This window comes from Vipera ursinii (assembly GCF_947247035.1).
Source record: "Vipera ursinii genome assembly, chromosome: 5".
Lineage (NCBI taxonomy): Eukaryota > Metazoa > Chordata > Lepidosauria > Squamata > Viperidae > Vipera > Vipera ursinii.
The window spans coordinates 12,239,579-12,526,208 of record NC_139518.1 but is presented as its reverse complement, the minus strand read 5'-3'; the positions used below and the strand labels follow the sequence as shown (position 1 = coordinate 12,526,208).

The 286,630-nt window shown below is 40.4% G+C and overlaps 1 protein-coding gene and 1 long non-coding RNA gene across 4 annotated transcripts; both read right to left on the bottom strand.

The window, feature by feature from the left end:
* Nucleotides 1–22,521: 22,521 nt before the first annotated feature.
* Nucleotides 22,522–29,112, bottom strand: LOC310640910. Its single transcript, XR_014492619.1, has 3 exons — nt 29,007–29,112; nt 22,783–22,940; nt 22,522–22,562 (listed from the first exon to the last, which is right to left on the bottom strand). It is a non-coding gene; the product is annotated as an uncharacterized lncRNA (long non-coding RNA).
* Nucleotides 29,113–43,106: 13,994 nt separating this feature from the next.
* Nucleotides 43,107–280,482, bottom strand: TBL1XR1 (TBL1X/Y related 1). 3 transcript variants are annotated; one of them, XM_083363593.1, is made up of 17 exons: nt 280,254–280,482; nt 171,889–171,953; nt 97,614–97,896; nt 97,289–97,391; nt 79,054–79,199; nt 71,938–72,160; nt 69,143–69,275; nt 68,147–68,288; nt 66,121–66,184; nt 65,904–66,001; nt 64,285–64,345; nt 62,514–62,635; nt 61,010–61,084; nt 59,530–59,657; nt 57,772–57,937; nt 52,816–52,917; nt 43,107–50,727 (listed from the first exon to the last, which is right to left on the bottom strand). In XM_083363593.1, exons 4-17 carry the CDS (start codon nt 97,344–97,346, stop codon nt 50,701–50,703), a joined length of 1,545 nt encoding a protein of 514 aa, XP_083219719.1. In that variant the 5' UTR covers nt 97,347–97,391; nt 97,614–97,896; nt 171,889–171,953; nt 280,254–280,482; the 3' UTR covers nt 43,107–50,700. The 3 variants fall into 3 exon arrangements, with proteins under 3 accessions (XP_083219719.1, XP_083219718.1, XP_083219720.1); XM_083363592.1 differs by lacking the exon at nt 280,254–280,482 and adding an exon at nt 194,598–195,324; XM_083363594.1 differs by lacking the exon at nt 97,614–97,896.
* Nucleotides 280,483–286,630: the final 6,148 nt, after the last annotated feature.

Genomic DNA, 286,630 nt, shown 5'->3' with positions numbered 1-286,630 from the left:
CCACTACGGTGGGAAGGTAGCAGCGTTCCGTGTGCCTTTGGCGTCAAGTCATGCCGTCCACATGACCACGGAGACGTCCTCGGACGAGCGCTGGCTCTTTGGCTTTGAAACGGAGATGAGCACGGGCCCCTAGAGTCAGAAACGACTAGCACGCATGTGCGGGGGAACCTTTACCTTTACTTTACTGCATTCTAACCACTGCACCACTACAGAGCCGATTAATTCTAAGGCTGTCAATTTAAGGTATCTAGTCCCATTATCATTTCCATCCAGGCTTACTTCTCATCATGCAATAAATATATCAACAAAGATTTACATTTTCAGTTCAGAATCTAGATGTCAAGTTTCGATGTCAAGTTTTTTTTTCTTGCTGCAATAGTTATTGCTTCTCAGCAATAACCAATGAGCACAGGGGAGAGGGAATCAGATTGGAATGCAGACTTCAAAGATTAAGGAAGCAAACCATGGGAACCAAGGACATTTACCAGGTGTCTGGCCAGACCCTGCGATACTTGCTCATAACAATATTGCTGCATTTAATGGGGCATCGTCACCTGATCCAGAGGGAGGGGAGAGAATTCTATGCTTTCACTATGTAGGGCTTGGTAGAGGTTTTACCAGAGCTGGTTTTGCTTTCATTTGTACCAAAGTGATGTACTCAATAAAGTTTTACATTAAGAGATCAGAATGTCTCAAAGGTGTTTGCTTGCTTGAGTTCATCAGTCAGAACCTTGATACTAGATCGCTATAGAAATATCTGGTGTCTGTTCAAATACTAAAGTAAGATGCAGTCTAAAGGGTAGAAATCTGGGCCTTTTCTAATGTCATGTTTAGTTGATGAAAGGGAAGGTTATCACAATTGGTCTGAAAAAATTCTAAACACTACTGGACAGCAGCAAAGATACAGAAAATCCCAAGCTTTTTTTCCTTTTTAACCTTATTGAAAAGTTACTTGAAGGAAGAAGGAGAAAAAGACCACAGCCAAGCGTAAAGATCACGCAAAGACCCCAACAAAAGTTGTACTAGCAGAGAATGTCCAATAGTATCAACGATATAAATAATATATTACCTAAATGCTACTGGGAAACCTTGGATTTTGGAACAGGACTTTTCCTACTCTACTAGGATGATCCTCAATGGGAAAGATGCTTTTAATTCAAAATTCAAGCATATGTTGTTTTTCAACAGCAGCATTTCCCATGATTCCAGGGATAATGGTATCACTGACATTTCAAAAGCAATTGTTAGCTCATTTCAGATTTCACATTAGAGCTTGAAAAAGTATACATGGGAATAGTAGTGAGTTTGAAACTAAAATGTGTTGTACAGCAGATAAAATAAATTCTGCTCAACCCCTTAACTCTGAGAAGGAAAAAACATTCATAACTCTTACTCTGTTAACAGATTGTAAATGATGTACTGTTGACTGTTCAATAAATGTTCTGGAATATCTGGATGGTATCCTGCATAAGGGGTGTCTCTGGTCTAATATCTGGGCCTAGATTTTAATTGATACTTTGCAAGAAGCAAATTCCAGCATGGGTCACGCCAAGTGAATTCATTTCCTGCAGAGTAGCAAAACAACCATCTGAAACAGCATGAGACATTTTCAGGAAGGCACTGGCATTTGACAACATCATATCATCTGACAGTAGCAATGCCAGTTTTTTTAGAGCAAAGCCAAGAGACACACTGGTGATGAGCGCAAATAGGGTGAAATGTCAGCGAGGGTCCAGTGATGCAGATGACAGCACAGAAGGCCAAAATTTCCATTTCAAGCCCAGGTGAAACGAAGCCACTCAGAGATGCTGAGAGCTTATTATTTAGAATCCTGTGTAAATCACTCAAGCATTTCACCAAGGTACTAATCTTCGCTTCCCATGGGCAACTGAACTGGGTAAAAGAAAAATCAGTGAAGTAGATTGATCATGGGGATAGCTGCTAATCTGCAGTGTGGACTCAAGATAAGGGGACTTGGCTACGTGTAAGTTACTGTCCTCTGCAGCAACAATAATTTCTGCTTTCTTGCCATTGAGACAGTCTTTGATGCTGCTCAGGCAGATATATTAGCTCCTCTCTTTTGCAATCCATTCTTCAGTTGCCGTTGATCACAGGAGCACTGAACATGTCCTGTACAGACCTGTGTTGCAGAAAAGAGGGAGGCAGTACAGCAAAGAATATTAACACCTATCCATCCACATTCACATGGCTTAAAGGAGACCTGTAATAAACCTCCATTTTCCAGGTCCACCATGACAGCCAAGAGGGTTACTCATCTCCATCATTCTGGCTTCTGCAAACTGGTTTATTCCAGTTTTTCTGTTCTTCCTGGGCTTCTTCCTGCACACTAGGTTCTGTCACTCAGCCTGAGGATCTGCTTCAGACAGCCTGAGCACTGGGACTCCTAAACCTTTGTGGCTTTTTGCAGGAAAAATGACCGTTTGCTACAGGAGGTCAGTGTTTTGTGCACTTGGCAAAATTGATAGGTTGCAAAAAAAGGAGGAAAAAAAAGCTTTCAGTTCCCTTATGGTTAAGGATGATGAGAGGGTGGGGGAGAGAAAAAATTCTGTAGCTGGATTTTGTGGCAGAGTGTAATCCAGATTTCCAAGATGAAGGGGCTACATTCCAGAGTCAGCACAGTTGGTTTGTATGGGAGATGGTTTGTATGGGAGATACAGGGTGAAGACAACTCCTCCCTAATAGTTCCCAGACAACAGTGGTGCCATGATACTCATCATTTGACAGCTGCAACTGCTTTGAAACTCAGCACATTTTTGATGTGAAAATTTTGTCCCAATACTCATCATTTGTTTGGGACTCAAAACACAAGATAGAAAATTGAAGAGCCCTCTCTCAATAGAGGGGGAAGGACACGGCATCATCTATCTCCAGTCTACAACAAAGTCCTTTCAGCAGCTCCAAGAAGGCTCCACACCTATTTGCACCACTCAGGAGACCCTGAGGACACAGAGAAATCTCCAAATGGCCTCAACAACTCTCTAAAAGAATGCAAATGATTATCTGTCTGCAAGGAATATAAATCCTTCCATTCCCCGCCATCCAGTCAGAGTTGAAAAAACTTCTTGGATGAGAAGCGAAACATCTTCAAAGAAGAAACGGAAAACAAGGAAGTCCAGTTGCCTTGTGAAAAAGCACCTTTGGGACACACAAGATAGAACTTGTTGGTGTTGGCTGCCTTGTGATTCACTGCATTATTCCTTATGGGAAAAATTTGTTTGGTACTCATCATTTGCACCTCATTGCACCTCCCAGAACCAATTAACAATGAGGATATGTTTTATGCTACAAGTAGTTTGCGTTACTTCAGTAAGATTTCTGTCCTTTGGTGAGGAACAATAAATAACTCTGCATGTCATTCTTGGTTCTTGGAGTCTGACAGCCTCTGTATTTAGGAATAGAATGGGACTCAATTAATTGTGCTAAGTGTGGCATGTGTCTGTGCATGCTTTAGGCATAGTATTTAATTCCAGAGCCAAGGAGACGGGAGAGTTTTAGCGAAAACAAAGTTTTCTGGTGATTCAGATCAGATTAAATAACACTTCTGCAAACATGGGCATTGCAACATTATATGAAAGCATGTAAGGGGGCAGATTTTCAATGTCATCATGGCATATATCCTATAATTTGTTTGTACACCTCGCTCACAGATCTTCATAACCAAATATCTGGTCCAGGAAAAAATCAGATGTTTTCTTCTTTTATAGAAGAAGAAAGCCAGAAGAGCCGAATGGACTGATTTTAGGCCATAAATTCATCAAGGAAACAAAAATGTCAATCAAAACCCCAGGCCACTCAGTCTGACCTCTGGTCCTGTGAACACCACCACCTCAAAATAAATCCTCTGGTGTTTGGAATCCCTGTACATGCTGTTAAGAATAACCACTATGTCCTTGATCTAGCTGGTTCTCAATCCATAGGAGAAGTTAATCAATACAATAGGTCTGTAACCCCTTCAGGACCTGCTGTGTTGCCTCACTGTGGGTCAGGGGAAGAGGTGGAAGAGCTCAATTACAACAACAAAGACCTGAGTATGGAACACATCAGGAAATGCTCATGTTTAAGATATGAGTCAAACTCAAGTGGAAGGTCAACCAGTTTTCATGATAAGATCATAAGCATATATCTATCACAGATGATACCACTCTAATGGCAGAAAGTGAAGAAGAGCTAAAAAGCCTCGTTGCAGGTGAAGAAGGAGAGTGCAAAACTTGGGTTGAAACTTAACATTAAGAAAACCAAGATCATGGCATCCAGCCCTCTCAATTCCTGGCAAATAGATGGGGAAGAAATGGAGTTAGTGACAGATTTTATTTTCTTGGGCTCCAAGATCACTGCAGATGGGGACTGTAGCCAAAAAATTAAAAGACGCTTGCTCCTCGGGAGGAAAGCCGTGGCAAATCTAGACAGCACACTAAAAAGCAGAGACATCACCTGTCAACAAAAGTGCGTATAGTCAAGGCTATGGTCTTCCCAGTTGCGATGTATGGCAGTGAAAGCTGCACCATAAGAAAGGCTGAGCGCCAAAGAATTGAGGCCTTTGAACTATGGTGTTGGAGAAGACTCCTGCGAGTTCCTTGGACTACAAGGCGATCAAACCGGTCAGTCCTAGAGGAGATCAACCCTGACTGCTCTTTAGAAGGCCAGATCCTGAAGCTGAAACACAAATACTTTGGCCACCTAATGAGAAGGAAGGACTCACTGGAGAAGAGCCTAATGCTGGGAAAGGTTGAGGGCAAGAGACGAAGGGGACGACAGAGAATGAGGTGGCTGGATGGAGTCACTGAAGCAGTAGGCGTAAGCTTAAATGGACTCCAGAAGATGGTAGAGGACAGGAAGGCCTGGAGGAACGTTGTCCATAGGGTCGCAATGGGTCGGACACGACTTCGCAGCTAACAACAACAACAACAACAATATATCTATCATTTTCAAGAAGAATATCAGGATTCACTTTGAAGACTGAAAGCTCATTGAGTGGAAATCAAAAGAAGTGCAGAATGAAATCAAAGAAGTATAAAATGTGGGTGCGAAAAGACCCAGAAACAGAAGAAAGCAAGTTGGATGTCAGAAAAAGAACAGACGACAAATCATGGCCAAAAAAGACAAAAGTTTCAAGAAAGAACTTACCAAAGAATTTCAGAGAGCTGTTAGGAAAAAAAACAAGAAACAATATTATAGTGGCCTCTGCAAAGGCACTAAAGGTGGAAACAGACATTTGAGAAACAACAAAAGTCTTCCAAAGATTTCAGAACTCAGGAAGATGTTCCAAGCTCCAATTGCATTTATTTAATTTATTTATTTAAAAGATTTATATGGTTGCTCATGCTAAGCAGTTCTGGGCAACTCATAACAGCAAATTGAAATGCTAAAACATGCCAATGTACAGATAGGAACTGATTCTATGAGTATCAAACAAACGTGGAAGGATTGTAGTGAAATGCTGTAGAGCAAAAGTATCAACACTGGCAGTATCTTAGAAAATATTCCCTACTTCAATGACCTTCTCACACTAAAAGATGAAAATACATTCAGTACCTTGGTCATTACCCCAAAAAAAATATTTAAAAATTGTATTGCCGCCTACTCACACATGGTGACTCAAGGTGGCTTACATAAATAGAAAAACACCTTATAAAAATTTAAAAAAATAACAAGAGGAAAAATAATAAAATAACAACCCAGCAGCCCAACGACAACACACATTAAACTAGCCATTGTGGCTCAGTGGGTTAGGACACTGAGCTTGTCGATCAGAAGGTCGGCAGTTTGGTGGATCAAATCCCGAGTGCCGCGTAACAGAGTGAGCGCCTGTTACTCATCCCAGCTTCTGCCCACCTAGCAGTTCGAAAGCGCGTAAAAATGCAAGTAGAAAAATAGGGACCACAACGGTGGGAAGGTAACAGCGTTCCATGCTAGTCATGCCGGCCACATGACCACGGAGACGTCCTTGGACAAGCGCTGGCTCTTCGGCTTTGAAATGGAGATGAGCACCACCCCCTAGAGTCGGAAACGACTAGCACGCATGTGCAGGGGAACCTTTACCTTTTACTTTTTATGCTGCTCTGAGTTCCCCAGGCCCATTGGCAGAACCAGGTCTTTAGCGCCTTCCAAAAGAGTGTTAGAGTGGGGGACAGTCTAACATTTAATAATGTTCCAGAGAGAGGGAGCAAGCTTGGAGGAGGCCCTTCTGCTGGGTCCAGCCAGATCCAGCTCCTTAGGGGATGGGACGCGCAACGTTCCTTGCCTTCCCGCTCTAATGGGTCAGGTTGATGTGACTGGCAACAGACGGTCCCTCAGAAGGGTTTTAAAGGTGACAATCAGCACCTTGAATTCCACCCTGAAGCAAATCGGCAACCAATGCAGCTCCCACAGGAGAGGTGTCACATGTGCACACCAAAGTCTGCACAAAACCATGCGGGTTGCTGCATTTTGTATCAACTGGAGCTTCCGGATACTTTTCAGGGGAAGCCCCATGTAGAGTGTGTTGCAGTAGTCAAGACAGGAGGTGACTAAGGCATGAGTGACCATGAGTAGGGATAAGGAGGCTACAGGAATTGGTAGAGTATCTATGGGAATATCAACAGAATAGGAATCTTATACCCTCCCTTATTCATGTAACTTACATGCTGAATGTACTGTATATAGAGGGAAGCTCCATTGAAAGATGATGAACTTGATCTTATAATGGGAGGAAGGAACATTGATAATCTGTACTAAGCTGGTGACACTATTCTGATAGTTGAAAATGCAAACGATCTGCAGGGTCTAGTAATGAAAGTCAAGGAGACAACAAAGCTAAGCTATAACGAAGACCAAACCCATGATGCCAGACATAGCAACAAGCCTTAGAATTCACAGTGGAAAAATTGAAGTTGTGGATAGCTTCTGTCTTTTAGGATTAACTATTAATGGTAAAGGTGCCAACAATCAATAACTACTGTATACTATAGACCAGGGGTAGCCAACTTTGGCTCTTTTATGACTTGTGGACTTCAACTCCTAGAATTCCTAAGTCAGCATGGCTGGTTCAGGAATTCTGGGTACTGAAGTCCACAAGTCATAAAAGAGCCAAGGTTGCCTACCCCTCCTATAGACTATCACTCGGTAAAATAGCAATGAAAGCATCGGTAAAGATTTTCAATTGCTGTGATATATACCTACAGAGATCAGATTGTGCAAGCCATGGTTTTGCCTGTAATGCTGCATCGAAGGGAAGGTGCTTTGAAGAAGCAGGATTAAAAAAAAGAATTAACACTTTTGAATTTTAGTGTTGGTATTAAAAGATGTGGACAATCAAGAAAGGAAACAAATGTTTTTAATTCAAAATTCAAGCATATGTTGTTTTTCGACAGTAGCATTTCCCATGATTCCAGGGATAATGATATCACTGAGATTTTAACAGCAATTGTAAGCTCATTTCAGATTTCACATTAGAGCTTGAAAAAGTATACATGGGAATAGTAGTGAGTTTGAAACTAAAATGTGTTGTACAGCAGATAAAATACATTCTGCTCAACCCCTTAACTCTGAGAAGGAAAAAAAATCATAACTCTTACTCTGTTAACAGATTGTAAATGATGCACTGTTGACTGTTCAATAAATGTTCTGGAATATCTGGATGGTATCCTGCATAAGGGGTGTCTCTGGTCTAATATCTGGGCCTAGATTTTAATTGATTCTTTGCAAGAAGCAATTTTTTCCCCATTCTATTTATATCCCACCCTTCTCCGAAGACTCAGGGCGGCTTACAAACTTAGCAGTAGCCTTCATTCTATGTATATGCCTGCTTATTAGGGCTTTCACACACACACACCTCAAGCAGCATTATTACAAAGTCAGCTTAATTGCCCCCAACAATCTGGGTCCTCATTTTACCTACCTCGGAAGGATGGAAGGCTGAGTCAACCTTGAGCCTGGTGGGATGCGAACCTGCACTAATTGCAGGCAGCTGGTGTTACTTAAGGAGGCATTAGCCCACTGCTCCACCAAGGCTCTGGGCATGGGTCACTGCTCCACCAAGGCTTCCAGCATGGGTCACGCCACATGAATTCATTTCCTGCAGAGTAGCAAAGCAACCATTTGAAACAACGTGAGAGATTTTCAGGAATATTCAAGTATTAATACGTTTTTTTTTTATTGAAAAGTTTTAAAATACAGTTTTCCTTTAAAAAACCCCCCTTCCCCCTCCCTGCTCCCCCCTACCTCCCCCCAACCTCCCTCCCTCCCCCCCTCCCTCCACCCCCCCTCCCCCCCGACTTCCCAGAGCTAAATACAAGGTATATATATATATAAAAAGGCAATCATAAACAACCATATACTAACAACTATAACTTCTAAAATCCATCACTCTCTAGCTTATAAAGGATAAGAGAAAAAAAACAACGAAAGAAGACTTATTCGAATGCTACATAAAACTTCTTAACCCTATACTTGTTCTGGATAAACTCAATCCATTTTCTCCATTCCATAATATAACGTTCTTGCGAATGATCTTTCAAATAGGCCGAAATCTTCGCCATCTCTGCCAGGTCGGAAACCTTTAAAGTCCACTCTTCTATGGTCGGCAGTTCCTCTTTCTTCCAATATTGGCCTATCAAAAGTCTTGCCGCCGTAATTAAGTTCAACATCAGCTTGGTGTCCACAACTGTAGCATCTGCAATTATTCCCAACAAAAAAAGTATTAACACTTTTTAATTTTGGTACTGAAAACTGTGGACAAACAAGAAAGCAAGCAAATGGATCATATAATAAATCATTCCAGAGTTATCCTTCAAGACACAAATTATCATAGTTTGGATATATTATAGGAAGAACCAGTTCTCTTGAGAAGTCCATAATTCTGAGAAGATGAATATATGTATATAAAAGATGGAGGGAAATAAATCCTTTGCTATAATACTTTTCTGAAGGTAGAATGAAAAACAGAACAATATCTGAACACTGGGCCGCTGAATTGAAACCACATAATTTTCAACTTTAGCTTACTCAGAAGCCATCTTTAACTCTCTATGCAATGTGGATCTCCACCCCTCTTCTAAAATCCAAATTTCCGTTTGTTTCTATGTTCTCTTTTCTCCTAAACTCTGTTTTGTTAACTTTGTTTCTCTTTCTTTTCATTTTCTTTTCATTTTTTTCTCCTTTTAAAATTGTGTTTGCTGATGGGATGATAAGGGGAAATTAAAATGCATTAGCATCCCTGATCCACTCTACCTTTTGTCTCATTTCTACATTATTCCCTTTTCTTGGTAAATTCAATGTACATAATCAAAAAAATTATATACATGCTGAGCCATAGAGACTAACCAGGTTAATACTAAGTGAACTTATCATGTGCCATGAATGCTTATCGTCCATTAAATAAGTGTGGGACCATAGCCTTCATTACTTCTTTCCTATTCACAGTAAAGTATAGTTACATTAAAATCAACCAAAGCATTTTTATTGTACTTCATGTTTCAACTAAAAGAGAGGATGTATACCCAAATATTTAATTCCAGTTTGATCTAAGAAATCAGAGGATATTCCCCCAAGCCAGGAATCATACAGTCTAAAAGAGAGTTCACCCACTTCAAATCAGCCTGGAAATAAGGAGAAATTTCCTGACAGTAAGAACAATCAGCCAATGGAACAGGCTGTCTTTACATGTTGTTGGTGCTTCATCACTGGAGGCTTTCAAAAAGAGACTGGACTGCCATCTGTCAGAAATGCTGTAGGGACTCCTGCTTGGGCAGGGGTTCAGACTAGATGACCTTACAACATCTCTTCCAACTCTGTTATTCTACTCCAGCTCACAGTTCAACCCTGAACTGTCAAAATTCTCTTCTATTAATGGAGAAAGTATTTAATTGTCCCTGGCTGATAAGTGTTCATCCTGGTTAGCACTTGAAAAGAATATCAAAAATTCCACACCTGTAGAGTTTATTATTTATTTATTTATTTATTTATTTATTTATTCAATTTATATACCGCCCTTCTCCTGTAAGACTCAGGGTGGTTCACAAGGTTTTTTTTTAAAACAATACAACAATTAAAAAACTTAAAATCAATTAAAAAGATTATATAGACCTTGCAATAAAACCCCAGTTAAAAAACAGTTAAAATCCCAATTAATATGCTCAGACCAGGCCAGAGAGCTCAAAGAACCAGGTCTTCAGGTCCCGGCAGAATGAGCGAAGGTCAGGGGTAGTCCTAAGCTCTACAGGCAGCTGATTCCAAAGGGCAGGTGCACCCACAGAGAAGGCCCTCCCCCTGGGTATTGTCCGCTGGCAATTTTTACCGGCGGTACCCTGAGAAGACCCTCCCTGTGGGAGTGCACAGGACGAAGGGAGCTTGATGCCAGCAGCAGGTGTTCCCTTGATGGCAAGTCAACCAAACATCTCAGAAGAAAATAACTATTTAAATACTGTTGCTAAGAAAACTACATGGAGTCATAGCTAAAGTAACTAGGAGTCAAACTTGAATCAACAGACATATGTTAGAGAAGGTGGAGATGTTTTTTTAGGCCTACACTCCCAGAGTACCTTGTGAAATGGAAGGAGTAGGTCTTTGGAAGTAGAGACGGGATACTGAGAACATGAGCAGATGGTGTTTTTTTCTCACTGCTAAACATTCAACATGCATTGCGTAGGTTTATAATATCATCTCTGATCTGAGACTTGGCTCGAAAAACATCTCTGAAAATAAGCATGAATGGCACATGGTGCAGCAAAAAAAGAAAAAGGAAAGAGAGAGAAGGAATAAAAACAAATATTCATGCCACTAGGTTCACACTTTTAGGCTGATTTTCACATGCAATTATGTATCACTTAAATTATTTGGCAAATCACAGCTGAATATGTAAAATTGACTTCACTGCAAAGTGTTGTGTAGGTAGTGATGGGAAACCACAAGAAGGTCACTTTGAAATGTTAGGACTCTTTCTTTCAATAAAGTTACCATGACAGCAAAGTTTAGGGATCTTACAGTAATTCTGTCAGCCTCACAGTAATTTTATTTATTTATCTTACAGGCCTTAAGATGTCTTTAACCTAAAACACAGGACATAGAAGATAGAATGATAGAGTTGGAAGGGAACTTGGAGGTCTTCTTGCTCAAGCAGAAGACCCCATATCGTTTCAGACAAATGGTTGTCCAGTCTCTTTTTGAAAGCCTTCAGTGATGGAGCATCCACAACTTCTGAAGACAAGCTGTTCAATTGGTTAATTGCTCTCACCATTAGGAATTTTTTTTCTTTAGTTCTAGGTTGCTTCTCTCCTTGGTTAGTTTCCATCCATTATTTTTTTGGCTTGCCTTTTGGTGCTTTGGAAAATAGTTTGAGCCCCTCGTCTTTGTAGGAGCCCCTCAGATACTGGAACAGTGCTATCATGTCTCCCCTAATTCTTCTCTTTCATTAGACTAGACATACCCAATTCCTGTAAACATTCTCCATGCATTTTAGCCTCCAATCCCATAATCCTCTAAGTTTTAATAGTTTATAAGTATTATAATCCCCCTAACTTAAAGTTTTAGGTCAAAGAAACAAGAAACATGTTTGATTGGTTAAGTCCACCCAAGTATAGTGTTTAGATTTGGGTATCATATATTAAAAAGGATCCAGAAAACTCAGAAAAGGTCCAATGAAGGTTCAAGGTATCAGAAACTCTTCTATGGAGGAGACTGAAGGATCAAAGCAGGGAAAGGATAACAGTAGTTGAAAGGAAGTGGCACAATAGAAATTTAAGATCAGTTCCTTATCATTCCAGAATGCAGGACCTGAAATGATGGATGTAAGATACAGGAAGGCAGATTCAAACTGAATATTATTTCTGTTGTGTAGCCGGTTCTTTAGAGGCAAAAAGCGAGACGAGAAGTTGCAAACAGGAACATTGCTTTATTGAGGCAAACAGGAACAGAACTGAAACAGAGGCTTCTGTGCAGCTACTTATATGGTTGGCCACTAGGTGGTGGCCAATAGGTTTAAAGGAACCCATTCCCTCCGCAAATCATCCAATGATCTTCTTGGAAACAGCAAGTCTGGCTAGTCAGTGACCGTTACACAGACACGCCAATTGAGCAATCTTAAGCAGCATTCAAACAGACATGTGAAACAGTTCAAATAAAATCCCAATACATTACAATTTCCCTCTTCAGATCACCTTCCAAAATCCTAAAAGTGAAATTGTTTCAACAGTAGAATTAGTCAAGAGGTGATGGGTTCAAATGGATAATAACCAGCCATCTGTTAGCAATGCTTTAATTTAGATATTTTAAACCTAGCAGCCACTTCTGGACAAACTGATAAGCTTTCTAAATTTAAAGTTGGATAAATTTTATGTGTGTAAATAAATGTGGTTTAATAGGTTGTGCAAATCCATCCCATTACATTTAGGGTTCAATGTTTTGTTTTGACCCCATCAGTGGGTGGAATTCGTAACCAAATGAAATGTAGTGCAGGCACACAGATCCTATAAGGGCAAACAGCACCATATGTCTTGACGGTGAGAAGACCTTTTCTCACTGAAATTGGTAATGACAGGGAATAAAGCACAACTGCACAATCTATAAAGGTTTCACTTTATAAATAGTTAAAAATAAATGTGATAAATGAAGAAACATTAGTCTTGGCATGTATGATATATAAGATGGCTTTAGATTTTTTTTTCTAAAGAAAAAACATGATTCCCGTAGTCCTAAGCCACTGTTTGTACCATTGCTTTAACAATGTACACTTGTGCTAAAGGCAAAAGACAAACGAGGAACAAATACCTTTTCACTCCTAACAATTCATAGCCAGAGGTTAAACCCTCCATCAGCCTCTTTGGATTTTCCCACAGGAATTGAACAATGCTCCTCAAAGTAATGAAGAACTAATGAAAAGTCCACTCATAATAGAGTAAACTAGCAAAGCCTTCTGCGGACTAAACCTCTTAACAAAAGCAAAGTTAAATAAAGCATATGTGTGGTTGTGAGAACTTGCTTCACAGCCTGTGAGAGTCAGAACCACCAAGGAATTAATTAAGCCCATGGAAAGCAGAATCCTGGAGTAAATGGCTTCTGTTAGCCATTTGTCAATGTGATGCTAATAGATGGATGGACAAATAAATAGATAATCTTACTTGCTCTTTTTGAAAAGAAATGGGCAGGCAATTTTTACCCACAGATGGAATCTTGAGAGCAACTTAATGCTAATTAAAATGTGGAGTGGGAAATGCATAATTGTATTATATACCACCCAGAGTCACTCTTTGAGAGAGATGGGTGATTTAGAAATGTGAAATATAAATAATTAAATAAAATAGTCCTAGTGGTGCAGTGATTAGAATGCAATACTGCAGGCTGACTCTGACCACTTCCAAGAGTTTGATCCTCAGCAGCTCAAGGTTGACTCAGCCTTCCATCCTTCTAAGGTCGGTGAAATGAGGACCCAGATTGTTGGGGGCAATATGCTGACTCTGTAAACCGCTTAGAAAGGGCCAGTGGTTGGATTCAGCCAGTTCGCACCACTTCAGCAGAACCAGTAGCTAATTTTTTGTTGCCCAGGCCCAGAATGGACTTCTAAAAGCGGCATCCACACAGAGAACCGGTTGTTCACATATTTGAATCCCACCACTGGAAAGGGCTGTAAAGCACTGTGAAGTGGTATATATGTCTAGGTGCTATTGCTATAGCCAAATAATACCAATATACAGGTAGTCCTCAACATATAACAGTTTGTTTAGGGACTGTTCAAAGTTACGCACAACAGCACTGGAAAAGGTGACTAATAACCTTTTTCATACTTATGACCGTTTTGATCATCACATGATCAAAATGTGGATGCTTGGCAAAATGGCTCGTATTTATGACAGCTGCAGTGTCCTGGGGGTGTGTGTGACATGTGATTCCCCTTTTGTGACCTTCTGACAAGCAAAGTCAATAGAGAAGTCAGACTAACTTAACAACTGTGTAACTAACTTAACAACTGCAGGGATTCACTTAACAACTGTGACAAAGAAGGTTGTAAAATGGGACAAAACTCACTTAACAACAGTCTCATCTAACAACATAAATTTTAGGGTCAGTTGTGCTTGTAAGTTGAGGGCTATCTGTAATATAAATGAGATTGAAAAGAGCACTGTGTAAAGTGGTGTTTCTAATCACAGTAATTAGAAGACCTATAGACTTCAACTCCCAGAATTCCTGCAGGCTAGGGAATTCTGGGAGTTGAAGTCCACAAAGCTTAAAGTTGCCAAAATCGAGAAATACTGTCCTAAAGCAACAAAGCCCAACAAAAGGGACAAGCAGGATCATCTGGCTAAAGCTAATGCCTAAGTAACTTGTTATGACTTCACAGATGATGAAACCCGGTCGCCCTCCTGGGACAAACATCAAAACTTGAGTGCCACCTTTGAGAAGATTTTTATGCTGCAGATTGCTCAGTGACAAAGCAAAAGAATTCATGTGGTCAAGTCATCTGAAGGGAGAAGACCCTGAACTAATGAAGTGGAAAAGGAATATTGTCATCTCAAGGAGGGGCAAGATGGTAGAGTTGTCAGAAAGGCTGTGTTGTTGTTGTTAGTTGTGAAGTCATGTCCGACCCATCGCGACCCTATGGACAACGTTCCTCCAGGCTTTCCTGTCCTCTACCATCTTCTGGAGTCCATTTAAGCTCACGCCTACTGCTTCAGTGACTTCATCCAGCCACCTCATTCTCTGTCGTCCCCTTCTTCTCTTGCCCTCAATCTTTCCCAGCATTAGGCTCTTCTCCAGTGAGTCCTTCCTTCTCATTAGGTGGCCAAAGTATTTGAGTTTTAGCTTCAGGATCTGGCCTTCTAAAGAGCAGGAGTTTCCTTTCACCACCAGACATATCCACAGCTGAGCGTCCTTTCGGCTTTGGCCCAGTCGCTTCATTCTTTCTGGCGCTACTAGTACTAGCCTTCTGCTCTTCCTCAGTAGCATATTGGACGCCTTCTGACCTGAGGGGCTCATCTTCCAGCGTCATATCGTTTTGCCTTTTGGTACTGTCCATAGGGTTTTCATGGCAAAGATACTGGAGTGGGTTGCCATTTCCTTCTCCAGTGGATCACGTTTTGTCAGAACTCTCTGCTATGACCTGTCTGTCTTGGGTGGCCCTGCACGGCATAGCTCATAGCTTCATTGAATTACGCAAGCCCCTTCGCCACGACAAGGCAGTAATCCATGAAGGGGCAGAAAGGCTGTATGGCCAAATAATTTTGCTTGCTTGGCTTGCTTGCTTATATGCATTGGAAACATCTCTCTCCCCCCCCAAAAAAAAACCAGTTGCAACCTGTCTCTGTTCTTACTTGCCTTGATACAAAAAAAATATTCCTAAGGTTCAGATATAGGTTAGTAGTGGAACTTTCCCAAAGATGCCATTTGCTGACTATCGGGATTGAAAAAGGTCTGAGTGGATCAAAAGAGGAAACATCTGGATTTTTCTTTGAACTTCATTGTTCACCTTGCTTTGGGGTTATCTCATATCATTTGGGATCCCCAGCAGTGGTAGGACCATGAAGTTACCTATTTGCTTCTTCCTGTCTCTGTGTAGTCAACTTTTCATGACAGCTCACCTGCTGGCTTTTTAGCAGGGGGCTTCAACCTTGGCAACTGTAAGACTTGTAGACATCAACTCCCAGAATTCCCTAGCCAGCTATGCTTAAACATAGCTATGCTATGCTTCTACACTTAACCAAGAAAAACCAACTGTATACCTATATACAGGCTAGGTGAAACGTGGCTTAATGCCAGTAATTGTGAAAGGGATGTTGGAATCCTGGTGTACAATCACTTAAATATGACCCAACAGCGTGCAGGAGCAGCCAAAACAGCCAATGCAATTCTAGGCTGCATTAACAGAGGAATAGAATCAAGATGGTGTAAAGTTCAAAGCCTTAGTAAGACCACACTTGGAATACTGGTCCTGGTCACCACAATATAAAAAAAGATGTTGAGACTCTGGAAAGAGTGTAGAGAAGAGCAACAAAATTGATTAGGGAGCTGGAGGCTGAAACATATAAAGAATGGTTACAGGAATTGGGTATGTCTAGTCTAATGAAAAGAAGGACTAGGGGAGACATGGTAGCAGAGTTCCAATATTTGAGGGGCTCCTACAAAGATGAGGAGATCAAATTGTTTTCCAAAGGACCAAAAGGCAAGACAGGAAACAATCGATAGAAACTGACCAAGGAGAGAAACAACCTAGAAGTAAGGAGAAATTTCCTAACTGAGAGCAATCAACCAATGGAACAACTTTCCTTCAGAAGTTGTGGGTGCTCCATCACTGGAGGCTTTCAAAAAGAGACTGGGCAATCATTTATCTGAAATGACATAGGGACTCCTGTTCAAGCAGAGAGTTGGACTAAAACATCTCCAAGGTCCCTTCCAATTCTATTATTCTATGCTCTATGTTCTATGACCCCTGCATTACAAGCCAGCACTGTTGGCAAGAATCCATATCAACTGCACCATATTTTCTGCATGTTCAATGTCTGATTGAATCCTGGAATCTGTCTCATTACAGTTGTCAGTATAAATAGCCAATGTCAATAGTGTCAAATAGAGAACTGAGATGAGTAGGTCCATGTCTTAACAGAATAATAGAATAACAGAGTTGGAAGGGACCTTGGAGGTTTTCTATACCATTTCAGAAAAACGGTTGTCCAATCTCTTCTTAAGAGCTTCCAGTGTTGGAACATTCACAGCTTCTGGAGGCAGGTTGTTCCGCTGGTTAATTATTCTCACTGTCAGGAAATTTCTCCTTAGTTCTAGGTTGCTTCTCTCCTTGATTAGTATCCATCCTTTATTTCTAGCCCTGCCTTCAGTTGCTTTGGAAAAGGAACCAACTCATAATCTATGGATGATTTATTTTAACTACGGGGTTGCAGATAGACTATGGTAGTAGCTTAAATCTGAATCTTATACAGTATGTGAGCTGGACCACTTTTCTTCTGCCACTCTTTCCTGTTCAGGATTTCCAGGATTTACAAACCCAATCTGACCAATGTTGGTAATCTCCTAGAGGTTAAGTAAAAAGAAATCGCAACTCTATTCAACAGTTGATTTCAAGAATTCCATTGGTTTTAATCTCATTTTAAATATGAAATGTTGCAATGAAGTGGGACATCACCCAATAACACGTGGGTCTATATATGGCTGGATGTCTCTCTTGGCACTGATTTGCCATAACTGAAGTCTAGTAGAAAAACATGTCTGAACATACATTGTTATACATGTTATACATTGTTATACAGTTGTTTTTTAGACTGCTGCTCCCTACCGTTCCCACCAACATAACTAAGACATACAACAAACAATTGATTAACACAAGTATAGAAAAATAGGATCATATTCCAAGCCCTTTAGAAGAAAAATCTCATCTTGATCCTGGTAAACCATTTCTGCTTTTGGGAAATTTACTTCTTGAAAAATTACTGAATCCCCCTGGATTGGCCAGATTGACATAATATGAAAGGGGGGGGGAGAATATTTCAGTATTCCTGAAAAGTTTTGTACTTACAACAGTACCACGTATGCATCTTTAATGCATCCTTTTTGCAACTTTTGCTAATTAGTAAACATGGGAATAAAATTAATGGATACACACACATTGGGGTGGAGGGGGGGGGAGAGAGAGACTGCAGTATATCAGTTCTCAACACGTATCATTGTAATTAAAAAAAATACCTGAACCTTTCACTTTTCACCAACTCCTCAAAGCTACTAATTACAATAAAATGTCACCATTAAACTGCCTTTTACTGAGAATATTTTTTATACTTCCCTTGCAAATCCATAAATATCTTCACTTCAAAGTATATTTCATGTGAATGTAGAGTAAAAGTAGAAGAGGAGAAAAAAAATCATGATAAATATACATTTTTTATTCTCTTTGTATTGGGTGCTGCCATTAGCTGGTCAGCCATTAGAATACTACTCCCACCATTTGTAACAGCAAACTCACTAAAGTGAAAACAGAGTGTACCCTCCCAAAGAGAGTTTTTCTTCTGAATAATTTTAATTACCCCAAACTATTTTACTGTAGACCTAATCAATCTGGCATGCAAAAATCTCAAAGATTCAGAACAGTCTAACGTGTTCCTGCCACGTCACAATCAGGACTTTTTTTGTCATAGAACGCTCAGAACGGAGTTCCAGCACCTTTTTTGGATGGAACCTTGTAGGATAGGCAAGGCGGGTTGTATGACATGGGTGAGTTCCGGCACCTTTTTCTTTTACAAAAAAAGCACTGGTCACAATAATCCAAATTTTTGCAAACCCAGTCTGGTAGGGTTCACCCATTCAAGTTCACACCATCCCTAATCTAGCTTGGACAAGCAAGGATAGCCAGATCTTTGGAAACTGAAAATAGCCAGGCAACAGATAAAGGGTGTGAACCACGTCCATTACATATCAAGACTTCTGCTTAAATAAATGGACCTAAATCACAAGGAGTCATGCTTAAACAGAAGGACACTTCAGCATTCAAACTTTATCTATTTTCAAGTTTTAACTGCCTGAATCTCCACTTTTATCCTACTACCCTATTCTCTACTCTTTATTCTAGGTCTACCCACCTCTCCCTTTGAAGAAAAAAATAATAATCAAAGTTCTTGGGAATTAGGTAAGGCTTTTCTTTCAATTAAATCATAACAACCTGCCCATAATGGCAATATATTAAATAAAAGAAGGAAAGGTGTGATTTAGGAACGGTCTCTCATCTGCACCATCTGTGATATCTATCTCTGTCTTTTGATCAAAAAACAAGGACAAGGATTTTGGACTGACCCCAAGTATAGAATTAAAGTCCTTGGGCTGTTACAGAATCAGACACCATCACTTTCTCATTTATCTGAACTGCCGGCAATCGTGTTGACAAGACAGAAGAAGCCGGAGAAATATCTAGTGACATGGCAGGCAATATATGACAAGATGTGTTGTTTTCTTTTAGGCTTCTGAAACACTTGATTGACTCAAAAACTATCCAGAACTTTTAAAATGCTTTATGCCTAATGAATTTTAAACTGAACCTTTACAGCAGGTCATTACTTTGAATATTAACCTTATTAATATTAACACTCCAAAAACAGCTTCCATTTAGAGCCTTATAAGTTAAAAGAGAAACGTGTTTGGCTTGCTGAATTAAACTCCGTATATCCAGAGAACATTTTGATCTGTGAAAGCATCTTTTCCCTCCCCTATATGTAGTGATCACCTGCCTGAAAAATGAACTGGTAAAATGCACAGTCCTACCTTCTCAGGGTAAAGATTAACCCTCAAGTAAGCTACAGAAGGATGTCTAGATCACTGCTGTTGCTCCCGATGATTTGTGTTAATAAATATAGTGGAACTATTTCTCTGTAGAGACCTAAAGGATTGCGGTTTTAATCTTGACTGTCAGTCAATCTGTCTCACTTTTATTATCTGAGATAAGAACCTGTCACTCAAGGAAAAGGTATATGTGGCTTTCTTCATGCTTCTGGAGACTGCAGTTCAGCAGCATATGTGAAAATTCCCCAGTCATGCTTAGCTGGAAACTAGAATCAGAAATTCCCATGACCTTCCATTCTTTTTTTAAAAATGGAAAAGTTTTACAGTACATTTTAAGTATACTCCATCCCTCCCCCTCCCCCCCACTTTCCCCCCTCCCCCTCTCCCCCCCCAACTTCCTAGAGCTGAAAGCAGGGTATTGCCTCCAACAAGCTTAAACTAAAATATGCTAACCAACTGTGAATACACATTAAATCCTATTGCACTTTAACTCCCCTTATACATCGGTAAATAATAATAATACATCTTATAATTCTAATATTCATTCGTATGCTAAATGAAATTTTTTAGTCCCATATTTATTCTGAATATATTCAATCCATCTTCTCCATTCTGAAATAAATCTCTGTTGCGATTGTTCTTTCAGGTATGCTGAAATTTTTGCCATTTCTGCCAAGTGTGAAACTTTTAAAGTCCACTCTTCTATAGTAGGCAGTTCCTCCTTCTTCCAATATTGCGAAACCAAAAGTCTTGCTGCCGTTATTAAATTCAACATCAACTTAATTTCTATAACAGTACAATCAATAATAATACCCAATAAGAATAACTGTGGAGTAAACCTTATCTTTTTATTAAATATCTTCTGCATGTTCCACCAAATTTTAATCCAAAAAACTTTAACTTTTTTACAAGTCCACCACATATGATAATAGGTTGCATCCTCACAACCACACCTCCAGCATTTAGGCTGATAATTTGGATACATACATGCTAATTTTTTAGGACCTAAATGGATCTCTTAAATTTTGAGCCTAAATAAATTTTACATTTCTAACCCAATTTTTTCCCCCAAACATCCATCGTTATTGGCTCTTGAATATTCTGGGCCCATTTTATCATACAATCTTTGACAAGTTCCGTTTCTGAATCTATTTCTATCAATGCGTTATATATCCTTCTTACGTGTATGACCTTCCATTCTTAACCCACCTCACCCTCACGGTTTCTTCTGATCTCCCCCCATTACCCTCTGGTTCTTTGATTTCAAAGAGCTGCCTTGACACATGGCTGGCTACCTAATTAGATGGATCAAAGACCATGATTAGATCACAGATCTATCTGAACAATTGCAAAGATAAATCAGGATAATGCCCTCCTGCAGCATGCCTAGAGGGGAAGGTCATCACACATGACATAGAACATAGAATAACAGAGTTGCGAGGAACCTTGGAGGTCTTCTAGTCAAACCCCCCTGCTCAAGCAGGAGACCCTATACCATTTTAAACAAGTGGCTGTCCAGTCTTGTCTTAAAAGCCTCCAATGATGGGACTCCCACAACTTCTGAAGGCAAGCCATTCCATTGGTTAATTGTTCTCACTGTTAGGAAATTTCTTCTTAGTTCTAGGTTGTTTCTCTCCTTGATTAGTTTACAGCCTTGATTAGTTTAGAGCCTTGGTGGAGCAGTGGGCTAATGCCTCCTTAAGTAACACCAGCTGCCTGCAATTTGTGCAGGTTCAAGTCCCACCAGGCTCAAGGTTGACTCAGCCTTCCATCCTTCCGAGGTAGGTAAAATGAGGACCCAGATTGTTGGGGGCAATAAGCTGACTTTGCCGCCCTGAGTCTTCAGAGAACGGTGGGATATAAATGGGATTTAAAAAAAAACATCCACTGTTTCTTATCTTGCCTTCTGGTGCTTTGAAAAATAGGTTGACCCTCTCATCTTTATAGTAGCCCCTTAAATATTGAAATACTGCTATCATGTCAACCCTAGTCCTAGCATGATATGATATGACATGAGATCATCATGCTAATTACACAAATATTATGCTGGATGCTCTTTGCACCATGTCACCAGAACACTACTGATGTGAAATTACTAAGTCATTTCATTTGTACACATGTCCAACTTCATGGAGGCTTCTCACAGATCCCTATTTGCCTGTCCCCCTTTTGCTCAGGCTTATGAAGAACATCCAAACCAGGACTTCTGAAGAAGAATTGCCATTCCTGAGCTAGATCTTAAGAGTAATTCTGTCATACATGAATACAAGATAGAAACAAACAAAAATAACCATACCAACGTGGGTCAGTGTAAAGCCCCTTGTAGTAGCTCATAATCCAGAAGACAAGTTTCTCAAAGTAGGAAATGTATTACAACAAGTAGGAGGCTAAGTTGTAAGAGCCCAAAATAAGAGCCACCCAGAAAATAAGCCCTAGCCTGTTTTTTTAGGGTGCACCTAATATAAGCCCTGCCCCAAAAATAAGCCCGGGGTGGGCGTGGCCAACAGAGGAGGCAGTGAGTGTGTGGGGGTAGGGGGATGCCCATGCAGTGCAGGTAAGTCTGAGCACAAAGGCAGAGGTGGGGGGGAGACAGGTGATTGGATGCGCTGTACAGCCGCCTGGCTCACGAGAGAGACTTACAGGAGGCTCATGCAGTGGCACCAGTAGCAGGCGGAAGCAGAGGCATGGGGGGAGGCAGGTGATCCCGACGCACTGCTCACTCTGCTGGACACCATCAGCCCCCTCACGCTCACTGCCTCTTGTGAGCTTGCCGGGAGCTGGGTCACCTGGCCGGGCTGATTTACCCTGATATATGTTTCCCTGAAAATAAGCCCAGATGCACCTTTTGGTGCCAAAAAAGATATAACACTGGGTCTTATTTTGGGGGAAACACAGTACTCTTTTGACTCTTATTTACCAGTAAGCATGTATAGGCAAGGCCTCCTTAGTGCCTTTGATTTTCTTTCTAACTGATTAATGAGGAGTATGAGATTGTTTATTCGATGTCACAAAAATACAGAGGTCAAAATGCAGATCTGTTTTCGATCTATAATATTTTGAAAAGATCCTTCTTTAGTCCCTGGGGTCAGAGAAATGCATCACAATGAGCCTGCTGCAAAGGGAAGAGATTGCGGCAGGGAAACAGCTGAAACTAAATTTATTAGGGGTGTGCCATGTATTTGTTTCTTTTGCGAAAAAAAGCCATTCAAGACCAGCAGATACACAACAAGTCCCTGACTGCCACTCTTTAAAATGGCTGCATCGTTTCCCATAATGAACTGAGAGGGCGACTGCATTATCTAAAAAATAAATAAATAAATAAAATAAAAAACACCCCATGTTGCTTCAAGTAGTTGCATTCAGGTGCCAGTTTCCTGTATCCTGAGCCCCCTTTTTCAAACAATATCCAACCCAGCCCTAATATTTACAATTTTTTGAGACATTCCCTCCCAATGTTTGGACACTTAGCTGCGAGTAATGATACTACTGTGCTTTCCCATGGAATTGAACAATACACACCAGAGTTTTAGTCTCAGTGCAGTTCTGATCTTTCCTGGATAGACGGAGCAAGACGCCACTTGCATCTTATTAACATGCCTCATCGGATTGTTTTCAAGCTAAAATGAGAAAAGGCATCAAGCGGTGCCCTTTGTCTGCAGCTCCTTGAAACCGGGGCACTAAAATTGATAACATAAAACTGTGTCAAGGATTAACTCAGCATTGGATCTGAATCCCCAGTAAACCACCAGTCCCTGCCACGTCCTTGAATACATATTTCGCTCCCACTTCCCTGCTGTGAAATTTCAGCAGGGGCAAATGAACCTGAAATATTAAAACATAATTTGCTCAGATCTTTGACTTCAGGGTGAATGCTAAGTTGCTTCCATCAGCCAGAAAATTTGTGGTCTAATTTAGAAGCAGTGAGGCATGTTACCTATTCTTTTTTCATGGCCTCTCTAGGTTGCTGTGGAAAACAGCTTATATACAGTATGTATCTCTTGTAAAAAGATTTTTTTCCCCTTTAACACAAGCTAGATTACATGAAGTGTTAATACCACTTTATAATGCTTTGGTAAAACCACACTTGGACTACTGCATCTAGTTTTGGTCACCACGATGTAAAAAAGATGTCGAGGCTCTAGAAAGAGTGCAGAGAAGAGCAACAAAGATGATTAGGGGACTGGAGACTAAGACATATAAGGAACGGTTGACGGTTGGACGAGCGCTGGCTCTTCGGCTTTGAAACGGAGATGAGCACCGGCCCCTAGAGTCAGAAACGACTAGCACGCATGTGCGGGGGAACCTTTACCTTTTTTTTTCTAGTTTAATGAAGAGAAGGACGAGGGGTGCCATGATAGCATTGTTCCAATATCTCAGGGGTTGCCCCAAAGAAGAGGGAGTCAAATGTGGTGTAGCCCAGTCTCTCTGGAAAGTTTTTCATGGCTGTCATCAAGTCCAAGTCTGCTCTTCTGCTATGAGGGAAGGTCTAGGAGTGCATTGTGTGCATTGTGTGCACTTTCCCAGAGACAACTTATTACTATTCAAAGGCTCTGTTCACACAACATGCTCACCATAGTTACTGGATTCATCCATTTCCTGTGGGAATATGATGAAATTGAGGACTTGGCCCCCAAATGATCAGAAGCCATGAAGCACCTTCTATTAATAAGGGCATCTACAGCAAGAGGAACCAGCTGGTGTCATATGCATTGGGATAGCGTCATGTAAACAACATAAATTACTCAATTCACATCTTTTGAGAAAATAGCATAATACTGGTGACATCACCATAGCTTGTAGCATGTGCCTACCGTTTGCCTAATAGTTGTGTCTGATACATCGTCTGTGAACCTTCCTGGACCGAATTTGACTCTGTCTAATTATATGTAAATTACAACCTAGGAACTTCTAATTTGCATTACAAAGTTTCACTCTTTGTGAAGTTGCTTTTATCAGCACTCCAAAATTCAGAGGTTATATTGCTAAGGAGGAGGAGGTGAAAAAAAGAAGTACACTTGCTTGCAACTTCAAGCAGTGCTAGTAAATTTGAGAGCTAAATCCAAATAGCGCATTTTAACCTTAAGACTTTACACCATGAATTCTTAAACTGTGCAACATTGCAACGCCCCTAACATGATAAATGAATCTTTGCAATGCCTTCCCAATGAATAAAACTAATGAATAAAACTATCTGACCAATTGCAAAGATAAATCAGGATAATGCCCTCCCACAGCATGCCTAGAGGGGAAGGTCATCACATATGACATAAAACATAGAATAACAGAGGTGCAAGGAACCTTGGAGGTCTTCTAGTCCAAGGATTTTCAACCTTTTCACCCATTGTACCACTTTTAGGATAAGGCAATGTCCGAGTACCACCAGTCGCCCAGCAAGGTGTCAAAAACGTGACCGAAAAAAAGGAAAAAATGATAAAATACAGGTAGTCCTCGATTTACAACAATTCGCTTAGTGACTGTTTGAAGTTATGACGGCACTGAAAAAGTGACTTATGACCATTTTTCACACTTGTGACTGTTGCAGCATCCCCAGGGTCATGTGATTTACATTCGGATGCTTGGCAACTGATTCATGCTTATTTTTATTTATTTTATTTATTTTAATCCCATTTATATCCCGCCCTTCTCCGAAGACTCAGGGCGGCTTACAATTTAAGCACAAACCAATGTGCTTAGCAGTAGCCTTCATTCTATGTATATGCCTGCTTATTAGGGCTTTCACACACACCCCAAGCGGCATTATTACAAAGTCAGCTTAATTGCCCCCAACAATCTGGGTCCTCATTTTACCTACCCCTGAAGGATGGAAGGCTGAGTCAACCTTGAGCCTGGTGGGATGCGAACCTGCACTAATTGCAGGCAGCTGGTGTTACTTAAGGAGGCATTAGCCCACTGCTCCACCAAGGCTTATGATGGTCACAGTGTCCCAGGGTCGTGTGATCACCTTTTGCAACTTTTTGACAAGCAAAAAGGGGCAGCTCATCACTCAGGTTGCTGGGTGCCTGTGTGGGGGGAATCCATGGGTCTCTGGTAGAGGGGGGTGGCACTGGGGTGGGTGCCCTCCTTCCTCCCTCTCTCCCATTGTCCTTTTTCTTCCTTTCTTTCTTCCTTCTTTGTCCCTTCCTCCTTCCGTCCAAGCCTCCTCACTGGCCAGGGCTGCCGCCGGGAAGCCATCGACCCGCCGGGAGCTCTCTGTGGACTGGAGACCATCGGCGGAGGTCGGGGCCAGCCATATGGAGTTGCCAGCTGATCGGTGCGTATGGCCAGCCCTGACCTCCACCGACAGGCTCCAGTCCACAGAGAGCTCCCAGCGGGTCGACACAGCAAGGCTGGTGCACGGGCACGATGGGGGGGAGGAAGGCAATGCCACATACCACCAGCCCAGTGCTCGTGTACCACCAGTGGTATGCGTACCACCAGTTGAAAAGCCCTGTTCTAGTCTAACCAGCTGTTCAATTTGGAGACCCTATACCAGTGATAGTGAACCTTTTAGAGACCGAGTGCCCAAATTGCAACTCAAAACCCACTTATGTATCATCGGGTGCTAGGTGGGCGTGGCCCATTGGGTGGGTGTAGCCTATTAGGTGGTCATGGCTACGGTAGTAATGGAAGACTGGGTGGGACTAAAAAGTTCAATCAATTCCAACTTTGTGAGATTTTTTTTTTCCTGCGAGAAGTTGAAATTGATTGATTAACTTTTTTGCCCAAAGCGGCAGAGGCCTAAAGCAAAAAGGTTTTATAAAACCCAGCTGAAGGGCTAGGACTGGGGCAATGGTGTGTGTGCCCACAGAGAGGGCTCTGCATGCCACTTGTAGCACACGTGCCATAGGTTCACCACCACAGCCCTATACTATTTGAGACAAATGGTTGTCCACTCTCTTCTTAAAAACCTCCAGTGTTGGAGCATTCACAACTTCTGGAGACAAGTCATTTCACTGATTAATTGTTCTGTCAGGAAATTTCTCCTTCATTCTAGAAATGAATAAACCACTTACCTTTAAGACTTAGAATCTTTATATCGTAAAACAATGGAAGAACCTTACAACTTATTTATATCTGTAGTTTTAATTTGCTTGCCTTTATATTCTCAGAGGGCAGAATTTCAAAGCACATAACCATGTGTGTGAGACAGCCATTCTTCTCCATTAAAAATTGTTTTTGAAACGTACATGTTTAATAGATGCTTAATTTTATCAGCACTATCATTAGCTTTTCTCTTACTATCCAACATTTTTTTTATTTTGAAAGAGTAGAAATTTAAAAAAATAGAAAGGCAGTAGTTTTACTGATGTGAACACTTCTATAGACAGTCCAAAATATGTGGTTATACAATTACCTGTTTCACTGACAGAGATGCCAGAAATACACAAATGTTTCTGAGAAAACAAAAAGGCTGAACTCGATCCTTTGTATTCGATTTTAGGGCATCTTCAATTATGTAAGAAGCAAAATAGTCTAGTGGTTAAGGAATTTGGACAGGCTCTAGAAACACACTGACTTAGGCACAAAAGCCTATCAGGTCATTTGGTCCTATCCCCTGCTCTCTCAGCCACCTTAGCCTAACCTCACAGGCTTGTTGTTGTGGAAACAAAGAAAGAAGTAAGGCTATGTATGCCACCTTGAGGCCCAGTACTAAAGGTGCAGTATAAATCCACAGCAATTGTGCTGTTGTTCAGTCACTAAGTCATGTCTGACTTTTCCTGACTAAACGCATTTATGTATTTGGACAAGTAGCCAGTAAACCTTTCAATAACTGTTAAATATGCAGTGTGAATATAGCCAATGAGTCACAATTACATTCACTTCTTACCTGGACCAGGAATATGATAGATAGGTGGTTCTCTTGTGTAGGAATTAGCAAACTCTTTGGTTTTGGGTTCCTTCAGCACAAGCAACTGTATTCTAGAAAGCTCCTAACTCTCTTCCGTTCTATCAGTGAAACACACGTGGCTTCCAGAAGAAAGAATTTAGTCCAGCTTCAGATGGTTCACCAACCTGAACAGCAGTAACTTGATGATAGTGATTCATGGGCTGGTAACCTCAAGATTGGGCTTGTTGCTCAATTGCTAAGTCATGTTTGATTCTTCGCGATCCTGTGTTCCACTGTCTCCCGGAGTTTGCCCAAATCCATGTTCATTGCATCAATGACACTATCTAATCATCTCATCCTTTGCTGTCCCCTCTCTCCTTTTGCCTTCCATCTTTCCCTACAACAGGCCTTTTTCCAGTGAGTCCTCTCTTCTCATTTGGTGTCCAAAGTATTTGAGCATCAGCTTCAATATCTGTCTTTCCAAAGGACAGCCAGGGCTGACTACAAAATTGTAGATGTTTTCCAAATGTGGCAACTTTTATATGTGTGAACTTCAGTGCCCAGAATTCCCTCACCTGATGGGGCTGACATTAACAAATGGATAAATAATGGTAATTATTATCCATTGACACATGATTGTTATCCATGGATAAATGAATAAATAATGGATTTTTGTTTTACGATGGTCAGAAGTCCATTGTTTGAGTTGGGTGAACTGGGAGAAAGGGGTCAAAGACTATGGTTACATAAAAAGAAGCATGTGCTAGGTCCAGGAAAAGTTAAAATATCAGGAAGAAGCCAAGATTCTCTTCATCCTACCTCACAAGCATATCGGAGATCAAGAAGAAAAAATTCAGATAGGCCTACAAGAATCAACTACATCAATAAAGTCAAACATGTGAAATCATTACTGACCGCCTACTTCATAGAATATATAATCATAGGATTCGAAGGGACCTTGGAGATTTTCTAGTCCAACCTCCTGCTTGAGTAGGAGACCCTACAGCACTCCGAGGGAGATGGGTGGTTTAGAAATAGGAAATATAAAAAGATAAAATAATTCCAGACAAATGGTTATCCCATCTCTTCTTGAAAACCACCAGTGATGGAGCATCCACAACTTCTGAAGGCAAGCCATTCCAGTGATGAATTGTCCTCATTGCCAGGAACTTCTGCTTCGTTCTAAGATGGATCTCTGTTTAATGATCTTCCATCCCTTGCTTCTTGTCTTGCCCTCAGGTACTTTGCAGAATAGATTGACCCCTTCTTCCCAATGATGATCCTCAAGTACTGGAAGACTGTTATCATGTCACCTCTAGTCTGCCTCTTCCCACATCCATTCATTCTATGGTTTAACTTTCAGACCCATTATCATCTTTGTTGGTCTTCTCTTCACACTTTCTAGGGTCTCAGCATCTTTGTGTGTGTGTGTGTGTGTGTGTGTGTGTGTGACCCGAAATGGATTCAGTATTCCAAGTGTGGTCTTACCAATGCAGTATAAAGCACTACTGTCACTTAACATAATCTTGATACTATCCCTCTGTTGATGTAGCCAAGGACTGCATTGATTTTTTTAGCAGCTGCAGCACACTGCTGGCTCATACTTAAGTAGATTGCTCTCACAGTCACTACTGTTGTGCCAAGTCTCAAGGATTGTCTTTTAATGTGCCTGGCTACTTGATTATCTTTGGAAGGGAGGGTGGGTTGGCATAACAGGAGAACAAGGCTCTTAAATTTTAATTGTATTTGTGATCGATGAACACAATAGAAGTCACTGGAAATAACGCAGGTAAACATCCTACTTCCTTTCCCCAGATGTAGTTCCTACTCTATGAGTATTATTGCTCAATAGCACAAGATGAATGAAAGGAATTACTTTGATTCAGGAGAATTAGAGCAGGGGCGTCAAACTCACCATGTCACGTGACAGGTCGCGACATATCACGACTTTCCCCCCCATTGCCGGAGCTGGGGTGAACGCAGTTTCGGCACGACGCCTCCGGCCCGTGGGCCGGGAGTTTGATACCCCTGGACCGTTAGAGAATCCCAGTTAGCAGGCAGAACTGGAGAGCTTAAAACTGGTGGGGAAAGTTACATGAAACCTGGAGGTGATGTGACATGAAAGTCAGAAAGGAGATTTGAGGAGATAAGCCATTTTCTGCCCCTATAATTTAGTGACTGTGGTGTTCTCCAAACCATTTTCTGCAGTTGTTGATTGTTCAAAAGGCATGTATATACAAAGCTATAACGCTCTTTTCAAAACAGTACGTTCAGAGCTGTGTGCTAAAAGAAAACAGTGCCAGTTGTGATGGTGCGTGCATATGTCATATTATACTTTTTTTTACTTCAAATTGTACTGATTAAAGTCTTTCAGAGATGCCTGCCCATTTAGAAGAGATAATTAGGTATAATAAAAGCTGTGATATTATAAAATAAATGCAACATTTAAAAATAGAATGAAATAGCAGTCAGCAGGATATGCCCCTTCAAACGGTACTTTTCAGGACAGGCTTATTACAGAACACCAGTGCCATCTAGCGGCAGAAAGGATAATGTGCAGTTAGCTGCAAGGAAAAATTCATCCAAATAGAGAACTGTAAAACTTCTAGCAATTGCCGACACTTCAGTTGAATAACCGTTGAACAAAAGAGTGAATTCATATGCAGTCTTGTATTTCAGAGGTATTATTGTTTTTTCAGGTAAACAAAATACTTCAGGAGTGGAAATCCTGTGATTTCACATTTATCAACATGCTAGAAATGAGCTTAGGAACAATTCTGATCAAGCCTTTAAAAAAATGGACTTTATGGTTATTCTTTCATTAATGCTCAATGAAATACTACAATGTTCTTTTTTTAAAGATGCTTATTGAATTAGTTAGTTTTAGAGTTTTACCGTCATTGTTCAAGGTAGTTTTGTTTGATCAGGATCTGTCTTTTTAGAGTTTGAATCCATTACAGGCAGTCCTCAACTTATGATGACTCTTCCTATGACCACACCCAGACACAAACTGAGCAACATGGTATATGCAGTAAAATGCAGTGAGCCTTGTGCAGATCTGTACATTGGGGAAACAAAGCAACCACTTCATAAACGCATGGCACATCATAGGAGTACAAACCCATCAGGACAAGATTCAGCACTCCATCTACATTTCAAAGACAAAGTCCACTCAGTCTGGCTTTTTGTAGGCAAAGACGATGGGAAAAGCCAGATTTGCTTACAGACCTCATGATTCACTTAATAACTACAGTGATTTTCTTAACAACAGTGGCAATAAACATTGTAAAACAGGACACAACTCACTTAAAAACTTAGCAATGGAAATTTTGGACTCAATTGTGGTCGTAAGTTAGCTTTTTTTTTGAAGGCACATTGCATTGTTTTGATAACTGTATAGACACTGTCTTAGAGCTTCATTGGTAATGAAGGAGAAATATTGAATTGTTAAGCAATTGATTGATTAAAGTCACTCTCCTGAATCAACCAAGCCACTGAGATTTTAATTTACCAAATTAAAGTGTTACCTTTTAACAGGTAGGCAGAAACAACTTAGTTGATGGCATTCTTGAAAGTATTCCAGCCCCAGCCTGCATGTAAGATTTTTTTATAGGTTTTATTATTTTTTAAACAACAACAACGATGATGATGATGATGATGATGGAAGGGACCTTGGAGGTCATCTAGTCCAACCCCTGCTCAGGCAGGAAAACCTATACCATTTGAGACAAATGGCTGTTCAATCTCTTCTTAAAAACTTCCAGTGTTGGAGCATTCACAGCTTCTGAAGGCAGGTTGTTCCACTGATTAATTGTTCTAACTGTCAGGAAGTTGCTCCTTAGTTCTAGATTGCTTCTCTCTTTGGTCAGTTTCCATCTATTGCTTCTTGTCTTTCCTTCAGGTGCTTTGGAAAATAGCTCTTCTTTGTGGCAACCCCTGAGATACGGCTGTCATGTCACCCTTCGTCCTTCTCTTCGTTAAACTAGACATACCCAATTTCAGCAACCATTCCTTATATGTTTTAGCCTCCAGCCCCCTAATCATCTTTGTTGCTCTTCTCTGTACTCTTTCTAGAACAGGGGTGTCAAACTGCCGGCCCGTGGGCCGGACACATCATATGGAAGCCACGCCCACCCCATTACTGGCATTGGCAAAACAGTCCCAATATGTTGCATGACAACACGTGACGCCGTGAGTTTGACATGTCTGTTCTAGAGTCTCAACATCTTTTTTACATCATGGTGACCAAAACTGGATGCAGTATTCCAAGTGTACTCTTACCAAGGCATTGTACAGTGGTATTAACACTTCACGTGATCTTGATTCTATCCCTCTCTTAATGCAGCCTAGCACTGTGTTGGCTTTTTTGGCAGCTACAGCATACTGCTATCTCATATTTAAGTGATTGTCCACTAGGACACCGTGATCCCTTTCACAGTTACTACTATTGAGCAAGGAACCACCTATACTATACCTGTGCATTTGGTTTTTCTTGCCTAAATGTAGAACCTCTTTTTTCACCATTGAATTTCATTTTATTAGATAGGGCCCAGTGTTCAAGTCTGTCAAGATCCTTCTGTATGTTAAGCCTGTCTTCTGGAGTGTTGGCTATTCCTGCCAGCTTGGCGTCATCTGCAAATGTTATGAGTTCCCCATCTATCCCCTCATCCAGATCATTGATGAAGATGTTGAAGAACATTGGGTCCAGAACAGAGCCCTGGGGTACACCACTACACACTTCCCTCCATGTAGATGCAGTTCCATTGAGGACCACATGGTGAGTATGGCTGGTCAGCCAGCTATGAATCCATCTGGTGGTGATGCTGTCTAACCCACATTTTTTTATCTTATCAAGTAGTAGATTGTGATCTACTTTATCAAATGCCTTACTGACGTCCAAGTAAATTATATCCACAGAATTCCTCTGGTTCATTAATTTTGTCACTTGGTCAAAGAATGCAGTAAGATTTGTCTGGCATGATCTTTTTGGCAAACCCACGTTGGCTTTTCATAATGACTTTGTTTGCCTCTAGGTGTTTGCTGATTCGTTGTTTGATTATCTTTTCCAGAATCTTCCCAGGTATTGAGGTCAGGCTGATAGGTCTATAGTTTCCTGGATCTATTTTTCCCCTTTTTTGAAGATGGGAACTACATCAGCTCTTTTCCAGTCCTCTGGTAGTTCCCCAGTGCTCCAGGATCTTTGAAAAATATAGTGCAGTGGTTCTGAGATCACATCTGCCAGTTCCTTGAGAACCTTGGGGTGTGATCCATCTGGTCCTGGTGATTTGAACTTGTCTAGGCTAGACAGGTCCTCACCATTTTCTTGCCTATCTTAACTTGTGTTTCTAATCCATTTTTTACAGTACTGTTTTTGATAGGTTGGACTGTTTTTTTTCCTTTTTGTAAAGACGGATGCAAAAACGAGTTAAATAGTTCTGCTTTCTCCCTGTTGCTTGTCAGCTTCTTGCCACTTTCTCCCAATAACAGACCAATCATTTCCTTGACTTTTTTCTTGTTTTTACATATTGAAAGAAGCTTTTTTTGTTGTTAATTTTGACTTTTGTTGCAAGCCTTAATTCATTTTGAGCCTTAGCTTTCCTCGGGCTATTTGCGGATATTCTGACTTATGTGCCCCTCTTTCCACTTGCTATACTTGTCCTTTTTGTCTTTCAATTTATCAGAGAGTTCTTTATGCAGCCATGCTGGTTTCTTTTCAGAGCTATTATTATTATTATTCATTGATATTGTGCTAGACTGGGCTTTTATTATCTCAGTTTTCAAAATTTCCCAAGCTTCTTGAGTTGTTTTCCCCTTGAGGATTGTCATCCATGGAATCCTTTCCAAACTGTCTCTAAGTTTATTGAAATTAGCTCTCTTAAAGTCCAAGACTCTAGTTTGACTGTGTTCTATTGCTTGTGCTTGCATAATGTTGAATTCCAATATTGCATGGTCACTCCCCCCCCCATGGTTTCTTAGAGCTTAGTAAACAACATGTTGTCTGGGTTCACATATTTAACATTGGTGGAGCAGTGGGCTAATGCCTCCTTAAGTAACACCAGCTGCCTGCAATTAGTGCAGGTTCGCGTCCCACCAGGCTCAAGGTTGACTCAGCCTTCCATCCTTCCGAGGTAGGTAAAATGAGGACCCAGATTGTTGGGGGCAATTAAGCTTATTGTAATAATGCCGCTTGGGGTGTGTGTGAAAGCCCTAATAAGCAGGCATATACATAGAATGAAGGCTACTGCTAAGCTTGTAAGCCGCCCTGAGTCTTCGGAGAAGGGCGGGATATAAATGGAATTAAAATAAATAAACATTAACTTCTTCAATATAAATCAATTCAGTACTCACAATCCAGTATTTTTTCATTGATCTTCCTTTCTTTCCCATATTTTTTTCCCTTTTCCCCTCATTAAATAATAACAATTCTTAGTACTATTGATGTATACAAAATTAGATATAGATATCTTCATTATATTTTACTAATATTACAGAAACAATATCAATTCATAAATCAATATCCTGTTTCGTGCTCTTATTGAAGTTTGATTTCCCATCAATATTTAAAGTATCTTTGTCCCTTTATGATTTTCTCAATATTAATTACAATTATATAGCTAAAAAAATATTCATACCAAAATTTCCCATATCGAAAGAAGAAAAAAAAATGCTATTTTAATTCTAAATCATAACTTCCATTATAAAAAAACTAGTTATATCTAAGGGTCATCTGTTCTTTTAATCATATTCAAACAAGTATATTAAGACAGATAGTGGCCCCTCTGATAGAACAAATCTTCTGTTTCTTACGTCTAACTCTCACTTTCTTTCTTTCTTTGCCAAACAGCTTTCCAGGCCAGGGCAATTAAATCGCCCAAGAATTTTATTTTTTATTTTTGGGAAAGCTGCTTGGCGTGGGGGGGGGGGACTTTACCTATCCACATTACCTAGATATTTCCTCTGCCCTCTCTATGTTCCATTTTCTAGAATCTTCTTCCTTGACATCAGGTGTATTTTGGAAAAAGGAGTAAAGGGTCTTTTGTATTTTCATTGTTATAGGTAGTATTTTATTTGTGTAAGTCAGTCCATATTTCCCTTCTCCTATCTCCTCCATCTCTAGGTCTATTTCTTCTGCTTCACCCTCTGATTTCTGGTTTATTTGTTCATACTTTGTAGTCGTTGTCTGGGAGCTTTCCAGTTGTAGCTTCAATTTGGAGATTTGGTCCTTTATATCATCTTGGTCATTTTTAGTCTCTTTATGGTTTCTCTTTATGACCTCCTTGTGTGCAAGAATTGTTTGATGAATTTGCTGTAGCATAGAGTATTTCCTTCTGAAAGATACTGTATTTGTTTTTTTCTTGAGGCATCATGCCTAGAAATCCTCTAGTATCACCAGTCTCAGTAAGAGTGGAAAAAAATTTCCTGTAGTTTTCTGGTCTTTATATATATCCTTTTTAACCCTGTCCTAATAGCTATATTTTATAGTAATACTTTGTCTCAAGTATCCTGAAAATTATCAGTCAGGCAAGGTTGTAATCCACAATGTTCCAAGTGTTCAAAATGTTCAACCTCCCTGCAGCCAGATGTATTAAAAAGTCAGATTTTTCTTTCTCTCCCACTAGCTCTTGAGATTAAAAGTCCAAGCTCAGTAGGTATTTATAGTCCAAGAAGGTCAGGATGATAAATATGCCAAAATACTTTCCTTTACTGCCCACTGTTCTCCCTTAAATGAAATTCACCAAGCAGCCAAGGAGCTAGTTATAGTGCTGTACTCAGATCTACCACTAGATGTCATTCAAAGTCCATTTTCCACTCTTAAAAAAACGGTTGATTTCTTATATTTCATCTCAATAATTTTTTTCCAAAGAGAAAAACTTGACAATTTATCTTAGTTCTCAGATTTATCAAAACTGTAGCTTTGTATTACTTTCACTACAGTATTTATTTCTGTCCTTCATAAAAATTTTAAAATGTTCACATCTGGAGATTTTAAGCTTCTTGGGAGCCTTTCCAAGTTGTAAAATAGTAAAGAAAAGATCAATATTCTCACCTAGTCCAAACATGCTGTTTATGGTGTGCTAATTAAAGCTTTTGTTCTTCAGTTGTCAGCAGCTAATGGCCGGCCACAGAGGTGTGGCTGGTCTTTCCCCTGCTGGTTTAGAGGGCTTTCCTTGGATTAAGTGGAGAGACCCCTGACTCTCCATGATCAACAAGGCATCCCTCTTTCATCGCCTTTGGGGTGACTATAGGCCCTTTTCAGGGCCCCCAGCAGAGCTCTGCCTTCCTGCATTCAGTTTCACTGTGACGCAAAACTGGAAGTCAGCTTGCATGTAAGATTTATTAGGTTGAATCCATTTGATAGAGCTGGTCTTACTCAGGAAGCAGAGATTAAATTGCCTGAGTGAGGTGGTTTAGAAAAATGATCCACAGTGAAAAAAAGCACTGATTATATATGCTAAGATATTCAGTGAAGGGCCTTATTTGGAAGCACCAGCAGTCTGAAAAATGGGTGTTTAGTTTCAAGCTGATAATACATAATCAGTGATGGCATCTCAAGTCTTCCTTGATCTTTTGTTGGCATTCATTATCTGCTGTCAACTTTATTTCTCTTTATTGCTTCTAATGGGGACATGATAGCTCAGCAGTTAAAGATCCTGATTTATCAGCTGGAAAGCTGATAGCCCTGGTTCAAGACCTGACCGCCGCATGATGGGGTGAGCTCCAGTTATTTCCTCCAGCTACTCCCCACTTAGCAGTTCGAAAGCATGTAAATGTAAGTAGATAAATAGGTACCACATCGGTGGGAAGATAACAGCATTTCATGCGCCTCGGCTTATGGTCATGCTGGACACATGACCATGTAAGGGTGTTCAGACAACACTGGCTCTCTTGGCTAAAAAATGGAGATGGGTACCACCCCCTAGAGTTGGCCATGATTGGAGGGGAAACCTTTACCTTTATAGTGTTTCTAATATTACATTGCTTTGTAATGTGTTGCAGATCAGACTCACTCCCAGCCTGCTGCCCTTCACTTGATAGTGAGATGGGCAACATATAAACTAAATATTAAAAACAGAAATATTCTGAAGAGCATTTTCATGTTTTTTATTCTTAATTTACTGCACCATTTCTATTATTCTATTAACTTTTAAATATTTCCAATTAGATTAATATCCTATGCAAATACTAAATTGTCATTTCATTGCATTTGTTGTAAGCTGGCAAACGTAGATTGATTATACAGTGGTATACAAACCTAATAACCAAATAGTTATAATTTTTATGTACTTGTTTTGATTGTTTTAGGGACGCGGTGGCTCAGTGGGTTAGGACGCTGAGCTTGTCGATCAGAAGGTCGGCAGTTTGGCGGGTCGAATCCTGAGCGCCTGTTACTCGTCCCAGCTTCTGCCAACCTAGCAGTTCAAAAGCACGTAAAAATGCAAGTAGAAAAATAGGGACCACTACGGTGGGAAGGTAACAGCGTTCCGTGCGCCTTTGGCGTCTAGTCATGCCGGCCACATGACCACGGAGACGTCCTCAGACAAGTACTGGCTCTTCGACTTTGAAATGGAGATGAGCACCGGCCCCTAGAGTCAGAAACGACTAGCACGCATGTGCAGGGGAACCTTTACCTTTGATTGTTTGCCTCATTGCTGAAAAAAAGAGGAATGGACAAATCAGATCAAACAAGTTTTTGCCCATGCATTGAATCTGATCAGAAATAAACTTGATTGATTACCTTCTCAGAAAGAAAGACGTATTTAAGGTGCAATCTCTATCTATTTTCCTGGGAATAAATCTTACTGAACTTAGTGGGACTTATCTCTAGGTGGATCACCATAGATTCCTAGAACTTGCTGAGTAGAGTTTCCATTATCTCTCATTGATGGCAGTGCTAGCTAGGAAATAGAAGTTGGGTAATATATTGAAAGCCACAAATTTCCCACCTCTAATACTTTCTACTAAATCATCACCATCATCATCTTACACACAGGAACGTATAATGTAAAGGTGGTCAAGTTCGAAGAGATGTCAATCACTTCGGCTTCTTGTTCAGTGATCAAAGAATTAAAGTAGCAACATTGAACTCTATCTTTAACTCTCTCTGTCTGATAGGGATAGCAATATCCTATTTAACACTAATCGTGTGTGCATTATTTATGTCTGCATAAATAATTCAGTGGCTAATTAATCCAATTCTCTTATAATTACCTCTTAGAACACAGAGCCTAAATCTCTGCATCTTAATTGCTACTTAATGGAGATATTTATGACACAGATTCTCACAAACGATAGAAGAAGCTCTCACTTAATTTACACTGGAGCTCTAAGCTGAAAATTTCTGGATATGGGTTTTCAGTGTTGGGTGGGGATGGGGGGGTTGGGGGTTGGGAGAAGGTAGTGGGAGAATAAATGGATAAGCTGATGTTTAAAGTTTTAAAGTCAACATCAGACATTTTTCAACCCAGGTAACAAGTGCACAAAAACTTCCAATACTGGAAGTTTTTAAGAAGAGACTGGACAGCCATTTGCCTGAAATGGTATAGGGTTTCCTGCCTGAGCAGGGGGTTGGACTAGATGACCTCTAAGGTCCCTTCCAACTATGAGGATGATGATGATGTCTTAGTGAATTTTTTATGCCATCTATGACCAGATACATACATTTTCTCCATGTCAATCTATTCCTAACCTGTTCTTTGAAGTCTCCCAATTTTTGCTATCACAACTATAACTGAAACTGCTTTGCTGGTGATTGTCCTCTTCTCCTCTTTCCTTCCACTTTTCCCAGCATTAGAGCCTTTTCCAGAGAGCTGGGTCTTCACATCATGTGCCCAAAGTAGGACAATTTGAGCCTGGACATTTATACTTTGAATGAGAACTCTGGATTGATGTCTTTGATAATCCATCAGTTTGTTTTCTTGGCTATCCACAATCTTCTCAGAAGTCTTCTCTAACACCACAATTCAAAGGCATCAATACTTTTCCTATACTGAAAAATCATAGAAAATGAAAGTTTAGTGAGAAGAAGCAATACTCTAGAACAGGGGTCCCCAACCCCCGGTCCGTGACCAGTACCGGACCATAGCATGCCAGCAACCGGTCCGCACAAACAAGCAAAGCCCCATTCGCGGGATGCAGGCAGCACACAAAACCACACCCCCTCTGCTCCGCGGAAAAACCTCTCTCCACAGAACCAGTCCCTGGTGCCCAAAAGGTTGGGGACCTCTGCCCTAGAGGAAAAGGCTCTGTAAAAATAGAAAAATATAGGATGGGAAGACAAAGCTCATGTTACTAAATTAGAAGGCTGCTAAAGCATCGCTGATAGATTGCCATACTTCTACCCAAGAAAGTCCACTGAGCCTTGGGCAGCTTGTACTATTTTAAAGACTTTACTTGAGAATTAGAATTAATTAATTAATTAGGATTAGAAGCAATACAGATGAGAAGTTTAGTCATGCTACCTCCATGGTTATGCAGAGGTCTGGTTAGATCATTTCCACAGACGTTTCTTTGACCCCATGGCTCAAGAATCCATTGTTGTAATGGAATGTGTGGATAATTTTGTGAAATGAGGGGAAGAGATACTGCCTAGAAAGCAATCAGACTAGAGGGAAAACTAAGAAAGACCCACATGAATGGATCAAGCAATAAAAGCAGACTTGGAAGATTCTGTTAATGTAGCCTGACAGTAAAATAGAATTAGTTTCATCTAGTTGTGTTTCACTGCCGAACAGCAGACAGAGCCTGGGGGGTGGAATCAAGTGAGTCATCAGCGTAGAATCATTACATTCCCACAAATGGTCTACTTACAACCTTTTTTAAATTCTATTGACTTTGATCTAGCATCAATTTAGTGCTGTTAATTAGTTGACAAGATTCTTGTTGAATAAGCATGGTCAATAAATCATCTTAACTGGAACTTAATGTATGATATTGATTCATCACGGCTGACAAATCTTGCTTATTTATTTAGTATCTTATTTATGTCTTGTTAAATCAGTTTTAATCTAGTCTAATACTTCTCTGCTATAAGTGAATTGTGTCTTTTTGAATACTTAAGCATAAGACATTCATCCCAAACCTTTCCCCCAATTTCTCCTGCACCTCCCTGACATTCTAATTCAGATGAATGAATGGTTTTTGGGAAAATATGGAAAATGTTTGGGCCTCAGGGAAGAGAGAATGGTGACCATACTGAAACAGCAGGAACCTCTATCAAACTGACATTTTCTGATGTATAAAGCTTAAAATTACGCACCAGTTCATACATCTATAATCCATTTTATGTGAAATGATATTCGGTTAACAGCCGCCATAAAAAAAATATAACCTCTGTATTTAACATTTAAAATTCCATGGCAATTTCACATTCAACAATGCCTGATGGTACAAATTTCATTATTCAATCTGATTGAATATGGCCCATGCTTTTCAAAATGGGTTGCACGATAGATTTAAATGAACTCATTAGCAATTAATGCAGTAAAGCTCTTTCTAAATGCTAATGTTTGGCTGCCGTTGGCTTGTTAATTAATTTGAAGATTGTGTAATTATCAGAGCTGTCGATTAGCATATGTCTAGCCTGTGGTTTTGTTTTTTTTTAATGCTAGACAATATTGGTTGGCATGTAAGTGTAAGAAATTAAATTATCTCTCTAATAGATAAAGGGCAACAAACTGATTGTTGAGGTCTTAAGGTATTTCAATCTCTTCTGCTTACCAATTTTACAGTTATTTTCTCTTCTCTCTAAATGATATATCAGATTGGGGAAAAGCGGCAGCTCTCAGATATTTTTATACCTTTGCACTCTTGCAAATCATTCTTTCTCGGCATAATCAAATGATATTCAAGCTTCACTTAGCTGGCAGAATTTCCTATGTAAGGAAACTGAAGTTAAGGCTCATCTGTTTAATAGATCCATTCTATCTAATTACAAGTCAATATTCTTGCTTGCACCTTTCACCTTCCTCTGCCTCAACAAATCCCAGCAGAAAATGCTAAGGATGCTCATGCAAGCTTATATGAGCAGGGCAATAAAGGTAAAAGTAAAGATTTCCCCTGTCTAGACATGTCCAACTCTAGCAGGTGTTCATCTCTGTGTCCAGCATGACTCTGTCCTGAGGTGCATAGAACATTGCAACCTTTCCATTGAAGGGATGGATACCTGTTTATCTACTCACATTGGCATGCTTTTGAACTGTGAGGTTTGCAGGAGCTGGAGCAAGTAATGGGAGCTCATCCCATTTTGGGGAGCTCAGGTCTCGAACATGGGCTTCAGCTTTCCAGCTGAGAAGCTCAGTGTCTTTAATTGGTGAGCCATTGTGCCCTTGAAGCAGAGAAATACGCAAGAATTATCTGCAGAGCATAACTGAGAGACTGAATGGCTGAATAAGAGCTAAACAGGGTGACATATAAATTGTGTGTCGTTCTGTTCAGGTTTTCTCTTTTCACATACAAGAATAACCTTGAGGCTTGCAAATGAGCAATTAGACCTGATGTACATAGGACGGGAAAATTTTATGTTACTTGTGAAATACCCTCCCCGAGCAAGTGTGAGAGTTATCTATTGATTGATTTAATACTGCTACCATAACATAAACAGTGAGTATGCTAGTAGCAAGGTAATAGGTGGGTATTTAAGAACAAAGTCCTCATATTTCATTTTATCAAAATATTTATTGTTTGGTCCACATACACACAAACCTAAGTGTAATCTGGTTACCTTCTATTCGTGCTGAGCTATAGTTCCTGAAATCCTCGCCTAATGGGATTAATATGAATAGTATAGCAATAGCAGTTACGCTTACATATTGTTACATAGTGCTTTATAGCCCTTTCTAAGCGGTTTAGAGTCAGCCTATTGCCCCCCAACAAACTGGGTCCTCATTTTACTGACCTCAGAAGGATAGAAAGCTGAGTCACCCTTCGACTCGCTCAGGATCAAACTCCTGGCAGTGGGCAGTTAGCGTGCAACTTTGCATTCTAACCACTGTTCCAACACAGCTCTTAATAACGTGCAACCCAAAATTTTATCAAAATCAACACAAACAGTCTAGCAGTTACTGAAATTTGCATTAACCTTACAATATTAAGCCATTATCCTACTATAGTGCAAACGAAGGTTACTGGCAACTATTTTCCAATAGGTTGGTCAGAAAAACTGAGGGCAAATCATTGACGTACAAGTGATTATATGACTAATGAGAACCTAAAGATGGATCTCATATACTTCTGAGCGGGGGAACATCTTGTAAAAATTGCAGTAATAGCTTTGAAAGGTAGGCTGGGGCAGGAAGCCAGCAGGATCTGCTAATCATCTCCTGAGGTTTCCTTTCATTCTCAAAGAAGCATTTCACAGAATGAACTTTTTATTGCACACCGCAAAACATGTGAAATGTGTCTGTGGCTTCCTCACCTTGTTAGAAGATGGGATTAGTATATGCAAGTTGAGGAAAGTTAATCAAATTTGAGGGGCATTTCAAAACAGGAAAGTATATATAAAGCTTGAGAACCCTCAATGGTATTAAAAAGTATTAAAAATGGGATTAAATTAAATCCTCCACAGCAGGAGTCCCCAATCCTACCACCACCACCCCGGCCCACTACTGGACTATGGTCTATTTGAACTGGGCCAGGCAAGAGGTGGATGGGTGCCCCAAAGGCTTCTCTTGCAAATTTGGCCATTCACATTTTTTTAAAAAAATAATTGCTCCCATTGCTGATGAGGTGAACTGGACATGGCTCCTAGACTATATGGGGCTGGCTTCTCACATAAGAGGAAGGAAGGAAGGAAGGAAGGAAGGAAGGAAGGAAGGAAGGAAGGAAGGAAGGAAGGGAGGGAGGGAGGGAGGGAGGGAGGGAGGGAGGGAGGGAGGGAGGGAAGGAAGGAAGGAAGGAAGGAAGGAAGGAAGGAAGGAAGGAAGGAAGGAGAGGAACAAGGGGCCACAGTGCAGCAAAACACCCCTTTGCATTACTCTCCTGGGCTGTATGAGATTGCAAAAAAAGAAAAAAGCACAACACAGCCCCACCTTAAACTGGAGCATGCCAAAATGCCTCTGCATTCCTGGGCATTTGGGTCTGGTTTTCTCTTGCAAAAAACCGTGTTAGCTTTTGGTAAGGCCCTAAAAACCTGGCTATGTTCCGGAGCCTGGCGCACTTAATGTGTCGGTGGTCTTGTTTCCTGGCTGTATTGCTAACTGGCCAAGTATCTTGCTCCTATGTATATTTAAACGTTTTAGCATTTTTGTTTTAAAACGTCTTAATATTTTAACTGTTTTACACACACACACACAGAGAGAGAGGGGGGGGAGAGAGGGAGGTTCAGTGCCAGCAGAATTTTAACCATCCGCATGAAGCACCAATTGGTACCTATTTATCTACTCACACATATTTCATATTTTTGAACTGCTAGGTGGGCAGAAGCCAAGATGAGTGATGGGAGCTCCTCCCGCCACAGTGCTAGAACTTGAACCACTGGAGCAAAGAACATCTCCAGCATCATTAAGCTACAGAACCGTTGTGTCTCTTAACCACTGGTAAAATGTACTTAAGAGATCACTAGGATTTCAGTTGCTAAGTGATACAATCACGTAACCTCTTTCTTTACAACCGAATTGCTTAGGAAGTGAAATTCCAGCCTGAAATATGGTCATAAGTAGAGAACTACCTATAACCTGACTTATGACTGGCCCAGTGGCCTACAGATGAAGATGCTTGCCTCCCATTGGAAGGTTGAGGGTGTTCAATTCTAGGAAGCGACACATTTTCCTATCAGGGTGCAAAGAGAAAATATCTGCTGAGAACTCCGCATAGGCATCAGGAAGGGCATCCGGACAGAAAATTCTCAGTTCCATTCCAATTGCACTAACAGCAATTCCAGTTGCTTGAAGTTGTCAGTCTGGTTAAATCTATGGGCTTAAGGGATATGGTTACAATTAAAACAAAAATCCTTTGCAGTTACCAACTATATCTGGACCACTACCAGTACCAATACCATCAATCACCTATATATGGAACACTACAAACAAGGTAAAGACAATATTTAGGGAGGAATTCAGGAATTTGTTTCAGCTTTTACCAACAAGGACAATAACAAAGATCTGCATTTTCTTCCGAATAATGAAAGCCCAAATCTGCAGGGGGCAATCACGGTGTATGCATGTGTATATATTTTTGTTTATGGATGGTTATCATCAGGATGACTGTAAGGGTGTTTTCTTCATCAGCTTCTGCTCTACCAGGGTAATCCAGAGGATGATTAAAACACACACACACACACACACACACACACAAATAGTAGACATGGTCTTTTTGTGTGTTCTGTATTCAACGAACATTAAAAAATGGGCATACTTTTCAACACACTGATGCAGCTGCCATCTTGCCTTTTGAAAACCATTCCTTACAGATTCCCCTATACTGTGTACTTGTGTCACATCCATCTGTCCATGTCTTGGGAAGCAATGGGCAACCTCCGTGTGGTTCATTCTGGGTTACATACCCTTCCCATAGGAATGAATTCCTGAATTCCCCTGTACTTTAAAAAAAAAACTTAAAAAGAAGAAAAAAAGGACCATGCAACTAGCATCGTATCAAAATATATTTTATTCTGGACCTCTTTCGGATCTGATTCAAATTACACTTGTCAGAGCAATACAATGCAAAGGGAAACCTGCAACAGAAAAATGTGCCTGGAAAAGGTTTAAGAAAGAGAATTTTAGGGGTGGGAGGGAGAGAAAATCATTGTGATGTGGAACCAAAGTACATCATAAAAGGTGTAATTAACATGGGTCCAGGACAGTATAGAACATCTATATCAGTCTTCTTTAGACAATAAATCATGAAAACTGAACAATAAAGTCTTTCTGAACAAGTAAAAAAGCAAAGAAAAAAACTCTCATGTGGGCTGGTTTTACACTGGTATACGTTTGTAATTTAGCTGGATATATATCTGAAGAAATGGCATAGACATTTTTTATCCAGTAGCTATAGAGATAGGATCACAAAGTAGACCCCAAAGATTCATAACTCCAGATTCAGCCTTTTTTTTTACAACTACGTCAAAGTCAGGAGAGAAGGAGAAACCATTGGCAGGAAGAAGGGGGGGGGAGAATTGAGATCAATTGTGTGTTCTAGATCACTGCCCTGTTCACCGCACCCTTTTGAGAAACAAGATTGCAAAGCACACCAGAGAAGCAGTAACTAAACAGAAGGTTTTCCTGAATTTGTCCACAAATGGGAAGAAGGAAAAAAACACACCACACAACCCAGAAAGCAACAGCCCAGGTGATGATAAAAACCATGCTTTTGTTTGATAGACCTCAACATATGGAAACCTAATAGGCTTTGTTGTAATGTATGCTGGACAATCTTACAGCATTGACATCTGTGGCTGTAATTATTTATGAGTTTGACAATTAGGCATCTGCTGTATCTGGGGAAGTACCAGAAAAGCTGTAGGTTTTTCTCCGAAGAGTAGGTTCAAAGCAGTTCATCTCAAAAACCTTTGTCCAAACCTAGAGCTCTCTTTAGCCGTCTTCCTGCTCCCTCTGTCCCAACGTCTGGACGTAAATCTTGACATACAGAAAGCCAACAGAACAAATACTTGAAAGAAGGCTATTTCAGAGAAGCAAGAGAAGCAGTTCAGCAGCTGACACGGAGGTGGTAAAAGTCAAAACGCAACACAGAATAAAATCAACACAATGTGGACTCTTACGATGTCGTTCAGCGTATCTGCACATCAATCCTTTTAGACGTAAACTTCTGTTACTGCTCATGTGCCACAATGCTGCCTCCTTTTGGGAAAATTCAGAATCCTTTTCTTTTACTAAAAATTTTTTCCACTTTTCAAATCCATTCACAAATACTGGAAATTCCAGAAGCCCATGCTAAACCAATGTTACTTTTTGCTCACTGCTTCTTATGCAAACAATTTTTTTTTAACTTGAGAGCTCCTCCTGCAGCTAAAATTGGAGACGGGTGTCTAAATATCCAAATGCACTTTTCCCTCCTTTGCAATTACATATTTCATGGAAAGTTTGTAGCTTTAAACTTATCTTTTTTTTTCTTTAAAAACCATACCTGAACAATGATCATTTTGCAATGCTGCAGTTTTGATGCTTTCTGAAAACCAATTGACACAGCATAAAAATGCAGAAGGTTTTCTGGGCTTTACATATTTTTACTCCTGAACCCAGGAAATATAAGGCGGTTGCATTTTTTTTGTTTTCAATATGCTAACACTGCAAAAAATATATCAGTAAATAAAATTCAAATTGGTATAAACTTGTGATCGTTTTCCAAATTATTTAGCTTACCATAAAAATCAACACTTTTCCAATTTGTTTTATCCAATTTATTTTCACCCTGCTTCTCAAATCTGTATGCTTCCCACAGACTGATTTGGTACTAAGATTCCAGAAAGAGGCTCAGAGCTACTGGCCTCATTGTACATTTAAAATACTTAACCAATCAAAAAAGGCTTTCAAAGGTAACATTAAGAACCCTAAATTAGCTGCCTTTCAGCTGGTGGCCCCAAAATATATTAGAATTACAACTGCCCACTTTTCACTATAACTATCCAGATGGCTGCAAATTGTATGAACTTATTCCCACAACTTAGTAACCTAGGAACTAGATTGGGAATGATGCCCTAGTTTTAACCCAATAGCCTAAGATAAGGAGATAGACATTTTGTCATAACCACACCCTAATGGTCACTATCTTATTTGACCACAATGGAAAGGGATTTTCACCCATTTTTCATGCATCACCCTTGCTGTCCAAAACATCTAAGCAGTTAACAGATGTTCCCAATTTTTCCCCACAATTAACTTATCCAAAATAGGTTATCCAAATGTTAAATGACAAGCTACTTTAAAACAATCCGACAAACTTCATCCATTGTAATAATTGGTAAATATTACCTTCAAAATATTTTTTGGCTTTGTTATTTCAAGAATCAACGTTCATTTTATGAAGGCTGTTAACAGCCATGAAGCCCATTTCAATCTGTGCTTCAGATTTTTTTTCTCTGCGGCATGCCCATGCATAAATCAGCTTCCTTAGTCTTGGCAAAATTCAATTTCTAGTCATGGTGATTGGGAATTCAGGCAGCTGTAGATCAATGATCTTAAGCGTATCAGACTGGGGAAGCCAGATCTAGATTTTAACTAGTATCAGGGTGGAATCAAATCATGGGAAAGTGATATCCCTAAAGCTGCATTGCTCTAGTTATTCTGCTTTTAGAACCTATGTGGGCACACAAGTTAAAAACGACGGTGGGAAAGTGAATGACAAATTAAAAGAATAGCCAATGAACACTGTGGCATTTCTCAACAGCGCTCGCCACATTCCTGCTAGTGTCGAAAATAAAATATAAGGTGGAGAGACCTTACAGAGTTATATCCTGCAATGAGGAATGGCAGCTTTGGGGATTTTTCCATTCTGTTTATTCTGCCTTGAGTGTTTGAATTACTCTTTTTATTGTGCTTCCCCTCCCCCCTTCCCCCTCCCCTTTCATACCACATTCTGAAAGTTTTGTCTTACTGAAAAGAAGGAAGTCAGTTCACAATTGGAGCAGCACTGTGGCACATTGAGGAAAAGACAGCAGTCAACAGTTGGAGAGTTCCAAGCTTTCAGTTCAATGTCTACCACACAAACAACCACAATACATCTGGCCCTTTTCCCTACCACAACAGCTCTTTTTTTAAAAGCTGGGCTGCTTGCTAACTCCTCTCCTCCCCAAGTGACCCATGTTATGGGATGATACAGGAGAAGGAAGCAGCTGCAGTCTGGAGGGAAGAGAAGAAAGATGTACAGAATAAACAGATCTGATGAAAGAAAAAAAAATAATCTCCAAAATAAAGCCAAGGGCTACTATCCTATTTCCTATAAAATACTCTTTTTTAACATTTATGATTTATAATGGCATGAAACATAGAAAGCCTGGGAAGGTCTGCAGTCCATGGGAATGAAGTTATTTTTGCCTGGTTTGGGACTTGGGAATTTGGAATGTGGCTTGTGGAACTCAAGAGCAAGACTGAAATCTAGCCCACCAAAATAAAAAAAAAATATTTAAAAAAATCTTCCTTGAATTGTGTTAAAAGCAAAATTATGTAAGAAGGAGGAGGGGAATCAGCCCAGGATTTGGTTGATAACACAGCTGTGATAATGAAGCTTCAATAAAGTCTACATGCTATATCATACTTAAATGGCTAGAATCAAAACCAACCAACCAAAAAACAAGAGCTAAACAGTTGCAAAACCAGAAATATGAAACGTTGCTGTGGAATCTTGCAGCTGTGTCAAAAGACTTCAAACACCATCTCGTTTTTATACACTTTTTTTTTGAAGTAAGCTGAAACATCAGTTCAAGAGCTTGTATGAAAAACGAACAGACTGTCCATATCAAAATACAAAAGTACTATCAAGAATCACCTCTGACTTTTTTTTTAAAAGATTTAAGTTCAGTGCAATTGACATTTGTGTTGCTAAAGGAAAAGAAAATGCTGTTTAAATATACTCAAAATAAAAATCCCCAAAAAACACATTTGTGTCTATTCCTGGGAGCACAGTTTAAAATTATTGCACAGATTTTTTTTTTTTACATATTTAAACTTTTAAAAAATTATTTTAATAATGACAGAGGTCAGCCACAGTCCTGGACCTCCAGCGGTAAAAAGCAAGGTTTTTCAAGTGCCAGATACTCAACCGGTTAAGTTTCTTACGTACTGTAATTTACAGGGGAAATGATTTAACCTCTTAAGCCTATTCCCAAACCCTATAAATACATACAGAGGTTTCGTTCCTTATGGGTGTAAATCTTTCTTTTCTTCTCTCACAATCTGTGTATAACTTTATAATCCCCAATTAAGAGTAACCATGATGGTGTATTATAAATCATTTACAAATTGTTGTGGTTGCCTTACCGAGCAAAACTCTACTTGCTTCAAGATCTGCTTTCTGGGCGTGTACACAGAGGTGGCAGAAGTCAATGCTGGAAGAATGTACTTCATAAAGAGGGGGATAGGATGCAGTGCTCTGATTTAGCAAAAGCCACAATAGAATAGGGAAGATTGAGATAAGTCTTATAAAGAAAATGGAGTTACTGAAGAAGCAGCGGTTCCTCTCTTGGAATTTAGATCTTAAGCTGGATCTGAGGTCAATGAAGCTTTGGTGTGCAATTCCTTGCCCGATATTTAAAAAAAGAAAGGAGACAAACGTTGTAATGATGTCTGGAAACACATACATTGTAAAAACAAAAAACAAAACAACCCTCATCAGAAAGAGGGAAAGGAGAATTCAAGATGGTGGATAATTTACAAATAAAGGGAATGGGTTTATATCTTCAAAAGAGAGGTCCAAGCTTTGTGTTTATATGTTGCGCTGCCTACTGGGAGAAGTAGCAAAAATGGAAAAGATAAGAAGTTTAGTATTTCTGCACTGTGTTGCTGTGACTGAAAAGGAGTTCCGAAATGGAGGCCTTAGCAAAGCAAATGAATACAAAAGCATTCCTTTAGGTAAAAATCAGGTGAAACCTTAAAAAAGCCTGTACACCTTTTTTTTTTTTTTTTAAGAAGTTGGAAGCTGCATAAGACATGAAGCATCAAACCGAGACTGGAACAGGTCAGCTGTTCTACTGTACGTTCCCAAAAATAGTTGCTTGTGATCAAATATGAGCGGAGTTAGTGTGTAAAAAGGAAAAGCAAGACTTGATGTAAGAAACCGGACACTCAAAAAGTGGCGATCATATTTTCTCCTGAAAAACATTTAGCAGCTTACACTTAAAATCTAAATTTGAAGAGTGGTGTGGCGAAGAGAAAGGAGATAAGCAAACCGAAAAGAAAAAATAATAATAATGGGGGAACGACGGGGAAAAAATCAATGCAAGGCTGTTTTCTAGTATGGAAGCTCAATAGTTGAAGAAGCATGAAGCAAAGAGTTTTGCAGGGGATGTTCCCCTTTTTCCTTTGACTTACAAAATATGAGGAGCCGTTCACTGGGAACTTCACCAGCCCAGTGGAACTTAATCCCTCTGCTGCAAATATTGCTGAGTTCCAAATATCTTTTGTGGAGGGGTGAGGGGGAAATTTTCAGGGAATCAGTATCTTGAACGTAGTAAACAACTTGCCCCTGCTTCAGAAAAATCTTAGCAAAGAGGCTTCAAATACGTTTTTTGTACAAAGGGGAAGAAAGAAAAAAAAAAGTAGCGTCCCCAAAGGCTGAAATACTTCCAACTGGGTACTTGGTGATACTGAGTAAAGCTGGAGAAAGTTTGTAGAGAGTTAGAGCGGAAAAAATTTGCCCAAACTGAGAATGAGACAAGTCCTTTATCTTTTCTCTACTAGTTCAATTTTCACAGAGCGGCTCGAACGTACTACGATCGCGGTTTTGACGAAAAAGAGGCTCCATTTTTTCCCCCGGTCTGGCTTAAAACTTGGAATGTACAGACCGCAGGTGTTGGGATTACCTGAGCCTACCTCCCATCAGGGTCTATCACCTCCTCCCCCAAGATCTGAATACACAAAGGCTCACCACCCATACCATTGAGTTGTCCAAGCCAATGTCAGGATTGCCTACTGTGGCTATCCTATTTCAAGTTTCAGTTTATGTGTCCTCTTGCATTTTGTACACTCTTAGGGCCCGGCAGAAACGTGTCAAGTTGAAGACTGCTGCTTTCTGGAGCAGTCATCGCCAGTAAGAAGACTTAAGTGCAACGTCCGAGTAGCTTGTAAACTATTGGATCTGACGATACAAGATAAAGGAATGCTGACCCTCATTCTGTCAAGGATGGGCTTTGTTTTCTCCCTCCTTAACTAAACTGGAAGCAGATCTCTATGTAACACTTGCCAGATGGCTATAAAGTTAAATATTAACGAGGACTTCAAAGAACTGCTGAAAAGATTCCCCTCCCTCCAATTCTTAGTGAAAAAGATCTACCACCGCCCTAGAAAGAATTTCACATCCTGGCTTCAAGCATCAGTAAAACGTTAAGAGCATGAGGAGAAGAAGCAAAGAACCCAATCACTGTTGCAGGGCTAAGCAAGTTGGTTCTCCCTATACATGAAAACTGTTCATTACCTATTCGGGTGGTGGGGAGGGATCAGAAAGAAGAAGAAAAAAAAAAACAACTTCCAAAGTTTCAAAAAAGGGTAAAAACAAAGAAAAGAGGAGAAAGAAAACAAGGAGGGGGGGGGGGAAATAAGCCATACATGGCTTTCCTCAATCTGATCCTCTCAAAGGGCTGCTTGCATAATTCAGTTCTCTTTCTCTCGTGTCCTGTTTTATTTTTTATTTTATTTTTTAAATTTCTTCCCACATCCAATTTTGTTTGGGGTGGGGGGTGGGTGGTGGGTGGGTGGGCTGCAGCAAATTCCAGCACTTGGTGAACAGGCTTCACAAGCTGTGACATCACTCTGTCATCTTCTTCAGGGTATAATCTTTTGCTTTTATTAAAAAAAATGTACAGTACATGTATTTAATTATTTCATGTTTGGCTGTAGTGGACTGGCCATGGTTCAGTTGGGACAATAGCAGTACGTGGGTCGTGGGGACAGTCATTTTGGCTATGTACACATTCATAGTCGGTCCATGGCTTCCAACTAGTAGCGCTATTTCCGTAGATCTAGTACGCAAACCTGCAGAGGTAGGAAGAGGGGGGGAAAGGGGGGGGAGAGGGAAAAGGGGTTTCAGAAATTTATTTAGGCATTAGATTTGGACACCAACAACAACTCCAAAAGACTGGGCATCCTAGGATACAGAAATTGTGCACTTATTATACTCACTACAATATGAGGAGTCCTTGGTGCTCTATCAGCTTGGTTGTTTCCTTGCAGACATTTCATTACCCAAATTAGGGAACATCATCAGTGCTGCTAGGAAGTTGGGTTTTGCTCTCATTTTATATTCTAGTGTCTTGCCCCGCATGTGTTGGTTAGGAAAGTGTGCCTTTTCAGTGGCAGGTCTGTAATACCTCTGTAATATCACCAGTGAAATATGCGTACTGCCATATTTACTTTTTGACAAGCGAAGTCAATGGTGGGGGGGAGCAGCTCATCACTCAGGTTGCCGGGTGCCTGTGTGGGCGGAATCCATGGGTCTCTGGTGGAGGGGGGGTGGGACTGGGGTGGGTGCCCTCCTTCCTCCCTCTCTCCCATTGTCCCTTCCTCCCTTCCTTCTTTCCTTTCCTCCTTACTTCCTTTGTCCCTCCCTTCCTCACGTTGCAGGGTGCCTGTGTGTATGTGTGTGTGGGAGGGAAATCCATAGGTTACTATTGTGAATGGGCAGGAGGGAAACCAAACTTTGAGAAAGAGACGGGGGGGAGGTGTGTGTGTGAGCAGGGATCAATGCTGCTTTCAGGTGATAAGTGCTTCTTCAGGGCTCAGCAGACGTGCCAGGATCAGTGCTGCTTTCCAGGTGATTGGTGCTTATTCGGGGCTCAGCAGCTCCAGCTGGAGCCTGGCGCGGAGCCTGGCGCTTCCGCTGAGCCCTGTCAGCCCCGAAAAAGCGCCGATCAGCTGCAAAGTGGCACTGATCCTTGCTGAGCCCTGTCAGCCCCGAAAAAGCGCCGATCAGATGCAAAGTGGCGCTGATCCTTGCTGAGCCCTGTCAGCCCCGAAAAAGCGCCGATCAGATGCAAAGTGGCGCTGATCCTTGCTGAGCCCTGTCAGCCCCGAAAAAGCGCCGATCAGATGCAAAGTGGCGCTGATCCTTGCTGAGCCCTGTCAGCCCCGAAAAAGCGCCGATCAGATGCAAAGTGGCGCTGATCCTTGCTGAGCCTTGGCAGCCATGAAAAAGCGCTGATCAGCTGCAAAGCGGCGCTGATCCTTGCACTTGAGCCCTGGCAGCCCCAGCACCGGACTGCCATCTCCCTCCCAGCCTCCTCACTGGCCAGGGCTGCCGCTGGGAAGCCATTGACCTGCCGGGAGCTCTCTGTGGACTGGAGCCCATCGACGGAGGTTGGGGCTGGCCGTATGGAGTTGCCAGCTGATCAGTGCGTACGGCTGGCCCCAACCTCCCCTGACAGGCTCCAGTCCACAGAAGAGCTCCTAGCGGGTCGGCGCAGCAAGGCTGGTGCATGGGTGCAACGCGGGGGGGGGGGAGGCGACGCGACGCTGTGTACCACCAGCCCGGTGCTCGCATACCACCGGTTGAAAAGCCCTGGTTTAAGTGAATCAGGCTTCCCCATTGATTTTGCTTGTTCAAAAGGTGATCACGTAACCTTGGGACACAGCAATGGTCATAAGTATGAACTAGTTGGCAAGCATCTGAATTTCATTCACAGGGCTGCTACAAAAGTCGCAAGCCTGAAAAATGCTTGTAAGTCACTTTTTTCTAGTGCCGCCGTAACTTTGAATGATCACTAAACGTACCGTTATAAGTCAAGGACTACCTGAGTTAGTTCTTTTTAGGAAACATCCTAAAGGTATGATAGGGGATTTTTCTTGACTGAGGGATTTCATGAGAAGTTCCTTCAACATTTATCACCTCTTCAAAATTCTTGGCTTCATCTTGCTTACGATTATTGTCTTGATTGCTTACCGTTTTATTTTTATTTTAAAGTAGTAAATAAATTGTGGAGGAAAAAAAATATCTACAACTCCAAGCATACAACTCCAAGCATTTTGTACAGAAATAAAGCAGGATCTAAGCATACCCAACACATTTGGATATTGGAATATATCAAAAGGAATCAAGGGCTAAGATCTCAATTTTGCTTTACTTACTGAACCATCTGAAGCACTCGCTCCAACTTTGTCTCCTGCTGCATTCCAGCAAACCTCAAAAATGCCTCCTGTCCCCCGGTAACTATGCACCAGAGCACCCGTCTAAAAAAACAATATAACCAAGAGGTTGGGATATAATACAATGACATTAAAGTAATAAAAGTGTAAGGTAAAAGGTAAAGGTTCCCCCGCACATGCGTGCTAGTCGTTTCCAACTCTAGGGGCTGGTGCTCATCTCCGTTTCAAAGCCGAAGAGCCAGCACTTGTCCGAGGATGTCTCCGTGGTCATGTGGCCGGCATGACTGGATGCCAAAGGCGCACGGAACGCTGTTACCTTCCCACAGTAGTGGTCCCTATTTTTCTACTTGCATTTTTACGTGCTTTCGAACTGCTAGGTTGGCAGAAGCTGGGACGAGTAACAGGCCTTCACTCTGTTACGCGGCACTCGGGATTCGACCTGCCAAACTGCCGACCTCCTGATCGACAAGCTCAGCGTCCTAACCCACTGAGCCACCGCGTCCCTCACAAAGTGTAATAAGCATCAACTGATTATCTCTCCTGGCACGTATGCATTTCCTGGCACGAATGAACATACGTATCAGGAGAGACTGGAGGAACTGAGTATGTACAGCCTGGGGGACAGAAGAGAAAGTGGGCAGATGACTGAAACCTCTAAATATATTAAGGGTGTAAATAAGGTTCTAGAAGGCAGTATTTTCAATATTAAGCAAAAATCAAGAACAAGGGGGCATAACCTCAAGAGGGAAGTTCAAAAGTAATGTTAGAAATTATTACTTCACAGAAAGAGTAGCAGATGCTTGGAACCAACTTCCAGTGGAAGTAATTGTTCAATCATTGGTTTGAAACATGGCATAGGATAAACACATGCCCATCATCCAACAAAATTTTTTTTAAAAAAATGAAGTAAATTTTTTTAAAAGCCTCAAAGGGCAGATTTGATGGACCACTAGGTCTTTTTCTGTTGTCAGTTTTCTATGTTTCTATGTAACTCAACCCCTTCATGAATTATTGCCTTGTCGTGGCGAAGGGGCTTGTGTAATTCAATGAACCTATGAGCTATGCCATGCAGGGCCACCGAAGACGGGAAGGTCATAGCAGAGAGTTCTGACAAAACGTGATCCACTGGAGAAGGAAACGGCAACCCACTCCAGTATCTTTGCCATGAAAACCCTATGGACAGTACCAAAAGGAAAAAAGATATGACGCTGGGAGATGAGCCCCTCAGGTCGGAAGGCATCCAATATGCTCCTGGGGAAGAGCAAAAGGACTAGTACTAGTAGTGCCAGAAAGAATGAAGTGACTGGGCCAAAGCCGAAAGGACGCTCAGCTGTGGATTTATCTGGTGGTGAAAGGAAAGTCCGATGCTGTAAAGATTTTTTCTCCATAGGAACCTGGAATGTAAGATCCATGAATCAAGGGAAGCTGGACGTGGTCAAAGACTGAACATCGACATATTAGGTATCAGCGAACTAAAATGGACAGGAATGGGTGAATTTAATTCAGATGACCATCAGGTATACTACTGCAGGCAAGAATCCCTCAGAAGAAATGGAATAGCGTTCATAGTCAATAAAAGAGTAGGAAAAGCAATACTGGGACACAATCCTCAAAATGACAGAATGATCTCAGTTCGAATCCAAGGGAAACCATTCAATATCACAGTAGTCCAAGTCTATGCCCCAACCAGAGGATGAAATTGACCGGTTCTATGAAGCCCTACAGCACCTTATACAACTAACACCAAAAAATGATGTGCTTATCATCATGGGGGATTGGAATGCTAAAGTAGGAAGCCAAAAGATAACTGGAATAACAGGCAAGTTTGGCCTTGGAGTACAAAATGAAGCAGGGCACAAGCTGATAGAATTTTGTCAAGACAATACGATGGTCATAGTAAACACTTTTCCAACAACCCAAGAGATGGCTTTACACATGGACATCACCAGACAGTCAACACAGAAATCAGATTGACTATATGCTCTGCAGCCAAAGATGGAGAAGCTCTATACAGTCAGTAAAAACAAGACCAGGAGCTGACTGTGGCTCAGACCATGAGCTTCTCGTTGTAAAGTTTAGCCTTAAACTTAAGAAAGTAGGGAAAAGCACTAGGCCACGCAGGTATGAATTAAATCATATCCCTGTTGAATATACAGTAGAGGTGACAAATAGATTTAAGGAATTAGATCTGATAGACAGAGTGCCTGAAGAACTATGGACGGAGGTTTGCAACATTGTACAAGAGGTAGCAACTAAAACCATCCCAAAGAAAAAGAAATGCAAGAAAGCAAAATGGCTGTCTGAGAAAGCTTTGCAAATAGCTGCAGGAAAGGAGGGAAGCGAAAGGCAAGGGAGAAAAAGAAAGATACACCCAATTGAATGCAGAATTCCAGAAAATAGCTACAAGAGATAAGAATGCCTTCTTAAATGAACAGTGCAAAGAAATAGAAGAAAACAATAGAATAGGGAGGACCAGAGATCTTTTCAAGAAAATTGGAGAGATGAAGGGAACGTTTCATGCAAAAATGGGCATGATAAAGGACCAAAATGGCAGGGACCTAACAGAGGCAGAAGAGATTAGGAAGAAGTGGCAAAATTACACAGAAGAACTATACAAGAACGAGCTTAGCATCCCTGATAACCACGATGGGGTGGTCACTGACCTCGAGCCAGACATCCTAGAATGCAAAGTGAAATGGACCTTAGGAAATCTGAGCAACAACAAAGCTAGTGGAGGTGACAGTATTCCAGCTGAGCTATTCAAAATCTTAAAAGACGATGCAGTAAAAGTGCTACACTCAATTTGCCAGCAAATTTGGAAAACTCAACAGTGGCCACAGGATTGGAAAAGATCAGTTTACATTCCAATTCCAAAGAAAGGCAGTGCCAAAGAATGTTCAAACTATCGCACCATTGCACTCATTTCACATGCTAGTACAAGTTTTGCTTAAAATCCTACAAGCTAGACTCCAGCAGTATGTGGATCGAGAACTACCAGAAGTACAGGCAGGATTTCAAAGAGGCAGAGGAACTAGAGATCAAATTGCCAACATATGGACAAAGCTAGGGAGTTCCAGAACAACATCTACTTCTGCTTCATTGAGTATGCTAAAGCCTTTGATTGTGTGGATCACAACGAACTGTGGCAAGGTCTTAATGAGATGGGAGTACCAGACCATCTTATTTGTCTCTTCAGAAACCTATATGCGGGTCAAGAAGCAACAGTGAGAACTGGACATGGAACCACTGACTGGTTCAAAATTGGGAAAGGAGTCTGGCAAGGCTGTATACTGTTGCCCTGCCTATTTAACGTATATGAAGAGTGCATCATGAGAAAGGCAGGGCTAGATGAATCAAAAGTTGGAATTAAGATTGCTGGGAGAAATATCAACAACCTAAGATATGAAGATGATACCACTCTAATGGCAGAAAGTGAAGAAGAACTAAAGAGCCTCTTGTTGTGGGTGAAGAACGAGAGTGTAAAAGTTGGATTGAAACTTAACATTAAGAAAACCAAGATCATGGCATCTGGCCCTCTGAATTCCTGGCAAATAGATGGCGAAGAAATGGAGGTAGTGACAGATTTTATTTTCCTGGGCTCCAAAATCACTGCAGATGGGCACTGTAGCCAAGAAATTAAAAGACGCTTGCTCCTGGGGAGGAAAGCCATGGCAAATCTAGACAGCACACTAAAAAGCAGAGACATCACCCTGTCAACAAAAGTGCATATAGTCAAGGCTATGGTCTTCCCAGTTGCAATGTATGGCTGTGAAAGTTGGACCATAAGAAAGGCTGAGCGCAAAAGAATTGAGGCCTTTGAACTATGGTGCTGGAGAAGACTCCTGCGAGTCCCTTGGACTGCAAGGCGATCAAACCGGTCAGTCCTAGAGGAGATCAACCCTGACTGCTCCTTAGAAGGCCAGATCCTGAAGCTAAAACTCAAATACTTTGGCCAACTAATGAGAAGAAAGGACTCACTGGAGAAGAGCCTAATGCTGGGAAAGGTTGAGGGCAAGAGACGAAGGGGACGACAGAGAATGAGGTGGCTGGATGGAGTCACTGAAGCAGTAGGCGTGAGCTTAAATGGACTCCAGAAGATGGTAGAGGACAGGAAGGCGTGGAGGAACATTGTCCATGGGGTCGCAATGGTTTGGACAAGACTTCGCAGCTAACAACAACAAAACCTAACAATGTACTCAAAGCAATATGGAAATAATTAATGGCCTAGCTCAGGGGTGTCAAACTGCTGGCCCACAGGCTGGACGCGTCATCTGGAAACTGCACCCACCCCATTGCTGGCAATGGCAAAACTGTTCTGATACATTGCACGACACCATGTGATGTCGCAAGTTTGACATGTCTGGCCTAGCTGTTCTTTCTGCAGCAGGCATCAGTAAAATACAGTGCTGGATAAATCTGTTAGGTGTTCTCAAATTTTGTCCCAAAGCAGGAAAAGTGCTTCTTATATTTGTCAACAGCTCCTTAAGTCTTTTCTGGGTTCACTCATGTTAGTTTCCTGGATACCCAGGAAAAAGGTACAGCTTCTTTTAAGAGACTCTGATAAATACAGCAAGGACAACATCCCCAAGCCAGCTCTGGAAACTTTCACTATGTTAGAATTGAATAGATGGCGGAGAAAGTGCAAAACATTTCTTAAGTTATTTCCAGATGGATTTGGCTTTTTGCTGGGAGATCGGGAAGAGACAAAAATCACAGCAGTCAACTTTAAATGTTTAAAAATGGAAGAAAAAGACAGGGACTGTCTTCACTGCCTTATCTGTAAAATGATCTTCAGTGGTAAGGAATATCAATGTCATTCTTCTGTCTTTCCCACTGAAAGAATCCTTTTAATATAATTGTCTGATTAAGGCCATGAGAAATGTTTAATAAGTAAGAAAAAATAGACCGATAAAATTACTAATGCTCCAGGAGACATACCTGTGTGTTCCAGATGTGTACACATTTGTCGAAAGAACCACTGGCCAGATATCTACCATCAGGACTGAAAGCTACACTGTACACAGGTTCTTGATGTTTCGTCAAGGTGTGGATGCAAATTCCTCGGTCTACATCCCATAACCTTACTGTAGAATCAAAGGATGCACTACCAAATGCAAGAGGAGAACAATTAATTATTAGTTTTAACTAATATATATATTTATTCATAAAATGTACGTCCCACTACAATTGTGAAAAAACTCTTTGACATCCAAATGGAACATCATCTCTCTCTCTCTCTCTCTCTCTCGGTGATCACTTTGCAAAACTGGCTGTTACTCTCCATTTCTTAGAACTTCTGAGTCATGGAAAAATGTGGAATACTGTCCATGAGAGGGATGGAAATTCTGCCTACTTTGAATAAGAAAAGCAATTACATCAGTTCATTTTATATCAAGCAGCCACAACTTAAGTGACATTCAGCAAGCAAAGTAAAGGTGAACTTGGCTGTTGAAGCAGTCAGCAATGAAGTGTGTCAGAAGAAGGACTTTGTGTTGTAACTCAAGTACATGATGCTGAATCCTGGTGCCATGTAATATATAAGATTGCTATGGTTAGCTACATGATGACTGGGCATTAGGACCATCATTCAAAGCATGCTACTACAGGGCATCTCCTCCCTGCCTAAGTTTATATTTTGGAGAGAGATGGGAATTTAGGCAATTTAGGAATTCCTACCTCTAGGAAAACCAACCTCTGTCAGTGTGGTGGGTTCATTAGCATATGCTTACTAGCAGGATAAGTAGGGGCTGGCAATCTATGTAAAATGTAAGTTACTATGATTCCTTTTCAGGTGTGCCTTAAAAGAATATTTTAACCAATTTACAGGTGGATCTCCATTTACAACCAGTCATTTAACGAATATTCAGAGTTACGATGGATGTCCCCCAAACTATTAATGGCCTGTTTTTGAAGTTACATATGTAACCCCTCCCCCGCAGTCATGTGATCACATTTTGGGCACTTTTCAACTGATGTTTACAGCTTTATGCAGCATCCTGTAGTCGCAATCTGCAATTTGCCTGTTTCCAGCAAAAAGACACCCATTGGGGAGAATTTATTTGCTTAATGACCACGGCTTTCACTTAACGCCTGCTACAAACAATGTATTAAAAAAATGGGTCCAGTCCCATGATGTTTATGAGCACAATGGCATCATAGTTCTGGGGTCAATTATAGTCATAAGTTGATTACATCTGTAATCTGATTTATAAAATTGGGAGAACCTACTTACCGTTGATTTCAATGCATTTAATAAATGTGAATTTGATTCCTTGTTTAGGTTTAAAAAGGGGCAGCTATCTTCCCCCCTGAAATTCCACATATATTCATGCTACCTTATATGTTAAAAAGCAACGGAAATATAAAAAAAATATTAAAAGAATTTCAAATCAGGAAAGGGATTGGTGGTGGTAGCAAAACCACAAGGTTCTTTAGATGTAACCTGAGTTAACGGGATTACACGTTAAAACTCTAAAGGAGTAGAAAAAAGAAAAAGGAGAAATAAAACCTCACAGCAAGAAGGATAATATTTCTGAGTACTTTCCAAATTTTCGTAGAAAAATTCCCAAGCAGAGTTGAGGAACCATTTCTACATTTAAGAGGCAGAATGGCGTGTGGTCTCTATATTTAATCTCAACAGAACTAAGCCAAATTATTGGTTTCATTTTTTTCCCCTCCTCCATAGGGAAAGCTTACCTTGCTAACATAAGATTGGCGTTTGGGTTGTTTGTTCCTGGCCCTGTAGGACTCCATTTGATAGTATAAATTTCTTTGTTGTGGGCCTGCAGATCATGAACGCAGCTATCTTGCTTCATACTCCAGATCTAATAGAAAAGTGAATAAAGAAAGCCACAATCGGCTTTATTTAATTCTAGGTGAAGATGTTCTCGTAAATCTTTTTTAATGTTTTTTTTAAACATACAAACAAAACAGTAAAAGGAAAAAAGGAGTATTTTAATTTCTTTATTTTTAAAGAGACAAGAAACCCATTTTATACCTCAGATATGAGATAGCAATACTCAAAAACAATCAATGGAAGTTTTATTTTTAAAACATGGGCTTTTATTTGGATTCCCATTTACTGAAATATCAGCTTAAGGCTGCTTTATGTTAGAAAAATAGAACTGACGCCTTTTTTGTGACTATTTTTAAGAGCACGTGCAATTTCTGTAGGAAAAGATACAGAGTGATAAAAAGGCATCAGCTTTCATCCCTCACTCCAAGCAAGCTGATCTGACTTCCCTATTGGTAGGAGACTCTACTTCAGTGATGGAAAACCTACGACGTGCATGTCAAAGGTGACATGCCTCGATGTTTTGGGTGACGCATCAGCTGTCACCAACATCTAACAACTATTCTCGAAAGCACCTCCCCTCCACCCACCCCCCTTTCTCATGCAATTTTCAAAAGCTGCAGAGGCCGTTATAAGAATGGGCTACGCTCTTGCATGGCTCCTGGAAGTCATCGGACAGAGGCGTGGCCTCCACAACGTCCAAAACTTGTTTGAAAATGGGAATGTGCTTTCATGCAATCTTAGGAAGCCATGGAAGAGGAGTGAGCTGCACTCGCAGGCCTTGAAGTGTGTGTGTGTGTGTGTGTGTCGGGGGGAGATAACCTTTTGAGAGGCAGTGGTGGCGCTAGGTCCGAAACTGCTGCTATTCAGAGTGACCTAGATTGGGGGTGGGTGGAGACAAGAGAAGTTTTATTTTTTTTTCAATGTGTGTGTGTGTGTGTGTGTGTGTGTGTGTGTGAGAGAGAGAGAGAGAGAGAGAGAGAGAGAGATACAACAGCTGAATCAAGTTAGGCCTTTTCTGAATTTTTTGACAAAAGGTTTACCATCACTGCTCTACTTTCTGAGGCCTAGGGTAGAAGCTGAATATCTTCTCTCAGTGTGCCCCTCCTCCTCCTCCTCCTCCTCCTCCTCCTCCTCCTCCTTCTTCCTCCTCCTCCTCCTTCTTCTTCTTCCTCCTTTTGCATGCTATTAATTTTTGCAAGTTTAGGAACAGGAGTCCCATAGCAGCTGTAGGGCTCAGCCGGATATAGGAACCTAGGACTCCCACCATGCAATCATGCAAATATAGAAATAAACATTGAAATGACAAGGGTAGATGGGAGAAAACTGTTTTCCCAATGGATTCCTCAAGAGGAATCACCCAGTGCAGCAATGTGCTTTTACCTTTAGAGTCATGTCATCGGAACAAGAAGCCAGGAGATTACCAGTGGGATCCCACTTGATTGCATTTACTTCATTCTGAAAATAAGCAGCAAGAGAGAGATTGGCATCTCGCTTTTCTTTAGAAAAGAAACAGCAAATTAGGGGGAAAGAATGGTTTCCCAGCTCAGGAAAAGAAAAGAAAAAACAGGAAGGGGATTTTTATGTCTCCAGAGCAGTCTAAAACAGGGACAATATAGAAAATATAATGAAAAATGTCTGCCTAGAAGTAATCCCAGGACAGAGGACATACATGGGAGAATTGACTGAATCTGCATGTTGGCGCTTTACAATAGGTTAAATCTTTAAGGGGCCAGTATCATAAAACACATTTATTAAAAAGTAATTTAGAGTCCAGGAGACACTTCTCTGCTGTGGCTCCTGCTTTTTGGAATATCTTATCCCCTGAGGTGAGGTGAGATTGGCTGCCACCCTTCTGACTTTTCAAGATCACCTTTAACACCTGGTTTTGCCAGATGACCTGGAACCCAATGGAGGAGCTTCACATGGAAAGGGTCGGTTAATTAAAAGCTAATCCCATCTACCCCTCCCCACCCACTCCCGGTATCCTAGTCCCTCCTTTGACATTTTGTGTTAATGATGTTATTTTATCTGCTTTGTTATCCAATGATTTTAATGTTTTTATGCTGTAAGCCGCCCAGAGTTGTTTGATGCAAGATGGGCAGCAAATTCATTTCATAATAAATTTAAAAAAAAATAGCCGGAAGGTGTAGGAGATGACCAGGCTGAGCCCAAGGGAGGGGTCAGGTGCGTCATCAGTCACAAGTCCCTGCGCGCCTGCAAGAGATCCAGGTCCAGCCCACTTTGAATGCCTCTCTTATCTTCCGCCCATTTTCCTTAACCGTCAGTTAGTCAGATTTTTGCTTAAGAGCTTAAGCTTGCAATAAATTTATACTCATTCGAACTGCCTGAATCTCTTGATTTCCCCAACGCTTGACAGAGGGGTGCTTAGTACTGGGGGTCTTCACTTTGTTCTAGTTTAGTTTCTCCCCCGATCAAGAACGTCCTCTAAATAATATCACCATAGCACTACACAACTTTCACAGCAACAGCAGAAACGTCATAAAGGATGTACAAATCGCAGGAATTGAACGGTGTATATATAAACTTTTGCTTTCCCCGAAGACTAGCTGAATTCATTCTCAGAACATGTTTGATGTCTATAGAAAACTGACGCGTTTTTTTTTTTAAAAAAATTGGGAACTGTGTGACTTTTGACAAATTCTACCTAAGACAATTTACATACGGGGAAGAAAAAACACCAACCTGGGCTTCAACCTTTGTTACCATTGAGGTCTTCCAAATAGGGAATTGTGGGAATTGTATCTCAACACATCTAGAAGATGCATGGTGGGTTGGGATAAACGTGTCTGAACAGAGTCTCTTTACTTTGCTTCACACATGCAGCTAACACTACACGGATAACAGCTAAAGGAAAATTACTTACTGTGTGGCCCTGGAAGGTTTTGATGGGTTTATCTTGACCTAATTTGCAGACATGAATGCACATATCTGTACTACAGGAGGCAAACGTGTTGTTGCTCTGCCAGTCAACATCTAACGCTGGTGCTATTAGACAAAAAACAGAAAGAAAAAACTCAGAAGAAAATTAATCTTCTTTGCAATCATCAGCAAAGGAAACCAATGAGATGCCTGGCCAGTTTAGAGTGAATAAAATTTGGACTTCAAAGTACAAGGCAAAGTTCATTTTGGAAAGGCTCAAAGAGAGACTGGTTTATACTTGAAGAAGAGCCGTGAATATGACAACTAATCAGAATCTGTATTATCGAATTTGTCAAGTTTTATATCCTGCTTTTGCTCCAACTCAAGAGTACACGGGAAATTCCTACACTACAATCTTCTTACAAAATCATAACCTAAGAACAGGGGAAGCTGGACTGTGGTATAACCACAGGCTATGCCAGGGGTAGGCAACCTTGGCTCTTTTATGACTCGTGGACTTCAACTCCCAGAATTCCTGAGCCAGCTGGCTCAGGAATTCTGGGAGTTGAAGTCCACGAGTCATAAAAGAGCCAAGGTTGCCTACCCCTGGGCTATACCAATACCATACTGTTCCCATCTTTCCCATGTACAAGTATCAGCGACAACATTTATTTGTGAAGGTCTCCAGACATTTTGGAACTGACTTAGTGAAATATTTGCATTATGGAATAATTAGCTGTAAAGCGGAAAGGTTTTTCATTCCATCACTGAAGATTCATCAATATGAATCAATTAGCGTGGAATAAAGTATAGGAAAATTGGTATGCCAAATGTACTATTTAGCACTGAAAGAATGCAAGTAGTCCTCAAACTGTAGTGGCAATTGGGACTAGGATTGTTGTCGGTAAGTGACGTGGCTGTAAAGCATAACGGGACAGGACCGCTGCTGAGAGGGAACAATCCAGGCAGGATCAGTTGCTGTCGTAGCTCCAAGACGCACAGGTTGTTAAGTGGGAAACACTGGGAGTCCCAAGTAAGGAATATGAAAGTGCCACAAGGGAGGGGGGAAAGACCCAGCCCAGGACAGCCATGGGTGTTGCTGAGTGGCACAATCACAAGAGTGGGGAGAGGAAGTTGCAATGTATGCAAACCAAGATGAGAAGTGGGACATGATGCATGAGAGAGCAAGCACGGAAGGAGTGTGAAGGAGTGTGTAGTGCATGTGAAAACCGCTCGATAGCCAAGTCTGAGCTGGTTGCCAGGCCCCCAAATTTTATTCATTTGACTAGGGCTGGGGGGCACTGCAAAGGTCAGAATTTTTAAGACAGGTTGTAGGTCTCTTTATTCAGCACTACCATAACTTTATATGATTGCTGGACAAATGGATGTTAAACAAGGACTACCTATATAATGAAATGTGAAGATTATAAATTATTACTTTAAATAAAAAAGCCCATCAAGAATTGAGAAACAGTCTGTTATAAAGCGTTATTGGTAGCAATGCTAATTAGAAAAAAATGATTCAAGAGAAAGTAGATTACACCAGTTTCCTTTCTCTGTCAATAGAAGACAGATGCTTTATTTTTAAAAGAGCCTCTAATTTTCTCACAGCTGAACTAACTGGAATACCAACTTGTAGAGTGCTGTTGGAAATATGTGCCAATTATAAACACACACACATGTACTACAAAAAAAGTCAAAAACTATTATTAACTAAGTCACAAAACATTGGCTTATAAGCTGTTCCTTTTTTTATAGGAAGAGAAAATACATACCAGAATGGAAAGGAAACTGCTGTTTGGCTTCTCCAGTATGTGCATCCCAAATAATTGTGGTCTGAATTAAAAAAAAAATAGAACAAAAAACCATAAAATGGCTTTACAATTTTGAATATTTTTTAAATCGACCAAATCAACTAAAACAATGTTATTTACAGGGCTTTTTTTCTCATAGAACGCTCAAGAACGGAGTTCCGGCAACTTTTTTGGATGGAACCTTGTAGGATAGACAAGGCGGGTCGTATGACATGTGTGAGTTCCGGCACCTTTTTCTTTTACAAAAAAAGCACTGGTTATTTAAGACTAAATTTTCTAAAGAACAGATTCCCCTTGAAAAGCTAAGGAGTAGAAGGATATAAATTGTAGGCTTTCTTTATCAAAAAAAGCTTCCCCTTCACTGTCAGATGTTACTTGTATGTTCTAGGTTTATAATTATTGCAAACACAACTTTTCGAACTCAAAAAAAGTAAATTGGGCCTCAACAACAACAAAAAATGTAACTCATGGTTGAACTGTGGGGCCCTTGGTGAGGTTATTTTCCTGCAGAGGTTTCTTACTCCAGTTAGGTAACATCTTCAGTGCTGAACCTCAGTCTTGTAGCACTGAAGATGCTACCTAGTTGGCAAATGAAACACCTTGCAACAAAACAACCAAGCTTAGAGAGCACCAAGGACTCCATAGTTTATGCCTATTAGGACTATACAGATAGTTCTTGACTTACAACTGTTTGTTTAGTGACCAAAGTTTCAACACCACTGGAAAAGTGACTTATGACCATTTTTCACAATTACAACTGTTGCAGTATCCCCGTGGTCATGTGATCCAAATTCGGGGGGGGGGGAGGGCTTAGCAACTGGCATGTATTTATAACAGTTGCGCTGTTCTGGGATCGTGTGATCCCTATTTGCAACCTTCCTAGCTGGCTTCCAGCAAGCCAAGTCAATGGGAGAACCCTGAACTGCTTAACAACTGCAGTGATTAACAACCGCAATGATCCACTTAACAATAGTGGCAAAAGGTCATAAAATGGGGCGAAACTTGCTTAACTGTCTTGCTTAGCAACAGAAATTGGGGTCGTAAGTAGAAAACAGGGACGCGGTGGCTCAGTGGGTTAGGATGCTGAGCTTGTCGATCAGATGGTCGGCAGTCTGGTGGGTTGAATCCTGAGTGCTGCGTAACAGAGTGAGCGCCTGTTACTTGTCCCAGCTTCTGCCAACCTAGCAGTTCAAAAGCACGTAAAAATGCAAGTAGAAAAATAGAGACCACTATGGTGGAAAAGTAACAGTGTTCCGTGCGCCTTTGGTGTCTAGTCATGCTGGCCACATGACCACGGAGACGTCCTCGGACAAGCGCTGGCTCTTCGGCTTTGAAACGGAGATGAGCACCGGCCCCTAGAGTTGGAAACAACTAGCACGCATGTGCGGGGGAACCTTTACCTTTGCCCACAATTTATTTAGAAAGACGGGTGGCATCACGAGCTGCTAACAGTAAAGTGAAACAGCTAATCACCTGTATTCTTTCTAAGGAACACTTCCATTTTGTGTGTTCCACACCCTAAACTATCTTCATAATTTCATCTGCAACAATATATTTCAAATAAACCAAGGTCGTCTTACCTTGTCCACACCTGCACTTAAAATGAAGTTCCCCTTCTTATTCCATTTTAATGCAAATATGGGACCTTTATGCTGTCCTAATGTGCTGGCGAGATTACCTGGAAATGAAAGGATCCCAGTTATATTTTACCTGTTTTACAAAAAGTCCTTGAAATAATTCCTCCTGTCATATTTTATCTTTTTGAAAGAGGAAAAGAACTGATAACGTTGCTCTCACCATCTTTAGTCCATATCCTTGCAAAACCATCATACGATCCTGTTGCTAGGAGTGTACCTTCACTCTGGAAATCCAAGTATAAACATTATTCTATTACTACGTGTTTTAAAAGTCTGCAATCTTCAAAGACAGCATGTTTCCTCTGCTTTAGAGATGTGCAAAGTGTGAATTATACACGTCCCCTCTCAAGGCTTTTGTGGTTTCATGAAATTTTCTTTTTACTTAGGAGTGTGATCATCTCTTCCCAAGCAAGAAAAGTCATTTATTTGAAAAACCGCTAGACTTAAGGAAAGGTGTGCAAAATGTTTCAACACTGAAATAACCCATGATGTTGTCCATATCTCCCTAGGACAGGGGTGGGGAATCTTGGCTCTTTTATGACTTGTGGACTTCAACGCCCAGAATTTCTGAGCCATCCATGCTGGCTCAGGAATTCTGGGAGTTGAAGTCCACAAGTCATGAAAGAGCCAAGGTTCCCCACCCCTGTCCTAGGATCATTTTTGACCTTTCATAAGATCATAAGAGAGTATCAAGGGCAAGGCTTTTCAACCTTTGCACCCATTGTACCACTTTTAGGATATGGCAACATCCGAGGAACACCAGTCGCCTAGGAAGGTGTCAAAAACCTGATGACCAAAAAAAAAAAAAAAAGGAAAAAGTACAGGTAGTCCTCAACTTACAACATTTCGCTTAGTGACTATTCCAAGTTACAATGGCACTGGAAAAAGTGCCCTCCAAGCCACAGCCGAGCAAGACACCTGCCTGCCTGCCCGGCGGCGCTCTTCCTCCTGTCCGAGGTTTTCATTGTTGTGATATTTCTTTTGAGGATTGGCAGTGGGGCTGAGGGGGGTGTTTGGTTTTTATTCCCTCCCCCCTCTGCTGGGTGGTTGCAGCAGGTTTTGGTCACTTCACATGACCCTGGGACACTGTGACCATCATAAATATGAATCAGTTGCCAAGCATCTGAATGTAAATCACAAGACCCTGAAGATGCTGCAACTTTCCAGCTGATCGGCGCTTCTTCTGGGCTCAGCAGAAGCGCCGGGATCAGTGCCGAGCTCCAGCTGGAGCCTGGCGCTGATCCTGGCACTTCCACTGAGCCCTGCAGCTCCAGCCATCTCTCACTCAGGCTTGTGCGGTGCTGCCACCAGTTCAGCTCATTCCCCTCCCCCGGTACCACTTTTCTAGGATGGTCGTGTACAACCTGCTAGGTGAGAATGTACCACAGGTGGTACCCGTACCACTGGCTAAAAAGCCCTGATCTAGGGAACAGACCTGTTCAACTCTGAATCATTTTGGGCATCTCTAAATCTCAAAGTTGTATTTAAATGAGTCCTATTAGAAATACCTTTAGAGGGGGGAAAAAACATGTTCCACAGCCTCTCTCGGGAATCAGTGACTACCATTTTAACAGCGAAACTTTTAAAGAATGTTTCATTTCACACTGATCTTCTTGCATATCTCTCATTTTTTTGTATCCTTCCTTCAGTGAACTTTTTGAGAGTTGCTCCCTAAACCTCTCTGTGAAAAGACTTCTTGATGGTTGAGTTAATTCATTTTGATTTGACTCTAGGGTAGGTTTTTTGCTGCACAAAAGATTCAGTTGCGGGTGAATGGGTTCCTTGTTTTTGCCAAGATCAGGAAAGCTTGAAGATTTGCTTTTATTCACCCATACAAATGCTGCTATTCCACTTGCTTCACATTCTCTGCAGCCATATTTCAGGCACAACTACCGTTTCACAACTCCAATACAGGACAGTAAAAACCAAATTTGCGAAAACTGCTGAATTTTGAAAGTTTTTTTTTTTTTGAAAAAGCGGGCATATATGTCTAGATCAACTTGATCCCCCTGGTGCACCCTACATTGAAACTTTAGCAGAAGACCTCTTTGGGCATAGTTTTACCACATGAGAAATAAAACATATATCTATAGCGCTCATGGAAATCTGGAAATGGTCACCTCCCAAAATGCATGTGTTTGAAGTTCAAAATATGGGTTAATTTGAACATGGGATTTTTTGCTCACATTCCAATCCAGAGATGTTACATCTTTGTTACTTGGTACGTCTTGCCCTCCTTCTCGTATACAGTGCCGAAGAACCAGCTGCGTAGATCCACTGGTACTGTTTTCACTAAGATTCCATATTCTTGCCGTTGAATCTCCAGATCTGCAAAACAAACAGCTTCTTTAAAACCAAGTACAATTCTTTTCAGTCAACCTCCCCAAAGACTTAACAGAGGAGAAGAATACAGAGTGTTCTTGAAAAGCATCAAGAAAAGATGTACTACCATACAGCTGACTTAATATTCAGTTATAAGTAGACCTTGATTTATAACTAGTCACTTAGCAATCGTTTGAAGTTCCGATGGGGGAACTTGTGGGGTTGCGTATGACCCAGATTAAAAGTTTTGATGATTTGGGGGGGGGGGGGAGAAAGGGACCCCTATGGTCTTATGACCACACTCCAAGTGCTAGGCAACTGGATTGCCTTTTTGGATATTTATAGCATCCCAGTTACATGACCATGTTTTATAATGAACATTGGCATTTACTTATGGTTTCCACCAAAACTGGCTGTAGCAAACCTTTGGTTCACCTAACAACCAAAGCAAAAAGGTCATAAAATCAAGTCAGTTATGTGACCAGCCAGCTTTTGACCATCACAACCATAACTGGCAAGCTCCATCACAGTCGTAACTCAAGGCCTGCCTGTACAACCGTTCACCACGTAGAGATGATTCCATAACAAGATTCAAACTCCTTGGGCTTTAGACAGATAACCTGACTGTTCCTGTTCAAGCAACTAAGCTAGAACAGCACTGCCTTAACATTCCCCTTTTCGTACATCACTTATCCAAAGTGTTTTATCTGCTACTAATCAGAATCAAAGTCTCTCGTTTCCCACATTTCCAATTCAACAGGTTCATAGATGAGGAAATGAAGACGTTTTCCTTAGGATTAAAACTGGAAAAGAGAAGTTATATTTTCAACTTTTTTTTTTTTTTTTAGAAAAAATCATACCCTGAGGCCAAAAGATCACTGACAGGGTTCCAGGCGCAGATGAAAACTTCAGATTCGTGACCCCGCAGCACCACTGCTTTGTTTGAAGGGATTTCAACATCACCATCCACTTCCATCATGTCTGTATGATTATCTGTCAAAAAGAAACCATAAGGAAAGGGAGGCATGCTACCATTAAATTACTGTTGTTTTGCTACTGTTATTATTCATTCGTGCCCTATGTCTAGCTTATGGGATAACTAAGGACACCAGCACTTTTATTACAGGTAGTCCTCAACTTACAACAGTTCATTTAGTGGCTGTTCAAAGCTACAACGGCACTGAAAAAAAGTGACTTATGATCGTTTTTCACACTTAGGACCCTTGTGGCCTCTCTGCGGTCATGTGATCAAAATTCAGACGTTTGGCAATTGACTCATATTTATGTATTTTTTTAAAAATATTTTATTGATTTTTCCAGTTTTGCATATAAGTATTTAGAAGGCAATGTGGTAATTGGGTTAAACAATAATTCAGTAATACAATCTTTGGTAGGTATCTCAGGTTAGATCATTAAATATTTCTTCTCTGTTTCCCTTAACATTTGCTATTTCATATTTAGGCTAACAGTTTTCTAACTGCATCAAAACTTAATATAAACTTCACTGTCGCAATTATACATTTTTTGCTTATACATATCTTAATAAATCTCAATAAACAATCAATATCCTGTTGTTAAATTTTACCTAGGTTTAATTTTTAATTACATATTTCCAATTTAATTTTTAATATCCGTAGCATTTAACTTCCAGGCAACCCAAATTTCCTTTATCTCATTTCATGAAAATTACAATATCTAAAATACACATATTAGTTACTTAACTATATTTTTATTCTATTCCATAAACATTTTCTACTTCACACCCTAATACACCACCTTGATTATATTCTCTGGGCTAGTCAATAATTCAAACTGGCTCATATTTATGACGGTTCCAGTGTCTCAGGGTCTTATGATCCCCTTTTGTGACCTTCTGACGACCCTATTACTAATGCAACAGCTGCAGTGATTCGCTTAACAACTGTGGCAAGAAGAGTTGCAAAGCGGGGCAAAACTCATTTAACACGTCTCACTTAGTAGCAGAAATTTGAGCTCAATTGTGGTCATAAGTTGAGGACCAGCTGTATTCGGTTCACTCTTTTTACTCTCTTAGATATGTTGTTAATGTGCTACCTCACACCTATTAGAATTCTTCTTAGTAAGGTTCCATAACCTTTTCTTAAATTAACTGAATACTAAAAAGAAAGTAAGATTCCACATCCTTGTCATTGATTGTGTGTACATTTTAGTCCTAAAGTAAGAGTGTCCTTTGATAATTTTGGACTACAATTCCCATCAAGTCCATGGGAATTGGGTCAGGAATAAATAGGAGACATACAGTGATAGCCTTAATATTCAGGATGTTCCAGTTTGGAGATTCATACGCTGGTCTTAAGAGGTAGTGATTTAAATTCCCCACTCGATCAGATTAGAATTAATTTAGCTTAATAACTGTTCTCTAGAATATTCTATTTTGGGGGAGGGCAGGGAGGCTAAGATGACAGATGGATAAAAAAATGCACAAAATGCTTCCATTATTGCCTTATCTTTAAAATTGGATGAATTGCACATGAGCATGTAAATTCAGTAATAACGGGAATAACAGGTCTGGCTTAAAATAAAGCCAAACGGTTTTGAAATTTATGCAGGGTGTGTTTCTTTGTGCATGTGTGATTCTTCTACCCCTCCTCCATGATAAAAATTATGTATGCTCCAAAAGGAGAATATTAACTGGTCGATGGTTGTTTCCCAAAATAAATCTGTTTTATGTAAAGATTCTTGGCTCTCAGAAAAACAGCTTGTTGGTAGTTTTATCATTCATCTAACTTGAGTTGAATACTCTAACTACATCGTCATGGTTCAGTAATATGTTTGTTTGGCAAGGAAGACATATTAAGCACATATTTCTCAGTAAACAAGACCAGATGATTTACCAAAAGCAGTTTTATTGTGAGCTAGCATCAAAATCTTTTTTTAAAAAAAATTAAAACGGTAAAAGGTTATATTTGGATTACAGGAGCAGAAGTTGAAAACGATCACGTAGTGGTATTTTCCATGAAATGAGAGCCCTGCTAAGCATAGCCTTTGATCCCTGGCAAACTAATTTAAGAGGAACCTTCTACTCCTGGGTGGAACAGTAGTCCTAGGAGACAAGAGGACTTTGTGTGCTCACGTACATTTATACATGTGCTTGGGAGTGTGAAAAGAGACTGAATTAGCTATTCCTGCACAACTGGCATTGAACAGAGCAGATGGATATATTCACTTCGAAGAAGACAGAGGGCCTCTAGCATTTGCCTGTTTCGCCAGCAGGGGGGGCTCACTCTCTACAATCTCCTTAGATCAGTGTTTCTAAAGGTAGGCAACTTTAGGAGATGTGGACTTCATCTCCCAGAATTCCCCCATCAGCTGGGGAGCAATGGTGGCTTAAAAAAATCTCTATGTTGCAAAACCAATCCCAAATAATACTTATGTAAGATGGGATGTTTTTCCCCTGATTCTGGCTTTTCTTAATTTATCTTCTCATCCATCTGACTGACTTGAAGGTTGAAATGCTTAAAATACCACACACTATATTCCCCCCATTTTTTTAAAAAAAATTAAAAATGTTTAAATGTTTTGAGTGTTTTTTGTATGCGGAAAGTGGGACAAACTGAGAACATACCCAGGCTGTCTACCAACCCATTTACAATTTATTAACTGCAGCTCCACTCACTTGCTATAGTGTGGGCGCCATTCTCCTCTCCATTTGCAGTATTTTCACCATTTTTCGTAGATCCTTGTTGATTTGTTGAAGCCGCTGCGGCTGCGGCCGCAGCTGCCTGCTGCTGAGCAAGCTTGTCTCTGTACGCCTGCTGCCTTGTTTGTACCACATCGGGCATCACGGCATCTATCAGCGAGAGAGACTCTATCGGCCGGCCATCAAACAAAGTACCATCCTAAAAAATACAGGGATAGAAGGCAAGAGATGAGTGGAAGAAGAGAAGGGGCGGGACATATTTCATGAGGGATAGGTAAAATCTGCAACAGAAGTTAGAAAACAGGACATAAACCCCATAACATACTGAAGTGAATTAATTATCCAGAGTTTTTATTAATCCTGTTTACCGAAACTCATAAAAGTTAGGTATTAAGGCTGATTTAGAGTTGTCTGCAACTGCCTGTAGTTGTCAAAGAATATTTATGCTACGAAGGGGTTGATGGATAAGTGCAGATTGCAGATGGCTGAGGAAAACACTTCTCAAATACCAAGGGTGTGTTCTGCGGAAGAACGTGCTTTTCATGAAGATTGGTTGATCTGACTTCCTGTTCTGTGTCTGAGCACCCCCTAGCCAGAACATTAAAATTCGCAGATGTATGAAGGCAACACCATCTACGAACAACAGACATGTATCTTCCCTCGCAGTGTAAAAGAAGTCATTTTGACCCTTAATGCAACTGCAATTCTCTTTCTAAGAAGTGAAGAAGTTATAGTTATAGTTGAAAACTTAGTAGGAAGCTACCGTATACCATATAGATAGATAACTTCTATTGTCATTTTTTACTGTGGGCACATTGGCACACATAAAAAAATGAAATTTTGTTGCTTGCTTTCAAAAGTGTACACATACATAACACACATTTAAACATGCTATATACAACATAGGCATAAACCTGCACCCAGTGGTGGGATTCAAATACCTGAACAACCGGTTCTCTGCCTGGATGCCACTTCTGGAAGTCCGTTCTGAGCCAGGAAGGTCTCCCAGGCCCAGAATGGCCCAACGGAAGTGCATGGATGCCACTTCCAGAAGCCTGCTGAACCAGTGCAAACTGGCTGAATCCCTACACTCCTATATATAAATAACATAGATATTAATCACTGTCCATCTTGAATACGTAATGGAAAGAGGAAGCTTTAGAGTTCACAAGGTTAATGCTGTATGGAACAAAACTGTGAATGATTCTGGATGTTCTGCTTCGAATACCACAGAAGATAAACAAGGAAACAAGTCGTAAAGAGGATGTGTAGTGTCCCAGACAATCAGTAGTCTGGTTGTTTATATTGACCAACAGTGGCTATTCATGGCTTTACTAGGGAGTCTCACCATATTCCATATGGGAAGCAGATGTACTAGCTACTGAGTTTCACCCCAATATTCTGCTATTTTGATATGAAGTCATGTCACCTGGTAGTCCTGACCTCATACAGGTAGTCCTGACCTCACAACAACAACCAAGCTCAGTTTTAGTCATAAATAGTTGCAGCTGTGTAAACTGAGTCACCACATGACCAGGCTTGATTTTATGACCATATTTACGGGCGGTTGTTATCACCATGGTCAATAAGCAAATTCTGTGGGTGTGAATCTGAATCCAACGTACCTGACAAGTAGTGAGGGGTTGCCAGAAGACAGCAAAAAAATCCCACAAAATGTGATCATATGACTGTGGGATGCTGCAGCTGGTCGTAAGTAAGACCAAGTTGCTAAATGTCCCAAATCTGATCATGTGATCACTTTGAGGACAGGTTGTAAATAAGTTTATTTTCAAGTCTATTGTAATGTAACTGATCAGTCATTAGGTCAAAGACTACCTGCACTCCGCTACTCCCTTTTGGCAAAAAAAAAAGCTGTAATTAAAAGTTCAAGTGGAGTTATTTCTATTTTACTTTATGTTTATTCGGCATCGATTATTTGGCTTTTTCCATGCCTGTTTTGCAAGGAATACAGACCAGGATTTAGCTCTCTTTTAAATAGGCACCTTCTTACTTCTTTCTCCTGTCTTGCTGTGTTGCTGGCTGGCAAGAGCAACTCAGCCTATAAAATAATGATTTACTTTAAACTGAACCATTTCCATAACCCATCCAAAGAGGCCTTTGGGGATTGGCAGCCAATAAGGTCACTGGAGTGTGAGGGTCAAACTCTGACTATTCGAGGTGCCCTCAGAAGCACATGCCCTACAATAATGGGTTCAGCTCACTACTATTCCCAGACCAGTGGAAGCCTTCAAATTGACTATTTCTCAGAGGCTTTCAAGCACGGGACTTATTTCTGGATCCTGCCAGTAATTAAAAACAGAGATTTCCTTTGTACTGGATACAAATGCTGAAGAGTTCGTCCATTTTTAAAGACAAGGCAGTGACGAAACCTCTGCTTGTCACTTCTTAGACACAGGGAAAAATCAATATAAATCAATAAGCTAACAGTCGTTACCTCTAGGAGAAAGGTTGGCAACATGGCATTGGCAATACCACTAGATGGCATCTGTTCACTGATTTAGTAAATCGGGTGTTTTTAAATAAACTGGTGATGATAACAACAACAACAATAAGCAAAGATAGTACCAGTAGTGATTGGTGCCTTGGGTGCAATCCCAAAACATCTGGAATGTCACCTGAACATCATCAGCACTGACAGAATTACCACCAGTCAACAATAAAAGGCAGTTTTACTCGGAACAGTTTTTACATCCTGTGGGGATATCTCTAACGCCAACAAATTTAAATTTCTCTCTCTCTCTCTCTCTCTCTCTCTCTCTCTCTCTCTCTCTCTCTCTCTCTCTCTCACACACACACACACACACACACACACACACACACACACACACACCCTTGGGAAGGACTCAACAGGTGGATAAAAATGCCAAATCCAGTTTAAACATCTGGCTGAACCTTGTTACCAACCATAATAATAGTAACGGGATTTCTGAATACAAACTGATAAAACTCTTGGCACATAAGACAACAGATTTAACCATGGTTGACAAGAAGAAGGTGAGGATATTTCATGGGGCAAGACCAGGAGATAGTAGACTAGAAGACAAAGAATTGGAGAACATCACGAAGTGTCAAGATCTGAAAATCAAAGTTGAAAGATTTTGGCATAAATTCGCTGTAATGGTCCCAGTGGCATACTAACTACCGTATCAAAAAATCTCCGATGGTACTTAAAAGAAAAATCTGTCAATTATGAAAAACCACAGTGCTTGAATCTGCACATACTATGCAGACACTGGATTCTTGGTACAAACTCAAAGATTATGAAGGCCAACACCAGCTAACAAACTGGCAGCTGTGCTTTCACATTGTTGTGAAGAGATTACAATAATCCCCTTTTACTGTCCAGAGGGCAATGAAGGCAACTAAGGAGAGTAATTAAAAATCAGATAAAAATCTGATTAAAAGTACTTCAAATCAGTATGAACTAATTCAAAGTGAGAAGACCAAAAGAAAAAGCTTTGCTGACCTAGCAAAAAAGCTAAGCCAAAAGACCAGAAGGAGAACGTTGTGTAATATGCAAGTAATGAAGGACAAAATCTGGTTGCTTAATAAGAGTTCTTTGACTGATCATGATGTCTGGACAAGTCATATTTAGAAAACTCCAACTGCTGAGCCCTTTAATAGCAGCAGGAACAACTCATTAAATGTGTACTCCATGTGACTCCCAGTGCTTGAGAGGGGCGGGGTGTGTGTGTTACAAATTGCATAAAACAGTAAAAGAAAGAAAACAATACGATATTAATGTAAATATAAGATGATGAAAAAACTGGAAGGGACCAAGGAGAACAATCCAGTGTCTAAAGGGGGCTTCAGCCAGCTTTGCCAAAGGTCTGGATAAAGACCCAGATCTTCAAAGCCCTTGGAAATAACAGCACACTGGAAGGTTTATTTTATTTTATTTTATTTTATTTTAATCCCATTTATATCCCGCCCTTCTCCGAAGACTCAGGGCGGCTTACAATTTAAAGCACAAATCAATGTGCTTAGCAATAGCCTTCATTCTATGTATATGCCTGTTTATTAGGGCTTTCGCCCCCCCCCATGTGGCATTTTTACAAAGTCAGCTTATTGCCCCCAACAATCTGGGTCCTCATTTTACCTACCTCGGAAGGATGGAAGGCTGAGTCAACCTTGAGCCTGGTGGGATGCGAACCTGCACTAATTGCAGGCAGCTGGTGTTACTTAAGGAGGCATTAGCCCACTGCTCCACCAAGGCTCTTATAAGAGCCTTGAATCATGGGGGACACCTCACTCAAGAGAACAGGTATTGCTACAGATAAAAATATAGTTTCTGGTGAGTTGACAGATGGTGTTTGAAGACTGACTAGCTATCACCATGTTCCAACCTAAGTGTAAAATGTTCCAAGTATAACACTAGCTAATTGCCCATGTTTTTCACCTAATTGTGAATCTCGGGAAGAAGCCAAATCTTGCAGGATCTTTATGTTTTCACAGTAGAAGCATGGAGTTTAGCGTTTCTTTGTCTAACTAGCATTGCAAGTTGCAACTTTTGTTCATACCCACAAAGTCATGCAGCAGTACAAGGTTGATGAATCACTGCTTCAGGAGCTAATGTCCCAATAATGAATCACAACAAATTCACTCCGGCTTTTTAGCTAGAAAAACACAGTGGCTTCCGGGAAACCAAGGCTTAAACACACAACTCAATATGCAGTCCATATTGAGATGCTGACTGTTGAAGAATGGATTTTGAAATTGACTAAATTAGCAGAGATGGCGAAACTAACCACTCTGATTAGAGATAATGGACTAGGCTGCTATATGAGAGACTGGAAACAGTTTGCGGACTTCCTACATGCTAAATATAATAACAGATGGTTAACAGAGGGTTTTGAAGATTAGTGTAATGTTTAGCTTAACCTGTTAGGGAGGAGAATTTATTGCTTTTTTTTTCTTTCCTTCCAGCACCTGCCAAGGTGGAACCTAAATGTTTAAATTTAATTGACCACTTTTTCCTCCTTTCTGGTACATTGCACTATTTTTTTTATTTTTTTTTCTTTTTGTTGTGGCTAGGGTTGAATGTATGTTTTTGTTTTGTCGCATTTGGTTTCTTTTACTGTTCTGTATTTTTATTCTCACTTTACAACCATTTGTTTAGTGACCATTTAGTGACCATACAATGGCACTGAAAAAGTGTCTTACGACCATGTTTTACAACTGTTACCACGTGATCACACTTCGGGAGCTTGGTAACTGGCATGCATTTGTGACAGCTGCACTGTCTTGGACTCATGTGAGCATCATCTGTAACCTTCTCAAGCAGACTTCGGAGAATCAAAGTCAATGGGAGAATGTCAGATGCACTTAATGACCACATGAATCACTTAACAACTGTAGTGATTCGCTAAACAACTGCAGCAAAGAAATCCTAAAATGGGGCAACACTTACTTAGCAATGGAAATTTTGGGCTCATTTGTGGTCCTAAGTCAAGGACTACCTGTATTAATTTTTACAGATGCAGGGAACTCCCTTTGATGGAATTGTCCCTAATTTATCTTCATTACTTGCTCTGGTCTGTCTCCCACACAGCATGGATTCATTCCCCCCTTCCAATTACGAAAGCTGTGAAGAGTTTCTCAAAGGAGAAAGTAGACGTATAATCAAAGGTGATAGAAAAATCCGTATGCCACTCAACCACAACTGAGGTATCAAAAAGGATTCTTATGTGATACAGGGACAGCATAAAGAACCATGTAGCATTAAGGAGCCTGATAAAGACTTGGCTGGGGATCCAAAGCAGCAACTTCAAGGTGTCAAGTTAAGATTCTCACATCATGTGACAGGAAATGGGAATTTAGAATAACAGAATACCAGAATTGTAAAGGATTTTGGAGGTCTTCTATTCCAACTTCCTGTCCAAGCAGGAGAGCTTATACCATTATGTGCAAATGGCTGTCCAATCTCTCCTTAAAAATCTCCATTAATGAATATTATTGATTTAAAAAAAAAAACAATTCCACGTTTGATGGTAAAAGTCAAAGAGAAGGACAATAACATCATCAAGCTCCTCAAAATTGTGATGCTGAAAAGTTGTTGCCATACACTACCATTTTTGCCTGGGAATTAAGTATGAAAGAGGTGGCAATCTTTAACTTAATGCAGTATTTTAAACCCCAAAATACTACAAAACCCAAGGACACTCCTGAACCTTACCAAAAACCAACCAATGATGTCACAAGTTCAGTCCCCTGTGGCTTTTGGTTGCAATAACAGTAGTAATAGTATTAGAAGTACTACTATTAGTGTAGTACTAATAATAACAGTACTAATAATAACCGAGTGCCGCGTAACAGAGTGAGCGCGCCTGTTACTCGTCCCAGCTTCTGCCAACCTAGCAGTTCGAAAGCACGTAAAAATGCAAGTAGAAAAATAGGGACCACTACGGTGGGAAGGTAACAGCGTTCCGTGCGCCTTTGGCATCTAGTCATGCCAGCCACATGACCACGGAGACGTCCTCGGACAAGCGCTGGCTCTTCGGCTTTGAAATGGAGATGAGCACTGGCCCCTATAGTCAGAAACGACTAGCACACATGTGCGGGGGAACCTTTACCTTTACTTTAATAATAACGGCAGTGTATCCTCAGAATTTTTTAAAATTGTTTTTTTACTGGGTTAAAAATACCTATTTCTTCTTTTCACGAGACACACTATTAAAGTGTACTTCATCTTCCTAAGTACTGAAAAAATTCTTTGAATTTTTAGAGCCTTAATATTTGTTAAGTGTATAACCAAGGCCATTAAGCAGGGAACAAAGCATTTTGGTCAGTGTACACCAGAGTGTAAGAGCCCTGTAAGCCAAAACATTACAAAGAATAATTGACCTGAACTGAACCCAAATAAATCTATGTTTGAAATGCTTCAGTCTTATTTAACGAGAACGCATCAAGGGAGACCCACGTAAGGAAGAGGGTATCTAACACAAAAGCAGCAGTCCACGGGCAAGGCAGGATAAGGACAGCTAAGGAGGAGGGGGAGCAGGAAGAGACAGGTAGTCCAGAATGTTGCAAGAAAAACATCCCAATGCTCCTGTAGATGAGGACATGTCTTACCTCGTTAATACTGACTTCTGCCTCCACATACTGCAGGCCTTTTTGAATTATTGAAATCAAAGCAGCTGGGGGCACCAGAGCACCGTTGATGTTGGACTGGCTGATATGGCTCTCGATACCGAAGGTAAACGCTGAATGAGAAAACCCTAGGAGCAAGGGAGAAATTACAGAGATGTTTTCATTTCCAGGAAGAGCACCTTGTCAAGTCACCAACAGCAGCTGCGGCTTCCCCCCGCAGAGCCACATGGAAGAAGATTTGGGTGCCTTCAGACTCCAGGCTGTATCTTACTCTATCCCCCCCCCTAAAGTGTTACTCCACTCCTGTGACCCAGTTTCTGGATTAGCAACAGGAAAGGGAATTCTTTGGGTGCTATTTTAAGAAATAAAGGTAGCCCTCGACTTACGACCAGGATTGGGCCCCAAATTTCTGTGGCTAAGCGAGATGGCTCTTAAGTGAATCTGCCTTCCCCACTGTCGCAAAAGGCGACCCCATGATCCCAGGACACTGTAACCGTCATAAATACGAGTTGGTTGCCAAGCATCTGAATTTTGATCATAATGGGAAGGCTGCAATGGTCGTAGGTGTGAAAAAAGGTCATAAGTCACTTTTTTCACTGCAGCTGTAACTTTGAACTGTCACTAAATGAACTATTGTAAGTCGAGTATCTGTAGATTCAAGGAATTCAGTGAATTCAAACCTAATTTAAATCTTTCTATCTCCTTTTCTGATTCCTTTTGGAGAGAAACCAGCAGGGCTTTCTGACAATCCCAAAATAGAATTATCCCCAAATAAACTTTTAATAATAACAACCCAGTAACTTCATGTTATTGCCATTCTTCCTAAATGTTCAATAGGAGTTAAAGGATAGCCAAGGAATCCTGACTGCCCCTATCTCCTGCAAAATCACGTTTACCAAACACATATTTTGCTGTCTTTCTTTAGAAACATCAAGTTAGATCAATCTGCAGACAACAGATACCTTGATTCAGTATTATACTACCATTTTAATTCTTCATTGGCTAATTCTTTTTGTGTATCAAATTACATACTTCAGGCCACCAAGAAAACAAGCTCATATGGTTAACAAAAAAGCCCAACCAAGAACAGGAAAAGTAAATCAAGAATATATCAAATATTGTCAAGCAATTAAAAACAATACCGGAATGTAGCGTAAGAAACAAAAAAATGTTTGACTGATTATGTATTATCAAGTCAATGTCAACTGACACATACTGAGTTTTTCCTATAATGTTGAAAAGAATAACACATCTGTTTAAAAAGTTCTGCTTTAAAACAGAACAATAAAGAGGCCTATTTAACACTAGTTAATATTAACCAATCCACCAACATTTTAAATAGGTCAAAATTGGGTCACAGTGAAGGACATTTAAGATATTATCACTCAATACTCAACCGTCACAATGGATTATTGGATTGTCATTGAAATTTTCAATCAAACAAACACCTCCTACTGTATATAAGTTCACATCCAGCAGTTTGGAAATGAGGCATGAGGTTACTCATAATACACATGACAAATGGTACTGACATGAAAAGAAATTGTCTTCTCCCGTATCATAGCAAAAAATTTACTACAGGTAATCGAGTTACGAGCGTTCACTTAACACTCATTCAAAGTTATGTGATGAGCGCCCCCTAGCGCTTACGAGCAAGTCCCAAAGTTACGAATATTGCAGCACCACGGCCAGTCGTTCGCCCTTACGAACGACTTCAATAGCACTGCAACATTCACCCTATTACCCCCACCCACACTCCTCACAACCGCTTCCCCCTCCTTTCTTGCTGCGCCGGACTCACTTACCTTACAAAAATCCTCTCTGCCTTGGTTTCTTTCCCTTTGAAGGAGAGGAGAGCCGGCTTGGAAATATTTTCTGCACCGAGAATGAAAGTTTCTGGAGTCCGTGATCTCGCGCGAGTGTTTGAAGTTGCGCCAAATCACGGACCACAGAAACTTTCATTCTCTATGCGAAAGGTGCCCATCTCCTGCTCCTGCCCCCAATTCCTTCCTGCCTGACAGCAAGCCTGAAGCCTTCAACTGAGGGAGAAGGCCAGGCCCCTCGCACCTGTGTCCAGCCCGCTGGACCTCACTGCACGAGAAAGTGACCCGTTGTCCCGGGAGCCTTCCTCCAAGTGGCCTGGAACGGAGGCCGGGGAAGGCTTCTGCATGCCTCTGGAGGCTGGATCTAGCCCTTGGAGGACTGCTCCAAGCTGCTGCTGCCAGGAATGAAACTTCCAAGGGCCTGATCCAAGCCTCAGAGGGGTTTTCCAAGCCGTGTGCGCCAGGAATGGAGGCTGGGGGAGACTTCTGCATGCCTCCGGAGGCTGGATCCAGCCCTCGCAGGACTGCTGCCGCCCAGAACGGAGCTTCCAAGGGCCTGATCCAAGCCTCAGAGGCATGCAGAAGTCCCCCCCACCTCCATTTCTGGATCAGGCCCTTGGAAGCTCTCCCCCCCTTTGCGGCCTGATCCAAGCTCTGGAGGCCTTTTCTAGGCCTCTGCTGGCCAGATTTGCGGCCATTGAATGCTTCCGCACCCATTCCCTGTGGCCTGATCCGGGCTCCGGAGGCCTTTCCCAGGGCACTGCAGCCCAGATCTGAGGCGGGGGAAGCTTTCCACCACCACCCACCAGGCCTGATCCTGGCTCTGGAGGCCTTTTCCAGGCCATCGGCAGGAAGGGAGGGAGAAGCATGCGGTATCTTAGTGGATCGGGGAGGCCTTGGGCGCCTGTTCCAGCACTAGGCCCTACATGGCCTTGCCCACTCTGAGATACCTCATGTTCGCTTAACAAGCCGCGCGTTTTAACGAGAAATGGAGTGATCTCGTACCTCGAACGAGATTCACTCTACAAGTTTTCGATTTACAAATGGAATGGGCAGGCTCCATTACACTCCTAATTCGAGGATTACCTGTATTTAAATTGTCAACAATGCATCATGCATCGAAGGATCCCAGAAAAAAATCTCAAAACTTTTCAAAAAATTATGCGTGGGGTTGTTTTTGGTGCCTTCAAATCAGTGTTGTCTCCTGACAAAATTGGCTGGATCACACCCTGCAAATTTCTTGGCAAGAAATTTGACCTTAAGTCTCCCTTAAGGTTGAGAGAGAATAACTGGCTCAAGGTCACCAAAGGAAAGATTTGGAACTCACAAACTACAAGTTTCCAAGCTGATGACCCAACCATTATATTACTATGATTAAATCTAGAGGGAACAGTTAGTTCAACACTCGATACTAAAATGAAAATTATATTGGGGCAAGTACGAGAGAGGGGAACATTTTCTACTTGACTGCCACAGTGTTTACACCTCCACATATTGTTGTGTTTTGAATGGTGAGGCACTGAAGCATACCCTTATAAAATCTTAAATCTCTGGCAGCTTTATTCAGGAAAGAAGTGCTGCTTCAAACATTGAACACCCTTTACAGTTTATAGCACCACTGCTACTGAATCTGCACCAGTTTACAATCCAACACCTGCATTTTGCAATAAATGAAGCTTCCAAGTCATCATCACAGGCATTTCCACAAACTGCTTGAATAGTTTGATTGAGAAAGCCTTTCTCAGATGAGTGATCTCTTCTGCAAAATCCCCATTTCTCTCCCTCACTAGAGAAGAAAAACTAATCCAACTGTTTGTATTTAGCTAGCTGCTGTACTTAAAGAAAGCTCGCAGATGTGTTGGGATATTGGCATGGAGAAACAGCAAAGGAAGAAAGATACAGCAGATCAAGTAAGCCTTTAAATAAAACTGGCATTCCTTATAAAACAAATCTCAACCTATTTCACAAAAAGGCTATTTATTATACATGGGCCTATCAAGACTATAACTTCAATGTTGCTATTAAATTGCTATTAGAACCCCAACCCTAACCCTCACAGTTGAGACCTATTCCCTCACTCGAGATAGTTATGGAAAGGAATCACATGCCCAAAACATCCTATCAAAACAGAATTAATTCACATTGGTGCGAGGGGCTGAGGCTGATAAACCAGTATCACCTATGCAAATGGGGCTTTTATTACAGGTTATCCTCGAGTTATGATCACAATTGATCCCAAAATTTCCATTGCTAAGCAAGAAAGTTAAGTGACTTTTTGTCCCATTTTATGACCTTTTTGCTGCAGTTGTTCAGTGAATCACTGCAGTTGTTAAGTTAGTAACACAGATGCAGGGTGGATTTGATTTAAATCCAGTTGATTTAAATCACGATTTAAATCACTAATAAAAAAAGGCTTGATTTAAATCAACTGGATTTAAATCATAATTTTTAAAGAGCAACTGTCATCTCTGTCCCGCAGTGGCTCCTCCTCTGACATGCTGTTGACTCACCGACAATCCCATTCACTTTAATGGGACAGCTGGTGATGCAGCAGTGACACAACAAGGTGAGGGACGTGGCGGGCAGCAGGTAAGTGGATGCCTGCTAACAGGCGCTGCCATGATGGATCTGAAATGACAGGTACTCTTTAAATGTAATGACTCATTCTTGCTGGTAATTAGAATCTTTAATATTATTATTTGCAAAAAAAAAGGTTTCCTATTTAGAATAATAAGCTGTCAGGTTAGTAAAACAGTGATATCAGAACCGATTTCAGGTTAATAGGTTAATCATGCATACTGTGTTTCCCCCAAAATTAGACCTACCCCGTAAATACGACCTACCCGATATAAGCCCTACCCCCTAAATAAGCCCTAGTTAGCACCCTGCCCACTCCGTTCCCACCTCACTGCTGCAATGGGCAGGAGAGTGTGTCGCGCTGCTGTCGCCACAAGACAAGGCAGGTGGGGGAGGGGGTGAAGTTGGCCCACACGCCACGCACCCGCTTACTTCAAGGCATCCCCAGGCCCTAGCCAGGCCATTCCTTGCTCAGCAACCTTCCCTTTCATTCCCCTGCCACAGAGGATGGGCGGGATAGGCCTGGTCCCCCTCTGCCATTTTGGAGCCAGGGGGGAATGACGGCGAAAGGCTCCGTTGCCACTGTGCGTCGCTGGAGGGGCTTTCTTCGCGCTTCACCCAACAGATCATCTGCCCAGTGGCAGCCGCTGCCTGCTACTCCACCAACTCTCCCGTGGCTTGCACCGTAACCGGGCAGCGCAAGCCTCCCTTGCCGCCTCCCTCTGCCAGCCCTGTGTTGCCACTACTGGAGAAAATGGAGAGCAGGGAGGGGAGAGGCTCTGTGCAACGATGCAGAGCAGAGAAGAGCACTTGCTTGTCACCCTGCATCACCCCGCATCTCTCTTCTGGAAATGGCAGCCCGTTTCCTGCCGCTTCTCCTCCCGGTGCTGCTTTAGAGTTTGGCGCGCCACCACCCAAGCTCCTCTCTCTTCCCAAAAAACTTTTCTTCACTAACCTGCTTTCCAGCTTTGGCACCTTTCTCTCCTGCTGCAGAGAGTTTGTGGGACTAAAAAAACTTCAGTCAGACCTTCCAACTTCTCGCGGGGGAAAAAAAATCTCACAAGAAGTTGGAAGGTCTGACTGAAGTTTCTTTAGTCCCACAAACTCCGTTTCCCTGCAGCAGGAGAGAACGTGCCAGAGCTGGAAAGCAGGTTAGTGAAGAAATGCTTTCGGGAAGAAAGAAGAGCTGGTGTGGCCCTGAAGTAAGCCGGTGGGGGACACATGGGGTAGCTCCACCCCCTCCCCCACTTACCTTGCCTTGTTGTGGTGGCAGCGGCACAATGTGCTGCGCGGCCTCCTGCCGTGAACGGCCACAGCAGAAGTGGGCTGGCAGCTAGGCGGGCGCCTACTGAACGGGGCTGTTGGTGCCGCTCCCATGAGACAAGGCAGGTATCACAAAAAAATATAAGACATCCCCCTAAAATAAGACCTAATGCCTCTTTTGGAGGCAAAAAATAATATAAAGCCGGGTCTTACTTAGAGGAAACGTGATAGTTGGAGAACTACTCAAATTCTTTTATTTAATTAAAACACTTAAGAGCCTGGTACAGATGCATTTTTCTTGAAACAATCATACAGTTTGTAGTGTATATAGATTTGCAAAACAATGGGATAAAAGAATACTCCTGAACTTTGCTTTATGATTTATCTCATGGTTACTGTGAAATTGTGTGAATGCATCAATGCAGTGCACGTTATCTCAGCTTGCAAAGGTTGGATTCATTGAATGAGTTTACCAAAAAATGTAAATATTGCAGAATATACAGCCTCATGCTACATAACTAAGCTCCATTTCATGCTGAATAAACTAATGTGTCTTAAATAGAAAACTATATTTAGATAGATTTTTACTCCAAAAGCATTTTATTAAAATAAATTTGATAAAAATAAAAAAAATCAATTTAAATAAAAAAATCTGTCTTTTATTTTTTATTTTTTTAAAAAAATTGATTATTATCCACCCTGCTTATATATTAAGTGAATCTGGCTTCCCCCTTGACTTTGCATGTCAAAAGGCTACAAAAGGTGGTCACATGACCCTGGGACACTGCAACTGTCATAAATACTTGTCAGTTGCCAAGCGTCTGAATTTTGATCACACGACCAAAATGGTTGCAAGTGTGAAGAACAATCATTAATTCACTTTTTTCAGTGCCGTTTGCACTTTGAACAGTCACTGTAAGTAGAGGACTACCTATAGCTCTACACCTTATTAAATAACAAGTTAAATCTCACCACAAGCAAGCTATAGGATGGGGTATATGCTTAAAATGTCTTCCTTTTCAGAATGTGAGAAAGCAAGCATTAAATATGGATCCGTGCTGGCTTCTCTGTATAAGGGAGTTATTCGGATATATTGTTCCCATCTGCATTATCAATGTAGTGCTGATTTTATTTTTTTATCACAGAATTTGCTCATAGTTTATTCTCAAATTGCTTAACTGAAGGCAGCATTAAAAGCACTGCTCTTAGTGTTTATATTTAATCCCCACTTTTGGAAACAACCTATTTCTTTTGTAAACACTGGCTAAACATACCAACCCTAAAACAAGGGTGAAGGATTGAGATGTATTTGCTAATTATTTTTTTTCTTCTGTCTTCATTTCTTTTTAAAATTGTATTGGACAAGGGAGAATATGCCTATACAAGGAAGGATTAGCCACAATAAAACATTTTAATTGTGTGTGCATGCCATCACCAGGCATGCATTATTTCTGCACGCCCTTTCAAGAGCAGCATAATTAACATTTTGCAAAGAAGGAAAATTAAGAATGATGGATCTAAATGCATTGTTTGCTTTGCCCTGGAAAAGTTAAATCTGTCATGAGGAAGAGATTCGACTTAAGCCATTTATACATAATTAGAACGTTCAAAATGTCCCCTACTGGGATCTTGTAAAAAAGATAAGTTATAGAAAACGAGATACTGAAATGTTGCATGTATAACAGCAGAAAATAGAAGGCGGGTTTATTTCATAAATATGCTAACTGCATGGTCTAGATCAGGCATGTCAAACTCGCGACGTCATGTGATGTTTTTTTTTTAATTAAAAAGTTTTAACATACAATTTTTCCCCCTTACAAATCCCCCCTCCCCCTCCCTTCTCCCTCCCCCCTTCCTCTCCCCCCTCCCCCCCTCCCCCCCACTTCCCAGAGCTAAATACAAGGTATATATATAAAAAAAGCAAACATAAACAACCATATGCTAACAACCATAAACTCTGAAATCTATCACTCTCTAGCTTATATAGGATAAAACAATCCTTAGTAATATTAAATATATATAAAAAAACACAAAAAAAAAACAAAAAAACCCCAAGATACAAAGAGAAGGAAAAAAAAAGTTATTCAAATACTACCTAATACTTCTTAACCCTATACTTGTTCTAGATAAACTCAATCCATTTTCTCCATTCCATAATATAACATTCTTACAAATAATCTTTCAAATTGACCAAAATCTTCGCCACCTCAGCCAGGTCGGAAAACTTTAAAGTCCACTCTTCTGTAGTCGGCAGTTCCTCTTTCAGTACTAAGCTATCAAAAGTCTTGCTGCCGTAATTAAATTCAACATCAACTTAATGTCCACAACTGTAACATCTGTAATTATTCCAAACAAAAAAGGTTGCGAACAAAACTTTAACCTCCATTTAAAAATCTTCTGTATGTTCCACCAAACTTTTATCCAAAAAGCCTCAACCTTCTTACAAGTCCACCATATATAAAAATATATTGCGTCTTCATCACCACACCTCCAACATTTAGGCTAATAATTCAGATACATACTTAACTTTTTAGGATCTAAAAACCATCTATAAAACATTTTGTAAAAGTTCTCTCTTAGATTTTAAACTTGTATAAAATTTTGCATTCCTCACCCAAATCTTTTCCCACCTCCCACTACTTGGCTATAAGTACGTTGTAAAAGTTCCATAGACTTCTGCTAATCTCATTCTTTTCTCTTTTTTGATCGTTTTAAAGCAGCACGCGTCACCCTCTGTTCCATAGGATCATCCAACGAAGTTGTAACTTGATCTCCTCCAACACCATTCTCCTCTGTCTGTCCATCTTCAGCCTCTTGATGTTCTCCTTCTCCAGATCCCTTTGCAGCTTCCAGAAGTGTTAATGGAGTTGCTTTTAAAACATTATTGTAAAAATCACGCGCTTGCATCACAGTAACCAAACGGTACCTTTTACCTTCATGCATCACCATCAACCCAGCTGGGATCTCCCATCTGAACCTTATATCTCGTTGCTTGAGCTCTTGCACAAGAAATGTAAAATCCTTCCTTCTCCTTAAAATCTTTGGAGGAATTTCTTTTAGAACCAAAACTTCTTGATCAGCAATCACAACTTTAGTATCATAAGCAGCTCGTATAACTTCATCTCTGATTTCCCTTTTTGCAAAATAAACCACCACATCTCTGGGCAACTTTCTCTGTCTAGCAATCCATGAATTCACACGAAACACTTTATCCATACCTCCTTTTATTTCAGATGCTGGCTGATTCAATACTACTTCGAGAGCCTCAGAGACCAGCTGCTTTAGATCTTCCTTAATATCCTCCTTTAAACCTCTAATTCTAATGGCAAACTGCATCTGGTAATATTGAGCAAGACTCAGTTCTTTATCCATTTTGTCTCTTAAATTTTCATTCTCCAATACTTTTGCTTCTAATATAGCATTCTTTTGAGTCAAGTCTTCCACTTTTTCCTCCAAATCTTCCACACATTCAGCCACTTTATACACTGAAGACAAGATGTCTGCCTTCATCACACTGAACTTCTGTTCCATCCTCTCCTCCATTCTCTCCTCCAGTTTCTCCAATTTCTTCTCCATCTGTGCAAATCTATCATTAATTAGTTTCAAAATTACCTGGGTATGTTTTTCAAGAGCATCTTGTAAGTCCTTCGATGTCAATACATCAGGAGGATGCAACACCTGCAATAATGATTGTTGCACCGGAGAAGTTCCAGCACTCCGAAGAGTTTTAGGGGGAGGTTTAGCCGCCATCTTTTACTTTCAATTGTGACGCACTTTCACTTCAAGTTTAAAAAAGTCCATCAAGCTCGAGAGTAAAATATAATAATCCTCTTCACCTTCTCCTCTTGTACCGCTCTGCCTGCTCCTTTAATCCATAGTCATTCCTTCAAGCAGGGGTGGTCGCAGACGCCTGGCTCTGCTCCAAGAAATCAGGAGCAGAGGCGCTGGCCAGCTGGGAGCAACCCAGGCTACGGGGGAGTTCAATCCTTCAGCCGCCCAAGCCATAAGCTCAGGCGGCCCCGGAGAACTCTACCCCTACCTGGGGGCTCACCCCCTCCTCTTCTCCCGAGGAGGGGGCTTCAAATTCGCCCGAACAGCTGATCGGCGCTGTTTCGGGCGAAAATAACTCAGCTGAGCCGCGGGCAGCCCGGGAAGGCTGTCTCCGGCGCCGCGCAGCCACCGGAAGTCCGCGACGTCATGTGATGTTGTGCGGCACATCTTGACTTTTTCCCCATTGCCAGCAATGGGGTGAGCGCGGTTTTGGCGTGATGCGTCTGGCCCGCGGGCGGGCAGTTTGACATGCCTGGTCTAGATCTTGATGAGACAATGCAGATAAGAAGCTGATTTTAAATAAAAAAGGCCACATATATATGATGGTGGTGGGAATGAAGAGGTAGAATTGCTTTTGCCCCATCTTAAACTTACTGGGGGGGAAATGAAGGCAGTCTTCAACTTACAACCATTTGTTTAGTGACTGAAGTTACAATGGCATTGAAAAAAAGTCACTTGTGACCATTTTTCACAGCTACAACCACTGCAGCATCCCCATGGTCATGTGATCAAAATTTGGATGCCTGGCAACAGGCATGTATTTATGATGGTTAGCATTTCCCAGGGTGATGTAACTTTGTAACTTTCCCAGTTGGGTTCTGACCAACAAAGACAATGGGGAAGCCAGAGTGACTTAACAACTGTGTTACTAAACTTAACAACTGTGGCAAGAAAGGTCGCAAAATGGAGCAAAATTCACCAGTCTTGCTTAGCAAAAAAATGAGAATGAGAAATAATCCTCTATCACAAGTTTATGACTTGCAATTATGCAGTACATTTTCTCATTTACTTTTAAACCCCTACTGAAGTGGCACATAAATCTATGCTTGAAACAAGCACAACCTCAAAATGGAAAGGTTGAGATTACAGCCAGAAATATAATCCCATGTCAATGTCCCACTTGTTAAATGCCAAAGCATCCAGAAATCTGTGCTTATTTAGGAAGCCTTCCATTCTATTCAGTATCTGTTAACAGCTATACGTGATTTCCCAAAGCTGAAGAATTTGGGGTTTCAGGCTTATGGTGTTTTCTTGTTAAATCTGGATTTTGTGGTAATATTTATGGTATCATGCCAACTTTATATACTATTTTAAAGGAAAAACCCACAAAACTAGGATTTGTTGTAAGACCTTCAAGATACTCACAATTCTGTGTACACAAACAAAACGGATTGGTGATCAGTCAACTTAAGTGACCGTTTTTAAGTTATGATGAACCTCCCTGGGGTGTGTGTGTACTTATGACATGATTCTAATTTCCGATGATCGCCCGCCCCCATGCCCCGCAGTCACATGACTGCACTTCGGGTGCTCAGTAACCGGGCCACATTTACAGTCATTTGAAATGTTCCATGGACATTGTGGTTCTCTATTTTATGAAGCTTTTGCCAAAACCCAGCATTTATATCCAATTTTCAGCAAAACAGTTCCCATAGCAAACACTGTTTTGGTTAATGACTGGGACGTTTACAACTGCAGTATTTCTGCCCCCAAAGAATTGGCCTTGTGGACTGGACCGGACCAGACCGGGGGGGAGGCAGGGGAGAGGGGATGGTTCTGGTGAGCGGCGGTCAAGGGTCTACGCAGCTACATTTGTGCAAGGAGTGGACAGTGTGCCGCGGCTCATGAGAATGGAGCACATGTGCATGTGCTTGCACGCTGCTCCTGCAAATGGGGGTATGCATGCGTGTGCTTGCCCACACTTTGGGCAGCCTGGTTTTGAACAACTCACAGCCCGGTAGTGGTCCGTGGTCCAGAGACTCCTGGTCTATATCTATGGGCGATTATGATATCTGGTGACATTCTTGAAGAGAAAACAAAGAACATAGCACTACACTATTCAGCTTAGAATCCAAGGATGTCACAACTTCATTAAAGTTTAACTTTTGCTTGGAGGTATTTCTCCAGATCTCAATGCTGTTCAGAACAAGGGGAATATATTTGCAGACAGAACTTTTTCTGTGGTTAGCACTCTGAATTTTATCTAGGCACACATGAAACCACCATGGGCCCTTCTGTGTTGGATGCCGGATAAAAGCAATTTTCATCAATACTTGTTTTACCATAAATTTTATCCAGTCATATTACTGTTACGGTGTTATTATGGATTAAACTTCATCACTGTTACTCATTCTTTCTGTAGATAATCTTCCTGGAACATAAAATATAACCTAAGTAAAAACAAAAAATGAAAAGAAAAAATAAATAAATGATTCTATCAATCCATGCATGACCACAAGCCAGGCTTTTAAGAATTGATACCTTGCCAGCTCAGAGGTGTTTGTTCTTTCTTGCATCTGAAAAATTTCTGTGGCCAAAACACATATGGTAACTCCGTCTTAAATAAGTCTTGGCCTCATACTGCAGTTCAGGTTTTTTGAATATCTAGAAATTTAACCCCCAAAGCTATTTTTATCATCTGCTTGTCCCATCTTGGCATAAAGTTATTTTTGTGTTTGGCTTTCAGAACAATAGTCTCTCAACAGTGCTGTCTTCAGCAAATCACAATGACACAGTAACGATGCATGTTAATCATTATCACCATGCCAATTCTGCTATTACATTCTAGTCCCTCAACAGCTGACGCAAAGTTTTAAGTTGTGTCATTTGTGTGATAATGAACCAGACATGTTTCATCTCCTGTGTTCTCTTGTGACACCCACAATCTTTCAGTTATCTATTCAAGAGGGCAGGATCACAATTTCCAATTAATCACCAGTTGCAGAACTTAATATAGCTGAAGTATCTGCTTTGACGTTCTGCTGCTCCTGGGAACAAACCAGCTAAGAAACTGAAAATCTGGACGCAACATGAGGTCATTTATATATGCTAGTTATTCTGCCCCGTCAGAAAAAGGATGGGGAGCACAAAGGAGAGAGGAACAGAAATAACACAGTAATAGTAGCCGAAAGAGGCCAAGAAAGGAATTAGTGGAAATAAATGTAGTAGATCAAAGTCTTTCACATCTTAACCCAATTCTTGTCTGGTTAAAAAAAGCACCACCCTCAAAAAATGATGGCAGGGACAGCATGCTGAGGGGAATCCTGAGATCCCCAGAAATATATACTAAAATTATTTAGAGAACAGAAAATGAAAAGAGCAACTATCTTCTGGAATACAGAGTAGCTTGTTAAAAAAATGGAAAGGAAATGAGACAGAAATGGTAAAGGAAACAAAAAGACAGTTTTGAAACCAAATGTAATACCATCTCAGAAGCCAGGCATCCCTTCAAGCTGGCAAGACATTTTCAGTCTAATAAATAATAATAATAATAATAATAATAATAATAATAATAATAATAATAATAATAATCATCATCATCATCATCATCATGATGATGATGATGTTGGAAGGGACCTTGGAGGTCATCTAGTCCAACCCCCTGCTCAGGCAGGAAACCTTATACCATTTCAGGCAAATGGCTGGCCAGTCTCTTCTTAAAAACCTCCAGTGTTGGAGCATTCACCACCTCTGGAGGCAGGTTGTTCCACTGGTTAGTTGTTCTAAGTGTCGGGAAAATTCTCTTTAGTTCTAGGTTGCTTCTCTCCTTGACTAGTTTCCATCCGTTGCTTCTTGTCCTGCTTTCAGGTGCTTTGGAGAATAGTTTGACTCCCTCTTCTTTGTGGCAGCCCCTGAGATATTGGAAGACTGCTATCATGTCACCCTTCATGACATGATGTACCAGGGGAGGGCAATTAATTTTCCCCAAGGGGCCACGTGATAAACTGGGATTGTTATGGAGGGCTACCCCCCACATACACGCAAACTGTAGGCCAGACAGGGACAGTCAAAGGGCTGGAGGTGGCCCACGGCCATAAAATGCCAGTTCTGCTATATGTTTCACCCTGCATTATTTCAGTTCAGTTCACATTAATCTTTAGTATTCAGCTTTTCACAATACAAAAATCTTATCTCTCTGGATTTTCATTCAGTTTATTGGAGAAGAGAATCCTTGCATATTAAACCAGGGACAATTTAGGCACAAGATCCTTTCGTTGAAACTGTGTACCAACAGAAAGAGTCAGTGGAATTCTCAGGTATCCCTGTCCCTGATTAAAAAGAAACATTACATTGCTGTTTTCTGCATTAAACATAACCTGTTTACTTCAACACCCACAATAGGTTCACTTAGAGCCATTCTCCTCAAATGACTTTGTCTACTTGAACAACGAATTCGGACTGCACCCAGACATGAAAACAAAAGGGATTCAGAGCTTTTAGGCCTGTTTTCTTGATCTTCCAAGTTGTATCAAGTTTGTTTAAATAAATATAAGGATGAAAAATAATGGCATTAGAGATAAGGAACAGATAGGGAGGGAGGGAGGGAGGGAGGGAGGGAGAGGGAGAGGGAGAGGGAGAGGGAGAGGGAGAGGGAGAGGGAGAGGGAGAGGGAGAGGAGAGAGAGAGAGAGAGAGAGAGAGAGAGAGAGAGAGAGAGAGAGAGAGAGAGAGAGAGAGAGAGAGAATTTCTGAAAGTTTTGAGATATTTAAATAAATAAACAAATCTACATTGGTGAATTTCCAACAGGCAAAAAAGATTTCCTTATCACACTGACAAAAATTAAAAGAAATCCAAATCAGAATGCCTCCAACTAGCATTTTTCCCCCCAATTACACATAAAATATATTTCAAACTTTGCAGAAAAAGTCCCTCAGATCCCTCCAGCTGGATGCATACTCAAGCAAGGTATCCAACAATTGAATAAAACTGCTGTCTATAACAGTGTTTCTCAAACTTAGCAACTTTATATTACCTAGACTTCAAGTCCCAGAATTCCCCAGCCATCATGCTGTCAAGACTGAGGAAACACTGGTCTATAAAGTTGATGAATACTGGTATGGACAGAGATAATTTTACTCTTTCTTGCATTTTCTACAAAGAACAGGGAATGTAAGGTCAGCTAGCACAACCATATAGCCAACATGGTTAACAAGGAGGCATGCTAGGAATTTATAGTTAAGCAACATCTGCATAGCCTAAGTTTCCCATTTTGCTATGTCATGTCAAATTAAAAGTCTCTGTTTTATCTGTAAATTGAACGTGTGCCATTACTGTCAACTAAAATAAAACAAAATATAAATCAACTTTTAGCCAGATGACCAAGAAATGTCACTAGCTTAATAGTCCTTACAGAACAGAGGAATAATGGAGCAAATACAACACTGTATCTTGACCAACCAGTAGCGTTGATCACCAAGAAGATACTCAAGGAGCAATTTGGAAACGCAGGTAGACCTTGGCTGTGACAGCAATTTTGATTAGGACTGCCGTTGCTAAGAGATGTAGCAGAAAAGCACAATGTCACGTGTCCACATCACTTAGCAACGAACAATCACAGCTTTTGTTGTAACCCCAAGAAGCATGGGTTATTAGCTGGGAAGCAGTGGGGATCCCAGACAAAAAAGTGTGGGGGATGCACATGAGCCCAAGGAAAGGATGCTACAGAACTGCATAAGTGCAAGGAGGCCGGAGGGACCTGCTGCTGGTTTTCCCATTGACTTTGCTTATGGGAAATTGGCAAGGAAAGTTGCAAGGCAATCAGAAGAAGACCACAGGACTCTGCAACCGTCATAAATGCTTGCCAAGCACTTGAATCGCAATCACGTGTCTGCAAGGGTGCTATGACAGCTGGAACTTTGAAGGCCAGTTTTAAGAACCACACATTCAGTACTATTGTAACTTCAAATGATGGCTGAATGAGTTGCTGGTGAATGAGGACTATCTGTAAACAGAATATAATCAGGAACTACATTTGATGAATTAGAATTCTGCAGCATCTGTCTGGAAAAAGCTTTGGTTTGATGATTTGATGGTCAATGCAGCTGTCAGTCAACCATGCACCAAAAATCTATTATTGTTGTTTTTCTGTATCACTCTTCTTATCAGAGAAGGGGAAAAAAGCAGTTTATAAGAAAACAGTAGTTAACAGTTACAAATGGGGGGCTGCCACTGAGAACGGTCTCTTCCTCTAAATCATACCTATCAATGAGATTCAAAGGGTGGGCCCAGCTCTTCCCACCAAGTCTTACTGGGCCTGCAGTGTTATACACACACACACACACACACTGTATTTTTCTGTCTATAAGACGCACCCTTGTATAAAACGCTTTGGCATGCAAGTTTCTCCGTGCCAATCAGCTGTTTGGCGGAGCGCCAAACAGCTGAGCCGGCAAAGCCGGAAGTTTGGCTGGCCAACGATCTTGCCCCTTAGTGGTAAGTCCACAGGGGCTTGACACCTGCACCAGGCGGCATGGCAACCCACACAGGCATGCACTGGGCTGCGGAGGTTATCCTTATTTTTCTGTGTATAAGACGCTGCACTCGTATAAGACGCACCTGATTTTTGAACAGGGTGTTTGCAGGGAAAAAAAATAGCATCTTATACACGGAAAAATACGGTATATACCATTTAGTCATGTCACTTGAGAATATGACAGCCACATTTTACGGTTATTATTAGATTTATAACCCATCTTTTATAAGAGGCACTCAAGGCAATATATATGCTTATCCTCCTACATATCCCCATAACAACTGGGAGGGGGGAGGTAGTGGGGAGGGTGGGGGAGAGGGGAGGAGAGAGTGTGAGTGTCATCCATGAAATTCGGTGGCTGAAATTCTTCTAGAAAGCTTAAGTTGTTGTAAGCTATCCAGCTTGTTTTTTCTGTCTGATGGGAGGCTATATAAATTCGATCAAACAAACAAACAAATGAATCTTTCTGCTTTCCTAAAATAGTTCAACAATTTAACTACTACAACTGCTTGGCTATATTCCTATAACACCTTGACTATATTCTCTATTCCTGGGCTTTTCAACCAGTGGTACGGGTACCACCTGTGGTACATTGGCACCTGGCAGGTGGTACGCGACCATCCTAGAAAAGTGATAGCGGGGGAGGGGAATGGGTAAAATGAGGACCCAGATTTTGGGGGGCAATTAAGCTGACTTTGTAATAATGCCGCTTGGGGTGTGTGTGAAAGCCCTAATAAGCAGGCATATACATAGAATAAAGGCTACTGCTAAGCTTGTAAGCCGGCCTGAGTCTTTGGAGAAGGGCGGGATATAAATGGAATTAAAATAAAAAAGTAAAATAAATGAGCTGAACCGGTGGCAGCACCGCACAAGTCTGAGCAAGAGACGGCTGGAGCTGCAGGGCTGTCAGGGCTCAGCAGAAACACCAGGATCAGCGCCAGGCTCCAGCTAGAGCTCGGCACTGATCCTAGCGCTTCTGAGCCCAGAAGAAGTGCCAATCAGCTGGAATGTTGCAGCATCTCCAGGGTCTTGTGATTTACATTCAGATGCTTGGCAACTGATTCATATCCAGGGTCCCAGGGTCATGTGAAGTGACCAAAGCCTTCTGCAACCGCCCAGTAGAAGGGGGGAATAAAAACCAAACACCCCCTCACCCCACTCCCTCCTGCCAATCCTCAACAGAAATGCTCACAACAATGAAAACCTCGGACAGGAAGAAGAGTGCCGCCAGGCAGGCAGGCAGGCAGGTATCTTTCAAGGCTGTGGCTTAGGGGGCACTTTTTAAGTACCATTGTAACTTCGAACAGTCACTAAGCGAACTGTTGTAAGTCAAGGACTACCTGTACTTCATCACTTTTTTCCTTTTTTTTTTTTGTCATCAAGTTTTTGATACCTTGCTAGGCAGGTGGTGGTACTCGGATGTTGCCATATCCTAAAAGTGGTACAATGGGTGAAAAGGTTGAAAAGCCCTGCTCTATTCCAGCTGCCATTGCTGGATTGCTTTCTTGGACGGACACTGCATAAATCAGGGTTGTCAAACTGCCGGCCCATGGGCCGGATGCCTCATGACAAAACCGCACCCATCCCATTGTCGGCAATGCAAAAAAAAAAGTCGTGATACATCGCGACACATCACATGACTTGCGAGTTTGACACCCCTGGCATAAATTAAACTAACTAGGAGTCTATTAGGGAATTTCTAGGCTATCCTGGTTCAGACAGAGCTGTAGTTGGTGAATGAGGCATAGGATACAAGCATTCCTTGTCCTTGAGGCCCTATTTTGGCCTATTTATCCAAGAGAGGATAATTCCCAGCAGCGCCTAACTTTAATTTAGATAGAACCCCTTTTCTTTGGATTCCATTTCCTTCAGGCAACTGCCAAATATCTGCATAGCTACTTTTGATTCTGGTGGAAACCAGTGATAGGTTAAGGATTATGGTCACTCTGTACTCCAGATATCCAATGACAGCTCCCAGCAATTGAGGGAACATAAAACCCTACAGGACCCCAGAACGCAAATGCTCTTGGGTTACAGATTTGCAAGTAAGAATGGAAACACTGCAACTTGTCTCTCTCCAATTTTCACCTCTAAGTCATTGTATGAAGAAAGGCTATGGGAAAATCACTGTGAATCAACAGAATAGTACTTTTTTTTCTCTTTAATCTTGCAAGACAGGCTAAGATAAAAAATTTTAATTTAATCTTAATTCTTAGTTTCAAAATGAATTCCTCATATATATATTACTCACCGGACTCTTGCAAATATCTATATACGAGGAAGTTAACCTCATCACTGCTTATACTCATCTTTATGCCCGCTTAAACCATGAGGTCACGATGAAGGATATAACCCTAAAAAATATAAAAAAATAATAATACAGCATGTTAGGAATATGCAGTAAGTGGATTTTTGTCCAAAAACCTGATTCATTGCACATAATGTAATTGTGTCTATAAAGGGACATTTTTCAAGTCTAGTAAGAGAATAGTTAGGAGGCATACAGGTAATGACCATGCACAAATAACAAAACGAAACAAAAACAAAACAACCATTTACTACTTTATCTACCCTACCTGTGTTTTCTTCAGTGAACGATTACTAGCATATATGCATACTCATTAATAAGAGATGAATTTCTGTTCAGTAATCCACTGAAAAAGCTTCGCATTACATATATGAGGGATCATCATATCCATAAGTCCATGGGCATCTGGAACTTCCCTAGTCCTTCCAAAATGTTGTTGTTGTTGATGATGATGATGATAATGATTTGAGCAAAATCTCATGAGATTTAGGACACGACTTCAGGAGTAAGATTGCCGAAATCCTGCAAACATCTTATAGGATTTGGGATAGCTTTAAAAAAGAAAAATATGTCAGTGTCCCGGCTATCATGTGAAATAGTGCAATGGAAAATCTGCTGCCCACAAACACAGACATATACATAAAATAACTGTTGAAATGGGGCATTATAAAAGCACATTTAGAAGATGCTTCTAATCAATCTTTGGAGGAGTGGATAAATAGGTCAAAATATGAAAACTGCAGGAATGGAAATAATTCAGTCTCACACCTGTACTGCAGATGCTGCATTAGTTTTTGGTGAGCTTGTAGGTACAATTCAAAGAGCTGTTTTTCACGTAATAAAGCCCTAGATGGCTTAGCTTCCAAGTATCTCCAAGATCATGTTTTCCAGTTGGGACTGGCCTGACCTGTGCATTTATCCTGGATGAAATATTCACCATTCCCTGCACAGCTAAGACTGTGAGCTGCTACTGAAGATAGTACGTATCCTTCAGGAGTCCTTCAGGAAAGGGCGGTATATAAATCCAATAAAAAATAATAAAAAAAAATCCTTGGTGGCACCAATACTGTGTGACAACCTCCCAGAGAGGTAACGCTCCACCAGTCCTGCCATCTTCTCTGGCTAAAGCAAAACACTTTCAAAACACCTTCAAGTTCCATTTTGCTATCACGTAGATGAAGCTTTAGCACAACTATCATTACTATGATCCTACAAATATTACTGTTCAATTTCACTGGATTTCTAGTATGGTTTCTACTGCAAATTGGTTCAATTCGGTGGCATACAAGTATAAAATTACTGAGGCCTGTAGGAAAAAGGATTGGAGTGGGTAAGTGGAAAACTTAGAATACAAGTGTGGGAGAGACAAAAACAAGCAAAGAGAATGTGTCTGGTTTCCTAAAAGCTGTTTACAGGTTGTTTACATTGCATGCGTACACACACATACATACAATATATGTGTGCATATTTGGGAAATTGTTAACAGTCAATGATTTGACCAGCTTGGTGGCTTTTTTCTAGTCCAGCTTGTCTGACGTTGAAAATGCTTAACAGGAACTGGTTAATGCATGGATGGAAAACTGCAAGCAAATTCCAATATTTGGGGCTAGAATGGGAAATCAGAATAAAAGCATAGACATAGGCAGTGACAAAGCACTTATGCTCTACTGCCAAAAATGCTACGTGGCTGTGTCCATGCTCATAAAGTCTCTAGAACTCAAATTCAGTTCAAGGAGATTTTTTTACCTTTCAACCATGTTTTGATTTGTATTCCAATCTTTCCAGCAAATAACTCCTCGCTCAACCAATATTTTTGCAGTTTGCAAGAATATAAGCACCACAGTTGCCCCAAAAGCAGGGAAGGAAAAGGAATGAGCAAAACAAGATGTATAACTCAAAAGCACTGAAGGAGATGCTCTAGTTGATGTATAGGAAGTTATTTATTCATCAAAGATTAAATTCCCAGTGACAGGCTGGGGATTTGGATGAAACCAACATTTTTAAATAAAAAGCAGTTTGAAGGAAATCACACTCAACTAGTATTTTTTTAAACAACAACAACAACAACAACAACAGTAAAATGGTTGTTAAAATATAGCCACATGAATTTTTGTCTTTTACTGTACCATGGGGGATTTTGTTTACTATAACTGTTTTTTTAAAGGTTAAGAGCCCCACCAATTACTAAGCCTCAATAATGTTTTCCAAAGGTTGATCAAAGTGTTCTAAGAGAAAAAAAGAAATGAGAGAATAAAATTGTATTATGAATATATATAAGAGGTTTCCATCAGAATGGACATGAGAGGGCAGTATGACATAAGTATTTGAAACAGCCAACAGCGAGTGACAAATCAAAGGAAGCTTGTGAACTAAATGGGGATTATTTTTTCCAGTGAGAGTATCACAGACTAACCTGATTAGAAAGGCCTAATCTACAGGTACTGATTATTTCAAGAGACATCCAAAATAAGCATGCCTGTCTTTGTCCACTGTGATCCTTTCATCTTTTGCATGCCTGAAGCAGCAAAGCACAGCAGAAATTCTTGCTATGCCACAAGGTACATCGCCTGGACTCCAGCCTTAATTAAAATCTTATCCAAATGTTGCCTCAATGTTGGCCAGCAAAGGAGAATCAAGATTCTTCACAAAGAACAAAAAGCCCAGAAATATAAAATGTGTTGTTTCAAGAATAGAAACCCCCACGTGGCACCCTGGACAGCAAGAAACCCAGAGACACTTCTCTTGATGCCAGCCTTTTTTTAAAGACTAGTTTAATTTAAAATCAAACTTTAAAAAGAAACTGGCATGTCATAATGTAAGCCACTAGCTTCCAAAATCAGCTTTATTTTCAGTTGTCTTAAATTCCACAAATTCCATAGGTTAGCTTTCTCTCTCCCCCCCCCCCAGGCTGAGGGGATCAAAGCGCTGCAAAAAAAAGTGAGCATGGCTAGAATGAAAAAGGTACAATATACATTTAATTTAATTAATAAAATATAGTTCACATGTAATTGTCCATAATTTCCCCCTTCTTAAAAAAATGGCGGAATTCAATGGAGGCAACAGCCTATGACTCTGGCTTTCAGATTATGCATTGCTGTTGTAAACATTCTTAGAAATAAAAGTGGTCATCACTGTAGCCCAGTGCTTTCTTTATAAGGACACCTACTTGTCTATAAAATAATTTTAAAGGCATATTTGACTGTTGGGATGCATCCAGGGAAAATAGAAAGGGAGGCAACATATTGTTTGCCATCAATCACTAGTGTTTTGCAGCTGGCAGCCATTTTGTGAATGGGCAAAGCCAGCATGACAGCCATTTTGAGGATGGGCATGTCCATTCTTACACCAGTCATTTTTCTTTTCTTAAAGTGCCTACAATTTACAGTGTCAAGCTGTCAAATGTGCCCCTAGCTCAACTGTTTGGGATCAGTGCCTCAGGGACTTTTCAGAGACAGGTGTTTTCTAAAAGAGACAACATTTCCCTTTTCACTCTGGTTTTTATACCTGTAATTTTCACCAGAAAACATCCTGCAGCCTTACACTCGTTGCAGAATTAAATTGTAGCCTCCAGCCAGATAGAGGGATTGTCTACGTCTAATTTGGGGTCATGTCAAAATCTGATTAATTTGTTGAATAACAAGCTTATCACCCACAGATACATTAAATCACAAGCATCCAGAAATCTGATGAGGTGGGAATATGTCAGAACACAAACAATCAAATCCTTTATTAAAAAAGCATGGATCATTATTATATTATTCTATAAAAATGGATCTTGGACACACACTCTCTCTTCTGAAATCCCATGTTGCAATGAAGGTCTTAAAAAGGAGAAGCAGCTGCTACACTCATCATAAGCCGGCTCTGGTAAGGTCCACTTCTGGATTTCAGCCATTTCTTGCAAAACTAAGTAAGTCAAAGGCATACGATCCCATTTTCTGCTTTCTATGATGTTTATTTAATTCTAAAAAATTCCCAAGAGAATTTTTTTAAGGAACCGCCAAAGAGTAGGCAAGAATGAGATTGTGTGGCCTGGTTGATTAGAACAGAGAAAATGGTGCAATTAGGAAATGCACCTCCCAAATGCCTTTATATCTGAATTAGAGTTGGTTTCTCCTTTGCTTCCCCTCAATGGGGCTTTGACATGGGCTGCTCACTTGCTCTTCATCGCTGTTGGATTATAAATAAGCCCCTGTGTTTATCCAGCCAGGGCCTAAACTCTGCCAAAAATGCTTTTCTCTTCTCCCTCCCCGTTTTTTGTCGGTATGAATCAGGTTCGACTGTACTCAGATTGCAGTAAGAATCCAAGGGAGACCAGTGTTTGGATAAACAACGTACAAAGTCTCGGTGCTAATGAATATGCAGTGGTACAGAATGAGTTCAAATTCCATGCCTCTTATGTGGAAACTATCAAACCACACATACTGGAATGATCATACTTGGAACACAATTGTTCGTGGTCCATGTACAGCCCCACACACTCTCTCTTACTCTTTTGGCTGTTCCTTTAAAAAAGATCATGTCTGTAGCCACCATGAAAAAATGTTTGAAGCTGGGAGACAGTGCCTAGCCAGATTTATACAGGAATCTTCTTGTAACCGAAGTGGCAACTGAAATATGATCTCCCCAATCCAAATTTAAACATCCTGGCTGTCCAAGGATGAGGGCATGACATAGAGCAGCAATGCTGGCTGATCATGTCACAGTTTCACTGCAGATTTCTAAGGTTGATGCCAACTTTCAAATCTTGGATGGATTTTATGGCCGCATTATAAATACCTAATACATAACAGGGGAATGAAACAGAAATGCTGACCTAACCTTTTACAGTATCTATAGGCTGTGCCTCAGTGTTGATATGAACTGTACTGATGTGAAAGTTACAGCTGTGAAGTAATCTGTATATGTCTCACAACACATTCACTAAGTTTAGGAAAACAATCTGTTTCAACATCTAGCCCAAAAACAGTATTTGCAACAATGTCCTTCAATTGTTTTCTTACAGACACAAAACAAGAACACAAACCAGGAAGTCAAAGTAGGCAAGGACAACTTGAGCAAGCTAAATTGAGACTGGCAATAAAACCTATTTTAAGTGATAACTTCTTTTAATATATTCTCCTGTTCATTCTGATCCACGAGAAGATAACTTGCATCTAGCAGATTAGAAAAAGTTAGCAGGTAGTTCCGATAACAAATTCCACTTGGGTTGGGAGGCTGGAAGTTATATGTTATAAATGATAATGCAGAACTGAAAAGATCAAGTTACAGATTAGTTTTGGGATCCATCTGGTATGTTATTTAATCAATGTATAGGCCACCTCCATTACCTTAACAACACCAGGCAGTGTATAACAATATAATATAATGAAAAAAGCATAGAAAACATTAATAATCCATGTCAGGGGGACAATGCAGAAGTTATGCTAACTCGAACACACGTCATTCAAAGTCAAGATCAAGGTCTCGTATGAGGCCTGCTCAAAGAGACGGGGGTGGGGGGTGAAGTCGATGGAGACATTGGAGAGATTGTGATAAAGAAGTAGAGGCGGACACAAAAGTGTTCCACCTCCAAGATGCTACTGCTTTACCAATGAACCAGGAACATGCTAACTCCAACTGGTCTCAACAAATGAGGAGACAATCCGAAAAATCACGAGAAAGGTATTCTTGCAGGAATGTATGAAGGATTTTATGACTGACAACCGGCACTTGGAAATGTATCTTAAGGCTCTCCTGCTCCTCCTCTCACTGGAGCTTACAAAGGACATTTTTGTAGAAGGCAATACAGGGTTAGGCCACAACTACTTGTTTTGTCTCATTCTAGATTAGCTGTAGCGAGAGCAAGTCATGGGTATGTACAAAAAAAAAGTTATTGTGGTCACTGATCAGTCAACTAGGTTTTAGCAGAGGGTAACTTTCCAACTTCCAAGCAAACTATTAGAAACAGCGGTTGATCAATGCTAGCAAAACCATTAGATGCTGGGCTTGTCGACCAGAAAGTCAGCAGTTCGAGATCTATGTACCAGCTCCTGCCCACCTAGCAATTTGAAAGCATGTAAATGAAAGTAGATAAATAAGTATCACTTCATTGGGAAGGTAACTGTTCCGAGTGCCTTTGGAATACTGTCATGACTACATGATGACAGAAGCCTTCAGACAATGTTGGTTCCCTCGGCTAGGAAACGGAGATAAGTGCTGCCCCCTAGAGATGGATGTGACTGATCACTAAACCTAAAAGATGCTCCTTACCACTTTCAGTTTCCCAATTTCCAAACAAACCATTAGACTACTATTAATTTTTATAGGTGATTGCCCAAAGTCATTCTTGGAAATAGAGATGATATGCCATAACTTGATATTATGCTTTGTAGCCAGTCTGGTTTTGTCTTTCTTTCTCTTAAAACTAAAGCATCATAGAATAGCGGTGTCTACTGACTTCATAATACCTAATAGCCAGAGTGTTAAAACTAAATTAGAAGGCTGTAGTAGAATAGGTAATTTGCCCATACAGTGCACTAAATTCCATCTTTAAAGTCAAAATTAATAACAACAGAGTTCTGTTCGACTCTATCTACTTACCTTGATGGTAGAATGCAGAAATACGTAAGCCATGGGGGAAACATTTCCCCCGCACCAAAAAATTTTTTATGCAATACGCCTATTTTCCCCTTTTACTATCTTAAATTCAGCTTGCTATTTTAGAAACATACCATGAAATACCTGTAACTTGAATTTGTTACACAATTATCATGTTGGTATGTGTGTGAGTGTCGTCTAGTCAGATAATAACCCCGTTCACTAACTGTGTTTGTGCACATGAATTAAAAGCTGAAGAATTCTAAGAAAACCTGGAAGTCTCAATGTTCTCATTTTGGTAAATAAAGAAACCGGCCAGCAATGCAATAAATCAATTACATCCAATGAGGCCCAGTCATAAGAGATGCACTGAACTCTAGATTAAAAAAAAAATCAGCAATAGACAACCCATGTCACCCTGTCAAGGTATACCAGTCTAGATGCCAGTTATAAGTGCTAATATGCATTTTATTATAAGATTGTAGTAACAGAATCTTGCAAATCTGAAAGTGTCCTCCCTCCCCCTTATCATCATGACAACTAGGGAGAGTCATGCCTCAGATGCTTGTTCATTTTTACATTTCTGTCCAGCCTCAGATTTCAGTTATCTGACAGTTGCCTTAATTGCAGCTCTTCCCTGTTCCTCAAGGTTAATCCAACTGTCCATTACAACAATAAGCAGAACAAGACTCAATTCACCACACTTATTCAATGAAAATGAGGACCCAGATTGTTGGGGGCAATAAGCTGACTTTGTAATAATGCTGCTTGGGGGGGGGGGGGGGGGCAAAAGCCCGAATAAGCAGGCATATACATAGAATGAAGGTTATTGCTAAGCACATTGGTTTGTGCTTAAATTGTAAGCCGCCCTGAGTCTTCGGAGAAGGGCAGGATACAAATGGGATTAAAATCAAAAAATAAATAAAAAATGGCAGTGCCCCCAGTACAACTCACCCAAAGGATTGCTGCTATGGGGGAAAAAGGGAGGGGGAGAGAGACAGTATGTTGAGCTATTTAATGAAAGAGAAGATGCTGATTGTTTGTTGCCATCTGTGCACATGGATTACTGACACTCAGCAAAGACCTTATTATGAATGAAAACATTTTGGAAATATAAAGAATAGCAATATTCGAGCATCCTTTTTTTAAAATATTCCTTATTTTATAAATAAAGTATTTCACTAGTGTTTCATAAATGTTTCGCTCTTCAATTCTCAGAAAAGCAAAACAAAACAAGATCTGGATTTATATTATATTATATTTTTAAAAAGGGACGCGGTGGCTCAGTGGGTTAGGACGCTGAGCTTGTCGATCAGAAGGTCGGCAGTTTGGCGGGTCGAATCCCAAGTGCCGCGTAACAGAGTGAGCGCCTGTTACTCGTCCCAGCTTCTGCCAACCTAGCAGTTCAAAAGCACGTAAAAATGCAAGTAGAAAAATAGGGACCACTCCAGTGGGAAGGTAACAGCGTTCCATGCGCCTTTGGCATCTAGTCATGCCGGCCACATGACCACAGAGACGTCCTTGGACAAGCGCTGGCTCTTCGGCTTTGAAACGGAGATGAGCACTGGCCCCTAGAGTCGGAAACGACTAGCACGCATGTGCGGGGGAACCTTTACCTTTATATTAAAATTTTTCAGGCCATCACATCTTTACCTATTATTTTCAGCATTCTGTCTCCAGGGTAGCCAGTGCACTATTCTATTCATATTTCCCAGGAAATATAATAGTACTGAATTATTTTTCCTTAAGTTTCTGTATTCATCACTACCTTGCCATAAGGTAGGTGTTTCAGCTGCAATTTAACCAAAGAGAGGATCAAAGCTTTGTCCCGATTTACCCATGAAATATTATAAGTATGCCAAATTTCATATAGTTTATGCAAAACGATAATTTCCAATGAGCGTCCTCTTAGATTGAATAAACTGCCCTAGCATAACTCAAAGGAGAAGTGAAGCTGGGTGAAAAGTCATTCATTTAAAAGTCATTACAGAAGCAAATTCGTATAATGAATAGGTAGCTCATACATTTTAAATGCATTATGTCTTTTATCAAACAGTATTTATTAGGTATTAATTTGAATTAACTCTGATATTTTTCTAGCGTGCAAACCTCCCTCTGAGTTCTTAAATATTCTCTCCTGCAGAAAGTTACTGATCTACCTCTATAATCTGTCAAATTTCTAGGCTTTTGTGGGTGTAATCATATTAATTTTAGGAGCAGGTTTTTTTCCAAGTTGACAACTAAAAAAAAACATCTCTACAATTTCATGATATCTAAATTTGCTTTTTTCTTAAAAATAGTTTTCACAAATTACAGATGTTAGGGATTATCTGAAAGATTTATTTCTCAATTATATTTTACTTGAACTAATCTTTTAGAGTCCAGTATTCTTACTTGTTTAAGAGTTGCTGTTGATTTTGATGGCCTTAGATATCTATATTATAAATAAGTAAAATTTTAACTACTCCAGCAGAGTTAACCTTGTGGCAAGCTACATCCCCCATGGTAGATACAGCCAGAATCAAAAGTGGACATGTCTTCTTTCTAATGGTTTGCAAATCGATTGTATGCATGAGGCTTTTTGAAATTTGGCTGCCAAACATATGGAAAGCCAGTTGTGCATATCTGCTCTAGATATATTTTTTTCTTCAATTAGAAAAGAAGGCTTTCTACGTGTCAACAAAATTAGCTTACCGTATTTTCCGGCGTATAAGATGACTTTTTAACCCATGAAAATCATCTCAAAAGTTGGGGGGTGGTCTTATACGTCCAGTCGTTTTATACGCCGGAAAATCAGCGAGCCCGGGAAGGCACGCCCTCCCCTCTCACTGTGGAGGAAGCAGGGCAGGCTGGCGTCTGGCAGGAGCCGGCAGGGCAGTCCTGCGCACGCGCACGCTCCCCGGCTGTTAAGGAGCACTCCTTAGCAGCCGGGGAGTGCGCGTGTGTGCAGGACTGCCCTGCCGGCTCCCGCCTGACGCTCTTCCCTCTTGAGGCAGCATCGCTCCCCGGATCCTAAGGAGTCCTCGGGGATGCTGCCTCAAGAGGCAAGAGCGTTGGGCGGGAGCCGGCAGGGCAGTCCTGCACACGCGCGCACTCCCCGGCTGCTAAGGAGTGCTCCTTAACAGCCGAGGAGCGTGTGCGTGCGCAGGACTGCCCTGTCGGCTCCCGCCAGACGCCAGCCTGCCCTGCTTCCTCCACAGTGAGAGGGGAGGGCGTGCCTTCCCGGGCTCGCTGATTTTCCGGCGTATAAGACGAAAAATCTTGAAAATCATCTCAAAAGTTGGGGGGTCGTCTTATACGCCCAGTCGTCTTATACGCCGGAAAATACGGTAATTTTGCAAGCTACTTCAGTACAATGCTGAATGTGATGAGACTTAAGATTAAAAAGAAAAATAGGGATCACGATGGACTAAATATTTTCTTGTCTAATCAGTCTAAATCACAGTATTAAATAGGAATTCCCTTCAAATCCTAAGCAGGCATTAGGCTAAGAAGTATGCAAAGGAGTAGTCTTCCAGCTTTCTTAATTCATAAGATGAATGAGCAGTTTACACATCACTGAACCGGAGTTTGGGACTTAACCTGTTTCTGGTCCCAATTCTAAATCTTTTTTCACACACACACACACACACACACACACACACACACACACACGTTAAAAGCCTTAAATTGTAAAATACAATTATTTTCTAAATGTTTTCTAATACACTTCCCTACAGGATATCTGGAAAAAAAAAGATACCCGGAAGAGAAATGTGTAATATTCTGAAATCTCTGGAGCAGAGAACAAAACAAGTCTTGGAAACCTTTTTAACTCAGGTAGACCTTATGACCATAACGGGGCAAAATTTTCTGTGGCTAAGCAAAACAGTTGTTAAGTGAGTTTTGCCCCATTTTTATCACCTTTCTTGCTACAGGCGTTAAGTGAATCACTGCAGTTGTTAAGTTAGTAATACAACTGAGCGAATCTGGCTTCCCCACTGACCTTGCTTGTCAGAAAGTCACAAAAGGTGATCACATGACCCAAAGTCACTGCAACTATCCTACATGTGAGCCAATTGACAAGTGTCTGAATTTTGATCATGTGACCATGCTGCAACGGTCGTAAGTGTGAAAAACGATAACAAATCACTTTTTTCAGCACCGTTGTAATGGCAAATGGTCACTAAAGGAACTGTTGTAAGTCGAGGACTACCTGTGGCCCCTCTCCCCAAATTTGCAACCCTTTAAAAATCCACAAAAAGTAAAAGATGAAACATTATATTGTAAATAGAACAAAGCAGTGTAGTAACAAAAAGGAGGAAATGTTGATAGTCACATATGTCTGATGTCTTTTACCTGAGTGGCAGGGTATAGATATGGCTTCTTTAAGGCACCCCCTTCCAAGTTTACCGGATGTGCTCCTCTAGGGCAGGGGTACCCACCACCGGTCCATGGACAGGTACACCGGGCTGTGGCATGCCAGCAACCGGTCCGCACAAGCAAGTAAACCCCCATCCGCAGGATGCAGGCAGCACACAAAACCATGCACCCTCTGGTCTACAGAAAAATCTCTCTCCGTGGAACCGGTTCCTGGTGCCCAAAAGGTTGGGGACCTCTGCTCTAGGGTCTTAAAATATTTTTCCTGCTTTAGCTCTGAATATTGCCTACCTCTGAAAATCACTGCATAGATAAAATATGGCATTAATTACTGACAACTTGAGCTACTTTAAAGGTTTGAAAAATTTTCTGATTAACTAGATTACTCAAGGTTATTATTCTTCCTTGGTATGAGTTTGCCTGGCAAATGAGATCTTTGGCCCCAAAGCAAGCTATCCCATTGGTCTACTTCTGTCGTGTTCCTGTCAGAGAAGACTGTGTAACCTTTGAATTTGGGGGATCTTTGTGTATTGTCCTGTAGGTCCTGTCTCGTGCCCTTTATAATTCCTATTTTCCCTGAAAAAATCCTCACATTCCTTTTATCTTTTCCACCAATATGATACTTGGTGATGGGCAAATATTTGCCTACACTTAAGCAAAAGCTTTGCCTAGACTTTTAAGCTTTAGTGACCTAATTTAAGGCAGCCTAGTCTTTATCTCTCTCGATAAAAAAGTGAACAGAAAAAGCAAATGAGATGACACCGCCAGCTTGTAATTTTCTAAGGAAAGAAAATTATGGGGTTTTGTTTATTGTTTTAAAGAGCTGGGGAGAGATTAGTGTAACAGAAAACAAATGCTAAAATGAAAGCTACATTCTCATAGGCTGCTAGACTAAGCATAAAGCTCAAAACAGTTGCACACATACAGTAGGTCAGCCATTTCTAGTGGAACAGGATTAAACACAGATAAGGAGTATTTCTCAAACATATCCAGAGAAAAATATTATAATATTTAGCTCTGGATATCTTATATAAGATAATGCTGTCATCATTGTCTTCGTACTGGGAGGATCATAAACAACTAGGGCAAATCTCTGTCCTACGAAAACACTAAACTGAACTTCCTTTACATCAGGAACACCAATAGATTTATTTTATTTTTTATTTTAATTTCATTTATATCCCGCCCTTCTCCGAAGACTCAGGGCGGCTTACAAACTTAGCAGTAGCTAAGTAGATCAGAATCTGATTGCTGATAGGTCAGAATTTTACTCACAAGTAAGATTCTGAGCAGTAGACAGAAAGAATGAAACACTCTTCTTGGCACTATCTAAAAAGATAATTTGGAAGCTTTCTAGAAATAATCTACCAAAACCAGCCCACAACCCACAGCTTCTACAGCACTAAAGTCTCTTTTGCTACAAAATAATAAAAATCCAAACTTTGGACCTGGAAGGCACATTTGCAATTTAAATATCATGGATAAGCTTATTTATTAAACTGCTGCCTTGATATCTCTTGGAAGTACTGAAAACAGTCGAAGGAAGGAAGGAAGGAAGGAAGGAAGGAAGGAAGGAAGGAAGGAAGGAAGGAAGGAAGGAAGGAAGGAAGGAAGGAAGGAAGGAAGGAAGGAAGGAAGGATCTTACTTCTTGTAGCTAAAAACATGGAAAGGCTGGAGGTGAGTCATAAGTATAGTTAAGAACTGCACTATAATTTCCAAAATAGGAAAAGATATATCAAGAGAGGGGAAGAAGAAATTGCATGGCCTGCACTAAATAAATAATAGCAGTAATTTATTTCTTTCAAAATCTTTTTAAGCAGCTTTTATCCAGCCCTGCATAGGAAAGTGGTCAACACTAACTCCTGTCATAAAACTATGCAGGATTAGCTGGGTTAATATACATGGGAAAGCCAAATTAAAGCAAAAACAAAACAGCCTGAAAGAAGACAATAACAAGACATGTTTATATCGTTACAAGAAAAACTACACGAAAATGACCAAAACACCACCAAAATTGATAATGTTTCTTTAAGCAGTTATGAGTCATACAATGTGAGCTCTTCGCTATTAAATAATAATCCAGAACAGTATGGCAATAATTTTGAAACTGTTCAAGTTTAAAATAGGTTGTTCCAGCTATTTCAACTCAAAACATCCGTTCTGAGTTTGGAATACTTCCAAAATAATTGGAACTATCCACTTCAACCTTGAAACATTTCAAATTCAGAACATTTTGCCACCCCCTATTAATTCAAGGGTATGTAGCGTCACCAATTTTTGACAACCTAACACTGGATGGCGGTCTTAGAAGGAGTAGCGTAACTAGGTTCTTCTCTAAGCTCATCATGATAAAAAAGCCAACTGCTAGATCTGTGATGAGAAGAAATTAGTCCTCACTAGAACTTTATTTGTATAATGAGGCCTGGAAACTTACAGAGCCGGCAATTTGCACTGCTTGTACTGACCCTGTTACAATATGAATGTAAACAAATGTTCAGCCAAACGTCAGTAGCAGCAGTTAAAATAAAGACTATGTTACTGTCACACCTGCCCCATCTTGGGCTCGTAGGAAAGAAAGACCCTTGACTCCGTTTGTGTGAAAAGTATATATTTTTTACTAAACGCCAAATGGTCACAGTACAGCAAAGCCAGAATTAGGAGTTTATGTGCAAAGGTTCCCTAGGAGGAATTCTGGGAGTTGAAGTCCACAAGTCTTAAGGTTGCCAAGGTTGAGGACCCCTGCCCTAGTTAACTTTCCCTTTCCCGATCTTTGCCCCTATTATCTTACTATTGCCCAGTTACATTAGAAGGAATTGTTTTAGTAACGTTCCCTGCGTCAGTGGATAGATGATGAACCAGGCGTCTTGCCTTAGGACAATGAGCCAATGTCTTGGGAAGGCATGAGGAGCGGTTTCTGTTTTCCCCTCCCAACAGCTCCCTTCCCCCCCCCCCATAGTCTATGGGAGACTGGCATCTTGCAAAGCGGGGCTGAAGCTCAGGATGTCAGTTCTGACAGTTACATCTGAAATGGTACTACCCTCCACCCCCTACCCTAAAAATGCTGCTCAGGCAACGTTGCCATAAATTGCCTCAAATCAATTATATGCAATGCAAATGATGCTAGAATTTAAATAAAATAAAATAAAATAAAATACCTCGGGTCAAAATGTCTGCTAACGCTCAAGCTCAGTTCCAATAGACCTCCAGATTCTTAACCATACCTTTTTCTTTTTTAACGTAATTGCCCAATTTCCACCAACAACCTCCCCTGTAAGTGCCAGGATGGACCGGAATGGAGTATAAAATATTATAGGCCTTTCCATGGGGTTGAGGGCGCTCTCAAAATTAACTCTTATCACGACTCCTGGTTTAACGACACTGAAGAGGCCGGAAACTCTCGTTAATGATGCTGTCGTAAGTTGAAAAAGCACATTACCAGACCGCTTGGTGGTGACTGTTCTGGTTGCTGCTAAAGGAGAGTCCGTGGGCTGTTATGTGAGAGTCTCGTTTGACTACGACTTCTGACTTCCTGCCACTTTCTCCAATGACTTTGCTTGTGGGAAGCCAGGAAGGAAGAATGCAAATCATGACCACGTGACTACAGAGATGCTGTGAAAGCCGTTAAGTGCAAGATTCAGTTGCAACTACTTGTTCAGTACTATGATAAGTCATCAGAGTCACTGAAGGAGTGGTCGTTAAACTAGGATCACGTGAATTTATACAATTTATAGGTTGTGTGATTCTCAACAACTCTGGGTGGCTTACAATTAAAAGCATTAATAAAAAGCATGCATACAATTTTTTGAGAGGCGTTATTTTCTCCTGCTGTTCCTGAATTTATTTTTCTGTAATAAATTGCCTCTCACCCTAGGTTAAATGGCCGAGGTATCTCCTCTGCTAGTGGGGTGAATCACAGTCTCCTGTGGCTTATTTTTGGTCTCACATGCTAGCTTGATGCAGGCCTTAATTAACCTTGAGATCATGGCCTCGCTGTCCAATGACTATTGTGAGACTATTCAAAATGCTGAATCCCTGTTCTGTTCTGTTCAAAAATATCTTGATGACTCATTTAATGCCCCTTGGTGCCAGTCCTTCTCTAATCTGGGACAGAAAGAAGAAAAGGTTGCTTCAAGTCTCTAATATAACATACGATTCTTAGTCAGAAAGGTTTGTTCTACATGCACAATGATAGTGTCCAGGTGGCCAATGCAGAATTCCTTGGAGGAATGATATATGTTTCTGATCCCTGCTTGGCAGAAGTTAGAGCTACTAGAAACAGTATTTTCCTAGTCAGGTATTTCAGGTTTCTAAATGCTACTTCTATTACTATTTACTCAATCCTTATCTTTCACCAGTAAGTCTCTTAGTAATTTAATTCCACATAGTACATAAATAACATGGAAAACACAGTAAATATAATTCTCATTCAGGTTTCTTTAATGGTTAAAGGCTACCATGCTAAAAATATCCTTCTAATGACTTTATATTAAGGTATTTATTTAAATGGCTTTTTGAAGCCAGAGGTTAATAAGATACTGCTCTATATTAATCAGCAGATTCCCATAAGCCTATAGTTACTCTTAAAAGTTATAAAAAGACCTGCTTTATATGCAACTATCTTGTCGATCAGTACTCCTACAGAATATTAAGCACAGTTTTTAAGTATAAATTTCTTGTCGTAACATTATTAAGCTAAGGTAAAGATCCCTTGAGTTGAACTTGACCCATGGTGATAGAACCCAGGCCAATTTTCTTGGCAATATTAAGGAAGGAGTTTGCTATTCACTTATTTCAAGTATGTAATTTCAACTCCCCATTCTGAGAGCTCTGTGAGAAAGAATCGGAAAAGCCAGCAATTCTAAGGACAGTTACGTCAACCGCCAACAAATGCTCAGCTTCAATGAAGAACACAACCACTGGAATATGAGGAGCAGCAGCAACTGATTTAAAGTATCACGGATATAAGGGGGTAAAATTTTAACTTGTTTTAATTGTGGGCTAGTTTTAATTTAATTCTATTTTAATTGTATTTATTTGTATTGTTTTAATTCGCCCTGTAAAACGCCATGAGTCCTTCGGGAATAGGGCGGTATATAAAATCAATTAAATAAATAAATAAAATAAAGGGTAGCATCATGTTGATGTAGGCAATTAATTGTCCAATATGACGATACTAATTTTTAATAAAAGTCTCTTATCTAGCTATGCTGGGTCATTGATACTATAGCTAAGTCCAAACCTAGCAGTCAAATTAATCTGTGTGAAGTCAAGAGACTGAAATTTACTGTCAAGCCCTGATCAGACTAATGTTAAACCCTGGAATTTCCAAGTAGTCTCCTGGTAATAACCAGGATGGTCTCATTTTGCTTCTAATATCAGCCAACAAAAGCCCATCTGGTTTTATTTTCAAACTTTTATGAAAGCACCCAAAATAGTATTTTTTCAGTTCACTCATCAACTCAGGTTTCATTTAATTATCAATTATCTTCAATTACAATTATATTTTGCCACATTTGAGCTTTTGGTTTTGATATAGTTTATCGTGATCACGCAGTGGCTCAGTGGGTTAGGACGCTGAGCTTGTCGATCAGAAGATCGGCAGTTTGGCGGGTCGAATCCTGAGTGCCGCGTAACAGAGTGAGCGCCTGTTACTCGTCCCAGCTTCTGCCAACCTAGCAGTTCAAAAGCACGGAAAAATACAAGTAGAAAAATAGGGACCACTACGGTGGGAAGGTAACAGCGTTCTGTGAGCCTTTGGCATCTAGTCATGCTGGCCACAAGACCACGGAGATGTCCTCGGACAAGCGCTGGCTCTTCGGCTTTGAAACGGAGATGAGCATCGGCCCCTAGAGTTAGAAACGACTAGCATGCATATGCGGGGAACCTTTACCTTTACCTTTATCGTGATCACTGGGAACTCTTGCCAAAAAACAAAAACAAAACAAAAACCCCAAAGAGCAACAAAACATTAAATAAAAGTTATTGTACATTCTCCTCTCTCTGTTGCATGTTTTGAGTTAGCTGACCAAAGTGTGAACAATGCTACTTTTTTAAAAATCCAATTTGAGAGCCTTTTTTAGCTGTAATACACATTCCAAATTCATTGTCTCAACCACTCTCCAATTTTAGGCAAAGTTAACCTAAGACACTAAGTAAAAAAAACAACAACTTAATTTCAGCTTTCTCCAACTTTTCAATACCATTTTAGGTAAACAAAGAAGCAAGCCCAACATGAAGTTAGAGAGATACTGTAGTTATCTCACAAAGATTCTTAAATCTATCTCTTGGGTTCCTTTTAGAGAAATGAAAGTATTTGTCAGTGATAAAGTTGATTGGATATCAGCCCCACCCCCCAAATTATACGTTGTCTATAATTTAAGATAAAGATCTATTTTTTGTCCTTTCTAGTAAAACGTCTTTCAAAAACATCAATCCACTTGAAAAATGTGAAAAGACGAGAATCCTTCTAAGAACATATATCAATGTTCAAGTGATAATCAGTTTTACAATACTTATCTTTCTTCATAAGCTCAATTGGATTTGAAAATATTTATTCATATTAATATCAATGTGGGAACAACAACTATATTTATATCCTGACAAACCATTTTCTTTGCAACCTATTTTTCAAAACAGGTTTATGTCATTTTAATAAGTGAGGGATTACTGCAATATGCTCTACCCAGGACTGTGCTTGAAAAGCATTTCGAAGCTTTAGCTTGGGCAAAAGGCAGCTAAAGGTAAAGGTAAAGGTTCCCCCGCACATGTGTGCTAGTCGTTTCCAACTCTAGGGGCCGGTGCTCATCTCCGTTTCAAAGCCAAAGAGCCAGCACTTGTCCGAGGACATCTCCATGGTCATCTGGCCGGCATGACTAGACGCCAAAGGTGTACGGAACACTGTTACCTTCCCACCGCAATGGTCCCTATTTTTCTACTTGCACTTTTACGTGCTTTCAAACTGCTAGGTTGGCAGAAGCTGTGACAAGTAACAGGCGCTCACTCTGTTACGCGGCACTCGGGATTCAACCCGCCAAACCAACGACCATCTGATCGACAAGCTCAGCGTCCTAACCCACTGAGCCACCGCATCCCTATAAAAGGCAGCTACATGAATAGTAAATGTTGTCAGATATTAGATGAGCATGATTGCATGTGTTTCTGGATGCAATTCAGGGTACTGGTCTCCCTTAAAGCCCGCCCTTCATGCCTTGGGACCAGGTTGCCTACTGTTTACCTTCTCCTTCTCCCAGTTGTTTCTACCCATCCAATTCAATCCAGTAGGTTGGACATGCTACAAGTCTTGTCAGTAAAGCAATGTCAACTGTCCGGGGAGTAGAAGAAATGTCTTCTCTGCCATTGACTCTACCGTATGGAATGTTATAAGGAATATAAGGAACAGCTGCTGGAATTGGGTATGTCTAGTTTAATGAAGAGAAGGACGAGGGGGGACATGATAGCAGTGTTCCAATATCTCAGGGGCTGCCACAAAGAGGAGGGACTCAAGCTATTCTCCAAAGCGCCCAAAGGCAGGACAAGAAGCAATGGATGGAAACTAATCAAAGAGAGAAGCAACCTAGAACTAAGGAGAAACTTCCTGACAGTCAGAACAATTAATCAGTGGAACAACCTGCCTCCAGAAGCTGTGAATGCTCCAACACTGGAAGTTTTTGAGAAGAGACTAGACAACCATTTGTCTGAAATGATATAGGGTTTCCTGCCTGAGCAGGGGGTTGGACTAGATGACCTCCAAGATCCCTTCCAACATCATCATCATCATCATCATCATCATCATTATTATCCTCCCTTCAAAAGTAAGGATGACTCAAACCATTGTTGGCCTTGAAGACCTTTGTGCCTAGGTCTGGAGTCCTAACTGTGTGAAGGGCTCTATATCCTGGCTGTGTTGATGTCTATGATGAGATTTTTTTCTTGGCTACTGTACATCTATTTATGTACTACGTTGCAGCTTTTTCTAATTTTGTAATAATACTTAACATCCAGGGTCACTTGTTTCAAATGGATGGCTATAGAAAATGAATAAATAAATAAATAAAATAAAAGTCCACTTATAATGTTCCATTCAAAGAGTCACAATGTTCTATTTTTATCCAATTATTTCCTTATTTGGCCAAAAATTGCTCCAAATATTTATTATGTGGAACAGTGATTCATAACTTTTATCAAGTAACTAGGTAACACAAATCTGCAATGCATAAGAAAGATGCTAAAATATAAAAAATGTAAAACAAAAAAGGGGGACAAATAATAAATGCCTTTGTGCTTGTCATAAGCATAGTAGGTCAGATATAATATTAAGTTTGATCAAATTTAGTAAAATTGTGATTCCTGCCTCTGATGTTTTATTTTAACTTCAACTGCTACATTTTGTAAAATATGATTGAAAAAGCTTTCCTAATTTTTATGAAATCACACACAAAAACAAGCATTCCTGATGTATTAGATCACTGCCATATACTTTGGGTTCATTCAGCGTCCTTAATAGTAGAAATAATATTATTTGCTGCTGTCGTTTCGAGGACAATAACTTACCAAGTTTTTCCCATCACTTACACAGTTTAATAAATATTCTGTCTGAAATACAAATGGTAGGAATTATGTTTGAATTTAGTAAACTAAACACTTTACATAATTTTTGTATGCAGTTTTACATGGCTCCTCAAACCTTTCTTCAACTTATTTTTCAAATGTTTACATTTTTGACTCATCTTTTTCCATGAAGCATATGCAAGATGTGAGCACAATTACATGCCTTGAAGGCATCCCAAACACTATGAAGTTTCCAATGTCTATTTTTAAAAAATAATCTTTAAAATCTAGCTTCATCTGTTTAGAAAAGTGAATTCTTTACTTTTACTGGTGGTATTAAAATACCATCTTGGATAAAAAAACCCTTTTAAAATAACTGGCATTGCAACCTGGCATTTATAACTGGCATGTAAAAAGTACATCCAATGTAGCTTTTTCTTCTTTCTGTGTGGACATATCAATATTTCCTGTTTGTTCATCAGTATATAAAGGTGATAAAATTGAACAAAAAGCAATGAACAATTTATTTTGCAATCATTTATTTTTTTTAAAAAAAAAATCTGATATGCCATTTTCTTCTGTGGAAAATGTAAGTACACCCATGGTTCTTCAACCAAAAACAGCCTCAAGTAGGCATTTCTTATAACTGTCTACCAGTTTCTGAAAACAACTGGGAGAAAAAAATTTCTGTTCCTCTATGCAAGTTATATTTTCTGCTACAATATGTGAAGTATGAGAGGTTTCATGCATGCCCAATCCTTTTTAAATCATTTCACAGCATTTGTGACCATATAGGCTGCATTGTGGCTATTAGCTTGATTGAAATCCCTTGACTTCCAGACATTCAACTCAGGAGTCAACTAAAAACAACCCACCCAATTCCTTAAGTGTACTCATGAGGAACAACTCTCCAGAGTGCAAGTGAGTGTGATCTCGTGATCTCTCCTTTATCCAGAAAAACTGTACCAGCCAGCATTTTCTGTTTGGTTGCCAAACACTACCACAAAGCCATCCCGCCTCCTTCAGGGACATCTAGTCTGCCACAAATCATCCCTTGAAAGTCACCCAGGTGTTGAGCTTTTCCTCAAAAAGGAAGTCAACTGAAGGCTATCAATACACTAAGCAAAATCGTGGATTTTTAAAATCTTACCATAATAATGGTGAGTTTCTGTATGGAAACCCTCATAATTTCAATTTCCAATTTATAGTCCAGTTATAATAAATTGAACAAATATTTATTTTCACAAATATTGTTTCCTGGTTGTAAGAATTTAAAAACAAAACATTGATATAGTTTTAAAATAAAAACTAGCCTTATTCATAAAAATTTCTTTTGGATGATTTTGTCGTCATACATGACAATTTTGGGTGACTTTATTGTCATACGTATATACAATCCAGACATCAGCACACTCATGTTCTCTACTTGGCATGTTGAGTATTGCAGACACTTTGGACCAGTCACTCTTTCTTAGCCCAACGTACCACACAGAGTTGTGGGGGGAAAGAGGAGGAAGGAATATGGTGTATTTTGATTGCCTTACTTTACTTATGAAGTAATAAAAGCAAGATAAAAATCTAATACATGAATGAATGAATGAATGAACAAACGGATTGCAACTGCAAGAAATTCTATTTACCATAAAGAAGATAATAATAATAATAATAATAATAATAATAAGAAGAAGAAGAAGAAGAAGAAGAAGAAGAAGAAGAAGAAGAAGAAGAAGAAGAAGAAGAAGAAGAAGAAGAAGAAGAAGAAGAAGAAGAAGAAGAAGAAGAAGAAGAAGAAGAAGTTGGAAGGGACCTTGGAGGTCATCTAATCCAACCCCCTGCTCAGGCAGGAAACCCTATACCAGGGGTGTCAAACTCAATTTCATTGAGGGCCGCATCAGCATTGCGGTTGCCCTCAGGGGGCCGGGTGGGTATGGCCAGGGTGGGTATGGCCAGGGTGGGTGTGGCCTACTAGGTGGGCATGGCTAGAGTGCATATGGCCTACTGGGTGGGTGTGGCTAGAGTGCATATGGCCTACTGGGTGGGTGTGGCTAGAGTGCATGTGGCCTACTGGGTGGGTGTGGCCAGCTCTACATCATTCGCATCAAGGGTGCCTATGGGGGCCTCGGCAGGAGTGGGACAGATCTGAGGGTCTCTGGCAGAAAGAGGGTCTCTGGCCCAGGGCCAAGGCAGTGGGGGCTGCCTTCACTGTTTCCAGGATGGCTTCGCGGGCCACATGAAACCACTTTGCGGGCCAGAAATGGCCCCTGCGCCTTGTGTTTGACATGTCTGCCCTATACCATTTCAGACAAGTGGCTGGCCAGTCTCTTCTTAAAAACTTCCAGTGTTGGAGTATTCACCACTTCTGGAGGCAGGTTGTTCCACTGGATAAGAAGCAATGGATGGAAACTAGTCAAGGAGAGAAGCAACCTAGAACTAAGAAGAAACTTCCTGACAGTTAGAACAACTAACCAGTGGAACAACCTGCCTCCAGAAGTGATGAATGCTCCAACATTGGAAGGTTTTAAGAAGAGACTGGACAGCCATTTGTCTGAAATGGTATAGGGTTTCCTGCCTTAGCAAGGGTTGGACTAGATGACCTCCAAGGTCCCTTCCAACTTATTATTATTATTATTAATTGTTCTAACTGCCAGGAAGTTTCTCCTTAGTTCTAGGTTGCTTCTCTCCTTGACTAGTTTCCATCCATTGCTTCTTGTCCTGCTTTCAAGTGCTTTGGAGAATAACCTGACTCCGTCTTCTTTGTGGCAGCCCCTGAAATATTGGAACACTGCTATCATGTCACCCCTCACCCTTCTCTTCATTAAACTACACATACCCAATTCCAGCAAGATATTTATATTAGCTTGATAGACCTGATATGAAACAGTCTGTAGGTTTTTACCAAGAATTTTTTAAGTCTCCTATACTGGAATAGAATTCAGGTAAGCAGAGTATATGGACCAAGCAATCAGCTATCCTAAGAAATAGTAATCAATTTTTCACCCACTGAACATAATTTCAACAATATTCACTGCACCTAATGTTTTCCATTACTCTATCTCCTCTAGCCCACAAGATACACAGAAAATAAAAGATGTAAACCAGGGTTCAAGATTTATTAAAAACAAATAATAAATGTGTGAATCAGATTTCTAAATTTGTGTGATGCTTTTTTCTTTGCTAAGTAAGAGTGCATACCAACTTGATGTTATCACAATGTTAAGATATTTTCAAAATTATTTAAAGTTTATTGCTATTTCATGTACCGTATTTTCCGGCGTATAAGACGACTGGGCGTATAAGACGACCCCCTACATTTCCTGTTAAATTATAGGGTTATTATAATTATAGGCTATACTCGCCATATAAGACTACCCCTCTTCCAACGCACACTAAATAAAAATTTAAAAACATCAGATTTGATTTTAATATGGTAATTTTAATTCAAATGCTTATGACATGCAGGTGCTTAGTAGGAAAACTGTCACTTATAAACATAAGGCTGTTTGTCATCAAACATGTAAACATAAAACAGTGCAAGTGGATTAAATAATAATAATAATAATAATAATAATAATAATAATAATAATAATAATAAGAAGAAGAAGAAGAAGAAGAAGAAGAAGAAGAAGAAGAAGAAGAAGAAGAAGAAGAAGAAGAAGAAGAAGAAGAAGAAGTTGGAAGAGACCTTGGAGGTCATCTAGTCCAACCCCCTGCTAAGGCAGGAAACCCTATACCATTTCAGACAAATGGCTGTCCAGTTCTTCTTAAAAACTTCCAGTGTTGGAGCATTCACCACTTCTGGAGGCAGGTTGTTCCACTGGTTAATTGTTGTAACTGTCAGGAAGTTTCTCCTTAGTTCTAGGTTGCTTCTCTCCTTGACTAGTTTCCATCCACTGCTTCTTGTCCTGCTTTCAGGTGCTTTGGAGAATAGCTTGGCTCCCTCTGCTTTGTGGCAGCCCCTGAGATATTGGATCACTGCTATCATGTCACCCCTCACCCTTCTCTTCGTTAAACTACACATACCCAATTCCAGCAACCGTTCCCTATTTTCCTAATTCACTTTTTCACTTTTCCTAATTCACTCTAAAGCTTTCCCTGCGCAGAGCCTTAAGTAACACAAGCTGCCTGCAATTAGTGCAGGTTCGCATCCCACCAGGCTCAAGGTTGACTCAGCTTTCCATCCTTCCAAGGTAGGTAAAATGAGGACCCAGATTGTTGGGGGCAATAAGCTGACTTTGTAATAATGCTGCTGGGGGGGGTGAAAGCCCTAATAAACAGGCATATACACAGAATGAAGGCTATTGCTAAGCACATTGATTTGTGCTTTAAATTGTAAGCCACCCTGAGTCTTCAGAGAAGGGCAGGATATAAATAGGATTTTAAAAAAAAAAGACCAAATGGGAGATCCGCTCCAGGTTTTCCAGCCAGCCCGCCCAGTTCCTGAGTCAAATGTGTCCTTAGAGCTAAGCAGCTGCTCTGGCTGCTGCCTTCCCCACCTGCCTTTCAAGTTGGGATATACTACAGCTGCTCTTCAATTTTAGAAGGAAAGACGCCCAGACCCCAGCCTGTAAAGAATCACAGACTGCAGCTTCTTCTCCAATTGGTCCCGCTTTCCCTGCGCAGACTAAATGGGAGATCCACTCCAGGTTTTCCAGCCAGCCCTGTCCCTAAATTTTCAGCACCTGGCGTATAAGACGACCCCTGACTTTTGAGAAGATTTTCATGGGTTAAAAAGTAGTCTTATACGCAAGAAAATACGGTATGTATTGTTTTCATGTTGTTATACACCGTTATTATTTATTGAGGTCAACCAGGAACAGTAGGACATAAATATATTAAAACCACAAGCTGTTTATAATTGAATAATGACTTTATAACATTTGTAAAGAACTTTTAAGCAATGCAACCCACATGCCTTTTTCATTATTTTATCTGCAAAGATTTAAAAATAGAAGGAAACAGCAAACCATCTCTGCACATAGTCAACAAGAGTCCAACTGTCTTCAAAGGAATTTTGTTTGTTTTTAATTCCTAGAAGACTCCAGGGACAGGCTACTTAGGAAGATATCATAATAAGGAGAAGAAAGTAGAAAGTAAAAATCAGAACACTATTCTTCTTGTTATTATACTTTTACATTCCATTTAGTTAATTGCTCCTAAAATAAGTAACATTATCACCCATTCCATTTGCAGGCTACAGTGATAGTAATTGAAGGCTGAAACAGCTATGCTTCCTAGTTCCAGAGTTAGTCTGATGATCCCATATGTAAACATTTCCTAATTATTTAAATTATGACCTCATTGCAACATAAAATAGTTAACTCTTTTAAAAAAACAACATTAAAACCGCACTTTTTTAGGCCAACAATCAAAAGCCCTCAACACCAAAAATGTGCGTATAGTCAAGGCCATGGTCTTCCCAGTTGCAATGTATGGCAGTGAAAGCTGGACCATAAGAAAGGCTGAGCGCCAAAGAATTGAGGCCTTTGAACTATGGTGCTGGAGAAGACTCCTGCGAGTCCCTTGGACTGCAAGGCGATCAAACCGGTCAGTCCTAGAGGAGATCGACCCTGACTGCTCTTTAGAAGGCCAGATTCTGAAGTTGAAACTCAAATACTTTGGCCACCTAATGAGAAGGAAGGACTCACTGGAGAAGAGCCTAATGCTGGGAAAGATCGAGGGCAATAGAAGAAGGGGACGACAGAGAATGAGGTGGCTGGATGGAGTCACTGAAGCAGTAGGCGTGAGCCTAAATGGACTCCAGAAGATGGTAGAGGACAGGAAGGACTGGAGGAATGTTGTCCATAGGGTCACGATGGGTCAGACAAGACTTCGCAGCTAACAACAACAAAACCGCACTTTTTTAGGCCAACAATCAAAAGCCCTCAACACCAAAAACATGGGTCAGATTTCACAATAGCAATAGCACTTTCTTACTTATATACCTCTTCATAGTGCTTTACAGGCCTTTCTCTAAACAGTTTACAGAGTCATGATACTACCCCCAACAATCTGGGTCCTCATTTTACTGACCTCGCGAGGATGGAATGTTGAGTCAACACAAACAACATATTAGGTGGAAAACGTCTGAAGTTTTGTCAATTTTAGGTAGGTGTTGCCAAATTTGATTCTCCTCACTCACGGCCAAAGAAACAAAACCTGAATATAGTAATCTCTTTTTCTCTACTCTGCAAGGGGGAAGGAAGTGAGTAAAACAATAGGTCAGGCACAGGACAATCCTTAATTATTACAATGAGGATCACATAACTGAGGGATTTTACAAAGGTCCTTAATGTAAGCACTAGTTTAACTCTGAATGGTGACCAAATGAGGCAGTCAGTAAGTGAGGACTACCTGTACAGTAATTTTGAGGGAAGTGTCTTTCATGGAAATATGTTCAGAAATCTGCCAAATCTACATAGCTTGTGTGTAATTTATCCCTACAGCAGATGATGTCCCACCCTAACCTAAAACAGAGTTGGCTTCATTTCAAAAAAAGCTAGATCACTGGATTACAATAACCCCAACTTATATTTTACAGACTTGTCAAGCTTCCTACTAGTATAATTATTTTGTGAAAAAGCTCTTCCACCACCTGCCAGGAAGAATGCCAGAGGCAACTGTTCAGAGAGAAAATAAAACAGGCAATATCTGGGTGTCTCCATTTACAAAGATGCATGGCCCATATATTGCTTGTTAGTATTATCTGAGCTAAATGCAAATAAAATCAGTGTGCTTCTTGGTATTAAGCTTGATTTTTGCCTATAACCACTAATCCCAAGGGGGGGAAGAGGCTATGGATTTTATTAGCTAAGGCAGTTTGGGAATTAGAATCAATTTTTCAGAATTTCTCTGCCGAGCGCATGAAAGCTGACAAATGTTTCCCGAGGCAGGTGTTTTGCTGAATACTAACTAATCTCTAAAGAAGGAAGGGTGAAATGCAACAACCTTCCGAGAAAACACCATAATGGAAGCGAACACAGAGGCAGGAGGTGACACATCAATTTGCTGCCACTGACTCAATGTTCCCCACTTGAAGAATTATAAAAACCAGGAGTTATCTCCAGATTAAGTTATAAATAATTGGCAAGCATTTTTGCCTATTCTTTAAACATTGAGATTAAGTGACCTAGATACTGCTGGGGTACAGAATAGGCCTATACAGTCCAATATCTCTACTATTCTCTTCTATTGGAAGATTGTATGATTGAAGGACCATTTTACATTTTGTGTTAATGAAGATGGATAAAAAAACATTTAATAATGAAGTATTTGCTTTACACTCTTTCCAATTACATTTTTAGCTCCTTATGCTCGCTCACTGCTCGTTTTAAACATAGCTCCCCACATACACTTTTTCCTCATTCTGCCTATATATAAGCAGGTAGTCCTCACTTAAAAAGCACAACTGGTCTGCAATTTTGGATGTAAATTGTTGCAGTCATTAAGCTGGTCAACATATAGCCTGATTCAATTTTACAACCATTTTTATGATGTCAGTCACTACTGTTGTTAAGTAAATTATGTGGTCATTAAATAACATGATGGTTAAACAAATGTACTATCCTGAATGGATGTTTTATTTACCATAAACTGGCAAGAAAGGGGTCACAAATTGCAGTCATATAACCCATGGGACACTGCAACTGATTGTAAATGTGATCCAGTTATCAAGTGCCCCAAATGGTATCATATCACAGGGGGAGGGACACATAACTTTGAGGATGGATCATAACATTTTTTTTAGTTCATTGTAATTTTGAATGGTCTCTAAATGACTGGTCTACCTCTACCAGTTCAGGGAGCAATAGTGGAAAAGGTGGTGATTAGAATGCACATTAAAAAATTTATTTGTTCCTTCAATGGCCAAATCAGATGCCACATATCTCTGGGGCTGCAAACTTGATCTTTTCACAGGCTTAAGAGCAAAATAAATTTGCAGTCTTGATTTGGAACAGCTTACTACTTATATCATTCTATTATTCATTCCTCCATTCATTCATATGTCATTCAATTCTAAATCCAAGATGTGTGAAAAATGAGAAATTTTTCTCAGCTGTTTTGGTGCCATTTTAATAGCATATATCACTTCTCTGAATTCAGAAATACGACATGCAATACTCTGGCTTATGTATGGACTGGATGCCTTATTACCTAACAATCATGTCTTGTCAATAAAGAAAGCATTTCTAAAATTAGTACTAGAAGTAATTTGTCATGTAGTCTTCAAAAAAAACCCTGTCAAGAGTATCATCAACATTAATCTCTGAATTACTGTTGTGAGGAAATTAATTCATGCAACCAAAAAATAGAAAAAATATAAACAACTGCCTAGAAGTTTAGATCTGGAAGGAACTTTAAGACAGGGGTCTTCAAACTTGGCCCCTTTAGGACTGGCTGAGGAATTCTGGGAGTTAAAAGTCCACAAGTCATAAAAGGCTACTACGTTTGACGGCCCCTGCCTTAAGAGATTTGGGAATTCAAGGTTCATTATAGCAGAGGTTCACAAACGTTCTTGGATCACACTGCCCTTAGTAATTTTTTCGTGGAACTTCTAGAAACAAAATGGGCTACTTTGGTCTAGTATTTGGCACAGTGTCCAACAGATGTCAAGTGTTTTGTGTTTTCCTCAAATATTTATATCTTATGGCATCCCTGTGAGTTTGCTGTGACAAAGATACATTGGGAACCACAGCATCTTTGACAGATGACCATTCTCCTTCTAGGAATGGATGCACTTTGTGGACAGCTTGTAGAATCAGGAAATTGTTCCTGAGATCTAGGCTTGTGTTTATGTTTTTGTACTTTTAACTCAGTGATTCCAATCCTGTCCTCTAAAATAACACAGGTACATCCATCCCTTCTGCTATGTCAGAACCCTGAAAATATTTCAAATATTATCATATCTTCACTCAGTCTCTTCTCTATAGAGCATATATATAAATGACTGTTCCTCAAAGTACCAAGCTACTAATTAAAATAAAAATCACAAAAAAGAAAAGAAATATGTTCACACCACTAGAATAAGGTTTAATTTAATCTGACAGGCAACCTTCGCCCATATGCTTTCAGACTGTTTAGAAATTGTAACAGGAGCAAAGAATTAAAATTCATAGCTTCAATGATGTTAGCTTAAAATGTCAAAGGGGAAAAAAATAAAAGCAGAGAGTTAGCATTAATACTCCACAAGATTATGCAGCAACTAAGAAGTTGTATAAAAGTCAGGCATGTCATACTCATATAATTTCATCACGTTTGAAAATTAATTACTCATCAACAATGTAAGAAAGATTGGAACAACTCAACTTTCCAAAATGAATTAAATTGTTATTTTTACCAAAACCGAAAATGAGGTTTCCACTTTTTCATTACTGGCAAGAATTTCTATGCCTTTAGTATTTGGATGAAGATGAAAAATTAACAGGATCATGCTGTTCCTGGCATGAAGATACCAGTTCTTACAAGACCTATTTGCTTATTGTGAAATTTTACAAAGTACTTTTCAGCCAAGAAGACCATAACAGTGATTTATATTTTAAAATTATTGAAAATTAAAAAAGATAACAAGAGCCAATAGAGCAGGTAGTATTTGTGTAGAAAAATGGATAACTCAACAGGATTCACAAATTCTTAAGCACCACTGTAAGAGCTAGCTTGAAAACTGGGGGGGGGGGGGAAAGGCATCAGTGTTCTGATCATAAAATGTTTAAGTAAATACATTTGCTACGGGTGTTTTACATTCTTCTATGATTGTTTTGTTAATATGCATGTTTTGTTTAGTGGCCATCCAAGCAGAGTGGGGGGGAAAAAGGCTGAAGGAACAGCTGCTGATTTCACTTCTGTTCCAGTTTAGTGTGGTTTTTGTTTTATTGGCTTTCATTTGTTTTGCAGGGTTTGGTGTTTTTTACAACACTCTGAGTCATTTGGAAATCTGGCATAAAATGCAGTAAACAATAAATACATTTTACAAATGGGCACGATGCCATAATTTTTATTTCTACTTCTATTTATCATGGGCATGGCATAATTTTTAATAGTCATAGATCTAATATTTAAAGGAATTAAAAACAACACTATAACAACGATTAGAACAAGTTAATAATACTAAAGTTAGGAATGCAGCAACAAAAACTATGAACTGGCTCAGTCTTCCCTACGCTTAATATTGTTCAGAACTGCTGGACTTCAGTTCCCATTATCTTTCGGTAAATTGGCTTGGCACTTGAACTGAACTCGAGCAATTGAAGAAAATGAACTAGAATGAAACAAATCCTCTATTAGTTCGAAGGGAATAAACGATCATCACCTGAAGTTGAAAAAAATGCCAAGTAAGCACCAGTTCTATATCTAGGTTGATATCCTACAGAGATGCCTTATACCAGGGGTGTCAAACTGCTGGCCTGTGGGCCGGTTTCATTATACCAAACCTCTGCCCCCACTATTGTTGGCAATGCAAAAAGAGTCGTGATACGTCGTGACACGTCATGTGACGTGGCGAGTTTGACACCCATGCCTTATATCTAGGTTAATGCCCTCTAAAGAGCTACAGGGCTTAATTTGCTCTTTCTGTAAGAAACATGCATTACAGAAATATCTGGATATTAACCATCTGCCTCAATTCTGGCGCAGAATTGACAGACTAAGCTTAAAAGAGTAGGAACAGTCATATTTTTTTTTCACAATACTTTAATTATGCAAGATGACACAGAGTGCCCTGAATTACATCTCTATTTTGGAAAAACAGGAAGTCATCAATACTGCATCTCAGGTACTCGATACCAATCAATCCTGGATGAAGGGTCTGCAAACATGTTTCGCTGGATCAGCATATTAAGGAAGAACACTGCTATGTACAATGCCTACCAGTAAGTTATTCTGGAGACTGTATTAAGATCATCTCCATATCCAAGAAGAGGCAGAATCAGAAACTGGTAGAAACTGGTCCTTGTGCAATGGATGTCTCTTGAATAGAAGTGGCATTACAAAAAACAAAACCCACATTTGCCTTATATCTAGTCTTCATCAAGAAGTAACTTCTACTTAATTATCTCATGATGCCATGCAACTGGTATAGATAGTCCTCACAATAGTTCATTTAGGGACCGTTTGAAGTTACAATGGCACAGAGAAAAAGTGAGTTATGTTCACTTTTCACACTTTATGACTACTGCAGCATCTTCATGGTCACTTGATCAAAATTCAGGTGCTTGGCAACTGACTCATATGTATGTCAGTTGCAGTGTCCCAGGTCATGTGATCATTTTATGACTTTCTGACAAGCAAAGTCAATGGGGAAACCAGATTCACTTAACAACCATGTTACTAATTTAACAATTAAAGTGATTTGCTTAACAACTGCGGCAATAAAAATGGAGCAATAAAATGGAGCAAAAGTCACTTAACTAACTCGCTTAGCAAAAGAAATTTTGGGCTCAATTGTGGTCATAAGTCAAGGACTACCTGCATTGTTTAAATATTAAGAAAATCGAGGTAGCACCAAATCATACTACTGCTTCACCTTTACCTCTACATAGAAAAATCATATATAAGATTGTAATATAACTTTTCAAATATAGTTGTCTTTCCATAGAAGCTTAATTTACTTCAGGTATTCATTGACTAATTGATTATATGTCATCAAGCCAGTGTTGACATTTAGCAACCACACAGATTGATTTTCTCCAGAATCACAAGATTGATTTTCTGGTATTCAAGTCTTTCTGTAAATGAAAGAAAACTCTGTTTCGAGTGCTTGGAATATTATCATAAAAATACACACTTATAAACCAACATAAAAATCTGTGGAGATTTTTTGACCGATTCTGGGTTTACAGAACAAGCAACAATTCTGAAATGGAAAAGGAATTGGAAAATGTAACCTTCCAATTTTCAGGTCCTTTCTAGAAAAACTGTAGAACAATTATTTAAGTGATTCAGTGGCTACCCTTTTCCCTTCCAGAAAAAGGCTAACACAAACAAATGTAAAGTAAAACAAATACTACCAAGACATGTAATAATTGCTTTCTGGTAAGGTTCTATTTCAGAGGAATACTCTAAACCTTCTGAAGGTAAAAATAAATTCCCTGTTAAAGGAATAAGCACAGTGAGGCCTTACACAAGAAAAGACCATCGCCTTTTGCTTTGCCATCCTTAATTTAAAATATAGTTTCTTTATTATTGCGATCTGAATCCTATTCACTTAATTGCCCCTTTCAGAGAAGAGAGCTGATTACAGTCACTGGAAGCATTCTGACGAAGCATGTTGCTATATAACAGAGGTGTCAAACTGCCGGCTGGATGCATCACGCGGAAGCCGTGCCCACCCCATTGCCGGCAATGGCAAAAGAGTCCCGATACGTAGCACAACGTCACGTGACGTCGTGAGTTTGTCATGTCTGCTATATAACAAAGGTCATCTATTTTTGGGAAGATCTTGTTACTACAGGTCAGACATGTCAAACACAAGGCCCGGGGGCCTAATCCGGCCCGTGAAGTGGTTTCATGCGGCCCGCGAAGCCATCCTGGAAATAGTGAGGGAACGGCCCCCTCTGCCTTGGCCCTGACCCAGAGACCCTCCTCCTGCCAGAGACCCTCAGATCTGTCCCACTCCTGCCCAGGCTCCCATAGGCACCCTTGATGCGAACGATGTAGAGCTGGCCACGCCCACCCAGTAGTCCATACACACTCTAGCCATGCCCACCCAGTAGGCCACGCCCACCCTGGCCACACTCACCCGGCCCCTTGAGGGCAACCGCAATGCTGATGCGGCCCTCAATGAAATTGAGTTTGACACCCCTGCTACAGGTGCTTCTATTGCTTTTCAAGCGTACTTATCCTGCATGGGACAAAGGAGAGCAACACATAGAATATGATCTGATAAATTTCTAAAAACAAAATAACGCTTCTAAGAGGTGTCTCTTGTCTTGTAAGAACATTTTTAGATTGTTTTAAGAATTTTTTTTTTAAGAATCCTAGCAGCTATTATCCCAACATATCTGGGATACGTATATTTACTTATCCCAGTAAAATATAAAAAGACAAGAAAAATGTAACAACAACAAAAAAAACATGACCCATTTGATCATCATTTCACAGATATTTTCTTACCTAAACAAAGAAACAGAATAGATAGGCAAAAAGATACTGGAAGTAGGAGTTGTCTGCTAGCATCCCATTGACTTTCCTTGTAGGAAGCTAATACAAAACATTGGAAATGAAGATTAAGGCTGACCGTGCCAGATTGACAACACTGAAGCAGCCACAACTTTGCCATATTTCAAGTCATGAATCTTGCATTTTGAATGCATTTTATAAGGTAGCCGGTTTGAGGTACATTGATTCAATAATTGTTGCTCTATGCATCATGTCTTCATTCAGCCGAAGGTTACAAGAAAACAGACATAAGAGTTTTAGCAGTAAACCTTATCTATAAGAAATAATATATAACATACATAGTTAAGAAGATGATGGATGATAAGTACGTTGCCATTTATACACCATGAGTCTTATGACTTACAGTACTCTCCGCACAGAAGCACAAATCTTGTGAGTAGGCCAGAATTAAGATAAGAAGGCGAAACCTCACCCTGCATTTAATACTACATTACCACAGAGTATGAAAGTGTGGGCAGGGTGTGATAAAGCATTACCTAGCACAGCATGGGAAACCACCAGCAAAATCTACATTCAGTGCCTTGAATTCCATGGTTGAAAGCATTAGTACCATCCATAAACATACAACAGATTTTACTTTTAACATATATGGTCCTAAATATTTTGGTATTAAGAATGCTTCTAATCCCAAAATCCTTCCCCTCTCTCTTCACAGAAAATTTCTAAGTTCACTGGTGTTGTGCTGTGATAAAACACCATCTTGAAGGTATTTGCTAGCAGGCCTTCTCTTATGTCATCTTTCTACCATGTACTCTGGCCTTCTCTCCCTCTAAAATTTGTGACATGCCTATTGTTACATCTTTTAGATAGCAATTGACCTTTGACCAGGCATTTCCTGCATGGATTTTGGACAAATGGTCCTTTAAAAGAAATCCAACATTTTAATCCTTTATATTTTACCTACACAGTATTGCATCTGTGTAGGATAAAATACATAACATGCTGACATAGTTATAGAAAGCAGACAACTATTGTGGCCATGACATTTTCTATCAGGAAATGTCACCAGTTTTTGAATTAGTAATCGTTGAAGTGAAAAAAAAATGTTGGCTTTAATATTTTCATTTAAGGATTTCCACATGTCAAGAGTGTTTTATACATTCAATGGGAACAAAACGAAACATGTACTTGCACAGAAAATCTTGAGTGTATCAACAGAATGCAGGCCAGAGCAGTGATTACTAAAAGCTTCTTAAGAATCAGCAGTGAGTAAAAATTGCCTCCAGACAACTAGACAGAGAAGGTGTTACAAATGCTTCCTTTTAAGGTCATTATGTGATTGACACATCAAACACTTTATGACTAATAACATTTACTGTCTTACCTATAACACGGGATTATCATTCCCATCAACTATAGCAAATAAATAAATGATTTGGCTAATTCAGTAGTCTTCATAAATGTTCTGCTGCGTCTTGGTTTTCAAAAATGTACAACTCCAAAGCAGTTTGATCAAGTAGAAAGATCAAGATATATTTTGGAGACCACTTAAGCTGTCTATACAGGTAGTCCTTGACTTACAACCACAATTGAGCTGGAACTGTTGATAAGTGAGAAATCTGTTAAGTGAGTTTTGCTCCATTTTATGACATTTCTTGCCACATTTGTTAAGCAAATCACTGTGGTTGTTAAATCAGTTACAGGGTTGTTAAGTGAATCTGGTTTCCCCATTGACTTTGCTTGTCAGAACTGCCACCGGGATATTGCCACCGTCATAAAAATGAACCAGCATCCGAATGTAAATCACATGACCACGGGAATGATGCAATAGCCATCAAATGGTCATAAGTCACTTTTTTCAGTGCCCTAGTGACTTCAAACAGTTGCTAAACAAACTGTGGACTACCTGTGTCTAGCATTTGATCTTTAAAGACTCCCAACAGAAGACTTTTCAAAATCTGAAGAACCCAGGGGACTAAACCCACAGCCCTTTTCATTCAAAGCTTCACCATTAAGATACAGAGCAGCAGACATTGTAAAAGCAATGTTTTACAAAAGTTTTACAAAATCTACATTTACAGCTTCTGTGCATTGTCTGTTCATTCATTCCCCCTGAAAATTTTATGCAAACCAACACAAAATATATAGGAAGATTAAATTAAGGATTCTTTTTTTTAAGAAGCAGGTTGTGCAGCAACAATATAACAAACAGCTTGCTATACGAAAATGTTGTAAGAGCTCTCTCCAAAAGAAGGTATATTATTGCAAGATCAAACCTGGGCTGGTCACTGGGACCAGAGGTTTACTGTATGTAAATATTATGTATATTATTTATTTTCTGCAACTGTTCCATCCCCAACACTTAATTTCATTCATGCATAAAAACGAACAGAACTGGATGAGTTTCCCATGCTGCTGCTTTAGACCAACATTTTTCTGACAATGGCCAATTAAATGCTTCAGGATGCTCATGAGCAGATGTAGAAGCATAGCTTTCCTCTCTTCTGTTCGGTATTAAAACTGTTCGGTATTAGGAGCATGACGCTCCCAACCCAGAAGTATCGTGAATTTATCCAATTACCTTTTGTAGCTATCCAAACATTTTTAGTACAGTAAACCCTCAACTTAACTTTAACAAATATCAATATAAGAGAAAATTCTTCTTTATTGCTGAGCTTTCGTCAACAAGCTGTTGACATCATCAGAGCAAGGGCTGAATGATAAGTGAGTCAGTACATACACTTGTATGGCAGTTATAAAGTTCAAATTGTGGAATGCGTGAGAAGCTCGCTCGTTTATAATTACAGTGGTTCCGGCTTTGCTGGAAAAGGCCGGTGTCTGGTTGATTTTTAAAAGTCGCGCCTAGCAGCTGCTTGGCACATATCAGCTGTTAGGCGCATAAGTCTCGTCGCGCCGCATGTAGTCATGCGCTGGCTGACAGGCTCTTCGTTTGAAGTAGAGTCAAGGAGGTCGTCTCATTCCCTCACGTGTATATACACACAGATTTAATAAACATTTAATAAACATTCTGGTTTAATATACTATACACTTAATAAATGTTAAACTGAAGGTTTGCTCAACTATAATACGCTATGTTGGTTCTTCAGGTAAGTTCTTAAAAGGCCTATATAGTAATTGGAATCATTTAAAGATGTATAGGAACACATTTTTGACCTGACACTATTACACTAATCAACTTCCAGCTACCTATGCATTAACAACAGTAGCATTGAATGGACTCATCAGAACCATTCTCTGAAATCCTGCACAATTGTGATCTGGCTGTAATATGGTCTTTAGTTTTATTTTACCTGTAATCAAATCTCTTACAATCCACTCTTTTTTTTCCTGAGGTTGAGGAGAATTTACTTCCTAAATGGCAGTGCAGAAAATATAATTGCTTGTTTACTACATCTTTGAAGTTTTCCACAACTGTAACAATAGCTCATTATACATTATGTTTCTTTGTTTAAAAAAGCACATGGGACTGACACAGAAGACTAGTTGTTGGTGTTAATTTAAAAGTTTTGGCCATTAACCTTTTGGATCTTTTCTATGTTCATTTACTCCTCTAGTTTTGTAAAGGGGGTGTGGGGTGGGGGGGAAGAAAGGTGGATTCACACAGTAGAAGTCTATGTTTTGTTGAATAAATTGTGACCTCCCAGGCTGGAAACACAAGTTAAGTCAATATGCATCAACTGTGACATATTGGGACCTTGTGTGGTGTGTAAAATAATTCCCAGTTTCCTTTTCAAGTTCTGAAAAATTTCCAAAAGACAAGAATATTTTTCAATGTTTCTATGATGCAGTTATATTTTATATAATATATATATATTTATATTCAGAGAGGAAAAGAGAATCCTTCTAGCTAGAACTGAGTGGGTATGTTTCCAGACACAGTAAAAGGGCATGTGTATGTAAAGTGAGTCAAGATGTCAGCAATAACCACACAAAATGTTCATTTCTGAGTGTCACATGCATTGCACAAAAAAGGGACAAGGCTTCTATTGTTGCCTCTTCCTCCTGACTCATTTTTACACCTTCTCCTTCCTGCATACAACAACTTTAACAGGCCCAAACAATCCGCCTGATCACACTCTGCCCCTGTACCCACATCACACTGCTACTCTTTAGCTTATGAGCTTATAGAAAAGGGTGTGAGTTATGCCGGTCATTAAGTGGGTCATTATGAGACCATGTCCGATTTTATGACTTTTTTATGGTAGCTGTAAAGCAAACACTGTGGCCGTTAAGCAAACATCCTGGTTGTTAAGTGAACCCATTGTTTGCAATAGGTAATTTTTGCTGGAAACCAGAAATAAATGCTGGTTTCCAGCAAAACAGTCATAAATTGTGGCCATGTAACCATGGGCTGCTGCAAACAGCCGTAAGCGTGGGCTGGTAGCCAAGAACCCAAAATGTGATCACGACTGCAATCTAAGAAATGCAAAACCAGGTAAGTTCATAGTGTCTGAATTCTTTGTGCAATTAGATTGCTTTTCATTTGTCCAGCACTGAAGTACATGGTAGAAATAAACTGCATTGAGAAGGGAAGAGGATTCCCATTAATGACTTTTCATCATAGATTGCAAAAAAATTATTTCAACATGGAAATTGAATTCTTCAGATGCCTCACAGAAACCAAAAGGACTTTTCAAAATTTCTAGTATCCACATACTAATGAAACGTAACTCATTCTTTCTTTGGAGAAGGTGAGACAAAGGCTCCTGTTTCTCTTACATAAGTAAGAGTTAGATTTGATCTTATTTCAGAACCAAAAACAGGAACTTACTTGCCTATACTATGAAATAATGTTGGCACAAGCAACTTTCTACAGGGGTTTCCCCTCCTTGTTGGATCATTCCCTTCAGAGGTTTAACATTTTAATTGTTGTTTTACCAAGCTCTGTAATTATTTTTAATCCGCTGAGGAGAAAAAAAATGTTAACCCAAATAATTCCCTTTTCAGTGCTAAAGATGCTTGCAGCAAAACGGTTCACAAACAATTCTTCATAATGATAAACAGAATGGCAGTGTGGTATTGTCATTAAGGTTTTTAAGACCTCCCAATTCAAATCTTAAGACCAAAATTCAAATCAATCCACAGCCACAAAACTTTCCTGGATGAGTTGGAGCCAGTCAATCTTTCTTGCCCAAGAGCCAATATGATGTATATTAGTGGTAAAAAATGCTGGACTAGGAAAAGATTCTACTCCCCGTATTAGTCCACCGGACACTTTGGGACATTCAGGTCTCTCAAGAGAGATGCTTTCACAGCGCAGTGGTTGTGGCAAAGAACTGGAGGAGCGAGCCATCTGAGTTCCTACATGAAAGGCATGGTATAAATTTAACATATAAATAATAATTCTTTGGCTATAGCTAAGCTTCTGTTTGTGAAAGATACTGAATTTCCCTGGGCTGTGGAAAGGCCATGACTCACCCTAAGCACAGACTATTAAAAGAAATTCCATTCTTTTTGGAATTTGTGCATATTTTTTTTATGCACAAATTCCCTTGGCAAAAATTCACAAAGGAGGTGCCAAAAGATATCACAGATCAAGCAAGAATGTTCATGCTATCAAGCAATGATAGATTTTGGACCTAATGCTACTGACTAAATGCATCTCTCTCTCTCTCTCTCTCTCTCTCTCTCTCTCTCTCTCTCTCTCTCTCTCTCTCTCTCTCTCTCTCTCAGAGAGAGAGGGAGGGAGGGAGGGAGGGAGGGAGAGTGAGAGAGGGGGAGAGAGAGAGAATGAGAATTTGAAACTTGATGATCTGCACTATGTAGCTCTTGCAACCTGATTATATAATTCAATCATTGGAAGATCCTGACTGGTAACCTTGCCAGCCCATCTTGACATGAGTATACACAACAATTCATATTGCATAGTTACAATGACAAGTAAATGTCAATCTGCACAGAAATCAACAATGAGACTAGTATATACCGAAAGAAGCTGAAACTATGAAGACATTTTCTTGACATCTTGGTGAGCCATCATTAATCCAAGGTAACAGCCTGGTGGGCCACATGTCTTAGGAAACATAAGTAAGTTTTCTATACTGTATGCCAAGGCCCATTTCACTCAATGCTGTGGAACTGAGTGTACGTTATAAACACAGTGGCAGATATTAATTGCTTAGAAGGCTCATTCAAGTGCTTATGGTAATACACTTTGTCTAGTATGGGAGCTACTTACTTAGAAGACCATTTTCAATCAATGTCAATGATATCTATAGGGCAACCAAAGCATTCAAAAGAAGAGCATCAAAACAAGCTAGTACACATAAAGCGCCTCTTAAAACGTTTAAGTAGCTGTGTTCTTTGCTAGGTTATTTCGAAGGCTATCCTTGATTGTCTACCCAAGGACAAAGCACAAAGAAAAGTGAGCTCGCACAGAAATTTCTGCAAAACCCTTTTTGTCCATTTTCTGGAAATGTCGTATGTCTAAACTGGCTGATTAATCTATGGGTTAAACCACCAAACCTAGATAGAAACCTTAAGCAAATTCCTTCTGCAGAATTTGGAGGAATGTCTTTTATTCACAAACCTTGAATATTTATAAATACAGGTAGTCCTTGACTTATGACTGGTCACTTAGCAACCCTTTGAAGTTACAAGACAACCTCCTCAAAATGTATTACAATCCCGTTCTGAATTTATAACATTGCCCCTCAGTCACATGATCACAATTTGAGTGATTCCTGGCCCACAATTACATGGCTACAATTTATTATGGTTTCCCCCCCCCAAAAAAATGTGTTTTATTTATGATATACAGCAAAAATGCCCATAGAGAACAATGGGTCTGCTTAATGATTGGGGATTCACTTAATGACCATGATGGACCACTTAACAACCAGTGCAAAAGGTTTGTAAATCTAGTTAGTGATGACCTGCTTTATGATCATTATGACTTACAACTGTAATAGGCAGGTTTCATTACAGTCCTAAGTTTAGGATTACTTGTTCTTCCACTTAATGATGTTATAGCATGTAAGCCTTTGCAATCTTAGTATTTTAGTATCTTAGTATTTTATCAGAAGTTGGAGCATTTTATGTGCCCATAATAGAGGCTATAACAGCCACTAATTGTTTTTCAAACCCCATTACCAAATTATGTTCAAAATAAACATTTTCTAAGAAATGTTAGCATTATGAAGTTGCGGTTTAAAAAGAGAAATGGGAAGATCAGGTTGGAAAATAAGATCAGCAAATAAGATTGGCTACATGCAAGAACAGAAGAAAAGAAGCTGAAGAACAAGATCAAAAAGTACCTAATTAAAGAAACATTACAGACAGACAAGGAAGATCCAAGAAAGTACTGGAAATAATAAAGCAGCAATTAACAAGTGTAGCCAAGACGACGAGCAGATAAAAAGAACTGGCAATGTCCAAGAGCAGGAAAGCTGATGAGACAGAGCACCTAAGTCTAGCTCAGGGGTTGGCAACCTGAAAAAGGAAAAGAGCCACTGGGAACCGTTTCCATCACACATAAAAAAAGTGGGAGCCGCGTGCGTGCGTCCATGCACGCGCATGCGCAAAAATGTTTTGCACATGCATAAAATGGGTTTTTCTTGCGCATGCGCGGACGGGCGCGGTTGCCAGTTTTTTATGTGTGATGGAACCAGTTCCCGGTTGCGCAACTGCCCGTTTGCAGAGCTACCGCCTTCGGCAGCCTGCAAACGTGCCGCGACAGCTTTCCCAAAGAGCGGCGCCGCTGCCCGTTCGCGCGAAGGTGCGCGCGCACCTCTTCAAAGGTTTGGGGAGGTGCACGCGCACCTCCACTCGTTCGGAGAGGTGCGTGCGCACCTCTCGGAATGGGCAGCGGCGCCGCTTGTTGGGAAAGCTGCCGCGGCCCGTTTCCAGAGCTGCTGCTTTCGGCAGCCTGCAAACGTGCCACAGCAGCTTTCCCAAAGAGCGGCGCCGCTGCCCGTTCGCGCGAAGGTGCGCGCGCACCTCTTCAAAGGTTTGGGGAGGTGCATGCACACCTCTCGGAATGGGCAGCGGTGCCGCTTGTTGGGAAAGCTACCGTGGCACGTTTGCAGAGCTGCCGCTTTCCGCAGCCTGCAAACGTGCCACGGCAGCTTTCCCAACAAGCGGCGCCGCTGCCCGTTCGCGCGGATGTGCGCGCGCACCTCTCCAAAGGTTTGGGGAGGTGCTCGCGCACCTCCGCCCATTCGGAGAGGTGCGCGCGCACCTCTCCAAACGGGCGGTGCCACTCTCCATTTGGAGAGGTGCGTGCGCACCACTGCCCGTTCGAAGAGGTGCGTGCGCACCGGGCATGCGGCTCCAGAGCCACGGGTTGCTGACCCGTGGTCTAGCTACACCAGGCTGAGCCTTAAGAAGAAATGCATACAAATCCAGAATTGAGAAAACAACGGACAGCAAATGTCAACTCTGCAAAGAAGCTGAAGAAATGGTGGACCACTTAGTTAACTGCTGCAAGAAAATTGCACAGACTGACTACAAATAACACCATAACAAATGAGCAAGCGAAATACCATTTGACCACAAGGAAGAACTGTTGGGGTTACAAAACAAAGTAAAGTAAAAGAAAATGAAGAAGCTATAGTGCTCTGGGATTTAACAATACAAGCAGACAGGCACTTGTCACCTAACAACACCCCATACATGACAATGGTTGATAAGAAAGACAAAAAAAAAAGTCTAAATAGTGGACACTGCAGTATCTGGAGACAAAGAGAACAGAGGAGTAAAAAACTGGAGAAAATCACAAAATAGGAAGACACGCAAACAGAAGTAGAACAACTCTGGCAAAAGAACACAAAGATAGTACTAATAGTGATAGGCACCTAGGATGCTATCCCAAAACATATGGACAAAGATCATCATTCAATTGCAAAATTCAATTGCAATTGCAGCATTACTTGAAACACCTTACATTCTGCAATGATACCTTTAACACCATCAAGCAACGTCTGCCCATCCCAGCTTCTCAGGAACGAACCGACAGTTGGATAAAAATGCCACATGCAATCTAAATATCTGGCTGACTGTGACCAACCAGAATAATAATTTAATTTTTAATTTAATTTAATAATATTTCTATACCGCCCTTCTCCCGAAGGACTCAGGGCGGTGAACAGGGCAAGAATAAAAATACAGGATTACTGATTAATAAACAATAGCAATAACTGTGTACAAATGTGAAAAATCTGGTTACTTTTAAAATCTTTGCAGCAAACATCTTGACTCAAAGCTACACTGTGGCCAAGGTAGGCTGTTTTTCTTTCACTGGATTAAAAGAAGGGGGAGGGAGGGAGGGAAGGAAGGAAGGAAGGAAGGAAGGAAGGAAGGAAGGAAGGAAGGAAGGAAGGAAGGAAGGAAGGAAGGAAGGAAGGAAGGAAGGAAGGAAGGAAGGAAGGGTTCTGATCAGTTATATTACATGGATTTTGAAAATACTTGTCAAAATAGGAGAAGGCAGAGGAAAGAGAAGGCAAAAAAAGGATAATGAATGAATGAATGAAATGCCAAACCAATTAGGAATGGAAACTAAAGTTGGCATTTGCTCGGAAGCCGACCAAAACTTCTTTTATGGCCATGTCATGTGTATATTTGTTCAGTCAGGATTTCAAAAATGGGGGAAGTTGAAATCTAAAACACCTTGAAGGTACCAGGATAATGAAGGGTATCTTATAAGAGAACCCCCTAGTTCACTGGTGGCGAACCTATGGCACGTGTGCCAGAGGCGGCACTCAGAGCCCTCTCTGTTGGCACGCACACTACTGCCGCCAGCAGCAGGTCCATCAGGCTGCCACTGCCACCCGGAGCAGAAGCCCCACCCAGCACAAAGGAGGCAAAGTGGCTGATTAGCAACCTCGAGTAGAGGTGGTAGGGCAGAGGTCACCAACCACTGTCGATTGGTGGATTAGAAGAAAAGGGAGGGGGAAGCATTTTACATGCGTGCATAAGCGCACGGGGCTGCGAGCACCCACACGCTGCAAATGGGGCAGGGCTAGTGCCTACGTGATACTCACTAGCCTTGCCCCGTTCTTGCATGGTGCAGTGCCTTGTATCTGCACCCCGCGGCGCGGTGGCAGCCATTTTTGAGCCTCGCAGTATGGTGGCCCATTTTTGTGCCCCCAGTTTCTGCGTGCCAAAGGTGCCTCCCTGCCCCCCCCCCGAGGGCACCACAATGCTGATAAGGCCCTGGCACTTTGCGATACATAAGTGGGTTTTGGGTTGCGGTTTGGGCACTCGATCTCTAAAAGGTTTGCCATCACTGCCCTAGTTCAACAAGAGTTATCTGGCTGCAGCTTAATATTGTTGGATCGAGTTAATTTTTGATGGTACTTAAGACGCTATTAACTTATAATGAATGCTACTTCAAAAGAACCATGCCATCTGAGCTCCTATTTAGAGTTAGAGTGAAACACTTCCTCTTTAATCTCAAAGCAGATGAAGAAATAAAAAAAATAAAATAAAACAAAGCTCTATGCCAGGGGTGTCAAACTGCCGGCCCGCAGGCCGGTTTCATCATACTGAAGCCGCGCCCACCCCATTACCGGCAATGCAAAAGAGTTGCGACACACCACATGACATGGCGAGTTTGACACCCTTGCTCTACACATATAAAAATCAGTTATGTTCACACATCACATTAAGTCAAAAAGTAAGTTGCTTTGGCCTTAACATGTTTTTGCAAACTCAGCTCTTCCTCCTTACTCAGTAATAAATTATGTTTTTAGCATTCTATGTGAACTCAGCCAATTATGGTTTATTCAACAGACCACATATTAATGCAGTATCTGAAGCAGTCTATTTATGTAAACATCCAACATTTAAACCATTATCATTCAAGAGGTTTTTAAACTATACATTAAGGCATTCTAAGAAATATATGATTAATTATGTAAAGCACTGATCTTCGGTAAGTGAATTGCAATTGTTAATATATAGATCATTTATTCTCCTTTTCCTGCTATGAAAGCATCATCTGGATTTCCTCAAAAACACATTTTTCATCTCAAAAGATTCGTCCTCATTTAAACTAACCGTGAGAAATTAGTTTATTCAATAATAAATAGAGATAAAAATATAAAGATTCTGCTGGAGGAAAAGTGGCAAGATGTTGCATGAATGAATTAGGAGAATTGCTATTGGAGTGCTTTGACTGGAGTTATTTAATTAGAAGTTAATAACAAGAGACTATCCAAAAGAAATGGAAGCCATCTTTAAAATGTATACAGTGTGCACAAATGTTCCATTTTGCAATAACTACTTATCACAGATGGACATATGACGTACAACGTTTGACCTCAACTATATTTCCTATAGATTCTGAAGCTGATATTTACTTGAAGGGGAACAGTGAGCTGCAAACCCAGACTGCTTTTACAATTCAGTCAACTCATTGTATTACTTCTTGCCATCTTCTTGCAAAGAGGACCTGCGTTAATCTGGGCTATTAATGATAAAGAAGAAAAACTCTCAATTACAAGGGTGTTAGTTCACTTAGAACTGAGCAGGGTAAGTTGAAATGCTGAACACTTGCATCAGGCCACAAGCTATGGTCATTAAGATCATTTATAACAGGGGTCCTCAATCTGTGAGCCGCGGCCTGGTACGGGGCCATGACCTGTTGGCCACTGGGCCGTGGGAATGGCTGACGAGTGCGTGCAGGTGTGTGCGCATGCTCCACTCGCACTAGCGCCATCCATGCAGGTGCTAGCAGCCCTGTCTGCGCATGCTCACGGGTGCTAGCAGCCCATTTGCTCATGTGCGCAGGCACCAGTGCTGCTGCCAGCCCGCCGCAGGTGCATGTGGTCCTCTTGCACATGCATGCGGGCGATAGCACCACCACCATGTGCCCATTTGCACATGCACGTGCATATTTTCCTGCTCCCCCCTTTCCCTCTGGGCTGCCAACCTGAAAAGTTTGGGGAGTTCTGGTTTAGAATACATAATGGTGGATAAGTAAGTCTTTCATACTGACCAATGGAAACGGGGGAGGGGGAAGGAAACAGAACTTAGTTCAGTATAACTGTACATGGTTGATACACGTAAAATCCGAGGCTTATTCCCTGATATCTGGAGATAAAGCTGAAATATAAAAACTATCTGAATCAAGGTTATTCCACAAGACTTTTCAATCTGATCCCTTCAAATGGCTTAGACTGAAATTCTCATAATTGCCTGAAAGCATGACCATTGCAAACAGCAATCAAGCACTGTTCCAGGTTACTCAGAAATAACTCCAACTTACAGCCTCTCTCTTTCCAGCCGCCAATTACTCAGGTTAAGACCTCCAGAGAGTGGAAAGAAATAATCCCTCCAGCTTTGTTTAGCTCCAGTTCTGCCATCTGCTGAATTACTGAAATATAAAGGTCTCTTGGAAAAAAAAGAAGCTATCAAAATGGTTCAACCATATCTGAAAAGAGTGCTGTCGGTATGGTTCCACTGTTATAATGAAGTTTTCTAGACCAGGGTTCTTCAAACGTTTTCAGGCTGCAGAATCTGTTAAAAAATATTTCCTGAAGTCTCTGACTAAATTACCAAGCTCTGGAGATAGAAAATAGCTGCATTCCAGTTCACTCACTTGTGTGTGTCTGTCTGTCTGTCTGTCTGTCTGTCTGTCTGTCTGTCTGTCTGTCTGTCTGTCTGTCTCTCTCTCTCTCTCTCTCTCACACACACACACACCGCAATCTCTCACAAAACCCTATCAAGATTTGCTGGAATACAATCATTCTAAAGAACACAGTCTATAAACCCCTATTCAAGACTGATGTATTAGATCTCTTTTGGAAGCACATGGTCCAGCTTTGGTGGACATCTGAAGTGAATAGCTAGAAACAGTCTTCTCCTTTAGTGAATTTCTGATGTGCTGGGACTATAGCACACTTCTACAAGGAACTGCAGTTTTGACATGTACAGCATAGAAAAAGATAAAATTGTGATTCTCTGAATGGGCTTCAACAAGACCTTCAAGTTGATTTCACAAAATCATTTGGAACACATGATTCCTTCCTTCCTCCTTCCCTCCGCTTTTTAGAGAACTAATATTCTCAGATCCAAATATTTTATTAGTTTATCAAAATATGAAATACATAAGTACAAAGAAAAACAAAAATAAGGAGAAAATAAGAGGGGGGAAGTGTAGGGTAAGGGGAAAAGAAAAAGAAAAGCATTGACTTCCGATTTCTTTTGATGCAGTAGAATAAGGTAACAGCATAAAATGGCAACCTTTTACTTTTACATAATAATACATACTAGCCATTTCTATAACAAACCTATTTAAGCAGTAACACCCAAAATTATTTCTCCCACCTCAAGCACAACGTTCAAAAGTGGTTTCCAAGAAGAAACAAAATTGTGTTCTTTTCTTTCATCAAAACAGTGAATTTTGTCATCTCTGCTACCTCCATCAACTTTTGCAGCCCTTCATCCATTGTAGGAATCAAAGTATCTTTCCATTTTTGTAGATGACTAATGTTCTGATTCTGCTTAAGGCAACTTTCCGTATCTGGGCTCACATGTTGATGCTGTACCCATTTGCTCTGCCATATATTCTATTGAGCAAAACAAGACTTTTACTGGAAGTAGTAAAACTGAAGGAAGGATGTTTCGAGCGATAAAACGATGTGCAGGATAGGTGTAGGTGGAAAATGAAACTTTGGAACATAGTGGCAGCACTTCCAAGAATATCCACAATTCTTTGCTTAACAAGCATAATACAGATGATGTAAAGGTAAAGGTTCCCCCGCACATGCGTGCTAGTCGTTTCCGACTCTAGGGGCCGGTGCTCATCTCCGTTTCAAAGCCGAAGAGCCAGCGCTTGTCCGAGGATGTCTTCGTGGTCATGTGGCCAGCATGACTAGATGCCAAAGGCACACGGAACGCTGTTACCTTCCCACCGTAGTGGTCCCTATTTTTCTACTTGCATTTTTACGTGCTTTCGAACTGCTAGGTGGGCAGAAGCTGGGACGAGTAACAGGCGCTCACTCTGCTACGCGGCACTTGGGATTTGATCCACCAAACTGCTGACCTTCTGATCGACAAGCTCAGTGTCCTAACCCACTGAGCCACGTCCCTTAAAGATGATGTAGGGAGACAGAAATAGGAAAACTTGATGTCCACATACCCACAACAACAGATACTGCTTCAAGAGCTATAGGCCTGGTTTATAAGTTGTTACTATCTAATGGAAATCCTGCAATCCAACTTCAAACATATATTAAGGACTGTGTAGCCCTCAGAAGCTGCTTCTTTTGAATTCTTAAATAGAGAAATTTGGGAAAATTAAAAAGAAAATGATTGAAACATATATATACCGTTTCTTTGAAACCAAATAATTTCAAGTAGCACATGAAAAAGCAACCACCGCAGCTTATTCTTACTCTAGTCAAACAACCTGCCAAGTTAAGTCATTTAACTTTGGACCTGGGGGTAGTTGCAGGATTTAAACCTAAAGTGCTTGCAGCTCTTGTTAGAGTTTTAAACTTGCTAAAACCATTTCAGAGAAACCAACTGTCCAAGGAAACCTTGGTACAGAAAGGTCAAGAGGAGTACAGCAGAATGAATGAATATGTCAAAGCAGTTAATGCACCATCCTATAAAATTATCAGAGAAGAAAAAAACTCATATTTTCTTGCTCAGTTCTCCATCCTTTCAAAAAGAACTTAAAATTGGGGGGGGGGGGGGTTGGGGTTAGCCATGATATTCTATGAACCAAATTTAAAGAAAATGCCTCTGGGGTTGGCAACAGAGAAGGGCATTAAAGGTCATCCCAAAAGTAGTGTGACTGTTCTGTGAAAGCACAGAAAATTAAGTAAAGCACAGAAAATTAAGAACTATGTTACTTCCTTACACGTTTATTACATTTACTAAAAGTCAATTCTGGCACTGAAATGTTGGCGTGCTATCCACAAAAACAACGTGTCTTGTTGGAAGGATTGGAATATTTTATTTATTTATTTATTTATTTGATTTGTATACCGCCCTTCTCTCTAAGGACTCCCTTTAGGACCTCAAGAAATAATTGTACTGTATATATAACTCAAACTATAGTGCATTTGGTAGCACATATAGACCATCCAACGGGTGAGAAAATGGGGGGGGGAGAGAATGTATCAACAGCAATAAACTGCAACTTTTGCAATCTTACTTTCTTTTGTAGCTCCAGATTCCTGGCAGAAAGTTAATTCCACCTCTTTGGATTCTGTCAGACCAAAAGACAAAATCTATTTATCACTAAAGCCCAGCCATATCTCTCCACTGTAATTCTTGTGATCTCAGTCTTTCTCCTTATTTTCCACTATCAGCCATTGTAGAAATAAGGTGTAATAGTACAAAGCATCAGTAATATGAAGTAACATTGCATAGCAATAACACAAACAGAGAACTGAAGGTAGGTGAAGGATGATTTCATTCAAAGTTGGATGAAAGACACTTGACAATGGAAAAGTTAGTTATTTCAGGGGGAGAAACGATTACAGTCATCACCAGTCTCGAATTGGGAGCGTAAGTCAATTTCTTGTTTACAGAAATCTCCTATCTGCAACTGGAAATGAAACAGAAAACACGACAACAATAAAAGCCCTACAGACCAGACACAGACCCTGGTCCTCAGCTCCAGAGGAAAAGGCATGCAATGATTTTAAGGATTTCTCTAACATCTCTCATGCAAGCTAAGTCTATTTATGTGAAATTGCCATGGTGTTGCAAACGCTAAGTCAAAAAAAGGGACATCTATCGGAACATCTATGAGCCACAAAGGCAACCTCAGAGGGAAAGGAATTTGGTTTTTAAGACCATAAGTATTGTTCTTTACTTATTTAGAGTAGAAAATTTTAAAAAAAATAATAATAAACCTTTATTGTCAAAGTACAACATGTGTACATTGAGATTAGCTGAGCCTCCCCCCGTGCTCTCTCCCCCCAACACACAGTGACAACAAACCCTCCATCCCACCACACTATGTGAACCAACTACACCACACACCGGCCTCCCAAGTCAATTCTGCATAAGATTATGTCCCATTTAAAAGCCTAACAGCCCACGGATAAAAGCTATTTTTCAGCCTGTTGGTACGGCTGGCTATATTCCTATATCTCCTACCGGATGGTAGGAGAGTAAAGAGATACCGTCCAGGGTGTGAGTCATCCCTGAGAATCTTCCTCACTCTTCCAAGGCAATGAGCCCTGGCGATGTCATCCAGTGGTGTCAGGGGACAGCCCACAATGTCTTGTGCTGTGGTCACTACCCTCTGTAATACTTTCCTATCCGCGGCTGTCAGACCGGCATACCAAACCACAATACCATACGAGAGGACGCTCTCTATAGTAGACCGGTAAAAGAGGGTCATTAGCTGTTGTTCTACCCTGTTCTTCCGCAAGACCCTAAGAAAGTGAAGCCTCTGTTGGGCCTTTCTAGCCACCTGAGTTGTGTTAACTTTCCAGGTCAGATCTTCACAGAGGTAGACTCCCAGAAATTTAAAGGAGGAAACTCTCCCTACACAGTTCTCTCCGATGTAAAGTGGGGCAGGTTCCTCCTTTTTTCTCCGGAAGTCTAACACCATCTCTTTCGTCTTGCCGATGTTTAGGTGCAAGTTGTTGTTACTACACCATATGGATAGTTTTTGTAACTCCGCCCTATATGCTGTCTCATCCCCACCTGTAATAAGACCCACCACAGTTGTATCATCTGCGAACTTGACTATCACAGTGGATGGGTCAGATGATACACAATCATAAGTGTATAAAGAGTACAGATAGGGGCTAAGCACACAGCCCTGTGGCGTGCCCTTCAGGGGGGTGGACAAAGCAGAGCCGACCCTCACTGTTTGTAACCGATCCCTAAGAAAGTCTTGAATCCAATTGCAGATGGAGGGGGAGAATTTCAAGTCAGTCAGCTTCTCGATGAGAATGCTCGGCAAAATCGTGTTGAAAGCCGAGCTGTAGTCAACAAAAAGCATCCTGATGTAACTTCCAGGCTTCTCGAGATGACTTGCTACAGAGTGCAAAGCAGTAGCTATGGCATCGTCTGTCGACCTATTTCCCCTGTAGGCAAATTGATGTTTATCAAAGTCCAGTGGGAGGCATGTCCTAAGATGTTGGAGAACCAATCCTTCGAAGCATTTCATGACTACAGAAGTTAATGCAATAGGTCTGTAGTCATTCAGGCACTCAACTGCAGTTTTCTTGGGGACTGGGACAATGGTAGCTGCTTTCAAGCACGATGGTACACATGCCGTTTGCAAGGAGATGTTAAAAATCCTTGTCAGGACCCCTGCTAATTGATCGGCACAATTCCTGACCACTATCCCCGGCACCCCATCTGGGCCTGCAGCTTTGCTGGGATTCACAGCCTTCAATACAGCTTTTACTTGGTGTTCACACAGGGTGAGTGGCTGAGAGTCAGAAGGCCGGCCAGCAAAGGCTACGGGGTCTGGTCTTTTAACGTCGTAGCGGGCGAAGAAGATATTCAGCTCCTCAGCCAACGAGGCATCCGTGTTTGCCATGCTCCTCGTGCTGCCCTTATAGTTGGTTAAGTGCTGCAGTCCCTGCCATACTTGCCTCGGATCGTTGTTCGCTAAATGGTTCTCCACCTTTTGTTTGTATTGTTGTTTTGCCATCCTAATGCCTCTTCTGAGATTTGTAGCTTCTGGAAATGCTGAATCATGGTCAGATCTAGGAGGCCATTTGTTCAACTCAAAGGCAACACTTTCAATCTGCAATACTCTTTAAAAGGCATGAACATTAATTACAGTGTTTCCTTTGATGCAATGAAGGCACATTCTCACAGTCTAAGCCAGGGGTCGGCAACCTAAAAAAGAAAAAGAGCCACTGGGAACCGGTTCCATCACAAATTAAAAAAAGAGGGAGCCGCGTGCGTGTGTCCATGCACGTGCATGCGCAAAAAGGTTTTTTGCGCATGCGCGGACACACGCGGCTGCCATTTTTTAAAAAATGAGATGGAACCGGTTCCCGGTTGCCCGACGGCGACGGCCCGTCTGCAAAGCTGCCGCTTTCGGCAGCTTTGCAGACGGGCCGTGGCAGCTTCCTCAAAGAGCGGCGCCCCTGCCCATTCCGAGAGGTGCGCGCGCACCTCTCCGAACGACCGGAGGTGCGCGCGTACCTCCGTGCGAATGGGCAGCGGTGCCGCTCTTTGAGGAAGCTGCCGCGGCCCGTCTCAGCTTCCTCAAAAAGAGAGGTGCCCCTGCCCATTCCGACAGGTGCGCGCGCACCTCTCCGAACGACCGGAGGTGCGCGCGCACCTCCCCAAACCTTTGGGGAGGTGCGCGCGTACCTCCGTGCGAAGGGGCAGCGGCGCCGCTCTTTGAGGAAGCTGCCGCGGCCCGTCTGCTAAGCTGCCGCTTTCGGCAGCTTCACAGACGGGCCGCGGCAGCTTCCTGAAAGAGCGGCACCGCTGCCCATTCGCTCCGGAGCCGCAGGTTGCCGACCTGTGGTCTAAGCTGATTCCTACTAGCCAACCTGGAGATGCCTCCCATGCCTCTGATGACAGACAGAAAACCTTGTTTTCTACAAAAGAGAGGCTAGCCATGACAGCTCCTCTTTTTCCTATTTCCTGATGTTCAACCTATGCAGAAGCTAGGCTTTTGTTACAATTCCTTTCGATTGCTAGAATGGCTGTGGGTTATTCAGTGCGGTAAGGCCAAATTCTGGCCAACAACTTAGCTTTGTGAAAGAAACAATACCAGACATAACTAGATCTTGGATTTCACACCCAAAAACAACCAACAACCAGTTTTTACGTATCCCATGGAGTCATAATGAAGAAAATATCAAAATACACTGGATCTTAAATTAACTAAATTAGGGGAATGGAGGCTAAAACCAGGGCTTTTTTTTCCTCATAGAATGCTCTATGAGAGAAAAAAAGCTCCCTCTGTGGGCTTTCCTAAGCCTATTGCAGGGCTAGGCAATCTTGGCTCTTTTTTATGACTTGTGGACTTCAAATCCCAGAAATCCTGAGCCAGCCATGCTGAGGGGAAAGGGAGAGGTTTCCAAGCTGAGCCATGCTGGCTCAGGAATTCTGGGAGTTGAAGTCCACGAGTCATAAAAGAGCCAAGCTTGCCTACCCAGCCCTAGAGGAGGACATTAAAATTATTTACAGGGTTACTTCTTTAGGAACTAAACTTTTAGAATCTAAAACAGCTAATTCAAAAAAGTCAACAGGAAAGAACCTCACATTTTTTATCTGCTTCTGTCTTTTGGGAGGTAAAATTAGATAACAAAATAATCTATTTCCTATGTTAACATTTCTACATAACAATATATGATGTTTTCCATGGTGAGCTTAACATCCATAATGACATTTATTTAAAAGGCTAAAAAAAATTCTGGTGGTATTATCTGTACATTAAAATTTTGGACAAGCAGTGATCACGTATCCTAGCAAAAGATTACATATGTGCATAAGCGTAGTCAGTAGCATATGCCTTTTTAAAAATATCAAACATGCAAAGAAACAAAAATAAGTCCAAAATATCTGTATTACATCCAGAAATGCCAACTTTGCAACCAATATTTCTCATCCATAACTATGGCACCCTAAGGATACCTGCATACATGCAAATGCCTCTCTGGGATCAATAATGCAACATTGCTTTTTCCTTCCAGTAACATACACCTAAAACCAGTTTATTGCATTTGGCAATTGTACTAAAAAAATCCCATTGTCAATCAATATAATTAATTTAATTTGAAATCAAGTGAAAAATTGATTTAAATTATTTTATTAACATAAATTAATGGCAATTCTTTTATAAGAAGTTGCCTCAAACAAAATGAGTTTGACATGCCTGTTCTAGATAGTTGAATGCTCCAAAATAAATTCTAGACCAGGCCTAAACATGCAGCCTACCAAGCACCCTTGAACAGAGCACAGACTTTTTAAAAAAAAAAAAAATAAAATCACCACCACTGCCCTGAAAATCATGTTGCCTAGTGCCTCCATGGCTTACCATGACCACGAGCTCCAACACTGTAGATGCTCCTCTAGTCACCAAATCATTGATTAGTCCACCAGCATTCCTTAGCAGACCACAAAGATTTTTAATTTATCAGTGTGGGCCTTTCCCTTCTACAAGTTGCACAGATCTCTTCTAGATTTTCCTCTTGCCTTTCCGAGTTAACTCCTTGGTCTGTCATCGAGCATGAATTGACTTTGTAGGGAAGCATATTATCATTTGATGTGTATTTAACATATGTTCTACCTTTATTTACCAATTATATAATATTTGTATGCAATCCACACGGCGAAGTTTGGGGCAACTTACAATAGAAAAAAAATATATTTTTAAAATCATAAGATTAAAATATAAAAGCAGGGCTTTTTTCTCATCGAACGCTCAGAATGGCGTTCTGGCCCCTTTTTGCACACACACACACACACACACACACACACACACACACACACACACGCTTTTGCACAAGCTATGCTACACCCTCTATTGGCTTTCGAAAGCCAATAGGAATTGCTGCTGAGCGTGCCAAAAGACCTGGCTGGCAAACGTTGCACCGGCAAATTGTCTGCAGCAAAGGTGAGTAGGCAGGAACTTTGCATCCCTACCTGCTGCCCAACTACACCATCTCAACTAGGTAAGTAAGAAAGGACAAGGAGTGGGAGATGGGTTCTGCAGAGTCCACGTGCACTCCTTCCTTGTGCTCACCCGTGTCAGCCAGGCTGGTGGCCTACCTGGTGCTGGAACTGCGCCGTCGCCTCGCCCTGCACGCCTTAGTGGCCGCCCTGCATCGCCTGGCCCGCACCGCGCAGCCCCGCCATATAGAGCAGGCCCTGCTGCTCCCACAGCACCAGCCGCACCGGCTCCAGCCCCGGGGGGCAACCCACCGCCAACACCCTTCGCACCCATGACCGTAGCAGCGCCCCCGCGCCCCCCCTCCTGCACCCGCCAAGATGAGTGTTCTGGTACCTTTTTTTTAAAAAAAAGAAAAGCACTGGCTAAAACATATGAAAAACAACTGCTAGAATTGGGTATGTCTAGTTTAATGAAAAGAAGGACTAAGTGTGTTCCATTATCTAAGGTGCTGCCATAAAAAAGATGGGGTCAACCTATTCTCTAAAGGGCCTGAGGGCAAGACATGAAGCAATGAATGGAAACTGATAATCAAAGAGAAAAGCAACTTAGAACTAAGCAGAAATTTCCTGATAGTGAGAACAATTAATCAACACTGGAAGTTTTTCAGGAGAGATTGGACAACCGTTTGTCTGAAATGGTATAGGGCTTCCTGCCTGAAGAGGGGGCTGGACTAGAAGACCTCCAAGGTTCCTTCCAACTCTTGTTATTGTTAAATGGACTGTATTTTCATAAGACTCCAAACCAACAAATGACCCCAAAGAAACAATGATCAACATTTATCAAGTTTAACATGCTATGTACATATAATGAATGCCCATGAAACTACCCTAAACTGAAAGATGTTATATGGGGGAAAGGGTTTTAAAGGAGAGTGGGTTTGATAGAAGCATTGGTGGAACTGCAGGCTCCTTTTGAAAAGTATTTCCTATTATCCCTAAAAGAATGTGGTCTATATTGGAGAGAGGGAGATAAAAGATTTTATATAAATGTAGAGATAATAATATTGGATTATGTTGCACTGGTATGCGGGGGATGTTTCTTCTGATTTCTGAAAGATTCATGTGTTTATATTTTATTATTATTATATGTAACCAATTTAACTGAGCAACAGCAGAGGTAACTGCTGGATTTGGGGAACATTTTTATTATCAGTCTAGTGTTTTCTGCTCCTTCTACTTCATCAGCAATTGACATTTTGCTAGTGGGAGGCTAATTGCTAATCCAAATGGAAATAAACCATAGATCATACACTGCTAACAAATTGGTATTTAAGCATATGTTGGGCATTCATTTTCTCTGCTCATTTGAAGGACATTCTAATTTATTCTAGCTGTGCAGAAAGGTTTAATCCCCCCAATAAACTTAATCAGTATGTTGCTAATGTTGCAAGTATTAGAATTTCATTCCTGTTGTTATAAAAGCTGAGATGCCGAAGGCAAAAGTCTTTCAAGTGATCATTCTGAAGAAACAGAAATTTCCAAATGAGTGATTTAAAGTAAAAACAGTATTTGGAATCTCAATGTATTTATATATAATTATTTATATATTGACTTATTTACAGGGTTTGCAGACTACTCCAGTCAGAAGCAGAAGCTAATACAGATGTTCACATCTCACATGTTTAAGTTGGTAGTGGGGGCAAATGAAATGAAAATCAGAGAATACACCTACTATACATATCAGAGTCTTAATCATTTGTGTATGCAATAAAAAGGTAAAAATAAAGATTCCCCCGCACATGCATGCTAGTCGTTTCTGACTCTAGGGGCTGGTGCTCATCACCGTTTCAAAGCCGAAGAGCCAGCGCTTGTCCGAGGACGTCTCCGTGGTCACGTGGCCGGCATGACTAGACGCCAAAGGCGCACGGAACGCTGTTACCTTCCCACCATAGTGGTCTCTATTTTTCTACTTGCATTTTGTACGTGCTTTCGAACTGCTAGGTTGGCAGAAGCTGAGACGAGTAACAGGCGCTCACTCTGTTACGCAGCACTCAGGATTCAACCCACCAAACTGCCAACCTTCTGATCGACAAGCTCAGCATCCTAACCCACTGAGCTACCACATCCCTGTGTATGGAATACAACCTAGTAATTACATGAGAAATGACTACTCAAACAGGGCTACTGAACTGTTTATTTAGGTAGTAAATGAGACTATGAGAAACTACACAGTTGTTGTTTAGAACAGTGCCCCCCCCCCCAAAAAAAAACCTTTTAGGCACCAGGGACCAATATTGTAAAGAAAGGTTTTTCTGTGGGCCAGAGGGGGAATGGTTTTGTGTACTGCCTACATCCCGTGGATAGGGCTTTGCTTGTTTGTGCGGCCCGATTGCTGGCATGCTGCAGACCAGTGCCAGTCTATGGACCTAGGGCAGGGGTAGGCAACCTCGGCTCTTTTATGACTCATGGACTTCAACTCCCAGAATTCCTGAGTCAGACTCAGGAATGCTGGGAGTTGAAGTCCATGAGTCATAAAAGAGCCGAGGTTGCCTACCCCTGGACTAGGGGCTGGGGACCCCTGGTTCAAAAGACATGGGAAGCAGCAAAGCAAGAAGTCTCTGAGGGGAAAAAAATATTATTAGGCTTTTTGCAAAAGGACAAGCAAAGATAATCAGAACATATATTTAGGAAAGTTTGTTCCAGTTCAGCTTGAGCACTGAAAACAAGGAAGTTCTACTCGTGTTTGATAGGACAGCGTTTAAGTGAATGCAGATAGGAAAGTGAAATCATATTAAACTTCAGCTGATCTACAAGAAAGCAGTCACCTAGCCTTCTTAGAAAGCGGTAGCAATGTGAAAAATGTTAGTATATGCAGTCCTTGGCAATGCCCATTACGGTCATATATTGAGATGGTCATAAAGTGGACTGTCCATTGCATGGATAGCCCAATTTTATCACCATTTTTGTAGCAATTGTTAAGTGGTCATTAAGCAAAACCACTGTTCCCTCTTTTTTTGCCAAAAACTGAAAGCAAATGCCAGTTGTCTGCAAAAATGTTGCAAATAAGTGTGGATTATTGGCAGAGTGCCTGAAATGTGATCATCAGCTCAAAGGACCTTTTGGTACTCTAACTTTAAAGAGTCGCTAAGTGATCAGTCGCAAGTGAAGGACTATCTGTATTTCATACAGAGATGTGCTAGGAATTCTTTCAATCCACAGAGAAACACATCTGGACCTCACCCTTCCTGGTGATAGAGATGTTTTCTGTTTGGCAGACTCATGTGAAGACAGAGGTGAGCAACACGGCAACTTTTCAGATGGTGTTGAGTAGCATCTCTCAACCCCTCTCACCACTGCCCATCAACATCTGGAAGGTGCACTTTATTCGTCACTGATTTATCAGGTAGCAGAAATATATAGAGAGAGGACTAATTCTGTATTCAGGTCTCAATGGAAAACAAAGTAATAAATAACTTTCAAGACTCTTCACTCAGCAGTTTTGATCTCCTCAGATTCAAGCCACCCTAGCAACGGAGACCTCTTTGGCGGCTGTGAAGGTCTATTTGGATAATGCTCAATTGGTATACAGCAACAAGCTCTCTCTGCCCCTGCCTGCTAGTTGAAAGGACCTCTTGTTAGTACAGGCCCAAAAGTTATGATCTGTCAACACTTGAATTGCCCAGTGCAATGTTATTTTATTCAATTCAGCTGTTCAACAGCTGACAGCAATGGAACACTAATGCCCTCTGAAGCTCTGAAAAGCCAGTAAGTCTTAGATTAGTCTGGTTGCATTTAATTTGCTCCCATGATGTCTACCTTGCCGCAGTTAGTAATGGCAGGTCCACCTTTTCCATAAAGCCAATTTTATAGTCTGTTCGACACCATTTATCACTTTCTTCCTCTGATTCTAAAAGTGAATATTAGAGAATACGTTTTGCCGCCCACTGCAAGTACCCCAGCTGTTGAAATTAAACCGAAGTGAATTGGATAAGAATGTGTAAGAGAAAGTAGAAGCCAGCATAAGCAAAAGGACAGTTGCCATATTATAAACATGAGACGATGCTTAGAGTAGGGAAACACATTTTCTCTCATGCGAGGCCCTTGTTCATCTTACTCAATCATCATCTTACTTTATCTCATTCCTAAGGAGGCAAACTGATTTTGATTTGACAAACTGTGGCTTGTCGCTCCTGACTGTATTATCACTTCACCATAATAAGGCCTTAGCTGGAAGTTAAACAGATGATTTGGCATTTAGGTCTTCAAAACGATACAGCCAAAGATTTTCACTTCCATTACAGCACACCTAAAGTATCTCCCCATGTGATCGTAAGATATTTATATGATATCTCATATGCTCCGCATAGGAGGCATGGTGCCTGTTACAGAGATAACAGGTACATGTGTGTAGTCCTTGAGTTATGACTGGTACCAAAGTGCCAAAATCTATTTACGACATACATACACACCTTGGCAGTGCTTGGCAACTGGCCTGCAATTTATAGCTGTTTGTAGCCTCACACAGTCATGGGACCTCATTTTACTATAGTTTTGCAGAAAACTGGCCTTTACTTGTGGATTCTGGCAAAACTGGGCTAGAATGAACCACTGGTTTGCTTAGCAAACATGATGTTTACCTAACAACAACAGCAAAAAAAGACCATAAAATCAGGCCGTTCATGTGGGTGACCCTTTTTATCACTGTCAAGGCATACAAGCTTAACAGGCAGACTCTATTATTGTCGTAACTCGAGTACTACTGTATATTATTATATATCGTCTTCCCTCAAGATGACGCTATAGGGCATTGCACGCCAAAACAACCAGACACAGGACAGTCCCCCCACATGCCCTCACTCTGTTAAACAACTAATTCCTACAACACTGTCCAACTACTTAGTAAAGCTGTATTACTATTATTCTCACCTTTCCTTTACCTATCCTTATCTTCTTATGACTATAACTTTAGTGCTTGCATCTTACAATTTATATTGTTTTATTCAGTATCCTAGTATGATTTATGCTGTTTGCTTAGCTTGTATCCTATGACAATCACTAAGTGTTGCATCTTATGATTTTGTTGTATTTAATGATTTATGATGAATGTATTTCTTATGTTGATTATGATCATGATTTCTCACTATTGCTTGTATGTACACTGAGAGCTTATGCACCGGAGACAAATTCCTTGTGTGTCCAACCACACTTGGCCAATAAAGAATTCTATTCTATTAATGTTCCATACTCCTAAGAGCACTCATATACGTTCAGACAGAGAGATTGTGTCAGTAAGTCATGTATTGCTAAACTGTCCATTGTACCACCCATGAAGCCTGGCACTCATAAACCAAATTGTCCAAAGTTGTAGTTGTCTGTCTGCGTAAACTTCTCTTATAAAATCAGACATGGTCAACTACCAAACATGACTGCAAGATTATCAAACGTGTTTGCTCCCCAACTTCTAATGACTCTATGCAGCTCACAACATCTCACACAAGGAAAAATACAAGAATAACCCATTTAAAAAATATACATAAGGTTAGGTTCTTCACTCTCTCTCGCCCACGGACTGATCAAACTGCTAGGTTGTCACAACTCTTCTAAATAGAAGTAGAGGCCATCTGGACCTCAGGGGGAACCTCATTCCAGAGGCCAGGTACTTGTATTTTCAATATTAAACAAAAATCAAGAACACGAGGGCATAACCCAGACATGTCAAACACAAGGCCCGGGGGGCGGATCTGGCCCGCAAAGTGGTTTCATGTGGCCCGTGAAGCCATCCTGGAAACAGTGAGGGAACAGCCCCCACTGCCTTGGCCCTCCTCCTGCCAGAAACCCTCAGATCTGTCCCACTCCTGCCCAGGCCCCCATAGGCACCCTTGATGTGAACTATGTAGAGCTGGCCACGCCCAGCCAGTAGGCCACACCCACCCTGGCCATACCCACCTGGCCCCCTGAGGGCAACCGCAATGCTGATGCGGCCCTCAATGAAATTGAGTTTGACAGGAGGGAAGTTCAAAAGGTAATGTTTCCAACTTCCAGCACAGGCAGTGGTCAATCATCAGTAATTGAGATAAACACATGTCTATCATCCAACCAACATTAAAAATAAAAAATATGAAAAATAATAAATACAACAAAAAACAAATAAAGTCAAAGGGAAGACTTGATGGACCACTAGGTCTTTTTCTGCCATCAGTTTTTTATGTCTCTGTATTTCTACACAAGTGCATTTCCAGGGTTCTTGGTAAACAATTTTTTTAATTATTATTTACTTACTAAACAAATCTATATACAGCAGCTGCCAAATTCACCCATAGGTGACTCTGGGAAACTTACAGCATTAAAAAAAAGCCACTATGTAATAAAAAACTAATAAGAAAAGCCATATTCTACACCCTACGGCAGCAACAACACAATCAAATCAGTAACTTGATCAGCTCCATCTCCATTCATGGTCCCCTGACCTGATGACAAAGTCACATTTTAAGGTCCTTTCTGAAGAGCAAAAGGGTAGGAGCCAACTGTACCTCAAGGGGAACCATGTTCTATAAAAAGGGGACACCATTTAGAAGGCCCTTTTCCATAGTCCTAGTAAAGGTAAAGGTTCCCCCGCATATGCGTGCTAGTCGTTTCCAACTCTAGGGGCTGGTGCTCATCTCCATTTCAAAGCCGAAGAGCCAGCGCTTGTCCGAGGATGTCTCCGTGGTCATGTGGCCGGCATGACTAGACGCTAAAGGCGCATGGAACGCTGTTACCTTCCCACCGTAGTGTTCCCTATTTTTCTACTTTCGAACTGCTAGGTTGGCAGAAGCTGGGACGAGTAACAGGCGCTCACTCTGTTACGCGGCACTCGGGATTCAACCCACCAAACTGCTGAACTTCTGATCGACAAGCTCAGCGTCCTAACCCACTGAGCCACCGCGTCCCTTCCATAGTCCTAGACATGCCTAATCAATGGGACCCATAAGATGCCCTTTCTCCTCTTCCTGGTGGGCTGCGTGGATGTAATAGGAGACGTCCTTCAAGTGCTGAGCGACTGCTACCCCTTAGAAGAGTCAGTTGAAACCTCCTTTTCTTTACTATTTTCAGGCTTGGTTTTCCTGTACTTTGAAGTATTGTATTTGTGTTCAATTGGTCTGAAGCAATACAGACAGACAGACACATATAACTAAAGGAATGGACTAAATGTTGAGAATTGCAGGAGAAAACAAGCCTTTTTGAAAGATTGTTAAAGAGTGAGGGACAAGAAATCCTATAATGTCCTCAAGTGAAGAGGAGTTCCTTGTTGGTCACTCTTTAGGAAATTATTCATTCCAAAGGCAATATTAAATTTTACTACAATACATGCCTGTTTTTATTGTGTATAGGTAGATCAATTGCTTTTCATTGTTTTGCTTACATTATGGGTCTATTTTTGTAAGTTTTTAAAACTATCCAAAGTGGTGCAAAGATGTTACGCGAGGAAAAGTCAGATACTGCCAGAAATACATTAATAAATTAAGCTTAGATGGGTTTCAAAGGACCTGAATGGCTGAGATGATCTTAGAAAAAGCACCATACTTTGGTTTAATTTTTTTTCTGACGCAGATGCTTATATGATATTAGAGCTGGAAATCAAATGCTGCAACTGTCCTCTTTCATTCATTTCCCATCTCTCTTTCTTTTAATTTTATTTACTATAATGATTTATAAAGTTTTTCATCTCATCAGCTATAAGTTTTATAAGCCTAAGGACTGGCTTGGGTTGTTTCCATTGTTCTCCCAGTCTTTATTGCTGAAAATTAGATTCAGATGCTTTAAACATAAGGCAGGAAGGTGACCTTATTTTCTCAAATGCATTATTTAAGATTCTTCTTAAGAAAACGGTACATGACGCTTTGACAATAATCAGCCACTAATCAATTGCTAGGAGCTGCTGGTTTCTTGAATGTGAAATTGGCATCTACTTCAGTGGATCAACCTATAAAATTTCATGAGACCCCTTTTTTTTCCCCCACTGATCCTGTTCAAAACATGCCAGCTATAACAATTCCCAGAACCCTGTTTGGGAAACACATCATCTTCCACTATACATCTAATCTTTTGTGACATTTTTCTTCCAATAGTCAATTGTTGCTGCCTCTCACGCAGCCTCATCCATTTTTCATCTTAAAGCTTCTTGACTTGTCATTAGCAAGAAGAATTCTTCCACCGCTGGTGGCTTCCATAGCCACTATGAAGGCTTGCATGCAACACAGATTTGTAACTTTGCAATCAAGGTGGAATCCTGTATTCTCACAGACAATTTCCTATGTGAAAAAAATAACTTCCAGTTCAGTGGATTATTTCTTTGCTTAGGCTATCCGTAAACAGTAGTTTAGCATGATGCACTGTTCCATTCAATTGCTCAGTTGAATTACTTGAACTTCTGATGAACTGCACTAATAGAAGTAAAATTAACGAATGCCTCATTTGATCTTGTGACTATTCAAGCTTATACTCTCATTCCTTTTTAACCTTCCCTATCTACTCTTCTCTTTAATTTATACGTTATGTATCTGATACGTCTGTGAATTTTTCCTTTGTTGTTTGCCATGAACAAGAATAACGCAAAGTTGTTTTTTTAGTTACCTCCTATATAATTTTCTAAAAAATAAATAAATCACTGAAACAGTGTTTAAAATTTTCCCCACCCTCCACCCCTACATCTGCACAATCAGTAAACACACAGCTGCTTTCAATGTTCACAAAAACATGGAGAGGAATATTAGAAAATAGGACCACATGGCACTTATAATAAACATCCTATGAAGACAATTTTCCTTAATTCAGGTTTCTTAGAGGCTAGTATATTTGCACGGTCCATCTGTTTCTTTAGAGAAGCTGTTTTATAAATCCAAATGCTCCATTTCATATAATAATAATAATAATAATAATAATAATAATAATAATAATAATAATAATAATAATAATAATAATAATAATAATAATAATAGAAGTTGGAAGGGACCGTGGAGATCATCTAGTCCAACCCCCTGCTCAGGCAGGGAGCCCTATACCAGGGGTAGGCAACCTTGGCTCTTTTATGACTCATGGACTTCAACTCCCAGAATTCCTGAGCCAGCCATGCTGAGGGGAAAGGGAGATGTTTCCAAGCTGAGCTATGCTGGCTCAGGAATTCTGGGAGCTGAAGTCCACGAGTCATAAAAAATGCCAAGGTTGCCTACCCCTGCACTAGGGAGTTTCTTAAAATCTACTGTGGCCTTACCAAGGCATTGTAAAGTGGTATTAATACTTCACGTGATCTTGGTTCTATCCCTCTGTTAATGCAGCCTAGCACTGTGTTGGCTTTTTTGGCAGCTGCAGCACACTGCTGGCTCATATTTAAGTGATTGTCCACTAGGACTCAGAGATCCCTCCCATAGTTACTACTATTGAGCAAGGAACCACCTAAATTGTACCTGTGCATTTGTTTTTTCTTGCCTAAATGTAGAACCTTACTTTTTTCACCATTGCATTTCATTTTGCTAGATAGCGCCCAGTGTTCAAATTTGTCAAGATCCTTCTGTATTTCAAGCCTATCTTCTTCTATTCCTGCCAGCTTGGTTTCGTCTGCAAATTTGATGAGTTCCCCATCTATCCCCTCATCCAAATCATTGATGAAGACTGATGAAGATGTTGAAGAGCATGGGGCCCAGAACAGAGCCCTGGGGCACCGCAATACACACTTCTTTCCATGTAGATGTGCTTCCATTGGGGACCACACACTGAGTACGGCTAGTCAGCCAGCTACGAATCCATGTAGGAGCTCATTCCAAACTCTTTCCAAGAACTGAATGTAGAGTCTGATAAACGCAAAGCTCATGCTTTGCTTACTATTAGTTAAAGGAAATGTTACCAGGTAAAATGAACTACTGTGATCTTCCTAGAGAGCATAACAAGAAAATAAAAAAAATGTTTAAGGTCAACACTATGGAATAGTAACCGGCTGTTCATCATTTTATCTTTGAGTGCAACAAAGCTAGGCAAGAAAAAATATATTTACCTCTTATGCAAAGCAGTACCTAATGTGTCTTTGCATGCCCATCCTCACTCAAACACTTGTTTATTAAATTAGGGGTCAACTAATTTAAACTTGTTCCAAAGGCTGCCAATGAGTAGGGAAGGGAAGATTTTACTAATTAAGCAAGAAACAGAAGCCCTAAGCTCTCTCGCTGCCCTAGGAATCAATATACTTCTGGGCGAGTATTCAATTAGGATTAGTCAGATCAAGATCTGAATTCATTGGAAGAGCATAAGCTTTGTATTCAGCTTCAAGACCTAGAATCACCACTGAAAATAAACTCAGAAATCACAAGGAACTCAATGCAAAGCTAGCTAGCTAGCTAGCTAGCAAATAAAATAAAATAAAAATAAAAATAAAAATAAAAAAATAATAATAAAATAAAATAAAATAAAATAAAATAATAAAATAAAATAAAATAATAAATAAAATAAAATAAAATAAAATAAAATAAAATAAAATAAAATAAAATAAAATAAAATAATAATAAAATAAAATAAAATAAAATAAAATAAATCAACAGTCCAGCTCCATATGAAGCACCTTTGCATATTAAAAGTGATTTAGTGGATGTGCAAGAGCTGTATTCACAAATGTTTTATGTTCTCTTCACTTTCACTTTACGCAAAATAACTCTCTCCCTTCCTTCTCTTTGCCAACTCCACTGCCAGTAGATAACGGTATAAGCACCTTCTTATTTTAAAACTGGTACTTGAGAGTAATGTCTTATGGGAATATCCCCAGGAACTTCTGAATATATAAGCAAAGGCTGGCAGCTGTAACAGTATCACTGAGGCAAAGGAGAAAAAAAGAGGATTTCTTCCCCCCACCCTGCCGCCCAAATCCTCTCGGCAGTAGACAGAGGTCCATCTCTCTGCCTCCTAATTTTCCAGAGCTTCCTTTTGCCAAAAAGAAAGGGGGGAAATGATGCATGATAAGAGTAGTTATATCTCTGTTTCTCTTGCTGGACTCAAATCTGTCATTTGTTAGCTATGACAACTCATCATTTATTACCTCTCCATCTTCATAACAGTAGACAAAAACAGTACTAGTAATCAACATCCTACTATGCTGTGAAACAATATTCTGTATAACCAACTACCACCCGGTAGGGGAACCAACTGCCCTTCAATTGCTGAAGACTTTCCAAGACCAAAAGGGTTGCAGGGGAACAATGCTGCCGCTTCTTTAGCAACTGGGCTTCAGGTGTTGTTTGGTCAACCTCTTCTCCTCTTCACCCCTATTGCCTCTTGAAGTCTTTATGGCCAACTTGCAATAGCACTTAGACTTATATTCCGCTTCACGGTGCTTTACAGCCTTTCTCTACGCGGTTTACAGACTCAGCATATTGACCCCCCCCCAACAATCTGGATCCTCATTTTACCGACCTCGGAAGGAAGATGTCATAGTTCTGATAGATGAAACCAATTAAAAGAACTTCAAGGCAAGAATTTCTTCCTCGAAGTACATTTTATCCAGGAAACAAAAGTATCGGCACTTACATAGTTGAACCCAAGACTGAGATTCCCTCCCCCCAGATACAAAGTAAGGAGTTGCAATTCTCACCCCACAAAAGCTGTCATAAATCACATTCCTCAATTAGCGCAACTCCTCAGCCCGCCAAAAGCTTATCAGACAATGTCCTTGAGTTCCCGCACTTCTGCATTGTTATGGCTAGCTAAACCCTCAAGCATTTACCCCATTCCCTCCTTCTACACCTGAACTCTAAAAGAACAGAAAAGGCACATTAAAAGCAAAGGTAAAATGGCTGCTGAATCTCAGTTGTCAGAGCGTGGACATCCACTGTCACAGCGTTGACAGATGGAAGGCTGAGTCAACCTTGAGCCGGTGAGTTATTCGAACTGCCAAACTGCTGGCAGCCGGCAGTCAGCAGAAGTAGCCTGTAGTACTGCATTCTAACCACTGCGCCTCACGGCTCATAGACCAATGTTCCGCCACTTCACCTGAATTGTCAAAGCTGGACATCTTATCTGTGTGAATTAGTTGAGAATATAGTGGAAGGTCCAAGTAATGAGGAGGGACATAACAGCAGTGGCCTGCATCAGGCAAGAGGTGGGCCTGTTGAAGTGGGGGTGATGGTGGCAACCTCACCATGGCTGGGAAGGCAGCAGAAAGGCTGGTATGGCGTGGCAGTAAAAAGCAGAGAGCAAATAGGTAAGGAGGTGAACCAAGGACTCTTTTGTCATCGTTCCTTCTGCTCTTCTTTTGGAGGATGTTTTTCAACTTCAAAGCATAAGCAGGAAACACCATCCCCTTACTCAGGCACTTTCTGGAGGTTCTTGGGATGGTTATTTTCATCCCCTCACCCTAAAAACCTTACCTTAATTTGCTTAATTGCTTAATTAAACGTTGTCCAGTTTAAGAGATGGTCAGGAATAAGGGGACTATTTCTACCAACTAACCCATTAAAATAAGATCTGCTTCTACATTTCGTTTTTACAACTATCCATCCATGAGACCCATAGTAGTGCAGTGATTAAAGTACTAGATTAAGAATGAGGAGAGCCAGTTCTGGTTCTCTCCTAGGTTCAGAAGATACATGGATGATTTTTCTCAGCCCTGGACTAGGAAGCAAAAAAAAAAAAATCTACCTATCAATGTGCAGGAGAACCAACATGGTAGCCAATAAATACTCTTCAATTTTCATTGAAGAGACCTTCATCCTATGATAGTTTTGGGCTGATATGACATGTTATCCCAAAAGCTTATTGTGCATGTTCAGACACACAAAATATATCATTTAGTCACATCCACCTTATCTTATATTCATCTCTTACTTGCCTTGATCCATTCAATTTATCCTCTTCTGTATGCTACCATAAGGAACACATAATTAAACAGGCTAAAATATCAGTTGATTTAGCAGAAATGAAATTAGTTGCCTTCCTAGAACATTTACACAGTGCATGTCTACTAAAACTTAATTTCATTTGTGCTCGACATATTTGGTTTCAAAATGTAGAGAGAAGTTTGGATCTTTAATTTCCAAATTAGAAATCTGCTTCCCTGCTGCAAAATCTGTGCTCACACCTTAAGTTTAAAAACCAGAAGTCTTTTTTTTTAAAAAATATTGGATATCACAGTTCAAAATATAACAATACTCTTGAGTGTGAATTCTAAATTAAGACGTTTTCTATTTATACTTTGTTGGTTATAACTGAGGTTCTGCTCGTTCATTAACATGTATGGGGTAATAAACCATATTTTTCTGATCTATATTTCAGAACTGCTATGAAAGCACGGCTTGTGTAATTCTCCATCGCAGGGGTGTTTATTTTGAAAGAAAGAATGCAACACTAGAGGGAATATGTAGAACCACTGGAAAGCGTAACCTCCCTCCCAGCTGTTTCCCCTTGGTCTACAAGGAGCAAGTAAGACTCCAAACTAAAGATATCCCATGATCTCATCCCTGTCTTGCTAGTTTCCCCACACTCAGAAAAGGCAGCAAATTTAGTGAAACAGGGCTGGAGATGTTCACAAGACTATGACACAGCTTCATACATTTTTTTTATTACTAGAATTTAGCAAAAGAAGTAAAAACTGTTAGCTTTGGTGTAAGCCAGCTATCTCCTACAGCTGTGGTGGCGAACCTAGGGCACAGGTGCCACAGGTGACACGCAGAGCCCTCTCTGTGGGCACGCACGCTGTCGCCCCACTCCTAGGCCTTCAGCTGGGTTTTATAAAAACTTTTCGCTTTAGGCCTCTGCGCCATGTACCAAAAAAAAGGTTCAATTAATCAATTTCAACTTCTCGCGGGGAAAAAAAAAGTTCTTGTGAAGTTGGAATTGATTGATTGAACTTTTTAGTCCCACCCAGTCAGCCGTTACCACTGCAGCCATGCCCACCCAATTGGCCACACCCACCCAAAGGGCCACACCCACCCGGCAGCCAATGATACACAAGTGGGTTTTGGGGTTGCAGTTTGGGCACTCAGTCTCTAAAAGGTTCGCCATCACTGTCCTAGAGTTTGTGTCCTGGCCTTAATGTGAAGTCCTATTATTATTTTTCCTTATTCGTTTATTTTTAAAAGAACACAAGACATTTTTTTTCCTCTAGTAATGGAGGGAAGGGAAAGAATTCTCTGCAGATTACACATATTCGGAGTTTCTGCTGACATTTCCTGCTTTAGCCATATCTGGAAACTGGGTTTCACAGTGCACAACCTGTACCACTACAAGACAAAGAAGGTGTTTTTGTTATGATCAATGCCATAGTTGGCTAATGAGACCAGCCTGAACTGAACCCCTGGAGGGATTATAACAATTCTTATGTTCTCATCTTGAATTCAGTTTTTTTCACATTGTCTTCAGCAGTTTCCACATAGAAGAGTTGAATGGGTTAAATCACTAAATATGAAACTGAGGAAGGTTTGGGGGATTTTGTGGGGCTTCCCAGAGAAGTCAGAAAAGCACGTCAGACTAGTTGAATAGTAAAAGCTGCCATATATTTTGCAAGAGATGAGACATGAGATTAAGCTATTGAGGTCTGTGTAAAGAAAGTCTCCAAAGCCATTTTCTACAAAGTCATCTGTATATTCATCGACAGTTTACCTGGATTTCTGCTTGGAAAATTAAGGGGGAGCCTCAGATGCATTCTAGTTTTCTGCATTACCATTCTGTCATTTTAAAATGAGGCCACAGGGGGGGGGGAAACATGGAGGTTTACACCCAAACAACCATTTCCACTTTCACTTAAAATAAAAGGGCAGATGTTCAGATCACACTGCACACTGATCCCCAAATCTGGATCAACAAAACATAGTTGCTATGGTCATGCGGCATGCTATGCTCAAACAAACGGAAGACACAATTGCTTAACATATTGGTCTGCTTTATACTGCACAATAAACAGTTACTGGACTCTCTCACTGCACACTGAATTATAAATTAATTCAACTCAAATTTAATTCAAATTGTTGTTGTTGTTAGTTGCGAAGTCGTGTCCAACCCATCGCGTCCCCATGGACAACGCGTCCTCCAGGCCTTCCTGTCCTCTACCATCTTCTGGAGTCCATTTAAGCTCACGCCTACTGCTTCAGTGACTCCATCCAGCCACCTCATTCTCTGTCGTCCCCTTCTTCTATTGCCCTCGATCTTTCCCAGCATTAGGCTCTTCTCCAGTGAGTTTTTCCTTTTCATTAGGTGGCCAAAGTATTTGAGTTTCGACTTCAGGATCTGGCCTTCTAAAGAGCAATCAGGGTTGATCTCCTCTAGTAATTCAAATTACTATTGAACAATTGCAAACTTTATAGAAACCATACGCTTAAAACCTTGAGATGGAATAGAGGATATAAGACTGTCCATTATCTTCAAACCAAGCAGTCCATTAGCAACATTGACAATCTCCTTGAAAGGAAAATATCATTCTGATTTTTTTTCATTATCTTTTGAGAACAAATCACAGCCTCATTCTTTCCTACCTAGAAGATGTAGTTATATGGAGTATTACTGGAAATCAAAGAACTTATCTTTATGATGGTTCTTGACCAGCCTTTAAAGTATCCCTGCTATATCCCAGTAATTACAGAGAAACATCAATTGTTATCTTAATAGATTCTTTGTACCCCCAACTCTTCCACCATTGACCAAACAAAAGTGAACACTTGAAGGACCAAATATTGTCTATTCTAAGAATAAGCCATGCACCCAGGAGCCCAGTAAATACCGGTCCATTAAACTCACTGGATGACATTTAACTCCTTTTGAAATGTCAGCCTAACCTACCCTGCAGCATGTGAATAAAATTTGTGCAGGGGGGTCTTATATGTTACTAACCTCCTTCCAAGAGTGATAAAGTAACCATGTCAAATGCTATATGCCAACAATTGCTGCCTAATGAAAGTCATCAAGGAAACAACCAAGCTGGATGAAAGACTAAGATCTTTTCTAAACTCAATCCTAACAAAAGCTTATATATCTTGTCATGCAATATGATATATAAATCTGCATATCTATGTCTCACCTGGCTTTACAAAATAAAGCCATGCCAAGAAGATGGAAAACCCAGAACATTTTCCAACATCCTTCCTATGATAATAAACATCTGTAAGTACACACAATCATCTCTCAGTCAATTTGCTGGCTTCCTTTATTCCAAAGCAAACATGGATTTGCTAATGCATTCTTGATGGCAATACTCATGAGTGCAAAGCAGGGGGGAAAATATCCTTTGGGCAGTCCATTAATGGTACCAATGGGGGAAAAATATGGAGTAGTTACTTGCTTCTGATAGGCCATTTCAAAGGCTAAGTAGCTAAATAAAAAAGGCCAGTGTTGTTGTTTTTTAGAGTTGAGAAGCCACTTATGAGACTTCTGTTGCCTATTCTAATACTTACTCAGTAAACAGAAGCTTAACTCTGACATTATGCACCATATGTAAAAATCCACAATTATCTTAAAAGATTTAACTCTTCATCCCCTTCAGTAAATGAACCCAACAGCAGAGTAGAAATACAATAAAATGGAAACTGTGTGGAATGTGGTACTAGTCCCATGGACAGAAATATGGATAAAGCCAAAAATTGACAATATCTAGCCATACATAATTGGATATTTATTATAATAATTTGGGATATTTAGAACATTCTGTGCACACTAATCACACACAAGTTATTGGCTTGATCACAATCCTCGCCTAAACATGAATTGTGTTAGCCTTTGTATGAATCAGGATTCAAACATTTTTTAAAAAATCCTATTGATTACTCATATTTACAATCTGCTTTGAACTAGGGTATCACACATAAAGCTTCCAAACAAACCAGGACAGAAAATGGTTTAGGTTATCACCATATCACGTACCCAATCAAGGCAAACCACAACATTCAAAGTTGCATCTATTTTACAGGGGTCCAGGAATTTAAAATGTTATTTTTGTACTGACTACTTTTTACGAGATTGTCAAAAGGGCTGTTTAAAAGTAAAGGATTTCATAGGATGAAACTTAGAAATGACACTCACTCTGTCCCACTACTATGATTTGAGCTCACGATGCCTCCTTTTCAAAAATGACATGGCATAATTCATCACAGCATTTTACCTTATTGCAGTTCCACAAAATGCAGTGAACTTAGGCTGCGTAGGTACTTTCTAAAGCCATTCTTGGAACACAAACTATGTAATAAATCCCAAATAATTTCCCACAAGACTCTCTTCTGATGAGCAATCCCATGCACAAAGACACCTGGACTGTCCTTACATTACATATCATGAATTGCATAGAGTCAAATTTTAGGAGCAGACCATAAGATATTCTAACAATTGGGTTTCAAAGCCTTCCACGTTCCCTTTTACTCCTTCCCTAATTTTTGCTACTTCACTCTAGTTATTGGGGGGCCTCTGTCAAATTAAGAATGAAGCTATTTAAGTCAGTATTACAGGTAGTCTTCAACTTATGACCAGTCACTTAGCAACCGTTCAAAGTTATGACGGACATCCCCAGAGCTACAGTAGTTACAACTCTGTTTCAAAGTTCCAACAATCCCATCACGACATCCTTGCAGTCATGTGCTCACATTTTGGCCATTTTGCAACCAGTTGGCATTTATGGCCATTTGCAGCAACCTGCAATAAGAGGACTGTGAATTTATGACTAGCATTTGCTTCTAGGTTCATTTCACGACCACAGCATTCACTTAACTGCAACAAAAAAGGTTGTAAAATTGGGTGCAGTCACTTAGTGACTCACTTAACAATCGCCATAACTTAAAACTATAATTCCGGGCTCATTGATGATCATAAGTCAAGGACTATTTGTATCTTCAAAGCTGTCAGCAGCTCTACAGGTTTTTCTTTAAAAAGGATTCTAAAAATGGATGATGAGATTTTTGTGACACTGCATGATTGATCCAGCATTTTATTTCATGCATATTTTATTCAAGACTATGTTTTGGGCTACTCCACTACTCCATAAAATGCACTCCATTTTATACTCCACTTCTTACAAAAGTGGCTTTTCTAAAGGTTGTCCCTTCCACAAAAGATGCTACAAGCAACAATTAAACATCAATTTTTGTTTTTCTAAGTAACTAGTCTGCAACTCTATATTTATTTTGGGGGGCAAATTAGAACAAAATTTAAGATTTAAGGTGCTGGTTCTTACCTATAAAGCCCTACATGGCTTAGGTCCGGGATATTTGCAGGACCGTCTGCTGCCAGGAACGATTTCCCATCTCCCTGTGCGCTCACACAGGGAGGGCCTCCTCAGGGTGCCGTCGGCCAGACAATGTCGACTGGCGGCCCCCAGGGGGAGGGCCTTCTCTGTGGGGGCACCTGCCCTTTCGAATCAACTCCCCTTGGAACTCCGGATGGCCCCGGATCTCCGTTCCTTTCGTTGCAACCTTAAAACATGACTTTTTCAACAGGCCGACCTGGACTGATGGAAGGGAGGTTTTCTTAATTTTGTTTTATTGTGTTTTTAATTGGACTATTTGGGATAATTTGATTTAATACCTTCTAATTTTAAATTTTAAACTCTTTTGGAGCTATTAATTTAATTTAATTTTAATTTGTACATTGCACTGTTTTAATTTGCCCTGCAAACCGCCCTGAGGGCGGTATCTAAATCGAAACAAACAAACAAACAAACAATGTTTGTATTTTGTGTTTTTATCATTGTTAGCCGCCCTGAGTCCTTTGGGAGATAGGGCGGCATACAAATCCCATAAAATAAAATAAATAAAATACAGCATGACTTAAAACAGTCTTCCTAGTATTTTAAAATTTAATGGAGCTGATCGTACTTTATGATGCAGTGAGTCATTTTTTAAAAATAAGCAATAATGTGGAAAGATACTGAACTCTTGACTAAAGTATGAAGTCATATACGCTTTATTCTTGCAGATGGGAAAAGCAATTTGAGAAAATTTAAAAAAGTTTTAATTAAAACAGGCGTTTTTATTTTTATCATTTGACTGGGCGTGTATTTTTTTTTAATCCCATTTATATCCCGCCCTTCTCCGAAGACTCAGGGCGGCTTACAATCTAAAGCACAAATCAATGTGCTGAGCAATAGCCTTCATTCTGTGTATATGCCTGCTTATTAGGGCTTTCACCCCACCCCCCCAAGCGGCATTATTACAAAGTCAGCTTATTGCCCCCAACAATCTGGGTCCTCATTTTACCTACCTCGGAAGGATGGAAGGCTGAGTCAACCTTGAGCCTGGTGGGACTCGAACCTGCACTAATTGCAGGCAGCTGGTGTTACTTAAGGAGGCATTAGCCCACTGCGCCACCAAGGCAGTGGCTTTTTAGCCAAAATCATGTGCAAAAGAGACAGACTCATACATCACATTTAATATGTATGAACTGTCTTTAGGGTGAAGCATGAGTCAGCAAGGGGTTCATTATTGCTGCTGTTTAAATGTTACAAAAACATTTTTAAAATAAAATTTAAAGGGCAAAGCGTTATCATATACACTTTTCTCCCATTCGTTTTTGTTTTCTAAAGGAGAGAAACCAGCATCCCCAAGTTAAGCAAATGAAGCCTCAGCTCCTGAATTTTCCTAGGAAAACAGAGCCACTGCTAAGGACGGTGAAACGGTAAATCTGAAAGTTGCCAAAGGTTGGGAAAACCCAGTGTAAAGTACAATCTTTAAAGCTGAATTGCTTTAGAAAGATCCAATTCACGTTACATTTTGCAAAGTTCTGATTGGTATATAACAATTTGAAATGAAACAAAAACCAGGATTACTTTGGGACTGTTTATGTTTCAGGGATCCTTTGATGTATGACTGCAACTGGGACCAGAATTGAACATTGTAAGGTGACCAGACACAAATTTTACAATTGGTTTTATGGTGGTGGTTAAGCAAATCATAAATGCGAACCCGCTCTCCATAAGTGGTGGATTTTATTTTATTTTTTTGCTATAAGCCAGCAAAAAAATAATAATGCCATAAACTAGGGGAAAATCACATGACCGTGGGAAGCTGCAACTGGTGATAAATGAGTGTGGGTTGCCATGTGCTGCATACGTGGTCATGTGACCATAGGGATAGAATGGGGACTCACACAGTATTTTACAACTTTTATGTGCTTTCATGGACTATAGAACAGCCTCTCCAAGGCTGATGTAAGTTGAGGACTACTAATACTGATAAATCTTTTGGCCATTTGCATTGTTTGACATTGGAAAATCACGCCCAACTATGCTCTCTAAAACCAGGAAATAGTATTCAAGCATTTGCTGATCAGCCAACCGCAGAATTCCATGCCCAGATCAAATTAAACCAAGGTCCCATTAAACCCAAGCTCAGTAGCAATTGAAAAATCAGAATATTGTTGTTGATCTAGGAGAGGCACATGGTTACACAGCAGTGCTTGTTTCCAGAATATATTTTTATTTCTCTGCTCAACTCTGATTGAGGCCAATGTGACTCGTTTGTTAGCCTCCAGCAATGACACTACCTAACCAATCCTTGTATCCTTCTGTTTATTGTGCTATGAAGATACGCAACAATGACAATGCATTGCAGGCAGAGAACAAGCGAGGATACAAGGAGAGGAATCTTCAAAAGTTAAACCAAAGCAAAACATTTTCTACTTTTGTAGGAAAACATCAAAGGCCCCTGTCCAGAAAAGTTCTTTTAAAAGGACTTGAACACATTCTTTCTTTTACATTCTCAACCAGCTAAAGCATAAGGATGGAGCACAACGATTTGAAAATAGGCTACACCCTGTTTTTTAAAAAAGTGACGTTGTTTAGCATTTTCATGTGAAAGATCACATTTAAATATTACTGAGACTGTATTATTTATACTGAAATTAATTCTCTCCCCACAGGCACACCAATAAATCTCCTCTCCTTATCACAACGCTTTGCTTCTGGGCATCTTTTAAGAACAATGAGATTTAAAATACCACAGTCAGACATCCTTTACTAGACTAGGCAAAAAAAGCAAGAATTGTGGGCAATAAAAGAGAGGAGCAAGCAAGAGAGAAAGAAAAGACACCAGCAATCTAAGCATTGTAACAGCTTTTGAAAAAGAACATATGAATAGTTGGATAAAACCCGAAGTACTTAAGAAGTTAACAAATATTGCAATATATTTAATTCTATTTTTAATAAACCATTCACAATAAAAACATTCCATTTTACCTCTTATTCTAATTTCCAGTTCTAACAGCAATACTAGAGAAAAAGAGGATGGATGGATGGATGGATGGATGGATATAGAAATGGATGGATCAATTAAATTAATCATAAACTTAACCAATGTAAAAAAAATCTGGTTACTTTTTCAGTACCATGATGAATCTGAACAGTCACTAAACAGGGTAGCTATTAAGTGAGGACTATATATAAAGCCAATTTTATTTAAAATAACTTCAAACACAAAGAACATTTTAGGTGACTTACCATTGGTCGTGCATTGATAGGTGGAAGGTTTCCTCTTAGGAGCCTCCTATCACAGGAAGATGGTACTGAAATATAAAGAACAAAGGCAAAATTTAATTTGTGACAATGAGGAGACTAATTGCTCAGACAGGTTTTAAAGAGTAAGGCTGACATTTTTAACTTTAATTTTAATGCTAGTGTCAGATTTCGACTGAAAACAGGAGGGCAGAACTGCTGACTTATAAAGTTTTGTTTAGAATGGGCTTATTTTCATATTAAAATAGGCTACAGAGATGGTGATGGCAGCTCAGGGGCCAATATTTCAAGAGTATTAAAGATGTTGTCCCAGCACATTAGCCATTTACCTTACTAAACCAAGGCTTTGAAGAATATGACTTAGTTGATTTTGTAATAGCCACCAACAAAGCTTTCCCAAACAAAGATAGATAACATTGTAAGAATCTCCAATGCATACTTATAGGGAACTGTGCTCACAAAACAATAATTACCGTACATTAATCCCACTGGTGCAGGAAATGGGAAATGGGGAAGGGGAGAGGGGGATTATATTTTTAATAGCATCTAAATCTGAGTGCAGGCAATGCTTAGATAGAAGCTAACTTGACAGCTATCATCTTGAATTCCATGCTGGAACCAACAAGAACTCTTTGTTGTGTATGGATATCTTTTTTTATGATGGAAGAATCTAGATAAAGTTGTGGACTGAATACACAGAGAGCACTCAAGTCTTTTTATTTTGTTAATAAAGGATCCCAAAACAGCCACTAAAATTCAGAACCAAAGACACTGGTTGAGGAAAACAAAGCAGAAACTCTATTGCTAATATCAGCCTTGCTCTCAAAAATGACATTGTGCTCATTTTTGTTTCTTCCATTTATAAACTGTGTCTGTTCAAAGCAGAAACCTGAACTCTGCTGCAAGAATGCACAGACGGACTACAAACACCATGACAAAGGAGCAACAATGGTACATTGGAATATATGCAAGAAATAGCATTTGTCTGCAAGCAAGGACTAGTGGGACCGCAAAATAGACAAAGTCTCAGTGACTTTAGAATTCAAATAGACAGGCACCTGCCCCCTAGCATCCTAGACTTAAATAATTGTTGGTAAGAAAGACAAAAAGTCTGGATAGTGGAGATTGCAGTATGTGGAGACAACAAAAGAGAAGCGAAAGAAATGGAGAAAATGACAAAATAGAAATAAACACCTGCGCATACAAGTAAAATGATTGTTGCAAGGCAAAGAAGGCAAAAGTATTACCAATAGTAATAGGGGTCTTGGGTGCAATCCCAAAACATCTGGAGTATCACTTGAATACTATATTAGCATTGACAAAATCACCCAAATCAATTTCAAAAGGAAGCTTTATTTGGGACAGATTACATCCGGTGATGAAGCCTTTAATAACATAAAACAACATTTATCTCATCCAGGTCCTTTTGAAGAAATTGACAGGACGATAAAAATGCAAAATCAGGCTAAACATCTGGCTGGCTGTGTAATTAACCATAATATCCTAGATCTACAACAACATGGTGGGTGCCATAAAGACAGGAAGGGAGGAACTATCCCACAGAGCAATTGTGGCCACAGGTATGGCATGTCTCCAAGGGCCCATAAGATGACATAACAACTAACAGGATAGATCAGGGCTTTTCAACCAGTGGTACGGGTACCACCTGTGGTACATTGGCACCTGGCAGGTGGTACGTGACCATCCTAGAAAAGTGGTAGCAAGGGAGGGGAATGGAAGCACCACACAAGCCTGAGCGAGAGATGGCTGGAGCTGCAGGGCTGTCAGGGCTCAGTGAAAGCGCCAGGATCAGAGCTCCTTCGGGGCTGTCAGGGCTCAGTGGAAGCACCGGGATCAGTGACAGGCTCCAGCTGGAGCTCGGCACTGATCCTGGCGCTTCTGCTGAGGCCAGAAGCACCGATCAGCTGGAATGTTGCAGCATCTCCAGGGGCTTGTGATTTACATTCAGATGCTTGGCAACTGATTCATTTTTTCAGTGCCATTGTAACTTCAAACAGTCACTAAGCGAACTGTTATAAGTCGAGGACTACATGTAGTTCATCACTTCTTTCCTTTATTTTCTGGTCATCAAGTTTTTGACACCTTGCTAGGTGACTGGTGGTACTCGGATGTTGCCATATCCTAAAAGTGGCACAATGGGTGAAAAAGTTGAAAAGCCCTGGGATAGATAGACAAAACGTAACTGAATAGTCCTGCAGAAAACTGAAGCAAAAGTTTCACAGAACAGAGGTTCCCAACCTTCTGGGCACCAGGGACCGGTTCCGTGGAGAATGGTTTTTCCACAGATCGGAGAGTGCATAGTTGTGTGCCACCTGCATCCCACAGATGGGGCTTTGCTTGTTTGTGCGGACCGGCTGCTGGCATGCCACGGGCAGGTACTGGTCCACAGACCAGGGGGTTGGGGACCCCTGTCATAGGTGATACCTTATATTCATTGGAGAAGTATCTTCTCCAATGAATTGCTAAATAACACTGCTACATTCAGAAAATGCGGCCCTCTAAAAAACTTCCTAAGCCATGGTTTCAGAAAACAAAATATATATTCATACGTAATGTAATGTAATGTAATGCATTTTTACATGTTCTTATACGATGTTGCTTCGTTGTTATATCATGCATGTTACACGTTGTGTTATATGTTAGCTCATATGTGACTGTGATATGTGATACTACGTTCTGATACTGTACTGAGCAATAAGGATTATGCTGAAAGGATATTTAACCTATGAAATAAATACTTGGGAGTAAAAACTATTCTCCCACACTGGACAACCACACACTTTCAAGGGATCCAGAAGTATGTCAGTGCCTTAACACCCAAGACAATATACTCTCATATATATTTATCGTAACTGCCAATTTTTTAAGACTAAAATATTTAGAAGCAATCATAAGCAAGTTTGTTAAGTAATAAATCCAACTCAATTTCTCATTAAACTCAGCTGTAAAAAAAATCCACTTAAAATGTCAACAAATTGACTTTAAAATATCTCTGAACATCAGTTGTAAAAGTATGTTTCCTGTTTATTTTTCATGTTCTATTTTTTTTTGTCTGTTCCCATACACTTAGTCATCAAGTGGCTAATCATAGTCGCTGGAGTTTTTATTGATGGAGGGGGTGATGCCTGAGGAGGTGAGGATCAAAACAACGTTGAATGTGACTTAAAAATCTCTATGGAGCTGAGTTCAGGTCCTTTTAATGCATTTGTGTAGCTTTCTTGGCAGCATTGTGGAAGTGTCTTCACCAGGATGTTTTGTGGGTTTTTTGACAGTCCAGCCCACCCTAGAAATCCTGCAATCTCTAGGGGATTCCCCATCACTGACCTGCTTAGCTTAGTCAGATATGAGTTTTACCCAATGAGAATAATTACCCAATTATGTGCTAATAGATAAATTGGATAATTGGATGGTGACCTGATACAGATGGTCTTCACTTAACAACAGTAATTGGGACAGCAATTCTGTTATAAGCAATGCAGCTGTTAAGTGAAACATTACATTATATTACATTAGGGGTGTCATGCTAAAACCGTGCCCACCCCATTGCTGGCAATGGAAAAAAAAGTCATGATACATCGCGACACATCACGTGACATTGCAAGTTTGACAGCCCTGCATTACATGATCATGTTGACGTATGACATCAGTTCTACTGCAATTGTTAAGCAAATCAACAATGTTCATCAAACGTGACTTCACATGACCATGGCTTATTTTTAGCTTCCTCACTGATTTTGCTTGTCAGAAGCTGGATATGAAGGTTGCAAATGGCGCTCTTATGACCCTGGGATGCTGCCAGTGTCCTAAATGTGCACCGGTGCCGAAGCACCCAAATCACACTCACACAACCACACAGAATCTAGACAGCCACAAGATTGAGGACGGGTTGTAAATCTTTTTCAATACGATCACAAGAGGGAGTTTTTAACTTAGGCCTCCCTGAAAAGGAATCAAATCTGCACCTGCAGAATGCATACCTCATCTTTATAGGCTTTCTTCTTTACTTTGACCTTGTAAATATCTCTTTCAGCACAGGGAAGGGGAAAAACACTGAATTTATTCCTTGTAACAGTGGGAAAGGAACACACACAGAGAAATGACTACAGTGTTAGCATTGCAGATAGTGGCCAATTCACCATTCTTACAGAATTATCTTATCTGACAAGTGTTACTGACTTAATATAAAATATCATGATCCTTTGTGCTAAGTGTATGCTAATTTATTTATTTATGCCAATTTACTCATTCAATTATTGAGGCAGCCTTAAGTAGTTGTGTACAGCTTTCATTGGAGAATATCCAGATGCTCATTACCTTGTTGTTGTTGTTTTGTTTTTGTTTTTTAAAAAAAAAGCTTCAATGTGATGACACAATAAGAATTGTCATCAGCTGAAGCTGCAAAGCCACAGGAAAAAAAATAATCGGAAGGCCACACAGCAAAAAACAAAAAAACAAAAAAAGAGCTGGGAAAATGTTTCCCTGTAAAGATCAACTTACACTGGAATAGCTTTTTTTAAAAAATCCCATTTATATCCCGCCCTTCTCCGAAGACTCAGGGCGACTTACAATTCTAAAGCACAAATCAATGTGCTTAGCAATAGCCTTCATTCTATGTATATGCCTGCTTATTAGGGCTTTCGCCCCCCCCCCCCCCAGCGGCATTATTACAAAGTCAGCTTAATTGCCCCCAACAATCTGGGTCCTCATTTTACCTACCTCGGAAAGATGGAAGGCTGAGTCAACCTTGAGCCTGGTGGGATGCGAACCTGCACTAATTGCAGGCAGCTGGTGTTACTTTCTCCGGATAAATACTGCAAATTATTCTCATTGGAATGAATACAATAAAACAGGACCACAAAGCTGTTTTTATCTAAATAGGAAAGCAGGACATGAAATGACATCGTTGTCTGATCTTTTATAGGTAGTTCTTGACTTACAACTATTCAGTGACTGTTCGAAGTTACAACACTGAAAAAAAATGATTGACAGCCAGTCCTCACACAACCATTGCAGTATACCCAGTCACATCAAACAAATTCAGGCCTTGGCAACTGGCATGCATTTACAATGGTTGCAGCATCCAAGGGTCACATATTTGTGATTTGTGGTCTTCCCAGCTAGCTTCCAACAGGCAAAGTCAACAGGGAAAGCTGGATACGCTTAATGGCTGTGTGATTCACTTAACAACTGCAACCATAGCCAAAAATAAAAAGCCATAAAAATTGGCATGGCTCACTTAACAATCTCATTACTTAGCAATAGAAATTCTGGTTCCAATCATATTACCGAGCAGTATATAAGTCTAAGTGCTCATTAAGCATAAAACTAGACTGTGAAACCAAGAGAACAATGTCCAGAAGTACTAAAGTACTAAATGGACTCATTTCACATGGTGTTTTCAGCCCCCCCCCAATTTATCTGACTTACATACACACCATAAACAAATGGAAAGCTGATAATAACACAAGAGGTGAATTACTTGGTCTACCCCATGGCTGGCTCAGGAATTCTGGGAGTTGAAGTCCACAAGTCATAAAAGAGCCAAGGTTGCCTACCCCTGGTCTATCCTATGTAACATTTATTGCAAACTGGTAAGATTTTTGTTGTGATTCAGGGTCAGCCTGTGGGTTCGGCAGTTGGGTCGGACGACTCAGAGGAAGAGGAGGAGGGGGGTGTTGAAGAGCTTGCTGAGGGGGTTGGACAGCTTGATGAGAGCCCTCAGCCAGGCCCCTCTCACCTGGTCACGACGCAGCTGTGTGAGCCTGACAGCATGGATGAAGATGACCCACAGCTGGCCCTGTTCAAGGACGCCCGACGCAGGAGGCAGTCAATCAGGAGTAAACAGAGGAAGGCAATGGGGCTCCTCGGAAGGAGCCAGAGAGAAGCCACGCCCTGAACTGTATTTAAGGGGGAATGCATGGGAGGGCTGGTTTGCTGAAGGCAACGGCTTGAAAAGCTCCTGTTTCTTGGTTTGTGTCTTGTTCTATTTATTTTTGTAGCAATAAATTTGGCAGGCGTAATTCCAGCCTCTTGCCTTCTTGTAAAAGGGGTTGTCCCTGCCTTTTCTGCAGGGCCAGTAGCAGGCTGGTACAGAACAATTTTGTCCATTTAAAAATGATATAATTAGTACCCCTAATCCATGAAATACAAATTTATCTAGCAACTTACAAATTTAATTAACTCACCGGCACTCAAGACAATCATCATCAGTACTAAAATGGTCATTGAGTTCTGCTCTAAATGTCATGCTCAGTATCTCAGAATAATTTTGTCCAGCGTCCCAAGAAAAATGTCTACCTTGTCCAATAGCAGGATTAAGCGCACAGTCTTTGTGTCACTAAGTACACGTAGTCAAGATGTGATGATATTGATACGGCCTAAACAATTGCTTCGTTAAGAGTTCACAGTGACGTCTTTTCTTCTCTTTCAAACTGGGAGGTGGCAAGATCAGTATTAAAAGCATTTTATGCTCTGTTCTGGACAAATGACACAACTCTCAGAAGAACTGTGACTTTGGGGCACTTCCGAATTCCTGGGTACTTCTAGTTAGGCAAGTGCAGATGGTGGTTGTGGGGTGTGTGTGTCCAGCAAACACAATGCAATCTTATAGGGAATGAGAGGGCCTTGAAGCAGTAATTCGTGTCCTCATGACTACCCACATGGACACATGATATTCAATATGGAGTTGGCTTTAAAGATTATTCAGAAGCTTCAACCAATCCAGAACATAGCCCAGTTGTTGGGTGTATTTGTATACTGTGTACTGAATACTGGTATACTGTAGATGAGTTCATTATACCCGTACATTATACCCTGCACTGCCATTAATAGCTTCCTGGTACAATTCAGTAGTTTTTGCTAGTTTTGATCTTTAGGCAGAAGATGACTTAACACTAAGGTACCTTCATCAATGTCTTCTCTGCCCAGTGTTGGCCCACCTGTTCAAAAGTCTCTGGACAATTTGTTGTGACACAATCTTTTTTTTTATGTCTCTGGGTATGGAAGAGATTTGTAACTGTGCTTTTTTTGTGATGATCCACACTGTGAAAATGCTTTTCTCCCCCATCCCCCTACCCAGGAAATTTGGGGTTTGCCTAGAGACTTTCAGAGATGAGCTGATGCTAACAGGTTAACTGATCATTACGTGATCCTTTGTTTTTTTTAATTCTTGTATTTCTACATTTTTGGCATAGATTTTACTGTATTTAAATAAACACAGTACATAGTATCACTCTAGTAAACCAGTCAAATAATGAAATAAATTAGAAAGTAAATATCTTTCTAATACAGATCCCAATAAGTCAGATGGGAGTTATTGGGTTAGAGATATCTATAATTCTAAGCACATAGTGAGTGCCTAAGAGAAAACCGAGCAATCATTCATGGTCTTCCTAAATTAAATACTTGTGAAAATGTTTTTAGAAAGCTTGTGTTTTAAGGTAACATGACATAAACCTGCAAGTTTGGGGGCATTCTTAATTCACAAAATATGTTTGAAGGACACCTTAAAAGATTGCCATCTTATAAGCACACATAATAATTAGCAGTGCATGTGTTTCTTGCAAGATTTGCAATGCACCAGGAGAAGAAATATAAGTGGACAAACAGCAGATCATGTGCTTTTGTATTATTTTGTGTATTATGGCAGGTGATTATTTTTAACTAATACAAGGAACAATTTTGTCAATACAACATGTTTGACATGCTATCATCTATGAACTTATATGAAACATAACTAATTTACTGATGAATCGCCACAGAAGATGAAGCTGACCCTTATATATACAAAAAACTGTACCTAAGGAAGCAGATGTTTAGTCTTACAACTTCTCCCAATTTAGAAGGATGAGCCCACCAGAAGCCTTTATATTTTGCAAGCTTGATGCAAAAAAAAATGCATCTTAGAATCATTTACATGAAGCCAGACACTGTTATATTCTATTTCTTTCTTTCTTTGCTGTATACAAGCCACTCATCTCATTCAACAATCATTCTATTAAATTGGAGCCAAAGAATTCTCCCTTTTCTGCTGTTTCTCAAAAGCTCCTTGTAGAGAGCTTGAACAGACAGGTTGCACTGTGACTAGCCAATCTACAGAGACCCAAGACATACAAAATTAAACAGTAAATCTTAATAGCAGCAGAAATCTGAGAAATTACAAAGTTCTGGCATTCCCCTTTTCTCTCTTCTATGCAGGATGTTAATACAGATGAGGTAGTTCAATCATTTTTTAAAGAGAACTACAAAGACCAGTTTCAACACAATACATGTTAAAGATCTAGCTGTGTGTTAGCGCCACGTGCAAAGTGTGCTTAGTTTTAACCATAGTTATTTGGCTTACTGTGTGATTGAGTGCATTATGTGAATTCAGGCACACTGTCACAATACTAAAATCCCCCAAGTGATATCCACCCTTTCAAGTCTCACTTGATGACTCCCCATCTTCCATTATAATCTTCCATTATAATCTTTTCCTTAAAAATGTGCTTGGATTCCATAAGGACCTCATTATGTGTTAGAAAATGTAGTACAGCAGCATGGATATGTTCCAGGTCATGTCAGCCACTTAGCTTTTCAATCGTGTCCACCCTATGAAACTTTGTTCCTCTGGAGGTTAACCTACTGGCCATTATTCAGGGGTCAGATCTGGGGGCCCCAAGCGTGTGAAGGGACCCCTCTCCTGGCTATGCTAGTAACTGTTGATTGTGATATTGTGATATCTTGGCTGTGTGCATTATAATTTTTGTTATCTGTTATTGGAATTGTTTATTTATTTTGTTTTGTTTTATTTTATTGTTTGCACCCAGAGTAATTTGCTTAGTTGGGTAGCCATACAAACTGAATGAATAGATAAATCAAATCAAGTCTAATCGATGGCTTATTCATAAATGTGTCTACTTCTTCCAAAAAGACAGGGAACATCCTATATGCTGGAGAAGATGGTGAACGTAGAAATTTGCCTTCTATAAAGCAGCATTTAATGACACCCACTGTGAATGGCCAAGCTCAGCAAACAATGCTTTTCTTTAAACTAACACGACTAGTTCTCAAAATATTGAAAAAGTGGAAGGAAAAAAAAAACATTGGGGAAAGCGTCGCTGTAATGCTGATGTTCTTGCTTTTAAGGGAAATTTAAGCCGCATGTAGTCGAAGTTGTATTTTGAAAAGAGCTCAAAAAGCTTCACAGTTGCCTCAAGTCGAGCAAAGGAAGCCATTCTGGCTAAACATAACTCTTGGGAGATCTGTAAATTAAAAAAGATATTTTTCAAGAGATAGAATAGAGGACAAGTCACTAAGCAAAAGGACCAGTATCTAGTCCAGAAGTGTAGAGATGGGATCAGGAAAATAAAACTCAGCAGTTGTTGAGGCTTAGGAAGGTTGCCAAGTAGAACAAAAAAAACTGCTGCTTGGGATATATTAAAAATCGGAAGAATTCACATAGCAGCTATTAAGTGATGACAACAAAAAAGCAAACAAGAAAGAAAGGAAAAACCTTAAGAGCTATTGCAGTGTCATATCCAACAAGAAAGTGTTGGTGGCTTGGTAGATGTGTTCTACCAGAACAACGTTATACCAAGAGCTACATACTTTTTTTCTTTGAGTTAGTATGACTCTTCAATCAATCAATACAGAACTGGAAGGACCTTGGAGGTCTTCTACTCCAACCCCCTACACCATTTCAGGCAAGAGAATGTCCAGTCTCTTCTTAAAAACCTCCAGGATGAAACAGCAACTTCTGACAGCAAGCTGTCCCACTGGTTAATTGTCCTCACTGTTACAATTTCCTCAATTCCAAGTTGCTTCTCTCCTTGATTAGTCAAATATGCATTGTTGTTGTTGTTAGCTGCGAAGTTGAGTCCGACCCATCGCAACCCTATGGACAACGTTCCTCCAGGCCTTCCTGTCCTCTACCATCTTCTGGAGTCCATTTAAGCTCACGCCTACTGCTTCAGTGACTCCATCCAGCCACCTCATTCTCTGTCTGCACCTTAGTTTCCTGAAATAACTAACTCATGGGTTCACTGTGTTTCTTTGCTTCTGTTAAACACAGGTGGGTTGGATGGCATGGTAATTATGAATATAAATATCAGAGCCAAACAGCAATCTGTCAGATTGTGCAATATTTGGATTTCTACACTGAGCAGGCATTTGGATTCAGTTAATTAAATGGCCACTTCTCCTGCAGGATTCTATGTTAAATCAGCCCAATGAACTGGACTATAGTGGATTATTCAAATGTTAATTCTTAGAAAAGGTATCTTACAAATGTAAGCACAGTACTTTGTTTTCCTTAAGACATAGTGTAATTTACAGAAATCTTCTCTCAAAATGCACAATGTGTGTGGAACTGCAGACTTTCTGGCTGACAGCTTTTTTGCACATAGCTATTTAAAAACTCTTTTAACTTTTCTCTATAGTAGCAAGCACGGACTAGGGATTTTGCCAGAAATTAACTATTGAAATTTCATGATCCCCCTTCTTTCCTATTCTTTCAGGATGACTGTACAGAAGGGGGGAAGGGGGGAATAATGAGATATCTATAGTCTCCAAAGACAGAAAAGGATTTCAATCAGAAGATCTGGGCACAATTTCTTGTCCTATTTCATCTACTCAGATTCAACTAATGCCCAGAAGAAACCTACTCACTTCCATTTCCATTTCACTTTGGCATAATGGTAAGGAAATAATGACTTTGAAAAAGTTGCTTAGTTACAACTTTATGCATTTTCCACCAATGGTGATTTGGATTGGGAGTTGTAATTCAGCACCTTCTGGTTGGTTTCTCATCCCTAAAGCTAAAGTTAGAATCCAATCTTCATTTGCAGGCATCAAAATGGGAATGATGTTTTCATTATACTCAGGAGTGAAGAAACAGATGACTGATATATTCGTTCTCTCTAGGCTATAGGCTATTTTTCAGACTATGCTATTTCATCACCAAAAAAATGAAGGGAAATGTCACTGTGTTTTTTTCCCCAAAATACTCCTCCTCAAAATAATGTGTTTAGGCAAGCCTAGGCTTGGATTGTTTTACTTGTGTTATATACCCAGGCTGGTATCATCCAGGTATAAAGGTAGATCTCAACTTAGGATCAAAATTGGGGCTATAATTTCCATTGCTACGCAAGTTTCCCTTGTTAAGTGAGTTGTGCATAATTGTACAATCTTTTTTGCCACAACTGTTAAGTGAATCATGTAGATCTTAATTAAGCCAGGGGTCTTCAAACTTGGCCCTTTTATGACTTGTAGGCTTCAACTCCCAGAATTCCTTAGCCAGCATGCCTGGCTGAGGAATTCTGGGAGTTGAAGTCCACAAGTCATATAAGGGCCAAGTTTGAAGACTCCTGCCTTAAGCGAATCTGGCTTCCCCCGCTGACTTCGCTTGTCAGAAGTGGGCTAGGAAGGTTGCAAATGACATAATGTAGATGTAGCTATTTCCCATGGAGAAGGCTCAAACAAAGACCAGCATTTGGGAAACAAAAATAAACCACAGTATTAACTGGTTCAACCATTTCAATGGATTTTGAAGTTTAAAGCTACTACATAAGTACAAACAATAGTGATATATTTAAAATTAAAATTAATAATTACAAATAAAAAATAATGTATTAAAAAGAAAACAAACAACAAACCTCATAGGAAAGACTTGGTATACCACTGGATCTTTTTCTGTTGTCAGGTTTCTATGTTTCTATACCTGCACTGCCAACCTAGCAGTTCGAAAGCACATAAAAATGCAAGTAGAAAAATAGGGACCACTCCGGTGGGAAGGTAACAGCGTTCCGTGCGCCTTTGGCGTCTAGTCATGCCGGCCACATGACCACGGAGACGTCCTTGGACAAGCACTGGCTCTTCAGCTTTGAAATGGAGATGAGCAGCGGCCCCTAGAGTTGGAAACGACTAGCATGCATGTGCGGGGGAACCTTTACCTTTACTTATACCTGCATTATGCATATAGTTCTAACATGTAATTCAACACATATAAGATTCTCAGAGGTTTTGGACTACAACTCCTATTAGCACAAACAATTCTCTTGAAATTATGGGAAATGCCATCCCAGTAGTGGAAGTGTAGACAGTAAATAAAACCTTTATAGACAGAAGAAAGGAAAACAAGGGTGGGTTTTTATATCAAGATCAGAAGGACAATCCTTACTTTGGATTTTTTTTTAATTCTATACAACAAATTCATCACTTCCTATTCTCCTGGGGAAATAGATTTTATGCACATAAGTGCCCTTATAAGCCACAACCTCTTTTCATATACACTCTGATTAAAAGCTATGCTTAACACTTATCAGTACAGTCCTCGTTATGGTCTAGCAGCTACAACTAATACTCCAACCACCTCTGGAAGGTAGAAGAAGCTGGTTGGAAGACATATTTTAAAAGTGGTCTTGGCTTCCATTTTTAGCTTTCGAGTATCTAGTGGAACTTTTCAAGGGACACACATTTTTATTAAACTCAGCTCCCTCCAGAAGGCAGGGAGGCACTCAGCTGAATCACAACATGCTGAATTATTTCCAGTGTCGCATTTCTTGTCTCTTAGCGTTCTATGACAAAAAAAGCCCTGCTCTTACCATAATTTTACTTTACACCATACCGGCCATCTTTGAACATTGTCAATCTTTTTTTTTACCTCACTTAACATTAACTGTAGTGATTATAGTCTTATATCAGCGAAGGAGAATCTTTTGGGCTTAGCGTGTCAAAAATTCAGAAAATGCCTAACTTGACTCTGCTGATGTGTCACACCCACCTCCCTGAAGAAAAAAAGGAAACGATTGTCTATCTACTCCCTTCCACCCATCTAGGCCACCTTGAACAGTGGTTATCAACAGTAGCACCAAGGCTGACCCTGACAAGTAGAGGTCTGATCCTTTATTTCAGCCCTAGCCTCACTGCTGCCACTTAAAAAGGCCGCCTCATGCCGTTACCCAAGGTGTACAGTTTGCCACACATTCCTTACTTTCAGATGCTGTTCTTTCAGTTGACAGGCCCCTGTGGCCTACCTGAGGCTGCTCTGGGCTGCGTGAGGCCTTTACTCTTGAAACAGTTTCGAAAAATGTTCTTCTGCAACCTCTGCAGTTTCTGAATGGGACAACTCGCCGCAGCCAACTCGCCGCAGCCAATTCACCACAGCCAACTCACCGCGGGATAACTCGCCACAGGGCAATTCAACCATTCAATTTAATTATTTAAAATATTTTTAAAAATATATATTAATTTTTGTCATTCACATTTCACTTTGTCCCTCCTTTGGCACCTTTTCTTTAATGATTCTATTCCAATATTTCTTCAATATTAGTGTAATTCTTGTCCCGTGGCGAGTTGTCCCATGGCGAGTTCACCATGGCAAATTGGCTGTAGCGAGTTGGCTGCGGTAAGTTGGCCGTGGCGAGTTAGGTGTGCCGAGCTGTCGTAGACCCTCTGAAACCTGCACAAAAGCACACCCCTTTCTTGCATGATTTTCGAAGCAGCAAGAGAAAACATCTGATTTTTGCACTGCCTCTGTGACCTCAAAAATTGACACAAAAAGAGGCTGCGCTTTTAAGAATAATTATGTCACCCCAAGCATCACCTTTGATTTGAGTGTCAGAGGGTTAAACTAAGGATCAGGGAGATTCAATCTTAAAGTACTGAAAATCTAGCCAAGACATAATCCCTCAGCCCTAACTACACCACAAATTTCACAATTCTACAAATGAAAATTAGAGGGCTGTGTGTTATGTACACTGCCTTGAATTCATAGAGGAAAGCTAATGCATACATCTGTTCAATTAATAAAGTGTGCATTTAAGTGTACATAGCCATAAATTTTAAAAAGCCATTTAGTTGGTCACAAATTAACTTAAAAACTCACAAGTAATTAGTGTACTATGTCCCACACATATGCAATATGTAAGCCCCCTGCCACATCCTGTTTTCAATTGCCACCTAGCCTCCCAATTTCTTAAAAATGCAATGCTGGTTTTTTTCCTTGTCCTGTGTTTTCCTCTTCTCCTTCTCCATCCCTAATCCAGAGAAACGTACTAGACTTTTCCTACTGATATTTTCTAGGAATTATGAGAGTGCTAGAGAACCCTGGAGGATGTAGCAATCCAAGGACTCTGAAATAAAGCATTATATTGATTTGGAATGGCAACAGGGATTTAGCATAACTTTTTTACGTAAATACAATGAATATACTCAAGCTGCTGTCATCAGAATTAAAAGTCAGGAATTGTAGTAAAGACTATATTTGGAAACTAGTAAAGAAAATGGGCCTCCAAGCATTTATTAATTTTCCTTCCTCTTTTATTTAATTTTCCTTCCTCTTCCTCTTTTATTTCAGCGGGGCCAGAAGCCAATGATGCACTTGGGGGAAGGCCCAGCTCATACTCAAGAGTAGCAGTCTAAAAATGTAAATAGTTAGAAGTAGGAATCTACTCCTGGGCACAATGAGTTTCTCATTCTCATCTTCTCACCTACAAAATCAACCTGTCACTATCATTAGTCTGGATAAGGGGTGAGGAGATGTGATCCCTTTATGACCTATGGATTTCAAATCCCAGAATTCTGAGAGTTGAAGTCCACAGATTGTAAAGGGGCCACAGTTGCCCAACCCTGGTCTGGATACTATGTCCATAAGTTTGTGATGTTGAATTCAGCTCAATCTAGCCAACAACTGTAAAATGCAATAAAATCATGTTTCCTCCCTCCCCATCTTTTAGCCACAATTTTCATTGTAATCCATATTTTTATTGCATATCTTTATCTCTGTCCATCCATCCATCCATCTCTGTATCTATATGATCGTTTTTATTGCTTTTCACCTTGTAAGCCTTGTAAGCGGTGAGATGGGGATGAAACAAATTTAACAAATAAATAAAATAAATAAAAATTAAAAAAATAATTACTTGGAAATATAGATGGAAGGAGTGCTTACCAAATTTGCACCTGACAAAATTAAATAGGATAATGAACAGCCTGGAACGAAAAAAATAAAAATTCAAAACTATCTTGGCATATTACAGATATGGGCTAAAAATTACAGAATAAAACGTTAGTACTGAAAAATCCAAAATAGCTCATTTAAAATTGAACCACATAGTGTAGGAGATGCCTGGCTTGCTGAGAGTATTTATACAAAGATCTCAGAATAATTGTGGACTGCAAACAGAATTAGCAGTATCATACTGCTACAAAACAGAACAAATGTAATTTTAGACTGCAGCAACAGTAGTGTACTTTGCAAAGCCTGGGAAGGAATAGTTTGCTTTAATGAGGCTCTATCTAAAGTCTCTACTTCTGGATTGACATTGCTTGTGGGGAAGCTGGCAGAGAGCGTTGGAAATGATGATCATGGGACCATGGCTGACTGTGGTGACATTTGAAGTGGCCACAACTTTGCCAAATTTCATCCCACTGGAGTTTGGATGCATTCTTTAAGTTCCCTATGAGACACTATTTCATCCAATTGAAAGCTACAGACAGAAGAGTTTATTTTATATATATATCTAGAGTCTCGGGTTTCTTCCCGCGTTCCTTTCATCTTCAGAAAGTTGTGGCGACGTTTCGACGAAATCCCATCCGTCATCATCAGGCCGGAGTGTTCCTCCTGCTGCTTCCAGGAGCAATGCGTGGGTGGATGCGTGGTTGTCTTCTGATTGGTTGGAGGCAATCAGAAGACAGCCACGCCTCCACTCAATCAGAAGACAACCACGCCTCCACCCAGTCGGAGGACACCCCCACCCAATCAGAAAGCAGCCACGCCTCCTCCCAGTCAGAACACAGCCCCACCGGCAGTTGGAAGGAAAGGAACAGCCAGACCACGCATTGCTCCTGGAAGCAGCAGGAGGAACACTCCGGCCTGATGATGACGGATGGGATTTCGTCGAAACGTCGCCACAACTTTCTGAAGATGAAAGGAACGCGGGAAGAAACCCGAGACTCTAGATCTACATACACACACACACACACACACGGGTGTATGGATAGAGATAACACACACAGACATATGAATGCGTGTGGGTGTATGTATGGATATAGATATAGACACACACACACAGTTTATAATACCAATCTTTAGCTGGAAAAAAATTACAAGTTTAAAACAGATTGTAAAAGAAACACGGATTTCATCACAATAAGACTTAAAAGATGAAAGAACATGGCTTGATCACTTTCACTGACTTTTGAGCTCTGTAAATAACCAGGCTTCATCTGCAGCATATTTATTAGCTATCATTTCAAAGATTATTTATATTGTGTGTGTGCCACTATGCATTATGTATTTTTTAGTTTCAACAACTGAACAAACTAGAAGTTAATATTTAAACTATGTGAGAAATAAAGACGTGTTCAGATGGTGGTAACCATACAGAAAATCTTAGAAAAGGGTTGATAACTTAATACAATAAATCCAGATTGTGCTTAAATCAATTTTCATTCAAAAGTGTGTATTTAAGATAGGAAAGGGATGGCTTAATCTTGTCAGATGTCTATGTCTGAACATGTATTCAATAATATAATTACAACTCTGCCACTCAATTTTACAGGATGTTTCCAGCAAATATTGGCCTACGTACAGTAAATATTCATCACTAAAGCCTCACACCTACAAGAAGGAATTGGCAGTTCATTAATCGGGAGATGAGTGCTTCATCCTATATAATATCACCATGGTAACTCAACAGCTTGATCCCCCTCACTTTCTCACCTTGCTTGGTTTCTATTCTGGTTTCCATAGAGTAGTTCATCAGAGACAGAATTAAACAACTTTTTTTTTCTGCTCTGATGGATCTTCCTTCAACTAATTGACAGAAATCATATCAGGTGGTACCAAGAGGGGACATTCTGTTTTTCTAAACTCATGTAACCCATAATTAACATAATGACTAACCTTAAGATTTGTCACATTCCAAAGCCTCCTAGAAAAGCAAAATATAAGGATGAGAACCCAGAGGTGGTAGCAAAGGGCTCGCATCCCGCACCAAAGAAAGAAAAATATCTGGCACAACACATTTTCAAAATCAGCTGTCAAGCATACAATTTTACAATGATAATCACTTAGAGGAAGACAAAAATATGAATCGATATATATAAACCCTAGACAGTTCTCCAAAATGCTGACCTAAACAAAAACAAATGCTATTTAGAAATATCTAAAGGACAAGGAAAGGGAAACGAACCAGAAATCAATTAAAACAAGCAAGAAAACACAATAGTCCACTAATCCTACATTCAATGGCTTGAGGAGATTTAGTCTTATTGCATAGTTTCACAATAAAGTATGCGACACTCCAGAGGTTGCTGAAATACATCTCCTATTGGCTGGAGCTACCAGCTGCATTTCATAAGCTCCCCAATCACGGATAATAAGTTACAGAGCTCCCCAATCACGGATAATAAGTTACAGAAAAGGTAGAAATACTTCACACTGGGGAATCTATTACAGCTAGTTCTCGACTTACAATCATTCGTTTAGTGACCAATCAAACTTACAATGACACTGAAAAAGTGACTTATGACCATTTTTCACATTCACGAGCGTAGCAGCACAAAATCTGGACCCTTGGCAACGGTCTCATGTTTATGATGGCTGCAGTGCCCATGGGAACGCTTCAATGGTCGTAAGTGTGAATAACTGTCATAACTCATTTTTTTCAGCGCCATTTTAATTTCAAACAGTCACTAAATGAATGACTGTAAGTCAAGGACTACATGTATAGATAACCAACACTCTGAAGCCTATGGTGAGATAGGTTGCAAACTAATTTAATAAGTTATAAAAAATATATAATAAAAATGGGAGTTTGTACAGCTTATAAAACATGTATTTTTCCGCCTAATATTTTTTTTTCTTAAATCCCCTTTCCTGAATGTTAACAGACACATTATTAGCCTGATTGGAGACATACTTGTACATGAATGAGAATACAAATTATTTGCAAATGTTAGATACAGTGTACTACTATCTGTTTCAGGACAGTTCTTTCGCTGAATTAAAAGTAACCCGTGCATCTTATGGTCATGTCCTACTTTTCACTAAAAATCCTTCTAAGCAGATTGTATGTCTACAAGGAAAGATTAATGGATGGCTGAGTTTGCATTTTGCTATTTTCTTTTATTGTGAAATTAAAATATGGTACATATCCAAGCACAGATGTCTGAGTGCTATGTGAAGGAATTTTAAAAAGAATCTTGTCAAATTATCTCATATATATCATTAGCGTTCTGAAGAATATATCAGAATACCTATGCATCTCTAAGGTATTTCACTAAAACACTGCAATTCTATGTTAGATCTAGTTTCCTAATTTCACCTAATAAGACACACGAAAGCTTATTTATGTATTTGTTTTGCATTGCTTTCTCGGCAGCTCCATTCTTTCTTTTATTGCTTTGTGTTTCACAGCTTCAGAATTGAAGGATTTAATAAAAATACAGTTTAGCCTTTTAGCGAATCTAGTTCTTAGTTTAATAAAGGTTTTATTTTTACTTAAGAATAAATTTAACAGTAATTCAGACTTATTTCTAAGCAGACGTGCTTAAAATGTAAAAAATATCTTACCCTGTAATGTGTTTGTTTTAACCAACAGCTTGCTCTTTAATTTAGTTTCATAAAAATATCTTGTGTGCCTACCCAGGTAGTTCTTGACTTACAACAGTTTATTTAGTGACCATTTGAAATTGCAATGGCATTGAAAAAAGTGACCTGACCATTTTTCACACTTACGACCACTGGAGCATCCCCATGTGATCAAAATTCAGACACTTGGCAAATGACTCATATTTACGATGGTTCCAGTGTCCTGAGTTTATGAGGTCACCTTTTTGTGACGTTCTGATAAGCAAAGCTAATGGGCAAGCCAGATTCACTTAACAACCATGTTGCTAACTTAAAAACTGCAGTGATTCACTTAACAACTATGGACAAAAAAGGTCATAAAATGAGGCAAAATTCACTTAACAGCTGCCTCACTTAAGGTAAAGGTAAAGGTTCCCCCGCACATGCGTGCTAGTCGTTTCCGACTCTAAGGGCCGGTGCTCATCTCCGTTTCAAAGCCGAAGAGCCAGCACTTGTCCGAGGACGTCTCTGTGGTCATGTGGCCGGCATGACTAGACGCCAAAGGCGCACGGAACGCTGTTACCTTCCCACCGTAGTGGTCCCTATTTTTCTACTTGCATTTTGACGTGCTTTCGAACTGCTAGGTTGGCAGAAGCTGGGGCGAGTAACAGGCACTCACTCTGTTACGCGGCACTCGGGATTCGACCCACCAAACTGCCGACCTTCCGATCGACAAGCTCAGCGTCCTAACCCACTGAGCCAACAGAAATTTGGGGCTCAATTGTGGTCATAGGTTGAGGACTACCTGTACTTAGGTAAACAGGTTTATGCAAAATGCAGAAAAATGATAAAAATCATACGCCAAATGAATTATCAAATAAGAATAGTTGAGTTTAGCAACCCCAATCACCACGCCTTCCCTTATTATTTTTGTACGCTTGCAAACTATTCATGCTTTGATCATCATGTCCACAGATTGTCTTACCTTCTTTGAGTTGTCACCTGTTTGTGTTAGGCTATTGCCAATTCCAGACAACCATGAGTTTTTCAGTCTTTCCATTCTCAACCCGTTCATTCTGTCACTGCACGTTTTTTTTTTGTTCGTCAGAAAGTTCATTTCTAACTGTACATTTCCTTAATATACATTTGTGTTTTGCAATTCAATCCCATTCTGTCTGAATGACCAAACCACTTCAACATGCTGTGTTTTTAATGGGTCATTCATTCTCTTGAAGCCTTTCTATCTCTTCTTGTTTTAACATATACTTCTTAAAAATTGCATCTTCACTGCATTTGACTTTTATTTCTTCCTATGTAACTGATTCTCACTTCCACATAATACAGTAGGTGCAGAAGGACATTCTTACGTATAGCCATTTTTTTCTCCAACTAGCATTATTTTCTGACCACATTCTACAATGTAAGAAATGCAAATAATAGAAAAGTAGCCATATTATGTAGAATCTACATAACATGGCCACTTTTCTATTATTTGCATTTCTTACATTTTTTTTCTATTTTCCCATCTTTGATAAACACTTCATGAAGGGAGACAGGTCTATCTCTACATGTTCCAGTTTTCAGTCACTTAAATGTAACTTTGCCATCACTCCCTTCATTTTCCTTATCAAACACAACTGCCTTAATCTTTGATACAATAATTTTCAGAACAATTCCCTCGTTGCATCATACAAGGTAATTAACATTTGCTGCAAATAATTTATATTCTCATTCAACAGTAAGACATCATGAGTATAAGTAGGGCACATCAACACACTGCTATTGTGCCTACAAGTACTCCTAATACATTTATCACTAAAAAAAAATATTTTTTGTCAAACATGCTTTACCTCCATCAAAAATTTCTCTTACCCCAATGAGTAGCTGGTTACAAGTAGCCCCCAACTTATGTCCACTTGTTCGGCAACTGTCCAAAGTTATGGCTGAGTTGAATGAAGGGACTTACAACCTATATCCAAAGCTATGGCCATTGAAGCACCCTTGTGGGCACTGGGACTGAAGTAGAAGCCTGGGGCCAGTCCTAGCTAACTTCCATTACCCCGCCCGCACCCCAAAATCTTAACTTTAACCCTAATACCCCACTTCCACTGAGAAATGCCACCCATAATAGCATGAAACTGGGTCAAGAAAAAAGCCTGATATGGCCAAGGGTTCATCCGGATACCTTCTGCAACTGGAAAAAGCAGCTGAAGGTTCGTGACACATGACAGATCATATGGAGCATAGGACTATCGGGGCAATTGGAGTCTGGAAAACTAGTGACTAGCTGAGGTGTGAGAGTTGGCCAGCATTTTTCAGCGGCAACTGAAGGCTGGGGCTGAAATCAAGGTCTGGAAGTAGTAGCTGGTTGAGAGTGAAGGTCCAATGCCTGTACTTCATTCCCAGCACTGCTGCCAATTGAGTGCAGGACAATTTTATTACCATCCGCCCGTTAATGTCACTTAACAGGATTTTTTCACTGAACCCCATGGTTCCTACAATTATTTAAACCATTTTACCACTTTTCTCTACCTGGTTCTTCTGTGCTTACTCATTTGTTGGAACTTCTCCAAACAGAGATTTTTATTTTTATACGCATCACACACGAACCTAGGTGACACTAATTCCTACTGAGATACATTTCTGCCTTTCAATCACAGTTAACATATATATTAAATTTTCATCAGCTTCATCTCACCATTTTTTATGATCAGCTTTTCTTTCATTAATTCAACCATGTAATTCATACTAAACTCATAGCTTTGGTAATTTGACTTGTTTCACATAATTATTTTTTGTAAGAAAGGCACACTACAGACTGGTTTATCACCCACACTCATCACATATCCCATTCCTTGCAAACAGTAAGGACAGCACCAGACAGATATGACACACTTGGATTCATATGTCACAAATACAACCAAATCCTATTTTTGCCCAAAGCTCATATATCATTATAATATTATGGGATCTTTAATCTTGGAGGCCAACATACTGTTGCCTGATTCATATCAACTAGGAGCATGTACAATATAGAGATGCACATTCAGGAATTTATTTTTTAAAGCATATATAGGAACCTGCAATCATTATTAAAAGCAAATGTTTTAAAACCAAATGTTGCATAAAAAACAATGAAAAGTAACTGCAAGTTATTTTTTTCTAGTTAAGTTGATGTTAATTTTCATGAAAATGCAGTTATGACTAGTATTCCTTTTGAATCTTCTTTAGAACTGTGTAACATCTAGATCTGGTGCTGGAGAAGACTCCTGCAAGTTCCTTGGACTGCAAGGCGATCAAACCGGTCAGTCCTAGAGGAGAGCAACCCTGACTGCTCTTTAGAAGGCCAGATCCTGAAGCTAAAACTCAAATACTTTGGCCACCTAATGAGAAGGAAGGACTCACTGGAGAAGAGCCTAATGCTGGGAAAGACTGAGGGCAATAGAAGAAGGGGACGACAGAGAATGAGGTGGCTGGATGGAGTCACTGAAGCAGTAGGCGTGAGCCTAGATGGACTCCAGAAGATGGTAGAGGACAGGAAGGCCTGGATGAACATTGTCCATAGGGTCGCGATGGGTCGGACACGACTTCGCAACTAACAACAACAAACATCTAGATCAGGGCTTTTCAACCAGTGGTACAGGTACCACCTGTGGTACATTGGCACCTGGCAGGTGGTATGCGACCATCCTAGAAAAGTGGTAGCAGGGGAGGGGAATGAGCTGAACCAGTGGCAGCACCGCACAAGCCTGAGCGAGAGACGGCTGGAGCTGCAGGGCTGTCAGGGCTCTGCGGAAGCACCAGGATCAGCGCTTCTTCAGGGCTGTCAGGGCTCAGTGGAAGAGTCAGGATCAGCGCCAGGCTCCAGCTGGTTTGGCGCTGATCCTGGCATTTCTGAGCCCAGAAGAAGCGCCAATCAGCTGGAATGTTGCAGCATATCCAGGTTCTTGCGATTTACAATCAGATGCTTGGCAACTGATTCATATTTATGACAGTCACAGTGTCTCAGGGTCATGTGAAGTGACCAAAACCTGCTGCAACCACCCAGCAGACAGGGAGAATAAAATCCAAACATCACCCCACCCCACCCCTGCTGCCAATCCTCAACAGAAATGCTCACAACAATGAAAACCTCGGACAGGAAGAAGAGCGCTGCTGGGCAGGCAGGCAGGTGTCTTGCTCGGCTGTGGCTTGGGAGGGCACTTTTTTCAGTGCCATTGTATTTCATCACTTTTTTCCTTTTTTTTCTTTTCTTTTTTTTTTTTTTTGGATACCTTGCTAGGCGACTGGTGGTACTCGGATGTTGCCATATCCTAAAAGTGGTACAATGGGTGAAAAGGTTGAAAAGCCCTGATCTAGATGCATCCAATTATCTTTTGTAGACCACACACAAAATTATTATTCATGAGAAACTTTAAAGCAGAAGCTTTTGTTCCCGAGGTCCACTGCAGCAATGAAGAATTCTTCATTCCACGAAGCGAGTTTTTACATTTTTCATGAAAGAAAGCAACATCTGTATAGCAATGACAACATGACGGAAAAGCTTTGCTGCATATGCAATGGATCAAACACCCCAAGATAGAAAGGTAGGCAGTCTTTTTAATTAAATCAATCTTCCCCAATGTGTTGACTGGTAAAATGAACAGGACCATGTTAGACTAGTGCTTCGAGGCCTCTCAGCTCCCAAGTGCAATTCAATGTGCTGCTTTTAACCTTTATAGGGTCTTTATACGGTTTTCTCTAGCTGAAATTGATCTATCCAATTTGCACATCCAAGAATAAAGCGTTTTTGGTTCTTTGCAGTTCTGAAGACAGAAAAACTGAGGCCCACAGGTACTTTTCAGTAAGGTATCTCTGTTATAGGGCAAAGCCTTCCATTGGCAATCAGATTAGCCTTGATACTCTAGTTTATGGTTTTCCATAAGCTTTTAAAATTAAACTTCTATGGAGAGCCTACGGGAATTGAGATGCTGCTGCTGGTTTATCAATATTAATTTTACTGGTATTGTACTATTCATTTGACATTGTGGAAGCTTTATTGTGTTTTATTATGCATTTGCTTCATTGGTGATTTCTGATTACTGTTAACTGTTGAGAGTCTGTGATAGTAATGAGTATCTCTTTAGTAAATGATCTGCTGTCTTTCAACTGTTTTAATGTTCCAGTCCCTTCATCACTACCCTCTGTGGCATTTCTTTTCGAAGAAAGCCGATTATTTTCTGCAGTTCCACATATTTGAACAGGACAACATTGAAGAAGGCAGCCCTTGCAGTGTTATTTGAATAAATGGAACAACACCTGCATAACGAGATGCACATAAAAATCATGGCATCCACTTCTGGGGGGGAAATGCAAATTGAGATGAAAGGAAGCATTTAAGGCATCAAGTCCAACTCTCAGCTCAGTGTAGGCTGCCAGAATAAAGCCTCTCTGACAAATGGCTGTCGAGCCTCTACTCAAAGGCATCTAGTGAAAAGCCCACCACTTCTCTTATAATTGGTTCTACTGTCAACTGTTCTTATTGCTATGACACTTTTCCCAACATACAATCAGAATCTGCCTTTCTATAACTAACATGCATTACTGAATGTCTTGCTTTGTGACCTTCTTCTGGGTGACATCCTTTCAAATACTTGAACAGTGGTAATCCATGCCCCACCCATTCTTTTCAACTATAAATATTCCAGGATATTTTTCTTTTTTTCTAGGCTCCCGAGCACCTTCACTTCACATCTATCTTAAAGAGATGAGGGGCCCTTGTTGCTCTCTGAGCTTTGTTGTTTTCTTGCAGTTTATCAAATATGAAGAGCTCAATGACCAATCTTAAACCAAAAATTGCTCTAACATAACAAACTGGTTTTTAGGAGGCCACTGCATTATAATTCAGATTCACATTAAAATTCAAGTTTTTACCCACTTGCATGTACACATGGGTAGAAACTGTTCTCACTGTGGTTTCATCAATCAGAACCCCTGGCTTCTTGATATTGTTGAATGAAACCCTCACTTGCATAATTTTGAGATGTGGGTTCTATATCTCCCAATTCACAACCAATATTAAAATTTAAGAGGTGTGTGACTTGAACCCTACTGAACATCTCTGAAGGACATAACAATTTCTGCTAATTGATGGTCATCATTCTGAGCCTGAGAGGATTTGCAAGGTAGAATGGCAGAAAATCCCGCAATCGAGGTGTGCAAATTTTGTGACATACCCCAAAAAACTCGAGACTGTACTTGCTACCAAAGGTGCTTCAACAAAGTAGTGAGTGAAGGATCTGAATTATGCCAATGTGTTATTTCAGTATTTTCATTTAATAAATTTACAGACATTTCTAAAATTCTGTTTTCACTTCATCATTATGGGATACTGAGTGCGGATTAATGAGAAAAAAAGAATTTCAATAACTATAAATTCAGGCTGCAGCATAACAAAATTGACAAAAGTGAAGGGAGTCTGAATACTTTCTCAATGTACTGTATATTTACCCATGCTGTAGTATTATTAATATCCTTCTAATCTTCTCTACTATAAGGGACGCGGTGGCTCAGTGGGTTAGGACACTGAGCTTGTCGATCAGAAGATAGGCAGTTTGGTGGGTTGAATCCCAAGTGCCGCGTAGCAGAGTGAGCGCCTGTTACTCGTCCCAGCTTCTGCCAACCTAGCAGTTCGAAAGCACGTAAAAATGCAAATAGAAAAATAGGGACCACTATGGTGGGAAGGTAACAGCGTTCCGTGCGCCTTTGGCGTCTAGTCATGCCGGCCACATGACCACGGAGACGTCCTCAGACAAGCGCTGGCTCTTCGGCTTTGAAACGGAGATGAGCACCGGCCCCTAGAGTTGGAAACGACTAGCACGCATGTGCAGGGGAACCTTTACCTTTAATTTTCTCTACTACCCTTACTACCTATTGGTATCATTATTATGATTATTATTACTCTGTTGCTTTGCACGTACATTGATAGAGTCTGCACTGGAAACAAATTCCTTGTGTGTCTAATCACACTTGGCTAATAAAAATTTCTATTCTACTCTATTAGAAAGGCATTAGAGTTATTGGTCATTGAGAACTGGCATTTCAAGATAATAGTCCATGATGATTGTCACATCACAAACACCAGCAGGCTGGACTATTCCTCATACCTATAACCTGTGTAAGGGATCCCCACCTCTCATCACCTCAAAATAACACTGAGAAAGAATTCCTCAACCTGTCTGAATCCCTACATTGCCACTTTCATTTGATATAAACTAGACAACACAACCGGAAGATCTTTACCCTACAAAAGTTAAGGAATGTCTCCCAAACAAAAATACCCAGCCATGATGTTACAGCCAAAAGTTAATTATTAATTAAAGTTAAATATACTTAATAAAACCCTATTAAAATTTAGTTATATTTAATTTTATAACAAAACAATAATAATGAGTTGAAGTCCACGAGTCATAAAAGAGCCAAGGTTGCCTACCCCTGTTCTAGAGCCTCAATCTTGATCTCAATCACTTGATCTTGGCCTCATAATTGTGAATGCAACCTGTATTATTATTATTATTATTATTATTATTATTATTATTATTATTATTATTATTAATTAGAACATCATCTCCATATACAAGCACACATAAAGGGTTGCATACACCTAATATACGCAATACAGAACTAGATGGTCATTCTCAATATGCAGTAAGTTAATATTTTATGTACATAATTAATAGTTTATGTATAAACTTTAGCTGTCTAATAATTTAAAGTGATATGTTTAGATATGGACTATCGATTAATAAGAATAAAACATACAGCCCAGCGTTTTCTTTCAGAAGAGTTCAGGAAGTCAACCTTTTATGACTGTGTAGTTCATTGTACTGTATTAAAAGAGGCAAATCCTGTAACTCTTAACTGCAGTGTAGCTGGCACAAAAGCTATTATAAAAGAATCTGCTGCCTCCCGTTTCTGCTCTAAATCCTTGATTTATTTGGGGAGACAGAGAACAGACTGAAAAGCTACCATTTTAAATACTCCAGACAGCATAAATACAATATAGGTCACCCTATCACTGTCTGCCGTTTACTGGGGGAGGACTAAGCAAAAGACATGTGTCATCAGGCAATTTACACCTACACAATTTCTCCTAATATATATGACCTTTGGGAGACTTCAAAGGGGATCTTCCAAAGCAACTTTTCTGGATGAATCTATAGGAAGATGCAAAATTGGAAGGCCTCAAGTGAGGGAATTTTGGAAAAGAATTTGAAAAACAAGTGTACTAAGCAACTTATGTACAATTCACTGCTAGAAATAGAACATCTTGAGCGCATGCAGAAATATCAAGTGTGTACGTAAAGCTAATTACTCACACTGACACCTATGCAATCTTTACACCTCTTTCAAATCTTATGATTAGTTAGGCCTGGCTTCTAAAATTGTGCTTTTCAAAAAATATAAACCATGTCATATTTCTTTTCAAAATATCTTTCTTAACCATCTAGTATTTTTTTTATAAATCTGATACTTTATATATTTTTTTCATTATCTGTTTAGCTTGCTTATATCTGTTTAAGTTTGTGTGATATTTGCTCTAACGTGGTCTAGAAGTATTTTGAAATAGGAAGTTGAAGAACAGAAAGCAGAAAAATACACACACAAAAATAAAATTAATATTCTCCAGATAGCATAAACCTTCGATCACATTCCAAAGATATTAGGTGCTGAGTTAAAAATTCTAGCAAGCTCACGAACTTGTATCTTCTAGAGTTCTAGACATTTTTCCCACCACTTATGTGTATTCTAAAAGTTGCCCACGTCACACACAAATTGAAGACAACCCCACTTCAAAAACAAGGTAGGGGTAGAAAACACTAACGTCAATATAGTAAAGCCCTAAAATAAATTTGTTTTACTGCACACCCAATACTTTCTGACAGAGTGGGTCACTCCAGGTTGCCTATATTAAATATTGTCATTTTGCAGGGCCAAAGAAGTACGGTATAATTTGATTTTTGTGGTCTTCACCCTCTGGAATAGCATCCTACAAAAGGACAATATTCTCATTCCTGAGAGTTCTAGAAAGCCTGAAAACTTGTCGTTGGTCCCAGGCCTGGGATTGATGTATTAGCATGTCTGTGGCGCGTGTTTTCTTTTATTTCTGTTGCCTTTAAGATTATTTTCGACTGGGCTGTCCATTTGGTTTGATGTTTTTATTTGTTTTTATAGTTTTCCAGTTCTATATGCCAAACAATAAAACAGAGTAACAAAAAATAAAACTGCCGGATGCATCTGAAATGTTTAGAATTTTCTGCAATGTAATGAATATCATAAAAATGGCTGCTATGGGAGGGAAAGACACTTATTAAATATTTTCAGTAATAATGTTGGAAGGACAAACAATACCAGATGATCACCAAGAAAAGAAATTGCACCATGATCCTGAGCTGAGTCATACTCAATGAACCTTGACCCCCAACCCGCCCAATATCAAAAGGAACTATTCCAGAAAATACACAAAGAAAATAATAAGTCAGAGTTAAGCTTCTTTCTTCAAAACCCGTTACTGATCAATGAATCCATACATCATTACGATGAGCTACCATGGTTCTCCTCCTCCAATGTCAAGAAATGGAAAAGTAATTGATCTGACAGCCACTCAATCTTGGACCGAGAGAATGTCTATTCTGTTTCTTCTATACTGGCAATCTTTTCTGTTCATTAATTGGCCAGTGTAACCTTCCCCACCAAGATGCTCAAATTTTGCAACAGACTACAACAATCTAGAAATGTAAATGAACATGTGCAAATCTCCCACAGCCGCCATGTGTAAAGTTAATGAGACTAGCATTACAATTAGAAAGAAATATACTGTTACTTTTAATAAATAAATGTTAAAATTTCATTATTTCATAAAACATTTAAGTGGAATGAATAAGGTTTCTTATTTTGAATAATGCACTAAACATGGATTTTATTTTCAGGAAAGCCGCTATTGTTTCTTATTTCCCACTTATTTTGATCCTCTTCAGAGCAGCAACTATAAAAAATACTGATTCACAGATATGGAAAAATTGGAAAATGAAATTACTGCACACAGAGCCTTCTCGCTTTTTCTTTACTCATTTTTCACACTGATCCCAAATTCAGGGACACACATAACACAGTTGGGGAATTTTGTAAGTGCCAGAAATTGCATCATGAATTGCTCCTTCAACAATGAATATTCCACCTATCAGTTTAGCATCAAATTCATTCACTAAAATGTACATTTCTACACACATTCCAAAAGACTATGAAATCATTAATACATGCCCTACTAACCAAGATGCTACAGAAGCACAAACATTTCTAGCCATGGTGGCACAGTGATTAGAATGCAGTCTACAGGCTAACTCACTGCTCACTCCAGGAGTTCAATTCTGAGCGGCTCAAAGTTGACTCAGCCTTCCATCCATCCGAGGTTGGTAAAATGAGGACCCAGATTGTTGGGGGCTATATGCTGACTCTGTAAACCGCTTAGAGAGGGCTGTAAAGCACTGTGAAGTGGTATACAAGTCTAAGTGCTATTGTTATTTCTATAAACCAAATACAACCATTTGTAGTCAGTCACTAAATCACCAATATCCAATAAAAGTGTACTATATGATCAAGAGATGACAGCTGCTGCAATATGGTTAGGTGCTTTGTCCATTTCAGTTGAATTAAAAAAAAACTTCCCCCAAAAATAATTTTACAGTAGGTGGCAGCAGCATATTGATGTTTTTGCTGCCATATTGTGGTCATCTCAATTTTTCTACCCCAAATCAATTAGCTCTAAAACAGACTTCTTTAATTTAACAGAATTAGAAGAATAACAGAGTTGGAAGGGCCTTGTAGGTCTTCTAGTCCAACCCTATGCTCAAGCAGGAGACCCTGTACCATTTCAGACAAGTGGCTGTCCAATCACTTCTTAAAAGCCTCCAGTGATGGAACACCAACAACTTCTTGAGGCAAGCTGTTCCACTGGTCGTTATCACTGTTACAATTTCTCCTTAGTTCTAGGTTGCTTCATTTGAATAACTGCACTGAAGAGCAAACTAGATTCATTGGCTGAAAACACCCCCCCTTTAGCTCTATTTTTCAATTATTCAACCAAAACCTCATTGCATTTAAGGTTGAGCAAGTGGTTGTAGCAATTAAAAATGAACCATGTTTGCTTTAAGATAGGTCATAGTTTCTCTAGAATTTCTACATATTGACTTGCTATTCTCACAATCTTCAATAATATTCAACCAAAGTTATCCATTTATTATAAAAGCTTGTATCTTGGTTTCTCTCCTTTTCATAACTGAGCAGTCTTAGTTTAACGAACTTGTACAGACCAACTATTAGCAAAATAATTTAGGACATCCTAGCAACTATTTTCTTGCTATGGTCAAAGCTCTTAAAGTGTGCATAATATCAAATTAAAAGTAAGCAAACAAGAAACAGATGGTAGAACAGCAACCACTAGGGTACTATTGGTAAAGAGTACTACTTGATATATAGGACCATACCGAATAATCATAATCATTATACAGTGAAAAGGAATGTGTTCCCAACTGGCCTAAATTTGAACATTTCTTCCAGATTTTTTTTTATTGAAAAGTTTTAAAATAAATTTTTAAAAACATAAACTCCCTCACTCCCCCTCCCCCCCACTTTCCCACCCTTCCCCTCCCACCCTGACTTCCCAGAGCTGAATACAGGGTATAAACTTTAACCAACTTAAGCTAAAATATGCTAACCAACTAAAAAAAGACACTACAAATTCTATCGCACTTTAACTCCTCTTAACATAACTAAATAACTAAATAATAATAACTAATTAATAATACATCATATAATACTAATACTTATTCATATACTAAATGAAACTTTCTAGTCCCATATTTATTCTGAATATAATCAATCCACCTTCTCCATTCCAAAATGTATCTCTGTTGTGAGTGTTCTTTCAAATATGCTGAAATCTTTGCCATTTCTGCCAGGTTTGAAACTTTTAAAGTCCACTCTTCTATAGTAGGCAGTTCCTCCTTCTTCCAATATTGCGCTACCAAAGGTCTCGCTGCCGTAATTAAATTTAACATCAATTTAATATCTATAACAGTACAATCTGTAATAATACCCAACAGAAATAACTGTGGAGAAAACCATATCTTTTTATTAAATATCTTCTGCATATTCCACCAAATTTTAATCCAAAAGCTTTAACTTTTTTGCAAGTCCACCATATATGATAATACGTTGCATCATCACAACCACACCTCCAACATTTAGGCTGATAATTCGGATACATACATGCTAATTTTTTAGGATCTAAATGCCATCTATAAAACATTTTATAAAAATTCTCTCTTAAATTTTGTGCCTGTGTAAATTTCACATTTCTGACCCATATCTTTTCCCAGATATCCATCGTTATTGGCTCCTGAAAATTCTGGGCCCATTTTATCATGCAATCTTTAACAAGTTCCGTTTCTGAATCTATTTCTATCAGTGCATTATATATCCTCCTTATATGCGCTGCACTTTGATCTCTTATTTATTTAACCAAATTTTCATCGGTTGTCGAAATACCAACTTTCTGATCCTCCTTCCATCTAGCTTGTAACTGACCATACTGAAACCAAGTCCGCACTATTCTTTCTTCTTTTAAAATATTGAATGGCTTTAATTGCCATACATTCCTTTCCATTCTAAGAATATTATTATTATTATTATTATTATTATTATTATTATTATTATTATTATCATCATCATCATCATCATCATCATCATCATCATCATCATCATTATTATTATTATTATTATTAATTTTATTTATATACCGCCCTTCTCCTGAAGGACTCATCATCATCATCATCATCATCATCATTATTATTATTATTATTATTATTATTATTATTATTATTATTATTATTATTATTATTAATAATTTTATTTATATACCGCCCTTCTCCTGAAGGACTCAGGGCGGTGAACAGGGCAAGCATAAAAAATACAGAGTTACAAAAGTTAAAAAAGGATTAAATATATGCCCACTAAAAACAGTAAATACAAATATTAAAATAACAATAAAAAACCCCACCCATCCCCCATCAGGCCAGGCCGGCTTGTTCAAATAAGAATGTCTTTAGATCGCGACGGAAGGAGCGAAGATCGGGCGCCATCCGGAGCTCAACCGGTAACTGATTCCATAGCTCCGGGGCACCCACAGAGAAGGATCTCCCCCTGGGGGCCACCAATCAACATTCTCTGATCGGTGGCATCCTGAGGAGGCCCTCTCTGTGGGAACGCACAGGGCGAAGGGAAGTTGATGCCGGCAGCAGGTGTTCCCTAAGGTACTCCGGACCCATGCCATGTAGGGCCTTAAACACCATTACTAGTACCTTGATATCCTTATATGTAGTCACATCATGTTTGAATCCCACACTTATATTTTCTATTGCATGTTTAGGTATTGCCCAAATTGGTATTTTATAATTTAGCTTATGTCGATATTTTTTCCAAACTCGCAACAGGGCATACCTTAATACAGGGGTGTCAAACACAATTTCATTGAGGGCCGCATCAGCATTGCGGTTGCCCTCAAGGGGCCAGGTGGGTATGGTCAGGGTGGGCATGGCCTACTGGGTGGGCGTGGCTAGAGTGCGTATGGCCTACTGGGTGGGCGTGACCAGCTCTACATCGTTCGCATCAAGGGTGCCTGTGGGGGCCTGGGCAGGAATGGGACAGATCTGAGGGTCTCTGGCAGAAGGAGGCTCTCTGGGCCAGGGCCAAGGCAGTGGGGGCCGTTCCCTCACTGTTTCCAGGATGGCTTCACGGGCCACATGAAACCACTTCACGGGCCAGATCCGGCCTCCGGGCCTTGTGTTTGACATGTCTGCCTTAATATATGTGTCTTAAAAATATTATCCACCTTCTTATCATACAATAAATATCCGTGCCAACCAAATAATAAATCAGATCCCTCAATATTCAGTAATCTCCCTTGTGTTAGGTTAAACCAATCACTAATTGATGATAAAGCCGCAGCCTCATAATATAATTTAAAATTGGGCATTTGGAAGAGTGAGGAAGATTCTTAGGGATGACTCACACCCTGGACGGTATCTCTTTACTTTCCTACCATCCGGTAGGCCAGATTGGATGAAGTGAACATGCTGGAGGGCCGAACATTTTTCCGAACATTCTTTGAACAATTACAATTAAATGCAAATGAATTATTTTATGCCAAGTTAATTGCAAATGGCATACTTTTCATTTTATAACATAAGATCAACTGACAGCTGAGTTTTCACAATGTATTTTAAATAAATTTAAAACTTACTGTGTGAGCTGTTACCAGAGAGTCTGACCTTGTCAAACTTACTTTGACAAGGTCAGATTCTCTGGTAACAGCTCACACACTTCCACCACTTCACAAATTCTGCTAGGCCAGGGCCCTACCTACCCCTGTCCAGATCCCCACATCCCAGCCCATAAAATGGCTGTGAAACACAGAATGCGCGCACGTGCACACACACACACACACACACACACACACACACGCCCTTCCCTGGACGTCGCCTTCGCCCAGGGGAGCCAGAGGGCTTCGAAGCCGGGGCAGCTCCGGCGGCAAAGAAGGTGCGCCCTCGCTGCACCGGCACAGACGCCGCGCCAAGCCCGCGGCGGGGGGAGGAGCGTGGCGGTTCGGCCAGACAGGAAAAGGTGCGGGAAGCGGCCGCCGCCTGGTAACGGCGCCCGGGCTCACAACGTGGAGGCGGCGAGCAAGCACGCGCTCAGGGCGAGGCGGCCGCGGTCCGGTAAGGGAAGACCGCCGAGGGAGTGGCTGGCTGGGCTGCGCTGCTGCCAAGCGAAGCTCGGCCGGGGTGCCCGCTCTGCTCTGCCTGGCGCCAGCTCAGAGACTCCGCCCGTCAGGCCCTTCTCCCGCTCAGCCAGGCCAGGCGCGCACCGTCAGCCTCGCTGCACCGGCACAGACGCTGCGCCAAGCCCGGGGTTGGGGGGGAGGAGCGCGGCGGTTCGGCCAGGCAGCCGGCCCTTCAACCCACCGGAGGAGTGGCAGATCGGCGCAGCCGGAGTCGGGAAAGCCACTAGAAGGGGGAGAGGAGTCACCTCTCCCCGCCAGGGGGTCGCCCAGTCCGTCCCGGGAGGCTGACATTTCTGCAGCCGAAAAAGTCGTCTCGGATTCCATGGCGGAAGGTCACCCCCGGGACTCCAGCGCCAGGTAGGGCTGAGAGGGGGAGGGGGGAGAAAGGGAGGGAAGGAGACAGGGAGGAGAAAGGACGAATGGGGGGAGGGAGGGAAAGAGAAAGAGAGAAGGAAGGAAGGAAGGAAGGAAGGAAGGAAGAAGAGAGAATGGAGGCAGGAGAGAGGAAGAAGAAAGAGAGAGAGAGAGAGAGAGAGAGAGAGAGAGAGAGAGAGAGAGAGAGAGAGAAAGAAAGAAAGAAAGAAAGAAAGAAAGAAAGAAAGAAAGAAAGAAAGAAAGAAAGAAAGAAAGAAATCGGAGGCTTGGACAGACCCCGCTCCAGGCTCCGGGGCCGCCGCCACGGAATGCCCAGCCTCGGGGGGGAGTCTTCTGCAGGTGCGTCCTGGCCCCCTCCCCTCCCCTCCCTCCCTCCCGCGGCCCATCCCCAAGGCGGCGCCCGCGGGTCCCCGGACTCACAGCACGCAGAGGGCGAAGGCGCCGGCCACGCTCTCGCTGTCGCGCACCAGGAAGCTGCCGGCCCGCCCGGCCCACACCAGCAGCTCCTCGGCCGCCGCCCAGCTCAGGTCCTTGTGGTACCAGAGCGGCCAGTCCGGCACCGCCGGAGCCCCCGGGCCCGGGAGCCCCAGTGCCGCGGGAGCCGCCGCCATGGGCAGCCGCGGCGCGCAGGGAAGGTGCTCAGTGGGACGGGCGGGCAGGCCGAGACCCCTGCCAGCCGCCCCCGCCTCGCCCACAGCGCCGCATGGCCCGACCGGAGACCCCCAGCAGCTCAGGGCATGCCCGGCCCAGCGGCTCCTCCTCTGGGCTGCGCTCCGGCCGGGATGAGGGCGCGATCCACTCTCTGCGCGCTTCCCCTGCGCACTGGAGCCGCCCCGGGCCATGAGCAGGCCTGGCGGAGGAGGAGGAGGCGGAGGAAGCCGCGTGGAGCCCCGGAGCCTGGCTGGCGGGGTGGGGGCGGCAGCTGGGCCGGCCTGCGCTTCCTGGGGCTGCCCCTCGGCGGGGGAGGTGGGAGCAGCTCCCGAAGGGGCGGCCCTCAATCAGAAGGGAGGGCCGTGGGAGGGCCGTGGGAGGGCCGCATTTACATACAGCAGGGAGGGCTGTTGAGGGCCGTATTAAACCGCCCCGCGGGCCGCAAATGGCCCGCGGGCCGGACTTTGGACATGCCTGGTGTAGTTGGTTCACATAGTGTGGTGGGATGGAGGGTTTGTTGTCACTGTGTGTTGGGGGGGAGAGAGCGGGGGGGAGGCTCAGCTAATCTCAATGTACACATGTTGTACTTTGACAATAAAGGTTTATTATTATTTATTATTATTTATTATTATTTATTTATTATTTATTATTATTTAAGACCACCTCTTTCACGTACATCTTGCATTATCTTAAATTTTACTCTTGGTCTTTTCCTTGCCCAAACAAATTTATTAATACCTTTCTGCCATTCTTCCAAATTTGAATCTTTTTTTGAGTATAGGTATCATTTGAAACAAAAATAAAAATTTTGGTAAAACATTCATTTTCACTGCTGCGATTCTTCCCAATAAAGACAATTGTAATTTTTTCCAGCTATCTAACTCTTTTTGTATTTTTAACCATAACAATTCATAATTATTTTTATATAATTTCGCATTTGAAACTGAAAGATATACCCCCAAATATTTAATCTTTTTAACTATTTCAAATCCTGTTAATTTTTCTAGGACTACCTTTTGTTCTGTGGTCATATTTTTAGGCAATATTTTAGTTTTTTGCGTATTTATCTTAAATCCAGAAACTTTTCCATATAACAATATTATCTCCATCAGGTCTACAACCGACTGAGTCGGTTGACTTAATGTAATAACCAGGTCATCCGCAAACGCTCTCAATCTATAATCTTGATCTCTTATGTTAATTCCCTTAATTTTATTTGAATCACGTATCTTAACAATATTTCCAGTGTTAAAACAAACAACAAAAGTGACAACGGGCACCCCTGTCTTGTACCCTTTTCAATATTACATGGTTCTGTCAAACTACCATTAATTATTATCTGAGCTGTTTGCTTCTGATATATTGCTCTAATAGGTTGTAAAAACTCATCCCCAAACTCCATCTTCTCTAATACTTTAAATAAAAATTGCCAATTCAATTGATCAAAGGCCTTTTTAGCATCCAAAAAGATCAGCGCTGCAGAGACCTGGTTATTTCTCTCCAAAAACTCCAATAAATCTACAATATGTCTCACATTATTTTTCATTTGTCTACCACTTATAAATCCTGTTTGATCACTATGAATCATTTGCTACATAACCTTCATTAATCTATTTGTTAAAATTTTTGCAAATATCTTATCAGTATTTAAAAGCGATATTGGTCTGTAGTTTTTGGTTTGGATAAGATCTTGATCTTCCTTTGGAATCAACGATATAAAAGCTGTTTTCCACGATGGAGGCACTTCTCCTCCAGATTGAATTGTTCTAAATAACTCTTTCAGAGGTTCCACCATTTCTAACTGTAAATTTTTATAATAAATGGCAGTCTAACCATCTGTTCCTGGTGCTTTACCCACTTTTAATTGTTTAATTGCCAAAATAATTTCTTCAGCATTTATCAATTGATTCATCCCTTCCCTTTGCTCTTGTGTGAGTACAGGGATATTCACTTCTTGTAAATATCTATCTATATCTAAACCTTGAATTCTATCTCCGGCATATAACTTAGAATAAAATTCAACAGAAGCCTTTTTAATATAATTTTGCTGAAACATCTCTTTACCCTTATATTCTATCTTATCTATGTTACGTGACCTTTGTTTTTTCCTTAACAAATAAACTAGCCACCTACCCGGCTCTTCCAGATTTTTACAATAGTAATTTCATACTAATTTCACACCTTCAAAATACATGTAATAGCCAAATCCAAAACACATGTATGTTATTTGTATATTTGGGGGGAAAAAGTTATCTAAAAATTTCTAGTATATCTATCAATAATCAAATAATAGATGCAGTAAACAGATAATTGGGAAAATGCCTTCAAAACCGAACACTGCGAAAAGTCTGCACAAAAACACAGAAGCATAAAAAATTGATGGCAGAAAAAGATCTAGTCATTGAGCCTGCCCTTTGAGTTATCTCTTACGAGAAGCACAGATGAGAACATGGAAGGGTTTGTTTGTTTGTCAAATTTATATTTATATCATTTCATTTGTGGGACCAAAATATGAAACACTGTTCAAAAAAAGAAAAAGAAAATTGACAACACTATACTGTTGTCAACACTAGAAAGATATTACTGAATCCGACTACAAAAACTATCCGGTTTGTTTGACTATTCATATCAGATCTCAAATGTGTCAGACAGAAACCAACATATCTCAGGCCAAACAGTAGTTGTATTAACATTGAACCAATGTCTCCAGCTCTCAAAGCTGAGGGAAGAACCGCCAAAATCTAATGACTTTAAAAAGGTGGGAAGGAAAGGTCTAGAATTTAAATCCCAGAACAGATAAGCATATTAGGTTTGATTTCTGTTCTGCAGTCAAGCAAATCTTCTATGTTTATATGATTTCTTTCTATTCTGAGATAAAGCAACTTCTGGAAAGTCAAAATTTATTGACATGTCTGGCGTGAAGCTGACAGGTGAAATATAAACCAAATAAATAATGTGAAATGGCTAGACCAGGGGTGTCAAACTCAATTTCACTGAGGGCCGCATCAGCATTGCGGTTGCCCTCAGGGGGCCGGGTGGGTATGGCCAGGGTGGGCGTGGCCTACTGGGTGGGCGTGGCTAGAGTGCATATGGCCTACTGGGTAGGCGTGGCCAGCTCTACATCGTTCGCATCGAGGGTGCCTATGGGGGCCTGGGCAGGAGTGGGACAGATCTGAGGGTCTCTGGCAGGAGGAGGGTCTCTGGGCCAGGGCCAAGGCAATGGGGGCCGTTCCCTCACTGTTTCCAGGTTGCCTTCGCGGGCCGTGTGAAACCACTTCGCGGGCCGGATCTGGCCCCCGGGCCTTGTGTTTGACATGTCTGGGCTAGACAGAACACATTCTGAGAATAATAGTGGTTACTATTCCGCAGGAGCACAAAAAACTACTGCCGCAGAATTCAGCTTCAAGTCAAAACATTGTTTTTTCCCAGTTTTAAGACTAACTAGACCAGCGTTCCTCACCCTTGGCCATTTTAAGACCTTTGGACTTCAATTCTCAGAATTTCCCGGTCAGCTATGTTACCCTAAGCACCTGAAAGAGAGGCCTGGTATTATTAAACTGATGGAGTTAAATAAAGAATAATAGTAATAATTTATGTGGTGGAATAATTACGCAAACAGGAGCACAAACAAATCCATGCTGCTATCTATGCATAATCTTCATCAGCTCAGGGTTTTTTTTCTGCCCTCAAAATTTGGATAACCATACTTTTACACTTCTTGTTTTAAAAAAATCTGGTGGGTTGTTGTTGTTTTTTTAAAAAAAAACACCTTGTGTTTTGCAGGCTTTTAAACAGCTGCTCATTTACATGCTTATTTAAGACCAAAGATTGCAACAATTACCTTTCTATGTTTTCAGATAGTTAACTGAATGTAGAGTTTCTGGAATAATTTTTAACCAAGTAGGAATGTTGAATGTTAGTCCACTGCTAGGACAGTCTCTACTGCTATATCAGCCAAGGAAAGCAAATATATATATATATATATATATATATATATATATATATATATATATGTGTGTGTGTGTGTGTGTGTGTGTGTGTGTGTGTGTGTGTGTGTGTGTGTGTGTGTGTGGCTGAAGTGTTCCTTTGAGATTGGGGTCAGATTGAAATTGCGGTTCTGGCTCAATCAAGGCACAGTGGGGACCACTTTTATCCAACTCAATGTCTGAGTGTTTCCAAACAACGTTTAAGAAATCTGCCAAGCGATTATAATGTCAACATCACCAGCATGGCACGGTTACTGGATCGCCTGCAAGAACGGGCATCGCTGGTGGAAGAAGAAGAGAGAAGCCTCTGAAAACTTCTCATTAGGGCATCCACAGAAAAGTCCTTTTCTTGCAAAAAAAAAAGCCCTGTTCTGCATTACAGAAAGATCTACTGGGGTAGAAATAATCTGCTCCAAACAAACACACAGATAACACCCTGAAACACGAGATTACAACACGGAGATTACAACACGGAGATTACAACATGGAGATAAATGAGCCTCGTCACAGAGATTTGAGGAAAGACTCAAGGACATTCATTTCGTGGCGTCACAAAATGAAGCGCCAAATCGATAGGCTGTTTGACATAGATAAGCAGTTTGGACACAGATTGAAAATCTATTTCCATGAACGTAAATTAGGAGGTGCACACAAAAGGTCATAAAAACACAACTGAAACCTTTTTCGTTTCACTTATGATTTCTGGATTCCTTTCTGAAAATCAGTAGCCCCTACTTCAGGATAGCTAGATTTGAAATTAAGAATTTAATCTACATTTTCATATGAGTGGTCTTCTGGCATCATTTTAAATTTCCCATTAAAAAACAAGTCTTATCCATTTTTATATCATTTTCCACACCTTGAGTGGTATTTTAATATGAAACAAGAGATTATTTAGCCATTCATATTTTACTACCTAAACAGATAGTAATCATTTTAAAAATTCAAATTTCTCAAATTTGTAGAAAAGATAGAAAAAGCCTGACTGAAGACCATACAGGTGGTCCTCAACCTACAACTGGGAATGGAATTTACGTCGCTAAGCAACACAGTAATTTAATGATTTTATGACCTTTTTGCTTCAGTTGTTAAGTGACTCACCAAAACTGTTAAAACAAATCCACAGTTGTTAAGCAAATCCAGCTCCCCCCCCCATCGATTTTGCTTGTTGGAAACCCACTGGGAAAGTCACAAATGGCAATCACGTGATCCTCGGATGCTGCAACTGTTGCACGTATGTTCTGGTTGCTAAGCACCTGAATTCTGATCACATGACCTCTGGGACACTGGGACAGTCAGAAGTACAAGGACCAACTGTAAATCAATCTTTTCAGTGTTTAACATCAATGTTAATGTTTTTAGTAGGTGCCCACTGAAAACCACCAGTCATGTGTATCCCCAATACTGACTCTTACATTTTCATATTTTACCGTACCTTAGTCCAGAGGTCTCCACCTGCCAGGTTATGGACAAGTACTGGTCCATGGACTGTTAGGAACCAGGCCGCGCAAGCATCTGCAATGCACAGGAAATAGATAGTGCGCGAAGCCATCCCCGCCCACCCCCAATCTGTGGAAAAACTGTCTTCCATGAATCTGGTCCCTGGCGCCAGAAAGATTGGGGACCATTGCCTCAATTAGTTACATTATTCATTTCATTCTGCTGACAAGCTTTCTTGACCAAAATGTTAATGTATATGTTTTCACACTATTTTGTTGCGAGTTGCTTTGACTTCTATATCATTACTGGAACGACACATCTAATCTAATATTTGTGATGAAGGGGAATTATACTTAGGAAGGTTTCTTTTTTATAAATTTCTTTTGGTACACTTGTTTTAAAATGTTTTTGGACAACCAACTTCCTACATCAAAGGCATCCTTGGAAAATAAAAACAATGCCTTAACAATTTTTTTAAAAAATTTGTTTTTAACTTTTGTATCTTGGTTTTTGAATCACCCTGTAAACCGCCCTGAGTCCTTCGGGAAAGGGCGGTATATAAATGTAATAAAATAATAAAATAAATAAATAAATTAGTCTGAAAGGGTACCCACTTGCCCATAAAAAGAACAGCAGCAAGAAATTTGGCATGTTTTAGAAGAAAAAGAAACTGAAGTGGTGGTAAGTATATAATGATAGTACATTTACATTTGGAGTGGAGTGAAATGGAATGGAATAGAACAGAACAGAACAGCAGAGTTGGAAGGGACCTTGGAGGTCTTCTAGTCCAACAACCTCCTCAGGCAGGAAGCCCTATACCATTTCAGGCAAATGGTTGTCCAATCTCTTTAAAAACTTCCAGGGTTGGAGCACTCACAACTTATGTAGGCAAATTGTTCCAATGATCAACTGCTCTGTCAGGAAATTTCTTCTTAGTTCTAGGTTGCTTCTCTCCTTGATTAGTTTCCATCTGTTGCTTCCTGTCCTGCCTTCAGGGGCTTTGGAGAATATGTTGACTCCCTCTTCTTTGTGGCAACCCCTGAGATATTGGAACACTGCTATCATGTCACCCCTCGCCCTTCTCTTCTTTAAACTAGACATACCCAGTTCCAGCAACCATTCTTTATATGTTTTAGCCTCCAGTCCCATTTACTAAAGTATTATATAATATATAATTACATAATATATTTCTGTACACTATATCTACTATAGAATTTTCAGGTATAATACATTGTACAATATATTAAATATAAATTACATATAGATATAATATATACTTACAGAATATGTTAAATCCTTAAAAAAACTGCCTTGACCCCTCCCAGTTATGATGGTGATGAAAAACTAACTCACAACCAATGCCCACATTTACCACTTTTGCAGCATCTTTCAAGTTACATGTTCACCATTACACAGGTAGTCCTAGACTTACAAACACAATTGAGCCCAACATTTATGTTACTAAGTGAGACACTTAAGTGAGTTTTGCTGCATTTTATGACCTTTCTTGCCACAGTTGGTAAGAGAATCACTGCAGTTGTAAATTTAGTAACAAGATTGTTAAGTGAATCTGATTTCCCCACTGACTTCATCAGAAAGGTACCTTCACCTGACTCAAGGACACTGCAACCATCATAAACATGGGTCAATGCCCAAGCGCCTAAATTTTTATCTTGTGACCCATGGGGATGCTGCCATAGTGGTTAAGTGTGAAAAACAGTCATAAGTGTCTTTTTCAGTGCTGTTGTAACTTTGACTAAATGAACTGTTGTAAAATTGTAAGCACAGTAGCAGCCACGAGTTTTCACTCACCAGCTGCTTCGTTTGATAGCCAAGTAAGCCAGTCTCAATTGTAATCGTTAAACAAGGACTATCTGAAGTAAAGTTATTCTTTTAAACCGATTCCGTTTCTGTGTGACAGGCATTTTGTGAGAATGTTCTCCAACTCTAAACAGTTCTACCGATCCAAAAGGCTTGAAGCCAAAGTTAGAATAAGTCACTTTCCTATATATCTTTATTGAAGCAGGAACTGGTGATTAAAGCATGCAACAGGACCCTAGCAGGGGTGTCTTCGAAATACTAAGAACCATCCAACAGGCTGGAACAGATCAGGTTGCAGATTCTCATGTAATTTAGGAAACAAGGCAAGGTGATGGCGAGAGGCAAGCTCAAATAAAACATCAAGTCTTGATGTATCCCATGATCAGTATTCAGAACACATTCTCATATAAAATCTAACAGTAACCCTCTGGAAAACAGAATACACATAGTAGCACGACTAAAAAAAAGGGGGGGGGAGACTGCATTGCTATGCCATTTCCTTGTGTCAAGGGAGGGAAACAATGGTTTCTTGGTAAGAAATTTTCAAGGAAAGGAGAGAAAAGCAAAGGCATTAGAGCAAAAGGTATTATGTAACCACAATTCTGTGCAGCTTTGTTTTCCCCAGCATCACAGCTGCTACACAGACTAGAAGGGTTTAGTTACACTAAAAATACGAACAATGCTTGCTTTTAAAAGGCCAAATTCCTTTTAAAAAGAAGTTCAAAAATATACATGATTGTGCATCCTTAACATGCTGAGGAGAAATGAAAAATGACTTCACTTTCTGAGCAAACTAAACGAACTGAATGGAAAGATCCAGTCTTTTCCCTTTGAAATATGTTGGACTTTCAACTCTGAAAATTATCTTTCTTCAATCATGCTAGAAAGTGCCAGGTAGGGAAAAGGAGATATAGTGGTTAAAGGAAGAATAAAGTACAAATGGTTCAGTGTCTTTTTGTATTTAAAAACTTACCATTTTTTTTACACAAGCCTCTGATTGGGTTTATGTATTACATGCAATGTAATGATATGGTTTTGAGCATATTCAGGGACTACGATCTAGAAACTATGATTTGTCTTTCACGTCCTGTGTGAATTCTGGAAATCATTAATTTTAGGGGGAAAAAGAGACTATTGATTCACAAAACAATGTGTAAACGTGGTCTCTCAGCTCAGTTCCATCTTGGATCAATGATAAATCTCTACGGTGATTATGCTATCTATTAAATCTGATCATGACTGATACTCTAGTAAATATTTATAAAAAAATTTACACCATGTCAATTCAACTGGATTTTCAGGCATTCAAACCACATCTCCAATGCTCTGAATTTTTCAGTCATTTCCAAATAAGGCATTGCAAAATGTGTCTTGTTGGCCTAAGACACGGGTCTTCAAACTTGGCCTTTTTATGACTTGTGGACTTCAACTCCCAGAATTCCTCAGCCAGGAGTTGAATCCCACAAGTCATAAAAGATCCAAGTTTGAAGACCCCTGGCCTATGACAATGACATTACTTTAAATACTTTAAAGTAATATATTAAATAATAACTTACAGTTAATCTTCAACTTACAGGTATTCAAAGTACAAAGAGGCTGAAAATAGTGACTTGCATCTGGTCCTCACACATATGACTGTCGTAGTTTCTCCTCAGTCATGTGATTACGATGCAGACACTTGGCAACTGGTATGAATTTTACAACAGTTGCAAAGCCCCAGAGTCATCTAAGTGCCATTTTCCAACCTGCAAGATCAGGGGAAGGGGGAGCCAGATGTACTTAATGACCATGTGATTCACTTCACCACCACCGCAAAAAAAGTTTATAAAATTGAGCATAATCATGTGGTGGCTCACTTAATGACAGCATTCCTTAATAACAGAAATTCTGGTCCCAACTGTGGTTATAAGCTTAGGGAGAAACCAATGATAGTTAAGTCATAACAGCCGAGTTCAGAGAACTGCACTCACTCTCCTTTGTGATAACCATTCAAAAAAATGGAAGACTGGAAGAAAGTCTCCCTTTGGTTGTCTATTTTCTACAGGATAAACATGCTGAGATGCTTGGGCCATTTCTCCAAGGGCTTAATTTCCAGACTCTTCACCATCCTCCCAGCCCTACTCTAAACTGGCTCCAAATGAACTCTGACCAGGACAGAGTACAGTAGAACAAGTACTTCCTGTTAATGCACTCCAACATACCATTTGCCTTTTCTAGCAACTAAAAGTGTATTACCGTCTCACGTTTAGATTTGCTCCTCAAAAATCCTGATACACCTTTCCATGTACTACTTGCAAGCCATCCTACACATTCTTTCTATCAGATACAGAAATGGTTAAGTTCCATTTGCTTCATTTTAGCCCCAATGCTCAATCTGTCTACATCTCTTTTTAACCTCTCTTTAGCTTACTTTATTTTACTTTATTTTATTTTAATTTGTATGGCCACCCATCTCAACAGGGCAGTGAACCAAATGAAACAGAAAAGCGATTACAAAAATTTAAAAATACATAGTAGTCTACAATAAATATGTCATAATCACTCTAACAACTACAAAATGGGTCTCAGGACACACTTGGGGCCCCCAGGCACAAAGCCAGGCCTTTAAGGACTTACAAAAAGCCTAAAGGTTTGAAACCATCCTGAGCTCTTTAGATGGAGAATGTTCCCTAAGGCAGGTGATGCAGCAGAAGAAGTCTCATTTCTGGGTCCCACCAAGTGGCATTCCTTAAATAATGGGACCCAAAGCATGCTCACCCTATCTAAACAGACTGGACAGAATTTAAAAAAACGGAGAAAAGATGATACCTCAATTAACCTGATCCCAAGCCAAGAAGAGCTTTAAAAATGACAACCGATGCCTTCAATTGCATCCGGAAGCATACACACAACCAACACAACTTTCACCATCCCTCCCACTTTTATGTTATCTGCAAATCTTTCTAAATGTCACCTTACTTCCCTCATTCAAGTCACTGAAAAAAAACACTAAGCAACATACCTCCTAGGTTAATAAAAACACTAAGCAATATAACTCATATTTATAAGCAGTCCATCTAATTGCTCATAAATATGCCGCTTGATAATCTACTTGAAGACCTTGTGTGTAAGTAATTAAGCTGTAGTTCTCTGGGTCCTACTGTTTTCCTGTTTTGAAGGCAGAGATGATAAGTGTTTTCCACCAGTCTTTTTAGACCTCACCAGTCCTCAAAGATTACCAAGAGCGGTTCTGCAATCCATTAGTTTCCTCAGTACTTGGGAAATACTTCATTGGGCCTGGGGAGTCACCTTCATTAAAATTAGCCAAATTGTTTTATGATGCTGTTCCGCTTTTTTCTGTTTAGTACTGTATTTTCATATACCCATACTAGCAGTTGAAGACTTCCTAGTTCGGTGATGGCGAACATTTTAGACACCGAGTGCCCAAAAACCGCCCCGCCAACCCCCACCCCGCCCGCTGTGCCCCCACCCCGCCTTCCCGGGCACCTACCATCTCCATAGCCCACTGCAATCTCCCAGACAGCCCTGCAGCGCTATGGTGGCCACGCCCTCTCCCCGTGCCCTGCAGCATCATCTACACGCGACAGGGCACGAGGGCACTCTTGTCCCTGCTGCCCGGCTGCTATGTCCTTGGCTACGCTACTCCCTGCAAGCCACGCCCAGAGATCACTCTTCTCTAGGAACGCTGCTAGTGAGGAGGCCACGTGAGGCGGGGGGAGGCGGGGCTGGGGCAACAGCAGGCGTGCCCACAGATAGGGCTCTGCATGCAGCCTCTGGCACATGTGCCATAGGGTCGGCACCACTCTCCTAGCTCCTCCTCTCCAAGTATATTAAACTGTAGGATGACGTGACTGACCCTCAAGAAATCAGTCACTTTCACTTCATCTAATTCCTTCTTTCTAATGAAATTTAGGGACACGGTGGCTCAGTGGGTTAGAACGCTGAGCTTGTCTATCAGATGGTCGACAGTTTGGCCGGTCAAATCCCAAGTGCCACGTAACAGAGTGAGCACCTGTTACTCGTCCCAGCTTCTGCCCACCTAGCAGTTCGAAAGCACATAAAAATGCAAGTAGAAAAATAGGGACCACTACGGTGGGAAGGTAACAGCGTTCCGTGCGCCTTTGGCGTCTAGTCATGCCGGCCACATGACCACGGAGACGTCCTCGGACAAACGCTGGCTCTTCAGCTTTGAAACAGAGATAAGCACCGGCCCCTAGAGTCAGTAACGACTAGCACACATGTGCGGGGGAACCTTTACCTTTACCTTTAATGAGGTTTAGACCCTTTTTTTTTTACCTTAACTGAACAAAAGAGGAAAATAAAATTGTTGGATCTATGACTCTTGATAGAGTTAGATATCCAGCAGATGTCAGAATAACTGAATACCCCATGAACACTATTAAACATCTCTTTGTAATACTGATCATCTGATCTAAATAAGACCTTATTTGAGTCTACTATTCCTGCAGGAGTGTACAATAAACTCCCACAACATTTTGTGTTTTCTTTCTCCCTGTTGTTCTTACTCAGGTAATATAAGATTTCCATGCTGCTCTTGGATTGTTCCTTTTTGAAAAAAATTGAAGGCTTCCAATATTATGTGCTAATTATATGTATCATCTACCCAGGTTTCAATGGTGCCTATCTCATTATATTTGTTTTTCTCAGTTAAAATCTTTCATTCTTCCTGTTTACTTCCCATTCTCTGTCCAGTGATACAGAAATGCAATTATTCAACTGAGAAACACAATGCAAGTTTGCAATTTTATGTGATCCAAGCAAACAATTGTGACTGAAACTGAAAGAATAAAACTTTGTGATCACACTCAACGCAATTCCAATCCTTTTTTTAAAAAGAAAACTGCAAAAAATATCTTAGAAAATGCATAGATGTAACTAAAAAGATGTCAAAATCTTGTATTTATTTCAACTCCATCCTGAGCCCTTTAGAATATCAGCATTCAACATCTTTTAATTGCTTACCTTAATTGTATACATTCCCAAAACCTATGTTAATTTGATGTCTAAAAAAAATGGAAATTTGTAAAATCTGTTCAAGCACTTCCATATATGAGGTTTAGCTAAAATCCAATTACAAGGATTTGACATACACATACATCTGTATTGAACATTTTAATATATGGGGCAAATAGTACTGGACGCTAATAGTAATGTAATTGCTGTATCAACTATTCTGTTCATCTGTATTATTATTATTTTTTTGCAAAAACCTTAGACTTTAAGTGTTAGTTTGGTGGATATGTAGGCCAAATTCATTCATTTGCAACAATAGCTTAACTACTGTTTGGCTGTAGATCAGGATCAGGAAAAGCTTTCAGTTATTCCACTGTAGCTAAGAAGCTGAAAGAGCGCTGAAAGATGAGGCTATACATTGCAACCAATCTATATGCAGAAAATATTTTTCAGAGATTGCCATAAACCTTTTATCACAGAAATGTTTAGACATTACGAATGGGTCAAACAATCCTTGAGGGGATTTGGCACAATTCTTTATGTGATTTTTCAATTGTGCCGGATTCATACATCAAGCGAGCCAAATTGCAATTGCCTTCTTTAACACATTGTGGTTTATGTGAACCAACTAACTATGAGTAAGAAAAACATAATTTATGTAGGCGGGTGAAGGAATGCAACAGTGTCTGTGTGTGGAGGTCTGCTTATTTCTGTGGAATAGCAATCTTAAGGGCACGTTCTTTCTATCCTACAAAATTAGCCTGTAGAATTATTTTGCTGTAGTAATGAAAGCTACCACAGGTCTCAGTCTAGAGGCAGTTATCAATCTGCTTTTCCTTACCTTTAATTTTGCACAATTACCAATTCAGAAACATTGCATGATAACTTCAAGTGAGTATAAACTCAACATATATATTCAAGCCTTCTTTCATCCTCAAATTAACAAATCTCTGCTGATAAACCTTAACAAAGAAGAAAACTTATTTAGAAGCCATATCTGCATAGTGAGGCTGTTAGATTTACCGAATGGAAAATGTTGATTCAATAACAGTAATTTGCTCCAATCATCCTATGTTTCTTGTATCATTAAAGAAACAAAAGCCTTCGTTTTAGTCAATACTAGGGCAAATCAACGATGGCATCTTCGCATTTGTGGGATTTGTTTTGCATGCGAATGTTTTATTCAGTCAATGTAAACAAAATTTGAACTACAAAGGTAGAAAGGACAACAGATACAAAAGTCACCTAGCCTATTGATTTTCAAGTTAAAATTGCAAAGCATAAATAAGACCTTATCAACAACATTCTAAACAAGTTTGTAATAAGGTGGCAGTAAAGGAAGACAGAAAAAAAATTGGGGGAATGACAGGAAAGAAGAAAAAAAGAGCAAAATAGAACTGAAGACTGGGACCCATGAAGTACTGAACGATAGATAGTACTTGACTTACACCAGTTCATTTAATGACCGTTCAAAGTTATAACAGCACTGAAAAAAATTGACTTATGACCGCTTTGCACACTTACGACACTTGCAGCATCCCCATGGACATGTGATCAAAATGCAGATGCTTATCAACTGACTCATACTTATGACGGTTCCAGTGTCCCGGGGTCATGTGATCACCTTCGAAAACCTTCTGACAAACAGTCAATGGGAAAACCAGATTCACTTAACTGTGTCACTAACACCTGTGGCAAGAAAGATGGTAAAATGGGGCAAAACTCACTTAACAACAGTCTCCTTTAGCAGCAGAAATTTTGGACTCAATTGTGGTTGTAACATTAGGACTGCCTGTACTGAAACGTACAAACAAGCAAAAAATCGGAAACGATGGCTATAAAACCCAACCTTGTGAAATTTAGTGTTCAAATTTGTTAACTATCACCAGAATATCTATAGTATCTAAAATATTTTTAAATAAAAAGTAACCGATTCATTCAATTTGGGAATGACTGCAGCTCGAAGCAGCAGAACTTGAGTTGAGAATAAAACAGTTTCAAGGCCATGACACTTCCAGGATAATCAAGAGCATTCCAAATTTGAGACAGATTAAAGGCAGCACTTTAAATTTGGAGGGCAAACATGAAAAAACAATTACGCCAGAAAATTCTAGACACTTGATTACCTCAGTATCGGAATAATAAAAAAAAATCTTCAATTTCTGAGTAAACCTCTCAGCCCTATGAGTAGGAAACTAAACTCATATGCAGGCCTATGCTGCTTTTCTTACCAAGATATAACAACAGAATCCTACAAGTCTAAAAATGTTTCTCTACCCACACACACACAGAGAGAGAGAGAGAGAGAGAGAGAGAGAGAGAGAGAGAGAGAGAGAGAGAGAGAGAGAGAGAGAGAGAGAGAGAGAGAGAGAGAGAGAGACCTATCTTTGGATAACTGGGAAGGGTCTCATCTGAGTTTTCTCTCAGGTTTTCTCAGTTTTAGCCTCAGATTACTTTTACCTGACTATTGTTTTAGGAGCAGTTCTTCCTCCTATCTCTCAAGGCCCTTCCTCTAACCACTTCCAAACCAGAATTTTTGTGGGAGACCTTAAAAAAAATTCATTCTTGTCCCTAAAACTGTAAACTTCCAACCAGGCCAGGCCTGGCCTATAGGCTTTCAAGAACATTAACTTTACACCACCACTGTTAACCAAACTTATCATATTGAACAAAAAAGATTTGCTCGATTCTTATGTACACATGATCAGAAGAGACAGTCCTACCATTTAATAGGTAGGTAACTGGCATATTTCCATTTTGGTCTTGGCTCATTTAATCTGCATGCTTCCAACACTGAAATCAATTGTTTGGTCATATTCCAGTAGGTTGGTCAATATCCAGTTGCCTTCCTTGTTCTAATCTGCCCTTCAAAGTGTTGTGCTACATTTTGACACTAAAGTCATGATTCTTTCTGGTCAATGAAACGTTAGTACCACTTTATACTGCCTTGGTAAGACCACACTTGGAATACTGAATCCAGTTTTGGTCACCATGATATAAAAAAGAGGTTGAAACTCTAGAAAGAGTGCAGAGAAGAGCAACAAAAATGTATATGGGACTAAAAGCTAACACATATGAAGAACGGTGATCCTCATCTTCCTCTCTAGGACATATTCTCATGCAAGAATAAGATTGGATATAACTTTCTAAAAATACTTTCATGGAATGGAATGGAATAGCAGAGTTGGAAGTGACCCTGAAGGTCTTCTAGTCCAACCCACCCATTTCAGACAAATGATTGTCCAATCTCTTCTTAAAAACCTCCAGTGTTGGAGTATTCACAACTTCTGGAGTTAAGTTGTTCCACTGATTGATTGTTCTAACTGTCAGGAAATTTCTGTTTACTTCTAGGTTGCTTCTAGTTCTAATGCAACAGCACAGTTTCCCTCCCAATTTTCCTATGCAATTTTCTCTACTTATATGTATGAAATAAGTAAACGTCTCCATCATTGTGCAACCAAAATCAGCTCTACACACCAAATGTCAAGGTTTTGTTCCGGCTACATGTCCTGGCTCCCTACTCCAAGTAAGAATAGGAAGATTAAGGAAGCAGATTTATTGCAGAGAATTAAGAAGCCATAGAAAGAAGTTTCAGATTTGGAAAAAAAACTGTTTTATGGAATGATAAGAATCAAATCCCCAATTCACCAGTTTCAATAGGAGGCTGAGCCACTTTAGTGTCAGCTTCATCAATCAGGCAAGTGACAGAGGAAGAAGGATTAGAAAAAGTAAAAAAAAAAAAAAGGATTGGGCTTCACATCAAGTCATAAACTATGGCTTGCAAACCAGTAGCTGAATTAACATATTACACTATACAACTTCCTACGAAGGACTACTTAGACTTCTACCTGGTTCACGTCAGTCTTGCCAAAGTTTTCTCAGTCAACGTAAAATACATATATTCACCATCCAATTCCCTTTCAGGGTAAGCTGTCCAAATTGTCCATACTATTATGGCAGGAAAAATTGCAGACAACTAAAATTGGTGACCTAATCTATGCCTTCTATACTTTACCAAGAAAAAACATTACACGATAGCCTCAAATGACCAAAATCAGGATGGGCAGAAGTGATCATTATTTATGGACCATACGGTTGTGACACCAGCAGTGAATAACTTAAAATATCTGTCCAGATATTTCATGCTCATTATTTCTACTTTGCATGCTAGATGTAACATCAGTTAAAATGTTAATTTCATTAGCTTCATATAGAAGTTCAAGTTGTTGTAGAGATTAGTTACTCCTATTTTTTTTCTGCAGAATAGCAAGCCTGTTACGTAAGTTGGAATGAGTACGACTTGTTCAAAGTCACCCAATAAGATTCCATTCCATCCTGTTGTACAACTAATACAAAACTAGACTGCCTTATTGCTAACCAAATTAGAGTGAAGAGTGAATAAATCTAGGTGATATCAAATACATTTTCTCCCTTAGCTATCCTTATTTCATTTATTTACTATATTTATATGTAACCTTTCAGTACATTACCAATGTAGGACAGGACAGCAATCAAATTACATATGTGGAAAGTAGGAACTATATGTTTATTTCTCTACACACTGAAATAGAATTTGATTATGACCTCTCTTTAAAATGCTACAAGTGGAATCCATGTCTCCTGATATTGCTGAACTATAACTCCCAGTAATCCCAACTTGCACTCCAAATGGGGAATGATACTGAGCAGCTACTTCAGCAGCCTTTGGAGCAGGGGTGGGCATCTATGGTTCCTGTACAACCCATGGACTTCAACTCGCAGAATTCCTGAGCGTAGCTGGCTCAGGAATTCTGGGAGCTGTAGTCCACAGGTCATAAAGGGGCTAGAGTTGCCTACCCCTGCTCTAGAGACTCACAGGTTCTCCACTGTTTTATTGTTGAACGCTTCTGGCTGTTTTTCCAATAGCAAAGTGACTAAACAAAAAAGAAAGAAATGTAGTATGCTAAATATGATATTCAAATGTAAGGCCTTTCTTGTATAAGCAGTAGATGTAGTGCAAACACAACAAACGTAGCAGAAACTTTCATTGGAGACACATAGAGCCTAGGAAATGCATGCCCAAGTTACATAGCAAGTGAAGAGATGCAAGGAAGTTGTGGTCAACGCTGCAGAGCCACAAACACTGTGAAGCTAACTTCTTAGTTGCGAAATCAACTCTTATCTGTTAGAACAAAAGGAAGTGCCTCATTAAATCTGTTATAGAGAAACCTAAGTATAGAGAAACCTAAGTTAACAGCTGCAGCATTCAGGCTGGGGACAAGAAGATGATTTACAAGTGACCAAAGCAGCTGAAATTATTCTGTTTACAGACATCAATGCCCGTTACATTTATTACAATAGTCAGTGGATACTTCTGCCCATGTGTTCAACAAGTGAAAGCTGAAGGCCAAGCAAAAAGGCAGGACTGAGCACAGAGCAAGTCTACCTACCTTCTTTGTACTAAATGCAGGAAGGACAACTCACCACGGCCAACTCGCCGTGGGCTAAGTTATACTAATATTGAAGAAGCAGTCAAATAGAATCATTAAAGAAAGGATGCCAAAGGAAGGACGAAATAAAATGTGAATGACAAAAATTAAAATATTTTTAAAATTATTTTTAAAAAATAAAAATTGAATTGTCACGCAGTGAGTTGTCCGATAGTGTGTTGGCCATGGAAAGTTGTCCCACGGCAAGTTGGCCATGGAAACTTGACCATGGTGAGTTGGCTGCAGCGAGTTGTCCCATTCCGAGGCGGGAAGGCCTGACACTATAGCTGCATTCACATGCAAGTCAGTATTTATTACAAAGGAGTACGTATACCAAAGTAATGCACACTGCTTAAATGTTTCTGATTGGCTATTCCTGGCAAGGAATACCGCTGATCAAAGTGGGACGTCTCCCAAGTCTTTAAAGGTAAAGGTAAAGGTTCCCCCGCACGTGCGTGCTAGTCGTTTCCAACTCTAGGGGCCGGTGCTCATCTCTGTTTCAAAGCCGAAGAGCCAGCGCTTGTCCGAGGACGTCTCCGTGGTCATGTGGCCGGCATGACTAGATGCCAAAGGCACACGGAACGCTGTTACCTTCCCACCGTAGTGCTCCCTATTTTTCTACTTGCATTTTTACGTGCTTTCGAACTGCTAGGTTGGCAGAAGCTGGGACGAGTAACAGGCGCTCACTCTGTTACACGGCACTCGGGATTCAGCCAAACTCCCGACCTTCAGATTGACAGGCTCAGCGTCCTAACCCACTGAGCCACCGCGTCCCATGTCTTTAGCATCAGGTATTTTCTAGGAAACTCTGGTTGTTCTCCTAAGGACAATTCCTGGCTTATGGAACTTGTCTGTCTGAACAAAAACAACCCATTAGCTACAATTCACACTTGCTGCTAACGCTAAGCAAAGTAATGCACAAAGCCATTTTACATTTGGTTGGAAGGAATAGACAAGCAGGGACTTAGCTACTAAGGTTCTGCACACAATGATTAAGAAGTGCTTTGGATCATAAGGAAGCACAGCCCCTCTTTATTCAATAAAACAGCTGCATTTTTCCCCCCAAAAATCCCCACTTTTTGCAGAAGCCCCCACAATCTCATTTTGATTTACAAATGCACTTTAGCAGGCTTTCTTCTATCGGAGGTGCAGATAACAACTTCAGAGAAAAGGCCTCCTCAATGGTGATGTCACTCTTCAGAGATTTGTTCCCAGGAATATTTGTATGATGCCTATCTGCATGATATTTTTACAACTAGTCATTTAGAAACAGTTCTTAGGCTTTTAATCTGTTGTATCTTGCTTTAATGACACTATTTATTTTTAAAATTCCTTTGACTATTGTCATCTGCAACCTCGCAATCCCTTTTTTGGTTCAGTCTAGGGCTTTCATGTTTTTCTTCTAACTTCTTGTATGTTTTTCTTCTAAGTTTGTATGCCTGTTTTAATGTCTTCTACATTAAGCAAGATAGAAATCAAAATAAATTAAACCAAAACCTAAATGAGGTAAATAAGTTGTCAATTTCAGGACAAGCATATGCACTAATCTTTTAATAGTTTAAAATTAATTACAATGGTTGTTGTTGTTATTATTATTATTATTATTATTATTATTATCATTATCATTATCATTATTATTATTATTATTATTATTATTATTATTATTATTATTATTATTATTATTATTATTATTATTATTATTATTATATCCCTCCCTTCTCCGAAGACTCAGGGCGGCTTACAAGCTTAGCAGTATTCAATGAATATCCCTTTTCCTCTTCATCAAAAGGTAGGCTATTTTAGAAATTAATTCCAAATTTTTAAGTCAGAAAAGACATGAATGATGAACAAGTTTCACACTATTGTGTTATGCTTGTTCATTTACAAATGAAGAATAGATATGTCTTTTAAAAAATGAAAACAAAACAAAACAGAGAAATAATTGCTTGGAGTATATCCTGAAATAATAGCTATTGGTGTTTGATTCTCTTTCTCAAGAAACTCAAAAGCTGTTTTCAAGTTCAACAAAATTATTATTTGTCAGAAGTGTAAGGATAGCTTACAAAACAACACTGCTTTAGCCCTTCCACCTTCACATAATTACATCAGCTAAACTAGAGACACATCAACATACACACAAATTATACAGATGTTATTCTGCAGGAGCAAACAAAATCAGCATTGTTAAATTACATAATTAAGTTTAAAGCCCTAACTATGCTATCTAAATTACACTGTATGACACAAGAATTCCTACATCTGGAATACAGACACATGCAGAGCTGCATATCCCCAGTTTGCCTTTGCAGAAAAAAAAATCATGTGCTACAAGATAACGTAATCAAGAGTATGATTATTGTACGTGTACTCTCTAAATATCAAGGATCACCAATCCTAACTCAGCGAATTATATACCTCACACATGAAAGGCTCTGGAGAAAATCGAATTTAATACAGTCACATTACATTTAGAAATACAGTGTGTGTGTGTGTGTGTGTGTGTGTGTGTGTGTGTGTGTGTGTGTGTGTGTATCTACAAGGTTTATTTGCAGGAGTGATTTCCCAATGTGACAAAAAGACTGAATTTGTGCATTCTGCTAGATTAGGCTAAAATATGGTTGGTACTTTTGTGTTGTAACATAAACAGAAAACCAGTCACTGCTGAGCAAATGGCCACTTTACATCACAATATGTGGCTTTACTAGTTGGATGCACCCTTTGTACCAACCAGAGACTGTGCTTAGTTAACCTGGCTTCAGGAGTGAGCATGCTGTTTACTCAGCCATTTCCAGTTATTATGCATGAAATAGCTGGTACATAAAAGCAGGCTTTCCACCAAATATTACCGAGGAGTTTAATTCCCCAGAAATAAGGATGTCAAATAATATTAGCTGATCTCCCTATCTTACTTTTCCCAAATGAAAACCCGATGCATATACAGCTACTTTCCACACAATCAGGAAATCTGATTGAATATTGCTCCTGAACACATAAAGCAGCTGTGTTCAGATCATCCAGGTTACTAGTAGAGCCAAAACAATTGCCCATAATACTCATGTTTAGTTATATCAATTCAATATCAGCTACCTCTTCTCAACACTGCATCCTCATTCAGAAGTGTAGAATTACAAATACACCGCAGGTTTGCCCATAGATTTTCAAAAAGCTGCATTTTGACCTTCTCATTTTTCCTAATAGATTTAGCATTACAAGCTATGATAGTACAGTAAAAATTAAGATATGGGCAGATGGTCTCTGAGTATTATTCACAATATGATTCCCATTTGCCTAGAATTAATGTACACTGGTAAATTTTCCTGGTTGTTTGAGTCTTCTCCAAAGGGTCAGCTAGACAGCAGTTTTACAAATTTACAAAAATAACTCTTCTCAATTGTTAGTAAACTATGCAGAAAAGGCTCCTATGAGACATGCCAAGTCTTTCCAGCTTGTGTTACATAGAGCTCAAATTATAGGTTTTAAAAATAATAGTTATATACTGAAAATCTCATGTTAGCCTACTTATTTAAAAAGAAGGCAGGACAGTTTAACACAAGAATATTGTTAACTAAATTAAAATCTGTGTTTCCTAGAAGGTAATAGGGATACATGTATAGCAGGTGCAGTATTATCAGAAAATGGACCTCATCCTATTGTGAACTCTCTACATCTGTTATTTCACTAACATTTATTGCAGCAAAACCTCAAAAGGAAATAGGTGGAGCAGTTCAGTCTGAGGCTCAAAACGGAGTTCCTCATACACAATGACAACAAACATTTTCTATGCTTTGCTGATCAATTTGCAAAGCTGCAAAAATGGAGCACACCCTTTAATTCTCACTGAAGTTTAAATATCTGGGCTTGACAAATAATGAGGGGGGAGACAAAAATCAAGGTTAACTTCTTCCCTAAATTGCCATTATTACTATTATTATGAGTAATTTGCTGTTAAGATTCACAGTCTGCAACTGTTAGAATTTAATTTAATCCTAGCCAAGAACCTAAGAATTACTAAGGGAGCGCCTAAAGATAAAGGGAGGTGGGACGCAGTGGCTCAGTGGGTTAGGACGCTGAGCTTGTCAATCTGAAGGTCGGCAGTTTGGTGGGTCGAATCCCAAGTGCCGCGTAACAGAGTGAGCTCCTGTTACTCGTCCCAGCTTCTGCCAACCTAGCAGTTCGAAAGCACGTAAAAATGCAAGTAAAAAAATAGGGACCACTACAGTGGGAAGGTAACAGCGTTCCGTGCGCCTTTGGCATCTAGTCATGCCGGCCACATGACAACGGAGACGTCCTTGGACAAGTGCTGGCTCTTCGGCTTTGAACCGGAGATGAGCACCTGCCCCTAGAGTTGGAAACGACTAGCACACATGTGCGGGGGAACCTTTAACTTTACCTTTAAAGATAAAGGGAGTTCCTAGCAAGGTGGGTTTTTTGTAAAAAATGAAGAGTGTTCAGGTCCGATAAATTCAAAATTTTCAAATATCAAGGAAATCCTTTAGTTGTCACTCCCAGGGCTCCAATCACAATTGGTATAACAGTATATTTATTTTCCCCTCAGTGTTTAACCTTAATCTGCAATTCCAGGTATTTTACAAATTTTCCATTTTTTTCCCTCAATCCTAGCATCACTTGGTATAAGCAACTTCAATAAAACCAGACATTCTTCTTTCCAATGTTACATGAGGCATACTATAAACAAGCTGCCTGTTTGCTTGAATTCTGAAGTCCCAGAGCATTTTAGCTTCTTCGTTTTCTATGACCGTCTCCATTTTATGGTCCCACCAGTTCTTGCATGGAGGCAAATGATATTTTTTTGCAGATCTTCCAATGCACCACTGTTGCTACTTTGTTGTGCCATTGTTTGTAGTCGGTCTGTGCGATTTTCTCACAGCAGTTAACCAGGTGGCCCACAGTATCTTAGTACTAATAGTAGCAGTAATAATAGTAGTAGTAGACTCTACTCACCTTTTCTAGAAACCCAGGACATCACACTCAAAAATACTAATTGCATCTACTCTGAAACACCCACATCTATTATCTAATATTTGTTTACATTTTTGTGTCTGGTTTGCTAATTCTTGCATTAGAATTCTTAGTTCATTTTTTTCACCACTTACCTTTTTACACCAAGAAAGGAATGTACAAACCATTCTCAGCTGATTTAGATACTCTTATGCCTCAGTAACAATACATGTTTCACATCTCTTGGTCCTTGCATGAAAAAAAGCTATTTTGCACAAAATGTTTTGAGGTAGGTAGGAGAACAAGCTGGGAAAACCCAAGGATGCCAGTACCAACAGTGGCTGATGGGAGAAAGGAAGAAGCAAACCTGATGTATGCTGCCCACATCTTCCCATAACGGCTTAATTCTACTCTTATCATTTTCCTTCCACCACCACAGATATCCCAAAAAGAAAATCCAAGAGAGTAAACACCAGGAACTGAAGAAATGAAAGGTCTTCCCTACACTGACAACTAGAAATATCAAGGAATTGAATCTGAGAAGTTTTACAGACGTGACCTCTCTCTTGAAGAGGTGACTTGTTTTTCGCCTGGTGTCAAAGAGTGCACAGAAAAGAAACACAGGTACATGGAACAAACCACCGCTTTTTGAGAATTATGTTCTGGTGCTTCAGGCCAATGATAGTTTATCAGAATTACGGATGTTTCCGGTTTCAAATAAAGCAACCCTTTGCTCCGAGAAGGGGAAGCTTATTATGAGTTGATCATGCTTATATCCTTTCCCACCACCAAATCTTCCTATCATTTTCCTCATTCTCCTTTTCCCCAATCTCAGTCTGGCACATCCCACTGGCTTGCCATCTTTCCCATGCCTGCTCTCCCTTTCCTCCATACAGGTTTTTAGGAGCGCTCATATGTTCTAGAACAGTGCTTTTCAACCAGTGGTACGGATACCACCTGTGGTACATTGGCACCTGGCAGGTGGTACGCGACCATCCTAGTAAAGTGGTGGCGGGGGAGGGGAATGAGCTAAACTGGTGGCAGCACTATGAGAGATGGCTGGAGCTGCAGGGCTGTCAGGGCTCAGCGGAAGCGCCAGGCTCAGCGCTTCTTCAGGGCTGTCAGGGTTCAGTGGAAGCGCCAGGCTCCAGCTGGAGCTCAGCGCTGATCCTGGGGCTTCTGCTGAGCCCAGAAGAAGCACCGATCAGCTGGAATGTTGCAGCATCTCCAGGATCTTGTGATTGACATTCAGATGCTTGGCAACTGATTCATTTTTTCAGTGCCATTGTAACTTCGAATAGTCACTGAGCGAACTGTTGTAAGTCGAGGACTACCTGTACTTCATTACTTTTTTCCTGTGCGTTTTTTTTTTGGGGGGGGTCATCAAGTTTTTGACAACTTGCTAGGCGACTGGTGGTACTCGGATGTTGCCATATCCTAAAAGTGGTACAATGGGTGAAAAGATTGAAAAGCCCTGTTCTACAATATATTCTCCATTCACTTTATACCAAAAGGAGAATTCAGCAGCATATCCTGCATCTCGCATGAGCTGACAATGTATTCCAGCTGTTCACCAACTAGATGTCTTTGATTATATCCTCACCAACTGCCTTGACCATACTTTGGGATTTATATTTCAACACACTGAAAGGGCTCCAATCCATTTTAGAAGACTTCCTTGGTATCTTCCACAACACCAAGGTAAAGCAGTAATTGGAGGCAGTGCCTGGTGGTCTAGCAGTCAGTAAATTTTCTCTGTTGTTGCCTTTAAAAAAATCAAGAAGATACCACAGATTGTGACCATATGCACAAAAGACAAAGCTTTTTTGCTTCACTTTTGCAGATAAAGCTTTATTATAAAGATCACTCCATAATTGATACATGATTGGACACTACGCATGTATAGTATTTCAATAAAAACATGCCTGTTACCTAACAGGTAGCTTAGGGCTGGGAAGGTCATGGGACGTGTGGGTTGGTGTGGCGCTCTGTTCTGGCAGTTCTAGAGGAAGGGAGAGTGGGGGGCTACATGGACCAACCTTTCCTTACTTGCCCCATTGAGATTTTGTTTCACCTGAATCCCAGAATAACTGGTATCAGGTACGGTTCCTGCAAACCTATGTCCTCAAACACTGCACGCCTCAATTCAAGGAATTTCATATCTCCAGGAAGTGCTCGTACAAATGTACAATTCTCAATTGTTGCACATTCTACTTTAAAAATAGGAAAAGTCCTTCCACTGCATGTATCTCACAAGTGCAAAGAACCTTGGCAGCACAGTAATTAGAATAAAGTATGGCAGGCAAACAGCCTGGTGTTCAATCCTGATGGTTGACTCAGTCTTCTATCCTTCCAAGGTCGGTAAAATGAGGATTGTTGGGGACAATATGAAAATAATACTTCAACATTGTAAACCATCCAAAGAGTGCTGTAAACACTCTGGGACCAGTATATAAGCCTAAACGCTATTAGTATTGTTATCTTCTTCAAAAGTATATTTCAATTTTCAAGGAGTTTTATTGCTTTGATAAAAAGTTCTTTAAAAATTGCAGAACTACAAAAAGTAGACAAAGAACAGAAAACACAAAACCTGTGCAATAAAATAAAAACAGAAAATGTAATTAATAACAATAGTAAACAAAACAAAGGAGTATGAACCAATGAGGCATATCATCTGTCTATCATGTATTAAACAGAATACAAAATTTTCTAATTAAAAAAAAAACCTCAATTATTGTAGAATTTCATGACATCTGTGCCAAAGGGAAACATATTGCTTCCTTTTTTTAATTTTAAAAAATTGTCTTTCCAAAAATGGATAAATTGCACATGTATTGAATCTAATCCTTAATGTCTGGAATAACAGTGATTGTCCAATTTCTCAAAATAATTCTGTTACCAATTTCCCATGCCCTATATAACCAAAGTTCCTTTAAACAATGAAATTCTACTTTTTTGGAGCATAAATCAACATAACGTTTGTATGTTTGCCATTAAGAGATTTTCCCATACATTTACTTGGCCATATTATATTATGTTGCATTATTGTATTTCATTAAATAATTGCACTATAGTGAACAATTCTATGAATCTGATTCGACGGAGCACAAAAACATGGTCAAACTCAGGCCTATTCTGTAGTAACAAAGATGAAACATAAGTACAGGTAGCTGGTAATTGGAATCAAAACCTCTGTCTTTAAAATAGTTCATAAAATGTCACATCACATCACACCAACTTACAAAAGGCAATTCCAGTTGTAGTCACTAAGCATGATGTCATATGGTCAACAATTTGCAATCTCTTGTTAGTTTCCCTATTGAAGTCAAGAGTGAAGGCCTAAATGATGATCATTTGACCATGGGACACTGCGACCATCATAACTGCGAGCCAGCTACCAAGCACTCAAGTCACAATCATATCACTGAAGGGATGCTGCCACAGCTACAACTTGGAAGATCGGCTGTAAGTCTCCTTGTTCAGGGCCATCGTATTTTCAAACAGTCATTGAGCAAATGATCATTAATTGAGGACTATCGTACTTCTGCTTTCTTACTTCATCGGCATATCATCCAGTGGACCTTTTCCAGAAGGCAAATTACCTTTTGGGTAAGGCCATCTTGTTGACTTATCACCTGGATGGCATGAGTAATTTGTCTATCGGGAGAGAGGGGCGCTGGGGGAAGCAAACTGAGAACCTGTTGTCAGAGATGTCCTCTGGAATGACCTCTGGAATGACCGTCCACTAGAGATCTATTTGCCTCCAATAGCCTGTTGTTCCAAAACAGGCTAAAGACAAAGCTTCTGAGGCCAGGTTTCACTCACTTTCTTTAGGTTTTATATTAACTGTATTTTTATACCTCATTAGTTGCCAAGAGTCTTGTGATCGCAGTGGCAAGCTAATTTGGTAAACAAATACGCATTAGATTACTACTTCAAAAAAGATAGTAATGATCAAATCATACAAATGAATGGCCCTCGGAATTTTAGATCAGCTTTAAAGATAATGTATTTAATATTGTTTTGCCTTAGGAATCTTTTCTGAATTGATGAGAGAGAATTCACAGAAGTAAAACCAAGCGTTGAAAACTTACACATAGGGCTGAAAACACTGTTCTCTGATTTAATATCCCCTAGAAAATTTTGGCAGCGAACTTTGAAAATACCAGACATTATGCTTGCTGGTGAGTAGCCCCACTGCAAGATAAATTTAACAAATAAATTCTGTGAACTAAAATTCTAATACTTCTGAACGATACCAGCTTTGGGATGTCTGATATAACTAGCTTTTTTTAAGGGGGGGGCGCTTGGCCATGTAGCAAATCTTCCCTATCAAAAAACAGCTGCTTTAAAAAGTTGCAGTTAAGTATTATGCTTACATTCTCTACTTACTCCTAAGCGAATCCAAAACTGAACAGTTTTAGGTTTTGGCAATCTTCCTTATTCCATTCTTTCCATTTCTAAAGTATTTCATGATACAACAGCCTCTATCAAGCAACACTGAATTCAACCAGTTGGTTCAGATATTCCCGTATCAGCACTACGTTTCCAAATAACTTTCACCAAGATACCTTAACATCACTGGCCCTCTCCAAGGACTTCCCCATTTAACAGTCAGAAAACCAACTGTAAAGTCACAGGCAACATCCCTCAAAGAAAAGAAAGAATATTAAGGATTCTAAATGTGTAATACAGATAATCTCTTGACTTGCAACCTTTGATTCAGTGACCACTCAAAGTTACAACGCTACGGGGGAAAAACAAAATGATTTATGACCATATTTCACATTTACAACTGTTGCAGCACCCCCACGGTCACCTCATCAAAATTCAGAGGGTTAGCAACTGGTATGCATTTATGACACTTGCAGTATTCCAGGGTCATGCAATCAGCTTTTGTGGCCTTCCGACAAGCAAAGTCCAGATTCACTTAGCAACTGTGTTACTAAGGTAAAAACTGCAGTGATTCACTTAAAAACTGTGGCAAGAAAGGTCGTAAAAATGGGGTAAAACTCACTTCTGTCTTGCTTAGCAACAAAAATTTTGGACTCGCTTGTGGTCGTAAGACATGGACTACCTGTACGTGTAAAATTGGAAGCTTCCCTGAACACAAAGGCCTTGCTTCTCTCTACCTGCATATAAAAGGTAAAGGTTCCCCCGCACACCCATGCTAGTCATTTCCGACTCTAGGGGCCGGTGCTCATCTCCGTTTCAAACCCGAAGAGCCAGCGCTTGTCCGAGGACGTTTCCGTGGTCATGTGGCCAGCATGACTGGACGCCAAAGGCGCACGGAACGCTGTTACCTTCCCACCGTAGTGGTCCCTATTTTTCTTCTTGCATTTTTACGTGCTTTCGAACTGCTAGGTTGGCAAAAGCTGGGACGAGTAACAGGCGCTCACTCTGCTACGCGGCACTCGGGATTCGACCCGCCAAACTGCCGACCTTCTGATTGACAGGCTCAGCGTCCTAACCCACTGAGCCACGGCGTCCCTGTACCTGCATATATAGTATTATAATAAACAAGCATCAGATCTTTGGCAGCATACAGAGATAGGAAAATAATTCTGAAAAGGGTCTGCACTCCCAATTATTACCTCTAATGGGATATTTTACAGATCACCAAATACTGGAAACAGCATAAACCATTTCTTTTTCTTCTTTTTTTAAAAAAAACCCTCTAAAATCTTGGTGGTGGGAATGGAAAGTGGGTGACAAGAGACCTGGACTGCTTGTCCCTGCTACTGCCAACCTAAAACTACATAATGGGTTCAGATTTAAGCTCTACTGTGCCTCAAAGCACTAGAGAGTGGTAAAAACATCAGGGTTCCTAGATATCTGTAATAGAAGCAGCAATATTCCAACACGTTCATTAATGATCTGTATAGTCGAAACAGGCAAATGCATACAAATGCCTTACTTAACTTGACTATAATCCAACAACTCGCCAGTTCCAATTAGTTCTTGCTTCTCTTTAAACTCTACACATGCACGTGTACACACTTACATGTATTTCTGCCAAAAGAAAATGGCTGTATCACATCAAACTTTCCTTATCTTCTTAAAGAATAAATGTAACAAAATATGCATCCTTTATACAGTTGTTTATGAACTGACGGTGTTCTATATAGGATTAAGAATATTTTCAACAGCCAAAATGGAGACAAACAGGCAAATATATTTGGGGTAATGAATTAGTAAAATACCACTCACTACTCAGGTTCTAAGCTAGCTTTCTCCATCTGGGTTATTCTTTAGGTATGCGGACTTAAAACTCTCAGAATTTCCAAGCTAACATGGCACGGTCCTTGCTGAGTTTGGAGTTGACACATAGACTCTCAGAAGACTATGCTGAGGTTGAGGAAAACTAGTGCAAATTACTGTTCTCAATAAAAATGTCCAGCTATCATTTTTTAAACACTTCACTGAGCCACAGCTGTCAAGAAACAGAATTGGAAATAATATTGTTAGAAAAGGAAGTTTTAAGTGTTAAATTTCAAACCACTGTAACAGTCTTATTTTGATTAATATGGTCTCACACTTCCTACAATTTTAGTATCTCTCCTCCCCCATGCCTAACCTCCCCTTCTCTTTTTGAGTTTCATTTTATCTGTCTTTTCTTACTTTCAGGTGTATTTTTATCAGAGAGTCTTCAGTTTAAAGGGCAAAAAGACCCAAGGTTGCATTGAAACTAGAGAGGGGTTGGCAAGATGTCTTCAAACAGATGTTGCACAGCCATCTGTCAAGAAAGCTTTGGTTTCAATTGTGTGGGGCAGAGTCTTGGGCACTGTGCCTATGGAGATTCTCAGTCATCTTGGTGATGATTGTCCCAAAAATATTTTTTTTCTTATTTTTCCCCAAAAGGCAACTGGACTTGGTTTTTTCTTTGTTTGTTTGGGCTGGGTCTACAACCATCTCCAGGAGCCTAGGTAACTAACATTTAAATCAGAGTTGAAAAAGCTGCAAGGCACTTGGTACGATTGAATAAGAAAAAATTAGGCTGAGTTGGGTGTATTAACCACCTTGCAGGTTTATCAATTTCTGGTACTGGATTCCAAGTATCTCCAACACCTGGAGTCATTCAAACAATCCACAATTAAGAGAATGGAGCCAAAAGTTAGAAACAGATACGAGAATCGTAACTGTAATAACTGTATTCCAATTTATAGATGTGCCTGTTTCAATCTACTGTCTGGGTATTATTTGACAAACAGACATTGAACGCCATATCAAAATGTACTTAAACATATCCTCCTACGCAAGAAGAGCTAGACAGCAGACAGCCCAGGTTCGCAACCTGAGCGCTGCACTACGGGGTGAGCTCCCGTTATTGCCCCAGCTCCTGCCCACCTAGCTATTTGAAAGCACGCAAATGCCAGTAGATAAATAGGTACCATTTTGGTGGGAAGGTAACAAGAGTTCTGTGCATCTCGGAGTATAATCATGCGGGCCACATGACCACAGAAATGTCTTCGGACTATGCTGGTTCCCTCAGCTAAGATACAGATATGAGCAGCACCCCCTGGATTCAGATTTGACTGGATAAGGGAAACCTTTACGTTTATGCAAGGTATGGGGAGGGAAGTATCAGAATGCTTAAGATTTCCTACTTTCTTCCAAAAATAAAACTTGCCCAAATTTTAATATCAGAGGTTAACTCTGCTTCCTAAGGGCACATACAGCCCAACTCTCTTTTTTTATGACTCTGGGATGCAACTGCAGGAAACTGATGGCAATTTTAACCATTTCAGGGCAAACAAACATGAAAAGTACACAGCCCGAAATGCAATATTGTGGAGTTCAATTCAATGGCTGTGCTGCTTTCTTACCAAAGCATTGAAGTGTTTTACCACTGCCTTCTTTAGGAAGCTTTTTTCATTCCCAAATCAAGTCTATAGCCTAGGGATATCCTGGTGTTCTCTCATTTTAACTAGGTACAAACTTGCTTAGCTTTTTTCAAGATAAGGCAACAAAGAAAATCCCATCCCATGTTTTAAAAAAACCATTAAATGTGACCCCCTAGATTTGGGATGCTTGAGAAAAATTCCATAGAACACAAATGACATTTTTGGCTGGGATATATTGCAAAATACTGCTACCCAAAAAACAGTGTTGCTTTAAATACTTGCCAACAGGCATTATGCTTATGTTCCCACATACTCCACAGCATTTTGGAAGTGAACCCAAAACATTGTACACTTTTAGCCTTTGCCAACCTTTCCTGTTCTATTTTCTACATTTCTAAAGTATTTCATTCTATGCCATTGATATCTTCGCATTATATTCATTTACAGCATTGATGATACAGCAGTCTCTATTTATCAAGCAGCAGCGAATTCAATCAGAGAGAACAAATATTCCCATATCCATATCACATTCCCAAACAATGTAGGCCAAGATACTTTTATGTCACTGACCACCCACCCCATGATTTCACAATTTAATAGAAAACTCTATCCCTTTTTAAAGAAATGTAAAAGGGAAAACCTTGGCATGGCACAGTTCCCTTCCGTTTTATGTTACTGTCCCAACTACTTCAGTAAATGCAACACCAAAACAATGCCTCTGGATATGAGAAGTTGAAGTTCAACAATGAGAAGAGAGAAGGCAATTCATTTCATTAACCATTTCAGAACAAGAACCTGCAATATTTCCTATGTGACGATTCCTTTAACCAATTCTAGGTGCACTGATGATGCTATCTAGTTTGGTAATGAAATGTCTTCAAGAAAACATCAAACTCAGCTCACAGCAAGGACCTCAAAGCATAACCAATTCTGCTTCCTACAGAAAAACTGCACGCATTAACGTCTATGATATAATGGCTGGAATGGAGAACTTGAACGAAGAATATCCTGCACTAATATCCACTTATGGCAATTAGTTTTGGCAACTGCAGAAATTATTATTTTTTCAGATGACCTTAGCAACAGTACCAAAAGTAAATAAAATAAGGAGCTATCATGGTCAAACCACAAAGGATTTTGATGAGGTCATGTATTTTCATCTGATATTTAGCAAAATTAGGGCTATGCTGAAAAGTGAAAACATTGAAAGTGGACTTCTGGCACAAACAATTTAAGTCACAAAATCAAACTGTATTTTTTTTAAAACTCAAAAATGAAAAGACACATAAAATGTTGTTGTGTAAACCATTATCGCCTACTACAACAGTGGAAGTGCTTTCCCAGAACTACAGCAGATTTTTTTTCCTACCAAGCTTGGTAATTACAGGGACTGAACTGGGGCTAATTCCAGAAATGGGAATAACATAAGTAGCAGATGCTGACTGGCATCCATGATTATTAATTTAAGAACACAAGTAGGGTGCATCACAGGACCTGCTACATGGTTGGCACTACATCCTTAATGCTGCACAAGGCAATCTTTCAAAGCAAACCTACGTGTTCAGCTAAGCCTTCAAACTTAATGTGGTTTGTTGGCAGAGGCCTCACAGCTATAAAATGCATCATCACGGCAGTGGAATCTCAGTGTGTGCTTTACCCAGAGAGAAAAGTCTAGAGAGTAAGAAAACAGATGGTACCAACCACATGAGGATGTCATGGGAAATGCTATCCCAGTGTAAAAACCTGCTTCGCCCTTAAATATTTAAGAAAATCAAAGGCAATATAAATGATACAGTGGGGTGAGAACATTTGAAATTGTAACAGTAGTCTGAAAGCCACAGCTGAAATGATGGAGGTGGGAGAAAGAAAGGGAAGAGAAGGGGGAAGAGAAGGGGAGGGGAGGGGAGGGGAGGGGAGGGGAGGGGAGGGGAGGAGAGGAGAGGAGAGGAGAGGAGAGGAGAGGAGAGGAGAGGAGAGGAGAGGAGAGGAGAGGAGAGAAGAGAAGAGAAGAGAAGAGAAGAGAAGAGAAGAGAAGAGAAGAGAAGAGAAGAGTTCAATGCAAATTTTCATGTGAAGGCAGTTCATTGACCTCAGTATTCTAAATGTTAGCCTTTCATCATTGTTCCTTTCACCTCAAACACAAGAACCTCTGACCCACAAAGCTAGCAGACTGTTAAATTCCTCACAAGGGCCCATTCCCTTTCCCCATAGGGGAAAAGAAAAAAAGAAAATTTCTTGTTTTGGATCAGTAAGTAACCCAAGATAAACTTTTCCCGTCTACAAGAAAGTAAGACAGTGTAAAAGTCTGGTTGGAGATGTGTGAATTCTGCAAGCAGGTTCATGAAAGTCAAAGAATCAGATGGTTCATTTCAGTAATGTAATGCCCTTGTTCACCCACATCTTGTCTGGTAAAATCAGACCAAAATCAGATTCCATGTTTCAGATATATTCATTTATCTAATACATGCATTTCTCATCTCATATGCATGGCTCCGGATGGCAAAACAATTATAAACAAAAACAGAGTAACGCGCCCCCCCATGCTGGTCTTATGACAAAGCCTGAGCTGAACCGACTTCAGTAGTGTGATTTGTCTGGTTTGGGTTTAGCATGTTACATCAACACTCAAGACAGTTTTACTTGGTTCAAAACTGGCTAAAGAAACCACAGCTTAGGAACAGATGGGAAGTCACTCAATCTCCATCATAACCACACAACCCATTACGGTTATACCTGGTCAATGAACAGAGTGCAGGGGAATGGGTAGAGATCAAGACGGGAACTAAATTTAAATGTATATTTATTTGACACTAAAAATAGCTCATTATTATTGCTATTTTTCCCATTCCTTCTCAATCAAATTTTGTAAAATCTTCTGCAGGTCCTTAAGGACCTTATCAAACACTTTTAATGGAGCATCACAATCAAGCACAGACTTTTTAATAGGTCATCACAATCTAAAGGTAAAGGTAAAGGTTCCCCCGCACATGCGTGCTAGACGTTTCTGACTCTAGGGGCCGGTGCTCATCTCCGTTTCAAAGCCGAAGAGCCAGCGCTTGTCCGAGGACGTCTCCGTGGTCATGTGGCCGGCATGACTAGACGCCAAAGGCACGCGGAACGCTGTTACCTTCCCACCGGAGTAGTCCCTATTTTTCTACTTGCATTTTTTACGTGCTTTCGAACTGCTAGGTTGGCAGAAGCTGGGACGAGTAACAGGCGCTCACTCTGCTACACGGCACTCGGGATTCGACCCGCCAAACTGCCGACCTTTTGATCGACAAGCTCAGCGTCCTAACCCACTGAGCCACCGCGTCCCTCATCACAATCTAGTGCAATCTATTTTTGGAATAAGGCCTCAGGACATGACTATCAACATATTCTGAGTTTGACTACTACACTTGCTTTGGGTGTGGCAAGTCAAGGACTGTTTTCCAAACACCCAGAACCAACTAAAAGGGCTTTAAGACACGGTTGTGTGCCGTTTCCGAGCAGTTGTTAAGTGAGCTATGCCCCAGTTTATGACCTTTCTTGTCACAGTTGTTAAGTGAATCACTGCAGTTGTTAAGTTAGTTAACATGGCTATTAAGGAAAGCTGGCTTCCCTGTTGACTTTGCTTGTCAGAAGGTTGCACTAGGTGATCACGTGACCCCAGGACACTACAACCATTATAAATAAATATGAACCAGTTCCCATGCATCCAAATTTCAATCACATGACCATGGGTCATGCTGCAACAGTCGCAAGTGTGAAAAATGGTCTTAAGTCACTTTTTTCAGTGCCATTGTAACTTTGAACAGTGACTGAATGATTTATAAGTTAAGGACTACATGTATAGAGCTATCAAGCTTATACTTGCAGAATTTGGTTTTCTCTTTGTTTCACCAGGATAAGTAAACTTCTTAATTAAGCCGGCTGTTAAATGCTTCTAAACAAATACCTGACATGGGGAGAGGAACTAATTAACACCAGTGCTAACTAAGAATCCTGGTAAACAGTGGGCATGTTTTCATTTTTCTGTCCTTCCAAAAATATGCTTTTAAGGTTTAGCAAAGAATAATGAAGGTGCATAAAAACTATGACTACATTAATTCAAAATTAATTGTCACATTTCTGGAGCCTCTGAAATAGTCTTTCATTTCTATTATACAATACTCTGTGTAGAATATGAGTATCTTTTTAAAAGCACTATGAACCATAGCAGGTTTTATTCCTTTCTCTTTGAAGACTTGAATTGTATTCCAATTAGTCATATTTGTTGCTAATCCAACACTTAATGCCACTTTAAATGCCCTAAGAGAAACACACTTATTCTTTCCCAGTCATGGGAAAATATATATTTTTTCCAAGCCATGAATAAAATCACAACTGGTGTGCTGTCTCCTTATCTCCTCAAATTCCACTTATGCCACAGAACACAACCATGCATTTATTAGGAACCCATTTTATGATATGGCCTGTTTGGGATAAAGTTGCACTTGTCCAGGAAGCACAATTTAGGAACGCTTCTTGATCCCAGCTGTCCCTGGATTAGAAGCACTAAGTGTAGTACAGGACACATTTACACAATTATCTCAAATCTTGCTACTTAATAAGTCTGCAAAGTGTGATAACAGAATAAGTCTGCAAAGTGTGATAATGTATAAACGCATATTTAATAAATAACACATTACCAATTCTTAGAATATCAGATCTGGGAAGGATTTATCTAGGATCAATCTTTCAACAAAAGAAGAGGAAGCAGCTGAAGGTGAGTTGCGATATGGTGCAGTTGTACAAGAGGATCCCGAGGTGATCCTGAAATACAACTCAGCCTAGTGCACGATATTAACTGAGCTTTTGGTATGAAAATAACATATGGAACCACGGTTTCCCCTAACTGCATCCTGTTCCTAAAGGTCAGAAGTACATTTATTCTTTGAAAATAATTTTTGCAGGAACTTAAGTGTATCTCAAAGCATAGCTCTTCTTAGGAGACGTCTCCTTTTTTGCTAAAGCATATTAATTAAAACATCGGTTAATTTTCACAAACATCAAGCAAAACCTCCCACTGAGATGGGCTGACTTTTATCAAAATAATCCGATCCTAATTTAAAACAACCGTAGGATCCTGTCTTCATTTGCTAAACAAATGCCTAAACTGTGCGGTGAATTGAAAGGTGGCACAGAGGTGGCATTTAGGCTTGATTAAGTTGCCTTACAGTCAAATACTTTAGAAAAAGCTACAGCATTTAAGAGTTTTGTATACCGCCCACTCCTAACAGCTCACAGTGGATTACTGAAATGCAATTAAAAGAGAGGAACATAATTAAAACAAACCTTAAAACATTATTAAAATACAGTTTAAAATAATTAAAGTGTTAAAAATTAAAACATCAAATGACAGAATTGAAAGGCCTGGTTAAATCTCAGCACTGAGTTACTTCTTAAGCTGAAAGAGGAATGCTTTTTGGGGTTCAACTCCATTAGCAATCTCTTTCACAACATGGGCCCTGCTATTAAGAAAGCAGAAGTAACCATGGATGTGAAATCTATCTACAGCAAAATCCCCTTGATGGGAGCAGGTGATTTTATAAGTAGCTTGGGCATGAAGCCAAGTCAGCCATTCTACACTATTGAACACAATATGAACTGGGGTTGTAGGGACACTGGTGAAGTATTTTTGAGGTGGGGATTACATAGGAATAGGACGTTCAAGAGTCACCACCTTTGTAATTGCGTTATTAATCAGGTATAATTTCCAGACTATCTTCAAACTATTCAACGAACAGTTCATTATACTCTAACGTGAAGTTATCGGCTATGTGAGGGAGCTGATAAATAAAAACAAATGGATTAAATCAGCACAGGTGACTTTGAAATCAAGTATCCTTCTAAAAAGGACTATTTCACACAGATGTTACATAGCTATTCAACATCAAAGTTGGATCCTGTAGGACTCCCAGATCACACACTGCTATATAAACAAGAGGGCATCTCCAGCCAGAAAAAATATTTCACCAACTTTCTGCAACCACTCAAGAGGAAGGAATTTTGCCTACACAGTGAAAACAACCAGATTTTTCAACATTCATTCATACTTGCAACTGAGATCTCCTACGAATTCCTTCTACTGGAATTTTAAAACTATTAAGCTGACCTTTATAGTGCTGCATGCTCATAGCTTTGTCCATTTCTCTCTTTTTAGTATGTTTGGACTCAAAGACTGCCTCTTCTTTTAATGCTTTATTGTGCTGACATTTTTGTTTATTTATTTATTTATTTATTATTTTTTATTTTAATCCCATTTATATCCCGCCTTTCTCCGAAGACTCAGGGCGGCTTACAATTTAAGCACAAACCAATGTGCTTAGCAATAGCCTTCATTCTATGTATATGCCTGCTTATTAGGGCTTTCGGCCCCCGCCAAGCGGCATTATTACAAAGTCAGCTTATTGCCCCCAACAATCTGGGTCCTCACTTTACCTACCTCGGAAGGATGGAAGGCTGAGTCAACCTTGAGCCTAGTGGGATGCGAACCTGCACTAATTGCAGGCAGCTGGTGTTACTTAAGGAGGCATTAGCCCACTGCTCCACCAAGGCTCTTGTTTAAATGTCTATTTTATGAAGCTTCTTTGAAAAGGATTGTCCTGTAAAGATGGTATATAAAACATTTAAATAAATAACAAATCTAAAATCAGCCATGTTCGTTGGGCAACCCAAAGGTAATCTCCTTCCTGATCAAAACTGCAGTGCAGTGCAATAGTTCTCAACTCTTTTTAGTACCCAGTTCTAAAGAGTTCTGCAGTGAAGTTAATAGCACAACTAATATATTTTTAACAATGATTGTCAATTTAAGTCAAGCCTCATTTACCAACAGTGAACAATCTCTTTCTCTCTTTCTCTCTTGTTCTGCGCATGTGCGCGGGTGCCAGCAAGGTGCACACGGCCATTTCTGCATGCGTGGAGTAGCGCCATGCAACCGCCTGTTTGCACGTGCAGGCCACACACACACACACTTCCCTGCTCTGCCCTTTCCTTACAGGCCACCAAGCTGGAAAGGGTGGGGAACTCTGCCCTAAGTAATTTTGTGCAACTTCAAAACCCACCTAGTATTACTGCAGGATGCAGAAAATGACTTAAATTTTAGATCTATGATCTAACCCAGCATTTCTTGACCATTTTAAGATGTATGGACTTCAAATCCCAGAATTTCCCAGCCAGCATGTGTGGAGTTTCAAATCCACACATTTTAAAATAAGGTTAAGCAACAATGATCAAGATCAGGGGTAGGCAACCTTGGGTCTTTTATGACTCGTGGACTTCAACTCCCAGAATTCCTGAGCCAGCATGGCTAGCTCAGGAATCCTGGGAGTTGAAGTCCACAAGTCATAAAAGACCCAAGGTTGCCTACCCCTGATCTAGACCAAGGAGGCTCTTTATTACACAAAGTGATTCTGCTGGAGAACACAATGCAGATAGCAAGAGAAGATGGGAGTATTCTGCACGGAACAGTGAATTTTGTAGCATTTCATTTTTCTGATGAAAATTTTCCATTCCATAAATTCATTAATAATAATGAAAGAATGCCAACTACAAATAGAACAGCATGCAAGTGTAGCACTTCAAAGTTTAATTTAAGCTTTTCAAGTAATTTTCTCTACAAAGGGTGTGAAAGAAGTACCTCATTGATCAAAAAATTGAACAATGCAAACTGGGAACTCTCTATGCAAATTATGCTGTGGAAATCACCCTCATTTGTGCAAGATTTTTCCACAATTCAAAACCTTCTGCCATTATATATGGCAGGTGAAGAAATAAATTCTCGTGTTACTTTTATCAAAGAACTGAAATGATTTTTTCCCCTCTATCATGTCCTGTGCATCACTAATTACCATATTATAGGCTCTGAGCAACTCTTGATATCAAGGAATCTGGCTCTACTATTAGTCTGGAGAGCTAGGGGCAGTGGTGGGATTCAGTCGGTTCACACCGTTTCAGTAGAACCGGTAGCTAATTTCTTTAGAGTTCGGAGAACCAGTTGATATGTGGCAGTAACGCCCCCCGCTTCCTGCCCCCAATCAGACCCATGCGACACCTTCTTTCCAGCTCTGACGCGGTCCTCCGACATTTCCTCCACCGCCGTGGGCAATGCCACAAACAAAAGAAGTTTGTGGGACTCAAAAAAAAAAGTTCAATCAATTCCAACTTTGTGAGATCTTTCTTCTTTCACAAGAAGTTGGAATTATTTTTTTTTTAGTGCACACGCTGGCGGAGGAAGTGAGAGAGGAGCTGGAAGGAAGGTTAGAAATGGTTTGGGAAGCGAGAACGGTGGTGGGTGGGGCAAGCTCTCAAACTCCGCGGCGGCAGAAAAATGTTTTCCAGCTCCGGCACTCCACCTGCCGGAGTGGGCAGAGCTACGAAGAGGGGTTGGAAGGAGAGTGAAAGGGAAGAGGGTGGGTGGGCAAGTGAGGGGGGGAATCTGCTGAAGCCATCCGGAGAAGACAAAAAGCAGCCACCACCTCGCCCACTGCCAGCAGTTCAGAGAAGCCGCCTCTGAGATGGACGGACAGCCGACAGCTGAGGTGGTGCTGCACTGGGTCGTGCCCGGGAAAAGGAGACATGCAAGACCCGGACGGCCAGGACTAGGGGGTCGGAGGGAAACCAGCCATGCCAGGATACGTCTGGCCACGTGGGACCTCGGCAAGTTCGCGGGCGGCTGGTTGAAGAGAGGGATGGTTGCCGTTCTGCCTCCAGCAATTCCGCAACCAGGAGCTCCTGCTGGGACCTCCTGCCCCCACCCCAGCCTATCCCCCCGAGCAGCCCAACCCGACCAAGGTGGAGGGAAGGCAAGGCAGAGAACTTGTTATTAAAATTATTTGAAACCCACCACTGACTAGGCCATATAGTAACCCTGGACATCCATAGATTCCAAGCAGTGACTAGTAAAGTTGTAAAAAGAAAAGCCCTTTGAGAATGCTGTCTGGAATTATTTACCATCAAAATCCAAACGAATATAAGTGTTGGAAGTTGTAAGGAAAGAGAAGGTATTTCCGATTTCTGAAATGCTACTTCACACTACATTTGCAACAGAATACGGGCTGTACTTAATAGCTATGCTTTGCTACTATGAAGTTCTTATTACAGAACATGACCATCCATGAGAGGGTCAGTTTATGGAGCTAATACTATTATAGGCCTCCAGGATCTCTATCTGGGCAACAGCTGATTCACCTACTCACTCACTCGTCTCTTTTTTTTCTCATACAGTCCTATCACTGACCATGTCATTAAAGATTATTTCCTCTTCCATTTACTTACCCAAACTAAATAAGCCTAGGAAAAGGATCTGCAAAGCTCAGAAATTCAATGATTGGAATTCTTATTCTAAGTCAGGGGTGGGCAATTAATTTTCCCAAGGCGCCACATGTTGTGGAGGGCCACTGCCGCCGGTGGCCTGCCAGCCAATGTCCTGTTCCCTGCTGCCCCAGCCCCTGCTGACACCATCCTGCCCACCAATGCCACTCTGCTGCCAATGATGCTCCACCCCATCAACACTGCCCAATGCCACGGGCTGGGCTGGATGTGGCCAGATGTGGCCCACAGGGCCATAAAATGCCAAGTCATGCTGTGAATTTATTCTGATGTGCTTACAATGTGTGAAGGTTCTTAGGACAGGGCAGACTAGCTGTGGCTCCTGAAACCTCTTTTGTTACTTTTCTTAAACTCTTCCCAAAAATTTAGTGGCCAACATTACTGCTGAAACGGACAAGTAGAGGCAGTCTTCGACTTACGACCATAAATGAGCCCAGAATTATGGTTTTATGTTTTGCCAATTTAACCACTTTTTTTAATGGAGGTCCTTAAGTGAATTCATTGTCACCAATGGTTTTTGTCAGAAATGGGAAGTAAATACCAATTTCCAGGGGAAAAAAAATCATAAATAGAAGTTACTTGACTGCAGGACACTGCAAAAGGCTATAAATGTGGCCAGTTGCCTAGTACCCAAAATACAATTATGTGAAGGGGGGCAGAGTTTTGAATCTGACTCACAAGTACCATGTTTCTCCGAAAATAAGATCAGATCATATTATTTTTTGCTCCAAAAGATGCATTAGGGCTTATTTTCCGATTAGGTCTTATTTTGGGGGAAATGCGGGACTAAATGCGTCCATGTAGCTGACAATCTTAACTAGGGCTTATTTTTGGGGTGGGCTTATCTTACAAGCATCCTGAAAAATCATGCTAGGGCTTATTTTCCAATTGGGTCTTATTTTAGGGAAAACATGGTAGCTCTGGGAACATCTGTTATAACTTCAAATGGTGACTAAGTGACAGTCGCAAGTTGATAAGTACATGTAATGTTTCCTAGCACTTTTAATGACAGACGAATTTAGCAGAGTACAGAGACAACAGACAGAATTTTAATCTGGCAACACCTTGAATATATCATACTTGCCTGTCATTTCAGGAAACAGTCTGGACAATGTCATCCTTTCTACAAAACGGTCTGTCTCCCATCTGATTCCAAAAGAGGGTGGTTATAAACTTGAATCAGACAAGAGCAATTGCAGCCATCAGCAAACACAAGATCTCCAAACATGAAGATATTGCTTCATGATACAACACAAACCAGAACACTAGAAAATAATAAACTCAACCCACAACAGCCTTTTCTTCCACAACTACAAGAAAGCTCCACTGAAAAAGGTTAAAAAGAGTGATGTACTTCCCTCATCCTCTACTGCTCATTTTCCTATCAAAAAGTTTTCCATGCATAGTTCATTTTGCATTCTCACCAGCTCAAGGTTGACTCAGCCTTCCATCCTTCCGAGGTTGGTAAAATGAGGACCCAGATTGTTGGGGGCAATAAGCCGACTCTGTAAACCACTTAAAGGGGGCTGTAAAGTACTATGAAGCAGTATATAAGTCTAAGTGCTATTAGTTATTATGTGTGGTGGTAAGAACAGATCCAGTTTTGACAGAAATACAATCACCATTTGTCTATAAGGGCAGCTAGGAAAGAAAAGCATAATCCAACATAATTCATATCTGAAGGTGAAGGTTCTGTCAGGACCCACCCCAATCCACGTCTTAGGAAAACGAAAACTCTTGGAGTCAGTTCTAGTCCAAAAGAAATCTTTACTAGGACATGCTTGGTTGTGGGAATACAAGACAGGACTTTGTATTGTTTTACAAATTGAAATTTTATAAAGGGTACCCAGTTCAACCCCCCTTCCCTCAACCCCATTTGGTCAGCCACCATCCTTCTACTTTGTGTCATCCCTTTCGTGGAAAAAAAAGGAACTTTGAATCTTTACGGTTATTGCCTTCTTCCTCTCCAGAATTAAAAGAAGACAGAAGTAAAAGAAGCCTTCTTCTCTAACTCTCCCTGTTGTTCCCCCCAGTTCAAAAGGTTCCCTTGGCCTTTGAAATAACCTAAGGCAGGCTGAATCCACATACGCTCCTCCTTCCTCGGGAGATGGCAGAATCCATAGGGAGGGGATGTTTTAAACATACATTTATGAATGTGATATAAATGGATTCTGACAGGTTCGTTCTGAGATTGTGGGTCGGTTTCCGAACGTTTCGTTACCAGGCTAGGTAACATCTCCATATCTCCCTAGAGCTGTTCACAAGGCAGGTGAAGCTTTACATGTATTTTGGGCAGCTCCTCCCCCCCTCCCCGCCAACTCAAAGTAAGTAAGTCATGATGTTTACATGCATTGCATTTGCTTGTTGGAGAAGAATACCATCAACCAAGTAAGATCCCCAAAAGCTTTCTGGCAGAGCCCAAGCCAGCTCCAATTACACCACTCCACTGACTGTATGTAATATTAGCACACTGGCAGGGACATGATGCCCAAAAGCCATGCTTGTTTATTTTACGAACAAAAAGGGATTGGGAGAAATTGCTAGCCTATTCCTCTCCTGGGTAATTCAGTTCCCATAGCCACACACAGCTCAGCAAGCAACACAGGCTTTCAACAATGCTAGCAAAGTTTGTGAGCTCTACAACAATGCTGTGTTTGCGACAGGATCACGTTAAATCAGTATGATGCTTAATTGTAAAGAGCCCCAAAATACATCTAACAAAATAGGGTGGAGTAGTATATACCTACTTCCCTGCTGCACAACATTGCCGTGCTGTTCCATCCAATGTTGTGCTATATATCTGTTGTTGATGAAAGAACATTCCAATACTGTTCCATCAACAACAGATATGTAGCACTGGTTGCAAAATTGTTCTCATTCATTCACCAAACCATTTATGATATGTCCAACATATTTTCTGTAACAATTACCCAAATCTTTTCAATGAACAAAATACTAAACAGAAAATTGAATAGAAACTTTAGGTAACAAAAATAAAACATCTTGCAACAGAGCAAACATAGCTGTGTGTTTCAAATGTCCCAATGTTCAACTGAAACCTATATATATATATATAAAACTTTTGTATAATCACATATACTTAAAAAACCAGAATGCTGCAACTGATGAACCTGGATGCCCATTTAAAACTGCGAAAAAAGAAATTTATGCATCATTACATATTTAACAGTAATGGAATCAGAGAGGGTTTTTTTCCAGAATTTGACACCATGACAGTTATAGATTATTATTTAGTTTATATAGATAAATAAGTGGGCTGTAGAAATCATTCCAAAGAGATGTTTAGAAATGTGCAAGAATACGCATAAAGTAGGTCTTTTCAAACTGTTCAAGCAATCGCATCCTTTTCCAGGTTTACGCAGGTGCTTCCAAATGCATGTGCCTTAAAAAGACGTGTTATTCCCTCTTTTGATGATTTGCACAGCCCTAATAGGCAAACATGGGCTGGCTCCATTCAAATCGCTCTACCAAACCCTGTCAATTAGTAACCTAATGAAATCTTCTTACAAGTCAACCTGCTTGTAATATACAATCACGTCAATGCATCAAAGGTTGCCATTTATGGAACACAGAATCCCTGCCAGCCTCCTTCCAAAGGTGTTCATTATCCCACAGGACACTGCAGTGACAGAAGAGCATCGAGAGGGATAACAACAATGACACACATGCAAGATGAGGACATAAGAACGTAATTCACATAAGCTGTACAATGACATGGTACACACCATGTCACTGTGAGTTCTACAGCACAATGGTAGACATCTTAGTCAATAAGAAAGCAGCAGCATGGAAAGGTAATGGGAGATTTTAAAAGGGGGGAGGGGGTTTCAAGTCTCCAATTCGTTAAAAAAAAACTAGCTCTCTCCAACAGCTTATAATCTCTCTCTCTCTCTCCCTTCTCTTTCAGAATATCTAAGCCACGGCTTTTCAACCAGTGGTACGGGTACCACCTGTGGTACATTGGCACCTGGCAGGTGGTACGCGACCATCCTAGAAAAGTGGTAGCGGGGGAGGGGAATGAGCTGAACCAGTGGCAGCACCGCACAAGCCTGAGCGAGAGACGGCTGGAGCTGCAGGGCTGTCAGGGCTCAGCGGAAGCGCCAGGATCAGCGCCAGGCTCCAGCTGGAGCTCGGCACTGATCCCGGCGCTTCTGCTGAGCCCAGAAGAAGCACCGATCAGCTGGAATGTGGCAGCATCTCCAGGGTCTTGTGATTTACATTCAGATGCTTGGCAACTGATTCATATTTATGACGGTCACAGGGTCCCAGGGTCATGTGAAGTGACAAAAACCTACTGCAAGCACCCAGCAGATGGGGGGAATAATAACCAAACACACCTCCACCCCCGCTGCCAATCCTCAACAGAAATGCTCACTACAATGAAAACCTCGGAAAGGAGGAAGAGCGCCGCCGGACGGGCGGGCAGGTGTCTTGCTCAGCTGTGGCTTGGGGGACACTTTTTAAGTGCCATTGTAACTTCAAACAGTCAATAAGCGAACTGTTGTAAGTCGAGGACTACCTGTACTTCATCACTTTTTTCCTTTTTCTTTTTTTTTTTGGTCATCAAGTTTTTGACACCTTGCTAGGCAACTGGTGGTACTCAGATGTTGCCATATCCTAAAAGTGGTACAATGGGTGAAAAGGATCAAAAGCCCTGATCCAACTACGTTGGCAGGGCAATTCTGGGAGTTCCCCCCACCAGCAGTTCACCTCTCAATGGCCATAACCTGAGGTAACCTCCCCATCACAAGATCCATCACAAGACTCACTGTTGACTCACACCTGGGCCCATCACAAGACCCATCACAAGACTCACTGAAGACTCACACCTGCGCCCATCACAGACCCTCACTTGACACACCCACATCTGAAGCCCTTACAAACAGAACACTGACACTGACATCCCCTAAACTCTTCTGAAGATGTTACCTAGCCTGATAACAAAACATTCAGAATCCAACCCACAAGCTTGGAGAACAAGCCTTCACACTCAAGCTACAGATATTTGCCTCTATTACAAGTTCTTCTATCTTAAAGTTGCCAACATTGGAAACATAGCACTATTTGAACTACTGTGAGGTTTAAACCCATATGCAAATGTTTTCAAAACTATGGTATAACTTTGGTGCGGCTAACATTTGTTCTCATTTGAATGACCAATGAGAGAGAAATATTTGGAAAGACTGGTTGACCAGACCAGACCAGACCCTACAGGCAAGTATTTTGAGAAGGAAATTTGGGCCTACTAGAACTGTGCCAGTGAATTCTGAAATTCTTGATTTTTATAGCTGCCTTGTGGCCTCATCTTTTTTCACAGGAAACTGAGTAAGTACAACAGGATAACCATCCCATGTTTTCACGGGGTTATGGTATCTTAAATCTGGGATTTTTGAGGTTAAACTGCTTTCTAACTTCATGGCTTATTTTGAGTTTAGATTTTTCACTCCACACACAGTTAAGACTGACATGCAGCAGAGCCGTGAATTTCTTCGAAAAGGAAGATACACATACTTGTGTGCATTAGTCCTCTTTAAACATTCCAACCTGCTCTTCCAGCATTATTAAACTTCTTCAAATAAGGTGAAAAACTAACTCAACTGAGTAGGTAGCTCAAAATCAAAGAAACATATGCAAATACAAACTGCTACACACGCTGATCTTTAAATTAAATTAGATTTTGATTCCAGGGGTCAGAATGAAAAGAATAAAATCATGTTTATTTGCTGCAGTGAAATCCTAATGTACTGGATTTTAATGGAGTCAATCAAATTCCCATTGTTTTTATATATTTTTTTATTATTTGCATAATAATCACCATAGATGTCATTTTCTCCAATTTAATGGCAATTAGAAATATTATATTCCTTTGCAACAAAAATTCCAATATTGGAATTCACCTGAATTTTATGTAGCCTTGTACATCATATATCTGTAGGTCACTTAGGTATAGAAACATAATCTCCTGCAAAATACCAAAATAAAACAAACTATTTTCAACAACAGTTCAATCTACAACATGGATTGCATACTTGCTTGCTCTTAAAGAGGCTCTTTAACAAAATTAAATGTTTTGTTTAAGTCAGGTATTTCTCAGAAAATACTGTTTTCATATTGGAATTTCTTAATCCATCATGTCCACTTACTTGCCAGGTTTTCTATTTAATTTAGAATAAGAAACCACTTTTAAGAATGAAGCAACGTTTATTTGGATTTAATTACTTAAAACAAGATTAAATCTAACCCATCTCCAAAAGGCCTGTTAAATAAAGTGCTCTCAACAGTGGGACAAAACCCCCAAAATCATATAAGAGAAAATGATTTTTATCAGCTATAAATAAATCTATTTATTTACAAATTACGTAGATTAATCGGGTCATCCAATTCAGCGATATCTGCTATAAATAAATCTATTTATTTACAAACTATGTAATTAATCGGGTCATCCAATTCAGCGATGATTCTGATATATATATATATATATATAGTCAACTGCACATTTACAACTGTTATATATAAACTGGGAAACTTTCAATCAAGCAACAGTTGAAATCCCAGGAAAAAAAGGAAAAGAATGAAATAATTAGAAGAAACAAAATGAGAAATTTTGCTACATGCAGGAATGATAACTACAGCTTCTCTTAAAACATAAGGAAAAACTTTCAAAGTAAGCTATAAAATTAATAATTGCTTTTCTGTACAAGAGGATAGGAGATCAGAAAGGGAGTTTCAAAAATAAAGTACAATTCTCTATTAGGAAATTATGAATATTTGGGTTTATGGCGTATGAAAGTATACTTTTCATACTGTATAATGAAGAAACACTTACCTGCCCAGTAACAATAATTATTTGGATAGACTGCATAACCTGATTAAAGATAACAAGGATGGAAGGAATTATATACCGTTTCCCTCATGAGTATTTAATGTTTCCAAATATCAAACATGTAAAATTTGCAAATTACTTAAGAGCCCTTTACTTTACAGTATTGTTTGGAAAAATGAGGTGTTTTTAAGAATGGATTTTATTCCAAGCGCGTAGTATGAACAATTCAATAAAATATTATCTACTAAATTAAATAACTCTATTTCAAATAATGCTATTTCTGGCCAGACATGTACAAATTACGATTTCCAATAATGAAGCTCCTTCACACCTGGAGTTATCAACTGTGGGAGAAACTGACCAAGAATTTGCACATGTCTTCAAATCCCAGGTACCCTAGATATTCATGATACCTGCTAACTTCAGATAACTTTTAATCCCATTTACATAGTTGCTAATTGTGTTTTTGTTTGCTCTAACAAAGGAACAATCTTGTAGGGGACTAAGATGTGGGCAACGGAGGATCCATCTTTAATCACAGTCCTGTCTATGGAAGCTGTTTCATTGGACTTTTCAGTATGCAAGAAACATGAATTCTCTCCATTAACAACATAGGATGAAGAAATAGGGGAAAATAATTTTCATGTTGATAGTTCTTAACTTACGTCCAGCCATTTAGCATTTTGTCACATTTTTGCTGAAAACTGTCTGTCATTAACTTCCAGTTTTTAGCAGAAATAGCCCATAGCAAACAATGGGTTCATTTGACAACTGCTACAAAAATGGTCATAAAATTGGATCAATTATGCAGGTATCCCACTTTACAACAGTTACAACTGCAATGGGCAGGTTCTATTACAATCATAGGATTGAGGAGTACCTGTACTATTTTTGCTCACTACTTCTGGTCACAAAAACCAGTTCCCATCATAAATTGCTGGCATCAGTTTCAATTGCCTGGGAACCGCTGAAGAACTTGACATTCACCAACATATCTACTGTATCCTGCACCTCATGAAATAAAACTCTGCTCCAATGCTAGAATCTTATATAAAAATACTCAACAGGATTTATTTCTAAAACGTTTATTTGTGTGTGTTATATATGTGTCACGTGCTTATCTGGGTGTAAACTACTCTATAACAGATCTGATTTGTCCATAAATATAAGCAGAATTGCTCTGTACATTTCACAAAATTGCCAACAGGGCAATGTACATATTTTATTTATTAATCTTTATATACAAACCCAGCTCCAGGCAGTTTATAGTGAAATTTAAAAAAAACCAGAAGTCAGTTCAGTTTAAATCTTTGTAGTGAACAACAATAATATGGCAGCCCATTTATAACTCCTCACTAAGCGTACAGAAATCTTCTGCAAATGCCCAATTAAGTAATACAGACTTTGCAATCTTGCAACATACCCGCAGAAAAAGCACAAGATACAGCATCCCATGTTTTAAGGCAGGGGTCCCCAACCCTTGGGCCATGGGCCACTACAAGCAGCGGGCAAGTATGTACACGTCCACCTTCATTTGTGTGAGCGGTGGGCACGCACACTGGCGCAAAGCTCCATTTGCGCATGCTCACTCACACGCCTGTTACTCACCCATAGCCATCCCCTCTACACTCTCCCCAGCCAGTCCGCCAAGCCATAAAGGTTGGGGACCAGTAGTTTAAGGTATGGTCTACCACAGAAAAAGATGATCCAACAACACAGGGACAGAATCCTAAGCTTTCAGCCCAAACGTGTGCCACTTAAGAGAGGATAATTCCTGATGTTCCATAAAGCCAAGTTACATGGGGTTTTATTAGTCAAAACCAGCACTTTAAACTGGATTCAGAAACTTAATGAGAAGCAGTGAAGCAACATGAATGTATCAGTTACATTACAGTAGCACAGCTAATACTGCATATATTTCAACTTTATCTGAAACATATCCTACCGTTTGGAGGAAAAATGTCATTTTTCAATGGCTTCACAATTTTTGGACATTTTATACCTGTCAGTCAGACATTTTAGAACATGCTCCTAAGGGAGAATAAGCACTATTTAATTGCTAATGCACACGTCGTAATAGCTAGAGCATCAATTAGCATGCACTCTTGTTCTGAAAATATACAAATTAAGAGAAAATGTGCCTTGATTTAAAATCAATTTGCCCTGCAACCATTGTCTAAGATTTTACATGACCCATCTGGGTGGATAAAAATCATGAATTATTTAAGCCAGCAGTTTTTTATTGTTTTGAGAGAAAAAAAATCAATCATTTTTTCTTGATCTAGGGTAATCCCTCTACATGCAAATTTACTTTCACAGAAAATAAGTCAAGACATCCAGCTCTTAAAGCTAAGCATTATGAAGGCCTGCTGACATGCTGAAATTAATTTTCTGTACACTTTATAAGACAGAAAGCTCCCCACTCATCTCAAATGAGACTGATATTGTTGTACTGTTTTGTTTTTGGCTCCCAAATATGACAGTCTGTAAGACTAGTTACTATGCTGGAGATAAATCAGAAAGCCAAACAATAACAACAAATAATTAATAAGGGCTTCATTGATTACAGAAAGACTTCCAATTGTGTCAATCATGTCAAGCTACTAGAAGGTGCTTAGAAGAATGAGAACCCCAGAGAATATCATGTCCTCAAAACAAAAAGATAAACCAGAAAGCCAGTCTAAACACACCATGATGAAAAAGACTCCAGTTTTGCAAAGGAGAGTCACAAAACTGTATACAGGTAGTCCTTGACTGACATCCATTTGATTAGTTACTATCCGAAGTTACAACAGCACATAAAGAAACAACTTATGACTATTTTCATACTTACAACCATTACAGCATTCCCATGGTTAGATTATCAAAATTTGAAACTTGGATTAATGGATTAATGAATGAACCTTTATTATCAAAGTACAACCATGTATACATTGAGATTGGCTGAGCCTCCCTTCATGCCCCCACCCCCAACTCACAGTGACAACAAACCCTCCATCTTATTACACCATGTGAGCTGATTGCACAACACATCGGCCTCGCAAGTCAACCATACATAAAGTTTATAAAATTATTTCCCGTTCAACAGCCTAACAGTCCGTGGATAAAAGCTGTTCTTCAGCCTGTTGCTACGGCTGGCTATACTCCTATATCTCCTACCCAATGGTAGGAGAGTAAAGAGATACCAACCAGGGTGTGAGTCATCCCTGAGAATCTTCCTCACTCTTCCAAGGCAACGAGCCCTGGCGATGTCATCCAGTGGTGTCAGGGGACAGCCCACAATGTCTTGTGCTGTCCTCACCACCCTCTATAATACTTTCCTATCCACGGCTGTCAGACCAGCATAGCAAACCACAATACAGTACGAGGGGACGCTCTCTATAGTAGACCGGTAAAAGAAGGTCATTAGCCATTGTTCTAGCCTGTTCTTTCGCAAGACCCTGAGGAAGTGGAGTCTCTGTTGGGCCTTTTGGGCCACCTGAGTTGTGTTAACTTTCCAGGTCAGATCTTCACAGACGTAGACTCCCAGAAATTTAAAGGAGGAAACTCTCTCCACACAGTCCTGCCCCCCCCCCCATGTAAAGTTGGGCAGGTTCCTCTTTTTTCCTCCAGAAGTCTAGCACCATCTCTTTTGTCTTGCTGATGTTCAGGTGCAAGTTGTTGTTGAAACACCACATGGATAGTTTTTGTACCTCCCCCCTGTATGCTGTCTCATTCCCACCAATCTATATACACAATATATTCATAAAGGAAACTGGATTTGAATTTTTGCGAAGTTTTAAAACTGGAGGAAGAAACACTAGTGTGATAATAACAGGTGAAAATGCAGAGGAACTGTACACTAGAGTAACGAAAATCAACAAGCACAATAAAAAAAAACAGGACTAAGTTTAAATATACAGGTAGTCTTCATTTAACATCCACTCATTCAGCGACCATTCAAATTTGTGACAGCGCTGAACGAGAATTATGTACACCTGTCCTTACAGTTGAAGCATCACAACTTCCCCACAATTACATTATTCCAATTTGGGCATATGGTAACCAGCTTGCAATTATGTCACATGTCACACAGTTGTGTCATCACCATTTGTGAGCTTCACTGATGACTTCCAACAAGCAAAATCAACAGGGAAGCTGGCAGAAGGTTTTAAATGGAGATCAGGTAACTGTGGGAACACCGTAGCTAGGCTAATGACAGCAACTGGGACTTCCAAAACTGCCATGGCAAGTCGACAAGAGTCCCCTGATGTTATATCTTACAACTGTGTCACTTAGTGATCGAGTTCCCATTCCCAATTACTATTAGTAACCAAAATTACCTGTGGAGACCAGGGAAGTCATGACAACAGGTGTGGCAACCAACATTATAACTGAAAATTGCAGTACAGGTAGCCCTTGACTTACAGCCATAATTAAACCCAACATTTTCACTGCAAAGCAAGGCAGTTAAGTGAGTTTGAGAGAGATCTCATTGGAAAAGATCCTGATGTTGGGAAAAATTGAAGGTAAAAAGAGAAGGGGACATTGGAGGATACGATGATTAATGTGTGTTATCAATGCAATGAACATGAATTTGGGCAAACTCTGGAAGGCAGGGGGATCTGGAATACTATGGTCCATGGGGTTGCAAAGTTGAATGCAACTTAGCGACTGAACAAGTATCAATGCTAACTTAACACATAATCAAATCAAATTGTTAATCAATATCCACCAAAGGTTCATGTGAAAATATGAAAAGTTATAACACACTATGATTATACCATTTAAGATATCAAGTGTGCTGAAATAGCAGTATTTACCTTTGGAAGAGATAGGCATCCAACTTTATACTTGAGAGAAGATTAACTGGATTATTCACTTCCTGGCCTGGTTCAGATTACTTACATATTATTTATTGATAAGGTATATTTTTCTGAATTGTCACAACACACTGAACCCATGGTCTACGAATCACAACAGCTGAGTGCACACATTGCATTTAGCCATTTCTGGCATAGCGTCTTATCTTGAGTCAGACTCTGTCAAGCCTATTCAGAGTAAGAGGGTTAGGAAGAAATGAAAATACTGCAGCTTCTCAGAACTATTCCCAACACCCATTTAGATTCCTTGAAGAAAGATATAAAATGGGTGTTTAAAATCAGCGTTAGCAGGTATTGCTGAAAATGTCAAATGCAAGTCTCTATCTGCTTAATGTAATTTAAAAAGCCCGCCATAGAACTTCAGAAACCACAGGATAATTTCAATAATAAAGTTCTAGGTAAATGAAATAGAGCTCTTGAATAAGGCATTAAAGTGAGGGACAGGGGAACCATTATACCATTGGTGGCGAACCTATGGCACGTGTGCCAGAGGTGGCACTCGGAGCCCTCTCTGTGGGCACATGCACCATCACCTCAGCCCCGCCTCCCCGTGGCCCCATCAGCAGCCCCAAGGGTCGCCGCTGAGCGCAGCCCGCATGGAGCAGCGCAGCCAAGGACATGGCAGCCAGGCAGTGGGGACAAGATTCCGCCCTCACATCTTGTCGTGTGCCGTTGATGGTGCGGGTGGAGGGTGCACGGAACGCTGTTACCTTCCCACCGTAGTGGTCCCTATTTTTCTACTTGCATTTTTACATGCTTTCGAACTGCTAGGTTGGCAGAAGCTGGGACGAGTAACAGGCGCTCACTCTGCTACGCGGCACTCAGGATTCGACCCACCAAACTGCCGACCTTCTGATCGACAATGTCAGCATCCTAACCACTGAGCCACCACGTACAACTAGCACACCTCTAAAACTAACCATAATGTTCCCCTCCTTTATATATCACCACAAAGTGTCCAGCAGATCTTTTGCACATTCTTGTCACCTCATCTTCTTTCCGGATAGGAAAGTAAAACCATTTTTGCTTTAAAAGGGACTACAAAACTGCTACTTCCATTAAGCATCTTTTACAGCCATGTTCACTCAGCTGCAAAATGGAAGAGGGGGAAAAAATAATAACAGATTAAATGCAAAATGTCAAGCCAAAGTAGTGGGTATTCTTTTCCAAGCACAACTTCCTGGAAAGAATTACCCTAGAATATAAATTCATCAAAGATCACAAACTGCAGTTACCAAGCACTGGGTACTGTAAATGTCTATCACATTTTCAAAATAAAAAGGTGCTATTTTACAACATGCCCTGTTTTGATAACTCATAGAGTGAAAAATAAAGTCACAAGAAGCAGTCACATTACACCAATGTTCCCCCCCACACAGACACACACACACATCAACAGAGAAATGTCACAACTTGCTTTGGAAGAGGAAACACATACTTTGGATGTGTAAAGTTCAAGATACAAAGCCTGGCTTATTCAGTTAAAAAAAAGCTAAGGTAAATTTTGGCTTAGGATCTCAAGAAGCCATGATGATTTATTTGGAGTCAACTGCATCAACCAAGAAAGATGCATTATATCTAATCATATTATTGATCTAATTCACTGGGCTATTCACAAGTGCTTGAGATGCAAAGGTATTTTGGAATATGCAAGTGTGCAAATTTCTAAACTAAGCTCACCTTTTCCCAGGATTGCAAGGCTAATTTAAAGAATTAAAAGAATTAAAGATAAGTGCAACATTTGAGCTCCACACAAACCTGAAGGTCTTGCATAATCTTACTATTAAATTTAGTATTTTCAACACTGATGTGTTTCCAGCTTTTCACACAAAATCCTTCCCAATTCTTCCTGAAGAGGGCAGGTATTCAGACTGGAACACTGCATACTGCTCATGTATTCTACTAATAAATTTACAAAATCTATTAATACTTGTTCTTGGAACAAAGCAGTTTTTTTTCCCTTTGGGGTAGTGGGTGTACATTTGTATTTTTTCCTCTAATAAGCATTGTACAGATATCCCATAAAGGTAAAGGTAAAGGTTCCCCCGCACATGCGTGCTAGTCATTTCCAACTCTAGGGCCCGGTGCTCATCTCCGTTTCAAAGCCGAAGAGCCAGCGCTTGTCCGAGGACGTCTCCGTGGTCATGTGGCCGGCATGACTAGACGCCAAAGGCACACGGAACGCTGTTACCTTCCCACTGTAGTGATCCCTATTTTTCTACTTGCATTTTTTACATGCTTTCGAACTGCTAGGTTGGCAGAAGCTGGGACGAGTAACAGGCGCTCACTCTGCTACGCGGCACTCGGGATTCGACCCGCCAAACTGCCGACCTTCTGATCGACAAGCTCAGCGTCCTAACCCACTGAGCCACCGCGTCCCTAGTACAGATATCCCATACGTCCATAGAAATTACCCTGGTTCTGCTTACCAATTTCAGCACTTAATCATTCCCCATTTTGTTCCAACTATTCATATCCCATCCTGCTAGAAGTAAGTAGTTCCTTCCCATGCTGTCTTATACAAGATACAAGTCAGAAGAATGCTGCTTTTTAATATAAATAATGTTTAATAAAACTATTTCCTGGAAAGATGTTTCTATTTAATCCTCATAAACTCTCTCTAAAATTTATCTCCAGTTTCATTACATGGTTCCAACCCTTAGATCTTCCAACAATAAATTATAATTAGCAACAGGATGTTGTGAAATTTATAATGCCACTATAATTAGTGCTGGATACTTTGCACCAAAAAAGGAAGCTTTAGCTGTTACAAAAGGAAGCATCCAAACTTTTTTTTAAAAAAAAAAGTGGGAGAGGGATATTAAATTGATATTATCCAGGCCAACCCAACAGTACTACTAAAGATCTATGGAGATTCTCAGTCATCCAGGTCATAGTTATCACAAAGATGCTTTTTCAGGAGGCAACTGGACTTTTTCTTTGAAGATGTTTCGCTTCTCATCCAAGTTGCTTCTTCAGCATCTTTGAGAGTACTACTAAAGGATTGCTTGAGATGATAGTAATTTAGATTCACTCAAGAAATCTAACTATGTCACAGAAAATGATCAGCCCCAATTTGGACAATGTGAGAATTTTGCTCAGGAATCAAAACACTTAATACAAACTGCCTTCTATCAGAACGGTCTAAACATATGAACACCTTTGACAAACCCAAACCATCAATCTCCCAAAGGGTTCAATGAACATATATTACATTTGTACTTTGATTTTTAGAAGCATCTCTTATGACAGTCAATGCTCAAAACATTAGTAGTGCTTTAAGTACTAAGTATTTAGTACTTGTACTAAATCAGAACTTAAGGTACTATATCCGGACTGTAACATTCCAGACTACTAGAGGGCAGAAAATACAGAAATGCCTAATGTTCATCTGTATTATTGCAGGATGTAAACAGTAGCCCTATACACAAACCGGAAGTCAAGAAAAAGGAATAGTAGTGAAATATCAAGGAGTAATGTTCCATTAAGGGACGCAGTGGCTCAGTGGGTTAGGACGCTGAGCTTGTCGATCAAAAAGTCGGCAGTTTGGCAGGTCAAATCCTAAGTGCCGCGTAGCAGAGTGAGCACCTGTTACTCGTCCCAGCTTCTGCCAACCTAGCAGTTCGAAAGCACGTAAAAATGCAAGTAGAAAAATAGGGACCACTACGGTGGGAAGGTAACAGTGTTCCGTGCGCCTTTGGCGTCTAGTCATGCCGGCCACATGACCACGGAGACGTCCTCGGACAAGCGCTGGCTCTTCGGCTTTGAAACGGAGATGAGCAACGGCCCCTAGAGTCGGAAACGACTAGCACGCATGTGTGGGGGAACATTTACCTTTAATGTCCATTACTTTTCCCAGATCAATGCAGCATGCCTTTGAACCTTCCTCTGTGTGTGTGTGGGGCGGGGGAGACATCAGGAAAGCAGGTTGCCACACAACTCTAAAGCTGTCCTCATGATAAAATTCAGAACCAAAACATCTTTTAGATGTTAAACAGCTTTTTGCTCAATCTTTCTTTTCAGAGTTTTGAATGAACTTTGGGGTAGAGCACTAAGAAAGACAAATCGTAGGGTATCAGATTATCAACTGTGTCCTGGCCATGTTTTATAGCACCCACTTCCAAGGGTAATATTAAATACAGGTAGTCCTCGCCTTACAACCATTTGTTTAGTGATCATTTGAAGTTACAATGGCACTGAAAAAAAGTGATGCACGGCCAGTTTTCACACTCATGACCATTGCCGCACAACCATGGTCAGATGATCAGAATTTGGGCACTTGACAACTGGCAGGAATTTATGACAGATGCAGCTTTCCTCACCTGGCTTCTAACTAGCAAAGTCAATGAGGGAAGCTAGATTCACTTAACAACTGCATGATTCGCTTAACAACTGTGGCAAAAAAAGATTGTAAAATGTGGCACAACTGCCCTGTCTTGGATAGCAATGGAAACTTCAGGCTTTATTGTAAGTCAACAATTGCCTGTACACATGCTCATGTTATTCATTTTCATAGTAGAAATGCTATGTTGTGTGTGTCAGAGGAGAAAGCAGTACATCTAAGAAATTAAAGGCATGGCGCACGGTAAGAAAATGAATTATAGTTGTATCGATCATATTTTATACCAGCACCATTTACTAAACACAATCTTCTATTTTTGCAAACCTCCAAATCTACGCACCACTTCACAAACTGCCTTTTTTTCTTTAAACTTCTCACTTGCCTTTGAAAACAACTTTCTTGGTCTTTTCCCTTTTCCCAATATTTGTTTTACAATTCAAGCCTCCTTGGTTTTCTGTATATGGGCAAACATGTCAATGAACATCTTTTCTTCTGGCCACTTTTACACTCAATCCAAATTCCTTCAGTGCCTGTTCATTGATAACCCTCTTCTTTATTATTCACACTTAAGTAACCCAAATATATAAATAAAATAAGAATCCAATCATACCACAAAGTTGTATTCATGATATGCTCCCCAGGACTGAATAATCCATGTTTGCTTTAATTATTAGTTTTACCTCAATTCTCCACAATACATAAAACATGAACTAGCCACACAACCTGTATTTGCGCAATACAAATTGTCTATGATTTGGCATATATGTGATTAATATATCTCAGAACATGTTACATGTTAAAATACTGGGCTAGCCCATAGAAGTTGGCTTGTGGTTCTGACCCATCATCAACTAATGCACGGGTCGGCAACCCGCGGCTCCGGAGCCGCATGCGGCTCTTTAAGCCATCTGCTGCGGCTCCCTGTCCTGCTCTGCCATTCTGGAAAAAAAGTGGGAGTAAAAAAGTCCCATTGAGAGAATGGGGTGGCAGAGGTTTGGGGAGCTGCGTGAGCAGCTCTCCAAACCTCCACCACCCCGTTTGGAGAGCTGTTGCCTTGTCAAACATGGACGAAGGCATCAGCTCTCCAAACGGGCGGCGGTGGTTTGGAGAGCTGCGCGCGCAGCTCTCCAAACCTCCACCGCCCTGTTTGCAAAACTGCTGCCTTCGTCCATGTTTGACGAAGGCATCAGCTCTCCAAACGGGGCGGTGGAGGTTTGGAGAGCGGCGGGTTGGAGAGCTGCACGCGCAGCTCTCCAAACCTCCACTGCCCTGTTTGGAGAGCTGCTGCCTTCGTCCATGTTTGACAAGGCAGCAGCTCTCCAAACAGGCGGCGACGGTTTGGAGAGCTGTGTGCGCAGCTCCACCGCCACCTCTGCAAGCCTCCACCGAGAGAATGGGGCGGTGGAGCACTCCGCCGAGAAAATGGGGCGGTGGAGGCTTGCCGCCCATTCTCTCGGCAGAGACTTCTTTAGGGAGATCCAGCTTCTGCCGCGCCGCACCGAGAGAACAGCGCTCCACTGAGAGAATGGGGCGGTGGAGGCTTGCCGCCCATTCTCTCGGCGGTGACTTCTTTTGGGGGATCCAGCCTCTGCCGCGCCGAGAACAGCAAGCCGCCCCATTCTCTCGGCGGAGCGCTCCACCGCCCCATTCTCGGCAGCTTGCCACCCCAAAAGAAGTCTCCACCAAGATGAGAGAACGGGGCGGCAAGCCGCCAAGAGAATAGGGCGGTGGAGCGCTCCGCCGAGAGAACGGGGCGGCTTGCTGTTCTCTCGGTGCGTTGCGGCAGAAGCTGGATCCCCCGAAAGAAGTCTCTGCTGAGAGAATGGGCGGCAAGCTTCCACCGCTCCATTCTCTCGTTTTGGCAGAGACTTCTTTCGGGGGATCCAGCCTCTGTCGCCCACTTCTCTCAGCTGGGCTCTGCCGAGACGAGACAATGGGATGGCAAGCCGCCGAGAGAATGGGGCGGTGGAGTGCTCCGCCGAGAGAATGGGGCGGTGGAGTGCTCCGCCGAGAGAATGGGCCGGTGGAGTGCTCCGCCGAGAGAATGGGCCGGTGGAGTGCTCCGCCGAGAGAATGGGGCGGTGGAGTGCTCCGCTGAGAGAATGGGGCGGTGGAGGCTTGCCGCCCATTCTCTTGGCGGAGACTTGCAGAGCTGCTACCTTCGGCTGCTTTTCTTTCAGGGCATCCAGCTGTTGAGAGAAGGGGGTGGCAGAGACTGGATCCCCCAAAAGAAAAGTAGCCGAAAGCAAGCTGAAACAGAGAGGGGACTGCAAGAAGGGCGAGATCAGCGCAGGCTGAGAAACGCTGATCTCGTGTTCCTGGCAATCTCCCTCAATTTCCACTTGTGAAGTTCGGGGCTTTCCTTACAGAGTTGCCAGAGCTCCCGGGAGGACGCATACAACCGCTGATCAGCCTCTTGTTTTGCGCATGCGTGCACATGCGCACTATTTTTTGCGGCTCCCAGTTTTTTGTTTTGTGAAGGAACCGGTTCTGAGTGGCTCTTTCACTGTTTCAGCTTGCCGACCCCTGAACTAATGGAACATATACACATCTACCTTCCCCCCTCAAATTTCCCAGTTTATTTTATATTTATTTTGAATTTTTTTAAAATGTGAGAGGAAATCAGAGGTGACTAATATTTTCCTTGTATTTAAGGCGATTTTTAGTCACTTGTCACAATACTCCAGAAGCTAATTCCTTCATTCCCCATAGATTCAAGATTTCACTATTCATAATTTGCTGTAACTCATTGGATATTTGAATATAATCCCAGTGAATAATAAACTGAACTAGTACACTATGCTATAATGTGTTGTACTTTGTATAGCTCAATATACTGGCCATTATTGGTCAGCAACAGCGTTTTATTTGGGTTTAACACAATATATTTAATTAATTAAGTTTTGGATTACTAGTTACATTCATGTAGCATGCTAAACATAACTGCTTTTAACTTTAGTTTATTGTGAGCTGGTGTGCAATTAGAGGATTGAATTTGATGTGTTGGATCATCAATTCCACAGAGAAGATATAAAATTTTAGCTGAGTTTATTTACTCTAGTCACTGATAATTTTTGAGTTGCAATCTGCCACTAGCCAGAGAGATGAAGCCCACAGAAATTCTAAATAAATTTATCTATGAGTCCGTGAAAAATAATGGAAGATACTGCACACATTTCCCCATAGAATATACAGTAATTTCTGCTTTTAGATAGTTCTTTAAAGAAAGCATTGAAAGATGACTGCTGTAATAAACAAAGTAAGTGAAGCAGCAGGAAGGACTCATCCTTTGTATTTGGTCCCATCTTATTCTCACAAAGGAATAATGTCCAACACTGACAAAAGAGGTGAGGTCACCAACAAGTGATAAAAAGAATTTTCTGGAAGAAATAAAAAGAATAAATTAAGCCTCTCACACAAAAAAGCAGAGGCTGCTATAAACTGATAACTGAAGTTCAGAGTAGGAGGCCAAAAATATTGAAAAAATGTTGTTTCTATAGTATTAATTTATATTCTTCTACTGTATTTCCTCCCAAAGGTATAAGCTAACATACCAATTCCAACACTTCAAATCATATACTAATTATATCTGTTTATTAGACTAATATTTTATTAGAACCTAAAGAGATACCTTTTCAATTGTACACCTCTATTTGATTAATCAAAAATAAATGAGGTTTCATAGTTATATGAGGATCTCTATTTTAAATGTTATAAATCTAAAATATTTATTTAGCATTACAAAAGGTCAACCACAAAAAAACTACATCCAATTGGATGTCAGGCATATGGAGTATCAAATACACAACTTAACAATATTACAAGCCAATGTTATCAAGAAACAAATGAGTCTGCTGGCTCATGCCAATAGTGCATTGAATCCAGCATTTTGTAACACAGAGTAGCTGGCCAAATAAATCCAGAACCAAGCATACATAGAAAGATGGTGATGAACCTTTTTGTTGATTTTTAAGAAGAGCCTTCTCTGTGGGAGCGCCAGCCCTGTGGAACCAGCTCCCCCCTGAGCTTCGGATGGCCCAAGATCTCTGGTCCTTTCGCCGCGGCCTCAAAACACTCCTTTTCCACCTGGCTGACCTGGACTGACACGGATTTTAATTATGTTTACAATTTTAACTCTAATCTTTAATTTATTTCAATTTTAAATTTTAATTTACTGTACAGAGACATTTAATTTTTGTTGTTGTTAGCCGCCCTGAATCCCTCGGGAGATAGGGCGGGATATAAGTCCCATTAATAAATAAATAAATAAAATATTTAGGGTGTGTGTGCCTGCAATTTCAAAGATATGAACCAGCTATTGTAATTAAAAGTCATTAATACCCCAACCTCCATAAATTTGCCAAACTCCTCTAAAAATTGGTGGCCATCTTCAGATCTACTGGCTGTAAATTTCTAGAAGATGATGATTTTGATGATGATGATATCCATTTAGTCATGTCCAACTCTTGGTAATTCTATGGACCAGGTCTCTCCACATCTTCCAATCTTGCACTGTTTCTTTGTTGTTCTATGCCAGGGGTGTCAAACTCAATTTCATTGAGGGCCACATCAGCATTGTGGTTGCCCTCGGGGAGCCGGGTGGGTGTGGCTAGGATGGGTGTGGCCTACTGGGTGGGTGTGGCCAGCTCGACATTACTTGCTTCAGGGGTTCCTGGGTAGGACTGGGGCAGATCTGAGGGTCTCCGGCAGAGGAGGATGGGACTGGGGCGAGTGCCGGGACATGGTCCCTCCCACCCTCTCTCCCTTCCATTCTGTTTGTTCTTTCCTTCCTCCATCCCTCCCTCCATTCCTTCCTCCCTCTATTCCTTCCTTCTTCCCTTCCTTCCTCTGTTCCTTCCTTCTTCCCTCCCACTGTCCATTCCTTCCTCCCTCCCTTTTTCCCTCCCTCCCTCCCTTCGCCTTCTCATCTCTTTCCTTCCCCCACTCTCAGGAAGGGGTGATGGGAGGGGGAGAGATTGCCAGCAGTAATATGCTGCTGTTGGCCATTCCTATACTATGTGGGTGGGTGGGGACGGTCCTGTTGAAAGGGAGGCCTAGTTGCTGCAAGGCTGGAGGTGCTGGTGGGGGGGTAGGAAGTTTATTCTCTGGAGAGACAATAAAAAACCTTTTTGCCTTCCTAACTCGTTCTTTCTCCTTCTGGCTTGTCTCTCCGGAAAAGAGAAACTAAAATCTTCTTCCCCCAGTCAATCTCCTCTTCCCCTTTAAAAATCCCTCCCCAAGAGCCCCATCCCGCCCCCAGCCACCGCGGAGGCGTCTGGAGCTCCCGACCTCTCTACCAAAACATCAGAGCTCTGGCAAAGCCTCCCAGCCAGCACCGATCCCCCCCCCATTACCCTCTCCGCTACGCTTCCTTAATTCTCTCCTTCTCATCTCTTTCCTTCCTCCACGCTCAGGAAGGGGTGATGGGAGGGGGAGAGATTGCCAGCGCTGCCATGTTGCTGCCAGTCTTGTTATCCCGCATGGGGGGGATTCTGTCCCAGTGAAAGGAAAGCCTCATGGCTGCAAGTGCTGGTGGGGGTGGGGGTTGCTGCTGATTTACAAACTGGTTGCATCCATCAAAGCCAGAATGCACTCAGCCTAAGATCCATTGGAATCAGCAAAGGGCTGCCTTGCCACCTCTGCCCCACCCACCCCCGAGTGTGTGCACAGCAGATGGGCAGCGCCGGCATCCTGGGTGAAGTCAGCATGCGTGACGACAAGACAGCCAGCAGGGACACTGGACTCTGCTTGCGCGCGCATGCAGGGGGCGGGGCTGCCCCGTGGATTTAACGCTGAGCGCGTTCTGGCTTTGATGGATGCAACCAGGTTGTAGATCAGCGCCTGGTAGGCCTGGGCCGGGCCGAGGTGCAGCAGGCCAGTCCTTCGCTCTTTTCAGAGCAGGTCCCCGGGCCAGATGGAACCACATCAGGCCGCATCCGGCCCACGGGCCTTGTGTTTGACATGTCTGCTCTATAATGTCCAAATTTAACTAATTTCTACATAATGTATAAGTGCGGTGACCAGAAATGGATATAGCTTTCAGTTCTTGCTTTGATGATTCCTAACATGGAGTCAGCTGTTTTCCTGTTTTGCATTGCACAATAAGATAATATTTTTCACAATGGATGAATATTTTAACCATTCATTTTGACTTCTATATGCCTTCTCAAGTCAATCTTTCCACATTTAGACCCCTTTTCAAATTTATATTTGAAGCTTGGATATTTTGTTCTTGATTACGCTCCAATCTACATATTTTTTGCAAAGTTCTGAATTGAATTTCTGTGTCCAATCAGCAAAAACTGTATTTTTTAATGTAATCATGTTCACTGGCATACAAATTAAACCAAAATGTAGATCTACAGGAAGATCTCAGGAAACATTATACATTTTGAATTCAAAGCAAATACAGGTAGTTCTCGACTTACGACCAGAACTCGGACTGGTATTTCTCTCTAGAGTCACTGCAAATCATAAAGGGAGCCATCACATGACTGGACCCAATTTTACTACCATTTTTACCACAATTGTTAAGGGGAATCACGGTTAAATGAATCATGTAAGAGAATAGGCTCCTAAACCGACTGCCTGTTGGAAGCCAACTGGGACGTCACAAATTACAGTCATGTCACTGCAAGATGAGAGCCAATTGCCAAGTACTTTAATTGTGATCATGTGACTGCAAAAGTAGTGCAACGGCTGTAATTTAGAGAATGGGTCATCGGTTTTTATGAGGTCACCGTAACTGAACCGTAGTTGAATGGATTTACCGGTAAGTAGAGAACTGCCTTTATAGACTACCCATCTGTGATTCAACCCCTTTTCTATAAAATTTCTTCTCCAGAACACTGGTTAAAACTTTTGTGTATAAAAACAAAAAATCCTATTTACTGGACTTTAAATATTGCTAAGGTAAAATCTATATAAATGTATAAATATCCTTCTTCTCTAGAGTGTTCAAAATAGCTCATATGAACATTCTTTTGGCTTATTATTTATGTCCATTATCATATATCAGACTACATAAAAGCATAAAAAAGGACTAAGCTAAATGAATTTACATCTTTCAAATTATATTTCAACACACAAGTGTTACATTTTCAGATACAAAAAGAACAGAAAAAAATGGCTTGTATCTCCTTTTCCTCCATTCAGTTCACAATGATTTTGAAGAACAAATAGAACAGTTATATCAATCCTTACCTAACCATGAAAAAATTACTAATATATAATGGATTCAGTTTAGGGACTAACTGTACTGCCAAGCCTCATTTTTTCAAATATCAGGTCAATGTGTTTCCCAAATTACTGCTCACTGGTTTCCAAAGCATTCAAAGTAGCTTAAATAATAATTATCAATTGAGGGAATAATGGAAGCATTCAAGATAAGGATTCTTTTAGGTACTCAAAAAGATTTTGGGGATTTTGTTTTATTTTTTATTTTTTTAAGCAAAGGGGAATATCCTTAACAAGAAACTGCTCAGCAGACTTCTTCCTGATGTAAAAATCTTTTTGCAGAATTAAATACCCTAGTTCCAGTTACCTAATACTTTCTGTAAACATCTAGTATGCTAATAAAAAGAAGGCAATGGACTGTTCAGTGAGGATACATAAAACAATAGTTACACAATGATCATGCAGCAATTACTTAATTTCACAAACACCAACCAATCATTTTTTGGAAACCATGACCTCTCTCTGCCTTGATTTGGCAAGACACAAATTTCCTTCAAAAGAGAAGCTAAGGAATTAAAATGCCGAAACTTGCCAAATAAAGGGGAAAATTAAATGGACCAAATAAAAATTACATGTCAAACGTATGTGCTTAATGTTTAGAAGTTTTGAGATTAGGAGGTGAACTAGATAAGGAGTAAATACTTTAAGGAAAATAAAATTATTCATTGCTCAGATGAATTGAGAAACAGCTGGTCAGCTGTTAAATCCTGCTGAAACAGACTTTTTCTGTCAAGAGAAGTCCCACATTTCAGAAATAATGTGTTGCATTATAGAAAAAGTCCCGAATTCTAATCACAATTTAATTCTGACCACTTATTGTACTAAAACATGACATGGTATGTTGGTTTAGCATTATTAAACCATGACTTAATGCAATGGGAGAATCATGAGACACTTTTATTACACAGATACTAAGCACTGGGCCAGTTTCAAATAATTTGATTTGGTAAACTATAATACTGATCCTGTCCATGAAGCAACACAAACACTTATAGTTTGCAAGAAAAAAAAATTGCTAAACTGCATCCCAACTTCTAACCTCAAAAACTGTGATTACTTACAAGCAGGGCTTTTTTGTCATAGAATGCCCAAAATGGAGGTCCGGCACCTTTTTTGGATGGAACCTTGTAGGGTAGGCAAGGCGGGTTTGTATTATTACTAATTTATTATTATTATTAATTTTATTTGTATACCGCCCTTCTCCCGAAGGACTCAGGGCGGTGAACAGGGCAATACATGATTAAAAAGACAGAATACAAAAATTAAAAAAGATTAAACAAAGTGCCCAGAACTCTTAAATAAGTTAAAACACATTTAAAAGTAATAAAAACCCAACCCCATCCCATCAGGCCAGGCCAGCTTGTTCAAAGAGACACGTCTTTAGATCGCGCCGGAAGGAGCGAAGGTCGGGCGCCATCCGGAGCTCAACCGGAAGACGGTTCCATAAATCCGGCGCGCCCACAGAGAACGCCCTCCCCCTGGGGGCCACCAGTCGGCATTCTTTGACCGGTGGCACCCTGAGGAGACCCTCTCTGTGGGAGCGTATTGGGCGGAGGGAAGTTGATGCCGGCCGCAGGTGCTCCCCAAGGTATTCCGGACCCATGCCATGTAGGGCTTTGTATTCTGGACCCATGCCATGTAGCGCTTTGTATGACGTGTGTGACCTCCGGCACTTTTTAAAAAAAATCACTGCTTACAAGTAAAAGGTCCATCATGCCTCAACATTTCACCCACTCAGTTTTAAAACCACTTTTTCTAAAGAAAATGACTATATAATATTTTTCCCAAAAGTCACATGCAGTAAAATATATATAAAATATATACCATTGAGCCCAGATTTCTGTTGCTAACTGAGAAGGTTAAGTGGATTTTGCTCCATTTTATGATCTTTCTCGACATAGTTTAAGAGAATTACTGCAGTTGCAAGGTTAGTAACATGGATGTTAACTGAATCTGGCTTCCATATTTACTTTGCTTGTCAGATCGCAAAAGGTGATCATGTGACCCTGGGACACTGTGACCATCATAAATATATGAGTCAGTTGCCAAGTGTCTGAATTTCGGTCATGTGACCATGTGGATGCTGCAACGGTTGTGTGAAAAATGGTCATAAATCACTTTTTTCTGTGCCATTATAACTTTAAACAGTCACTAAATGAAGTGTTGTAATGGAGAACTAGGGACGCGGTGGCTCAGTGGGTTAAGACGCTGAGCTTGTCGATCAGAAGGTCGACAGTTTGGCAGGTCGAATCCCGAGTGCCGCGTAACAGAGTGAGCGCCTGTTACTCGTCCCAGCTTCTGCCAACCTAGCAGTTCGAAAGCACGTAAAAATGCAAGTAGAAAAATAGGGACCACTACAGTGGGAAGGTAACAGCGTTCTGTGCGCCTTTGGCGTCTAGTCATGCCGGCCACATGACCACGGAGATGTCCTTGGACAAGCGCTGGCTCTTCGGCTTTGAAATGGAGATGAGCACCGGCCCCTAGAGTTGGAAACGACTAGCACGCATGTGCGGGGGAACCTTTACCTTTACCTTTTAATGGAGAACTATCTGTAGTGAAGCCCAATCTGCCACTTAAGATGCTACTTAGAAACTGCACATTTCTGCTTAAAATCTACAATTGATGCCTGATAAAAAATAAAAAATTCTCTGCAAAATTGTTGAATTTTCTGTCATGCTTGTTCTTCTTCCTAGGAAATGTTATGATAGAATTAGTTTTTATTTTAATAAAAAGCTATTATTGTGCCACTTTGCATGTAATTCGTGGAAAAAGTGGGATGAATTAGAATTGCTTATTAAAATTCATGAAGGCGGCTAAAATTTAAAAACATCACTTGCAAGGTTACTCAATGCAGATGCCAAAATATATTTTGCATCATCCACACCATTATGTTTATTCTGATCCTTGCTTTATTTATGAATCACCTTTTTTCTAAGTAGCCAAGTGTTAGGCAAAGATAAATTTTCAAAGAAAAAAACAACTGCATATTTCCAGAAGAGTGAAATAAAATTTTAACTATTAAATCATTATATTTGGCTTCCTAACTGGAGAAAAATGTGTAATGTTTTTCCTTAATTGTACTGCCATTAGTGAAAAGGCCCTGCCCTTATTTCATAACACAACAGCAAAATAGCTAACTGACTGTGTTTATTTATATATCCCCTGCAACTACTGTCTGATAACAAACGAACAGCAAAATGTAGTGCCAACATAGGCTTAATTCAGTATTTTTAATGTAAAATAATATATCAAGGTAAGGATTCTGCACAAATGTAGTCTTTTTTTTAAAAAAAGGATGCTCTTTTCTTGCAAGTAAAATATGAGAGTTCATTAAAAAGTAAGTCGAAATATGTACACACTGATTTTTACTTGCAATCCTCCATACTCTACCAGAATTCTCAATAGTCAATAAGCCTGGATTGTTTTCCCCTTTTATGACCCTTTATTCCCTTTCTTTCAGGGTGTATTCTGGTGAACTGACTGGAGCTGAGCATTTATTGGCTGGATGCCTTTCCTGATGCCTACACAGAGTTCACAGCAGATATTTTCTCTTTGTGCCCTTGATAGAGAAGCAAGTGCCACTGCCTAGGATCGAACTCTTAACCTTCCGAATGGGAGGCGAGCGTCTTCACCTTTAGGCCACCATGCCACTCAGTCAATAAGCCTAGATAACATTCACCATACAGCTAATTCTCATTTAGAAATTCAGAGGTGGGAAATTCAATCATCAATTAAAGCAGTCAAGTAAGTCACAACTGCAACCATGACTATAATCTCATTTCAGCTTTGCTTTGTTTAAAGACCTGAAAAGGTTGTAAAAGCAAGAAATAGTCATAAAAGTTATTTTATCACCTTCATACTGCAGACACTAAACAAGGCAGTCATTCAATGAGGACTTTCTGTAATTATAATACATTAAAAATCTCCAACAAAAATACCATTCCCATTTGACTTAGATTGTTGACTGAACTGAAACATGGTTATGCTTTCCATGTTGCGCGAACTTGCCATTTGTGACTCAGCCAAACTTTTAAACAATGGCTTAGCATTAGTCCAAATGAGTCAGAATGCCTGAGTTTGCACAGCCTGCCTAGGTGTGATTTGCTTATCTTGAATAAACAATTGGCTGGGTTCAGACATAACAGCTAAAATATTTTTTTTGCAAAATACTCTAGGAAATGCATTTAATATTCTTTTTCTCCCTGGTATAGAAGCTTACAGGCCATCCATCCTAAGTTCACACAACATACGGAGCCAAAACACATTTCAGCTTAACATGAACCTAGCACTATTTTTTATGAGTTCTCCTAATTATCACTTGAGGTAAAATTACAGGAATTCCTGCAGTCCCACAAGCTAAATTCTAAAGCATTTTGCGTTTGGACTTATATCACTTTAGCATTTCAAAGAATCAAACAAACATTCATTGTTACTGTAATCTGAAAAACTACTAGCTTCTGAAATAACTGTCAAATAACCAAGGGGTTAAAGCATGTCATGAAAGCAGAGTCACCTGATGTTCAAGCTAACTTCCCTCTGACAGGTCCTCAACTTTTTCGTTACAAGCAATTCAGATGGGAATGAAGACATTCATCTGAATCAAACAGCTATCAAAACAAGCCTATTAATAGTTTCCTTACCTCCACCTACCCTTAGAAGGAAGTAGCAAATGTATCCAGGTGCTCTCAATTATTATGTGGGATAGAAGTCCTGGCATTTCCTGGTTGGTAAAGCATCTCTATGAATTCGACTTTTATAGATTCAGCCTTAACATCTAATTTGTGTTGAATTAATAGGAAGCACATAAATTTAGGTGCTGTAAAGCAGGCATGTCAAACTCGCAATGTCACGTGACGTTGTGCAACATATTGCAACTTTTCCCCCATTGCTGGCAATAGGGTGGGCGCGGTTTTAGTATGATGCATCCGGCCTGCGGGCCAGCAGTGTGACATGCCTTCTGTAAAGCAAAGACATGTTGAATGGTCCTTGAAACTTTTAAGTAATGGGGGATAAATCTGGTAAAAAATATATAACAAATTTCTTTTTTTCTGGGATTGAATTCACATATCAAGTTAAATTATGGTCTGCAAATTAAGCCACAGCTTAATCCACGTAACACAACATGCCAAGATGTAAGATTAAGATGTTTTGTACCCACATTCTTGTCATGTTAAAATGACAATTTAAGCTTCAAAAAATCACTAATGAGTAGCCTATGATCATTTTAAAGTTTCTCTCTTATAACAGAGATTTAGGAATCACTTCAACCTCCAAATTCCAAATTGCCAGAATTTGTATTCTACAATATAGTTAATGCATATTCAAAACTTCAAAAAAAAATCCAAAATGGTGGCCAATCTATTTGTTAAGCAGCTGCATATATACCGGTAAAAACAAGTAAAATGGCATGTGTACACTTGTTAACCAAGGTCTTTAGCATGCCATGCAAATGCAGCCTACGCTATGGGAACTCAATGAATGTCATTTGGAAACTATGATTTACAGTACTGCTTTGTGTAAGGTAGAAAACTAACCAACAAGCCATATGCTAGCATAATGTGCAAACCCAAAATAGAAGTTACGTTTTCTTTAGTGGATAGGGTTTAAATCCAATAAATAATTAACTCCAGTTCTATTCTAAGTATAATGTCTTACACAAGAAAGCCTTTTATTTTTTTCAATTTTTATATTTTTACCTTGTTATAACCAGCTTTTAAAAAGGAAGCTTATGAACACTAAGGTTTTTTTTACTATACTGTTACATCACAATGGAAGCCACATCTGTTTTTACACAGTCCTTAACCCAGTTAACTGAACCAGGTCATTTTCTGGGTTCATGCTACTCAATCACACATTAACCAAATAAGCTAAAGCTGCACAATACACTGAGTTACCAAAACAAACAAGCCACACTTGGTGTGCAAAGATATCTGCCAGTTCTTTATGTGACCTTGCTAGGTGAACACAGTCAAAACTGGTTGGATATGAAGGTGCCTAAGGTACACATAAAAATATTGTCTGTAGTATCTCCTAAGAGCAGCATGCTGAAATGTGTGTCCAAAACAGCCAAGACCACAGTCTATCATTGCAATAAAAATTCCCTCTTTTATGCAGGATGCTGTAAAAACCTACAAGATGGTAGTCATGCCATTGTATGACCACCATCTTGTACATTTTGACTTTCTCCGTCCTAATCTCAAATACATCCTACTTCTCTACAAGAAATATTATTTAACCAATCTGTTCATTTTCTTGGTTAAATGTTGGGCTATAATTCCTTTAGTTGCCACCCAACCCAACCAATGGAACATTAGAAATAAATTATGAGAGTTGTAACTCAGAACACTTGGATATTATCAGAAAAGTTATATTTCACTTTCACAGCTTATAGCTAATGACAGACATTCCCCATAAGTGGGTCAATTATTTAAAAATATTCAAATACTTTCATCTCTCACCCACAAGAATTTTACAAGAATCACAACTGCACCTACTGAAGCATAGGTGTGAAAATCTTCCATAAAGGAAGACCCATAATCCGCCATCTTTGTCCATGATTACATACCTTAAACCTCTCTCTAGTTGTCTAGAATTATCCTATGAGTAAAGAACAATGAAGATGTTGGTCAACAATATATTTTGTAATTGTAAAATATGTAAGTTCATTGTAAATAATAGGAAGAATTCCTCTTTTTTTTCCCTTCATAAATGTACCGCCATTAAGGTTTCCAAGAATATCTTGGTTAGTAAAAAAAAAATCTCCATTTTTTAAATGTGAAAATTTATTATTTTTATTAAATTTGTTTGCCACCCATCTCGCCACAAAGCGACTCTGTATAGTATGTATGGTTTACCACTGGCCACTAAACCATATTTAATTTAATTTTAATTTAATAATATTTATATACCGCCCTTCTCCCTGAGGACTCAGGGCGGTTCACAGGGCAGAATAAAATACTAAATACAAACGTTAAAACAAGATTAAATAATTGCCCATATTAAAACAGTTGGAATCAAGTTCTAAAACACCAAGTTAAAATTAAAACACAAGAATAAAAACCCCACCAATCCCCATCAGGCTAGGCCGGCTTGAACAAACAGAAACGTCTTGAGATCGCGACGAAAGGAGCGAAGATCGGGCGCCATCCGGAGCTCTACCGGTAGCTGGTTCCACAGCTCCGGAGCGCCCACAGAGAAGGATCTCCCCCTGGGGACCACCAATCGACATTCTCTGATCGGTGGCACCCTGAGGAGGCCCTCTCTGTGGGAACGCACAGGGCGCAGGGAGCTTGATGCCGGCAGCAGATGTTCCCTAAGGTACTCCGGCCCCATGCCATGAAGGGCTTTAAACACTGTTACCAGTACCTTGAATCTCACCCGGAAGACAACTGGCAACCAATGCAGCTCACGGAGCAGCGGTGTAACGTGGGAGTATCGGGAGACTCCCAACACAACTCTCGCGGCTGCATTCTGTACCAGTTGGAGCTTCCGGGTGGTCCTCAAGGGCAGCCCCATGTAGAGAGCGTTGCAGTAGTCTAGACGAGAGGACACGAGCGCATGAGTGACCGTGCACAAATCATCCCGGCTAAGATAGGGCCGCAACTGGCGCACCAGTATCCATGAAGCACCACAAAGCTTCATTTTTCCTGAAAGATCAAGGTTTCTAAGTGGGCTTGTTTCCTTTGCAAAATACTAAATTACAAGAAAATCAATAGAAATATCAACATACAGGTTCACCCATAACACTTAATCCTATGCCTATTGTTCCATTCAGTTGGTCATGGTTTATAAAGCCTGTGTGTTATACCGTAGTAACATGTTTTGGGAAGTCAGCCAACTCAGTTTCAGGCCAAAACATGGTTTAACCAAGCATAGTTATAGCATTAATGGATGGTCCAAGTCTCTATGACCATATGCAGTCCTCAACTTACAACCACAACTGAGCCCAAATTTTCTGTTGCTAAGCAAGGAAATTGACTTTTGTCCCATTTTACAACCTTTTTGCCACAGTTCAGCAAATTACCACAGTTGTTAGGTGAATCACAATCATTAAGTGAATCTGGCTTCTCCCATTGACTTTGCTTATCAGAAGCCAGTTGGGAAGATTACAAAATGGTGATCACATAGCCCCAGGTCAGTGCAATCACCATAAATTCATGACAGTTGCCTGAATTTTGATCACGTGACCAAGAGGATATTACAAAAATCATAAGCATGAAAACCAGTCATAAGTCACATTTTTCAGTGCTATTGTAACTTCAGTCACTAAACTAATGGTTGTAAAATCAAGAGCTTCTTGTAAAGTTCAATGATTTTTCAAAAAATTGCAACATCTATAAGATACAATGAGATCTGTCTAAAGACCAACATGCTATTTGTCCATATAGGTTCATCAGATCTTTCCTTCTCAATCATTTCCATATTTAGAGGAGAAAGAAGTTGTGCCGTTTTCCCAGTATTCTTGAATCCCAGCACAAAAGGGCAAAATATGGAATACTTTTATATAGGTGAAAATTTAAAAGCAAGTTTCGCCACTCAGTGAAACCAGTTATGACCCATATACATTTTGGCCTAGTCTTAAAATTTCTGACTGTGGTTTAGTGTGTCAGGCCATCTGAGGAAACTGGATTAATCCAAGCCATGTTCTGGTGAAGCATGGGTACTCAGATCCTGCAAACACATCTAATTTTATCAACAAAACTCCAAGTTTGAGGCCTAGTCCAAATCCACCACACTTTCCCCAAATTTTTGAATGAAATGTCCTTTTAAGAGGAAAGAAAATATCATGTTCGGATGGTAAATAAGTAAGATACAACTGAGATACAAGGCCAAGTCAGATTACACACCACAAGTTTCTGTATTATTCCTGTTCATGAATCAAAACTGAACTTCTATTTAAGTCTGACTGAAAAAGAAACCCCAAACTACGGTATTGAGGTTAAATAGAATACTTTCTTCCCACTCACTCCTCCTTCAAATCCCACTGATAAAAAATGAGATTTCTATAATGCCGTATATAAACGAAATGCAACTCCCTTTACACCAGAAAAAAAAGGAGGAAGGAAGTGAAGCACATGTAGGAGTCAGAATTGCAGGCAATTCAGGGACACACTTTAATAGACATTTTCTCCAACCACTATATATCAAGCAAAGTTCAGCGTTTGTTTTTAAAACTTCAACGCTCCAGAAAAATGCACAGCCACGTTGTTTTTCTAGTTTGGCTCTCTTTTTTCCCCTGGTTTCCCTTCTTCAGCCATTGGATAATCCTCCTCCTCTTCCACCAAAGATCCAAAAGGATAATAAAGTGAATTACATTTACCATGGCAGGTAGATGATTAACCAGATCCAGTTCTGTACTGCAAATATATCCTCCGCTTTCAAATCATAGCATTTTTTAAAAGAAATTTGCACCGTTCACTGATAAGATCTTGAGACTTTTTACACGTGGACGAGAACCGGGTAAAGCCACCCTGATTTCAAAACTAGGCCTTACAGACGCGTAGCTCTTGAATTTTACACCACAGTTTTCCCAGAGACCAAAGTTCATTCCAGAACTTGACTATTAAGAATACGATTCTGGCCCTGGAACAGTTTTTAAAAAGGTTTTTCTGCTCCGCTTTCCAAAACAGCGTCCACAAAAGCAAATAACAATCATCACAATAATCCCAGAAGACATAGCAATCTAGAGTTTAAAACGGAGGGGAGGGGGAGTGGAAAGAAGCCATCCAAAGCCCCCTTTTACTCTTTATTATTTTGCAAAGACACAGCAAAGACCACGCTAACCTCTCCCCCTCCCCCACCAGTGTGAGTTCACTCTGCCACATTCCTTCCCCTCCCCCACACCTATTGCAAACAACATTGAAGGCGCAAACCTCATCAAGCAAAACTTTCTTTCAACCCACCCTTTAATTACCAATCATAGGGAAAAATAAATAAATTCTACTGACCTTTCTCTTTTTGGGAAAAAGAAAAAAAGAAAAAGAAAAACAACCCTGCACGCACGCACACGCAAAACACACTTCCGAACTTGGGTCTATTTTTTTTTTTTAAAAAAAGACACCTCTCGGTTGTGTCCCGTTTCCTTCCCAGCAAGAAGAATATTGTATATATATCCGCCGATGCAAAATAAAAACTCTCCTCTGGCCCAAATCTTCTAAAAATAGGCAATCAAGCCAGCTTGCTTCATAATGGCTGCTGGCTTTTGCATTTATTAGTGCAAAGGCTTCTTCTCTTCTCTCTCCCCCCCCCCACACTTTCCAAAAACGCGATGAATCAACACTTTCCCCTCCCCACCACCAATTTATGATTATTATTAATTAATTAAAAGGTCAGAAGCGGGGGGTGGGGGGGTGAAAATACCTCCAGAAAGATGAGAAATAATTAAAAAAAGAGGTCGGAAAAAATTAAAGTTAAAAGACACTGCCTTCCCAAGGGGGGGGGGGAAGCAATGCTTGTTACACTTCTGCCCCTCCCCCACGCGCTGCTTCCTCCAACTAGCTACAAACACAGGCGCCCCTCCCCCCCAACCCTCCCCCCCCTTCCCTCAATTCCCTTTCCAGCAACGCCCTCCCTGAACTCCCCCCCCCATACACAGCCGCGAAATAACCCCTTAAGATACACTTTAGGGGCGCCTTGAAATATTTCCTAGGTTGCAAACTAGATATTTAACTGCGCAGAGGGACAAGACAAACATGCACACAGGGGGAGGGGGGGAAAGAGAGAAACTCTTTTTTTTTATTTCTTACCTTGCAATTGATGGCTTAGTATGGCTCTCGGCCCCCCCTCCTTTTGCAATGGAGGCAAAAGAGGAGGAAAAAGCCCCCCACGCTGACACACATAGAGCTATATTTCATGCAGCTTCCTCCTTCTCTTAAGAGGTATAATATATGGGTTTGCAATTGCGGGTGCAGCCCAAAGGGGGAAGGGAGGGAGGGAGGGGGGGGGAGAAAGACTTCAAGTAGCCACCGGGAAAGGGGGGGGCGGGGGAAAAATGCAATGTATTCAATTATGACCCGAGTCTGGGTGAGGGTTTTGTGTGTGTGTGTGTGTGTGTGTGTCTGTGTGTGTTTTAGTGCGTGCGTGTATGTGTGTGAGAGAGCTGGTGCTGCTGGAGGGGGATGGGAAGCGAGAGGCGGTGGGGGGAAATTATAGATTAAGTCCCAAGGAAGGAGGAGGAGGCAATAAAAAAAAAAGTAATGCTTTATGTATGCGCGCGTATGTGTGTGTGTGTGCGTGTGCGTGTGTGTGTGAGATTTCGATTGAAGAGGAATTGAGGCAGAATGTAAAAGCTGTTACTAAGGGAAGGAGCCAAAACCGCTCTGAACAGCCAACGGCGCTCAGCAACTGGGGAGAGAAAGGTGGCCAGCCGTACAGAAATGAGCAGGGAGAAAGAGAGGCGCTCTTGCACACAAACACACACTTACGCACACGCACACACACACAGAGAGAAACAAGAGAAGGGAAGGCGGGCTGGCAAGGCCCGGCCTCCTTCCTTGCTCGCTCGCTCGCTTGCCTTCTTTCGCCTACTTCCTGCGAAAACAAACCAGATTGGATTCCAAAAGAGGAGGGTGGAGGCAGGGCGCAGGAAAACACATCTGGGCTTCGGCGGCGGTTCACAAACAAGCAAATAACAACATTTTTTAAAAAAAAAAATTGGGAGTCGTGCAAAAAAAACAACAACAACACACACACACACACATTTATTTAGGCAGGCGCTAAAATTGCAAGCGCTGCAAATGGTGGGGGAGGGGAAAGGACTTCGAGCGAGGAGGGGGAGGTTCTGTCGCTGCTCCTCGGGAGTTTCCCTGGAAAACCAATATAGCCGGTCATTTTAGGTTTGGGTGTTTTTTTGTTTTTGTTTAATGATGATGAGGAGGGTTGGTGGATTAATGGATGGTTTGTTCGGGAGGCGGGTGGGCGGCCTGCTTGAGCGGTGGACTGAATAGAAAAGAAGGGATAAATCAAGCAAGTATTATACACACACACCCAGAGGTTGCCACGCTCCAAAAAGGGTGTGCTGGCCACGCAGAGCGGGTGTTTCGGGTTCATTGAGGAATGGATTGAGAAACGTGGGAACCTGATCGTAACGCGAAACCATCAGATTCGTTCTCCTTGGGGTTATGGGGATATCAGCCCAGTGGTGAGGATGAGTGGCTTCTAATTTGCAAGCTCTGCACAGGGCTGAGTGCCAGTCTACAAGCACATTGGTGGCATCCAAACATGCATCAGTAGAAAAAAGGATGCACCGGCATTTTCGGGGGAGGGGGTGGGGTGGGGTGAAGGCTAGGAAAACCACCTATATTGTGCACGCATAGCAGGGTCTCCATGGCCCCCACCCCAGTGAAAACAGAGGAAGGGAGAGATTCATCTGATGCTCAGCCCTGCTTTAAAAGCAGGCAAAAGGGTAGCACAAACCCAGCCATAGATAAGGGCTGTGGGGCTTCCTGTACAATTTTGCAGAGGAATAAGAGTAATGACTCTTTTTTTTTTCAAAACGGGGTTAAAAACATTACAGTCAGCACCTTCTTCTCCACGGTTGAAATATGCAATCCAGGCCACAGGCGTTTGGGAACGAAAACAACTGGTACGAAATGCTGCATGGGGGAAGGAAGGAGAGGAGGTGGGGGAGGAGAGAGGCGTCCAGACAGGAAGTTGCATAAGCAGAGCAAGTCATTTGCTGTGCTTCCCGTTTGAAATTAAATGCACAGAAAGGAAAGAAGCCAGCATGTAGGAGAGCAAAAAAAAGGGGGGAGTACTAACGCGAGAGACATATCCTGTTGCTAAAATCCTCTCAGAAAAATCAGCTACACCCAGGAGGAGACCTTGTTTGGGGGTGGGGGGTGGGGCAGCTTTAGTATCAAACTAGGGCACAATGTTGGGAAACAGACACTTAAGATGGAAGAGGATGTGCTTTTTTTAATAACCCCCCACAAACCAATTTACAAAATATATATATATTGATTGTAATTCGTACACGTACACGTTTTTCTTGCAACGTTGTCAGGGCACTAGAATGAGAGATTGGTTTAGGCCAGGGGTAGGCAACCTTGGCTCTTTTATGACTCGTGGATTTCAACTCCCAGAATTCCCGAGCCAGCTGGCTCAGGAATTCTGGGAGTTGAAGTCCATGAGTCATAAAAGAGCCAAGGTTGCCTACCCCTGGTTTAGGCCCAATTGTCAGGTTTCCCTCCCTTTGCTTTTGTTAGAAAAGATGAGCGAAGGGAAGTTGACTAAGCTGGATTGTGTGAGGAAAAAATATTAATACAGATAGTCCTTGACTTAACAACAATTTGCTTAGTGACTGTTCACAGTTACAATGGCACCTAAAAAAGGGACTTATGACCATTTTTCACACGACCATTGCAGCATCCCCATGGTCACGTGATTTACAATCGGATACTTGACAAGTGGTTCATATTTATGACAACTGCAGTGTTCCAGGGTCATGTGATCACCTTTTGCGACCTTTTGACAAGCAAAGTCAATGGGGAAGTCAGATTCACTTAACAAACGTGTTGCTAATTTAGCAACTGTAGTGATTCACTTAACAAATGTGGCAAGAAAAGTCATAAAATGGAGCAAAATCACTTAAAAAATTTCTCACTTAGCAACATATATTCTGGGCTCAAATGGGGTCGTACGTCAAGAACTACCTGTATTAAAAAATAGTAATAAATGTGGAAAATAAAATAAATATTCCCCTCCCTTCCCCAAAAGCAACACGTGAAGTATTAATACCACTTTACAATGCCTTGGTAAGGCCACACTTGGAATATGGCATCCAGTTGTGGTCACCACGATGTAAACAAGATGTTGAGGCTCTAGAAAGAGTGCAGAGAAGAGCAACAAAGATGATCAGGGGACTAGAGGCTAAGACATATAAGGAACGGTTGCTGGAATTGGGTATGTCTAGTCCAGGGGTAGGCAACCTTGGCTCTTTTATGACTCATGGACAAGAAGCAACGGATGGAAACTAACCAAATAGAGAAGCAACCTAGAACTAAGGAGAAATTTTCTGACAGTTACAACAATTAATTAGCCTCCAAAAGCTGTGAATGCTCCAACACCGGAGGTCTTTAAGAAGAGATTGGACAGGCATTTGTCTGAAATGGTATAGGGTTTCCTACCTAGCAGGGGGTTGGACTACCTAGCAGGGGGTTGGACTAGATGACCTCCAAGGTCCCTTCCAAATTATTATTATTATTATTATTATTATTATTATTATTATTATTATTATTATTATTATTCCTATTATTATTCCATTTTTTATTTTTTAATTCCATTTATATCCTGCCCTTCTCCGAAGACTCAGGGCGGCTTACAAGCTTAGCAGTAGCCTTCATTCTATGTATATGCCTGCTTATTAGGGCTTTCACACACACCCCAAGCGGCATTATTGCAAAGTCAGCTTATTGCCCCCAACAATCTGGGTCCTCATTTTACCTACCTCGGAAGGATGGAAGGCTGAGTCAACCTTGAGCCTGGTGGGATGCGAACCTGCACTAATTGCAGGCAGCTGGTGTTACTTAAGGAGGCTTTAGCCCACTGCTCCACCAAGGCTCTTGGTGAAGTTGGGGACCTCCAGGAACCATATCTGAGTTCCCCTCTCTGCCATCTCTGAATTACTCTCTATTTCAATCCCAGCTGATTAGTTGATGGCATCTGGTAACAGAATGAATAGCCTTGCTGATCAGCCATCTAGTCACAGTCTTTCTTGTTATAATGAGATGGATTGTATTTCTATTTCAATTGTAAACATCATTTTTAAAAAATGCATAGGAATTGGTGCATGCAAAATGTATGCAAATCAAAGTTCTTTTTTCCCCCTTCTATATTATCTAGGATAGATTTCTTCTCTTTCAGAGAATGATTGACCAATCTATTCCCGGATTCTCTTAGAAAACAAATGACTGTTAGTCAGCCTAAAGGCCTAGCTGTATAATATGTTCAAAGGTCTGTTCAGTTATTTATTTCAGTGAAAACCTTTTTTTGAAAAATAGCAGATTTTAGAATAGAATAGAATAGAATAGAATAGAATAGAATAGAATAGAATCTGGAAGGGACCTTGGAGGTCTTCTAGTCCAGCCCCCTGCTCAAGCAGGAGAGCCTATACCATCTCAGACAAGTGATTGTCTAGTCCAGTGATGACAAACCTTTTAGAGACCGAGTGCCCAAACTGTAACCTCAAACCCACTTCTGTATCATTGGGTGCCGGGTGGGCATGGCCCATTGGCTGGGTGTGGCCAATTGGGTGGGTATGGCCAATTGGGTGGGCGTGGCTGCAGTGGTAATGGCAAACTGGGTGGGACTAAAAAGTTCAATCAATTCCAACTTTGCAAGATCTTTTTTTTTTCCCGCGAGAAGTTGAAATTGATTGATTGGACTTTTTTGGGGGGGCACATGGCGGCAGACGCCTAAAGTGAAAAGGTTTTATAAAACTCAACTGAAGGCCTAGGACTGGGGGGACGGCATGCATGCCCACAGACAGGACTCTGTGTGCCACTTGTGGCACGCATGCCATAGCTTCGCCACCACGGGTCTAGTCTCTTCTTAAATTTTAAATATGTGCAGCCTGGTTTAAAGGACTTCTTGAAGTCTGAACAGAGAGAAACAGAGAGATAGAGGATTTCGATGATGGAACAAAGATCCTTCATATTTTGGAATTTGGAAAGCTTGCTCCTTGTTACGGTAGTTGTGATCAGACACAATAACCTATTTATCAGAATAATGCCCTGCAGCCTCTCAAGATGTTCTTTTCTTCCAGTTACTTAATTGATGCTTCTAAAAGAGTTGCTATTTCAAGTAAATCCCAGGCTTCTAGGGTTAGGTCAACCCTGGCCATTTCCCGCTCTTCCCCATGTTCTAACCACCGCAAGCATACAAAAAGAACAATTATTTACTTTCAAGCATCGAGTATATTTGTGTCTTGTAAGTTCAAATGCCAAGTCCCTTCAGCAACCTAAGAAAAGCATATTTTGCTGCATTGTGCTGCCTTGGTTCCTGTTCTGGAATGTGCTGTTAAATACCAATGCATAGTTGAAATAATTATGAGCTTATAAAGGCGGTAATTGGGATGTTGATGATATGGGGGTTTGTATGAAGCCTTTGAACTCATCCTAACATCCCACTAAATGTGCCATGAAGACTCCCTAATACTGATAGTCCTTGAAGGAACTAATTGACACTGTGAGAGTGCCCAAATTTATGACCTATTTTTTCAGTGGTTGTTAAGCGACTACTGCTGTTGAATCAATGCTGCAGTTGTTAAGTGAATACCACAGTCATTAAGCAAAATCACTAGACCCAATAGAGGTTTTTTTGCTGGAAACCAGAAGTAAACTCTGATTTCAAAAAAATAATAATGTTGTGAATAGCAATCACAGGAGTACAGGATCCTGCAAACTGCCATAAACTGCCAGTCGTAACTTGAGGACTACCTTAGCTAGTTTCAAAGAAGATATCTTTAAAACATTATCTTTGTCTAACATGTTCCAATTTTAAAATATGTTTTCTCTCTTCTCCTTAAACAAGTTTTGTCATTTCAATGATCTGTGACAGTTCATTGGTGATGTTAATGATAATAATGTTGATGATGTGGTCTGGGATCTGCCCCAATATTGGCCATTTAACTATTGGGCATGGCCTTCCTAAGCAATTTTGACTTGGTCTGCCAGTGGCTCCCATTGATTAATCTACTCCCTGAATGTCTGATTGGCTATTATGCAGGCATATGTCATATACTATATATCTATGTAGTTTAATGGCTGTTCTCAAAGAGCCATAGACTCATGTTTAAAGCTGGGGCTGGCATTTTTGAACAAATATTGGTTTTATATTTCAAAAAACAGAGCACAAGTCCACTTCTCTCTGTTTTTCTTAGTTTGGGGAAATGGTACCATGTTGCCAAGTCATGTGCAATTTTGCATACTCTGCAGGCTACTTCCATACATTGCCTGCTTTTCCTTTGCAATGCTTCTGGATTGTTCCCTTAAGCCAGGGGTGTCAAACTCAATTTCATTGAGGGCCGCATCAGTTGCTCTCAGGGGGCCAGGCGGGTATGGCCAGGGTGGGCGTGGCCTACTGGGTGGGCGTGGCTAGAGTGCGTGTGGCCTACTAGGTGGGC

Coding starts and splice junctions, on each gene's coding strand:
- TBL1XR1 (XM_083363593.1), bottom strand. CDS start 97,346: ATGAGTATAAGCAGTGATGAGGTTAACTTCCTCGTATATAGATATTTG. Junction 79,200..97,288: donor TAGATATTTGCAAGAGTCCG/GTGAGTAATATA, acceptor CCTTGCTCCTAG/GGTTTTCTCATTCAGCGTTT. Junction 64,346..65,903: donor TAAGTGCAGGTGTGGACAAG/GTAAGACGACCT, acceptor TTTTTAATTCAG/ACCACAATTATTTGGGATGC.